This window comes from Lagenorhynchus albirostris, chromosome 4 (genome assembly GCF_949774975.1).
Source record: "Lagenorhynchus albirostris chromosome 4, mLagAlb1.1, whole genome shotgun sequence".
Taxonomy (NCBI): Eukaryota; Metazoa; Chordata; class Mammalia; order Artiodactyla; family Delphinidae; genus Lagenorhynchus; species Lagenorhynchus albirostris.
This window is the reverse complement of record NC_083098.1, coordinates 138,048,714-138,337,071: the sequence shown is the minus strand read 5'-3', so window position 1 is coordinate 138,337,071 and position 288,358 is coordinate 138,048,714. Positions and strand designations below refer to the sequence as shown.

At 35.0% G+C, this 288,358-nt stretch overlaps 1 protein-coding gene and 1 long non-coding RNA gene across 3 annotated transcripts; one reads left to right on the top strand and one right to left on the bottom strand.

Annotated features, from left to right (window-relative positions):
- Positions 1–8,623: 8,623 nt before the first annotated feature.
- PCDH10 (protocadherin 10) lies at positions 8,624–46,675 on the bottom strand. 2 transcript variants are annotated; one of them, XM_060147445.1, is made up of 5 exons: positions 44,060–46,675; positions 42,394–42,452; positions 41,729–41,835; positions 33,458–33,763; positions 8,624–9,185 (listed from the first exon to the last, which is right to left on the bottom strand). In XM_060147445.1, the coding sequence occupies exons 1-5, from the start codon at positions 46,673–46,675 to the stop codon at positions 9,166–9,168; spliced, it is 3,108 nt and encodes a 1,035-aa protein (XP_060003428.1). In that variant the 3' UTR covers positions 8,624–9,165. The 2 variants fall into 2 exon arrangements, with proteins under 2 accessions (XP_060003428.1, XP_060003427.1); XM_060147444.1 differs by lacking the exon at positions 8,624–9,185 and adding an exon at positions 27,848–27,888.
- Positions 46,676–47,651: 976 nt separating this feature from the next.
- LOC132519515 (uncharacterized) lies at positions 47,652–237,365 on the top strand. Its single transcript, XR_009540180.1, has 5 exons — positions 47,652–47,737; positions 48,956–49,052; positions 49,457–49,533; positions 154,976–155,053; positions 237,269–237,365. It is a non-coding gene; the product is annotated as an uncharacterized LOC132519515 (long non-coding RNA).
- The last annotated feature ends 50,993 nt before the right edge of the window (positions 237,366–288,358 follow it).

Genomic DNA, 288,358 nt, shown 5'->3' with positions numbered 1-288,358 from the left:
TAGTTTATGAATATGGGCCAAAAACATGAAAGTGTTATGACTTTTTCAAAAAGAGCTGCTAAAGGAAGATGCAAAAGGAAGATTAAAAAATAAGTATTATACACTTATTATGTCTTTTATTTATTTTTATTTACATGGCTTCCTCTTCATTATGTGTCATGTATGTGTCACGAAAAAGAGCCAGAGGGTTTGGTTTAATCTGTATCCTCTTTAAATTGGTCAAGCCCATTTTTGGCATATACAGTAGCCAAAGTTACACAAGAAAAAAAAAACTTTAAAAATATTTATAATTTACATACTATGTATTTTTAGAATGATTTCCAAATAAACATAATTAATGAAAAAATTAACTTAAGAAGTATAATTTAAATAGTAATAATAATCAATTATCACACAAAGAATAAAGTAGAATACAGTAGAGAGACTTTCATGTGACATAAGGATAAAAGTCTAGAATTCTCTGGGAATGTTAATACATAAGGCAGATCAGGTCCCATTTGGATAACAAGCTTAATAAAGCTTGAATGATAAGGAGAAGGTTAACAAGCTCTTCTACAAATAAGATTACCTTCTCCCCAAACCTTTTTTTTTTTCTTTTGTATTGTCTTGCTTAAAGGCAGCAAGATCCACTGAGGCAAAAAAAAAAATCTCATTGATAACTTCTCCCTCTCCCTCATCAGTCAGCTGACCATCTAATCCGAGAGGAAGTTCAATCCATCTATTATTTGACATGTCTCTCAATTCTGTCCTTCCCCCTCCATTTTTACTAGTCCAATCTGAAGTTAATTGTGCTCATTTGTTGTCTAGCTAGAGATTTACAACTTTCGGTCTGTCCTTATGAGTTATTTTACTAAATCTAAACTGGGTAATGCTTAGTAATTTGCAGCATTTATTTTTAGTCTTTCAATTGTTATATCTCATGTTGGAATAGACTCTTCTATTAAGAGTGTTAAAAGAAATGTTACATCTTAAACTAAAACTGTGTTAATATCTAAAATGCTAATATCTAAAGGCTAATATTTTAAAATGCCTACTATGTACACCTTGTTCACTCCACGTAACTGATTTGCAGTTGAAAACTTGCTTCCCACATCAGCAGCAATACCCTGAAATGATAATCACAGTGGTACGGCCTTGTCGTATAGATTTATGAAATGTTATGACAGTGTCACATGATTCCACATGATTTGCTAATGGTATCGCCAATTCTTCCCTTGTTCTGGTTCCTATAATTACAAGTACATTATCTTAGGATCATTGAGACATCTTTGAACTGAGTAATATTTGCAAACACTGGACACATGAATCCATACATCTTTGTCAAAGAAACAATGGAAACAAAGGAAGCATCTCTTCAGGCATCTCAATGAAAGAGTTTGGTATTACTATATTTTGAAATAAAATTTATGTATTTCTTCTCTTTTTTACTACTTCCTAGGGCATACTGCATCACTTTATTTCATTCTTTGTCATATTTTAACAAGAATTACTCAACAATCGTTTATTTTTATTACTTTTCTCCATGTTTTAACTTACATATGTATATGACTACACGGACTTCAGAAATCAAACCTGCTTCTCAGTCTCTTCAAACCACAGAATGAAGGAAGATGCTCATAGTCTCTTTCTTTCTCCCTCTCTCGTTTCTCACTTTCTCTCTCTAATTCATCCTTACTCAGTGTATTTTATTGTAACCACTGTGCTGTCTCTTTGTGGTCTATGTAGCCCAGTAATAAATAAGGATGGTTTTCACAAAATGTCAAAAAAAGTTGATCACTGATTGCCCATGTGTGGAAAAGCCCAAGCCAGCTTGTTGACAATCAAATATTATTACCTTTCAACCAGGCATTTTGATATTCTAAACATTAATTAATGGAAGGGCACAGAATTTGTTTACCTATAATACAATTCTTTCTCTTCGTGTATTCACCCATATGAGTTTCTTTTGTTGTTGGTTAATACCTACCCATCACACACATACACACACATGGATATCAATTTTGAGAGAAAGAATTGCCAGAAAACTTTGAAAGTTGCCACTCACTCCGTTGTTAATTAGGAAACACAACTGAGAATGACAGTCTCACACTTTTAGAATAAAATTCAGAATTTCAGTTTTATGCAATTCACCCTGTCAACAATCATATTCTTCCCACTGTCATGATTAAGAGAAGAGTCACTCACACTGATAAGGGAAGGGGAGGGAATGGGAGTTGTGCTCCAGACTAGGTGATGGCAATGTTAATTAAATGGTTCTTACTCCTAAGTGGATTCCTTTAGGTGTTGCCCAATGATTATCAACTGCTCTCAAAAGTACATAAGTTAAAAGGAAATAAGACAAAAAGTATCTTCATCTACACAATATTCTCAATAGAAATTTTCACGTGGATTAATAAATTTCCTTTAAAATATAAATGTTCCCTTAGAAACATTAACTTAGTCATAGTTGAATATGAACTGCCTTATTTTAACTGATAAATTTAAATCCCATTTTTATGACAAGGACATAAAACTTCCAACTGATTAAAGAGAAAAAAGAAAAATGTTTAAACTTTTTGCACAGCCAAAGCACAGCTCTGGAGAACAGAGTCTGCCAGGCTAAGAAAGGACAAATTCAAGAAGTCTACAATCAGAACCATTAAAAAAGAAATGCAATTTCCACTGAGCAGATAGTAAATACTGCCCAAATTCATTTTATAATATTTATAATGTCATATGCAAAAAATGTGATTCTGTCAGATATGCAGTTAATTCCAACCCACATTTATTTGCATGGAAATAGAATGATATTCAGAAAGCACATTGGGGTCAGGTCAAAAAATCAGGTAAATATGGCCTAGTGCAAACATACATATATATTTTTCTTTAGTAGGGATAGAGGGCAACTTGAGATTTGCAAAAAAGAGTTGAGGGAGATGACTAGAACTCAACAGCTGTGATTTTGACTTCCTGGACTCTGTACCACCAATAAATAGAGAGGCACACATGGGCTGAGCTGATGAGTGGATACCAAAATCAGGTCTCTTTTCATCTCGAGGTTTTGAAATTAGCACTGCTTAAATACAACTCTAAAGCAGTCTGGAATTTTGAGAAACGAATTATTTCCATTCTCAGACTGTATTCCATACTTTAGGTAACCAAGAATAAAGTAATGGAAAACAATATTAATAATAAAATATGCCACTTAATGGTGCGTTAACATTGTGCTACGCATTTCACATGCATCAATTCACATAATTCTCACAAAAATTCTACAACTAAGTGTACTTCTCCATATTTTGCAAAGGTAAAGATTAAGATTCAGATGCGAAGTGACTTTTCAAAAAGATCTTGCCTGTCTTTTCACAGCATTCAAAAAGTTTAAATTTGAAATAGAGATCATAAGGTGCAGTGCTTTTCTAACATTTAGGACAATGTTCACAGCAAGAAATACAGTTCACATGGTGACCTATTTCACACATGTATCTGAAAAATGTTTTACAAAGAATTATTGGCTTTTACTATGAGTAATGAGTTTTGATACTTTTCTATGCTATTTTTTCCTATTCCATTTACTTATTTTTGATTTAATGCTGTCGTCTTAAAATATTGAATTGCTCTCATGACCCACTGTTGGGTTTTGACCACAAATGTAATTACTTAATTATTTGCTTATTTTATTATTTACTATTCTCCTCTTATTTCTTTCATTCCCAAAGCAGACTAGAATTTTCTTGAAGGCAGATATTACCATGTTACATCCCCTCATTGGTGAAACTTAATTTATGTTTGTAATATAATAAATTTAATTTTAGCTCTGAAAATTCATAATCTGGGTTAAATAGAAGAGTCCATGATATGATTCCCAGAAAGTATAATAATAAGGGGTAGGAGATACAGGTCTATAGGGGAACCAAAGCAACTTGTGGTTATAGCTGTTAACATTTCATTGAGAACTATCATTCCTGTATATTTTATTCATTTCTTTCCCACCATAACGTTGGCATTATTAGTTGTTCAAATACCTAGTCTTCTCCTTCTTTGCTTCATAAAATGACCCTCTGTCCAGATATGTGTGGTTTGAACTCAAGAAAATAATTTATACAATCCACACGTGGGATTAAGAAGCATACATTTCTTCTATTACATTTTAGCTATTTCAGAATGTAAATTTCTATAAGATTCATTCAGATGTTTTCACATTACAGAAAAGTCTATTCCTTAATTCATATTTTTGTCTTGGGAAATGATACCCATATGATTTTTTTATGTTTCTATCAACTTTAAATATGAAATAGTTTGTTTCTAAATTTTAGATAAAGTGTTTTTTCTTTTATTGCTTGAAGGCACTCATATCCTATATAAAACCTTTGTATTAATCTTTTTGGACCTTTGTACTACTACCACTTAAAAAATTAAAAAGAAATATAACATCAGGTGGAAATATATATATATATATATAAAATATTCATTGTGGGTATCATGAGAATCATATGGAACTAAATGCCTACTTTCAAAGCTATAAATATAGTGAAATCCTTTAAACCTAGCATATGTTGCTTCAAATGAAACAGTTTTGAACAGATGTCCCCTTAGACCTGATATATTAAGACTAAAATTACTAAATCAGCATTAGTTGTTTTTAAACTTAGAGCCATATTTTGCCACTGATTTTTATCCAAAGCTCCCACAGGCGTAAGTGGAAGATCCATGCATGGAAAAATGGCATAATATGTATCCTAGTTTTATTTATTTCATATGTATACAGCAGTATAAAATAATATATTACATTTACACTCATTTTACTTAGGTATCATTATAGCATTCACAGTAACAAACACTATAGTTAAGATTTAAACTCATCTTTTGTTATAATACCCTGTTTTCACTCACAGATAACTGTCTCAAAAATGTGTTTAGAGCTGAAATTCCCTGCTTACTTTCAGCTCAAGGATGTATGGATGTATTGAAAGTCTGAGTTCTCTCATTCAGAAATTTTTGAGTCTCATGTGAAAATTCAATATTTTTGCATCATTAATGCATTATTTTCATGCAACTCAAAAACATCTGGAGTGTAAAACTTCAAACTGAGCATGTGACAAGTTTTCAAGAAATAAAAGCCATTTTTCTAATTTTACAAATACTTAAAAAATAGCAGTGGTTAGAAATACATGCATGCACACTAAAGGTATTAGAATTTTAGTCATATTATTGCCTGCAATACTCTGGCGGCACCCATCTACCAGCATTCTCAAAGAATGCTATAATCTAAAACCTATGCCAAGTTTTAGAAGAAAACAAAAATACTCTACCGAACAGTAGTTTCACAAATTACTGTCTAAGGATTTTTGTTTGACCTAGCAGAGGGATATTCCTTGAAATGCTAACAATATATAAAATAATTTTACTACTCCATGGCATAAAAAATATGGAATTTTGTCATTTTCTGTTTTTCCTTGTTAAAAAGGAACATAAAAAGGATGTTAAGTGCAAAGCCTTTACCACTACAAAATTAGAGTTGAAAAAGATAAATAACCCAAGAAATTGCAATATGAAAAATATAAGATTTTCAGAAAAATTATCAAGTATATCAATGTTTTCAGTATTTTTGAACTCCTTGGGTATTAAACACACACACAGAAATATAAAGGGGAGAAAAAAACCACATGCAATGACAAATAACAGTGCTATTATCAGTCAGTAACTTGAGTAATTTTCTTTATCCTACTTAACACTTGCAACATTCTGACTGAATAACTATATTAAAGATGAACTTTACGCCAGTAAATAACTTTTGGAAGGTAAAATGGTACAATTAATGCACAGTTATTAAAATTTATGTCAAAAATTGTGAGGATTTTCTTTCCACCTCTTACAGGAGATGCAGGAGGGTTTCTACATTACAAACGACCCAACAGCAAATTATAGCACTATTAAGAAATGAAACAGGAGAAAAAGTAATTAAAATCTTTAAATCTTCTACCGTAGCACTTAATTTGCAATGTTTGATAAAGGCATTGCATTTAATATCTTCATAAAATAAAATATGCATATTCCCTTAGTATTTACCAAGAAAGATGATACACTTATAATGATGCAGACATCATTATATCTGTAAAGTAATTCTGATGTGATATTTAAATATTTGATTTAAAATGATGTCACAAACTTATGTTCACAAGTTAAAAATTAGAATTTTACATACAGATGGAATATTTCTAAAAATTGTCATTTGACATACCTCTGAAACATCAAGACACTGTTTCCACAGAAAAATATTGACTTTTACTACTCTAAAACTAGCCATGTTAACAAGAAGTAAATGTCATGATTATTTTCTGAAATAATTCATTGATGAAATACTGTCTAATAATTTGGGTATTATTTTCCTTTGATATGTATACAATTATGGAAGATTGGATATTAGGATGACTAGATTAATTATAAAACTTATTCTAAAATTCCTTTTCATACAAATCTCATAAATGTTTGTTTGAAAAACTTCATTATTGATTGGTTGCATCCTTGCATCTCAAGGTTCCCCTCACTGGGAGAAAACATTTTGATAAATGTTTAATAAAATCATATCTTTACTCTGTTGTAACTTCTGACTTATTCTGGATGCAATAGATACATTAATAGCTAATCTTTTACTATTTTTTGTTTAAATAATTCTATTTATCCCACAGATTAGGTAAAAATTTTGTGTTTTTTTGTTTTTGTAGATTGATGATAAAATTTAAGAACTAAAATGCAAATTAGTATAACAGGTTACTATAATATATTAAAAAAAAATAGACAAATATATGGTATGAGAAGTTGGTTCAAGGGAAATTATACACAACGATATAAAGGATTAAATAATTAAATAAAATTTCTTTAAGTCAAATTAATTAATATAGCTGTTACATAGGAAGTGAGTATAACCTTATTTTCAGTGCGTTTAATAAGGCAGATGGATATGAGTTTCCCCCATAACTGTAAAATGGTGAGTGAAAAGTTTTAATTAAAGCAGAGTGATTCAACAAGAAAATAATTTTCTTGTTTAAAAAGCAGTTACAACCAACAGACTTTTTTCTAGTTAAATTATATAAAAATGTTTCCTTACTAAAATAGTCTATCATTCAAAATATTAATGTAGTAATGCCAAAATTTTAAGAAAAGTTTACTGCTGGATCTAGTGAGTGTGTGTGCTTTATGTGTCATATGTGACAAAGTAGCTTCATTTATTTTTAAAGGGTCCCCAAAAGGCTGGAACATCACACACATTACTTTGATATATAAATTGGGATTATGACATATTAATGTCTAATCTGATAAGAAAAATGAGTGATACCAAGATATCACTCAAATATACACATCAAGGACCTAGGAATATATGTATGCATTTTAATGTTAAATCTAGGAAAGTATTCCCATTTAGATGACATAAAATTAGGTGGAAAACATTTGTTACGTGCTAAGTTTAGTCTGTTCTTTAATAACATAGCATGATTCAAACTATCATCGAACATAAGATCTGTTAAAATTAAGGGAAATATTTCAAAATCAGTCTGCAATTTGGGTTTGGCAAACATTTAGACATAATATTGAGGGAGTTTTTAGAGGGGAACTGTGACAGATCTGGTTTTTGCTTAGAAGATTATCACATCCTCTGATTCTTCTCTTTCTTAATTGTACTTCAACAAGCAAGAAACAGTATAATAAAAGGAAAATATGTAAAAGAAAGGAAAATGCATCTTACTGAATTTAATAATTAACCTTGTTGACATAAACATAAAAAGCAAACTTCACTTTTCAAGGCCCACTCATGAAGAATTTTCTCATTAATAAAACACTGACTACATTTAAGCTATAAAATTTTCACATATAACACTAAAAGAGTAATGTACCATGTTTCTGTCTCCAAATTTATGTAATTTGTTTTAAATTTAGAGATCCTTTATATCTTATGGTTATTCTTTACCAGTTCAGATATTTATGTACCTCTATATATTCATATAGAGTTATAGATTTTATATGCATGTGTTATTAGAAGTCACGAAACTATGTAAAACTATGTAAAATAAAACTTTGTGTGAATTATATGATTGAAGAACTTCATTTAAAATAATAATTTTCAATTACATATTTTACACCACAGAATGTACAGACACACCCAGTGTTTTTTTTTTTTCCTAACAACAGATACAGGTGAATTTATAGATTCTTTATAAAATCTTTAAATGATTCTAAATTCAAAGCCATAGAAATAGAATCGAAATAATGTAGATTGTTAGATATTTTGATAGTACATGTTCAGTGCTCCTCTGATAACATCGACAGCTGTATCTTTGGCATTGAAAATCAGTACGAGTTCTTGACAAAATTTTGCAGCTTAGAGCTTCATTTTCTTTTAAACAAGGAAAAACAGGGTTGAATAAGATACAAAAACTGGAAGGAACGATTAATGATTATTTTTTTCTTAGTAAGTTTATCTTTGGGACCCTGAATTACCTTTTACTTTATTATATGATGTGGACTGTATGAATCCATTTAAAAACCAACTAAGTTGTACCACATTTTAGGAAAATTATATAATATAATATATATATTTTATATTTATTTAGAAGCTTTGAAATAGTACAGTAAACACTTTGCAACACGGTGTATAAACTACAGAATGTCTTTGATATTTTGTGGGTCTTCAGAATACAACATTTTTTATAACCCACAGGTGAAAAGAACATAATCACAATCTCTCTTGTAAAGTTGGAATAGTTTGGGGAACACTTGATCACACAAAAATAATATAAAACAGTCAAGTTTAAAACAGTGATATTGCATTTATAATGCACAAATTTCCTTTATCTTTATAACTGGCTTCTCGTGGTGAATATAAACATCTAAAGGGCTCAGTGACATTTGGAGAGAGAAAGATATATAGTGCTGTAAACAGGCACACACTGATCGGAGAGGCAAAATCAGTTGCCTAAAGTTTCTACAGTTCTGCACATTTCAACTCATTTCTCAGGCCTGCTGAGAGCAATTAGGTCCTATAATTGGCCGTAATGACTCCGCTGGCAATCTAATACTCAGTTACACACAACTAACTGGATGGCCAAGATAATGAAGTTGAAAAGTTGATGCTTTTGTTGGTCGACTTTGTGCAAATCATGCTGCTTCAGGTAAGTCCTGTAGAATTGACTAGCATATCCTTTTCCGTGCTGTGAAAAAGAAAAGAAAAATACTCTAAGAGAAACAGCCTGACTGTTGGTGTTTAGAATTGCACAGTATTGTAAAAGAAGCAAATACAGCTGGAAACAAGTTGTATCCCCCTACCAGACCCAGGTAGTGGCAAGATATTTCTGTGTCACCTTGGCTTCTAATAGCCACAGTCATTCTGTTGTTTGGGTTTCTGAAAATGACAATTTTGACATTTATACAAATCAGTTTTGCATGGGAAACGTGAGCTTTATATACCAACTCTCAATTATGCGATTAACTTTTTAAAGTTATCCACAAAACAATCCCTACTTCACTATTTATGCACAATCAGAATAGAGGAAAAAATTGTGGTCCTTACATTTCTAGAACAAGTCTTTAGAATATCTATGATAAGTGGTTATATATTTAATTTAAGAAGCTCTAAGTTACATGTATTAAATCTACATATAATAGGAGAAAACTGTACCAGGAAGTGTTCATGTAGTTAAAAATTAAAGGATGATTCACATTTTTGAGGTTTATTTTATCTAATTTTTTTAGAATTATATAAAAACCAAATCTTTTTATGGCCTATAATTTTGTAAGGTAAATTTATCCCCTGAAAGGAATCAGTTTTCTTCTAAGGTGGGAATAGGCGAAGGGGAGAAAATGATATTATTGAATGTGGTCCAGTCTTATAAAATGAATTATGAAGCAGGATGTCCAGATTCAATCATTCAGAATTTATGATCTTAAGTATTTAATTTATAATGATAAAGGACACTTCTTCCCACTTATTCACAATCTTTGTGATATTTGACCATGAGCACAATGAGAACAGAGACTGCATCTCCTAGATCAGTATCTGGGACATAAGAGATGTATAATAAAAATGAGCTAAAAATCAAGATGGTTCAATTGTGATTAAAAAACACATATATGTGTATCTCATTAAAAAATAAGTACAACATTAAGTAGCATAACTGAATTGTTTCAAACTGGTGAAAAGTTACTTTTTTTGTTGTTTTCTACGAATGTAAGAACATGCTGATGAGTTCACTTCCTCTCCTACGGTATTTCCACTCATTTCAAGTAGATTTTCTAGTTATATATTTTCTTAATTTATTTTCCCTGATTCTCTCATTTATTTTTCCTCACAAACTCAGTTTCTGACCAGACCATCAAGCATTTCTTCATTAGTTCACCTTTTAGCAAAAATACATCAATTAAAATTGTAAAAATTGGGTACCACCACTGACAGAAATCAAAGTGAAAATGGTAGCTATTATAACTTACCTGGTCATAATGCTACAAAGAGTATTCTATTATATAAGCAAATAGAAACTTCACTCTTTTAAAAGAATCGAATCTTATTTTCCTATGCCTTTGAATTCAAATTCTCTGCTTCGTGGTAAACTTGATAAATATGAATGATTTACATTTTGTTTATATCAATCAGGATTTAAAATTCTCAAGTAAATTAAAATATTTAGCCATCAAAGAAACTCGGGTTTATAAAATGAATTGGAACAAATAATTATAGTGATCAAATAACGTATTGTCTAAACTGCACAATTGTGTAGCTGAAAGGGAGCATTATTAATAACTACACAAGGTGTAATCTTGCACTTTTCTGGACAACCCAGAAAATATCATCATCTTACAAATAATATAATTTTTTTCAAAATAAGTTGGAGATATTACTTACAGTTTGAAGTTTTTCTTAAACAGTATAAATCAGAGACTACTGATTTTTAGGAAACATTCTACTAGTTCAAAATAAAAAAGAAACTCAGTAATGACCTATACTCAACCTATAAACTAACTCATTATGTGAAAAAAATGAATACACTGAAAAGCTACTTCTTAGTGTAAATGCAGAGATTAGTCAACCTAACACATGTTTAAATGAGTAAAATATTTCTAATTAGGTTAAAAGATTGCTTATAGGGGGCTTCCCTGGTGGCGCAGTGGTTGAGAGTCTGCCTGCTGATGCAGGCGACACGGGTTCGTGCCCTGGTCCGGGAAGATCCCACATGCCGCGGAGCGGCTGGGCCCGTGAGCCATGGCCGCTGAGCCTGCGCGTCCGGAGCCTGTGCTCCGCAACGGGAGAGGCCACAACAGTGAGAGGCCCGCGTACAACAACAACAACAAAAAAGATAAGTTATTAGCCTAGATATTATACGTTCATTTGATTTAATTAGGATACAGAAAGAAATCGTGTTATTAAAGTGGTTCACTGTTACAAGAACACAGATGTTTAGCATATAATATACTCAATATCTGAAATATAAACACAAGCTTAAAAGGTATATTTTATTACTGCTTAGGCTTACATGTGTGCTGCTTTTATTTAAATTGCACCTATTTCAGTAGTTCTCCGAATAATATAATCACCTTTCGTTACATTTGCCTCTTCCCATCTATCTGTTAATTCAGGAATGCAAATCTGAATAGGACAAGTGTAAGGGCTGAAGTTGAAGGTCAGAACATATTAGAATAGAGAGGGAAGATTTCCTTTATTTCAAAAGCTAATTTCCCGAATGTTAAGGATTGCTAGACAAACTAGAGAAAATAAAATATATTATTACTAAAGTTACAGTCATATACATTTTGTTTCAAGGCTTTTTTTTTTTTTTTTTTTTTTTTTTTTGTCCCACAGGCCTAGCCATTTCCGCGGCATGTGGGATCTTCCTGGACCGGGGCACGAACACGTGTCCCCTACATCGACAGGCAGACTCTCAACCACTGCACCACCAGGGAAGCCCCCTGTTTCAAGGCTTTTAAAAGGTGAGTCTGAATACTGAAAAATCATTGTTCTTTGGGGGATATATGGGTTAATGTTGGAAGTAGGACACGTATATAAGAGACAAATTGATGCTATTACATTTTAGAGTCCATACCAAGGACAATTATTCCACAGTATTAACGATTATGGTCATGCATTTGTTAAGCATTTCAGGCTAGAGAGTATGGGTCAAATACATTGAATCTTCATGCTTTCTGATGTATTCTGTATATGTTTTGGAATTATCAAAGCATAGTTGGAGAATTTCTGCTTTTTCTTTTCATTTCGCAGATGCATTTTTCCTTAGCTATTCATCAGCATGTATAGGGATTTGGTTACTTGATATGAATAAAATATTTTATTTTAATTCAAGTCAAAAGTAATAGAAAAAGGACTATTAGCATTCCTTTTTTTATAACTATGTCAATTCTTCCTTAATTATATGTTTTAAAAAAGCTGTACTTATAAGTATTTACAAAATATATATATTTTGTAGAATTACACATATTTACTTTAAAAATTCAAAAATAAAATAAAATTCATTAAAAATTTAAAATTCAAACAGCACAGAAAAAGCCAAATAAGAATAAAAGCACTCAAAAATACCCAAAAAATGATAACTGCTGCTAACAACTTTGTGACTATCTTTCCAGATACTGTGATTCCAGATTACTGGAATTTTAATTAATTAATTTATTTGTTTGTTTGTTTGTTTTTACCTCTATTTATTCATTCACTGCATTTATTCTTCAAAGTGAGTCATATAAATGCTACATTTAACACATTTATCTTACTGCCTGAACTACAGATGAAAAATTACTATTAATGGAGAAGAGATTCAAATATCTACCTTTTATAATTTAGCATATATATGTGTGTATATATTTAACATGTATATGTATGTATATTTTCAGCATGTACATACTATTTTAATGAAAGTTCCATGATGCATATTTTTCCATTTGTAAAATCTGATATTAAACTGTTGGACATTTAAAAATTCTGATGAATGACTTAAGAAGACTGCCTGTAAATATGTATGTTGCAAAATAAAATTGAAAAACATCACCAGCGATATTCTATTTCTTCAACATACTATAGTTTACTAAAAATCTGGTGAAAAATAATATTGTATAATATATTAAAATGACAATTTAATCATTTGAATATTCACATTCCTCTACTTGCGTAGCAGGAAGCATAATACTCTTTATACTTTATGACAGCGTAAATCACAGAAGCTAAAGTAATAAATAAAGCTTATGAAGCGATCTAATCTATTTCTGCCACTGAAAGAAAGAACAGCCTTCAAATATCCCAGATGATGGAGACTCCCCACTACAGTGAAAAACTTCTAGAAGCTGAGATCAGTAAGCTACTCGGGAAGTCATTCAAATGTTTCCTGAACCTCAGGGTCAGGACACTTCTTTACGTATAAAGTGAACCTACGGTACAAGAGTTTAAGCCCATTACCCCTTGTAGGAGTCAGAAACATCTACTCTCTGTTCCCTGTGTGAAAGCACATCATAAACTGAAAGATCATTTAAAAGTAAGCCCCATTAGAGATCTGTCCAGCGAATAATCAGTTCTTTTAACTTTCCTCTGTCTTATTCTTGAACCATTTTTGAAGATTCTCTTCAAAAATGTCTCTAAAGAGTTTTTTTTCTGTTTAACCCTAAAGTTCTGAGATGAGCATAGTTGTGTTAACTATTAAAATGGGTCGCTGCTTTGTCTTTGATCTTCCCACTGGAACGCCCTTATATTTGCTTTTATTTTTTTAATATAGTTGTATCTTGTTCATATTGTAAATGTTTTCCTCCTCTCAAAAAATTACAAAAATATTTGAAATTAAATATGTATATAATTTAAAAATTACATGCTATGGTTTATTATGAATTATAAAGACTGAAAGCCTTCTGTTAGTATAATATAGATTGTCTTTCTAATAATTGTAGCTCAGAGCAATATAAACTTGCATTCTTATATTTATTTCATAATGTTCACAGCATCCTCATGTTAAATTTCCTTTCATCAAACAATATGCCTTTTTATTCTAGTTTGACAGAGTTAAGAGATTATAGAATATATCTAGAAAGCAAGAGTTCATTTGGAGGAGGTGATTCCCATTTGTAAACTTGATTATTTTTTAGAAAGGAAACTTTTTGAAATAAATGACTCAAATAAGACTTCAGACCACTCACCTAAGAAATACATCGTAAAGCCAAGTGTTTATTTTTAGGTTAGTCTATATATGCACGCAACGCTTACAACATAATTTGCAATTATTAAATGCCTATTAAATTAAAAGATAAATCCATGGGTATTTTAAGGGATAAGAAATCGGTAAGTGTAGTTTTGTGCATTAGAAATGTACATCAATAAATGCATCCTTTCTAAGATAGGAGACAAACATATTGAGCATAATATTCTCTTTATAGACATTTTAGCTCTAGAAATTCTGGTACCCCTAAGTGCCAGAGCCTAGTTACCAAAACTGCTATTTTTTAGTTGCGATAGAGACTGTATATGAACTTGAGGTCACAAAATAGAAATGAATTGGACTTCATTTGCTTACTAAGAATGGTATGGGCAAAGACAGAATTAATTTCATAAGCTGCAAGTTACCCTTGAGATCAAGCAGTGTTCATGCACTGTGCACAGCCCTATATGTACCACCTGTGAAAATTACAGTATTTAGTATTACAAATGGAGCTTATTTTTAAACCGCATTTTGTTGTTAGTTAAAAGACTTCGTAGCCTTGAAAATAGGGGCTTCTATCTGTCTACAAGTAGAATCCAAAAGTATGGCAGAATACCATTACCTTCACATAGCTTTGTTTGAGCAAGTGGGTCTCCCAAAACATCATGAATTTCTTGTAGATAGAAAATCCATAGGCTTTTAGAAATTTCTATATACTTGTTTGTGTTTGTGTGTATGTGAATATGTGTGATTTAAAACTACCTTCTTATTAAGGCAATAGTGCATTCACCAAGAAATATCTACTCTATGGGTTACTGCAACCTTGTCAACTACCATTAATATATATATTTTTAACATTTTTATTGGAGTATAATTGCTTTACAGTGTTGTGTTAGTTTCTGCTGTATAATAAAGTGAATCAGCTATATGTGTACATATATCCCCATAACCCCTCCCTCTTGCATCTCCCTCCCACCCTCCCTATCCCACCCCTCTAAGTGGTCACAAAGCACTGAGCTGATCTCCCTGTGCTATGTATTAACAGGGTAGGTGTAATTACAGTAACTCAATTTTGTTTGGTTTAAAAATCTTTGTCTCTAATTAATTACTTTAATTAAGTGTGCTTTAAAATCTACAACAAAAACCAGTGATAGTATATTAACTCCTTTAATTAGACAATATACTTTGATTATTATCATTACCTGAATTGATTTAAGCAAGATATCAAAAACATATGGTAATCATCTAGACACAAAAATTGTCAATATTCTAAATATCTTTTTAAATGCTAAATAAACTTTTATATTAAAATATTTGTTTAAAAAAATTTAGCATGACAATGTACTTGCATTTTATAGATTGAATGGATGTATTTCAAACTTACCTAGAAATGTCAAAAATTATGCCTTGAAAGCTTAACAAATTTTTCCTGAGGGCGAAAAAAGTAATAGGACATGACCCTACCAAGAACACTTTGGTCACCATCCAGGCTCTCTTTGACAAACAAAACCCCCTTGCCTGAATGGTATCTTAAAATCAAGTCTGGAGACTGAATTCTTTTCAAATGCTCCGCCCCTACATTGGCATATATTTAGGAAATGGAACTCTCTAACACATATTGCTCTCCATGTTTATAATATCATTGAAAAAATTTCTGGAATTCTTTACCATAATGCACTAAAATGTGGAAACTTATTTTTTCCACAACTATTTGAAAATTGCATTCTTTACCTGGCAATAAAGAAATACCCTTGAAACTTCTTTTGAAGAAAATCCACTCAATTAACTCTTACTTTAATAATGACAAAAGATCTTTCATTTAACTTAGACAAATACCATGATTATGTGTCTCTACATTCTAACAAGACATCCATATGCCTCTTTAAAGAATAAATGGTTCCTTTTTTTTTCTTTGAGAATTATGGAGCTGATATTTACTGACATTTAGATACTTTTATTTCTAGTAGTTTCCTTCAAAACAATATTATAAGGAGATCAAATTAGTTACTTCCCTGTAAGGTTGAAATTAGCATTAATTTTCCAAGTAAAGGTTTGGAAAATTCCTGCAAAGCATTAGTTATTCCTCTAAGTATAGAGATGTTATACCTGTTTAGACTTATTTGCAACAAACAACATCACTGTATCACAATATTAAACCAACTAATAGTGACATGCACAACTTTGTCTTCTATATGAAAACCAAGCAGAGAAATTCCAGCAATGAAAGATAGGGAAAACTTAAGAATAAATACATAAGATCTTCATTTAAAAAATACATAGCCATGTATCTAATTTATTAACCACTAATAGCCTACTTAAATAGTGATAAGATTTCAAAATAATTCAACTAACACTTTAGATAACTAAGCCATGAAAATAAGTGGAAAATCTTCTGGGCTGGTAAATAAAATACTAATAGCACAATTTTTACAAGGTTATTTTCAAAAAAGAGACACAACACACATGACTTAGAAACGGTGTGTAGAACTATGGCTATTTATTTAATATACTTGATGATCTGACTTCCCCTAACATCATTCAGTTGCTTCTATGTCAAAGCAAATAGCAGATTAATAACAGGAACTGCAGGCTCAGAAGGGTTGAAATCTGACTCACTGAAAAGTGAAAGCTAACCACTGGTTTTCTGTATCTAGAAAAACATCCCCACACTAAACAGGTTAGGAACCCAAGACTACAGGTGCCAATAACTTCTTAAGCAGAGTTGCCAGATAAAATACAGGGTGTCCAGTTACAGTTGAATTTCAGATAAACAGTGAATAATTAGTTAGTATACATACCCCCCACGCAACATTTGGGTGTCATGTATTTTTATTTGTTAGATCTGCCAACCATATCCTCAAGATATCAGCTACATGATAGCACAGATGATACTAGTTACCACTGAGGAGAATGTTATGCTGTTTTTCCTAGAAAAATATTACACTATATTCTCTAATTAATTTGTAGAACTGTAGTTCATATAATATATTTTGTACATATTTCCATGTAAAATGATTTTAAAATTAAGATGTAAGAATTCAAAAGGAGATAAAATATAAAAAATCAGTTATCTATTATCATAGATGAACACAATCTTGTCATTTAAATTTTTTTGTATTATAATTAAATTTTAACCTTGATTTCAATTGAAGTATTTGTTTTTGTGAGGTAGATATAGCATATTTGATAAAATGTCCTTCTTTGCATAAGAACCATAATTTTTAATTATTTATTGTAAAATTTAAATCTAAATATACATTCTAATTTTAGTTCTATTCTAGAAACTCATTAAACTACCTCCCTCTTGGCCCTTCAATTTAATCTAGAATCAGATAATTAGAGATTTGAAAACCGATAAGCAGTGAATCAAACTCAGATTTAAAAACATCACAAAAATGCGAATTTGTTAAAATAAGATCACTACCATGCTTGTTAAACATTAAAAATCATTTTAGTTATGTTCTAATTAAATGACAAGAGTTAAATCCTTACACAGTTATATTACATTCCATAACTTTAAACTTTGTGTTTGATTAGGGTTTTTCCTAATTACTGCAAATATTTAATCACCTAATAAAGTCAATAAAAGTCATGTTATACATTTACTATTTATGAAAAGTATCACAATAAATCTAGGAAAAAGTTCAAGTTTTAAATAATTAACCTTTGTTAAGGCCAGTATTTGTTTAAATAATTAACCAGGTTAAATAGTATTGACAATGTATATTTATATATAACATATCTACATCATTATTAAATTATGACTAAAGTACAAATGTACCTACATGTCTCGTAATAAAATTCTCACAGAACAAAATAAAAATGTTGTATCCTTGTTTTAAAAAAAGTATCTGAGATACTCTTTAGTTGCCACAATGCCATAAAGAAAAATCTGAAAATAACTTGTGCAATACTGATGATAAACAAAAATACCAAAGGCTTAAAAACTGTTACATGAAAACCCCAGAAACCCAAAGGAAAGCCAGATAAATTACCTCTAGCCCTGGTTATCCCGTATTACAACAGTCTCCTGCTTATACTCATATCTACAGTGGATCCCACTTTATGTTCATGTATAAGATTACCTCATTTTTACTTAATGTTTATGTATATGTTTGCGAATTATATGCGACAGACAACTGAAAAGAAATAGACTGTGAAATTAGCAGTTGGTGATATTGAAATATGAGGATTAAGGAGTTATTAAAGAGAAAGCAATCGATCAGAAAAAAAATAAATAAATAAAAAATAAAAGAGCTAGTAGCAGTATATGTAAGGCCAGAATAAAAGAACATGAAAATCAAGGAAGGTTGAAAAATGATGAAATCCAGGAGAGTGTATGTTAGGAGTGGAAATGGTTAGGTTTTGGGGGGTTGTTTGTTTGTTTTGCCATTCAGAGATTACTATAATTATATTAATTTATGTAAATTGGGAAGATGCCTAAATAACTAAGGAGAAAAAGAAATGCACTCACTTCCTTGGTTGCAGGGTGGTTCATTTATTGATCAATTGATGTAGTCTAATATGGCTTTATGGGTATTTACTTTGCTCCAGACAAAGTTCTGGGATTTGAGACTGTAAAATGAATACACATGGATTCTTCTCTAAAAGATCTACCAGTCCAATAGGCTAACAATTGTTTTATAGGATAGTTTAACAATAGCAATTACATATAACATCTATAAGAAGTTACAAGAAGATTGTATATATCTCTTTGTCTGGGAAGGCTTCCCATTAAAGGTAAAAGGAGTTGAATCTTGATGGATGAGTAGATGGCCAAGCAGCGGGGGTGGGAGTGGTTTTTCCAATGAGAGAGCATTCCAGAGGGAGAATGGAATGACAAAGTGCAAGGGCCTGGGAAAAACAGTGTATCAAGAAGCCTACAATCACTGAATGGCATGAAACTAAAAAATGTAGGCAGGGTTTAAACAAAAAACTTTTAAAGCTAATAACAGCGTGAACGTTATTGCAGCCGAAACAGAAAGCCTCTCAAGATTTTTAAAGAGGAACATATTAAAGTCAAATGTCTATGAATATAAATAAATTCTCTAATTATTTGACAGTGGAAGCCAGACAGAGAAGTAGAGGGGTTTTCATTAATTTTTGTGAATTAGGAAGAAATGACTGGGTTCGGGGAGTGCAAAAAAGAAAGTACGCCTGTGTCTTCTCACGGAGCCCAGCCGAGGATCCAGGGTTTACACTTTACACATCTGGAAATAGTTTGCATTCCATCACCCTAAATCTTCCAAAAGTGACAAAGTGTTCTGCAGTCAAAATGACTGCCTGGATGTTTTGTGGTTGATAACTCAATTCTAAGATAATTGTGACAGAGAAAAAGCAGTGATATGAGCTGCTCAAGGAAGTGATTCTATCCCATTGTTTCAAGCCTCAGGTTCTGTCAGCAGCAATTAAAGCCAGGAACCCGTAGAAAAGATGGGACATTTTTTTCCACAGATTTTAACAAAGAAAAATAAGGCATATAATGATCACAAATATTAAATACACTGTATAAAATTTATATATGATTTATGTAAGATTTTTATATGAATCTTTTTTTTAAAATAAAATACTGCTTCAGGGTTTATTTTTTTCACAGAGAGACACTCACAAGTAAATCTCACCCTAGGAACATCTGGTCTGCAACTCACAGAAATGGTGAAGACACAGGGACAAATTTAATCATGGCATTTAAAATAACGTATTTAAAGTGATTAAATGTCACATACATTTGATCAAATCTTTCCTATCCAAAAATAACTCCCGTTGTATCTCGATCTACTAGTATTTTCAGTTATCATCTTCCCTAGTGTCTACTTTTCACTTCTAAAAATCTTAATTTAAAAAAGAAAGCATACTTGTTTTCTACACTGTCTCACAATTAATTGGGGATGCAATCTTCTCCCAGTCATGCAGTCTCAAGACCTGAGAACCATCCTTGATAACTACTTTCTTTGCCTTTTATTCTTACATTTATAATTCTAATACTATAATTTTTTTTCAGAATGTCTCTGATCCTTCCCCTATCATTCTCCGTCAGGCCTTTATTACCACAAAGATTGACAACGGCAGTAATGCTCTGCTAGTAAACCAAAAACAAAAATTAACCCCCATGTAACAAATCCTTACTGACTTTCTTCTAAATAGTCATAAAGATAAAAAGAAATAAGCACATATAATGCATGGAACTGGGCACTGGAACTTAGTCGTTAGGCCTCTTGTTTTCTAGGCAAAATCATGATACCTATGCAGAACTGATGGGAAGGTAGAAGACAGAAAACAGAGAATCATAAAATCAAGAGAATTACACCTGAGAGAGTTCAATGAATAAGGCATAAACAAAAAAGTACAGTTTGGGCAGTTTTTCAGGCGTTTCTCAAAAGGGCTTGTGACATCATTTGCTAGTTCTTTCTGACTGTGAAAGACAAAAGTACAAAAATATAAATATAAGGGTAACTGAAAGAGTTTATCAGATAATAGGGTTTTAGGGAAGAAAAAGGACACAGGAAAATCTTTGGGCTTTTGCGTGTAAAGACTGATTTATGGCAGACATAGATATCTTTGGTATATCTTATAGAAAAATCCAATTTTCCACACTAATAGACTCTTTACATTTACTTTTTGTGATACTTTTAGGGCATTTGTGTCTCTCACACAGGGATATCAGAACTCTTTGGAGTAACAATATCTTGCCTAAGGCCAGAATTTATCTAAAGGGTTAGTACAATTGTCAAAATGTAGATTAAGTCAAATTGGATATGGACATCTATTTGTATCACTTTTAAAAATTTTTGACCTGAAGAAATAGTCTTTATTTTTCTACAGTCATCAAATATAATATGCTGCTTTCTATATGAAATAAAAATCAGTTGTTTCAAAAAAGAGTATTCTTTATCAGTTTATTTTTACTGTTTATTGCTCATAATCAAATATCTCCACTCATTGGACAAGTAAAATAATGAGAATACGAAATGTTTAAAGTTATAATCATGCTTCATGACTAACATCTTATAAAACAAATAAAGCTTAGTCTTTACTGGGCATTATAACTTTGGTTCTCATCTATCCATTTCATTGGTTTCACAGATGAAAAAGAAAAATAGGGATACTGTACTTTTAAAGCATATGTATTATGTGAAAGGATATACACTGCAGATGTAAAATAGTGATATATCATGAAAAGAACATTTGGAGTCTGATTTTTCTCTGGGAGTAAAAGAAAGCATAATTAGTTCTATTTAAACCCAGAATTTAAATTTTCTCCATACTCAGGCTGATGTCATTGTTCCAATTTTAACTGAATATATGGTTGCCCTGAACACCTAATGAGTGCTTCCTTTGGGCCAAGCACTCACTGCTTTAAATATGTTAAATAATTTAATCTCCACAATGAGCTTTTGAGGATCTATGTCACAGATAAGGAAAATGAGTTACAGGAAGATTAAAGAAATTACAGAGGTCACACAGCTAGTAACTGGCTGGATCAGTATTTGAACCATGGCAGATTGGCAGATTGGCTCTATAACTGGAGCGCTTAACTACACATCACTTCTCTGATGTGAGGACCAGTATAGAGACCCACTCTTGTAATTCTGTAGCAGGCTATGTGTCCAAAGGAAGTACATGCATACTTTGAGAACAAAATCAGAAAATGATGTCTTGTGAAATTAAATGTTCCAAGCTATCGTAAAATCAAAATGAATAAAATTAGTGATGCTTAGGAAAACCTATCCTGAAAATAATGACTAGAGTCTTTTTTAAATATTTACTAAGGACACCACAATCCAAGTAGGTGAGCAGGTTGTACTCCACATACATCGTAAAGGAAGAGGAAAACTTTTCACTGGTATTGTATTATGTCCGAGGTTGGTTTCTTCATTTTTTTCAAAACCACTTCAAAGGAAGTTTGTATGAGGTATTATGAGGTATGGAGTGGAGAGATATCAATAATTGAAAATGCTTTTGCATGTTTCTAGCACGGCCCAGAGCAGATGACACTGAGATGACTTGATCCGAGTTGATTTGATCTGTGCAGGAGGTATAGTATCCTTATAGGATGAGGATGCCTGAGGCTTTGATCACTAGTAATGAAGTTGATCTGATGTCCTTCACACCTTCTCAACCAGAGTTCTCATAGTATTTCTATTTTTCCCCTGGATATCTCCAGGAGTATTTCAGTTGATTGTTATTACATCTGTATTTTAAATTAAGATATTGATCCTATTTTCACATCAGTCTGTGATAAGAATCATTTTCCTATATGGCTGGCCTTGAGAACATTTACATAATCTAGATCTACGGCAGACAAAACTGAAGGCCACCATGCCTACAATATAGTATGTCTTCAATAATAAGTTTTCTTGAATGTGGGTCACACTGTTTTTGTCAGTAGCTTGGGAAGGTCAGTTTAAAACAGCTGGTTAAAAACCTTTTTACAGTTTCAAACTACCATAGCACTACTTTACAATAAAGAATAGTGTTATAAACAATAGGACCTATTGATATCTACCCCTCAGAATTAGAAAGTAGTTGAAGTGTGAAAAACTTTAATAGATTTTTTAAAAGACATAGATTTAAAATGAATTTCAAAACAATATAATATACCCTTTGTAAGTTATGTTAAATGCTTTTATTTAAAGCAAAGGTAATATTCCCCCATATTGGATATTTTAGCACACCTTTTATAAGCATTAAGAAATCACAATTCCTACAAGGCAAGCAATTTAAGTTCTTAAGGATTATGTTTCTAGATTTCAAGATCAATTTTAAGTCTGAGAGACGAAAATAAAATTATTCAATGTCAAGTATTTGCCTAAAAACAATTCTAAAGTAAGCCTGCATTAAAAAAAAAAAAAACCTTTCCCAGTCACATTTCAATAGAGTCAATATTTTGTTGTTATAATTTGAGAAATAATTATCTTCCCACCATTTCATAATATAATTTAAAAATATAGATTTCTCAAATCCTTAGTTTTAATTCAACTTCAAAGGAGTTAAAATTCACTCCGGTTTATCAATAAAAGGCATTTCTACATTGTCTACTACCAAAAACCCCTTTGCCTATATAAAATTGAGTATATTTATATAATCATAAAATATTCTCAAACATTTCTAAAATTATTTACTATAATCTGAAATTCATAGAGCTTATTTCATGACCCTTAATTGATGAGAAGAACTATCACTTTGTAACACTGGTTGTATATTTATGAAATTGTAGTGTGTCATTTCATCTTCTCATGCCTATAAAATAGGCACTCAGTAGTAGCTACTACTGTTCTTAAATCAAGCATTAATGTTTATCTAACACCATTCCCCCATTTGACTATTTTCCCTTTCTTAAGTGCATGATTTATTCATGCCTCCACCCTTACCAAGCTAATGCTACATTTTAATTTACTGTCCAAAATATCAATCCAAGATATAATGATCATATATAGCCTATTTGCTATATCCTCCAAAATAATTAAGAAAGCATGTATCATCACTAGGTTTAAGCAAAGTAGGCCACTTGACCCTGAGTCACTAATGATAGCTGCTACATTTTTATTTGTAAGTCATTCCATAGTAACTGACACCAAGGATTTTCCTTAAAATTCAGCAGAGGATAATATGATACCAAAATGGAAAATTCTTATTATAAGAGAAATAAGCCAACTCAATAAAAAGAAGATTCAATATTTGATGAATATATTTAAAATATTTAAAATATCTTCATATAGATATTAAAATCTATAGTCATGTCTTTTATAAATTATTATATATACTATGAAGTCTTAAATCTTTAAGTTGTAATGCATACTTTTAATAGACATACTCTATGGTACTTATTGCATATATAAAATATACTAGACTTTTTCATACTCAGCTTTTGCACTATATATATTTTCCCAAATTTCCTTCTAAAACTAGGATTTTTAAATTTCTGTTCCTAGACATTTAATCATCCATTGCAATTCAGTGTGTGAGAGGGAAAAAAAGGATTTAGGAAGCCAAATGTTTCCTTCCCCAAATTCCAAAATATGAAAGATAAGAAGTCATCTGTGTAGAAACAGGAAGGAAAGGAAATATATAAAAATCCAAGCTTTCTCAATTGCCTTTCCTTTTCCCCTAGTAAAACTGAGCCCCATCCTTCACTCCTTTAAACCAGACCCAGTATTAGAAAAGCATTCTGTGGGAATAAATCACGGGGCTAGAAAGTGCTATTCCGCCAAATTACAGTTGGCGTATGCATACGTTTGTAGTTTGTAAAGCTTTCTAGGTAATGTGCTTCCATTTCTCTTAGGAGCAAATACCAATGTCAAGGTCAGAATATTTATCTGTGAAATATTTGTTTAAACACTTAACATTTGTTTGGTCACCTCTCCCCTTTTCTTCTTAATTCACAGTCCCTCAATCCTTTTGGAGTCTCTTCAGATAGGTTATTTTCCACAATGTTAATCTCTTTATTCAGAGTCTCCTTTAAGCACCATAGTCTCCAGTTTGCCACAATCCTCTAATCTAGGCTCAAAGAAATGCGAAATAGACGCATTTCAATTTTTCTACTCTTTTGTTATAATCTGGTATTCAAATCAACATATTTAAGTATTTGTTTCTGTAAAACACCACTAAGTTAATAGAAGATTATGTTTCAATCAAAGAGAAGATATAATGACAAGTATCAAGCATTTCTGAAATACTAGACATGATAAGAACTCCAAAGATAGTAACAGAAATCATATCCAAGGAGAAACATCCTAACTAAATTATCTTTTTAAGCTTACACACTGATATGTTTTAGCTATGATATTTGCTTTCCCTATATTATCAGAGAGACTAACCAGCTATTACATTTTAGTTAAACTCAAATATATTGCATTAGTTCATTTATTCAAACTATATAAACTTTAAAAACCAGAAAAATTAATCTTTGGTTAGAGCCCAGGACAGTGGTAACACTTTGGGTGGTAGTAACTGAAAGGGGACAGAATGGTGGACTTTTTGAGATACTAGTAATGTTTTGGCTACTGGACACAGTACCCAGTTAGTGTGGTCACTGATTACACAGGTGTGCTCCTTTTGTGAAAATTTCTTGAGTTATACGTTTGTGATTTTTGTACTTGTCTATATGCATACTGTACATCAATCAAAAGTTTTAAAATAAAAAATAAAAGTGCGTTGCTATCAACAAACCTTATTTTAATCATGAATCAAATTAATTGTAAATGTAAATAATAGTTATGAGAAAATTATGGAAATTTGAACAACAGCCAATCAACGATAGCAAGAAAATTTTTTTAGGAGGAATATTATTCCTGTGGTTATGTTCAACTTTATCTTTAATAAATATGCTGAAATATTAATGAATTAAACAGTAGGGTTTCTGGGTTTGCTTTAAAAATATGAAAGAAGAGGAAGTGTATTAGGTTTTGGATGAAACAAATTTGTCAAGAATTGATAATTGTTTAAGTGGAGAGTTTAGTAAACTATTCTCTTTTTTGAATAAGCTTGAAATTATCCATCATTTAAAAAATGTTTAAAAATATAACTTAGTAGAATGTATGTGCTGTACATAATATCATTCCCTATTACCATTGTTCTTACCAAAAAGATTGAGGTAATTCAAGAATCAATATATATTCACCAAAACAGCTCTAGATTTCATGACCTCCAATGTAATCATCTGATGAATAATTATATGGCAAGTAAACCTTAAAACCACACTACTAGTGACTAGCAAGGGGATTGGTTCTGGCATCAGATTTATTAATAGTGAAAGAAAAAGGTACAATTATTTTATACTAATTTTACAGGTCAGTTTCAAGGTTTTCTATATATTTTTTTAAGAATAAAATGATAGCAACTGTCAAACTATAATTTTAACTCTCCAATCTATGGACCTATTACTCCTACCACCATTTTGATTAAACCTACATGTGAAGTATTATATTTTAAACACACCATCAGGTGTACATCATCAAGACAACTTATTACATTTACTTTATCTACTGTTGCCATTTTTGACTCAGAACTTTTTACCAATATGTTGCCCTTTGAGACAAAGCCCGGTGATGTTTAGTTAGGTATGAGAGAAGCTTTCTGCCCTGGCTATTTCTTTATCCAGGGTGATTCAAAATTTAACCCAGGAAATATATGTTTGATATTGATTTTATTTATGTATTACTTCTCGGCTTAGGACTTTTTTATTTTTCCAAACACTTATTTTGACAAAAACATTTACAGATATGCTTTTTATGGAATAACGTAGTAATTATCCAATTTTCAGCTGAAACATAGTTATTGGCATAAATATGAACCTTGGAACACTTGATGACAAACTAATGTCAATTTTCCAGTTTGTGTAAAATATACAATTAAATATCCAACACAAGTAATATTAGAATCTTGTGTAGGATTCCAGCTAACACCAACATTAAAAGAGAAAAAAAAGCCCTACTGATTACAACATTTTTACAAGCAGTAAAAATAATGTCTTCCTCATAATACAGAGATCTATTTCCTCTACAGTGTCATGGTTAATTTTGTTATATTATGCAATATGAACTCATCCTCAAAAAGTACAACCAGGACCCCAAAAAATAAAGGAACAACCAAAATTGATTGTATCACTTATCTGTTTCTCAAAAAGCACCATATTATCATGTTAACAGCTTCCGATAATGAAATAGCCGTTAGTTAAATAAATTTACTCTTATGTTAAGCATAATCTCTGTCTGTTCTTTCTCTGGTAATTGATAGATATAATTAAAAATTAAACTAAATTAAAAACATAATGCTTCTCTATGGGTTGCAAATATGCACAACTCTATCCATACAACAGAATCATTAAAATAGAACACAGAAAATATATTTATAATCACTTGTTGAACTCAATGATTTAAAAACTCTTTGATAATTTAGACAACACTTAAGAGGACAGGTTATAAAAATTTTATTGAAATAAATTTCACATATAATCTTTTCAATCCCTACAGTTAAAAGAAATGTATCTCTAGGAAAAAGAATATGGTTAAGTGCCTAGACATAATTTATAAATATGTCATATACTATATCAATTAAAAAATCAGAAATAAAATCCTGATTTTTATCTGTAAATTTTCCAGCTTACAATTTGTTTTTATCCATGTCCTTTTGTATGTAATTATATTTTGGGGTTCAATCTTTCAAATCTTCTATACTGTCCCCACCTAAACTGATGTAGTTAATTAGAAATCACTAACACAGTAATTAGGGAGTCTTATTAGACCTAGATATAAAACTTCCAAGATTTTTATTATAATTTAGGAAACATTAAATGGACTCACATTATGCTGAGTTTAGTCCTGATTCAGTAGTATTATTTAATCTTGAACAATGAACCTTATAGTCCAAAACAGTTTCCAAGCTATATTGTCTAAATGATACTAATTCCTATTAAAAGGATTTCAGAAGACTCAGACTCACTCAAAAAAAGTCTGGCATGTTGAGTATTGAACAATGTTTAATAATATTTATAAGCAATTGAATTTGTATATTCCAGACTTATTTACAATATCTTTATAATTTGATGCATTTAAATTTTGACCCAAAATCTTCAGTATGATGAGGCAGGAAAAATTCCCAAGTAGATATTCCTTTTCACTGAATAATTCTATTTATATTTTAATTGATAATCTTCCTTTGTTAGGCTCACATGATGCACAAATGCTTATATGGATTTACTTCCAATGTACAAAAAAAGAAAGAGAATGAAAATGGTCTGTAATATAAAATGAGGTATATAAATATATTAACGTGCTAAATGTTGATTCAATAAATGCAAAGTGTGCACAAAATAAACTGCTTTATGTAGATGAAGAATCATTTACGAAGCAGTGTAAAACACTGAAAAAGATATAAATTACTTTAACCAATTGTCTTCTCTATATGACCTTAAATGTTTTATTTCACCATGTATCCATGAACTCAAAAATGTAATTAATAACATGTAAATAAATAACTCCTACCTGGGAACTAAATAAGAAATATAAGTGACCATAATGAAGAAAATGTATATATGTATATACATTAGCTTTATAAAAATGTGAAGGATGAGAGCTAAAGTATGAAAGCTTTATTAGTAAATAAAACATGTAAAAGATTGTTTTACAGACCTGGTAAGAAAGGGGGGCAATTAATATTCTAAGAGTGTTAAGAAATTAAAAAAAAATTTAATTCCCCCTTAGAATATGAGGTAAGACCCTTGAATAAATCAAAAGAAGTTTAAAATCTTAAAGTACTGAAAAACACCATCATATTTCACAAAACATCTTGGTTAGGTGTATTTCAATATTTTGAATGAGTTCAATATCTATCTTCCCTCATAAAACCTTGTAGGTACTATCTAGAGAGAAATACAACTAATTTAAAACATGTTTTTTTAATTGGAAGAAAAGAAGAGAGTTTGCCTAGAGATATCAAAAGCTGTGTGTAGATGTGTGTGTCAAGTAAAGTATGATGACAGTATTAAAGAAAGTTTGGGTGCTTTAAAAACACTCATTCGTCCATTAATTCATTTTCTATCACATAATTATTTTGCGTTTATAATATGCATGGCTGGGTAATGAGTCTAAATATGCCAAGGGAGTATTGGATATTAACTAGTTTCAATGCACCCAAAGGCACACATTTTAAATGATATGTGATAAGTCACAGAGAAGCACTGCTGTCTGAATAAGTAAAACACAAATTGCCTACAGAAATTGCCAGATGTATAGATGTAAAATGAACAGTTCTGTTTCATATCTGCACCTCAGAAAGATTTTTATAGCTTTCATTTAAATCCTATTAGTTGAGGCAGACCATTGCTCAACAACTAAAGGAGAAGAAACAAGATAGCCTTATGATCTCTCATTTATCTAGAGTATACAAAGGTTCCAGTCAGCTGCTGCACCATTTAACTGGAGTAATCCCATAAACTGTGAATAGATTACCATTTTTCAAAGAAGTGAAATATTGTAAAATTCAGTGAACATTTAATTCTAACAGTAGATATATGGAGAATATGAACTGGGATCAGGTTTTTTCTGATCCTGAGTTGTCATTTGTTTCTTGCTCACAGAGTTGATGTGAGTAAACTATTTTGATTACGAGAGATTAATTCATAATTACAGAATAAAAGAATTTAATGGAAAAATAGAAATACTGGTGTGATTCAAAAACCAGAGATTTGTCACAAAGAGATAAACTAAAAAAGTAAGAAAATTAGTTAGACTCACAAATCTAGAGGTATTCTTATAAAGACAAGTGAGAGAACAAAAATCTCAGAAATAGGATATTATTAAAAAAAAAAGTAGCACAACTTGGAGAAAAAGTGAACAGAAACAAACATATCTATTAAAAAGGAAAAATTACTGAAAAAGACGTCCATTCATTTAGTAACATATGGACCTAACAGACAAAAATGTCAAAAGGCCACCTATAAAAATACTTTCTGTGGAATTTAATATTTGATAAAGTGATGCTATGCTTATGACATTAGAGGAATATACGAATTCCAGAGAAAACACTACACAGGGGTACATAAGTATGAAGGTAATCTGTACCAGTAAGAAAAGTCATTTTATTTTGAATACTGTATATGCTCCTATATATATTTCATAATTCGTTTGACTTCAACAAATTATGAAAACTTAGAGGGCCGACTAAGATAATGAAGGAATTGGAAGACGTGTGACTCAACAAAACACACTCTACGACTTCAAAAAAGTAAAAACTTGAAGTGTTAGGTAGAAATAATATAGATGCCAAAAAGAATGTTCCTAAAATGAGGGTTACTGAAAAGAAGTCAAAGTGTCAGCAGCATTTTAAATGCAATGTTTCAAAGTTCTGACATCTTTTCTTACGTTATGATATGTATGAGTTGGGTTGAAATTTCAAAAGGGCTCAAAAGTAGGCAAAAACAAAGTTAGGTCAGGAGACAGCTGCTTTTTTGACACACCTGGACTAGTCTAAATGTTGTATGCTATGAAAGCAGAATCAATTGTAACACTTTTCAATAAATGGTTTCCTACAGTCCTATGATTGTAGAAAATTTCATGGATTTAGGATTTAAAAATCATGATGTCCATGTAGGTTTTTTTCACTTTATTCAATATAATTTATTATTGTATGACCTTTTAAACAAATGAAAGAAAGATTTCACACATACATTTTAGATGAAATTTCATTGGCCATCTATCTTATGATTGTTTTCAATTCTTAGGGAATGACTAAGTTTTTGACAAGAAATCAACAGGTTTCCAAATAACAAATCCTCATACCTTTAGTACTGTATTGTTTAGGCGGATTTAAACTGAAAGATATGCTTGTTTCCAGACAAAAAAAATCTGAAGAGATAATGTTCAAAATGTGAAACCAAAATCATAAGCAAGAATGATTACAAAAATAATATTAAACATGTTGTTTTAACTTTTGGGCTTTTCTAAATTATATTAATGCTATAACTTTTACCAGTTATATTCTTGAACTTGAATTATTTTTATGATCTTTATTTTTTCAGACTATCTAGATGTTTTATGTATAACTTACTGTGTCAGTTGAAAGACTCAGTAATTTTAAATAACATGTCAGTAATTTTAAAGAAATTCTTGAATCCTGTATGAAAAATATAACTAGTTTTAAACTCCAGAGAATATTTTTATTTCATTTTAATAAGTGTTGAAAACAATTATTGCTTTTTATTAAGACAAAGTATTTTCATATTTTTTATTACTTTAATAAAAATTAAAGCTAAGCTAAAATTTATTAACATTTTAAGATAAATCTAAATACTATATTTTGACTATATGACCATGTTTAAATTTATTTCCTCCATCTTTCAGTGTATCCCTTTGGTCCTTATCAGAGTATTAGCAATATACAACATTATGACAAAAATAAGAGGAGGCATGCTTGTACAGAGCTCATGACTAATGAGACAAGGTTTAAGAGATATGTTGAAAATTTCTCCTGATTAAAAAAATAAGTTCCATTTCATTAAATGCATTACATATAGTCTTCATGGATCTTTTCTTATACATTAAAAAAAGAAGAAATATAATTGTATATAGGTATTTTTTTAGAAACACAAAGTACATTGTTTTTAATGTGCATACATGCACTTTTGTGTAAAAGTTGTTTTCTTACAATTTTTAAGTTTAACTTTAGCAATCAGAGGTGTAGAAATGGAAAGTTCTTGGGTGTAGACAATGATCTCATTTGTATTATTAAGCGTATCACCATTTCCCTGTCATCATTTTATAAATGACAGTGGTAGCCTGATTAGGCTTTTTTTAGGGCTTTACAAAAATAACTAAATATACAGTTACTTTTCTTAACATCAAAATGTTCATTATGTTCATTAAAAAACAAAATGCATGTTTAGCAAAAGAAAAACTGCTTCCTCAATAATTATTTAAACATTCTGATTTTAAATAAAGGTAATTAGTGCTAATTTTTAGCTTCTTTAATTACATAAGGGACGTGCTTTTCAATTTAGAAGATGAGAATATTTCCATTCCTGATGATAAATGATACACGTATTAACAACTACCACCATGTGAATTTGGGGGGCAAAATTGTCAGGAATGGAGGGTTTTGGTTTAGCTTATACAGTTAGATTAACCATAAAATTGACTATGCCTATTAAATCAGAGCTAGGAAGTAATTTTAAAGATAACTGTGTGAGACTAAGATGACATTAAACACTAGAAGTTAAAAAAAAATTCAGACATGATTAAAGTTATATGAAGAACTGAGGAGAGTATAAATAAAAACAACAAAATGCTATTTTTCTGCTTCTTTTTCATCCCATCCACACTTTATCCCAAACCCTAAATTTTGAGCAGTATGAGCTGAGCTGGCTAAAACAGAAGACGGAAATTGTTATTCAAAATTAATTAATTATAATACACATCGGGAATAATATGCAAACAAATCTTAATTTTCTTGGTAAAATAATAGATGCATTCTTTGATTTCTAGCAGCACATATATCTGATAACACATTTTATAATCCCTGAAATCAGGGATCTAAATGAAATACTAGATTATTAAAAAGTAGAGAAATTTGCGTTAAAATATATGTAGCATTAATATTTTTATCAACAAAAATTGTTACCATGATTCTTAAAATTAAACAGAAAAACTAGTCAGTAGAGAAAAGATATTTGTAGATGTTCAAAATTTCAGTTCTGTAATGTAAGTGAAATTTCCTCAAGGTTGGTACTCACTAAGAGTTAGAGGTTGAACTGATTTTTCACTATATTTGATGTAGATTTACCAGTTAATATATGCTAACAGGAAATATTTGTATTTATTTAGAAATACAAATTTGAATTACTCTGAATCATATGCCCTTTGAATTTTTACCTTGAAATGATTGATAATGTACTTCTATAATGTATATTATTACTTTAAGTGAAACACTACTGAGAATATGTTGTGTAAAATTTGGAAAAGCTTGGGTTTTGATAATAAGTAAAACTTTAAATCCAGAAAGAATGAATAAAATTTTAAATCCAGAATTTAGTTTGAGGGGCAAAGACTGAATCAGAGTCCTTATTTATTAAAGTTTGATTTTTAGGCTACTTTAATAAATATATGCTAAAGAATCTCAAAGCATTGTTGTTTTTCAGAGTGGTTGTATAAAGTTATCCACTTCGAGACTATGGTCCCAATATCAAAAGAGCTGACTACAATTATCAATGTCTCAATGTTAGAAGAAGCTACTATTTTAGATAAATGAATAATATTGCTGTGTTGATATGCTTTCATCGTGTAGTTCCTCTGATTCGGATAAGCAACGTGTATCCATGCCAACATATTACTAAATCACGTAGAATGATCAAACTGATGGCTGCAATGATTTCTGAATTTAGCCTGTGTTTAATGTCATTGTGGGAAAAGGATGATTAAGTGATAATGCTGGTAAGCAATAAGAAAACGAGGTCTCTCAGTGACTTAACTGTGAAGAGATGTTTTTCCACCTTAAGCCCTTCAAAACACATGGAAATCAAGTCAGCAGGTGAGCAGTATTCAAAGGAAATAGGAAGATCATTTGAAAAATGTTTTTCAACAACATCAAAAATTATCCTTGATTGTAGCCAACCACCATGTCCTAACCCAGGAATTTGTCTTCTTGTTAAGTATATCCATTTTTCGATTGTAAAGTGCTGTCTGCATCCAAGAGTCACTTTTATCCTTGTTTCTGAAAACAACCTGAACTCTATTTTTACTAAGAAGAATGGCATGTTGAACTTTATTTCCTGAAAGGGAATACTTTGCTACAGCCTTTTACGGAATACTTACTCAAATATGGTGGTTTGTAAGGCGCTCGTGTATTAGACAGCAGTCCATCCAGCTCTTTCCTCTCCAGGGTGCTGTGAAGGGCCTTCTCTTTGCCGAAGGTGGAGAAGGACCTCTCCGCCCCAGGCTGGGCTTCTGGAGTTTCAAACACCTCAGTGTCTGGAACAGAGTCCATGCCAGGAACATGCAGATTGCTACGATAATCAGCAGCCTGGCGTCCATCAGAAGGGACAAATGAAGGCATCCAGCACCGATCTGAGTGGCCCAGGGCTTTACATTCCTCGGTGCAGTTGGAGAAGAGATCCATACCTGCGAGCAGAAAACACAGAAGCTATGGAGGGAGGCTTCACCAACATGACCAGCTACTTAGAAGTGAAAAGTTACAGGCAGCATAAAGAGCAATGGGTGAAGGTATCTTGACAATTTTTTCTTGTTTTAACCTGACAGGAGCCAAAAATCGCTTTACATTATTTTATAAAGGGTAAGACTCTTGGCAAAGAGGCCTCTGAGATAGATGTTTCTAAACTACTCAGGATATCGGGGCGGGGGGGGGGAAATGTTGGCTCTAAATTATTTAAATAACTAGAAAATAGTGAGAATGAATATTTAAAAAAATCTCTCGTGAAGTTCATAACAGAGAAAAAACCGAAGTGGAAAACCTTCGTTATCCATAATCTCTAATGATGTTAACTCATCTGATATTTTTTTTCTTAGAGACAAAAATGGAAGAAATATGGGAAGTACTAGTGATGACATTTAGATTATAAAATCTGGACATGAAATAAAAAGTGAAATTCAACAGAAACATGGCATACATACTGATACATCAGTAAATAACAAGAATAAAATAAGATTACATGAGCAGCCAAGAGCATGCTTTCTTAGGTTCCTAGAAAATGACTTCCTAAAAGTTATTTTTCAGTAACACTCTCGTAGTCCATATTACTACAAACCACTTATCATTTACCACCTTAGACAAGCCCAGAACAAATGACTGTAATTAGTGAAACCAAGGTAACAAGTGCGATGTGAGTCAGCTGCAGACGCTATTGACAAATACTTTATTACTTGTTCTATATTGGAAAACACTTGTCCTAGACAACACAGAGCTGTTTGCTTACTAATCCTAGATAGAATACCAAGATTTCAAACGACATCTTCAAATTTCATTGTCTCCCATAGATTGACAAGAATATTAAACACATTATTTATGACTCAAGAAATCTCACTCACTTTCTTAAGAAAACATAACAATTTGGGGGCACTATAGAATACCATTTGTTATTCATTTTGATAACTAGCAGTAGGTGAAAAAATAAGTACATAAACAAAATCACATTTTAACATGTTTCTAAACAGAGCAACGCATTTATTAAATATGTTTAAAAACAGGATCAATTTGAAATAACCAAAGTGTGATTAGTCCGTTCGTCAGAAACTCTCAAATGCATGAAATGCCTGGTGTGGAAAAACTAGGGATTATTTTTTTGACCAACAGAGTAATATTTATGTCATGAACACACTTGATTTTTTTCTTTAAATGTTATGAGTGATTTGAGCTCTTGAACAAGTTTTAGTTTGCAAATTCCTAACGGTATTCTACTAGTACTAATTTACTTTTTTGTGTATATATTTTAACATCTCTCTATATAATAAAAAGAAATCAATTTTTCACAATTATTAACCCTCCAGATTATCCTCAAGTATTTTGGAGTTAAGAACAGCTAATTACATGTATTATGTTTTAAGAAATAACACCAAGCTTCTTATCATATATTAATCTCACTTTATAATGACTTTTTTATTTTAAATTAAACTATGTATAATGCTAAGTCTGACTTCAAGTCTAACATTCCATTGATAATTGATGCATAAGCCTGGAAGTAAATTACTGATCAGTGAACTGTTGAGGAACGTAAACATGAGCTGAAGCCAAGATAAGGAATCAGACTAAGAACAGCATGTAAAACATGTCAATTTTTCTGTAGACACCAGGGAAGTTCAGTTATCCTATGCCTGTAAGGAGATAGGTATTTAAAAAAAAAAAGAGGAAGGGAAGGAGAATATCCCTGATGCACACTGACATACGAGCTAGGTAGAAGTTAGAGAACCAGAGACATCTCTTTTTGAGGCACTGTACTCTAAATGCTCCCTATTTATAGTGTGATAAGGAATAAAAGGCCTTTTTGATAGGTGGAACTACCATTAATAGTAAATTATGAGCAATTATATATTTTAAAAATAAATTCATGTCATTAAATTTGAAGTTGATGGAAAAAATTCAAATTTTAAGACAGAATTGTTTTATTGGATCCTGATAAAGATGGGTACTAATGTAAAATTTGATGTTAATACAGTTTTTCATCACATAACTGATCAAACCCTTTCAAATATTTCTCATGAGACCATTAACAATCTTTCACATCTGTTTGAGCACTGTACCCAAGTATTCTTATAATTTTGAAAATGATAATCACAGAGAAAAATTTTAATAATCTAGTCTCTCAACATTATCATTAAGATGTTTGCCTATGTTAGAGGGTACTTTTAGTAGAATTTGTTTTTATGGGTAGTTTATATTCAGTTGTGCCCATTTTCTTCTCTCGAAGTATATGTTTTTCTGCCTCTTTGACTTATTAGAGGCTAGTTAAAATTCCCTTAGATGATGAAGTAAAGTTCTCATGAATTGAGAACCTGTAAAACAAAACATATCATGTGCATAACAAGAAAAGTGAGGAATATGATAAAGTTTTCTGTTGGAAGAACACTGTTACTTGCCTGAAAGGGAAACACTTGTAAATAATGTTCTTAATAAATTTATGAGCTACTCCTTTTGAAGTGGGGTCCCCATAGTGATAACACAGCTTTATATAACTACAAGGAAAGGGAATATGGCACACATTCTGCCTGTAGATGTTTCACCAGTTTTACTGATAAAACAAGTACACTAATTTCTCATGAGGAAAATATCAGGCACAGAAACAATTTTTTAAAATCATATAAATAGTATATCAATCAATTTCAAATGAGTTTTAGAAACATTCAGTGAAAATGTTTTTTTTCATTTGTCTTAGATATATAGTTTGAGAACCAAATACATCTTGCCCATTTACTGGTCCTCACCTTAGGGAGCCATTGACTAAAATTATTTTTAAATTATTTTATCTTTTTTCATATATCACTAATCCCATTAAATAAATAAATAAATATATATATATATTTTTTGCGGTATGCGTGCCTCTCACTGTTGTGGCCTCTCCTGTTGCGGAGCACAGGCTCTGGACGCACAGGCTTAGCGGCCGTGGCTCACGGGCCCAGCCGCTCAGCGGCAGGTGGGATCCTCCTGGACCAGGGCACGAACCCATGTCCCCTGCATCGGCAGGCGGACTCTCAACCACTGTGCCACCAGGGAAGCCTAAATATATTATTTTAATGACCAGATAAGCAGAGGTATATTTAAGTTTTGTGGTGGTAAATGACTGCACAAAGGACAGGAATGTCAGTTATTTCAGTACATGGGACATTTAAAAATGCATACCTTTCACATTGCTTTCGGAATATTTTAACAGCTCAAACTGAAGTCCCAAGAGAAAATAAGTTTAACTTCTTTTTTTTTTTTCTTCTTGTTCAAATGCCCTTACTTTAGAACCTGTGGGATTTGTATAGCAGACAAATACAGGCCAAGCCTGAGTTTGAAGTTCTGGTAATTCCTAAGAAGCATTTCAACATACATATTTTATTTACAATTTCTTATCCTACTTATTTATTTTTTTCCACTTCTCAGAAATGTCTGTTCTGCAAGGCATGACAGCTGAAGTGATAGACTGCCTGTTATGCAAAGATATATTCAGACAAATTTTAAAATACATCTTTTTTAACTAGCAAGTAACTTGATCCCTTACAGTCAGAGGCAGTGATATTACCACTGAGAACAAACTGATTCCAAAAAGGTATCTGTATTCAATTTGTGCTGTTTTCTGATGAATGTAATACTATAAAATTACATGCTCATTTCTCTCTCACGTACCAAGCCTTCAGAAAGTATGTGGGGTTTTTTTCCAAAATATGATAAATAATTTAAAAAATCAACACTCAAGTTTTGGAGGAAATTTCAAGTCTTCCTTTAATTATTTAACACTGGAGAAATTACAGATATTAACTCTAACCGTAAAAATTGCTATAAGTTTTAGGAAAATTTGATTTGAGAGCAGAGATTTAACAACATAATTCACCCATGAAAAAAATCAGAACATGCACATCAAAATTTTCTCCTTACTTATCTTTCAAAATGTTTATATTTTTCTCTGTTTTCTCTTAACATTGGTCTTATATTTTTTCCAATTGTAAATGTCTCCTCATTATCAAGTTGTAGCTCACATTTTCACCAGAAACCTTAACAGAAAGTTTTTGCTTATTCAGGCAATGGTATGAATTCACTTTATTTATAAAGCCAGAAACTAACTGCCATTATCTAAATTCTTATTGGAGTCAGGAAAGGGGAATTTGTATTTTATGACAAAACAAGAATTCTCTTATTGACATTGTAGTAGTGCAGTGGCTTAATGCATTTCATGATATACTTTTATCTACTAGTATGAAAATACCAATAATACGAATCACTTAATTTTTTAAATTTATAGCCAAGTTTTGACCATGTGTCATGTATAAATCTCATGATAATTAGGTAAGAAATTGACACATTTAGAAGCTAAGTTCCCTTTATAGCTAAAAGAAAAATTTACAAGAAGGGAAATTTGAAAATTTTCAGGTAAATATAACAAGTAACATTAACTGAATCATCACTTACTAGCATTTTCTTCTTCAATACATATTTCAAGAAGGCACAATTATTAAAAATAAATTCATAATTAATCCTAGTATGTACATGGTAAGTATTTAATAAATGGAAAAAAATTTCTCACCATTAAATAGATTGCCTTAGATCTACCTCCAATAATATTAAAATGTTTAAGAATATACAACTAAAAATGTTGTATCAGTATTTAAATTAGACAAAAGTTCTATCTTTTAATCTAATGGTATTATAAAATTGAAAATATATTGGTTTTAAATTCATTTTATTGTTTTTTTTTTTTTTTTTTGCTATTTAAGCTGTGATTAATCAGTTTCTCCCCTTGTGATGGTTTATGTAAGCGTTTACCACATCTCCTTGGACTTCTGCCATATCTAACCAATACATCAATACTGCACTGAAAAAAACGGAAAGCACCTTGACAAGGCTATAGAAAGTAAGTGCCACAGAGCAGTGGTCAAGCCGAAGAATTTCACACATGGAGCCAGGTGCAGTGGAAAACTGAAAAAGCTTATGTGATTCTCTGTGCAGCTGCCTTCGTGTTTAAAGCCCTTCTATGAACAAGATTGGTGACTGCAAATGGCTTAGAAAGGAGAAAAGCAAGGGGGGGAGGGAGGAGAAAGAACAAAAAGGAAAACTATTCATAGAAGAATAAATAGAAGGAATATCCAAATAAATAAATACAAGCTAATGTTAACGTAGAAAAAGAAAGTGGGAATAAATAAAAACTTAGGAAGTTTAAACAGGTGAAGCACTAAGCTAAACAGTGTATATAATGTAATATGAAATGAGGTACAAACTAAAGAATTCAGAATCTATTTCTTTTCAGCGCTGTTTTTCCTTGATAGTCTAACTTTCCCCCTTTATAACCTAGCTCAGTGGTATCTGCTTATTAGCACAAAAGTTTTTCATATTCTAAACCTGGAAATGTATGTGCTATGAAGAATATTCTCTAAATATTGCAAAATTGGAAGACCATCAATACTTGGTTTTAGAAGGTAATAAAACAGATGTACTTATTTATCTGAAATAGGCTTAACTTTTTGGAAATACTCTAGCTACTTGGTGTAAAGTTTATAGTACACAACAAAGAATGGACAGGAAAAAGTCATTAACATCTTAATTCTCTGCATTTAGGGTTTTATACTTTACAAGGTAAACACTTCAAAATCATTTTTACAATAAAATTAGACATATTAAATCTGACTTAAATTCAGCACACGAAGGTATAATTACTTCTTAATACGAGTGTGTTATTACAATTTGAAAACAGCTATCATTGTGCCCAGTATGTGGTGGCAGCGCTATAACTGCTAATGAAGTAGATTGTTAATTCTGTAATACTTTTACATGTTTAAGAACTTAAAGATAGAAAAAAGAATTTGCCATTTTGATAAGAAAAACTGCCTGCTTTTAAATATGTTTTCCTTACACAATTTAGCATTTAAAATTTCCTTTTAATGTTTTGACATCTCAAATAATTTAAAAGAAACATTACCGAAATGGCAACATTGAGTGCCTGTGAAATGAAAGAGCTAGTGGGAAGGCGCACTGATAAGAATGTATTCCCATCCATGTTCCAAATTTAACACTTTTTGCAGATGTTTATTCATTTCTCTTTTTTCGGTTAAGTTATTATGGCTCATTATGTCTGAGGGGACTAAACTAATTGAAATGTTCATTGAGGTTGGAGTGCTACAGAAAAAAACCCAAAAAACTAAAAAAACAAAGTAGGGGGGAGTGGGAAAGGAATAAAGTGCACCCAAGGAACCATGCAGCAGTGGATACTCTTTTTTTTGTTTTTAATATTAAGCATTTTGTTTCCAAAGTTTTAAAAGGCAGACTATTAAATTAGAAACTCTGAAAAAGGAATAGGAATGAGCAATTCTAAACATATACCTTTTAAAAGATAACAATAAATCATATGTCATATATAGGCCAAAAATGAAAGGGACTTTGTACTCAAATATAAACTTCTGGCAAGATCTGGTTTGTTGTCAGGTTCCCAGACACTAAATAGATGCTCTGTTCACTTAGCGTGAAGGCCCGCAAGGGGCAGGGACCTCCGGGAATTCTTGGCAGTTCTCAAGTCTCATTAGGTCTGCATATTAATGACTTGCAGCAATATAAAGAGACCCTTGAGCAGTCTTTTTTTCCCCTCCTCCTGCCTGCGTTTCCCAAGGCTAAGGCAGCCTCAGACACGGCACACATAAGCCAAGTGAGAGGCTTGCAGCCACCACTGCTGCCAGGCGACCGTGGGGCTGATACTGCCCTTTGGCACACTGCATCAGCACCGTTCAGAGGCCCAGGGAGCGTGTTAAGGAATGGGTGCTCTCGAGGATCAATGGTACCTTGAAAATGAGAACCCTATCACCCTACACTTAATCACTAACCAAAATAAAGCTCAAAGCTCAAGTGAATGAAGTTGGACCTTGAGACAGTCCAGTGATGGGCGTCTTAGAAGTTATAAAAGTTAACTTGCCTTTGCCTTTCTTTATGTGTCAGATAAACACAAAACTCAACTGAAAAAGCAAAAGCAAAAAAAAAAAAATCAACAAGCACCCTTCATAGTTGAAATGCAAATTAAGTGGAAAGAAAACCCAAACCTTGTGAAATTGTTTTCATTATTTTAAGGTACATATTTTATTTCTTTTAAGTGTTTTCTTTAATTATTAGTAGTTAGAGTTATCAGGATCCTATAAAACTTAAAGGGTAAATTTATATAGAAAAAGTAAAGGAAGATAAAGTAAAACAAAGTAAAAAATACGTATCACATTGCAACCTCCATCAGTGAATACCATTAAGCCCGCATACAAATATACCTAGAGTTCAACTTTTGAACATGGATCCAATGAAAATATGAGGGAACCTAGGATGCTTCAGAAAATACACATTATCAAATGTTAACTAGTGTCCTGAAGCCTAAGAACCCGGGATTGGAAATCCTGCTTTCAACCTATTCATGATTTTAATCACCATTCCCTCTCTCATTCAATATTCGTTGACATGTAAAATGCATTGCTCTGGAAATGGAGAAATTTGGATTCTGGTCCCCAATCATCCACTCATCCTCTTGTGACCTTGTGCAGGTCAACCAATTTCATTCATCTTCAGTTACCTCATCCGTAAGCAAGTCTAATAATATCGTAATTGACTGAAGACTGAGGACTGGACCACGCGAGAAATCTCTGGCTTTTGTATGCAGTATAATTCCAGGAAAGAACATTACATAAAAAAGAAACGTTTCATAGTCTAACATATTCCACAATGAATTTCTAGCTTTCATTCTCTGAAGGAACAGTAAATATTACAATCCTCTTCGAGTATACAATTGTCGACATAGGATGGCACCATTCTTCTGTAGATTTACTAACACTAAAAATTACCTAGAACATCATCCTTTTAGGATTGATTTTTGAAAAACACTATAAAAGTCAGCATTGCCCTTTGATCACACTTACCAGCTGACTGGCCGCGGTTGGTGGCATCGTGATCACTATCTCCCTGTTCGCTGTCTCCATGGCCACTGTCCTTAGAGCTTACTATGTCGGCTTCCTGGAATGCAGAACTAGAAGTACAAAAATGTGAATATTAGAATAAAAAAGGTGAAGAAACACAGAAAACATTCTTCTGCCACCACATGGTCACTGATGGTGCTGCAGATGCCTAGAGCTCTCAGGTGGCTTTATTTCTGCTTAAAGCTAGTTTTCATAACCTTAAGCCTAACTCTCTAAAATTAAACATTAGCAGTTAGTTGGAGCTGTTAAGGCATGTAAAGTTTAGCCATTATTCTGTGATTGGAACTAAGCGTATGTTTATATCATTTTCATAGAAGATATATATATGTATATATCTGGAACAGCTAGGAAGATTATTAGAAGCAGTGTAGGAGTGTAAACTGACAAAATAGTCAAGTATACTTAGTGGTTATATGTAAATGAAACACACCAATATTTTTAAAGTTTATTGTCTAGGAAACCTAACGTAATCAGTATTTATGTCCTGCCCTAATTGGAAATACTTTATCATTTTCTATTTTGATATTGAATAATATACCTAATTCCTAATTAGTAGGTAGTAATTTGTCCATACACCAAGGTAGGAAAAAAAAAAAAGGAGTCCATACCTGTTAACTCGGCGAGGTCTGTCAACTAGATAGCTGAGCTCTGCTCGCTGGTGTTTAGTCTAGAAAAAAAATAAATAAATCAAGAGCATTTGAATGCTAAGGGTTTAACTAACAAGTCTGCTTTTGAAGTTAGGAACTAATTCTAGCTTAAGTAATTGTGTACATTTTTATGAATTTCTAAGCTGTCCTAAAACCTCAGACTAGTGATTGCTGGGTAAAGGAAGATATGCAGAGACACTTCAATCTAGATTTTCAGTAAAGGTTAAAAAAAAATGCAGAGATAAAAGGCCAATTTTAAGTGTGTGTGTGTGTGTGTGTGTGTGTGTGTGTGTTAAGGAGAGAATGCAAATGACCTCATAGCTGGGGCTCATAAACTATTGTCTCCAATAGGGTCAACCTAGTTATATATGCTGCAGTCTTTCTGTTTCAGTGGCCTAAAAACAGTGTTTAGGTGCATATACTGGTTGACACAAGAAAAACAGCACGCTCAATAAGAAAAAGTTTGGATATTTTATGGAATTATTTTGTTGTTTATTTTCAAAATGTGCTTAAGATACAAATGAGCTGTACAAATATTCATGAAAGTCAATGAATAATATCTAAGACTCAAAATAAATGAAATAACCTGCCAAGAAAGGAGATCATAATCCTCCCTTCCCTCCTGGCCCCAATTCTTTTTCCCCTCCAAACACCCCTTGCTTTCTCCTCCCCACCTCCAGCACCCACACGCCTTTTCCGGTCCAAACTTTCTTTTACAGAAATCAACTCCGTTCTCCCCCACTCCCTCCCTCCTTTCAACTTCGCTACTTCTCCATCTTATAAAAAGAAATCGGAATTGACAAGCCAAATTCTTGGATGAAGAAAGCCAACAGCAGTGAGTTATCCAAAACGGTGGCAAGAAGGTAATTATTAGCTAAAAGATATACTCAAGACAACAATTGTTTAAGCCTTCCGTTAGTTTACGCTTACAGGGGTTTGTGCCAAAGCAACTTCATTCAAATTCACACTGTGTGGGCGTTCGGCTTCAAGAGCGTCTGTAAATGCTGTCCAGAGCAGAACTGAAGGCTTTCTTTGCAACCCGAGTTCAAACGACAAGGATCTGATAACTCATTCACTAAAACATGCATTCAAGTTTAGACAACTGTGCAAAGTTAAACAATCTATAGCTTACTTTTACACGCGACTGAAAGCATCGATAAACAAAGCAAAACAATGAACTTTATTAACGCCTGGGACAAATGCAAAGAGAAAAAAAAAACACCTTTGCCAGCGCCAGAAGGTCCCTCCACCGCATTTCCCTCTCCCCACAGCGCACTTTCCCCTTTACCCCCAGATTTCTAAGAAGGGAAAAGACTGAGAGGGGGGTTGGGATTTTAAAGGAAAGATGCCAGAGGGAAGAGGGAAGGTCCAAGGTGGCAAAGCACCAAAGGAGGGGAATGAAAATAAACGTGAAGGGGTGGAGCGCAGAAAATTAGGGACAACACGAAGTTTAAGTTATACACGAAAGTGTGGGAGAGGTGACTCCCCATTCCTGCCTCCACAAAGATACAAGTGAGCTAATATCCTAAAAATAAATACACAGTGCACCAGAGATACAAGGGCCGGGCTAGAGGAGGCTTTCGGATGGAGGAGATGAGAGATGGTGGTCCTGGCGCTTCAGCCTTACCTCGTTGGACAAAATGCTTCCGTTGGAGATGATGTCGGGCTGCTGGTCTGTGTAGCCGGTGACGATGGCCCCGCAAGGGTTGTGCTCAGTGTCCGTACTCCGCGAAGGGCTGCAGGGTTTAAGGAACATCAGGTCGGTCTTGGCGGACTCGGGGGTCAGGCAGACCTGGTAGCAGTAATTCTGGTTGTGGTGATGGGAGCCAAAGCCCCCGGACTCCTCCACCGGCACTTGGGCCGGGTTACTGGGTACGTTGGAGCTTTGCACCAGCATGATGTCCGACTTGCTGAGTTTCTTCTTGCGCGCCCGGGCTTGGCGGCCGCAGCAGGTCGAGCCGCCACCGCTGCAGCAGCAGCAGCAGAGGCAGCAGTCGCTGGCCAGACACGTGTAGATGTTGAGCTTCTTCTCTTTTTGGCAACGCACGGCAAGCACGATCATGGCCAGCAGGAAGATGAAGGACACCGAGCCCAGCGCGATGATGAGGATGAGGGTGAGGTCCAGCGAGGTCTCCCCGCCGCCGGAGCGGCTGGGGCGCTGGTGCTCCCCTGACCCCCCGCCCCCGCCCCCGCCCCCGCCCTGGGGCTCGACAGCGCCATCCACCAGCTGCACCACCAGGGTGGCGGTGGAGGACAGGGGAGGTTGCCCGTGGTCGCGCACCTCGATCACCAGCTCGTAAGGCCGCTGGGGGTCGCGCTTGGCCGGCACCCGGCGCGCCGTGCGGAGCTCCCCGGTGCGCCAATCCATGCGGAAGAGGTTCATTTCGTTACCCCGCACAATGCTGTAGGTGAGCCGGGCGTTCTCGCCGTCGTCCGCGTCCACCGCGGCTACGCGGGTCAGCAGGTAACCGGGCTCCGCCGAGCGGGGCAGCACCTCGCGCGCCGGAGTCCCGTTGCGCCCCGGAAGGGGCGCCACTATGGCAGGGGCGTTGTCGTTCTGATCCACGATGAGGATGTTGACAGTGGCGTTGCCAGCCAGCGCCTGGGGGCTGCCGGCGTCCCGGGCTTCCACCTGGAAGCTGAAGTCCTTGAGCTGCTCGTGGTCGAAGGAGCGCAGGGCGTACAAGTAGCCGTTCTCGGAGTTGATGGATACGTAAGTGAAGACGCTCATGCCCTGGATCTGGCACTCGAGGATAGAGTAGGCTAGCTGGGCGTTGGCGCCCTCGTCACGGTCTGTGGCGCTCACCGCGTAGATGTAGGCGCCCGGCACATTGTTTTCGGTCACATACACGTCGTAGACCGGCTGGCTGAATCGCGGTGCGTTGTCGTTCACATCGGACACCTGCACCTGGATCGACTTGCTGGTGGAGAGCGCAGGCTCGCCCTGGTCCCGAGCCACCACGGTCAGGGTGTAGGAGTCCCCCGCCTCTCGGTCCAGAGGGGCCTCGGTCACGATGGTATAGTAGTTTTTGAAGGAAGACTTGAGGCGGAACGGCACATCCCCCAGCAGCTCGCACTGCACCTGTCCATTCTCCTCTGAGTCGCGGTCGGTCACGCTGAACAAGGCCACCACCGTGCCGGGCGCCGCGCCCTCGCTCACCGCCTCCTTCACGGTGCTGAAGCTGATCTCCGGCGCGTTGTCGTTAGCATCCAGCACTCTCACGATCACCTTGCAGTGCGCGGGCACGGCGTTGGGGCCCAGGTCCTTGGCTTGTACGTACACTTGGTACACCGGGCTCTCTTCGTAGTCCAGCTCGCCGCTCACCTCCAGTCGGCCAGTGCGAGGAGAGAGTCCGAAGAGCTCCCGCGCCCGGGGCGAAATGTGGCTGCTGAAGGAATACACGACCTCGCCATTCTGGCCCTCATCTGGGTCCGTGGCGTTAAGCTGGATCACGAGCGTGCCCGGCGGCGAGTTCTCTGGGAGGGACACAGTGTAGACGGGTTGGTCGAAGGCGGGCACATTGTCGTTGGAGTCCAGCACTCGGATAGTGAGTAGGGCCGTGCCGGTGCGCTGCTGTTGGGGGAGCAGGCCCCCTCCCGCTCCGCCTCCTCCGGCCCCTCCTCCCCCGTCCACCGCGGTCAGCACGTAGCGGTGCACCGCTTGCTGCTCTCGGTCCAGCGGCTTCTCCAGCACCAGCTCGGCGAATCGGTTGCCATCCCCCTGGGTCTGCACGTCCAGGGAGAAGTAGCTGTTGGGAGTGATCTCGTAGTCGCGCAAGGAATTGGTGCCCACGTCTGGGTCGAATGCGCTCTCCAAGGGGAAGCGGGTGCCCGGCGTGGCGCTCTCAGAGATCTCCACGGTCAGGTCCGGCTCCGGGAAGGAGGGGGGGTTGTCATTGATGTCCAACACCTCGATCTCCACCCGGAACAGCTCCAGGGGGTTTTCCAGGAAGACCTCCAGGTGCAGGACGCAGGAGGGGCTCTGCTTGCAGATTTGCTCGCGGTCAATCTTCTCGTTCACGTACAGCACCCCGGTCTCCAGGTTGAGGTCCAAGTAAGGGGTTCGAGAGTTGGGCGCCGTTTGAAACCCGCGAGCCGAAAGTTTTGTAATGTCCAAGCCCAGATCTTCAGCGATATTCCCCACGAAAGTGCCATGTTCCTGCTCCTCCTGGACCGTGTAGTGAAGCTGGGAAAAGACTCCTTCCACCATCCAGAGCAAGGCGAAGAATAATAGCACAATCATCTCCAAAGGGAAAGGAATCAGCTTCCCGCAGCCAGCCAGCCACCCAATCGCCTCCCCAGCCACCACGAAAAAAAAAAAAAATCTCAAATAAAAGTGCTCTCTGTGTGTGTGTGGGGTGGGGGGGGCTGTCTTGTGGCTTTCTGTCCTTAAAAATTTAATTCCTTTTGCCTCATTTTAGGGTTTCCCCCAGTTCAGCCTAATTTTTCAATCTTAGCGCAGGAAGGGTGACAGGCGTCCCCTTTCCTCATCTGTAATCTTCCTACTGACCAATTAATAAAATAATAACAATAGTCAGCGTCCTTTATTCCGACAGTCTTGGCGCAACGCGGTGCTGGCAAAGCCCAAGGAGGAAATTTTGATATTTCAAGACTGTCCTCGGTTTGTCTTCTTGCTGATGGGAGGAGAAGAATGAGGTGGAAGAGGAAGAGGAAGAGGAGATGCTGTTGGCACCGCTGAACATGCCTCTTAACGTCAACGGCTGGCAAATGCAGAAGAGCTTAAAAACGGCGAGAGAATTTTGTGCCGAAAAAGCATAGAACGGTTCTGCAGCATAAAACTTTCATTCTCTTCATTTCTCCGGATGGATGTGCTTCTTGGCATTTTTTCCTCTTTCGCTCTATTTGTAGTTTTTGGCTTTCATAGTCTTACTCTCTGTCCTCATCTCCACCGTCGTTTGCCTCTCTGGAAGTGTGAAGAGCAGTTTCTTTCTTGCTGTTTCCTTCCCAAGCCTCTTCTTCCCTCTAACCTATCTCTCTTCTTTCCAGTCCTTCCCTCCTCCTGCCTCAGCCCCAGAGCCTGCGATCTCGGCTGGCAGTTTCTGAGCTCCGAGCGCTCCGCTTCTCTGTTTTTGCGCAGCGCCCTCATTCTGCCAACCAATCACTGAGGAGCACCACCCACCGAGCCACCGCTAATTGGCCAACCTGACCGTCAAGCAGGCGCGTCACGCAAGCAACCGGGCCGGGCTGCCGGGGTGAGTGTGAGTGTGAGCGCGACCACAGCCCGGCAGGTCCCGAGGCGCTAGCTGGGACTCTGCCACGGAAAGTTCCCAGTCCCCGGCCGCAGGTAATGGCGAGGAAATAGAGAGGTTCCCCTGTTTGCATCCGCAAATGCGAAAACATAATAGCAGCAGCGGTATCCTCTCCCAGGAGCGGGGTTTCCAATGACGCTAGCATTCTTTTTCCTTTAAGGTATTTTCCTTGCTACCGTTCGTGGAAATAAGTCACCGAGAACAGGAAAAAGTTGCAGAGGGGCCACTAATTGGCAGGGGTTACCTAATTAAGGGACTCTGGTGGAGATTGGCAGGACTTTTAAAAAACAGATACGATAAGGACTGTGTTAAACTAAGTGTGAGGGTCTGACGGAGCCGTGTAGGAAGGGGTGAAGCTTAGGTGGGTCCTGAAAAGCCGCGGGATTCAAGCCCAGGGTTGAGGGCTGGCGGCTCCTATAGACGTGCGGCCGCGTTAGACTTACCTCTTCCCTTCCTAAACGTACATCCACAATATTCTTACCAAATAGATTAATGCGCTTGGGGACCCGGGTTGAGCTGTGAACCCTTCGGTCAGTGACTGAGGAGTTTCATCTGAGCTCCGCTTTGGAGCCCGCCCGCCTAACGCCGGCCTCGCGGGCCTCTGGCTTGTTCGCTGCAAGGCGCCGCGGATATCCCTGCGCGTCCCCCCGGCCAAGTGCGACGCCGCGGCGGCGCGCACAGGCTTTTTTCTGCTTATTCTGACAATTGGAGAGCTCCCCGCTCCGCCCTCTGCTAGACCGGAGCACCGATTCTTGCCCAGCTTGGGGCAAGACCGCTGGATGAGGGCAGCTGGGCGGCGGCGAACGCGGGCGCGGGCGGAGTAGGGGGTGGGTGCATGGGCTGGGTCGCTGCACACGCGGGGCCAGAGTGTGTGCCGCTGCGGCTATCTGCGAACGCGCTTGCACATTCACGGTGCTCGCATCCATCCTTCCTGGTCCAGCTCACAGCTCTGTGTAAGCCCCAACGGAGCACCCTCCACCCCTCCTCCCGGGTCGCGAAGGATGCGCTTGACGAGCTCCGAGGGCTCACTCCTGAGGCGCGTGGGCAAAGCGGCGCGTAAACGCACCCAGTTCCTGTGAAGTTGAAATAGAGCGCGAACTCTTCAATGCGAGAGTGGATTGAATGTTAATTCTCCAAGAAAAGATTAAAAAAAAAAAACCCAGAAAACATAATTGTGTGTTAATTAGTGGGCTGTAAGGGGTTGTTTATTCAAACGCAAGCCGCCCTTGTTCAGTTTCCTTCTTATGCCACAGGATGGGAAGGTCCCTTGGGGCTTCCTGGTAATGAATGACCTGAGAGCAACACCGCCACAACCTGCGGGAAAAGGAGAGTCGTTTCCCCGACCCCGAGGTACGTTGCCATTCCCTCCTGGCGGGGAATTAAGGAGGGCGAGTGGCCATGGGCGTGATTATAGACTGAGGCATGCCCCTGCGAGTGCGTGTCTGCTGCCCTAGCCCCCCGCCCCGCTTGGCTCTTTCATGGAAATGGGTCCTGCATTTGAGCGGTTAGAAGGAAAGGATGCCAGCAAAAATGGCTAATCCTTTTCCAGCTGCAGTAAATTGACGATTGGCCAAAGCCAAGCGAAAACCGCTGCAGTTGAAATGATTTTAACATCACGTCTGCGGCTGCGAATGGAGCGTCAGTTTATAAAAGGACCTGTGGATCAATGAAAAGGAGATTATAGTGTATCTGAATATTAATAACGGCATTGCATCTGTACTTTCTACCCCTCCCCCTCCCTGTTTTTTCTTTAGATCTGAAGGATTGAAATGACACGTTTTGAGGTCTTCAAGCTGACTCATCAGAATCCTGGAGCATTTTTTAAATGACGGTAATTTTCTAATATTTCATTTGTACATACGGAAACACTTGTGTGTGTGCCTGTGTGCGCGTGTGTTTGCGTGTGAGAGACATGCGGCTGAATGACAATGCAGATCCGGAAATTGTTTGCGGGAGACGGTTTGTGCTCTCAAGATGTAGATGAAGTTTGAGCCGACTTTGGACGTTCGCTGAGAGCCAGAGTGCTTCCCGAGGTGGAGATGAGAAGATGGCCAGATTTGCCTGTAAATAATCACTACATCCACTGTTAACGCTTGAGCTGCATTTTTTTTTTTTTCTTTTTGGTAGCCGTTGTGTTTGAAAGGGGAACTCTCGCCGCAAACGTGGGTTACAGGCGTCTCCTAGCGGCGAAAGCAACACAGGGCATGCCGGAGAATTTCGCTTTGGAGCTCTCATTCGACAGGGCTGGCCTGTTGGGGGCTCTTTAGGATTTCTTGGGTCGCAGAGGCCTGCATTCACGCCGGCGACGCCGGCCGGAGTCCTGTAGAGGTCTCGCCTCTGACTTCTAGTCTCCGAGGCGCCGTGGTATCGGCGGGGTGACGACGGAGTCTTCCGCCTGGGAGAGCAGACGCGAGCCTGGCCGTCCGCCTCCGTCTGGGTAGCTCCGGCCAAGGGCGATTGCAAGAGTATTTTGTCCCGGGACAAGATTCAAACGTTGGCATCAGCACCCTTACTGACTTACTTGCCTCCTTACTCTGGAACCTTAAACAGACCCCCCTTGCCCCGTCACCCATGAAACAAAACCACACTTTAAATCTGCCTTTTAAAAATGCTTTTGAAATGAAACCCGTGTACTTTTTTCCTTGCTGTGTCAATCCAGCAGATTCCCCCCCTCCTTCTTTTTCACTCGGCGGACCCCAGAATGTAGTGAGGCCGTGATTACATAGATAACAGCTTCGGCGGGGGGGTGGGGCGGGGGGGGTGGACGACCTCTTTGAAGTGCAGAATACAGTTCAATGCAGCGTCCTTCGACCCCCTCCCCCCCCCAATTATTGAAACCGGCCGGGAGAACCAATTCCTAATGTAACCCTCCCCCAAACCCCACGCCCCCTCCAGGAGCGCCAACCATCTGGGCCCAGACAAATCGTATCCTAAGGCAGATGGGGAAAGTAGCTATTATTATTTGGAGGGGGTTTATCAAAATCAATTTTCATAAAAAATCCTGGTAGGTGTGTGAGTGATTATGCACCCTCGTCTACTTCATTGTCCTCTAAGGGCAGCCGAATGGGGAGGGGGCGCTAAGGATCTCACCGTCGCGTTTTATGTACATAGTTACAAACTTCGAAAGCAGCTAACCGGGCTGCTTTCTTCCCTACCCTTTTCTGTAAAAGGCGGGAGGGAAACAAGTTTGTTAACCAGCGTTTGGATGAATGAGTGTTTGCAGTGATTTAATTTGACTTGAAAGCAATTTGTTTCTAAATCCTCTTATTATTGCAGTGTGCCCAGGGCTTTGAGAGAAAAAAAAATTTTTTTTAAGAAATGGAAGAAAAAGTATTTAAATTGTCAATAAGGAGTCTTTCAAATGCCAGGCCCCTTGCCAGGGTTGAGCTGAGTGGTTCCTGGCACTTGTCATTCCCAGCAAGCACAGTGCAGAGAGGAAATGAAAAGTACCTGGAGTGTATAGCATCTCGAATGGGTAACCATGAAATCAGTTTATTTGTAGTAATGTAACCTAACTTAAGAGGTGGGAAGGCAAGGCTTCAGAGCCAATGCCACACTGGTCATTCTTGTTCATCTACAGTAGAGTGAGTGTTGACTAGAGTTTCTGGAAAAGATTTATAGCATATACATGCTATTGTAAGCATTCAGGTAACTCTTTTGTTACTGTGTTCTAATCCTTTGGACCCAACAGAACAATCCAACCCAGTTTCGCGGGCTGAGAATACCAGCTCTTAAGTGTTACTTGATATTTGAAGTAGAACCGTTCTTCTCCATTTTGTTTAACCTTGTTAATATTGGTGTGGCTTCACATTTCAGTGTCTTTTCGGTTATCAGACAGGGCCAGCGTTTTGTTAAACTCTACAGTGAATTAAAAGCACTGATGAGCTGAAGCAGCCCTTTAATGCAAAATGACAAATTGCACTTAAGCAATACATGAACAAGAAAATGATTTATGGATTTTTACAGTGGTCTGAGCAAATGAAAGCAACATGAATTATACATCCTAAATGCTCACGATATCATTTTCTAATAATACTGTTTCAGTTCAGATGCTCTATACTCTTATCCTTTCTATAAGAGATATTGATCAGTAAGAAGTCCAGGAGTATTTTTAAATTAGACAACGGTGTTTGATACTGGTTCCAAATACATATATGTTTCCTGAGTGTGGGGTGGGTGATCAACATTGACACAGTAACATTCTTGTCGGCTCCCTCTCGTATTGTGTCTTTTAGTGACAAATAGGTAGTCCTTTGGAAACTTATGTTTTGTTCCACACCTTCTTTCAAAATGTAAATAAAGAGATCTGATACGGAATGACAATCTTTATTACATCATGACCTCTTTTTCTGAAAATCAAAATGCATTACCTCATCTTATCCTTTTCTTAAAAATTGCTTTGGATAGTGAAATATCTGATTTCTCCAAAATGTCTCTTATCCTTTTCATATTGGTTTATCCTGTCTTTTTTTTTAGAACATTGTTTAATTCCTTAGTGTGTTAAAGACACACCTGAGTGAGTAAAAATGTCACGTGCCTTAGTATTTTGGCATTAGTAGACAAAATAGATCTATGGCTGTCTTAAATTACAGAAAAATACTCAATCAGGTAAAATTTTGTGTGGTGCCTGTCTGAAAAAAATAATTAGTTACTTCTGTGTTATGATGAGTGACTGCTCCTAGCATTTTTATTTAATCATTTGTGGCTTATATAACTAAATATTTTAGAATTTTAAGTGAAGACATTGTCCTTACTGTATTACATACTCAACCAGAGGAAACTTCTAATTACCCAGAGGCCTCTAGAGTCACATTATTAGGCTTAATCTTAATGATCCAGGTTTATTAAAAAAAAAAAAAAAGAAAAAAATTGAATCCCAACCTCTGCTTTTGACAGTATTAATAATTACTCTTACTGAAGATTACTGAAATCAATGATGTGATTAGGATTGTAAAAAAGAACTACAAGACATCACATTTAAAAAGCCAGCTGCTTTGCTAACAGGGATGATGTATGGGTTTTACTGATGGGGCCCAGAGGTAGAAATGAAGCTTTAAACATTAAGGTCAATATAGAACAATTTCAAAAATTAATTGCAAGCCCTGATTAAGTTTATATGAGTAAGAGAAAAGATGTCTAGAAATCTCTCTTTTTTCTTCCCCAGAGTGTTTGCTTCTTATTTGACAGTGATACAGTCAACACAATACTAGTGTTTGTCTGGAAAGTATAAATTGTTTTCTTAAGGGGAAGCCCCTTGATTTTATGAATACAGAATGAGATTATTCAAATCGTGATTAGGGTTACAAGTTATAGCATTATTTTCTGAAGGGTTTGAAGAACGTTATTGGAGACAGGCACCATGGAAAGAATATGAAACGTAGAGTGAGAATTACATTAGTAATTAGAATTACAATAGCAAACAGAACAAATAGTAAAGCAGATACTTCAATTAAAAAAGGTATCTCTCTCAGTTTGGCTAGTTACTATAACTGTATAAGAAACTTGATTTCTGTGATGTCTTATTTAAGTAGACTTGCAATGCTATACTGTAAAATGCTTTATTTGATTGCAGTTTCTCGGGGTTTTTTAGGTGAAAGTGACGCCTGGTTTTTAAACAGCTAGTATATGCCAAGCATTCTTAGATAAGTTGTGGTATTTCCCCCCATGCCTACAGGTAATATCATCCCAACATTATAGGTAAGGATACTAGGATGTTCAGAATTTAAATATGTCACCAAATTAATACAAAATGCAGATCTGGGCCTTTTGATGCTCAGGTTGAGTCTCGTTTTACTACACTATGATGTTTTCCTAGTCTATCTGATTGAATTTACTTAGGAGGTAAAACAAAAAATGAATTAATTTAGAGATTAAAGATGGAGTTCAGGGCTTCCCTGGTGGCGCAGTGGTTGAGAGTCCGCCTGCTGATGCGGGGGACACGGGTTCGTGCCCCGGTCCGGGAAGATCCCACATGCCGCGGAGCGGCTAGGCCCGTGAGCCATGGCCGCTGAGCCTGCACGTCCGGAGCCTGTGCTCCGCAATGGGAGAGGCCAAGATGATTATGGAATCTTATCTACTTACTGTAAGTAAAATATGTATTATGGTTTTGGTAATAAGTACTGACAGAAGAGAAATATCATATTTCTTCTAGAAGTGTGCCCAATTATTCAGAATATGTGTAATATAGGCCCTGTAAGGTAGGTTCTATATCTGACTAATTTCTGAAGGCACCCAACTGTGACAGGTGATGATACATTAAATTATGAAGAATTAAAGCAAATTGGGCTCAAATCCCTGCTTCTCCAAATATTTGAACTTGGCCAAATTACTTAACTCCTTTGAAACACTGTCAAAGTGTGTTAAACACTCTAAACATCTGTTAGAATATGATGATATATTTACCTTGTTGAGTCATTGTGAGGCTTAAACTGAAATGATATATGTAAAATTCTCAGCCCATAGTAGACTTTCAATAAATATTAACTATTATCATAGCAAGATTTTTTTGAATGAGATAGTCCTTAACTAAGATATTTATTGAGAATAATTAGTATTGATTTTCCTGGTGGTTTTATTATCTTCATGAAACCCAAACTAAAGTATTTACTTTGAGGACAACTTTACATTGTCCTTATTTTGCAAGAGATTATAATTTTAAAGAGAATGCAAATAATAAATGAAGAAGACCAATCTAACTAAATTTTAATTAAGCATCAAAACATAAAAATCAATGGGCTTTTCTTCATAATCATGTTGCTTTAACACTTTTATTTTCTTCTAGGTAAGTTTAAATTTTCTGTAAGTTTTAATTTATATGATAAAACTTATGTATAGATTTATAAAATCATTTTGATATAAACATGGTGTTTCATTGTAAAATACCATTTTTTTATTTCTATCTTTATCATCATTTTAGGATTAAAGGACTCTTATTTGACATATTCATGATTTTTCCTCCAATTCCTTGACGTAGAGTCTTAATACCTACTACTGTCTTCATGCTGATGAGTACTAAAATTCTCAAAATTAAAAACGAATTGGTGAAAATCACTTAAAGTAGAATGAATTTATTAGAATGACCAGTTCTGAGCCTCAAGCCTCAAATGTATTTGACTTTCTCTTCAGCATTCTCCTCTTTGCTATATTTCTGTCTAGCATTGCCGTTATTAGTATTCTCCTTGGTAGCTTCTTATACTTTTAGAAACAAAAACATGCATTGGTGCCTGTGTGATAGGAGCACAGCTGTAGGGATACTGAAAGAATGGAAAACAAGGGAAATCATGGATATATTTCTCCAGAATTCATCCTCAATTTGATAAATAAAGAATATGCATAAAAATGTTTTAATAACTTCATTAAACAGCATGGAAAATACATTTAAACATATAATGACTATGAATGCTGAGTGCATGGGGAGTAAAGAAAAGACTAGAATAAAAACATTTAGTTAAGCAAAGATTTCCAGAAGAGGACAGTTTGTGTTAACGATTTTAAGGGCAATAGTACTACAGATTAGCAGAAAGAAATATCTGAAGCAGGTTAAAGGAACTGGCACAGTAAAGAAGTGAAAACAGTGATAGCAACAAGCTTTTCTATGGAGATCGTAAGAACAGCAAATTAAGCTTTTCAGTTGCAGGCCAATATCCTGACTTCAGACCTAGTTACTTGAATCTATGATGCCAGGCGGCTTCAATTTTGTTTCATTGGATTTACTGCTCCCCATTGTCACCCGCAAGAACTTGGTCAGATTTAAGGTCAGCAGAGATGGGTGAGATCCTCATTTAGCATTCACACCTGAGTAATACTTTTGGTATGGATTGGGCTAACGGCCAATGCTCATCCTTAGAATTATGATAAAACCTAATATCATTGCTTGTTCATTAGCATATATATTTGACAATCCTGGCTCTGCTTCTAATTTAATGGTGAAGTGATGATAACTGCTTTTCTCAAAATATTTTTAGAATCTTGTCTGATTAGACTACCTAACCAAGTATCTAATATAACAAGAACATATTTTCATTCTGCTGGGCAGAATAAGGGAGAGAAGTATTGCTTAAGCCCAAGGAACCTAACAAACATTCAGGTGAACAGTCACACTTTTGAAAAATTTGTTGGCTGCGTGATCAATGCTTAATAAAGACGTGCTGACTAAATGAATGAATGCTTGACTTTTTAACTTTCCACTATTATTCATCTTAAAAATATGTCTAAGATATTATACTCAATTCCAAAGGCTATACTTTTAATAATCTGTATTTTAGAAAGGTCTTTTAAGTTGGTTATTTCAAAGAAACCTTACTTAAAATGGAAAATCCACATTACAAGTGTGTTCAAAACACTTGATCTCTCACTTACAACTCATGAAATGCATTCCTTCTCTCGCTGAACTGCTACTATTCAAAAGTGATGTACCATATTATAATGTTCTTTGTTTTCTAGTTTTCACCTTATTTCATATATACTACGTTGACTGTATAACTATGACCAGAGTAAGTACAATGGCCAGTATTCTGAATTGTTTTATTCCTTTTATAAGGTCAGAATGACAAGCTAAGAAGGAGTCTTCTGCGATTAGAATGTTAGATGTTAAAAGTAAATATGGCTGATATGGGAGGGCATTTGCTGCCTTAGGTAGAATCAGGAGATATAATTTAGAAGTGTTTCAGGGTTAAGTTAAAAAGAAACGTTGACTGACTTGATATATTCAAAGCAATGTCCTGAATTTTCAGCCAGACTGGACACTTTATTTTTTTAAATTTATTTATTTATTTATTTATTTATTTATTTATTTATTTTTGGCTGTGTTAGGTCTTCGTTGCCGCGTGCGGGCTTTCTCTAGTTGTGGCGAGTGGAGGCTACTCTTAGTTGCGGTGCACGGGCTTCTCACTGTGGTGGCTTTTGTTACTTCAGAGCTCGGGCTCTAGGTGCATGGGCTTCAGTAGTTGTGGCATACAGGCTCAGTAGTTGTGGCTCACGGTCTCATAGAGCACAGGCTCAGTAGTTGTGGCGCACAGACTTAGTTGCTCCGCGGAATGTGGGATCTTCCAGGACCAGGGCTCGAACCCATGTCTCCTGCATTGGCAGGCGGATTCTCAACCACTGTGACACCAGGCAAAGCTGGGGACACCATCTTGCTTCCAGTTTCTCTGTTCTTCAGTTTTTCTGAAATGAAGGAATGTCAGTTCCAAAAAAGGACTGTTGATCACCATAGTATACATATATTTGTCTTTTCTTACACCCAGCTTCCTTTTTCATAACTAACAGAACTGTATTGTTTGTGGTTTAGATATTATGGAGTTTAGAAGTAATTCTGTAATTCGGCTAGTAATTATTTTATACATGCAGGATTAAGAGTAATCTGAGAGGTTTTTCACAGGCGAATAAAACGGGGATTAGTTGACCAGAATGAAAGGATTTAAGTATAAATATAAGGTACACACACAGGTTCACACACGTAAGAAAAAAAAGAGCACAGTAGTTAAAACCATGTTTTTCGTATAAGAAAATATATTAACATATCAGTGAAACAGGATAGATCAAAGTTGAAAGATACTATATGTTTGCTTGATTTACAGTGGAAAAGTTCCATGTCTGTTGTGAAAGGAAAGGTTAAAGTTTTTCATCTTATACAATATGCAAAAATGAACTCCAGATGGATTTGAGCATTAACTCAAAGTATAAAACCATGGCATAACTAGATCTGTAATAGTATTTGGCAGCCTAAATAAAGAGGTAAACTGAGGCAAGCTTGAATTACCAGGAATTGAGTTCATTTGGGAATAGCAAAGGATTACAATTGGCAAACACAAACCGCAGCAACCTACAGGGATGTCTGTTGAGGGTCTGAAGTGGGACGCATTTACGAGCAAGGAGCGCAAAGAGCTGGAGTCCAGCCAGAGTCCAAGCTGTAAATTCATTGGCTTGAGGATGGAGGGGGATTGATGGCGGCTGTTCATTGGCCAGGAGATGTTTCCATCTTATGCAAATCAGGCATTTATGGGAAATCAGTCTCTCAGTACTTATGTTCTATTTTCCTGAGGGCACGTTGGTGAGGCTATCCTTTTCATAACTTCCTTTTCCATTTAAGATACGTTCACATGTCGAATATTTACACCCATCCAGATAGGTTTCTTAAAAGAACTTAACGTTGTGTTGTTCAGGTCTACTCCAGAAAGCAGGAAAAAAAAAATCCCCTAACAAATATCTGAGGGACAGCAGAAATGCGAAGCTCGTCAAGTGGAGTGTACTCGGGACCTACTCCTGTAGGTAGCATCCGTCAACTGAAACTGCTGGTGGTGGCAACAGATGGAGAGTCTAGAAGGGGAAATGCAGGCTTGAAAGTTTTGGGCGTTTATGTTACTGCAAGGTGAGTCCCTTTTGACATTGGTGTGGGAAGAGGGGGAATTAGGATTGTTAGGTTTTTTGTATATTCTTCACTAGCAGGATAAAAAAATAATCCTAATTTTCGGTATTGAGGTTCTAGAAACTCTAGGAAGAAGCTTTTTTCAGTTGGTGAGTCCTTAAATAGTGAGACCTGTTTTTCAGATTCCAAGTGGAGAGTCCTTTTGGAATGCTGACATGTTTCTAACATACATAGATAGTTTTGACAATCTCTTCTGATTGGGAAAAAAAAAAACAACTAAGTTACTGGTTGTTTTATGGTTGTTTCTTACTGAAGTTCACATTAGGATTTTTCTAAAAGTTTTTTTGCTTCTAATTTATGTTTTAGTATATTGTTCCTTATTTGATCACTGTATTTCTTAAGATTGTGTTTATCTCAGAAAGGTAGAAAGTGAGTAGATATCAACCTAGAACGTGTGATTTATTTTTAAAATCTATTATTCGTTATCCTGATTCTTTTTTAAAAGCACATCTGAAATAAGCTCTGTTGAGATGAGAAAATTTATTTACAATTTTAAAATGAATGCCCCTTTAAAAAACATCATTTCCTTCTGCATGGGAACATGAGTTCTAATTCGTAGATCAGAGACTGTAACAAGAACTCCTCTATTTATTTCTGTGCTCTTAAATTTTGCCCACATATGAAGATGAGCTTTAGATGTAAAGGCAGAAATGTTATTGTTGTTAGAGTTTTATTTCAACTTTAATAATTATGAATAAAATGGATAAAGGAAAAAATAAAGGCTATGGCATTTAAGGACATCATTTTAATATGGTGCTGTTGTATTAAATTGCTGATGGTTACACAGTCCCTGTAGAATTTTTATTGTGTTCAGGAACATCTGTGCATTTCCTTCTATCTGAGAAGAATGTGTTATATTTCAGTGAATTATAGGTGGCAGTATACACAGCTAAATTCCATGTTTTATTGCAAGTGTATAGAAGATATTTCAATTGGTTAACAATTTTATATTTAAGCTTTTTGTCATTTTAGCCCCATTTTAAACTACTCCTTCCTTTTTGTTGTGAATATAAGAACATCAAATAAACTCCCTTAGGTAAGAGAGGGCTCTTGTGAAGTATTTTAAGTAACAGGTTTATTCTGAAACATTGTTAAAAGTTTGTTTCTTTTTAATGTTATTAAATAAAGATACATTAGAAAGAGTATTCACTGACCAGTTGATTTAATGTTAAAATCAGAATTTTAAAGCTGAAAGGATTTTTAGAATTATATCTCAAACCAAAGACAGAGAAATTTTTATTCTGTCTCTTTACATTTTCTGTTTTAAAAGTTACAGGCAAATATGATTTGACTGCTAAGTGGTAAAAATACAATACCTTCTTGATTTAATGTCCTGAGGTCTGATAGCTATCTCTGAGAATGTTAAGTACAAAATTGCTATTCTTTATGCCTGCTATCTACTCTAAATGCATTATATTCATGAGAACAATAATACAATTATGAATGAAGTAGCAAAACAATAAACGTTAAATTGATGATCGATAGCCATACTGTGGCATCTCGTGGAGAATAAGAAAGTTAGGCATCACAGCAGTACATTGAAACCATTCCTTCCAGAGACATTCACAAGGTGCATCCAGTGTTTCCTGACCGTTACCCACAGACAATTGGAAGTGAGAGCCCAAGAAGCAAGCAAGTTTTCCTGTTTTGTTTTACTTATTGAACTTTGTGAAATACCACACCCCTTTCCCTTTTAAACTAAAATCCTTTTATCTAATCCAGATTCTTCAGGTATAGAGGAGAAAATTGAGAGTTGAGTAGATTCAGACACTGACCCAGAGACAAGTCAGTAATCATCAGTGTAGGGCTGACATTACACGTTACTACCATGGATAAGTAAGCAGTCCTAACTTTCTATTTATGTTTCCTCCCGTATTTCTTTTCTTTTTTTTTTTTTTTTTTTGCGGTACGTGGGCCTCTCACTGTTGTGGCCTCTCCCGTTGCGGAGCACAGGCTCCGGACGCGCAGGCTCAGCGGCCATGGCTCACGGGCCTAGCTGCTCCGCGGCATGTGGGATCTTCCTGGACCGGGGCACGAACCCGCGTCCCCTGCATCGGCAGGCGGACTCTCAACCACTGCGCCACCAGGGAAGCCCCTCTCCCGTATTTCTTATTTGTTTGTTGCCTTTGTCCTCTTTGCCATCATAATTTGTTTATTCATCTTAATGCACTCAGTTACTTTGCAATTATTGGTCCATATGTAGCTTATCATTTTCAAATAGATGTGCTTGCTTGCAGATCCTCACATTACTGCTGGCCAGTTGTTTTAGGATCATTTGGTTCTCTCAAGCTGATATATAAGCATGATTAATTCTAATACGAAATAAGCAGAAAAAGAAATTCAGATAGAAACTATTTCTTCAGATTTTTTTTCCCTGCCTTTTCCTAGGTCAATAAGATAAATTCTCTAAGCTTGAATGTTTTTTAAAGTGCTTTCCAAGGAAATTTATTGTTTTTTGATGAGATATAAGTTCTCCAGCATTCGGAAGTCTGAACGCTGTTAGGCATTTGGACTTTAAAACAGGAATAAACCTTTAGGAACCCAAGGAGACTTTGGCTAAATGTATTGAGCTAAGTTCATCTTTAAAATAAAGTGAAGCCATGAAAATCTGCTAAAGTAGGAGACTAACCCAAGGTCTCCTATTTGGGTTGAACAAATGCAGTGGGCCCCAGGTTTTATCCTCTCTATTTTTGAATAATTTACTCTCCTGGATAGCTTCTGAGTGAAATAGCAAGTTAAGTATGATTATCCTTTAACCTGAAACAAATATGCTTAGAGCTAACCTAATCCCACTGGATATGTCTTCCTAAAATGTTTTTAAGACTATATTGGTTGAGATCTCAATCCTTCCCACTATTGATGCTTAGGTTTAATAAAAAATAAATATCTTCAAGATGTGGGTATTGCAATATAAGTACAGCTGACTTATTTTGCATATTTGGCTAGGGCCTAAGAGAAAAAAATGATCATTTCTTTAGGTTGTGCTTGCATAGACCTATATTATAATCTAGATTTTAGACGTTTTTACTTTTTTTTTTTTTTTTTTTTTGCGGTACGCGGGCCTCTCACTGTTGTGGCCTCTCCCGTTGCGGAGCACAGGCTCCGGATGCGCAGGCTCAGCGGCCATGGCTCACGGGCCCAGCCGCTCCGCGGCATGTGGGATCTTCCCAGACCGGGGCACGAACCCGTGTCCCCTGCATCGGCAGGTGGACTCTCAACTACTGCGCCACCAGGGAAGCCCTAGACCTTTTTACTTTTATGAACTCACATTTATTAACTGTAGGGCCCTCCAGAAGCTAATAATGTGTAATGCTCCATGTAACTTGAATCTGAAATGAAAAATGGCAAGAACTTTTGGTTGATTGATTAATTCATTTATTCATTCAAGAAATACATATGGAGCACCTACCCATGTACCTTAGTATTTAGTGCTTGGGTACATTATGAATAAAATAGATGTTCTCAACTTCGTGTGTGTATGTGTGTGTGTGTGTAATAAATAAATAAATAGTCTAGTATCTTAGAAGGTGAAAAGTTCCATGGAGAATAGGAAAAGTAGAACGGTTTAACAGGATCTCTTAATTTAAAATTAAGGACTTTTGTCCCCTCAAATCTGTGAGAGTAATAGAACTCCGACATGAAGTAGAGTGGGTTATTAGTAAGCACCCATGTTTGTTTCGCCATGAGAAGAGAAAACAAGCACAACTTTACATGTTCTTTTTTAAGGTTTCCTTCAGGAGTTACTTTAAAGTAGATTTCTCATTAGCTGCTAAACGGAATGTTTTCCCACTAGGCAATTTGCCCCTAACACTGAATTAGTGGGAGAACCATTAAAACAACTCTGTCATTTAATGACAAGAAGGTTTTTAAAGTAAAGGTATGTCTACATGGGATGTCGAGTTGGTTTCAGTTTTTTGATAGTTGCTTTATTTTTTTCCCCACCGGAAACATAAGGCAGTATTTAAGCAGATATGTTGGTGGAAGCAAAACTTGGATTTAGGATATTAAGTCCCCAGCAGGAGACTTTAGAAGAATTTCTTGGTTGCCTCAGTAAAACCCCTGTCTTCCATGGGGAATAGTTAAACAATTATAACAATAAAGAAATTAAAGCAAAGAAATATCTAGTGGCTGTTATTTGAGCAAGTACGTTTCACGGGGAAACCGATGATAAACAACTTTGTCAAATTTGACTACTCTAAGAGCCTACCTCCATTGACCTTTGCAAAAATAGGACTTGCCTTCAAGTTGTAATGAAAGTGCTTAAACATGCTAAATGTCAGTATGATGGACTCTTCTAGAATGTGCTGTCTGCTAATAGTATAGGTGTGCTGGCTGTACACACTTTATAGGGTTTCTCTCAATGCGTTGTTATATAGTTGGACGAAGAGTGGTCTTAGAACAAGTAATGTCCTCTGTCCTTGCAAAACCTGTAAGTGCAAAATGCTCACTCTTGTAGTGCTCTGGATGATTTTCTCCTGCTAAAATTTCGTTGTTTGATTTTTACCAGTATGCCTATCTATCTGCCAGGCTTATTTCTTTGCTTACTAACTTCACACATTTATTTACTCATTAAGAAAAGTATGAAATGAACTCCTTTATGTTTGGGGCATTGTGCTAAGTACTTATAGAGATCTGGATAAAAATGTTTTCACGTGAAAGGCGGGACTGCGGTATTGCTAGCCACAGTATGCAACTTGAGAACCACTAGTTCTTTCTAGGTTATAGCTGTATATAGATTAGGAACGGAGAGGTGGTTGATAGTGAAGACATAGTAGTGTCACTAAGTTTGGAAGCAGAGAGACAGAAACTGGATTAATTCAATTAGGTGCTACACATGTGACAGTCATAATGATGACAAAGAGAAAATGTTACATGCTGTTGCTTTTATTCCTCTTAATAGGGCAGAGGCATTTTAATACATTGCAGAATTATTTCAACACAGTGGTCCTTTATGTGAAGTTAAAAACAAATTACATTATTGATAATAATTGTTCACATTTATATATTCAAGTAGTTTGTAAAGTTTTTAAAGTTCTTTTATAAAGAAAATTACTTTGAATGGATGATTTTATTTTTAGACATGGATGGATAAATTATATCTTTACAGATTTTACTCAATCTATGTATTTAATTGTTCCATGTATATTTTATCTTACTGGCTTGCGGCAAACCTGTTTTCTTTCTGTAAACAATTTCTTATACTTTATAGAGTTGCAATGCAATTAATTATCTAATCCTTCTAAACATTCAAAGAATGATGTATAAATCATTCTTCCACCTGTATGCAATGAGTTCTACTTTTGTACAACATATAGAGAATTATTTTATACATACTTATCTGTGGATGTCTAATTTCTAACTAAATTTCATCCCATAGAGTTGGAATGTTTTAGTTTCTTCAGTTTTATATTGTGGATTCTATAGAATGATTGTGAAATTTCATATAATACCTTTCTGGGAGAAATTAAAGTAATTAAGAAGCACAAAGGTACCTATTTAATTAGCCTACTTGTATCCTCAGAGGAATCTTTAGTTGTGAAAAGTCTGAGGGAGCTTGCCCTTAGTTAATTGACTCAGAGCATTTTCCATTTTTTACATTTCTCCTCACTTATTTGGTTTAGTTCTGTTCTCCAAAATGACTCACTAAAAAATTCCAGACTATATATTTTCTCCTAAGTAATATTTTATTGAAGACTATAAATCTGTGGTCAAATCTAGGATCAATATCAATCCTGTTTTGTTACCAGCAAGGCATTGAATGTATTTTTATGATAAGAAGGTATTCAAATATGAAAATATATCTCGTTGATCTTTAAGAGTAAGGAATTTAATATGCTGACATCTATTGAATAGTTCAAATGCAGTTTGAGAGCTGCTTAATCTTCTTTTCGTGTGGATATTGCTAAACCACAGGTATGGAGAGCTTGGCTTACAAATAGATCCTTCCTGCCCTAGATGACTGTAGTATTTACTAAGATGAACTTTATCTGTTTCAGCTTAATATTTCTTTGAAAGGGCAGTCCTAATTTAAAAGCAAGTGAATAAAAGGCATCATGCTTTTAATTACTTTTAGAAAGGAACTTAATTCTTTCCCCTTTGAATACTCTAAATTAGATTAAACTTTTTGGGGAGAGACAAAGCAGAGGGGAGTTGCCGGTGGAGAAGTGTTTTGAAGCCAAAAGTAAGTTACCAATCCGTTTATGGAATAAAGGAAACTGAGAAAAACAACAGCTGCCATTTCAGCTCAATAACTCCTGTACCTCCTAGTGAAATAATTTTGAGACTGCTGAGTAGAAATAGTTTAAAGGTCTATTGTAAAAGAAACAAGAATTTTATTCATTAATTAGACTCGTCAGAGACTGCTTTGAGTTTTGCAGAAATGAATAACCTTTTATTCCCTGATTATAGTTAAATCCTTAAACTCATTTGATTTCCTGTGCCCCATTCCATTTCACTTTAAGGTTTCACCTTTACAAATGTATTATACTAGGCCAGTCCCGGAAAGGTTTTCATTTCCCTTTCACTTTCGTAAAAACCAGAGTAACTTTGTAAAATTAACACACAACTGGGGGTATATAAATTGCAGAATTGAAGTCTCTTGATAATGCATAAGTGATAGAGTGAGGGAACGTTTTGTTTATGTGTTTCCTACCTCAACCTCAGATAGATAGTGAAGACTTTTTTTTTGTCTTAATAGTGATTGTTTTATGTTGTAAAATATTGGACTTTTATGGAGATTATTTTCAGTTTTGCTACTTTACAGTTGTGATTGTTTCAAAGGCAGAATTTACAGCAGCATTTGGAATTTTGCTGTCTAGCATCTATCATAAATTAATTCACACTTGATTAATTTAGAATTTCTGAAAATGTGAGTCTAACATTGAACTTTTTTGACACAGTGGAAAAAGGCATGCCAAACAAATAAATAGCATAAAAAATGAGATAGGAAAAGTATACGCACTTAGAGATCAAGCAGTTTTCAAAGTTTTAAAAATAGTTGAAAATGTTCAAAGCATTATTTTTCAATCACTTTGAGATGACAGTTTCAGCTCACTTATTAATTATAGCATTTATCTTCCTAAGAAATAGTTGTCTGTTTTAGATAACATATTTCAAGTTACTACAGTTTCTTAAAAATAACGTTTTTTAATTTAATATTTTCAGTGTAATAAATTAGCATATATCTTAACCAAATAGAACAATGTGCAAAAAATTGAGCTCTTCTGCTCCGACTCTCCCTGCCCAAGATACCCAATCATCAGGGGCAAGTATCTGAACTTTGGAAGCTCTTTCTTTTGGTATTTGTACTTATATATCTAAATGGCTTATTGATATTTCTATTTCTTGATTTCTCGGTTTTACACTATATGTATCCATTAATGTCCCAGAGTAGAAGCTTTTTTAACAATCTGCTCATACCTATAAAAACACATATCCTCCACCTCCATTATTTCATTAGAGTTTTATCATAACTTTTGGTTAAAACATTATTCAGTTGTTACATTATTATGAGTAAGTAAGTTCGTTTCTATCTGAGCTAAATGCTGTATACTATGAATATAATTGCTTTCTTATGCAACTCTTTTTATCTGGAGTTAATCACTGGTTTTATTATGTGTTTAATTTGTACATCCCTATCACTCCAAATTCTCCAGAAGTGCTATAACATTCTCTTAGTACGAACACATTGAAATCTGGGTGTTTTTTTTTAAACTGTCAGCTTCTTATTCCATTCTGCAATGGCTGTCAATCGAGAACTTGCTTTCATCATCATCCATTGTCCCCAGATCCTCTTTGCTTTTCTCTTTGATTTCTGTTTATTGATTTTGTTTACTCTTTTTCTTTGAGAGGGATATTTTATCTGTGATGCTCATCCATTTAGTTTTTTTTTTTTTTAAGACTTTTATTTATTTATTTTTATTTTTGGCTGCGTCAGGTCTTTAGTTGTGGCACGTGGGCTCTTTGTTGCCGCATGGGCTTCTCGCTAGTTGTGGACTGCGGGTTTTCTCTTGTTGAGGTGCACAGGCTCCATAGTTGTGGCGTGCGGTCTTAGTTGCCCCGTGCCATGTGGGATCTTAATTCGCTAACCAGAGATGGAACCTGTGTTCCCTGCATTGTTAAGGCGGATTCTTTACCACTGGACCACCAGGGAAGTCTCCATCCATTCACTTTTAAATGCCAAACTAAAATGTTGATTTCATGCTCAGAATAAAAGGGTTGACTGGATGCTCAGTGTGCAAAGGTCAGCATGAGAATGGAGTACTTCCCTCACTTTAAGGAGAGTCATTTAATTGGGGATTCTTAAATATCAGTGTCTAGAGATCATCTATCCTGGGCTAATTTTCATAGAGAAGAGTCTTCTAATCTCTTGCAGACAAATGGGCTGGGGAATTCCCCTTTGACCATGCAGACTTTGAATTAGGCAGATCTTGGCATGGTTAATTGAGATATAAAATATAAGAAAGAAGTTTGGAGGAGACAAATGTTGAATTTGGTTTTGAATACATTAACCTTGAGACTCTTTTGAATTATTAAATAGTAACCTGTAATAAAGGACTGGAGCTCATCACAGAGGTTTGGTCTAAGTATATAGAATCAACTGGATTAGCCTATCTACACAGAACAGCAATACTCCCGTATTACAGGTGCTTAAATAAGAAATTTATTTCACTCATGTGGAAGAGCATGGTGGAAGGCACCTTAGGCTGAAATGAGCCCTAAAACGTCATTGAGATCTCCACTCTGCCATCCCAGGGTGTGGCATTCCTCCCACAGGATCCAAAATTTCTGATGTAGATGCTTCGTCACAGTGGTGTCTGTGGAGGAAGAGAGGAAGATCGCATAGCTCCTCCATTTGAAAGAGACTTAGTCAACCTCCAACCCATTCTGTCTACATCTCTTTCACCACAATTTAGTCGTATCTCATCAAGCTCGCAGGAAGCCCTGCAAATGTGGTCTTTTATTCTGTGTGGTTATGTGGCAGGCTAAAAATTGGCTTTCTATATTTAAATAAAAATAAGGGAATGGCGGCTGGAGTATGCATCTCAGAGTCCTAAATTAAGTCACTGGCATATAGATTGCATTTGGAAATATGGATATGTGTGAATCACAGCATGTATATTAAAAACCTATTTTTAATCAGATTTTTGTGGATTGAGCAATGAATGGTAGGTGAGGCGCTAAAGAGAAACAGAGACAAATCCTTCAAGAAGCTTGGATGAAAGGTGAGAGCGATAGGACAGTAGGCCCAAAGTTTAGGTTTTGTGGGATAGGACAGTAAAGTAAATTCAGAAAGAGATGAGTTGGGACTTCCCTGGTGGCACAGTGGTTAAGAATCCGCCTGCCAATGCAGGGGCCACGGGTTCCTGGTCCGGGAAGATCCCACATGCCGCGGAGCAGCTGGGCCCGTGAGCCATGGCCGCTGAGCCTGCGCGTCTGGAGCCTGTGCTCTGCAACAGGAGACGCCACAACAGTGAGAGGCCCGCGTAGCACAAAAAAAAAAAAAAAAAAGAGGTGAGTCAAAAATGAAGGACGTGATAAGACTGATGACCAATTAATATTTGTTAAGTGATGCTGTCGATGCTGAATTGAATTCTTTTCTATGCTCTAACCATTTGCTGTAGATATTATTACCATCTTCATTTTTTAGGTGAATAAACTTAGGCCAGAAATATTAAATAACTTAAATTGAGACACAGAGTTGCTAAATACCAGAGCGGAGATTAAAACCACCTGACAGTTTTAATCTTTAGAACCATGTTATTACACTAGAGGGTCAAATAAGTGTAAACTAGACTAGAGAAGCCCCTTTATTTCATGGAGTTAAGCCTCTGCTGGGACCAGTTGCTTGGTGTTCCTGAAATGAGTCTAAGGCAAGTTAACTGAATTTAATTTTATAGCATCACTACAATTATCTAATGTGTTCATCTCGTCATACGATGGTCTTACCTCAAGAACAGTCCATTATTTGTGGCTCATTGTGAGGAGAGGGTATAAATGTGGGTAATTATGTGGGCCCTGCATATATGACAGTATTGAGCTTTTTAAATTACTTTTATTTACCCTTTACTGTGACGTTTTCAAGTTGATAATAATATTCTTATTATACACATGAGAAAACTGAGTTTAAAAGGTACTATGAATTGTCCAAGGCTTGTAAATGGTTGAGTCAGAATTGGAACCAAGGCCAATTCCACAGCCCGAAATCTAAAGGACTCACGCTACAATGTTGTCTGCAGAGTGCATATATTTGTTTCCTAGGGCTGCTGTTAACAAATTACCACAGACTTGGAGGCTTAAAACAACAAAAATTTGTTCTCTCACAGTTGTGGAGGCCAGAAGTCCAAAATCAGGGTGTTGGTTCCTTCTAACGGCTTCTGGCCTTTTCCAGCTTCTGGTGGCTCACAGTTTTCCTTGACTTTTGCCAGCATAACTCGAGTTACCAACTACATCTTTGGATGGCCTTCTTCCCTGTGTTTCTCCTTTTTTTGTCTCTCTCTCTCTTTTTTTTTTTTTTGTGAAAATTTTTGGTCCCCAGCTTCATATTAATGTTTAGATTTAGAAACTTGGAGTTTGATCTTCTTTTTTTCTTTTTAGCATCTTTATTGGAGTATAATTGCTTTACAATGTTGTGTTAGTTTCTCCTTTATAGCAAAGTGAATCAGTTATACATATACATATATCCCCATATCTCCTCCCTCTTGCGTCTCCCTCCCACCCTCCCTATCCCACCCCTCTATGTGGTCACAAAGCACCGAGCTGATCTCCCTGTGCTATGTGGCTGCTTCCCACTAGCTATCTGTTTTACGTTTGGTAATGTATATATGTCCATGCCACTCTCTCACTTCGTCCCAGCTTACCCTTCCCCCTCCCCATGTCCTCAAGTCCATACTCTATGTCTGCATCTTTTTTTGTCTCTTATAAAGACTCTTCTCATTGGACTTAGGACCCTAATCCAGGATGATCTCATCTCAACATCCTTATCTTAATTATATTTACAAAACCCTTTATTCCAAATAAGATCACATTATGAGGTTCTGGGTGGACGTATCTTTTGGGGCACCACTATTTAACCAATTACAGTGGTCAAGGATGAATTTTTTAAGCCTTTTAAAATTATGAAGTATAAGAAAAGTACAGAGAAATACATAATATATAATGTAATTAGTAATTAGTAAGTGATCAGCTGAGTAGCCCCCACCTGCATGGAGACAAAGAACATTCCCAGCACTCTGAACATGCACTGTTTCCTTTAATGATCATTTCCTCATCCCTCTTCACTAGGATTATCTGGACTTTATGGGAATCACTTCCTCACTTTTCTTTAAAATTGTACTCATGTAGTAAAATAATACAGTTTTACATATTTTTGAGTTTTATATAAATGAAACAATTATATATCTTATGTTATGCTTCCTTTCATTAATATTATACTTATAAGAATCATATATATCACTGACGGTGGTTGTAGTTAGTTCATTTTCTTTACAAGTTGGTTATTCATTTTACTTTTGTTGCATATATGTGATATATATATATATTTTTTGGCTATCACAAATGCTGTTGTTATGAAATTTTTGTATATTCTAGTATAACTGCAGTTTTATGTGAGATATATGCTTATTAGATGATGACAGTTTTTCAAGGCAGTTGTAACAATATAGCTCTCATCAGCAGTTTGTGTGAGTTCCCATTGCTCTCAAATGTTTAAGAGCTCATGGTGTCAGCAGACATTTTAGTTATCTGATGATTTCATAGGTGTGCAGTCATATCCATGATAGTTTTCACTTAAGTATCCTTAATTACTCGTGATATTAAAAATACTTTCATAGTTTTATTGGATTTATATTTCTTTAAAAACAGTCTCAGATTCCAAACTTTTGTACTAGATCCAAACCAGTGAGGGGAGCTACATGTCTAAGGTTATGAGATAGGCAAAGGAAGTGTTGAAAAAAAGTGAGAATATAGATCTTTTGGCCAAAGATATATTTTCATCACAAAGAGATAAAAATACAGTAATGAGCTGATAAATTTTGAAGAAAATGCAATGTCTAAATGAATACATACCTTCAGATGACTTGTGAGATTTTCTAACTCCCATTTACCTTCTAGCTAAGGCTATGAACAATTTATTGTTTAATTCTTAGCAGTTAAAATATTATCCATAGAATACTGAATTTTCACGAAAATTTAATTATTCAAAATAAGATTGAATCTATCAGACTTGTATTAACCTACTAAGTGATAAGCTATCTTCTGCACATTCTCATACCTATGGTCATTTTTTAGTATTATTTCTCATTTTGAAGATTTTTAGTAGTTCCTAGATTTGCAATCCTAGTTTACATATACTTCTTTAAAATAATTTTTGTGCTTTATAATTATAATCACATCTCTTTCAGGAGAAGAAAAATAGAAAAGGTGGCCAGTATGTGTCAGTCTCTCAGATGAATTATATTCTGTCATGCTGCTCTTGTCCAAATATATGTCTTCCTAGGAGATATAGATTGAAATCTGAGTAAATCTGTATTATCATTCTACTGGGTGTTGGGGGGTTTCTCTTAAAATCATGCTTCTCAGTTTGCCTTGAGTCTCTTTGACTCCATCTCCTGCTGTTGTAATCATTAGAAGTCCATAGAGAGTGGAATTTCTCAAAATATAGACAGTTTTATTCAGAACATGAGCCCTGCAGGCATTTCTTTTCATTTTTACTTAGCTTGGGGTATACAGATACACCTTTGACTTTCATATGCTTGTTACAGAGCCTGAACACAATGTATGTTTCCTTCTGCTTTTGAGATACAGATGGCAAAAATCCTTAGTCTGAAACTTTATTTGCTTCTAAATTCTGACTGTCCCATTATATGACTTTGTTATATTACGATTTTAATGGAGCAGATAAGGGTCAAGTCTTCTTTGTTGTTGAAATATTAAATCACTCTTTGGCTTTCTTACATCTGACAGTTATTTTCTACTTCATCTTTAAAAGCGGAAGTTCATGAGCTCTTCATCCAGTGGAGTGGTTAGATTTTATTCATGCTTAGACTCATTGAAACCTGCCAACCATATAAAAACAGTTGCCAATATGGGAGAAGTCTTCCTTGTGTTGTGATAGAAAGGGTTTCAGTGTTGAGACATGACCCTAAAAAATGTATTCCTCCATTAAAAAAAAATGTCACTGCTTGTCCCAGGTGGCCTTTCTACAGGAAAGAGGAACAAAGTGGATTATTTGATAACATCTTGGATCTTAATTTATTTTTCAAACTATATATGTATGTGCTTACAAACATATATTTTGTATGTGTGTGTATATCTGTATGTATATGCACACACATACAAACACACATACATATATATCCAACGTTAGAAACAGTTTCAATTTAGTGCCAATATGAAACTGGATAGGAACTGTCTTTGGACTTGTTTTTTGACAAACAATAGGAAAGCAAGCAAATATTTTTCTTTTTTCTTTTTAAAATTGACATGTTTTTCAGGCCATAATTGAGTTGCAGGCATCTGGATTTAAAAAATATTCAAAATGAGCTGATTTTTTTCTTAGTGAACGTCTCTTAGCACAAGCATGGTTTTTCTCCACCACCTGGATTCTTTCGTTGGTGGGATTGTTATCCATCTAATCATCTATAACTACAAACATGGGGTCATAGTTAAAAACACTGAAGTCCTGTTGATTTTGCCTCTTTGATGTTTTCCAGTCATTTCTTCTCCTTCTGTTCAAACTGGTTTCCTCAGTTCCTAACATCCAGATTTTTCCAAGTTTCTATCTGGCCATTTTGCTTTCCAGTTTCTCTCTCCTCCAGTTCATTCTAAATGTTACTTTCAGTATCATTTTTCAAAAATATAGTTCTTATCCCATTATTTTTTCTGCTGGAAAACCTTCCATTGATTCCTGTTGTTTTTGAGTTAAGTTTCAAATTTCTTAGAAACTACACAGCTCCATACAATAGCCACTAGCCATATGTGGCTATTTACATTTAAGTGTAAAATTAATTAAATGCCACACGTTGATGGTGACTACTGAATTGGATGTCAGCAATCTAGAATATTTACATCATCACAGAAATTTCTATTAGACAACTGTCCCTTAGAATGTTATACTAACCCTTCCATAGCCATGCTCCAGCTTACTTTTCCAGTGTCATTTTGTTCTACACAGTGTCAACGCGCCTCTGTGATCCAGTCATGTCCAAGTACTCGCTGTTGAAAGTATCAATCATTCAATCACAGACTTTCATTGAGCACTTTTGGTATACTAGGCACTATTCTATTGGAAGCACTAACATGAATTAAAGTAAGACAAAACAAAACTGCTGTCATGGAGTTAATGTTGGTGGGGAGATTATAAACATGGAGAATATTAAAAATGTAAAATATTTGGTGTCCGGGGATGCTAGAAAGAAAAATGAAAAATGGTAATGTGAAGAGAACAGTAGGTGAGTGGTTACGTGGGGTGTTCAGAAAAGGCCTTTTTAATGAGGGGATATTTCAACAGAGCCCTGAATGAAGTGAGGAGATGAACCACGTAGCTCCCTGGAGAAGAATAAGCCTTTCATCCTACTGCCTTCAAGCTTTTGTCCCTCTTACATTTGTGGGAATATCATTTATAAAGGTCACAGTGTCATTAAGCAGTAGCCTCTTATCTTGCACTAAAGAGTTTTGGTCTCAAGCCAGAATGTAATCAGCATCGTAGACTGTTAGAGATTGAGGCAACCATAGAAATCATCTAATCTAGTTCCTAACTTTAAAAAGGAGGTAGCTGAGATTTAGACAGGTTAATTGATTTGTTTCAAGTGACAAAGTGAAATAATGGTAAAATGGCAGTTAGAACCTTGGTCTCCTGGTTCCTACAGGAGACCTGTAGGTCCTGTTTAGGACCGAGTTTCTGAGTAGTGAAATCTGAATAAGGAGGACCTCTGGAACGCTTTAAAAATTAAAAAAAAGTATACACACACACACACACACATACATATACATACACACACACACTTCACTCTGGTGTTCTTCAGAAGTGTGTTGATGTTTCAAGCGAACCCAACCATTTGTTTTTCTCTTCACACTGCAGTCTACCTGATCATTCAGAAATGTGTTTTGCAATGATTTCCACCTGTAAATACATTTTAAATTTTAGTTTCCCAATACTGTAAAATATTTTTTATCATTGTAAACATGATACACGTGTATATGTGAGTGTACAGAGTGGGTTATATATGTACATCTCTTTGTCATTAATTCCCTATGCTGCTTTTGTGTTCACACCGTGTATTCACAGAACCCCTACATTTCCTTGTGCATAGTCCTAAATAGCATAAAGTCATGGATTTTAACTGAACTATGGCTTTATTCTCCCAATGAAATCCTGAGGAATTGCTCTAAGAATTCACATAGAAGGTAGCCTAATAATACATTTTCTAGAACATCTTTAAGGGATTAGAAGTCTTAAACTCATCTTTGGTACGTAAGAGCTAAGACTTCACTCCTTTATGGAATGCAGGTACATGGCACATTCTTCAAGGTTAATAGCTTAGTAGTATAATTTTATTATACTTACTATATATTGTTAATGTATAGTAAATGCATAAGGTACATCTTTATTTAATAGTTTTGAAAACAGTGAATTTGAACACCAAAACTCCAGCTATTGTGAGTATAAAATTATATGATTTGCTCTATAATTTTTGGATAATAAATTATTTTCTTGTTATATCAATAAAGCTTTCTTTTACAGATATCCTTTCAATATACCAGATAATTATTTCTTTTTAGTATGGTCATAATTAATTATCTTAAATGAATATAATAATTCTTTAAAAAATATGCAAAGCAATCTGCCAAAGCCTTTAAAATGCATTCTGCGGTTCCAAATTCTGTTTGTTTCCCTTTTGGATGTGAATTGTGCCTGGCCTGATTAGTTTATCTTTATGCCTTAATTGTAATATGTCCTAAAGTAAATTGAATATTTATAGGCTATTTATTACAGCTGAAGATATAGCATAATAAATCACTCTTTCAATGTTTTTTTGGGGAAAATGTACACACATGAATGAATACATATTGTCAGTTTAAAACGGTCTTTCACTACAGACAGCGTGTGTCTATAAAGGAAAATATTCTGCAGCAGTTTGCCCACAGGTGAAATGTGTTTGGAGTGTCCTAAATTTTGTTTCATGAATCCTTTCTGCCATTCTCAGACTAATGACACTCTTCATGGCAGGCCTGAGTGCACTTTTAAACTCCAAAAGAAAAATGTGGCTAAATAGTGTATTGAAATACCTACAGTTGAACCAACAGGAAAATGCTCATTTTTCTAAGCATAGGATTACTAACAGAATGCCAAAATTAAAGGTCAGTTTTGGAATGAACTCTCACTTGGTGAAGTTTATAAACCAGCATATATTATATGAGGACAGAAAAATCAACTGTATATCAAAGTCATGCCTTTAAAGAAGTATGCTCTATTTTTTTTTTTTTAATTAAAAAAAATGAACGTTTTTGGGGCTTCCCTGGTGGCGCAGTGGTTGGGAGTCTGCCTGCTGATGCAGGGGACACGGGTTCGTGCCCCGGTCTGGGAGGATCCCACGTGCCGCGGAGCGGCTGAGCCCGTGAGCCATGGCCGCTAAGCCTGCACGTCCGGAGCCTGTGCTCCGCAACGGGAGAGGCCACAACAGTGAGAGGCCCGCGTAGCGCAAAAAAAAAAAAAAAGAACGTTTTTGAGCCCTAACCTATGGTTTTTCAGATTTTTTTCTAAATTCTCCCTATGTGAAATGAAGGAAAAATGAAACAAAAATGTTTTTGAAAGGAAACTAAAATGGAGAGATTATGTGAAAATATAGGAAAATGAAGGAGTCCAAATAGGCAATCTAAATATATTAAATAGAAGAGAAAATGGTACAAAATAACACTATGTTCTTTGGATCAAAGTCTTTATTCCTTGTGGTTGGTGGAATCCTTTTGGTTACTAAGTTCCCTCGAACAAATTCTAAAATCAAATTAAGTCAAAATATGTGCAATTATGAATCATCTCAGAGTACGTTTTCAGTGTACTTATTTTCCTTAAATGTCAAAGAAATTATACAAGCTAAGTAATTCTCAAAACACCACATAAAGTTTAGGTATTTCTTTTCTTACAGAATCTATGTTTTTCACTTTAGTGATATATTTTATTATAAAATTTGACAGAAGCAACCAAGGAGAGAGAAGAGAGAAACCCCCCGAGACTGCTGCTTTTCTTAGGCGACAAATAAAAAAGAAGCATCACTTTTAGTAATTTTCTTTCTTTGCTATATTTATTCTGTATATGATCTGGCTGAGACCAGACAAAGAATGAAAAACACACTTCATTTGTTTCAACTAAAAGAAAGATTTGAAATGTATTTACAGGTTATTTCCAGGATCATTTTCCTTTTATTTTTAAATAGTAAATTTTCTGCGATTCAAAATCAACATCCAATCCATATGTCATAAATATAACGTTCCGAATGGTGAAGGAGGCGCACTGTTGCCCTTGTAGACGGTGAGTGATGAATGTGAGGATAAGGAAAGGGAGGATTCATATGAAGATTCCAAAAGTAGGCTTGTGGGCCGTGGCTCTGGGCGATGCGAGTTAGAAGGAAAAGCCAGATGTTTTACTACAGTCATCATCGTGCACCTTGCCCTGCTCGCATGTCTACTGATATGCTTGTAGCCCCGAGATTTATGAAAAAAGGCAGGAGAAAGCAAGGCCTCTCCTGATACAATCCATTTCATTGCCATCAAAAAACAGGTGTTACCAAGTGGTAGTGACTTCATCAAGTTGCTGTCTTTTTTGTTTGTTTGTTTTTTGCAGTATGCGGGGCTCTCACTGTTGTGGCCTCTCCTGTTGTGGAGCACAGGCTCCGTACGTGTAGGCTCAGCGGCCATGGCTCACAGGCCCAGCCACTCCGCGGCATGTGGGATCTTCCCGGACCAGTGCACGAACCCGTGTCCCCTGCATCGGCAGGCGGACTCTCAACCACTGCGCCACAAGGGAAGCCCCAAGTTGCTGTCTTAACAGTGACAAACCACAGGTTTTATTTCTCCAAGGAGAAACTTGGGTAGTTAATATGATGCATATAGACATAAAAGATCATAATAATGGTATTAGTGTCCTAGTGAATACACAAGACGGTGCTTAAGTGATGCTCAAATTAAGATGTTTGATAAACAGAAGAAAGAATTCCAGGTAGCCTGACCTTTGCATATACTTTCAATGAAGGAAGTCGTTTAAGTATTTTAAATATGAGGTCATCTAGCACCTTGGGTCTCTTTGAGGTTACCAACAGACATGATTCTTTTGTTGTTGTTCTTTTCTGTTCAACCTATGTGACATTGCTATGAAAAGTCATAAAGAATCTTTTCCTTTCAGCTCTAGCAAAGCTGTCAAATCTGCATCATTGGTAGAAATCTTTAAAAGGTTTTGAGATGATAATAACTGTATCTTAAAGCATCTCGTCATTTAATTCATTTCAGATACCAGTTATCATTTTGATTTGCTTGAGAAAGATGAGTGTAGGAAGCTTTGTGGTAGTTTTTGTGTGAGGAGGAAAAAGATAGCATGCACCCATGCTATGTATGTATGTCTTGGTACTCGTTTCAGAAAATAACAATATTTTTTTGTTATAGCACATGGTAAAAATATGATAGAAACTATAAACAAATTAATTACAATAATTATTGCCCTCACAGATAGTCCTGGGTACATTATTAAGTAGCTGTGATCATTGAGGCAGTGACGCAAGGCATTGTTGTTGTTTTTTTTTTTTTCCCTTTTTTTTAGAGAGTTGTTTGCCTTTACTTGGTTTCTATTTCTTGAAATTCACCCATGAAATGGGAAGAATTTTCCTGCTTTCAGAATTTTGAAATCTATGTATGCAGCTCTAAACAATCTATATGGTTTGGTTTTGCCTATTTAGGAACTTTACATGGCAGAATTTTGCGGTATGAATTATTTTGTATGGTGTTACTCTCACTAAGTAACATGCTTATAAAATTTGTTCAGGTTGTTGCATGTAGATTTAGCTTTTACCTTTTATTACTGCATAATAATCCCACTATATGCATTATGTTACAGTGTATTAATCCACTTGACTTTGGGCCTTTGGGTTGTTTGTATGTTTACAGGCCATTTGGATATTTCTTGCCATGAAGTGTCTATGCAGGTGTTTTGCCCAGTTTTTTTTCTTCATTGTGTTGTCTGTGTTTTCTTATTGATATTTCAGAGTTTATTTTGTATTCTGAGTATAAATCCTTTGTCAGTTTCACATGTTGCAAACCCTTTTTCTATTCTGTGATGTTCATTTACTTTCTTCATGTTGTCTTTGATGACCATTTTCAAGTGCATGAGTTTTTTGTGATTTGTTGGTTTGTTGTGGTTTGTTTTGTTTTTGCTTTATGGTTAGTGCTTTTGTGTTTTATTTAAAAAATTTCCCAAGATTATAAAGAGGCTCTCCTAGGTTACTATGTTATCCTCTTAAGGCTTTGCAGGGTTTTTGTTGTTGTTTTGTTTTGTATTAACATGTAAGTCTATAATCAACCTGGTGTTATTTTTTTGCCTAGTGTGATGGGTATGGTCCAATTTTGTTTATTCCATGTAGATATCTAATTATCCCACTTCTTGAAAAGTCTGATATTTCCCTACAATATTTTCCCCACAAATCTACAATGCCTCTTTTTCATAAGTAAAATATCCATATCTGCATGGGTCTATTTTTGTTTCCTTGGTCCTTGTCTATCTCTTTACCAGAACCAAACTGTCTAATTATTGTGGCTTTATAATACATCTTAATATCTGGTAGAGAAACTACTCAGTATTATGATTATTTTAAAATATCTTGCCTCTTTGATTTTCACATAAATATTTTAATTATATGGGTCTACACACACATTACACACATGAAAAACTATTAACATTTCAATTTAGGACTGCATTAAATCAGTCTATACTTTTGGGAGAGAATTGACATTTCTACAATATTCTTTTTTCTAGTCCATGAAAATACTGTATATCTGGATTTATTTGCTTATTTCATGTGTCTTAATAAAAATTTTAAAATCTTGCACATGGTGTTTAGATTTATTACTAGGAATTTGACAATACCTTATTTTCTTTTAATATTAATGACATACAAAATTATTTTCTTACTCATTCACAATTCTAAAATCTTGCCAATTCACATAACTAAACTATAAATTATTGGGCATTTTCTTTAAATATAGTCATATCATCTTTCTTAAAATTTGTATACATTTTATTACTTCTTCTTACCTTACTACACTGATGGCAGATTCTAGTACAGTATTCATTAGAAGTTATATTGGGCATCGTTTTCTTATTTCCAGTATCAAAGGGAAAACTTTCAAAATTAAATATTGTATCTATGGAAAAGTGCTTTAGATATTCTTCTAGATTTAAGGAATTCCTTCTTAAAATTTTCTCACATTTTTATAATGAATTAATACTGAGCATTAACAAGTGATTTGCCTGTCTGTGTTGAGATGTTTATGTGATTTTTTTTTCTTCTTTAGTATCTTAAAATGGCAGAATACAAAGATGGATTTGCAACATTTCTTTCTTGGTATAAATACAAGCTAGTTAGGTATATTATCCTTTTTATATAATTCATCTGTTGATACCTTTACAAACTTGCTAAGTATTTTCTCATGTGTGTTCATAGGTGAAATGAGTCTATAAATTTTCTTTTTGATTTTGTCCTTGCCAGTTTTTTGTTTTTGTTTTTTTTTAAAAGAAGATGTTGGGGGTAGGAGTTTATTAATTAATTAATTTATTTTTACTGTGCTGCATCTTCGTTTCTGTGTGAAGGCTTTCTCTAGTTGTGGCAAGCAGGGTCCACTCTTCATCGAGGTGTGTGGGACCCTCACTATCACGGCCTCTCTTGTTGCAGAGCACAGGCTCTGGACACACAGGCTCAGTAGTTGTGGCTCACGGGCCCAGTTGCTCCGCGGCATGTGGGATCCTCCCAGACCAGGGCTCGAACCCGTGTCCCCTGCATTAGCAGGCAGATTCTCAACCACCGCACCACCAGGGAAGCCCATTTTGTCCTTGCCAGTTTTTGATACTAAAGGTGCGTATTCTCTTTTTTAATTCTTTAGATAAAATTATGTAAACTTGAATTGTATTTTACTTGAGATTTTAATACAAATCTCTAGTAAAGATATCCAAGCCTGAGGTTTTCTTTCTGGAAGATTTTTATTGTGATACCATTATTTGATTAATTGATTGCTTGAATCATAATATAAATGAATGTATTCATGGTCATAGGAAATTTAGGTATTATATTTTTGGAGTCAGTTTCATGTAGGACTTTTCTAAGAATTTGTCCATTTCTTTTAAAATTTCAAATAGATTTGAATTTCTTATTCATAGTAACTTATTTTTGATGCCTACAGTAAGTCATCTATCTCATTTTAAGAGAAAAATTCCTCAATAAATCTCACCACACCAGAAGACTCCTTCAATTTATGTGTCATTTGTTAGAATTTCTTCTTCCTAACCTCAAGCTGATCACTGTTTAAGATAATGAAATACTATGATTGGGTTGCACTGAGGGAGACTTTGTTCCTTTCCTATGACTTTGCCATGGAAATGTGAACACCTAAACAACTATGTCAGCAATAAAGAATGGAGGTTATGACTGGAGTTAACTAGCAACCAGCATTGTCTAATATAGAAAAACAGACAGAGACATATGGAGAGAGGAAAAAAGAAAACAAAACAACACAGAGAGAGAAGGAGTAGGAGTATTATTTTTTACTTAAACTGATTTGAGTTAGAATTCTGACTTGTGTAACTGGAGAATTTTCCATGTAACTCATGTAACTGAAGTAACTGCCGTGAAAAATGGTGGGTCTTTACTTCTTACTTTGGTTATAATTTATCTACATAATGTGGCTTGAGACCTGATGGATGATTTTCATTTTCAAGCCCATTTGGGACATTCTAGAATCAGAGGAAATGAGCATGTAATATTTTGAGGAAAGATGTCTTATCTTTATCTGAGCTGTTTTGAAAGTGCTGTGGTACTAGGATGAGACACTTGTTTCTTTATATTTAATGTTACATTCTAGGGAATGCTAGCGGCTGTAACAAGAGGCCAAACATTCAGCAGTTAAAATAACACAGTAATTTATGTGTCTAAGTTTGCAGTAGATACCTGGGTACTCGCCCAATTGTGCTGGAAGGTAAAAAAGACTGGTCTCAGGAGTCCAGATTGGAAGGAGCACTCCTCACTTTGGTTTGCATTCCATTGAAATAATTTAGCTATGTGGCTGTATCTTACTGCAAGGGAGGCTGGTGCATGCAGTGTAGTTGGACATACATGTGCATAGTACTTCTGTTATTGCAGGGAAGAGAATTTATTTTTGGTAAACAATGAAGTCTCTGCTACACTGTCAGTCATTGTTTAATGTCCATGTGTATTTCAGAGAAAAAAGAAGAAATGTAATAAATTCTTAGAACAAAATGTTATATATAACATTTATAAAAGTTTCTATGGCCCTAGAGGTTTATGAGAAGATATATTTAATAAGAAAGAGGGTATCACAATTAAAAAAAAAACAAAAAAAACCTCCCACCAGTTTCATGCCTTAGTAAAAATCATGTCATTTTGCATTGTGTAAAAGATTTTCTATTTCCAATTTGCTTTCAAATCTAGCGTGTACTCTTGGCTTTGGTGCCAGTAGCAGCCATTTCATCACTGAGTGGTCACTATTCATGTGGTGACTAATACTGAGGAAACTGTTATTCAAACAAAAAATCCTTCGCAAATGCTGAGTCAGTTAACTGAGAGGTTTTTTAGGTTGTTATTGTTTTTGTTTACTTTTTCTAGTACTGGTTTTCAAGGATGTATCAGTGTATTCTAATGTGGTGAGAATAATTTGGCAGAGTATAGATAAAATAGAAACCATTAAAAAGACATTAGGGAATTGAAGCTATCTTTTGAAGGAAACATTGATTATTGAATGTGTTCACTGTCTTTTGTGAATTACATCTAAAGAAAATACCCCCTAAAGTACTTTGTAGACTTTGTATCAAGGGAAAAATGCTCTGTCAAAATGACAAGAACAGTGGAGCCTCATGAAAATATTAAAAACAAACAAACAATGAGAAACTATGTCATGAAACTTTCTTTTCCTTGTTATGCACTGACTTTAATGTTTTCCTCTTTTGGATTATCCATCACCAAAGTAGGCTCAACTTTTGGGGAACATCAAAACGTGAGGGTTTCATTCTGTTGTATTCACTTAAAATAACCAAATATGATTCTTAGAAGTATTTGTTTTAACAAAATATTATAGGGTTATTATTATTATTTGCCTAAATTTGCCTTCTCTTTCTTGAAACTGATTGTGAGTAAAAATAGTTCATCTTTCTCTCTTAGTTTTCTTATAATTTCCTCATTAATCCAAGGATGGCATTATTTCTAAGAATACTGACTTTACTCTTTGTACTTACCAAGTTTTACAGCAAGATAACACAATTTCTAACATATCAGTAGTAAGTAAAAGTAGGCTAAATTCTTTAATTGCATTTACTTTTATATAAAATATTTCATAGAACAACTTAAGAGCATGTCTACAAAACAACAATAAAATTAACTGAGATTGTATATTTTCTCTCGTAGTTTTTGTTTGATCTTGGCAAGTTTTGTTTTTTATCATTGTGTTGTTAAATCCCCGTAGATAACCATATTTGTTCCACATCAACTCAATTTTCAGTTTGCGTCCTTAATATCTGGGTTGTATATGACTTATTAAAATAATCCTTGAGTTAGTAAGCCATATAACAGATGTGGTCAGTATTTAGGATAATGATTTTCGTATTTAGGATAAATATTGCTAAAATCATTATCCTAAAGGTTGGTCATATTTAGTAATAAATTATTTTTAAGACTTGACTAAACATCTATAGTAATGTTGCATTGGTATCAAATATTCAAACATTTGCTATGTCCTCACATGGAATTTCCTAACATAAACTTTTGGAAGAGTGTTTTTGACTTTAATTTATCCCAGAAAATATTCATTTTGGACACTAAAAACTGAATGTTCCATTTTTGCTATTGAGTCTTTATAAGACACTCAGCCTAAAATTTATGCATAAAGTACTAATTAATCTGCAAAAGTTTCGTTTTGTAAGTTTTTTTTTTCTTCCTATTAGCAAAACTCATGTTGGTGACGCTACTTTTAATAAAAGGCATATTTGCTTACCACCTGATTACTTTCCTTTTTAAAAAAAATCTATTTATACTACCCCTCAGTTGCATTTTAAACCTCCATACCCATCTTCACTGTTAATGCATTGGCATCCTTTACCCATACCAACTCTGCAGTTGTGGTTAATGACCATGTTGATTATTCATATTTCCCATTTTGTCATAATAGTTATTTTAGAAATATAAAGCCTGTAACTTAGCCCATATTAGGTTTCAAAATGGATCTTCACAGTTTTTAGTCTCAAACATTTTCATATGACTGAAAATTTTTGAGATGAACAACAAAAAGCTTTTGTTTGGGGGGGTCTTATCTAATAGTATTTACCGTGTTAGAAATTAAAACAAATATAGTCAAAACCTTTTAAAGTTTATTTGATTGTATGTTAACATATATAAGATGTTATTATGAAAAATAATTTTAAAACAAAAAAGTGAGGGGAGTGGCATTGCTTTACATTCTTTTTTTTTTTTTAAATGTTGGGGGTAGGAGTTTTTATTAATTAATTTTTGCTGTGTTGTGTCTTTCGTTTCTGTGCGAGGGTTTTCTCTAGTTGTGGCAAGCGGGGGCCACTCTTCATCGCGGTGCGCAGGCCTCTCACTATCGCGGCCTCTCTTGTTGCAGAGCACAGGCTCTGGACGCGCAGGCTCAGTAGTTGTGGCTCACGGGCCCAGTTGCTCCGCGGCATGTGGGATCCTCCCAGACCAGGGCTCGAACCCGTGTCCCCTGCATTGGCAGGCGGACTCTCAACCACTGCGCCACCAGGGAAGCCCCTACATTCTTGCAAACTTTAATGTCTGGATTAATAGAAGATCACTGGATTCTCATCTCTGTTTCTGCATTTAATCTGTTGTGTTCTCATCTGTCTTGTAGCCCCTGGAAACTTCCACTGAATTCCTGTGAGAGGAAAAGAGTGAAAAAGGCAAATAATGCCTTATTATTATTAGAAAAATACTTTAGACATTGTGGACCCCCTGAAAAATTATTGGAATCACTAGGAGTCCTTTAGCCATACTTGGAGAACCACTGTTATTGAAGAATATTACTCTGCACATTCAATGTGTTATCTCTCTACTCCACATCTCTTAAAATCAGTTGCTTATAAATTTTTATATTCCAGTACAAAGTATGCTATTAAAGCTATCTCTAACTTTGTATGTGTTATTCCCACTGCTAAGGAAGCTTTTGCTCATCTTTCAAGTTTCTCAAATGTCACCTTCTCTGTGACACATTAATCATGCCTTTTGTCTTTCTTGTTATGAACTTCACATATACTTTTATTATTTCACATATACTTTTATTATTTTACAACCAGGCCTGTAAGCCAAGATGTGTATGAAATATCACCTAATTTCCTTTAGAACTTATTTCACTATCATCCTTTAACTTTCTAACGTTGTAGGAAATCCTATCTTCTTTGTGGTAGGTTCTCCTTCCCAACCTCGTGTCCCTCCAGAGTCTGAGAGACCTGCTTGGTGCCCAGGGAATGCAAATGAATTTCTGGTTGCTGTGATGGTCCCTGCTGATATTCCCAGTGCCCACAGTTAACAGTGGTGGTCTACATCTTCGTCACTTTTTAGCTGCTCCCATATGCCATAGTTGGAGTCACAAAATATCTGCTGAAGCTGGTGCCCAGTGACACAGGTCACTTGTTCTTGCATCCCTCTTAGCCTTCTCTCTTGGAAGCCTTGGGTCACTGTCTCATCACTGTGTCCATAGTTCTGGGCCCCCACCAACCTGAGAAAAAACTGTAGTTTAAGGGGAACCCCAACTTGCCTCGTGCTTTTCTAAGACCCTTTTTGATTTACCATCAACACTATGATGCTCACTGGGTCTAGGATTTACAAAACAAAGGTTAAAGGGTGTAGTTTTGTCTTAAAGTAAAAATGCCTGGTTGTCAGACATTTATGAAAGATAGTAAAAGCTAAACTTGAGAGTGTGTAGTAAGTTGTAGAAGGCTTGGGGGAAGTGAACTGTATTTGCCTTGCTTTACAATACTTGCAAATAATGGGTTTGAAAAGAAAATGTGTTGAAAATTTGACCATATTAGATCAATTTTGGCAGATGTATTTATAAGAGGGAAAAGAGACTGGTGAATCTTTTACTATGAAACGTTTCTGTTCAAATTAGATCATAGTCTTTAAGGCGGGGGGACTAAAAGCTCTGTGTCATGGCCGATTTGTAATGGTGATCAGCTCAAGTAAATGTTGACTATTAGGTGAACTATATTTGGCCAGTGGAAATGAAAATTGAAAAAGACTGTGAATAGTAAAATCCAAATGATTTCTCTGTATAAATGAATTATACAATTTAAAAAATAGTCACACACATAATCACCCTTTAAAAAAAAGGAACACTGGCAGGCTCATTCCTTTCCTTCCTCTACATACATACTCTGAGTACGTGAAGCATGGACCTTTCTACTTTCTTGAAGGGGAGTCAGGAAAAAAAGGTGAAAATCTGGCATCGGGAAGAGACAATGCTGCTTAATCTACCAATAAAGTACCTAGCCATATATGTATGAAACATGCTTATTTTATTTATTAGGGTTTGTCTTTCCACCTCACTCCCCAACACACACACATATGCACACACAACTCATGATGTTGATGTGAACGCCTCTGTGAACACCTATGTCATAGCTTCTAGTGTCAAGCATAATGACCAGCATATAGTTGAATCTCTGTAAATGTTTAAGGCAATCTAAAAAATATAATTAAAGGAAATTGAAGATGATTCAAAGAAATGAGATACTATCCCATGCTCTTATATTGGAAGAATTAATACTGTTAAAATGGCCATACTACCCAGAGCAATGTACAGATTTAATGTGCTCCCTATCAAATTACCCATGACAGTTTTCACAGAACTAGATCAAATAATCCTAAAATTTATATGGAACCATAAAAGACACAGAATTGCCAAAGCAATCTTGAGGGAAAAAACCAAAGCTGGAGGCATAACTCTCCCAGGCTTCATACAATATTACAAAGCTATAGTAATTGAAACAGCATGGCATTGGCACAAAAACAGACATATGGATCAATGGAACAGAATAGAGAGCCCAGAAATAAACCCACAAACCTATGGTCAATTAATCTTTGACGAAGAAGGCATGAATATACAATGGAGAAAAGACAGTCTTTTCAGCAAGTGGTTTTGGGAAAGCTGGACAGCCTCATGTAAATCGATAAAGTTAGAACACACCGTCATGTCATACACAAAAATAAACTCAAAATGCCTTAAAGACTTAAATATAAGACATGACCCCATAAAACTCCGAGAAGAGAATATTAGCAAAACATTCTCAGACATAAATCATACCAATGTTTTCTTAGGTCAGTCTCCCAAGGCAATAGAAATAAAAGCAAAAATAAATAAATGGGACCTAATCAAACTTATACGCTTTTGCACAGCAAAGGAAACCATAAAATGAAAAGACAACCTATGGAATGGGAGAAAATACCATAAGACCCCTACATACAAACCATCAGGTTGTGAACTTTCAAAGATGTGAACGTGCATTCGTATGTCCAATCACATAAATTAATTCGTGTGTCTGGCATACATTGTCACCTGTATGCATCCTATTGTGCTACCAGTGCTACCATGTCATCTATGACGAGAAAAAAAGAGCTACTACCCAGACATCACTGGATCATTTTTCCAAGAGGGTAGATAGAATTGAATCCAGCAAGGGACCAGAACCTGTGCCATCAACGTCAGGTGTGAGTGAAATTGCAACTTGCCCTCCATCTCCTATTGCTGAAGATCCTTCAGTTCTACCTTCTTCCATCTCCTCTCCCTCCTCCAGTCAGTAACTCTTCTTGCCTGTTCACTCAATGCCAGCCCCTTTATGCCAGCTGTTGTACTGTACTACTGTACTTTTCAAGTACTGTACTGTGAGATTAAATATGTTTTCTTTATTTTTTGTGTTTGTTTTTTATGTATTATTTGTGTGAAAAGTATTATAAACCTATTACAGTACAGTACTATATAGCCGATTGTGTTAGTTGGGTACCTAGGCTAACTTTGTTGGGCTTACGAACATATTGGACTTAAAAACTCACTCTCAGAATGGAACTCATTCATATGTAGCGGACTTACTATATTTGCAGATGTTGCGACCGACTTACTGTATTTGCAAAAAGGCTTAATTTCCAAAATATACAAACAGCTCATACAACTCAATAACAAAAAGGCAAACAACCCAATCAAAAAATGGGCAGAAGACCTAAATAGACATTTCTCCAAAGAAGACATACAGATGGCCAATAGGCACATGAAAAGATGCTCAACATTGCTAATTATTAGAGAAATGCAAATGAAAACTACAATGAGGTATCACCTCACACTGGTCAGAAGGGCTATCATTAAAAAGTCTACAAATAACAAATGCTGGAGAGGGTGTGGAGAAAAGGGAACCAACCCTCCTACTCTGTTGGTGGGAATGTAAATTGTTACAACCACTATGGAGAACAGTATGGAGGTTCCTTAAAAAAACTAAAAATAGAGCTGCCATATGATACTGCAGTCCCACTCCTGGACATATATTTGGAGGAAACCATAATTCAAAAAGATACATGTGCCCCAATGTTCATTACAGCACTATTTACAACAACCAAGATGTGGAAGCAACGTAAATGCCCATCAACAGAGGAATGGATAAAAAAGATGTGGTACATATATACAATGGAATATTACTCAGCCATAAAAAAGAATAAAATAATGCCATTTGCAGCAACATGGATAGACCTAGTGATTATCATACTAAGTGAAGTGAGCCAGACAAAGACAAATATCATATGATATAACTTATATGTGGAATCTAAAATATGATACAAATGAATTTATTTACAAAACAGACTCGCAGACGTAGAAAACAAATTTATGGTTACCAAAGGGGGGAGGGGTGGGGGAGGGGTGGGGGAGGGGGAAATGAGGAGTTTGGGATTAGCAGACACAAACTACTATGTATAAAATAGATAAACAACAAGGTTCTAGTGTATAGCACAGGGAACTATATTCAATATTCTGTAATAAACCATAATGGAAAAGAATATGAAAAAGAATATAAATATATACATGCGTAACATCACTTTGCTGTACACCAGAAACTAACACAGCATTGTAAATCAACTATACTTTAGGAAAAAAAATTTTAAAATATATATATAATTAAGGTCTTTAATTACCAATATATTTTATCTTAATCCTCTTTGAAAATTAATCTATGCCTTCTTGTTCATCATTTGAATTGAAGAATTTAAGGCATAAGACCACAGATAAAATAACTGATAATGTTCTTCAAGGATTTCAATATAGTCAAAGTTCGTATTGTACTAAGAACATTTACTGAATATTAATGCCATGCAAAGCTCTATACTGAAGTAGTGAAAGGAGATATAAAATAAGTAGACAATATGACTTCTGACTCAGAATTGTTTATAAACTAAAATTTTCTTTCCAGTACTGGAAAATTATAGCCATCTAATGCACTGACATATGCAAACTATCCCTTTGTCTACAGGAATTTTTGTGAGCACTAAATGAAATGATGTTTTAAAGTAGCTAGTACAGGATGTCGTAGGTTTTAGGTGCTGCTCAGTAAATGGCATCTATTTACGTTGCTTTTTTATTTCTCTCTGACTATAGACCTTGTGGATCTGTAGCACAGCTATCATGCAGCTATGAGAATTACCACTTTGCTCTGCTGCCAATAAATTCTTTTTGCACCAAGAGGGAATCTAGAATTTTCTTGCTTAATTAATGTGCGTAATAAAATAACTATTATAGTAGCAGAAAATGGAGGCCCAAAATTATTCTCTGATGTCTTAGGAGTGTACTTCACAGGAGGCAATGGGGGAGAAATCTGAATATCCCAGTAGTTTTAAGATTTTTTTCTGACTTCTTTCTTTTTCTGTTTTATTACATGCTTATTGTCTGCTGTGTCCCCATAAACTCAAAGTATGTGTTGACACATCCTGCTCAGCTTCTTGAAGTATATTAATACGTACAACATAAGATCTCTTCCTGCATAAAAATTAGTCTTCATTATATAATGAAAGGAGAATTGCACTGAGGTTTTGATAAACATTTTAGAAAGGATGATTCAAAGCAAATTTACAATTTACTGTAAAACTTCTGTAGACACCTGATGGATTTGCAGACTGGTAATGTGTTTGGATAATTTTGTCAACACAAAAATCCAATAATGTAAAATCTTTAACGTAAAAGTCTTCCTTGTGTTGGCGCTTAAGAACGTGTCTAACATCTCTTTTTTAATTTTGGCTCTACACTTGTCAGTGTGAGCAGATTCTTATATTTTCTGATCCCCTGTTTTCACATCTGAAAAAAGTGGGTTAGAAATGGGAACTTATCATAGGTTGATTGTGATTAATAAGTGAATAATTCATGTAAGATGACAAAAGAGTGCCTAGCACATTGTGTTCATTAAGTATTAACCATAATAATAAATTAACATCTAACATCTATCCTCAGAATATACATTGCATGAAATATTATTCAAGTTTTAAGAACTTTCATCTTTCATCCAGAAATATGCTGAATGATTATAATCCATTTGGAGGATAGATTAGTTCATGGAAATATTTCTTACTTATTTTCTAGTCCTAGATTTCAGAAATTGAAGTTTGAATTTAGAAAAGAAGTTAATGTTCCTAATTATAAATACCATCTTTATCATTTGATTTTACCATACAGATTTACTTGACATCCTTGTTAACAATTCTTTTCATTTGACATTAAATCAGAACAAATCCCCATCACATTTGTTTGATGGTTACGTTAAATATGTGGTAAAAGTCTCCTTTCTCAGAATTTGGTGTAAATATGCTTTTCATTCTTAGATGGCTACAGGAAGTAGGTAAGCTTTTCCTTTATTTTCTCTACTCAGTTCCCAGATTTGTACAGTGATAAGTATCATTGAAATTTTGAGATGTATCTCACCTTTACACTCACTGTTAACTTGCCTAACTTAGTTCAGCTAAGCTTGTGTGCAGGTCAGCATTGACAAGTAATTTAGAAAGTTGTCATATTTGACAGGAAAGCTTCTGTGATCATGGATTTTCTACTCTATTAATATTGTCTACTGGACTGTTTCCTGACATTCTAAAATAAATGGGAGCTGTATATTTGATTATTCAAAAGACAATCACTGGACTACTCTGAATGAAAAATATTTCATTGGCTAGTAGAATTTTCAAGGTATAAATGTTATAGTCAGAAAATTTAGTGAGATAATCATTAAAAAATCTCATTATTTAATGGAATTGGAGCGGCCTTTGGATATACTTAAATTTAGCTGCTGTGTTACACTTTCTTCAGGTAAATGAAAACAGAAATAATATTTTTAAATTCTCAAGTCTAGAAGATAGCTGCCTTTGTGCTTCCATTTTAAATTAGCAAATATTTTCTCAAAAGGTTGTAATATAATGTGAAAGCACCATGGGTGAAAACCTCTCTCCCTCTCTCTTTCATGAAGAGGGGAATCTCTTGAGTGAATCTTTAAATTAAGCAAATATAAAGCAGAGCCTTCTTCTGAAATGAAAGATTCTATCAAAGTAGTTCCAGGAAGTTAAACCCGTTTGCAAGAAAATGGAAGCAGCTTTCTGTTAATTTACTCAGCATAGCCTAGTGGTTAAGAGCACGTTCCTTAGAGTTAGATGGCTAAGGTTTATAATCTTGTCTCTACCACCTGTGACCCTGATCAAGTTACTTTACTTCTGGGTGCCTCACTTTCCTCAACTGTAAAATGGGACTAAAAATGATACCACCTCTTCAGGTTGTTATGAGGGACAACTGAATGTGTTTTTATTTTTTATTTGTAAGATACTAGGAATTGTGCCTGGCAGGCACAGTAGACACTGTAAAAGAGGTAAATGTATTCATTGCTAAGATGGGCCAAGCACGGAGTTTAGAGAAACAAGAAAGATAGTCATGCTCCTGTTCTTCTGGAGATTCCAGCTTGCAGGTGGTAGGGAGTTGATATAACTGAATAGACTGGGAGCCAGAGGGAGTGGGAGTGGGGAAAGGGAGGGGAGCAGAGAGAGAGAAAGAGACAAAGACAGAGAGAAGAAGAATATAAATAATTATAAATTCTGCAAAGTTCTATGAAGAAAAACAAAACGGGGTGCTGAATTACAGACTAAGTAGGGTATATGTCAGCTATAGAAGAAGAGTTTCATTAGAAGACCCCAAAATAAAGACTCAAAAATGCACTCTTCTTACTGTATTATAGAAAAAAGATCATGGAGTGGCAAGAGTGAAAGCAGGAAGACAAGTCAAGGAGCTGGTCTGGTCAAGAGATGATCGGAACTTTCTTCTGTAAATTATGTTTGCTTAAGAGAAATGCTTATTTCCTAGTGACTGGCTGAGATCACAACATACCTGAATAAATCTGGTTTTCCTCTGGAGTATTCTGTGTTACAATTCAAGCAGTTTTTCATAGGAGTTATGATCCAAATATGGTTGAAGAGGTGCCTCCCTCTGTCTTCTTCTGGAGAAGAGTCTAAAAGATCAGAGCCAGAGCTGAGTCATTGATTTCACACGTATGTTAATATTTCATACAGAATGACAACCTTTGGGAATATATAGGTGATGAATTGCTGTGTTCTGATGGACTATCTTTTCGGAGAACCTATGACTAAAACATTCTCATGTGGATAGGAGGGGTGGTTCTCTTAAAAGGAAATAATATGTGCACAATCAATACTTTCTAAGAAAAAAAAAAAACACCACCAATCTTGAGACCAAAAATGAGAACGAGGAAGATAAATCTTAGATGAAGTACAGCGGCCACTTTGCATATGAGCCCAGTGAGGTAGTACTGAGGTGTTTGGGTAAGAAACTGATTAGCATTCATAGAACATGTTATTTTTTTCTCTTCTTCAGTGGGTCTTCTCCATTGGACTGTGCAGCAGAGGATTAGTCTTGCCCAAAGAGAGGTTTGGCCTTTGCTTTCTGATCCTGAGAGATAACCTCTAAGCCCTTGGGATGTCCTGTTTCATAAGGATATCTGTTCACCTTGGGGCCAAGCCAGATATGCTAACACTTTACTTGTAGTGGGGACCTTAGACCACACAGTTTGACCTCTGGAGTGGCAGGAGACTGTGGTCAGCCACGGGAGAAGTCAGCCATGTCTATGCAATTCAACCCCCAATAAAAATTCTGGACTTCCAGACTGGGGTGAGCTTCCCTGTTCGGAAGTACTCCATGGGTGTTGTCAGACACTGTTGTGAAATAAAGGCACTGTGTGAATGACTTCTCTGGGAGAGGACGACTGAAACTTGTGCTTGGTGACTCCTGGGCCCTGTTAATATCAATATGTATACTTTTGCTCTAATAAACTGTAACTGTGAGTATAATGCTATTTATGAGTTCTGTGAGTCCTTTTAGTAAATTATTAAGCCTAAGGGTGGTCTTGGGGACCCCGAAACATAAAGTTGGTGTGAGAAGTGAAGGTGATCTTGAGGACTTTGCGTGGCCATTCACAAATATCTTCATACTCTGTGTCATTCTAAAAGTTTCATGCATACCTCTCCTTCAGAACTCTTTGTTACCAATCTTCAGACCTTTCCTTTCCAATTGTATGGACAGCAGCTAACCTCAGCTCTTGCCTATGAGTGTGAATGTAAAAAAAGCAAAACCAAAAAACTTGTGAGCTTATTGTAAATGGATACAATACTATCCGCTTTTTAGTATGTCCCCTCAAGCCCAGCTTTTTCTGTATCTACACACACAGGACACTCCCATAAAAACTATAGGGATGAAGTGAAGTGATGGCTTCAGTAGCTATTTACTGGGTAACCCCACTCTGTGATACTGTCCTTTTCTCATGAAGTGGAAACAGACTTCTATACTCGAAACCATGAGATGTCGCATTTAGACTGCATCCTGATTAGCCAGAGCTCGTGGTCCAAAGCCTGTTCCTTGGTGTGTGTGTTGCCATTTAACCACAGAAGGCTGGAGAGCAGGAGTGCAAGATAGCCCTGGCCAAAATACATCCTGTGGACTGACTCCTTCACCTGCCATTTGTAAATAGTGTCCTCTCATGCCAACACAACTGCGATGGATTTTGAAAACTGTGATACCATGAAGTTTTTTTTTTTTTTAAGTGGTTTAGTAAAAAACTAGAATTTTTAAAGTACCTTTTAATTCACTGCTATCTATGAACTTTAACAAACAAACCAAACTTCTTTTCAAAGGTTCCTATCTTCTATGAAGGGTGGACAACCAGATATACTGCCTGAAGTTCTACCCTCTGAAGGATTTCCTTTACCACTAGTCCTCAGTAATGCAATAATCCTGTGGCTATCACCTTCCCACAATCATTTCACCTCCTACTAACTGGTCATAGGGAATTTCCCCCTGAGGCCATAGTTGTGGGTTTAGGAAGTGTTGGTGATCAGCATGAATAGCCATCATGAGATTCTGAGCTACCAGCTCATACAATTAATTGCCTGTTTTTGACGAACTTGGGCTCAGTTTCATACTTTCCATTTCCATTTAATGGTGGAGTAGATATACCCCAGTTCATGATGGGCAATTCATGCTGCATAGTTACTCGGTGTTCTTTAATTAGACATTCAGTCTTTACCAGAGCCCAGAAGACTACCAGGAGTTGCTTCTCAAGTATAGACAGAAGAGGACATAGCTTTACTCTAAAACTAACGCGTCTTCAATGTGATTCTCCTGTTGACACGTAACCAGATAGTCTACACACCTTCCTCATTTGTCATGTATGCGTCCGATATTATTGGACCTGTACAGCCTGATCACTTTTATGTAATAATCTCTAGTTATTTTCTAAGACCTATCAGGCTTTTCCATTTTCAAACAGATAAGGTAACGATGGATAAGATAGGAATCACCAGCCCTGCAATTTTCAGATCTTTAATAGTAGTAAAAAAAATCTTCACAGATCCCTTACAGATGTGGTGGTGTTTTTTATTTTTTTATTTGCATATATGGGGGAGTTCTAAGAGCTCCCTCTTAGCTTTCATTACCCTAATAGTGGGAAACATTATGAGGATTATAACTATGCATTCAGGAACTGAAAAAATAACTATAGGATGGTTTGTGGGCCCACAGGAGCCATTGAGAGACATAGGCCAAGACCTCCCACTTTGACAATTGGACCTCAGATGTATTTCATGTTCTGGACTTTAGTATTATTTCAGAGCCTATATTTAACAAGCCTTTGGAAATTTGGCTATTTCTCTTTCTCCCATTATAAGTCACCCAAATAAATGGCTATAAATTGTTACAGCCACTATGGAGAACAGTATGGAGGAAATGCATACATGTGTGCATTTTTATTGGGTATAAAACATACGTTTACTAAGTTACATGGATTGGTAAATGCTGCCAAACCATTTTTCAAAGTGGTTGTTACTAATTTATACTTTCCCCAGCTGTGATGAGAATTTTATTCACTCTGTATCTTTACCAGTATACTTGTTATTGTGTGGATTTTTTTTTAACGTTATTTTACCTTCAATCTTTCTGTGTCCTTAGTTTTACATAATGTCTCTTGAAAGTGGCAGATATATGGGATTTTTTCTTATTCCAGGTTGAAAATAATAATATTTAATTAGATATTTATTCCCTTTATATTAAATATAAAAAGTGATATAGTTAGGAATATATTTGTCATCTTACTCTATGTTTTTTATTTATTCTACTTATGTGTTCCTTTTCAATTTCTTTCTTGCTTTCTCTTGGATTAATTGCATTTTAAAATTATTTTGTTTTCCCTGTACTGCCTTTTCAGTGCTACATCCTTTTTTTAACACTAGTTTTGGAAAACTTTGGGCCATTATCCCTTCAAATTTGACTTCTGCCTCATTCTCTCTCTGCTTTCCCTATTATGATTTCATTAAAAATGATCCATGAAAAAAGTGGCTAGTTCAGCCTGCAACTGAAAAATCACATAACTGATTCTTTCTGAGTTAATGTATTTTAGAAGAGGCAGAATTGGTTTATGAATAGTTATATTACCATAAAGAAATGAATTTTAAGGTTCAAGAATTAATAAAGTTATTACCTTTTACTACTTCATCAAGTAAAAGTGACATTTAAAAAGTTGTGATTGCATTTTAATTGTAAGTGCTAGCTATGAAGAAAACAGTGATACAACATAATGAGTCCAGCTTGATGCCAATACCATAATTTGCTCTAAGGCACTGACACTTTTATCATTGCTTTGTGCCTTTGGTGCAAATGCCAACAAAATGAAAATGGTAAATAGCACCTTAGTATTATTATGAAAAGATTTTCCACCTTTGTAAACTACGCTTTAAGAAATATTGCCTTGGGCTTCCCTGGTGGTGCAGTGGTTAAGAATCCCCCTGCCAATGCAGGAGATATGGGTTCGAGCCCTGGTTTGGGAAGATCCCACATGCCATGGAGCAACTAAGCCCGTGCACCACAACTACTGAGCCAGTGTGCCACAACTACTGAAGCCTGTGCTCCTAGCACCCGTGCTCTGCAACAAGAGAAGCCACCACAATGAGAAGCCTGCGCATTGCAATAAAGAGTAGCCCCTGCTTGCTGCAACTAGAGAAAGCCCGCGCGCAGCAACGAAGACCCAACGCAACCAGAAATAAATAATTTTTTTAAAAAAAGAAATATTGCCTTGAACTAATCAGGGATTACTAACTTGGGACAAGGTTGGGTGAACTTAAAGATAAAGGAGCCGTTACAAAAACTCCATTCTCTTTGAATGTAGCTAGCCAGGTATTTCAATTAATCTGGAATATTCTTTGGGATTTCTTCCTTGGTGGGCAGTGAAGTTAAATCCTCAGTGCTATATAATCTGTAATTCGTTCTGGGTGATTGTATCACTGGAACTTCCAGGTCTCTAATTTTTCTTCCCAAAGTTAAATTTATTATTTTATTCTCTACTGAGTTTTATTTTCAATACAAAATTTATTTTTAGAAATTATGTTTGTTCTTTTAAAAGTGATTCTGTTTTTCAATGTGTCATTCTTTAAATAAGGTATCCATTTCTTACCCTCTAATCACTTAAATCATACTTATTGTAAAGTATCCATTTTAAAAATTATTTATAGTTATGGAATTTCTAAATAACCCAACAGCTCTGTTGAACGACACTCTCTTGTAGTGATTCATTTTCTTAAGTAAATATTGATGTTTTCTCTATGCTTTTCATTTGGGTGTTTTATATCTGGTGTTTTATATTTGGGTGTTTTATATCTGGTAGTCCTTTCGTCATTGGATGGTGAGAACTTTAGTAAAAAGTTATTTTTTGCCAGAGTGCTTGGTCTGTCACCTTTCCCAGACCCACCTTATATCACTTTCAAAGACTGATATTTCAGCTTCAAAAATGTATTTAAAATGAAGACTTTTTACTTGTATGCGGGTCAAGTCCATCACTTTCTCTCAGGTATGTTTTAAATACCTACTTGCCTAAGTAAAAGTCAAGAAAGGGCATTAAAGTATTCCCCACCTTTTTTTTTTTTTTTTTTTAATAAGGAGAACTTTACTTTTAGGCTTTGTGTAAATCTCTCAGATTCAGTTTGCAGTCTCATGCCTGTTCAGGTTAGAACCTCTCATCTTTATGAGCACTTAAAACACCATTCAGTATTTTCTAAGGCTTATAGGTGAGGTTACATGTGCTACCATGGAGTCAGGTCCTTCTCACTTAGAGGCTCTGAATTTCCTCCGTACTCCTGGCCCTTGTTAATTTCTTTTTTTTTTTCCTTTTTTTCTTTTTGTCCTTTCTTTTTTCTTCATATCTTTCCAAATTCAGCTATGTATTTTAACATTTTCATATCAAATTTTATTCAGAATATATATGTTTGCATCTGGATTGGGGAGAGACCTTTTCAAATTAGCTTAGTGTATGATGTTGATAAAAAGTCTTATTTACAGCTTAATTTCAGTATAAATTTGGCATGTATCATGTGGCTTTGCTGGCCTGAGGTAGGCTGCCTGTATCCCAACGTACTCTTTTTACAACACACTGTTGGCATATATGGAAAATACAATCTGCAGAAATAACTCCTCCTAGCATTTCAGTTTAAGTTCATTTCATAATTTTGTAATAGTTTCCAGAAAGCAATGTTATACTGATTGCTGTAGGCAGAATAATGCTTTGCCCCCAAAACATAGACATGTCCAAACCCCTGAATATGTTAGGTTACATAGCCAAGGGGAATTGATTGCAAAAGGAATTTGGTTGCTACTCAGTTGACCTTAAAATAAGATTATCCTGATTATAATGATGGGCCCTATGGGATCACAGGATTGTTTAAATGTGGAAGAAGGAGGCAGAAGAGTCAGAAAAGAGGATGTGGTGAAGAAAGTAAGGTTAGAGTGATGTGTGGCAGGTACTCAACCAGCCAATGCTGACTTCAAAGGTAGAATAAGGCCATAAGCCAAGGAATGTAGGCAACCTCTAGAAGCTGGAAAAGGCAACAAATGAATTCTCTCCCTAGAGCCTCCATAAAGGAACACAGTCCTGTCAACACACTGATTTCAGTCTAGTGAGACCCATATCAGACTTCTGACTCCAGAACTGTAAGATACTAAGCAATCTTGAGAACGAAAGAAGGAACTGGAGGAATCAGGCTCCCAGACTTCAGACTATACTACAAAGCTACAGTTATCAAGACGGTATGGTACTGGCACAAAAACAGAAAGATAGATCAATGGAACAGGATAGAAAGCCCAGAGATAAACCCACGCACATATGGTCACCTTATCTTTGACAAAGGAGGCAGAAATGTACAGTGGAGAAAGGACAGCCTATTCAATAAGTGGTGCTGGGAAAACTGGACAGCTACATGTAAAAGTATGAGATTAGATCACTCCCTAACACCATACACAAAAATAAGCTCAAAATGGATTAAAGACCTAAATGTAAGGCCAGAAACTATCAAACTCTTAGAGGAAAACATAGGCAGAACACTCTATGACATAAATCACAGCAAGGTCCTTTTTGACCCACCTCCTAGAGAAATGGAAATAAAAACAAAAGTAAACAAATGGGACCTAATGAAACTTAAAAGCTTTTGCACAGCAAAGGAAACCATAAAGAAGACCAAAAGACAACCCTCAGAATGGGAGAAAATATTTGCAAATGAAGCAACGGACAAAGGATTAATCTCCAAAATTTATAAGCAGCTCATGCAGCTTAATAACAAAAAAACAAACAACCCAATCCAAAAATGGGCAGAAGACCTAAATAGACATTTCTCCAAAGAAGATATACAGAGTGCCAACAAACACATGAAAGAATGCTCAACATCACTAATCATTAGAGAAATGCAAATCAAAACTACAATGAGATATCATCTCACACCAGTCAGAATGGCCATCATCAAAAAATCTAGAAACAATAAATGCTGGAGAGGGTGTGGAGAAAAGGGAACCCTCTTACACTGTTGGTGGGAATGTAAATTGATACAGCCACTGTGGAGAACAGTATGGAGGTTCCTTAAAAAGCTACAAATAGAACTACCATATGACCCAGCAATCCCACTACTGGGCATATACCCTGAGAAAACCATAATTCAAAAAGAGTCATGTACCAAAATGTTCATTGCAGCTCTATTTACAATAGCCCAGAGATGGAAACAACCTAAGTGTCCATCATCGGATGAATGGATAAAGAAGATGTGGCACATATATACAATGGAATATTACTCAGCCATAAAAAGAGACGAAATTGAGCTATTTGTAATGAGGTGGATAGACCTAGAGTCTGTCATACAGAGTGAAGTAAGTCAGAAAGAGAGAGACAAATACCGTATGCTAACACATATATATGGAATTAAAAAAAAAATGTCATGAAAAACCTAGGGGTGAAACAGGAATAAAGACAGACTTACTAGAGAATGGACTTGAGGCTATGGGGAGGGGGAAGGGTAAACGGTGACAAAGCGATAAAGAGGCATGGACATGTATACACTACCAAAAGTAAGGTAGTTAGCTAGTGGGAAGCAGCCGCATAGCACAGGGAGATCAGCTCGGTGCTTTGTGACCGCCTGGAGGGGTGGGATAGGGAGGGTGGGAAGGAGGGAGGCGCAAGCGGGAAGAGATATGGGAATATATGTATATACATAACTGATTCATTTTGTTGTGAAGCTGAAACTAACATACAATTGTAAAGCAATTATACTCCAATAAAGATGTTAAAAAAAAAAAGACATTATCATGGCAGTTTGTTATAGCAACAATAAGAAAATATTACACTGCCAACCCCCAAATACTGTTTTTACTTAAAATATTTTAAATTTCAGAGAAGTTGTATATCTTCATGACACAGAAGATTACAAGGTCATTCGTTAGGGATGGGCAGTATGTTCCTCAAAAACTGACCACCTACAGTAACGGAACGCTGCCGGCTTTTAGAGTATGGTTGCTACAGTTTAAGGGTTTGTGGTTGGTATGAAGACAAGATAGTGAGGGATGGATAAAGTGTCTTTCTATTGTGTTGAAGAAACTGATCCATTTTGGATGTGAAAGAGGGGTTGGATTTTTTTTCTTCTTAACGAAATTCTTAGACATTCTAATTAAGGGACACTGCTCGTATAGTGACAATAGTCTTGTTTTTCAAAAAAGTAAATCTTCATGTCTTTTCTTTCTTCTTTCATAGGTATTTTAGTGGGCATTTGGGAAAGACTGTTTCCTTATTGTAATTTTAATTGTGAATTGAATATTTCACTCATTGAAGGAGCATTTAGGTGACATCAGTATGTGCTTATGGATTGGTATAAACTGTCAAATGACTAAAGTAAAACAGTTTAGTCATCAGTTTGGTGTCTTTTATTCAAGGGAAAACAATCCATGGTTTGGGGCAGTACAGGGCCTCACAAGCAGTGGAACATTCTGCCAGAGGGATTTGGGACAAGAGAGAGTTTTATAGAGTGTTAGAAGCAGCAACAGGGAAACAGGGAAACAGGGCATGAGTGGCTAGGAGGGCAGGGATTTCCTTATAAGGCTGGTGGGTCCTATTTTCTTGGGTAAGGTAAGCTGGCCAAAGCTGAGTTGGAGAGTGATTGGTGTGCGTTAGGTTTCCTTACCAGTGTTTCCTGAGAGTGCAGGCTGACTTTGGTTTAGATTTGTGACCTGGGCTTGGCCACTGGGGTGGGCTCCACTTTGTGTATCCTGATATAGGAATTAACTTTATCAAAGCATATATTTTATCATAACCCTGGCAAACTAATTTGCATCAGTATATACTCAGAGTCAAGGCTTGTTTTAATTTAGATTCTGAATGAGATAAAATTCGTACATAAATTCTGACCTAAGAGTGTTTGCAAGTTGCATTATCTCTTTTGAGATACCAGGGCATTATTACATATTTATATATCAAACAGTTTAAAATAATTCTGACACTTTTATGTCCCTCTACCTGGAAACACCTATAGCTTCTCCTTCTGAAAATACTTGATTATTCTGTCTCTGTCTCTGTCTCGCTCTCATTTATTAAGTGACTTATGAACGACTTGGGCATGGTCCATCACCTCTACATATGTCTGTGGAGGACATCCATCAGTTACATTATTCCGATTAAATGTGTGCCTAGAGATTGGAAAAGAAGAACATTCGTTATTATTTCTAATGCTTTCCTTCCTCGTATTTAAGTACAGAGTGAGATTCAGACCATGGCTCTAGAGCATTTTTATTTTCTCTTTAAAAAAGATAGGAAAACAAACATTTTTTTGTAATATAAATGTTATATCTCTTTATATGTGGAACATGGTCTTTTAACTTGAATGTGTCCAAATGAATTTAAATGCTGGAATAGTCTAGTTTGTATTATTAATTGATTAGTAGCCCATTCAGCTATTACTTTGATTATATTAATGACTCATAAGCATTGCTCTTTCTGCATTCACTGGCAGCATAGCTGACTTTTAAAAGGCTATTTCTGGCTTCATTGACATTTGGAGTGACCACAATTCCTTTCAGTCACTTGCTCCCTTTGATGATTCTTTCTTTCTTGGTTCAACGAGGAACAATATTTTCAGGATTCATATTTGAGTATTACGAACACAGACATTGGAGCCATGGCCCACTTCACATGCTTAATTATAATCATTCATATAGTAAATGATGGCATTAAGTTTTTTTTTTTTTTGCGGTACGCGGGCCTCTCACTGTTGTGGCCTCTCCCATTGCAGAGCACAGGCTCCGGACGCGCAGGCTCAGCGGCCATGGCTCACGGGCCTAGCTTCCATGGCATGTGGGATCTTCCCAGACCGGGGCACAAACCCATGTCCCCTGCATCGGCAGGGGGACTCTCAACCACTGTGCCACCAGGGAAGCCCAATGACATTAAGTTTTAAATTGAGTTTTCTGTTTATGAGTTCAACAGGATCTTTTTCCATCTTAAGGCTAAATCCTGCCCTCTGCACATATTTTTTCAAAAAATAAAAGATCAAAAGAAGAAAACAGCAGCTTACTTGGCCTTAAGTTGATTTATGTTTTGAGCCAAACATGAATAAACAGAAGCAGTAATTATAGTTCATAGATTATTCAAAACAAAGTAAACATTATTTATTCTTACTTTCCAATTTTGCATTTTAAGATTTATATTATTACCTGCTGATTATTTCACAGTCCTACCACATTAGTATACTTATGTTAATTCTCATATTAAAACCAATTAATATGTATGGATAAAATTTTAATTTCTAGTTCAACTGAACTAGGCGTTCTGAAAAATCTTCATATTTCCTTTTAAAATAGAACATTAATCTCAGCTATGAAATATTAGTTTATAAAACTTCAGCAGTTTAGAAATTTTCTAATCACAAACCAAATTTTTTTCCACATATTATTAGGAAAATCATTCGAATAATATATTAGTGTGTTGCAATTTATAGAGATTTATTATTAATTATGGCTATCATATCTGTAAAACATAATCCCAGAATGTCAATCTTGCTTTGAAATACAAATCTCTATACATAACTGTTCACATATTGGAAGTGAAGGTATTTTTCTTTTTTAAATAGACCCAGCATTAAACTCATAAGGCATATCACTTAGTGATAGAACATTTTGAATTATCTTTATTTACAGAAGCAGAGGATGTATTTGTCAGGTTCTTGAGTTCAGAAAGCAACTCCGGTTACCTTGAATAAAATAGTAATTTTTAGAAAAGTGACTGCTAAATCATGGGATTTCAAGGAGTACTGTAGAACTAGGCTTGGACGAAGATCAACGTCAGCATGACAACTCAGAGAAATTGCTTGGTCAGAACCTCATATATATATATATATATATATATATATATATATATATATATATATATATATATTTTTTTTTTTTTTGGCGGTACGCGGACCACTCGCTGCTGCGGCTTCTCCCGTTGCGGAGCACAAGCTCTGGCCGCGCAGGTTCAGCAGACATGGCTCACAGGCTCAGCCGCTCCGCGGCATGTGGGATCTTTCCGGACAGGGCACGAACCCGTGTCCCCTGTATCGGCAGGTGGACTCTCAACCACTGCGTCACCAGGGAAGCCCAGAACCTCATATTTTTAATTGACTATTATTGTTGCTGCTGCTGCCCCTGCACACTTGACTCCACCAGTTGACAAAATCTCTAATTTGACACTCTATCTTTGTATAAATTTCTCAGACTTCAAATTTCAGAACTTGAGCCAGGAGAATCTGAGTGGTCAGTCATGGGCCAACGCCCCGTTCTCTACCCGCTGAGGACAGGGGAGAAAATATCTGGCCTCCTTAGATCTATAGTTCTGGCCATCTCTCCTTCAGGTGAAATGGCCAGCTACATGTACTGCTTGAATATCTGTCCACAGGGAGGATTTTCCTTCTCCACTTCTTTTAGAGCCACCTGAATGTGGTGGAACTTCTATGGCAGTTTTACATCTGGATTATACCAATACGTGGCACCATCTGTAAGCTGGGTTTGAATTTGGGGACTCACGGGACCATAGCTGCGATTCAAGGGCAAGAAGGCAATGCAGTAAGAACAGATGGAACTGAAACTGTGGGCCAGCTCATCGTGCAACTTAGCTGTGCCTGCAGAACCTGCTTGGGTTCTGTACTATACGTACTGTGTCACTTGGTGTTGAAGTATTGCTGGACATGCCTATCTGTATGGTAGGTGAATCTAACTGATGACGATAGCTTTGCTCACATAGCCCTTTGTCGCATCTCTATGGAACAAGGAACTCAAGAACTGATAATTAAATCAAAATTATTTGTCGTAGGGATGTGGCTTTGCTCTGACAGCTAAGTTGCATTTGTCATGATTCTTTCTTGCATGTCTGGTTTTGTATTTAGGTACAGATATCCACTGTGAAATTACAAATATGTAGCAAGGACTAAGTGTGAGTTCTGCTTCCATCACAGCCTGGATGACTGAAGAAGCTCCTCTTTCTTTAGGATCCTCCTAATACTTTCCAAATAATATAACCCATATTATGTCAATTAAGGTTTTTTAAAAGTAATATCATTAAAAGACCTAAACACAAGTTTAGTCAAAAAATCTAAAGCATGTTTTTTTAGTCATTATTTATTAATTTGCTAACTGACATTGGCCAATTAACTTGTCCCTATAGCTTTATCATTAAAGTGAGTTTTCTTATCATATTTCTGGCTCTATCAGGATTTTCTGTATTTTTTTTCTGTTTTTTTTTATACATTTATTTATTTATTTTTGGCTGCGTTGGGTCTTCGTTGCTGCGCGCAGGCTTTCTGTAGTTACAGCCAGTGGGGGCTACTCTTTGTTGTGGCGCACGGGCTTCTCACTGCGGTGGCTTCTCTTGTTGCGGAGCATGGGCTCTAGGAGCGCAGGCTTCAGTAGTTGTGGCACGCGGGCTCAGTAGTTGTGGCACACGGGCTTAGTTGCTCCGCAGCATGCTGGATCTTCCCGGACCAGGGCTCGAACCCATGTCCCCTGCATTGGCAGGAGGATTCTTAACCAATGTGCCAGCAGGGAAGTCCCAGAAATTCTGTTTAATCATTGAAAACTATTGTGCAGTTCTGTTCTTTTTTACTGTCATTTTTTCCCCCTGTTGACTCAGGTAATTAGAGAAAATAGTTATTTGAACACAGCTTTTATATTGATCAAGACATTTCTGAGAAAGACAGCTCTGAGTAAGAGCACAAAGCGAACAAACGAGGTTGACTTATCTTGAGGTGCTTCCTTAAATCTACAGTGAAGAAAATGGAGGCTTTAGGAACTGCTTGATGATTTTTAAATATGTATTCTCTTTAGTCAATTCTATAAGTACAATTTTATTTTCTTCAGAGATATAATTTTCCCTTAATTTATTTCCCTTTCACATTTCTTCTATGATTTGTTGGAACCACTCTAGATTTATGTTAATATCTTAAACGTACAGAAAGTTTTCAAGCATAAGAGAACTCCAATCTAAAGGGTAAATTTCAGGGATATGCCCATGGGATTTGGTAGACAGATTAGTAGGAAGCAGTAGCAGTTTTTCATAACTATGTATCAGAATGACTGCCTTTCTCTATAGGATAAATTAAGTCTATAGTGGAGCCTTGAGAAAAGAGACATGTCCTGCTGAGCTGAGATGGGTAAATGCAGAGGAAATTAAGAGTTTGACTCCTTGCAAGTGAAATTAGTGGTTTACAATGTGAAGTTGGTCAAACATAAAGATAAAAATACTTGCTGTTTGGGTAACACAAATAGATACTAGTTATTAGTATCAATCCAATGTTAATTTTCTCTTAAGGACAAAGAAAAGCCATTTTAAATGCGAAGTCAAAATTTAGAGCTAATTAGAGAATACCACTGGGAAATTAAAAAAATATAAATAAAGGGGAGAAGGATTTTCTGAATGCCCAGCATAAATGAGAGTTCTTGTCAGAAACTGAAATTTAATCAGATAAATAAAGAACAAATGGAGCATGTAATGAAATAATATTGAGACATATGTATGGCATATTGCTGGGATGAGATGATTTCAGTTTCATATTAAATAGCCAAATCAATTATTTTATTAGATAAGCAATGACATCAATTCTATCATCATACAAAACTATAGATAGTCAACTAAGTTTAGGTATTTAAGCTTCACAATAACATGTAATCAATGCACCAATTTGAATATGTCTTGAAAAAAAATGGCAAAGGGTAATGTACTTTGAAACAATTTAAGAAAAATAAATCATAGCTTTATTCACTCAATGTGAAAATTACCTTACTGTCCAACAATGCCGTTATTTTAAATAACAGCTTATTAAAATTATGTATCCTTTGAAATACGTATATTGAACATATGCTCTCTCTGATTTTATGCTTTCTTAATTTCTCCGTTCCTTCCTTAACACTACAAGCCCTCAATAGAGTGAAATCTCATGTGTAATATTTCATACAGACCAAGTTAACATCAACATCCGTAGCAACAACACAACAACAGGCAATATGTGTTGAACTTTTTACCAAGTTCCAGTCTCTGCGTAAGTGCTTTATAGGAACTCTTCTCTTCACTTCTCCCAACAATTCCACAAAGTAATTTCTGTTGCAACTGAAACTCAGAAATGGAATGAATTGTGAGTTGACCAAGGTCATACTACCGTAGGTCCAAGGAGTAAAAGCAGGAAGCCTGACTCCAGAGTCCTGTTCATTTTCAATCACAGTTGAACTTTTACCCTCTATTTCACTCTCGATATCTGCATAGCACACCATCCCTAAATTTAGTGGTTCTAAAAACAGTATGATTTATTATTTCTCTTAATTTTGTGGATTGACTGGTACTATAGGCTGAATATTCATGTTTTCCATAAATTTATATGTTGCAACCTAATCCCAATGTGATGGTATTAGGAAGTTGGGATTTAGGGAGGTGTTTAGGTCATGAGGATGGAGCCCTCATGAATGGAATTGGTGCCCTAGAGAGTTCCTTTTCCTCTTCCACCAAGTAAGGACACAAGAAGAAGATGGCCTTCTATGAACCAGGAAGCAGGCTTTCACCAGACCTTGAATTTGCCAGTGGCTTGATCTCAGACTTCCTAGTCTCCATAATTGTGAGAGAGAAATTCTGTTGTTTTTAAACCACCTAGTCTGTGGTATTTTGCTATAGTAGCCTGAGCATACTAAGACAGTGGACTAGTTAGGCAGATCTTCTGCTTCACACGGTGTCAGCTGAGACTCTAATCACCCAGAAGCTGAACTAGACTAGAACATCTAAGATGGCTCATTCACCATGGCTGGTAGTGGGTGCTGGCTGTTGTCTGGACACTTAGCTGAGGTTGTCAATGGGGGCACCTTAACTGTCCTCCACATTGCCTCCCTATCTGCTTTGGAGTTCTCTCTGTGTAGTGGGTGACTTCCAAGAGGAAACTTCCTAAACGTATGAAAGCAAGAACTATAGATCTCTTAAGGCCCGACCTCATAAGTTATATGGTTACTTCTGTTGTGTTCTAGTGGTCAAGGAAACTTGTGGGTCCAGACCAGAATCAAGCGGAAGAGAAATAGACTCCATCTCTTTTTGGGAGATGTGGCCAAAATATGTGGCCATCTTAATCTACCATGCTACTAATTTATTGTCCTGTAGGTCATGTTGATTTCACTAAAAATGAACTTAGTATTTATATTTCAATATAATTAATTTAAAATTCCCTTATAGGTATATTTTAAATCATTAACTTCTGTTTTTCTGTGTACTATTTGAATCACAAATTCTGAAGGTATATAACATTAGTGTATTAATTAAGCTTTCTATGACTGTGTATTTAATGGGATGCTTTGTTAGCCTATGGAATGAAACGTTTTTTTCTTTTCAGTGTGTGATATCTCTATTGATTATAAGATTTTGGGGGCTTACTTTTTTTTTAACATCTTTATTGGAGTATAATTGCTTTACAATGGTGTGTTAGTTTCTGTTTTATAACAAAGTGAACCAGCTATACGTATACATATATCCCAATATCCCCTCCTTCTTGCGTCTCCCTCCCACCCTCCCTACTCCACCCCTCTAGGTTGTCACAAGGCACCGAGCTGATCTCCCTGTGCTATGTGGCTGCTTCCCACTAGCTATCTATTTTGCATTTGGTAGTGTATGTCCATGCCACTCTTCCACTTCGTACCAGCTTACCCTTCCCCCTCCCTGTGTCCTCATGTCCATTCTCTGCGTCTTTATTCCTGTCCTGCCCCTAGGTTCTTCAGAACCATTTTGTTTTCTTTTTTTAGATTCCATATATATGTGTTAGCATGTGGTATTTGTTTTTCACTTTCTGACTTACTTCACTCTGTATGACAGACTCTAGGTCCATCCACCTCACCACAAATAACTCAATTTCGTTTCTTTTTATGGCTGAGTAATATTCCATTGTATATATGTGCCACATCTTCTTTATCCATTCATCTTCTGATGGACACTTAGGTTGCTTCCATGTCCTGGCTATTGTAAATAGAGCTGCAGTGAACATTGTGGTACATGACTCTTTTTGAATTATGGTTTTCTCAGGGTATATGCTCAGTAGTGGGATTGCTGGGTCATATGGAAGTTCTATTTTTAGTTTTTTAAGGAACCTCCTTACTGTTCTCCATAGTGGCTGTGTCAATTTTCATTCCCACCAACAGTGCAAGAGGGTTCCCTTTTCTCCACACCCTCTCTAGCATTTATTGTTTGTAGATTTTTTGATGATGGCCATTCTGACCGGTGTGAGGTGATATCTCATGGTAGTTTTGCTGTGCATTTCTCTAATGATTAGTGATGTTGAGCATGCTTTCATGTGTTTGTTTGCAATCTGTATATCTTCTTTGGAGAAATGTCTATTTAGGTCTTCTGCCTATTTTTGGATTGGGTTGTTTGTTTTTTTTATATTGAGCTGCATGAGCTGCTTGTATATTTTGGAGATTAATCCTCTGCCAGTTGCTTAGTTTGCAAATATTTTCTCCCATTCTGAGAGTTGTCTTTTCATCTTATTTATGGTTTCCTTTGATGTGCAAAAGCTTTTAAGTTTCATTAGGTCCTATTTGTTTATTTTTGTTTTTATTTCCATTAGTCTAGGAAGTGGGTCAAAAAAGATCTTGCTGTGATTTATGTCATAGAGTGTTCTGCCTATGTTTTCCTCTAAGAGTTTTATAGTGTCTGGCCTTACATTTAGGTCTTTAATCCATTTTGAGTTTATTTTTGTGTATGGTGTTAGGGAGTGTTCTAATTTCATTCTTTTACATGTACCTGTCCAGTTTTCCCAGCACCACTTATTGAACAGGCTGTCTTTTCTCCATTGTATATTCTTGCCTACTTTATCAAAGATTAGGTGACCATATGTGCGTGGGTTTATCTCTGGGCTTTCTATCCTGTTCCATTGATCTCTATTTCTGTTTTTGTGCCAGTACCATACTGTCTTGATTACTGTAGCTTTTTCGTATAGTCTGAAGTCATGGAGCCTGACTTGTCCAGCTCCGTTTTTCTTTCTCAAGATTGCTTTGGCTATTGGGGATTGTTTTGTGTTTCCTTACAAATTGTGAAATTTTTTATTCTAGTTCTGTGGAAAATGCCATTGGTAGTTTGATAGGGATTCCATTGAATCTATAGATTGCTTTGGGTAGTATCGTCACTTTCACAATGTTGATTCGTCCAATCCAAGAACATGGTATATATCTCCATCTGTTTGTATGATCTTTAATTTCTTTCGTCAGTGTCTTATAGTTTTCTGCATACAGGTCTTTTGTCTCCTTAGGTAGGTTTATTCCTAGGTATTTTATTCTTTTTGTTGCAGTGATAAATGGGAGTGTTTCCTTAATTTCTCTTTCAGATTTTTCATCATTAGTGTATAGTAATGCAAGAGATTTCTGTGCATTAATTTTGTATACTGCTACTTTACCAAATTCATTGATTAGCACTAGTAGTTTTCTGGTATCATCTTTAGGATTCTCTATGTATAGTATCATGTCATCTGCAAACAGTGACAGTTTTACCTATTCTTTTCTAATTTGGATTCCTTTTATTTCTTTTTCTTCTCTGATTACTGTGGCTAAAACTTCCAAAACTATGTTGAATAATATTGGTGAGAGTGGGTCACCTTGTCTTGTTCCTGATCTTAGTGGAAATGGTTTCAGTTTTTCACCGTTGAGAACGAAGTTGGCTGTGGGGATGAAACATTTTTGTTTCTGGGAAATAGAGATATTAAAAACCATTTTTTTTGGCATCATGTTCTTTACTTTTAGAATTTTTTTTCTAATATAATATATTATTTATATTAAACCACTACTTTATAGTTTTTTTCTTTACTAATGATTTTCATGTTATATTTTGGAGTCCTTTGGCAATTGAAGTTTCACACAGCTTCCATTCCTAGGGCTAAGGAAATATAGTCGTATTACTTTTCCATGAAAAAGAAAAAAATTGACTACATTTTTGTTTCACACATTTGTCTGATTGTATCCATCAAAACAATGGCTGAAAATACGCATGAATAGTTATTTAGTAGTTGTGAAATTAATGATAGGACTTTAATCTGCAATTTCATTATGACATTAAATTTTATTTAATTATTGTATATTATTATTTATGACTTTATTATTTCATGATAGTGCTCTTAAATCATTGAAGGCATTCCAGTAAATTTGGGAGCTAATGAAATTATTCGTTGGTAATTAGTATGATAAAAAGTGTAAATATATAGTTATATAAAACTGTAATCAGTATCAAAAAATCACGCCCTTGATCTAAGTATTATTGAAAACATATCTGGAGAATTAAAATACTTGTAATTAGAGCTTAAAATAATCAAATTGATGTTAGGCAAGCATGCTGTCATAACATGGACTGGTAATTTTCTAAACTGGGCTTAGTGCATTCAAATTCTTAAGCAAAATATTATCTTTGAAAGTCTATCATATTGAGGCATAACCAATTTTTGTTTATTTAATTCTTCCCAGAAATTTATGCAAGAAATGACTGTCTGCAACTTCCACTTAAAATGTGTTAAAGCATATAATAATATTTAAAATGTACTGGGCATGCAGTTTTACTGGCTGTCTGTTGGGAGTTTTGTATTGATCATTTAATATACACAAAAACCTCAAGGGACAGCTGTTATTAATTATACCCATTATAGAGATTAGGAAACTTAGGCCTAGAGAGTTGAATAAATTACCTAAAGTCACACAAATAAGAAGTGATGGAGGCTAAATTTGATCCTCTAACTTCCTGTCTCTAAGCCTGTCCTTTTTAGACTATAATATGGTGTCCTATATATGTAATTAAAAGAGTTAACTATGATAATTCTTTCTACAGCACACACAATATTAATTTTATTCACTTATCTTCTATGTGTCAGGCATTGTTCATGGCAATGAGGAAACTGTAAAGAGCAAAATAGATATGATAACAGGAAATCGAAAGTCTTTCCATATGAAAGTTCATTTGAGTAGAGATCTGAGGAAGAGAGTTTAAAAAGATGAAAAGCAGGGATGGTTTGGGATGAGTGCCAACCAGTGAGAAAAGCATATTAAACCCTTACTTGACAGAAAGCAATGTTCAAGTAATTTAAAAATGGTCAGTATATCTGGAATTCAAAGAAGCAGGGTCTATAAATGGTCCACAAGTAAGGAAGTGTAAGATGATGTTTTAAATCCTGCTAAAATTTAAATTTTAACCTAAGATCATTGAGAAGCCATTGATGTGTTTTCAGGAATGAGTTGGCAAATGAGACTGGCATGTTTAAAACATCACACTGGCTCCATTGTATAGAACAAAAGAAGTAAAAACAGATGATTAAAAAGTTTGAGGTATTTTTATATATTCAAGTAGACATATGGATGTACAGGACTAGAATTCAGAGGAGAGCTCTAGGCTATGAAAAAGTATTATATTTTGAAATAATTTGGAGTGTAGAGATGCTGACTAATATAAAGAGGGTTGAAGATTAAAAGCAGAAAAAAGTTGGAGGGCTTTGTCTAATTCATAGGAACACGGACATTTAATGAATGGGTTAAGAAGACTGAGTCAATTTTGGAGAATGAGAATGGCCACAGTGTAGATGAATCCCCTGGTGAAATTTTTGTTTAGTAGCGAAGCAGAAAGAGTGTTTGAAGAAACAAAGAAGGTTAAGAATGTTGAATGCTGTTGAGGAGTTCAGTGAGACAGGAAATGAAAAAGTAATTTGGATTGAATAATAGAGAGGCCATTGGTTACTTTGGTAGGCACAATTTTGACAGAAGCTTGGGGTGGAAGCCAGATTGGCATGGACTGAGAAGTGAACACAAGGTGAGGAAAGAAATACAGGAAGAAAAGACCAACTCTTCCAAGATACAAATCTTAAGAGGAAAGGGAAAGTAGACTTGTAGGTAAAAGAACATGCCCTGGCAAAGATTTTTTTAAAGATCTATAGAGATATAATTGACTCACATTAAACTGTTCATATTTAAAGTGTATTTTTTTAATTTTCATTTTATATTGGAGCATAATTGATTAACAATGTTGTGTTAGTTTCAGGTGTACAACAAAGTGATTCAGTTGTACATATACCTGTATCTATTCTTTTTCAAATTCTTTTCCCATTTAGGTTATTACAGAATATTGAGCAGTGTTCCCTGTGCTATACAGTAGGACCTTGTTGGTTATCTGTTTTAAATATAGCAGTGTGTACATGTCAGTCCCAAACTCCCAATCTATCTCTCCCCTCCACCCTTCCCCACTAGTAACAATAAGTTCGTTCTCTAAGTCTGTGTTTCTGTTTTGTAAATAAGTTCATTTGTGTCATTTTTTTTTAGATTCCACATATAAGTGATATCATATGATATTTGTTTTCTCTTTCTGACTTACTTTACTTAGTATGATAATCTCCAGGTCCGTCCATGTTGCTGCAAATGGCATTATTTCATTCTTTTTAATGGCTCAGTAATATTCCATTGTATATATACCAGATCTTCTTTATCCATTCATCTGTTGATGGACATTTAGGTTGCTTCCGTGTTTTGGCTATTGTAAACAGCGCTGCAGTTTTGAACATTGGGATGTATGTATCCCCCCAGAAATACAGTGTATTATTTGATAAGTTTTAAAATACGTATATCTTGTGAAATTATCACAAGATGATAAATACAGCCATCAGTCCTCAAATTTCCTGATGCCACTTTTTAGTACGTTCCTCGTGCCCTTCCCAACCCTTTGCTACACCTCAAGGCAGGTGCTTACCTGCTTTCAGCCATCGATAATTCCTTTTCATATTCTAAAATTTTATATAAATGAAAACATAGAGTATGTTTATATTGTTTGTCCTCTTGTTTATCTGGTCTGTTTCATTTCACATAGTTATTTTGAAAGTTCTGGTTTTGTGCATATCATGAGTTCATTGCATTTATTCCTGGGTAGTATTCCATTACATGGATATACCACAATTCATTTTTTCACTCACCTATTGATGTGCATTTGAACCATTTCCTTTTGGTCATGTCACATACATTCTATGAATATGCATGTACAAATCTTTGTATAGACACATGCTTTCTTTGTCTTGGAGAAACTGCCAAACTTTCCAAACTTGTGGTACCATTTTCCATTTCCACTACCAGTGTATGAGGGTTCTAGCTGCTCCACATCTTTACCAATACTTGGAATGGATAGCCTTTCTAATAGATGTGTAGTGATATTTCATTGTGGTTTGAATCTTCATTTTTCTAATTATGTTGAACATCTTTTTATGAGCTTATTTTTTATTTTTTTTGCGGTACGTGGGCCTCTCACCACTGCAGCCTCTCCCGTTGCGGAGCACAGGCTCTGGACACACAGGCCCAGCGGCCATGGCTCATGGGCCCAGCTGTTTCGCGGCATGTGGGACCCTCCCGGACCAGGGCACGAACCCGCGTCCCCTGCATCGGCAGGCGGACTCTCAACCACTGCGCCACCAGGGAAGCCCCTATGAGCTTATTTTTCATTCCTATATCTTCTTTGGTAAAGTGTCCATTCAAATATTTTGCCCATTTATTTCTAGAATTGTTTGCTTTCTTATTAATTAGTGTGAGTTCTTTATATATCTTGGACACAAGTTTTTTATTAGATATATAGTTGCAAATAGTTTTTTCCATACTGTACCTTGTCTTTTCATTCTCTTATCAGTGTTGTATGAAGAGCAGAAGTTTTTAATTTTCATAAAGAACAAATTATGATATTTTTGATGGCATATTAAGGAAATCTTGGCCTAACTCAAATTCACAAATATTTTCTCCAGTGTTTTTTCTAGAAATTTGAGTTTGGGGTTTTATATTTACGTATAAGATTCATTTTAATTTAACTTTGTGTATGATGTGAGGTATGAATTTAAGCTTTTCCAGTAACATGTGGTGAAAAGATTAACCTCTTTCCTTTGAGATGTCTTTGTAACTTTTTCAAAAATCAGTTGACCTTATATGTGGGTCTGTTTATGGTCTCTCTATTCTATTCCATTGATCTATTTTTATAACTGAGTGAGAGTACCACACTGTGTTGGTGTTATTTCTTCTTAAATTTTTGGTAAAATTTTCCAGTAAAGCCACCTGGTCCTGGGATTTTCTCTGTGGGAAGATTTTTAACTACAGATTCAATTTGTTTAATAAATACAGATGTATTCATCTTATTTATTTCTTATTGACTGAGCTTTGGTATTATATACCTTTCAAGGAATTTTTCCACTTAATCTAAGTTGTTGAATTAAATGGCACAAGATTGTTGACAATATTTTCTTATCTTTTAATCTGTGTAGAATCTAAAGTGATGTTACCTCTCTCAGTTCTGATATTAGTAACTGGTGTCTTCTCTCATTTTTCCTGATACATTTGAAATTAATTGATTTTATTCATCTTCTCAAAGAACCAAATTTGGGTTACATTGACTTCTTCTAGTGTGTTTTTTTTTTCCTTTCCATTCATTTCTTATTTTTGTTTGAATGTTCACTTTTATTTATGTACTAGTTTAAAAAAAAGACATAATTTAGGAATACTCTGGGGCCCATCTTGTATCATAGGGATTTTTCTTTTAAATCTTTAGGAATTAAACCAGTTTGGGTAGGGTTCTATTTTTTTACAGTTATAAATAATAACTGTAGATATAATTGAAACATAACATTGTATTAGTTTAAGGTATACAACATAATGATTTGATACATGTATACTTTGCAGAATAATTACTGTAATAAATTTAGTTATCCATCACCTCACATAGTTACAATTTTTTTCTTGCAATGAGAACTTTTAAGATTCACTCTCAGCAACTTTCAAATATACAACACTGTATTGTTAATCATTTCTTGATCTTTATTATTTCTCCTGCTTACTATGGGCTTATTTTCCTCTTATATTTGTAGATTCTTAAGGGAGAAGCTGAGGCTTTTTATTTGAAACCTCTCTTCTTTTCTGACAGGCATTTAAATTAAAAATTTCCCCTGAGTACTTCTTTAGTGGCATTCTACACATTCTGATATGCTATATTTTTATTTCCATTCAGTTAAAAAATAATTCCTAATTTCCTTGTTTGTTTTGTTTTTTAGATTCCATGTATAAGTGAAGTCATAACGAGAGATTTTTATCTTGAATGGGTATTAGATTTTGTTAAATACTTTTTCTGTATTGATTAATATGTTTATATAATTTTTTCCCTTGGCTTGTAGATGTGAGAGTTTATACTGCTTTACTTTTGAATGTTGAAACAGCCTTGTTTGGCAGAAATAATTCCTACTTCTTAGTGGTATGTAATTCTTTTTGCACATTGTTGGATGATATCTTAATATTTCATTATATGTATATTATACCTATGTTCATGAGAGAGATTGTTCTGTAGGTTTTCTTTCATGTAATATATTTAACTGATTTTGGTAGTAGGGTAATGCTGTTCTCATAAAAAGAGTTACGGAGTTTTCTCTCCCCTGTTTTCTGGAAGAGATTTTATAGAATTGGCAATATTCATCTTTAAGTTTTTGGTGGCATTCATTGTCAGAAATATCTGGGCATGGTGAGAATTTATGTTAATCTGGCTAGAAGTTGGAGAAGTTGGGCGATTTTTAACTTTTTCTGTAGCTGTAGATTCAGGGCCTTCAGATTCCTCTACTGTCCTTGTTTTTGTTTCCCTGTTGTCCTTGGGCTTTCTTAATAACACCTCCTTCCATAGAGTTTGTGTCATGCACCTCTTTGAGCTCTAATCCCACTGTTATTACACGGAAGCCCTGTTGGTGTGGTAGTAAAAGGCGAGGGAGGGGAATGTTCTCTAATCTAGTGTTGATGTAGTTTTCTTTCCCTTCACCCCATTTAGGTGAGGTAGGAAGCAAAGAGGATTCTGGAATTGGGGAAATAATTTTCCCCTATTTAGGATAAAACTCTAGTAAAGTCTTTTCCTCTGGAGTATAGATCTTGGTTATGGAGAACACACTTGGATTATTCCAAAATATTTACATTTCTCCTGCCCTTGCCAGAGCCATGGGAGCACATTTCTTGGCTCTCCACCGTGAGAACTTGGGGGGGAGGGTTCCTGGAGGGGAAACCCACAAAAATATGTGGGCTTCTCTAAGACTTTGTCCCCCAGGATTTTCTCGTTGTCATGCTATCAATAGTCAGCTTCCAGCATGCTATTAAAATTGTCATTAGATACTGTATCAATTTATGTCCAGGAGAGCAGATCTTAGCTGTGACTCTCTGGATCTGTCTCTCTCTCCAGATTTCTCAGTGCTTCTTGCCCTGCTACTTCAGTTCTCTGTGGTGTCCTAGAAAAGTCATTGTTTTTCAGTTTCTCCATCATTGTTGTTGCGGGGGCAGGAGTGACAACTTCCAAGCTGTCACTCCTGCCTTCACACGCTTTCCTGCCTTCCTGCTTTACATGTCACCACTGAAGCCAGAAGTCCTGTGGCGTGATTATTTCAATCTTTAACTTACTTTAACATATTTCAATATAGAAGTATATTTCAATCTACAAGTATGTTCTTCCCTATATTATAGAGACCTTCATAGTTGAAGAAAAAGCTAAAGTTAAGAGATCATTGTAAATTTAAATATTTTGAGCCTATATAATATATTCTAAGTGTAAGAAACTTAGTACTGGATTAATACTGCATTTTATATTGAAAACGTTGGAGTGAAGTCTGTTTCTATCCTTTCAAGATGCGTTGCTATTAGCAGAAAGTAATAAATGTTCTTTGAATATTGTCATGCATGGTAAATTCACCATTTTGATATTTTCAGTTTCAAAGTGGTTGGCAAAGTACATATCAGATAAAGATCCCATCAGAATGAATGAACACTGACTAAAACGGTGCACTCCATTTAAGCATCTTGCCAAGGGACTTCGATTCAGTTATAAACACTTCTTGTATGAATTTTTTTAAGCAGATTTATGCACTAAATGGAAACCTGGATTTGATTCTCTCAGAGTGCTCTGTCAAATCTAAGAGAAGATATGTTGCTCTTGGTTAATTTCAGCCTGAAATTCTGTAATAATTATTTCTGGCATTTTGGATGGGCTGAAACCTCCAACTTTCGAGCTGATAGCATGAAACCCCTTTCTGTCCCCAAAAGCTGTATGACACATAATTATTTTAAGTGTTTAAAATTCAAAGTACAGTTATTTTAGAATTCTGTGAAACTCCTTGTGATAATTAGAGATCTGTGTGAAGCAAAGTGACTACATATCTAACGATCAGGTATGGGAGCTGGTAGAGGCAAGCAAGCTAGGAAAATGACAGTACCTTCTTCCTCTGCCTTCCCAAATACCCGCAATATATCCTCTGAATATAGAGCTGGGCTTTAACAATGTCAAAAAGAATTTGTCTTTACTGGATTTGATTTTTCCAACCACAACAAAACAGAAAAGGGATTTTAAGGTCCAAACTATTTGCACACTTGCTCTGCAGTATTCATGATTTGAGATGTCTGAGTTTGAATCCCGACTATTACTTAGCTTTGAGACTTTGGGCAAGTTACTCAATCGTTCTGTGTCATTTTAAAGTTAAAAAAATATTACTTTTTGACTTTTGTAAGGGTTGGATTCATATATAAAGTGATTTGAACACTGTGAACATTGTCCATACATAAGTGTTTACTAGTATTGTTAAGGTTTTGCTGTAATAATTCACAAAACATACTATCAAATTTACATCATAGGGCTTCCCTGGTGGCGCAGTGGTTGAGAGTCCACCTGCCGATGCAGGGGACACGGGTTCGTGCCCCGGTCCGGGAGGATCCCACATGCCGCGGAGCGGCTGGGCCCGTGAGCCATGGCCGCTGAGCCTGCGCATCCGGAGTCTGTGCTCTGCAACGGGAGAGGCCACAGCAGTGAGAGGCCTGCGTACCGCAAAAAAAAAAAAAAAAAATTACATCATAGTTTATTTACAAAGATTTCCAGAGAACTGGTTTGGATCGTTAAAAATAAATGGTTGTAATACAGCAATCTTCTTTTAGGACATGTCAAAACCAGTATTGGAAGTCACTGCATGAACAAGAAAATTAATCAGTTTTCCAATTCAGCCCTTTCTTTTATCCACATCTTATTTTTAGAAATATGACAAAATCTTGATATTTTCTACTTGAAGTAGAAATTAAAATATTCATCAATCAAAATATGAACCATATTCCCCCTGATATTTTTGCTTACTAGAGAGACTCAAATTACAAAATGGTTCATTTTTAACTCTTACTAGGATAGATTCAGAATACATAGTAGGAAAGGCAAAACATATCAGGTGATAATTAGATATGTTTCATGTCATTACAGCCTAGACTGGAAATGGCTTTTTGATTAATTTCTGTGTTATTTTATCAGAAGTCTTATTCTTAGCAGTGTTTTATATGCCATTTGGATTTAAGTTATTATTTTCTCATTGTTGGGTTTATAAGTTCCTACTTTCCATATCTTTCTTCTCTGTAATTAGATATCTCTTACTGACTCTTTTTTCTTTTCAGATGTCATGTTTGTTTCTTATTGGTTTTGCAAAGTCTGCTCAGCAGGCAACTCCCTAAAATGAAAGAAACTGCAGAAGTTGGGGATAGTGATTCAGACTTTTGTAGGTGGGCTTTTCTCTACTGTCAATACTTATTGACAACCAACACACGGGTTAGGAGATGAACTCTTATTTTTTTAATCATTGCTCGTTGATAAAGAAAAAAAGAAGTTTCAGTGTTTTTGTATCAAGGATACTTTTGTGATCACTCATGTAATAAAATAATTAGGATTTCCTCAATACTGCTGCGAATATGGGAAGACAGCACATCATTATCTTTTTATTCTTCGAAAGATGAGCCTTCGGGATTCATGGTAACTTGAAATAATAAACTTTTGCCTTTTGGCAGCTCTTACCTGTCATAGGATTCTTGGTTACGCCATGCAGTCGGTATGCACCTCCAGCGGACTGTTGGCACTTTTTTTTTTTTTTTTTTTTGCGGTACGCGGGCCTCTCACTGCTGTGGCCTGTCCCGTTGCGGAGCACATGCTCCAGACGCGCAGGCCCAGAAGCCATGGCCCACAGGCCCAGCCGCTCCACGGCACGCGGGATCTTCCTGGACCGGGGCACGAACCCGTGTACCCTGCATCGGCAGGCTGACTCTCAACCACTGCACCACCAGGGAAGCCCTGTTGGCACTTTTGATTTAGAATAGATCTAGCCGAGTGCTTTATAATAAAGAATACATTGATAATGTTTTAATGTCCACACAGCCTCAAGGATCTCTATTAGACTGTTTTAAGAAAGAAGAGAGTATTATAGACCATTGGTTGTCCACCTGGATACACATAAGAATTGTCTGGGGCTATTTAGGGTTTTTTTTAATTTATTATTTTTTATTTCTTATTTTTTGATATATATATGCATATATATAGCAGCTTTATTCTGATGTAATTTACATACCATAAAATTCACCCACTTTAGTGTACAACTCAATGAATTTTAGAATATATATGTGTTTTAAAATTTAGAATATATTTAGAATATAAATTTAGAATATGTGTTTTAAAATTTAGAATATATATGTGTTTTAAAATTTAGAATATATATGTGTTTTAAAATTTTAAAATATATATTTTAGAATATATATTTTACACCCTTTGGAGTAGCATGCTTAGTTTTGTCAAACAACAGTAATGATGGAAAATATTGAAATTGCTTATTAATGTAATATCATTGCTGAACTTATTTTTTTCTTCTAGATGAGCACAACTGAGTGTTTGAAACAGAAAAAGGCCTACAATTAACTCTATTATTTACAGTCACTGTGATTTGACAGCAGAGTCTAACACTTGCTGGGTCAAATGGTGTCTGAAGAAGTATTTGTCATTTATTTTTTCTGCTTGATCTCTTTGTGTTGAACAAATGGACAATGACTGATGAGTCATGTTACTATGCATTCCATGTAGCTGATCCTTTTGATAAAGTTGTAAAATACTTTTCTCAATTTTAGAGCTTTAGAAATGAAAACTCAAAAGATTTTTCTCTGAACATTAATGTTAACATCAGTGTTAAACCGGAAGCTGTTAAAGCAGTTAACATACTCATCTATAAACCTGAAATTATGCTATTTAAAGAATAGTATGCCGTTCACTTCAATTACTTTCTAATTTAAGCTTAATTCCCAGAGTTGTATGTGTTAGTCAAGTATATATACCAGGGAATCTTCAATTCTCTGATAGTAATGATGCAAATCAATTGTGAGGTGTCTGATTGCTTGAGTCTTTACTTTAAGATGAGTTGACGCCATTTATACATATGAGTCAGTTATATACTCTTCTATCTATATTTTAAGCAGGTATGAGAAGTAAGCCTACTTCCAATGTATACTTTTAAATTAAAGTATTATGTAATTTAATTGTGTTATCCATAGGGTGGTTATGTAATTTATAAGCAAGCTTATTTTGTAATGTTCTAAAAACCCAAATTTAAACCAGAATAATCAACATCTTCTTCCAATAATTTCACTGTATAACCACATAATTTTGTTTGGAGAAGACATTAAAACTAGTTTTGAGATCCTCAAAGAGCATGTAACTCTTTTTTTTTTTATCCTGTAACCTAAAACCCAGAATATGCTTTGCATACAGACATCATCAAAATTTTTAATTTCGGTAGATCAGATATGATCAGATCAGCTTTCTACGTTATGGTAAATGAAGTGGTAGTTATGGAGGACTTCTCCGAGCTGTGCCATATCAGTCATAATATTTTTCAGTTCCTTTGGAAATGTTATACAAGATAATTCACTCTCATCCTCTGTCTTTTGCTAATGTTAAAAACAAAATACTAAAAAGCCTAAAGATATGCAAACTTGATCAGTGCCTAGAGCTACTTAATGTCAGAGGTAGGAATAGGGGCCATGTATTTAGATTTAAGTTCAAGACTTTTTCACCTTGACAACTACCTCTTTCTCAAATGACTTCTTAACTTGAACTATGCATTTAGTCCAATATTTTGTAATGCCAGACCCATTTATTATTTAATGTATTATAATAGATATGCCCCTTATATTCTGATCTAGATTTTAAGTTACTTCTACTACAAGATCTTGTCCCAGAATCGTTCTATGCTCTGCAGGGCTTAATTGTATAAAAACAATCTTAATAACATCTTTTGGATTCTTAAACTTAGCATTCCCCATTGACCTTACCTTCTTACTTATAACATCTATAGTTAACTCCAGTCAAGCCTCTTCCTGTTTCATGCCAATAAGGACTTTACTGGATCACACCTTGCTACAGTCTTTGAGTGGTTGTTACTGAAAAAATGTTGAGTGGGTAAGATACATATTTTTCTTTTTCCGCTTTACCTATAATTCACAGCAGGGGTCTTATTTTCTTTAGATTTAACTATAAAAGATAGAGCCATGGAGAATTAGACAACTGAATTTGGCATTCCTCTAAGTACAGTGAATTAAATCTTTTTCTACATTGCCTTTTGCTTAAGGGAGAGTGGAGAAAGTAGTATTATTTCTGAATTTCTGTATTGGATATTTTCCATAAGATTACTAAACATCATTCTTCATCTGATACACAGTCAGATGAAGTACTATTTTTCAGATGATTTCTACTTCACATATACCATTTTTAAAAGATATATTTAGGGAAAAACATTCTAGTAGTCCCAGTTCTTATATTGGGATTTAATAAACATAAAATCACCTCAGAGTGACTACATAAGAATAAGGTAAGTACTTTGACTAAGTCAACAAAGCTAATAAATGACGGACAGGGATGTCTGAACTCTCACAATGCCCTCCTCCCCCATCATTTGCTCCCCAAATACAGGGAGCTGAGCTTTTTAGAAGAAAAGATAATTTAAAACAAAACAAAACAAGCCATGTTCTCATCATATGGGGCTTCTCCTTCCTTAGAAATGGCAAATCAGGAGCACATTTATTTATATATTTAATTAAGTTAAATACTCTTGAATAGTTAAGGTAACTTCTTTTCCTGTGATCTCTGCCCTTGAAGAATCTAGTTTCGAGTAGTTCCTTGCATCTTTAACGTATAATTTTAGTAAAACTGTCCAGAAGGTAAAATTGACAAATTAATTCTCCTTATTTTAGATATGGTGGTAAATCTGAGGTTAAAATTTTGATATTATATGGGGATTACTTTTATTGTTGTTGAAATTATATATAAACATTATTATATGATGAGCAACAGTGTTTTCCAGAATGGTGTCATCCATACAGTAGCCACTTGAGCATTTGAACTGTGGCGTATCTGATTTGAGATATGCTTTATGTGTAAAGTGTACAGTGAATTTTGAAGACTTAGTTTGAAAAAAGAATGTAAAATATTTCTTATTTTTTATTTTGATTTCATGTTGAAATTGTAATATGTGTCATATATTAAACATTAATATTAAATTTTAAGTATTTTTCACTTTTTAAATGTGGCTGATAGAGAATATAAAATTGTTTTTTGCTCACATTATGTTCTATTGGACAGCAGTGTTCTAGAGTGATAATCAAAGTACCTTATAAGCATAAATAACATTAATACATATCTTATAATAAATAGATATATAAATGAGACATTGCATGTGATATTTTTATGGAATTTTATACAATTGTGTTCAGTTTTTTGGCTCAATAGTAGTTATATTAATCCAAGTATCTGCCTGGGTTTTAGATTTTAGTTGTAGCAATAGCTCCTATTTAACTTAGAATGGGCATAAAATTGATTAGGCTGTCAGGAGGTTCTGTACAATTCAGTAATAATACAGAATTGTTATTTTTAAAAATCCTATAGGATATAATTAGTAGATAATATATATATATATATATTTTTTTTTTTTTTGCGGTACGTGGGCCTCTCACTGTTGTGGCCTCTCCCGTTGCGGAGCACAGGTTCCGGATGCGCAGGCCCAGCAGCCATGGCTCACGGGCCCAACTGCTCCGCAGCATGTGGGATCTTCCCGGACCGGGGCACGAACCCGTGTCCCCTGCATCGGCAGGTGGACTCTCAACAACTGCGCCACCAGGGAGGCCCAGTAGATGATATTTTAAGACCTCACTTTTTTAAAAAATTTAATGTTATTTCTATAAGTACACAGGCCTTAGGATTTAGTTTGTTTTTTGTTTGTGTATTTGGTTTTTTCTATTAATTCAACTAAAGATGAGGGAAGATCCAGTTATTGAGATTCTTTTCTGTTTCAGGCATTGCATACTAGACACTTCAGAAATGTTATCTCATTTATTCTTTGAGATATATCCTGTGATATGATCCATCATAAGATGAGTCTCCTTTGACAAATGGTTTTTACTGTTAATTCATCTGGGAAGTCCACTGGTGAGCAGCTGAGAACCTATGAGGGCCACATAGTGGAGATCCTAAGAGCCTAGCCTCTATCTAAAATGTGACCCAGTCTCCTACCAAAATTACTTAAACAATAGACACAAAGCGGGACTTCCCTGGTGGTGCAGTGGTTAAGAATCTGCCTGCCAACGCAGTGAACCTGGGTTTGATCCCTGGACCGGGGAGATCCCACATGCTGTGGAACAACTAAGCCTGTGCACCGCAACTACTGAGCCTGAGCTCTAGAGCCCACAAGCCACAGCTACTGAGCCCGTGTGCCACAACTACTGAAGCCCATGCACTCTAGGGCCTGCGTGCCGCAACTACTGAGCCTGCGTGCTGCAACTACTGAAGCCCATGTGCCTAGAGCCCATGCTCCACAACAAGAGAAGCCACTGCAATGAGAACCCGTGCACCACAACGAAGAGTAGACCCTGTTCGCCACAACTAGAGAAAGCCCGTGCATAGCAACTAAGACCCAACACAGCCAAAAATTAAAAAAAAAAAAAATAGGCACAAAACAAATAGCATACAACAATAAGGAAAATTAAATTTAAAAATATCATTTATATAAATTGGATTAAATCAGTAAAGTTATCACCTTCTCCCCATTGGTCTTAGTTAGTGGTACAGTATTGTTTGTATTATATAAGTTAGAGATCATAGTGCTGTCTTTGAATCATTCATCTTTCTTAGTCTCACATTAAATTATATCCAAGTTCCATTTTTCTTGAATTTTGTTCCTCTTTTCAGTTTTAGGCTTATACCTCTCCCAGCCCCAAAGTCCAGGCATCCATGATTCCTCACATACTATTACACTAGCCTCTAAACTCCAATATCTCCCCAAATAACTGGGGCCCTTATTTCTACCAGTTGTAACTTTTTAAAATAAAACATAGATCTGATTATTAACTCCTCCTTAATAGGCAAACATTTGTAACTGTCTCCAAATAAAATACAAATTCCATCCATTTCAGATATATCATTCTTTCAATTCCCAGCTCCTCTTCTGTCATGTGCCATACGTGGATCCAATTTCATAGGGCTATTTGGGAGGCAAAATAACGTAGTGATTAAAATGTGGACTTTTAAATTAATTTTGGTGGTTGAGGGCTGACTTCGTAACTCTACTTTCTCTGTGACTTTGGTAAAATTACATCTATAGAATCAAAATTATACTATTAACTATAAGCATAGTGATTGCTATTGTGAGAGTAAAATGTTTAATGTATAAAGCATGCTTTATAATGTGTTAGCTTTTAAATTTTGGGTTGCATTGTGTCTCTCCAAAAAGATGTATTGAAGTCCTCACCCTCAGCACTTCAGAGTATGAGTTTATTTGGAAATAGACTTGTTGCAGATGTAATTATTTAAGATGAGGCCACATTGGAGTAGGGTGCATTTCTAATCCAATATGACTGGTGTCCTTATAAGAGGATCACGTGGAGATGCAGAGATACATGGGTAACACCATATGAAGACAGAGAATGGAGTGCTGGTCTACAACCCATGGAATGCCAAAGATGGCTGGCTGTCACCAGGAGCTTGGAGAGGGGTACGGAAGGTTCTCTCTCAGAGTTGTCAGAAAGATACAGCAGTACCAGAACATTGGCATTAGACTTCTAGACTCCAGAACGGAGAGAATAAATTTCTGTTGTTTTAAGCCACCCAGTTCGTGGTACTTTGTTATGGCGGCCACAGGAAACTGATACATTTTATTATTTCATTTTAATTACTTATATCCTCTTATCTTTATTCCTTTGCTCGCACTTTACTAGTTGGACTTTTCAATGGTTAATCCCTGTTTATCACTTCAGTTCTTTAATTTATGTCTGTATCTCTACCATCCACTCCTTACTCTTAGCTATTAATTCATGTGTATATACCTTTACTATCGTCCTTATCAGAATATTATTTTATTGTTTATGTAGATCTCCTTTGCTTGAGTATAAACTCCCAGGATTCAGAAACTACAATTTATCTGCTTTCAATTCTTTGTTTACCCAGTACCTTTCACAGTGCCTTGCACATAGAAGAATCTCATGAAAGGTTTTTGAATTTAGGATTGCTTTTTGTTTTTTTGTTTTCAGTAACTGTGACCATGACTGAGTATTGTTCCTAGAACTTCTTTTTAATGCTATTTCTAAAATGCATAGAAATATTAAAAACTTATGAGAAAATATATTAAATATATTAGACAAATATGCTAAGTGAATTTATATCTCTATAATGATCTTCAATTTATAAGACTAGAAGCTAGGTACATTGCACATTAAACGTTTAACATTATTTTCTTCTATCAGGATATTTTGTTTGCAAATTAGAGAAATGCCAAACTCCTAAAGATTTCTTTGTTAAAGGAATACATATATTTAAAAGTTAGATTTTATCAAGTTCAACATGTATATATCAAATTTTAGAAACTTAACCTATTAGTAGAAAGTTGAACTATTTAAAATTAGAATGTCACAATCATAATTTACCTTTGAATCTTACTTTCACACTCAACTCTAAAGTCAAAGTTCTAACATTGGGCTTCCCTGGTGGCGCAGTGGTTGAGAGTCCACCTGCTGATGCAGGGGATATGGGTTCGCTCCCCAGTCTAGGAAGATCCCACATGCCGCGGAGCGGCTAGGCCCGTGAACCATGGCCGCTGAGCCTGCGTGTCCGGAGCCTGTGCTCCGCAACGGGAGAGGCTACAACAGTGAGAGGCCCCCGTACCGCAAAAAAAAAAAAAAAAAAAAAAAAAAGCTGTAACATTTCTTGTTGTTTAACTAAAAGCAAGGTATATCACATTTCATATCTATCACTTATTTTACTATAGCATGTTAGATATGTTTATAATGATAAATAATATATTTTTAGTTTCAGCAATAAGATACCTCAGGCAGGCCTGAATCCTGGGTGGCAAGGAAAAACTTGAGCTTTGATGCACTCTACCTTACAGTAAACACCCAGAAATGTGCTGAGGTAACACATACATACACCAGGAGAGTCAGAATTATTTTCAACAGTTGACAGAATTTGTGAAGATATGAATTTCAAGGAAGTGTGTACCTCTGGCTAGAAGGCTGCTTTGTTTGTGGTTTACAGAGCTAAGTTTTATGTTTTACCTGTGTCTCTTAGCATCGTTCTGTCAATTATATCACCATCAGACTTGTGACAAGCATACATGTTATAAGTTGTGGTACTTGGCCATAAAACTAGCTTTCTCATACATTACCTAATATAGTGGTTGACATGGAGTTTGATTTTAATTTTTAAAAACAAAGAAATACAGGGTTCATTTTCATTAAAAAATGTTCACACCCTGAGCATAGATTATATTATATGCGTCTAATTTCATGGTTTATACAGCACCTACAGATAATTCTATACACTTGGTCCAAGTTTTCACTGGGGTAAGCACTAAGAAAAACAAACAAACTAAAAATGAGGTCTGGAGGGTTATATTCTTCCTGATAAAGTTTAGTGTCCATCTGTAATTGTGGTAAAAATGTTTAGGAAAATTCATCATCTGCTTACAAAGTTGGATAGCATTTTTATTTGCCTCTAGAACTCACTTTTCAAGGTTAATGAAGGCTCTTACCTCTTCAACTAACCTTCTTCACATTTCTGATATTAACAAAAACCTAACACTCTGCTGAGGACACTACTTCTCCACGTCTCTTCCTGGTGGTTTGTGCTTTCTGCCACACTCTGGGTACATCACTGTCCAGACGTCTGGAAAATGCTTTTTTCAGTTCCTCAGCAGCTTCCCTGCTACTATTCCTTGATCTAATTTTTGCCCATTTAAGACCCACATTATTAGAATAAAATGCCTTTTACCCCTATGCACCAATGGTACCTACCATTTTATTAGAAATTTTGCCCTGTGGGTTACAGTATTAATACTGTTCTTGTAAACCGATCCATCAATCTGATTCCTCAGTTCCTTGTCTTTCTTGCCTCTAACAACGTATCTTCCATAACTGCTTCTAGTTACCTGTACCCTAGAATTTAGCCCCTGCGACTGCTGGACTAGTGAACTAATACATTGGTACATCCCTCTTCAAACAGAACTTCTTTTCCTAACAACTGATTTACTCCCCTAATTTTTTTCCCTCCACCATGTTGGGTGTTCAAGTCTGTCTTATTCCTCTAATTTCATCTAGCTTTCTATACTCTTTTTTGATAGATCTTTCTAACACTGAGGGTGACCAGCTGTCATAGTCTACTCTGGACTGAGGGGTTTCTGTGGTTTCAGTACTTGCAGTGCTAAAACCAGGACAGTCCCAGCAGGATCAGGGCAATTGGTCATTTTACTTCAATTACTGTAGCCCCTATATTAACTATCCTAGCTCTAGTTCTACCAGGCTGGTAAAACCATAACCTAATCCACTAGAGAAAACCTCTCAGCTGGTTAGATCAGCTCTACCATAAAAGCATAGTTTGTCCCTTAACACTAGCTGAGAATCCAATATTATTTATGTCAACAACACTTTTCTTGGCTTGTTGTAGTAAATAGTTAACTTTCATCAGTGTCCTATACTTTATGCCTCTTAACTGCCATACTGCCCTCCCTCTACTTCCCTGAAAAATAGAAACTATCTAACAAACTCATTACACTTTTTGCCAACAGGACTGAATTTCCACCTCTCCCATCTCTATCAGCTTTTACTAAGAATGGAAGAGGAATCACTTCTTATCCAAAGCTAATCCCTTCACTTACAGTCTGGGTTGGCTTCTCATGCCCCTCTCAACCATACCTCCAACTGGCCATCAAATCTGATTTATTCTTGCTTCACAATAGTCCTGAAACCGTTCCAGTTTTATCTACCTCCAATGTCAAGACCCATATCTCAACTTGACTATTATGATAGCTTCAAAGCTAGTCCATCAGTCTCCAATATATCTCCTTTCCAATTAATTTGTGACATTAAACTCCAGTGATCTTTGAAAAATGCAAACTGATCATATCCTTGAATCAAAATGATTCAAAGAGTTTTCATTATGCTAACATAAAACTTCAGAGCATTAACATAGCCTGCAGAGGCCAAGATTCCCTGTCCAGTTTGATTTCTGCCTCCTTTATTCTGTGCTGCACAGATACCTAACTTTTCTTGTATTTCCTTGAACAGACCTGCTGATATTTCATTTTGAGATTTTCCATAAGTTGTTTCCATTTCTCTCCAGTCCCTCTTCTTTAGCACTTAACTGTTACTCATTCTTCAAATTGTATCTTATATATTACCTTTTAGGAATCATTTCGTGGAGTCTTAGACTGGTGAAGAACCCCTACTATTTACTGTCATAGCACCCTGCACTTCCTCATCAGAGTATCTGTTACAGGCTTAATATCTGTGTTCTTTACTTGACTATGAATTGCACAAGAAATCTTGTCTTTCCTTTCTGCAGTTTTATCCAAGGCAGCTAGCTCAGTACTTGGGACATAGTGAATGAACAGTATACATTTATGAATAAGGTAAATAAATAATTGAATTTAATTTAAAAAATTCTCTTGATATCTAGTTGTATTTATTACTAGAAATATATTATCAGGTAGTCTGTGAACATTGAAAGTGGCTTGCAGCCGCACAAAAAGATAAATCAAGTACATGCATTTTTCTTAATAGACAAACTCAAGACAAAGAAATATACATGGTCCTATGAGAAAATGTTTATACATATGAGAAGTTAAAGAGAGAGTGGTTTTCATTGGATTGCTGCCACATGGTTGTTTCAAGGAGAAGTCAGAGTAAAGGGAAGATAATTACCACATAGAGAGAGGTCATTGTATGACAGATAGTCAACAATCCATTTGATGTATCTCAGATGTTATAGTTATACTACCCTGCTCTTAAATGTCTGTTGTAGAAGAAGTAAGGTATTTCAGAATATGAGACATTTCCTTAATTTTTGATTAATTTACAAATGGACAAAAGACTGCTGACAGGTCAAATAAACCACATGTTGAGGGGGAGAGGTTGATTTAGGTTTTGCAAACAGATAGGTTACAATCCAGAGGAGTTAGGGATTTTCTCTCTTCTATTACTCCTGTGTTTTACTTCCTATTGGATCTAGGCTAATTCATAATTTTAGACCAGGATGATTTAAATTTATCAACAGCAAGCATTTTGACTAAACTCTCTTAACTGGTTTTATCTCTCACTGTTAATTCCATTATACTCAAACTCTCCTAACTTGATTTCCATTTTGGACATACCTTTTCGTTAGTAGGGGTGATATCATTGTTTAGTCTCTGCATCTAAGAGAATATCTTTTTGTTTCCCTCTTTTAGGAACGTGTCCTTATTGGAATGTTTCCATGATATTATAGATTCTTTTCAAACAGATTTAGGATTTAAAAAAAGCATGGAAAACAAGAAAAGGAATGAAATCCTTAAAGTATTATAAAGAAACTTAGCAAATCTTCTCATATATACATATATGTACACATCTGTTTCATCTGTTATTATGTACCATCTATATCTACCTATAATGGAAAATATATAAACTCTATTTTTAACCTTTTTTTATTCAGTTATCTTAATTAAAATATTTTATGAATATAAAAATGTATAAAATGTATAAATATGTATATTTAGCAGCAGAAAATCACCATAGAAATCTGAAAGAAACTCAATACTCACATACACCCTTGCCTTGACATTTTAATTCCATAAAATCTGTAGTGTAGGAATACAACCTTTTGAGTATGACTTTGGCAATCAGAATTTTCAAGTGATATTTGTGGCAGCCACATGAAACAGGGAGGCAGTTTGATAGTTCCGAAAGATTGCTGCCTTGGATGGTTTCACCTCTACCATTTGCTAGCTTTGTGACATTGTGCTATGAACTTCATCCTCTCTTGCTCTAAATTTCCTATTTGTAAAATGAGCAATAACTACAATTGCTCAATGAACCTTAGTTACTAGTTTATTACAAATGTCAAATTAATATGCTAAAATAATGAATCATAAGCAGTTTAGGTCTGTTGGTTACAACTTCTGTGGAGCTTCTTCCTCCTACAGATTTGCTGAAGGTAATGCAATTCCTGCCAGGCTTCTGGCAATGAGTGGTGGAGCTGATTAATTTGGTTTATCGCTAACATTAAAGGGTGCTTTCAGGATCCTGCATTTATGGTGGGATCTCCCTTCCACAGCCCATGTGGAACATATCCGGCATTTGGTTTCGTGCTGCCATAAGAGAAAAACCTGGAGTTCAAGTTCCCAGGGTTAGGAAATGCTGTCATGGCAAATGCAACTTCAGGAATAATCAATTCTTTGGGTTTTGCTTTCACTTGGATTTGAGCCAAATAATTCTATTTTATCATCTCTTAAATTCATTTTTTAGTGATTTTCAATGAAAGAGGGAGTCCTAATACCTAACCAGCCATATTCCATTGACCATAAAGCAAGCTACCTCTCAGCCATATTCCTGGAAATGGAAGTTTCTGTGTATGTTTTAACTTTTATCTTATATTCCAAAAATAACAAAAGTGCCTTGAGAATTCTGCATGAGCTCATATTTTATAGTATAGAATATGTATATCAGATTAGGTTAAGCCAGATAATACTCCATACATTAAGTAATGTGTGAACTCTGTATGGAATGAAAACCATGCATTGAATAGGTGAAGAAGTAGGAAATGCCAGAGGGAATAGTAACTTTGAAGTCAAAGGTATATTTCAATAAAATGTTTTGGGGAATTAGAAACAATTAGTACCTTAAATGATCTAATCATAAATCGGCCTACTTTTTAAAATTAAGAACTGGAATGACACTAAAGTATTTTCATATGTTCAATAAATGTTTGTATTGCTTCACATAATGCTTTAGGAATTCAGAATAGGTGGTGAATAAGATACCTGATCTCCTAAACATTACATTGTATTTTGAGGAGATTATAAACAAGTAAACAAATATGTTATTTAATATGTTCATTATTTTTAGGTACAGTAGTCTCTCCATATTCCAAGACCCCCAGTGGATGCCTGAAACCCAAGGGTAGTACCAAACCCTATATGTACGATATGTTTTTCTTATACATACATACATATGATGAAGTTTTATTTATAAATCAGGCACAGTAAGAGATGAGCAATAATAACTATAATAAAGTAGAACACTTACAGCAATATACTGTAATAAAAGTTATGTGAATGTGGTCCTCCTCTCTCTCAAAATGTCTTGGACAAATTTAATGCCTTTTCCATGTTAACTAAGTACATATCATTCACTGTGGCCCTAACATTTCAAGTTTGAGCTGGGACACCAAAACTAGCATGGATTGCTTTTTCCTCCTTCACAATTTTAAGGATAGAAGATTCATTCTTACCATAGATTTCAGCATCCTTAGCTTTTTTATAGTTTAGGGTTTTTTTAAAATAGTTTTTTATAGGTTTGTCCCTTTCCTTATTAAGTCAAGGACTTTCATCTTTTCACTTAAAGGAAGCACTTTACAGCTTCTCTTGGCATATCCAAATTGCCAGCATCACCACTCTTGTGCTCTGGGGCCATTATTAAGTAAAATAAAGGGTTTCTAGAACACAAGCCCTGCGATACAGGGACAGTGCATTTGATAACCGAGTTGGGTACTAAGTGACTAAAGGGTGGGACACACTGGCCAAAGAGATGATTCAAGACCTGGGTCGATGGAGCAGGATGGAGTGAGATTTCAACCTGCTACTCAGACAATGCTCAGTTTAGAAATTATGAATTATCTATTCCTAGAATTTTTCACGTAATAGTTTCAGACCACAGTTAACCATGGGAAAGTGAAACTGAGGGTAGGGGAGGATTACTGTAGTAAAAAAATGCTTTGTAGAAAAGTAATCAGGGCATTTTAATAGAAAATGACTAGAGGAAAAGTCTAGATTATAATGGGTGAATTATGCAATTTGTGAGCTGAACGGCAAAGAAGAGCTAAAGAAGTGAATATCTTAAAGGAAGTAGAAAGCCCGAAGCTGACTGTTCTAGAGGATTAGATAGAGAACCAGAGTGCTGGCTTGTGGGGAGCTGGGGGAGAGAGTACAGGTTGAGAGGTGTTCTAGGACCACTTCCTGTAGTCCTCTGTAGACTGTCTTAAGAAATTTAGTGTTCATTCCAATTACAGTGGATTGTTTCAAGCAGACAAGTATCCAGATTTAATTTGTGATGGAAAAAAAAATCACTCACTCTTAGGTGGAAAATGAATTGTAGGGAAGAAAGTTTGGAAGCAGAGAGACTAGTGTTTAGTCTGCTTCTGACTAGAAATGATAAGAGCTTAAAATGAAGCAGTATCAATGATTTTCTTCACAGTAGAAGAAAGACGGTTTGAAAAAATACTGAATAGAATCCATAGGAATTGTGTACAGATTATATATGGAAGAGTCCATATGATTCTCCGATTTTTGGCTTGAATGATTGGGTGAAATGCAACACCCTTCCCTGTGATAGAGAAAACATGAGGAGGAAGTTTACACTTATTTGGGAAGGAGAGTAATAGAGATGATAGAATTACTTTTGGAATTGGGCGGTTTAATTGGACATCTAAGACATCCCTTGGTCATTTGGATATAAAGAAGTGACCTGCCTTGATAGAAAAACATGTATTTGTAATCAGACTAAGATTTCAATCATGGCTTTGTAGTTTACAAGCTGTGAAAACTTAAGCAACTCAAATTATCTGATCCTCAACATTTTTTCCCATTAGAGCAAATTATTAATACCAAAATATTGAGTTGATTTGGATTATACAGTGCTTTACCCTTAGTTGGCATTTGGAAGTTGTTTTATCATGATCATTATCATATGTGGTCTGGACAGTGGGAGAAAAGTTATGTCATTTGGGGAGATATTGGCATATAGTTTTCTTTTTTAAAAAAATCTATGGATTTGAATGAGATATAATATAAAAACTAAGGGGGAAATCGTATGATGGAAGGAAAGACACATATCCAAAAGGGCAACTAAATGATGTTGGTAAAGTTGCTGCTGAATAGGAAAGGAATCTTGTGAAGGAGAAGCTGGGAAAGAAACCAGAAAGAAGGGGAAATGAGAGAGGGGCATTTGAGAAGGAAACTGCAGTCAGTTGTTGCAGAGAAGGTAAGAAAGGAGTAGAAAAGTATCAGTGGGATATAATAATAATGGTGGTCAGTATAGATCTTGTCAAGAGTTGTTTCACTGGGTACAGAAACCTTGGAGGAGGGGGGACATTTTTCCATTCAGAGAGGTGTAAAAATATAATAGTACGAGCATATTTAGTTTAGCTTGTTATTTGTAGAGACAAAGTTGAAATAAATATTTCCTTAGGTAGGACACAAAATCGTGTACTTGCAATGGGGGTGAAAGGATTAGGGTAGGGTACGTGATAAAAGAGATGATAGTTGGAATGACTTCTGAGTGTAACAACTTCTCCAAAATCACATGCTAACAAGAGCAGTAGAAATCCTAAAGGACTATTGGAAAATGTTTGTTTACATTAAAAAATATATATATCTGGCACTATATTCTTAAGTCATTAACAGTAAGAATATGACATTAAGGTACATTAAAATTAAATGTAATTCAGTATCTGCTGTATACAATACATTGTGGTTCACACATTTTTCCCCAAAATGATCTACCCCAAAAGAAAGACTATTTTTATACATTTCTGATCCAGAAGACTTGCTGTTTTATTAATTAGTGTACAAGTAATTGTTAGGTTAGATGATTATGTTCAATTAAGTATAATGAATATAATTAATGCGGTTGATGTTTTAGGTTCTTGAGTTAATAGTGCCATTAAATGCTGCTGTTTCTGTTGTGGTACTAATTATTATTATAATAAAACAGCAAACTTTGAAATCATAGGGAAGCTAATTTTGACTACTCTTTTATAGGAAGTTTATATAGACATTTTTATATATATACATGGGCGTTATTTAAATAACAGATCATAACTTAAATATACAATGATTATTTAAGTCAATTCATTAACACTTTAAGATACTTAGTTTTATCTATTTAAAAAAGTAGTTTTCAAATTGAAATATGAGTATCAAATTATAATTGGAAGATGAGTATACATGCCTTTTAATTATCTGAAATAAGAAAATATGCATCTAGTTCCTATACAAATTTGTTAAGCATCTTCAACATGCCAAATATTTTAAGTAAGGTTATTTTTCCTTATTAAATGCTTTAATATTTTACTTTTATATAAAAATAATTTCCATAATATTAGCCATCAATAACAATGCACAATAAAATTTTAATAATAAATGTAATTTGTTTTCGCATCTACTTGTTCTATAGGTGATGTTAATGAATATTTAAATACTGATAAATGAAAATCCTTCTTATAGCTTGAAGCAGTGCTGTAAAAAGCACATGATCTATATTTATTGGATTATTTATAGTATAAAGAGCATAATTAAATAAAATGTTTTTAACGTAAGTTAGAAATCTGTCATTGATTCTAAGCTATAGTTGTATTATATCACATTGGAAAAATGTGAAGGAATTCTTATAAAATTATTTTTTATGTATGTTCTCATTTTGGATATGAACATGCATAATTCCATGTGCTTTATTTTCTGTCATTTTAGTCACATAAGTCTTGCCACGTAGCTTCTGTTATTTGTGTTAGCTGAAAGTTCCTACTTATAAATGTTTTGAAAGAATAAGACACCCCATTAATACTTATTTACTTAACTTTAAAAAGCATTTTACACCATTTTTCTAGTAGTAAACATTTGTAACTTTCTTTTTTCTTTAATAATGCATTTTTCTTGTTGTTTGAAGTTTTAAGTGGTATTTTAGCATCCGATTTCACAATTTATTTTCTGTAAAATGGAGATGACCCTCCTCTGTGTTGGGTGTTGAGAGAGATGTGGAGTTCCTTTATCAACAAATAAACCTTTCTCTGTTGGGGAAAAGGTGCTGTTTCTTTTATTTATTTATTTATTTTCTCAGCAAAAATAGATGAAGACTAAATATGGGTGAGATAAACTTAATCGGCAAGACTTTTGGCGCAATATTTTGAAAAGGCACTTTGGAATGTGTTTGGAATCATTTAACCTCATTGATATTTATGACCCAGTTCTGTCTGAATTCTTTACCCACAAAGCACTTCTCAATATCCTTTCACATAAAACAAAAGGGTTAGACCAAATTTGTATTTTCAGACTATGCTCTTTCAATTCAGGGCCACTGCACATTGTTGTGTTCTGTGTAAATGCAGATGGGTGCCACTGGCAACTGAATCTGCTCACAGGACCTGGGTTCTGAGTGTAACTCAGAGGGGAGCAGGTAATAGGCCCAAGTAGTTAAGTTTCAGAACCCCAAGCTTCAGATTCAATCAGAAAAGATATAAATGTTATACTTGGTAGAAATGACCAATTGCTTGAATTTACTCACTTGTAAAAACCCATCTAGGCTTTTTTCTATGTGTGAGTGTAAAAATAATTAAAATTATTGATAATTTTTTTGTTTGTTTAATACTATTCAGGTTTTTATTTTTTCTTAAATCACTTTTGGCAAGTTATTTTAACATTTTAAAATTCTATTTAAATTTCAACAAAGATTTATGCAGTTTTTTCTATTTAATATCTGCAGTATCTGTAGCTATATCTGTATTTTAATTTATGATATGTATGTTCATATGTATGATAAAGATATGTTCTCTTTATGTTCTTCATTGATATTGTCAGAGACTTGTCAAATTTATTTGGTTTTAAATATGATTCAATTTTTTCCTGCTGAATATCTTTACTGTATATTATCTTATTTTAAAATATTATTTATATTTTAGTCTTTATTTTTATCTCATTAAGTAGTATTCTTATATTTGTTCTATTCTTCTTTGTGCTTCATTTGTATTTCCTCTGATTTGTTTTCTAACTTTCTAACTTTAATTTTATGTATTTAATATAAGAAGATTATATAAATTTCCTTCTATGTCTAAATTTATGTGCATTCTCCAAGTTTTCATAAATATTATTGACACTTTTGATTTCTTCTTTGGCCAGTAGATGGGAATTTTTTAAAGTTTACATCATTATTTTTCAACATAATTACATAGTTGCACAGTGCTCAGAAAATGTGTTTGATGCAGCATTTTTGAAATTTATGACACAACACGTCATTGATTTTCTCAACTGTCTTATATACTGTAGCACTGGTATGTTTTCTATTTAGATGCATGAAAAAAATACACAAACAGATTGAATAAAGTATGCTAATTGTTTTCTTAAAATCTCCCACATACTACAATATTGATAATCTACAAATAATATATCTTCTTGATATACTTAATATTTATAAATGGATGATTTTAACATAAATGTATACTTTGTGGAATTGTCTATTTTTATTACAATATATTTTAATTTTAAATTTTCTTATTTTTGTTTGAATTGATTATTAATAGATTCTATGTTATTAGATTACAAATACAGAAGTTTTATATCCTCTCGTGGAATTGAGCCTTCTATCACTATGTAACAAAACTCTTCTATTTTTGACTATTTTTGACAAATATATACCAGCTTTAATTTGATTCACATTGTCCTTCTTTTTTTTTGTCCCTCCCCACATCTCTGTTTCTAGACATGTATGTATATACATGTATCTACATATTTATATTATATTTATATAGAAAAAGAGGTACATACATATACTCACAGAGACACACACACATATATATGCATATGTGTACATACATATACATATGGGTATTTTATTGAGGTATAATTTTATACAATGAAATAAATACCTCTTTAAGGGTATGGCTTAAATACATGTAAATTTTTACGTATGTATCGTATGTAACAACCAACCAAATAAAGACAGAATGTCTCTTTTATTGCAGAATGTTATTACATGTATCAGTAAGTTGGTCTTTTTTTTATTATTATTACTGCTTGGTATTCCTTTGTAGGAATATAACCCAATAGGTTTCTTTCTCCATTTTCCATGTTGTGGACATTTGTGTTGCTCCTAGACTTTGGCTACAATGAATAATGGGGCTGTAAACCTTGTTGTACAAGCATTTTTCTGGTCATCATTCTTCCTTTCTATAGAAGTAGAATTGCTGGATCATGGTATATATGTATATTTAACTTTAGTAGCAACTTCCAAAAAGTTTCAAATGTGTACATGTCTGTTTAACAACTTTAAGATATATTTTATATACAATATTCATTATTATTGTGTATAATTTAATGATTTGAAATATGAAACTATAACCACAATCAAGAGAATAGACATATCTATCTCACTTTCTTCCCCTCAAAAATGTTTTCTTGACTGTTTTGCAATCTCATTTCCACAACCTTGCCCCACCCAATCACACTCTATTATACAAAAGTTTGTTTTATTTTTAATTTTACATAGAGTAATACAATATGTATTTTTTAAAAAATCTTGTTTCTTTCACCAGCATAATTGTTTTGAGATACATCCACATCATTGTGTTTGTCCGTGGTTCACTCCTTTGTATTCCTGAGTAAAGTTTCATTACAGGGAAACACAATTTGTTTATCCATTTAACCGTAGACGAGCATTTGGGTTGTTTCCAGTTTTGGGCTATAGCAAATAAGGCTGTTATGTATATTCGTGTGAAAGTATTTGTGCAGACTTATGCTTTCATTTCCCTTGGGTAAATAGATAATAGTGGAATGTCTGTGTTATATGGTAGGTGTATGTTTAACTTTTTAAGAAACAATAGAATTGTTTTCCAAGGTGAGTGTACTATTTTAAATTCTTAACAGAAGTATTTGAGAGTTACAGTTGCTCCACATTTTTGATAATACTGGTATGATCAAACTTCTAAATTTTAGACATGCTAATAGTTTTACAGTAGTGTCTTGTGATTTTAATTTGTTTCCCTAATGAATAATTCCAGTATGGTTTTAGTATTTCGGTATTTTATGGTTTTAATATTTATTTTAGTATTTTATACCAGTAATGTGTAAGAATTTTATTTGGGATTGTAAATAGGTTTTTTTTTTATTTGTGTTTTTGCGATACGTGGACCTCTCACTGTTGCGGCCTCTCCCATTGCGGAGCACAGGCTCCGGACGCGCAGGCTCAGCGGCCCTGGCTCACGGGCCCAGCCACTCCGCGGCATGTGGGATCTCCCGCGGCATGTGGGATCTTCCCTGACCGGGGTACGAACCCGTGTCCCTTGCATTGACAAGCGGACTCTCAACCACTGTGCCACCAGGGAAGCCCCTGTAAATAGTTTTGATTATCCTATTTGGATGAGTGTGTAGTTGTTTTTGACTGGTTTAATTTGCATTTTTTCTGAGGAGTAATGATGTTTAACTACTCTTCATAGGCTTAAAACCTATTTGAATATTCTACTTTAGGAAATAATTTAAATCTTTTACTTATGTTTGTTTTTTCTTATTAATACAATTATATATTTTTAATATGAAATCCTGGGCAGATATTTCAATTGCAGATATTTTCTTTCATTGTTTGGCTTACTATTTTACTGTCTTAGTAGTGTCTTTAATAAGTAGATTTTTAATAATTTTGGAAAAGTCAAATTTGTCATTTTTTCCTAGTTACCTTTTCGTGTTCTATTTAGGACATCTTTGCCTAACACAATATCGTGAATATATTCTCAAATATTTCCTCCTGGAATCTTTATAGTTTAACTTCATATTTAGGTTTATGATTCATCTTGAATTAATCTTAGAATGTTAGGAGTTAAGGGTCAGGTAAATGTGTTTCATTCTGGATTTCCGGTTGCTGCAGCACCATTTGTTGAGAGTATGTTCTTTCCCCCATTAAATCGTTTGGATGCCTTTATCCAGTGGCTGTAGTGGTGAGGGTCTACTTCTGTGCTCTCTGTTTACTCATGTGAATACCACACAGTCTTAATTAATGTAACTATATAGTAATTTTTCAAGTGACATAGTGTCCATGTTCATATAGATCTAAATGTATACTGAATTATTCAAATCATCTTTTTTTTCTTTTTGCGAGTTTCATTAATTTGCCTTTTTCCAGACATGGTTATTTTATTTAAATTGTCAAATACATTGGTATAGTGATACTTATAATATCATTTTAATCTTTTTAGAATTTGTAATGATGTTTGCCTTTTTTTTACTAATTCATAAATTTTTTTATCCTATTTTATTTTCCTGATCAGTCTTGCCAGGGAGTTACACTTTCATTACTTTTTCAAAAAAAATGAACTTTTGATTTACTGATTTCATCTATTTTAAATGCTTTCTATTCTATTGAATTCTTCCCTTGTATTTATAATTTTGTTCCTTCTAATATTTGTGAGATGAATTTGCTCTTTTTGGTCTGGTTTTCTGAGATAGTTCTTATCATTGATTTTAACCTGACTTCTTTTGTAATACGTAATTTAAAGTGGCAGATCACTAAGAGCAGTGCTTTAGATGCTTACCACAAACTCAACTGGTTGTATCATTCAGTGATTATCATTCCGGCCAAAGGTTTTGGATTTTATTGAGAATTGCTTAATGAGTCAGTATACTGTCTACATTGGTGACTGTTTCACATATACTTGAGCACAGTATGTTTTCTGAAGTTGTTGGAAATGGTGTTCTATATATACAAATTAACTCAAGTTTATTCAAATTTGTTCAAATCTTCTATAACCTCAAGTCTTGTTAAATCTTCCATAACTTCACTAATTTTTTCCCTTTACTTGGATCTATCAGTTATTGAATGAGGACTGTTATCATCTTCAAATATGATTGTGAATTTGACTTCTCCATTTAGTCTTATTTCTTCACATATACCGATGCTATATTATTAGATACATTCATATTTAAGGTTGTTGAGTTGGCTCTTTTATTATTATAAAATGTCTTTATTCATCTCTGGTAATGTTCTTTGTATTATGGCTTACTTTGATATTAATACATCGATAACAGCCTTATTATCCTTAGTGTATGCCCAAACTCGTGTGTCACCCATGTGGTTGCAGTAGCACCCCTCTCTCAGTTGGCTCCAATGGCCATATTGGGGGATACTATGTTGAGGGGAAGTGTCACAGAGAAGGAAAAGGAAAATAACTGAGCTTCCTATTTGAATGGGTTGGCTCAGTATTTTGCTACAAGCCAAAAAATTGACAGCAGCTGCTTTCCAGCCATTTAGGGGTGGCCTTGAAAGACAGTAGCAAGACAAAATCTTTTAAATGGACCAAACAGTGAGGGATGCACCTGGTCTTCCACTTACAATGGAATACTTACTGATCAAGGTAAGGATGTTTGTGGACTTATGGACAGTGGCAGATGGCCTGGCTGGCTATTTAAGTACATGAAAGGAAAAACCTGGAAAAGAGAAGACAGTGGGGCCTGAGGTAGATATGTAAATGGATATATCAGAAGTGGCATGAGTGTGAAGATCTTTGTATCTCATTTTAATGACCACCAGGAAGTATCCATTGTGAAAAACTATTGAATGACCAAGTAGACTCAATTTGTTGCATTACCAGACACATGGTGGCACATTGGCTACATTGGGAACCTTCTATCCTGGAAGGGCAAGTGATTTATTCTTATAGGAATAGATACCTACTCCAGTTATGAGTCTGCCTTTCCTGCACATAAAGCCTCAGTCAGCATCATTATCTGGAGTTTACAGCATGCTAAATCCATAGGTATGAGATCCCACATAGTATATAATCTGACAGAAGGTCCCAATTCACAGCAAAGAAGATACAAAAGTGGGCCAATGACCATGGAAGCCACTAATTACATTTCTTTTTGTATCATACAGAAGCTGATGGCCTGAGAAAATAGATGGCCAGCTAAAGCACAGCTGTTGTATCATCTCAGAAGCTGTATGCCATCCAGGATGGTAGTATTTATACTGACTTAGACACCCCCATTTGATGCTGTGTCTGCAATAAAAACCAGGGAACCAGGAAGTAGAAGCAAGCGTGATAGTGAATTTTATATGTCAACTTGACTGAGCCAGGGTGTCCAGATATTTGATTAAACATTATTCTAGGTGTTTCTGTGAGTGTATTTTTGGGTGAGATTTACATTTAAATCAGTGGACCTTGAGTAAAGCAAATTGCTCTGCAGAATGTAGCTGGGCCTTATTCAATCAGTTGAAGGTCTGAATAGAACAAAAGGCTGACCTCCCTGGAGTAAGAGGAAATTTTGCCGAAAGACTGCCTTTGGTCTTTATCTGCAACATCAGCTCTTCCTGGTTCACCAGCAGACTGCCTTTGAACTCAAACTGCAAGTCCTTCCTCACTCTTTGGGCTGCCAGCTTCCCCCATCAGATTTTGGACTTGTCAAGCCTCCACAATTGAGTCAACTCTTTAAAATAAATCTCTTCCTCTACATACACACATCCTATTGGTTTTGTTTCTCTGGAGAATTCTGCCTAATATAGTAAGCATAGGCCTAATTACCATCACCCAAATGATCCACTGGAAGAATCTGAGTTCTTATCACCTTAACTTTGACTCTAAGTATTTAGAGGTCTTTGTCCCAAAGAGGGTGAACTCTTGCCAGGAGACACAGCCATGGGCCAATTAATCTTCAAGCTAAAGTTGACACCAAGGTACATTTGAAGCCATGTGTCCAGGTACCAGAAGGAAAGAAGAATCATCATCTTGACAATAGTACTTCACTCCAATCAGAAGAAGGAGGTAGAACTACTCTTACACAATGGCAGAGAGAGGAGTACGTGCGGAACTCAAGTGATCTACGTGAGCCTCCTGGTAGTTTTGTTCCCAGTTGTGGCTGTGAATGGGCAAGTGTAGCAACCGTATCTTGAGGATAGTATGACTACTGTAGGCTCAGAATCACCACAAATGAGGAATTAAACCAAGCACCAGATAAACCACAAAAATTAGCATGGAGAGGCTGTGAATTCCAGTTGCAGCCCTAGACCAATTGCATAGTGGACTGTAGTTAATTTCACTAACATTTATCTACTGAGTTTTCCCTGAATAGGAGGATCCCTGGTACATTGGAGAACCCAGTCCCTGAACATGTATGGACAAATGGATCTGAGTAGTACAAGGCGTGGGCAGTGGCAAATGTGGAAGGCATCAAAAGATACCAGTTCTATGAGATCAGTGCCACTTATGACCTCATTCAACCTTGATTACTTCGTTAGAGTTCACCATCTCCAAATACAGCCACGATGAGGTTTGGGGATTCAACATTGAATTTGTGGGGCAAGGCACAAACATTCAGTCCATACCACTTACATGTTTAACTCAGTTTAATGTTGCTCCTGAAAGGCCCAAGTCTTGGAAAGTCTTGAAGCCTGATCTGATCCCCATGCACAGAATAAAAAAGTACCCACCTCTTTGAGGAAAGAAGCACTGATACCTGCAAACTGAGGTATGCTCTTCTTTCTATGAATTTGGTTTGTTTAGACATCTTTGCATTCACAGTTCTCAAGTTCACACTGATATTTTCATTCATATATAGGAACCGATATTTAAAAATCATATAAATATTAATATATAATATGTTAAGTATACATTATATAATAAAGAATTAAATCATTTATAAAGTAAAAATCATAAATACAAATTTATAATGTACTAATTATGTGTTATAACATATATAAATGGTTTTTTAAATTTACCAGCTCCTTTTTTCTTAGTTATTATTGCAGTCCTTTATATACTGTTTATGTGGCTCTGTTTTTGGAGGTATTGTTTTAAACTGCATGCATTCGACTCAGACTCATCTAGTCCATTTCCATTCCCATGTATTGCAGCTACTAATATATTTAGATTACTTTTTAACTTTTTTTTGTTTGTTTTCTTCATCCCATTTTATTTTATTTTGCTTTATTTTACTCTTTTCTAGCTTTCTTTAGATCTGATTAAAGCTCTTCTCTTCATTAAATTTTTCTCCTCCTGGTTTAAAATGTATATTTTCTGCATCTCTTCTAGGTTAAAAGTTAGTCATTAATACTTTAATCATGTATACTTGAGTTAAAATCTATAGTCAGAGTAAGTCAGAAAGAAAAAGACAAATACCGTATGCTAACACATATATATGGAATTTAAGAAAAAAAATGTCATGAAGAACTTAGGGGTAAAGCAGGAATAAAGACGCAGACCTCCTAGAGAACGGACTTGAGGTTATGGGGAGGGGGAAGGGTGAGCTGTGACAGGGCGAGAGAGAGTCATGGGCATATACACACTAACGTAGTAAGGTAGATAGCTAGTGGGAAGCAGCCGCATGGCACAGGGATATTGGCTCGGTGCTTTGTGACAGCCTGGAGGGGTGGGATAGGGAGGGTGGGAGGGAGGGAGACGCAAGAGGGAAGACATATGGGAACATATGTTTACGTATGACTGATTCACTTTGTTATAAAGCAGAAACTAACACACCACTGTAAAGCAATTATACCCCAATAAAGATGTTAAAAAAAAAATCTATAGTCAGTTAATTTTTTCACATGCCATGCAAAAAACAAAAAAAAAAATCAAGAAATTATAATTACTGCCTCCCCAATTTACATTTTACTATGTCTAGTAATTTAGCTCTAGTGTCTCTAATAAACTGTGTTTAGGCATGCTCTATGTTTGTTTATATAAAAAATCCTTAATTGCCCTCATTTTGAAAAATAGCTCAGTGCAGTTACATTTCTATGGTTTAAAGTAGTTTCCTCTCAACATTTTTATTCCATTTTCTTTTGACTTCCATTGTTGTTCTGGAGAAATCAGTTATCATTTAATTCTTCTTCCAATTGTAGAAAACGTTTTTTCTCTATGGCTGCTTTGTGACTTTCTCTTTACCTTCACTGTTTAACTGTGGTTTAACATTTAAGTGACTAGGAATGGATTTATTTTTTTTATTCTGCTTCAGGTTCTTTAGACTTTCTGAATTTGAAGAATGGTGACCTTCATTAATTGACTCTGCTAATTTTTTTTTTTATCTATTCCTATAAACTCTATGACAAAGACCTTGGATATTCTTTTTCAATTTATCTCACTCTGTATTATGTGTTTTTCATATAGTGGTTTCTCTGTGCTCCATTCTGTATACTTTCTTTGTTTCTAGTTTCAGTTTTATTAATTCCTATTTTAGCTCTTGTCTAATCTGAAGTTTAACATCACCATTACATAGAATTTGTGTGTTTATATGTGTTTGTTCATTGTCTCTAAAATTTCCGTTTTACTAAATGTCAAGGTGCCTAACCATTCATGATAGTTTAGGGTTGTCAATTTATACTTTGCTTTCCTTACTTTACTTCTTTAAACATAGAAATATAATAGTTTTGCATTTTTAGAAAAACATATTTAAGTTTGGGAGTACCTGTGGAGTTGGTTCTGTTGTTAGTTATTACAGATGACTCTTACTAATGGAAGCTTTTTCCTTATTTATTTTGTAATTTTGGATTGTGAGTTCATCACTGTTGTCATTCTGTCTGTGGTAATTCTTGAGAATGAATTGCATGGCTGTTCTTACAGAAGAAATTGTGTTTGATCTTATCAGGTTTCTGGGAGCACTGCAAGCCCAGTTCCTCTTAAATTTTAAAACCTTGAGTTAGCACTGTACATTCGGACTGAAACCTGTTACTAAAGCATTGTTAAAGTGCCAATTATATCTCAGAAAGGATTTATTTATTTATTTAACATCTCCAAATACCAAAGCAGGTTTAGAATTTTCTTTATGGTCTGCTTTTCTTTGGTGCAGTTTTATTTCTTTCTTACCTTTTTTCAGGCATTTATTTCATCCTAAGATTAGCTTTGTGTGTGGTATTCTCCAGTCCATATCCCTACCTTTCATAAGCTCCTGATCTTTATGTGGAAAAGAGCTAATACCTGGGTTTTTTCTATTCTGTGATGGCATCTGGCAACTTCATTGCTTACAACGTTTCTAGAACCACATTCCATTATCTTCCCTGGCCTCTGTTAATTTTCTTCAGACCTGTATATATCTGAAAGCATATTAAATTATTTTACCTAGCATTTTATATTTGCCATGATTAGGTTTTCACATCAGACCTCATCTGAATAGTGTTGATGCTATAACATTTTTAATAACACTGGAATATATAATTTTAATGTCCATTCTAATCCCCTGCAATTTATGATGCTTTCACTTTTTGCAACCAGTCATTAATATATAATTAATTGTTTATGGTATAAAATAAATACTTTAAGAATCCAAGTATACATAAATAGAAAAACAAATACCAAGTCCATTCAAGGCAGCCTAAATTATTAATATGTGGATTCATTCACTATAAATATTTGTTTCCCTCATCTTTACCCACCTTAACCCTAAAAACAATTACGGGTTTTTCTTATTCTGGAAGAATGCCTTATACTTTTGGCTCTATGATACAAAATAATTCTCAAATAGTGCAATAATTCCTTAACTTGATGTCTGAACTATAAACATGAAAATCGTTATAATTGATAATAATATTCAATTTTTACTTTGTTAATGTGCAAATTTAACTACTTTCTGAGGAAATTAAAACATAGTATATGGAAAATACATAGTATATGGAAAATTTTAAGGCATTATGTGAACTTTAATAAAAAGGCTACCAAATAGTCAATGTATTAATTTAGGTGATCTTAACTATTGATCCTTATATTAAACTCAATTGAATTGTATACAGTATTAATGATATTTGTGATGGCTTTATACTATTACATTTTTATATATTGTCCAAAGAATATCAGTATTCATAGTTGAAGAAATTGCCTGTACAGCAAGTCAGAATAGTGTATATGATACTAAGATCTCCACCAGTTGTTTTTTTTTAATATCTTATTTTCTCTTCTTTCTATTTGTCCCTACTCTTCCTTCTTCCATCTCTCTGTCATTTTTTTTCTCTTTCTCTGTTGCTTTATCTTAGTATCATCACTTGTTACCTAATGCCCTGCCCACTTCAAATTCTTTTTTCTGAACTGCCAATATTTATTTTCCACCTTTACAAATCATTGCAAAAAAGGGGCCAGCAACACTTCAAGGTAACATTAAACTTTTCATAATTTAATGTTACAAGCCTACTCGTATCCCCATGAAAATTACATACTTCTAACCCTAACTTTGAAAACTCATCTGTCTTGAATTCAAAAAGTATATTCCGAACAATGTTTTTCTTTGTTTCCTCTATCCAAGCCCTATTTCCATAGAGGTGCTTTATATTATTATTGGCACTATTGTCTGAATGTTTGTGTCCTCCTCAGATGCATATGTTGAAAAAACCCATTGCCCAAAGTGATGATATTAGGAGGTGGGGCCTTTGGAAAGTGACTGGGTCAAGAGGGTGGGGTCTCCATGATTGGGGTTAGTGCCCTTACAAAAGAGACCTCACAGAGATTTTCTTGTTCACTCCATCATGTGAGGGCACAGCAAAAAAGTGCCAACTGTGAACCTGAAAGCAATCTCTCACCAGATACTGAATCTGCAGCATTTTGATCTTGGACCTCCTATCTTCAAGAACTGTGAGCATTCAGTTTTTCTTGTTTATAAGCCACCCAGTCTATGGTATTTTGCTAAGGCAGCCTGAATGGACACAAACAATCAGATACAATTGTTTAATGCTTTCCCTAAGTTCTATTCTTTATCTTAGCCATTGTGGGTACAAATATTTGCCTATGCTAATACAAAAACATGAAACCAATTATTTACTTAAAACTAATATTTGAATAGCACCTTAAAACTTATAAAACAATTTCATGTATATTATTTTAACTTTGTATGGCAGATAGAATTATCTGCATTTTATGGATGGAGAAACTGACAATGAAAAGTTTAGATGATTTACCTAAGAAAATAAAACAGGAAATTTCAAAGTTTATTGGAGCTGTATTTACCTAGAACAGTTCCTGGTCTACTTCAGATTATTAATAAATGCTTGCTGCATGAATAAAATAATAAGGCAGGAGTAGGTTTATATTAAACTCTTGCTAGCTATGTGATTTTGCACAATTTCCTTGAGTATTCTGAACCTCAAATGTCTGAAAATTGAAAATAATAGTTTCTTTTTAAAAGAATTACTGTGATCATGAAATAGAATAGCATATATGACATAATTAACAGTATGTCAGTTAATTTAGCTTTCTTCCTGTTTAATCTAGAGTCATAGTTTTTAGCATTCCAGGACATGGAAAATCCGTGGAATTCTGGAGTCTATCCTTTACCTAAACCAGGCATTTTTCTTCTCTACTACATTCTTTTTTTTTTTTTTTTTTTTTTTTTTTTTGCTGTACGCGGGCCTCTCACTGTTGTGGCCTCTCCCGTTGCGGAGCACAGGCTCTGGACGCGCAGGCTCAGTGGCCATGGCTCATGGGCCCAGGCGCTCCGCGGCATGTGGGATCTTCCCGGACCAGGGCACGAACCCGTGTCCCCTGCATCGGCAGGTGGACTCTCAACCACTGCGCCACCAGGGAAGCCCTCTTTTTTTTTTAATCTCTGCAAATTGTGTTACTTATCACCTTCAAAGTGAAGACAAAATATGGAACATTTGGTAGTAAAATGTGTCTACATTTACATTTATGCAGATTGTACATATTTATTTGTTTTAATATCCATTTCCATGAAATGGCTATGACAAATTAAGTCTAAAGCTTAGTGTCTTAATTAAATTTAAAATCCATTTAAAAAATTGACCTATTTAGCAACCACATAAAACTTCATATTCCACGCAATAGTCATATTCTTAAAATGGAATTGGAGACAATCACAAGAGAAAATAAACTGCAGAGGTATTTCCCCCCTAAGATCCAACTGGAGGACTATTGAAACCTCTCCAGAAAATGTGTTCCTCTTCCATCATCACTAGCATTTACTGAAACATATCTTATTCTGGGAGGCAGACATATTTGATAGTTTATATAGAAAGACCACTGCTACATTTCAAGAATCCTATTCCCTTGCTTGAGCCTTCTTATCCAATTATTTTTTACCTGTATACTTAAACACAGATTGAATATCAGACTCAGACACCTGCTGAACAGTTGAAATCTTTTCCTGGTGATTTACTTTCTGGTTCAGATTTCTGAAAGCTAACCTCCAGCTTGTGTTGTGTAAGAAGTATCTTGCCTCACCTCTTGAGGGTGACTTGGTTTTCTGCACAGCATTGTTTAGCTTGTACAGATTGAACATACCCTTGCAAAAATCCCTGGTTGGGTACCTAGTGCCAGACTCAAAAATTGTCTACCTCTCAAATATGTCTCCATCTCAAACTTAATTTTATTAATCAACTTGTTAATAGTACTGACTAGATCTAATCTTTGCCATGTATCTTCAAGCACTTCTTATATGCTATATATACATCCTTGCATACATTATTGAACTGCCTTGGCTGAGAAAGTCATTCTTCAGTCTCTTCTTTAATACTTATAATTATGTGGCATGTACTGGCTAGACATTGGAGATACACAAATAAAGACATTGTTCTTTCCTGAATGTGCTAATGAATAACAAACTCTTAAAGACTTTTTATCTTCATTTTTTGATTCCTTAAGTGTTTGGGTATAAAAACCATATGTTCAGACATACTTATGACTTTTATAAAAAAGACAGGCCATGTATCCTCTAGAAATTGCCTATTAACTTGGATATTTACAATAGAAGAAAATGATTTGCATAAATAACCCAGGAACCGAGATAAGCTATACTTTTTGCACAGTTCTCATTCCATAAATGGTTCATTCTTGTACAGCTGAATTAATTCTAGAAGGTCAGAGGGTTGGTAAAAGATAAAATTAATCCACATTACTGATAAAATAAGAGCTTAACTTGCTTAATCATAAGACACTGGAACACTTTCATGTTGTGAACTCACACAGAAAAGTTTGAGAGCTGCTATCGTCCATCTCATGCTTAAGACTGCAGTAGATTGAAGTCAAATGAAAGAATGTCTTAGAACCAAGCATCTTAACACTTTATGTCATTAATAAAATTGAGTCAACTACTTTTCTGATGGCACTCTTAGATTACTCTTCAAAGGGAAAAGAAAATTCCCAAGATGCCTATATTTCTAGGGAAATTGTAGGTTTAATGATGTAAAGTGGGATTTCCAAAACATCATTATTGTACAGTGCTCATGCCATGAGCACAGGTCTACTCATCATCTCAATTACATACATTTTTGCTCTTGCTTTTCTTGGAACCAAAAAAGTGTTTTACTTTGAGAGCTGAAATTTAGGCCTGTCCTCTGACACCCTCTTCTTTAGAGAGAGGTCTTGCAGATGCCTTCTTATCTTCTTATTGCCAAGGAAAAGGCAATTATTTAATAATTCTCCTTACCATTGACAATATATTTTGAGAGATACATTTTTCTTTTTGTAATCTTCATCCTTTGCCTCTTAATATTTCTGTACTTTTCGTACCCAAATGACTTTATATTAGATATTTTCTTTAGATTTCTCAGTAAGTAATTCAAACCTGACATGTTAAACTGAACCAAACACATTTGTTTATTAGTTACATTTTGTGATAACAAACTACCCCATTTCCACATTGGATTATAAAAACTAATATTTCGTGTTTATGTTACATAAAGGGCATACATCAATTGTGTCTCTGCTAAGCTTGACTGGAGTCTGCATGTCTTCTAACTCTGAGACCACTATCTGGGTGTTGTAATTGCAGATGGTAGGAATGCAAGACCTCAAACCATATTTCACAGTAACATTTAAAACTTGCTTGGATGAGATCATGGTAAAATCATGTCCACTCACATTTCCTTGACCAAAACTTGTCATTTGGCTAAGCTCAAAGTCAATAAAATTGGTCTTATATTTCTACCCCTGGGCAAATGATAAAACAGTGAGTGGAAATGCATGACCCTACTACAGAGAGAAAGAGTGAGCAGCTAGGAGCATTAATTCAATCTACCATAATGTCTCCAACCTGATCCTTTCCCTAAATGCCCACCTTGTTGATCATGCTTGTTTTTTTTCTTTTTTTCTTTTTTTTTTTGAGGTTCGCGGGCCTCTTTCTGTTGTGGCCTCTCCCGTTGTGGAGCACAGGCTCCGGACACGCAGGCTCAGTGGCTATGGCTCACGGGCCCAGCTGCACCGCAGCATGTGGGATCTTCCCGGACCAGGGCACAAACCCACGTCCCTTGAATCGGCAGGCGGACTCTCAACCACTGCGCCACCAGGGAAGCCCTGGTCTACACTCTTTAAGACAGCCTTGTGAACCTCTCTGACATACTAAAGCTGAGGTTTTTGGGTTTTTTTTTTAACATCTTTATTGGAGTATAATTGCTTTACAATGGTGTGTTAGTTTCTGCTGTATAACAAAGTGAATCAGCTATATGTATACATATATCCCCATATCCCCTCCCTCTTGAACCTCCCTCCCACCCTCCCTATCCCACCCCTCTAGATGATCACAGAGCACTGAGCTGATCTCCCTGTGCTATGCGGCTGCTTCCCACTAGCTGTCTACCTTACGTTTGGTAGTGTATATATGTCCATGCCACTCTCTCATTTTGTCCCAGCTTACCCTTCCCCCTCTCCATATCCTCAAGTCCATGCTCTAGTAGGTCTGTGTCTTTATTCCCGTCTTACCCCTAGGTTCTTCATGACATTTTTTTTTCTTAGATTCCATATATATGTGTTAGCATACAGTATTTGTTTTTCTCTTTCTGACTTCCTTCACTCTGTATGACAGACTCTAGGTCCATCCACCTCACTACAAATAACGCAACTTCATTTCTTTTTATGACTGAGTAATATTCCATTGTATATGTGTGCCACATCTTCTTTATCCATTCATCTGTTGATGGACATTTAGGTTGCTTCCATGTCCTGGCTATTGTAAATAGTGATGCAACGAACATTGTGGTACATGACTCTTTTTGAATTATGGTTTTCTCAGGGTATATGCCCAGTACTGGGATTGCTGGGTCGTATGGTAGTTCTATTTTTAGTTTTTAAGGAACCTCCCTACTGTTCTCCATAGTGGCTGTATCAATTTTCATTCCCACCAACAGTGCAAGAGGGACAACACAATTTTTTAAATGACATTTTCAATTATAACTTTCCTAAATGATCAAATGAAAGATTGATGAAATACTTTGTAGACCTCAGCACTGATTTTCTTTATCAGTTCCCAAACAGGTCTTTTCATTAAATAAGCATAACTATTATTATTGTTGTTATTAATTTAATACATTTATTACTAATATAAAATATACAGTATATTGAATAAATGTTCAATTAAAGGAAGTATACAAATGTTCAATTAAAGGAAGTATACAGATGCTCAGTTAAAGGTGTTATCTATATCTGTAGGTGAGTAACAGATTCAGAGGATTTAGCAGTTGAGCAAAGTAACTAAGAAAACCCTAGATTCAAGCTGGGTCTCTCTGATGAGAAAATTGAAATTATAAACAAACACACACTGTACCACCTTTAAGAAAAATAAGGTACGTGTTTGGATTAACTACAGATAATTGTGGTATTAGAAAATGAATAATATTGGCAAGAATTGTAGAACTAATAAAATTCTCACATAAACTTTTAGTTTTGAACTTCTCTTACCATTATAACAATAAGCAAATAATAGGGTAGATGAAATCCAGCTGTAGCCAGGATTCTAAAAAGTGCGTGTCCATACATATTATTCCTTTGAGTTTTATTCAGTTATTGCCTGGATGCTTTTCTGCATTTTAATTTCTATTTTAGTGTCTATATAAGCCAATATAATAAGAAACCATTCTGGAGAGTTAAATTTGAGTAATTAAGCAATTCAGCAGATCTGGAGCCCCAAATAAATAGTTTTTAAACATGTCTCATTATGATCTATAGACATTTCTTGTTGTTTACATTGTAAATGGCCTTAGGCATATAGATGGCATCTTGGGTATGTGAAGGAATTTGTGCTTCCAAGAGCAGACCAAGCAGCCCTCTCTGTCTTGCAGCCATTGTTTCTTATTTTTATCCTAATCATACCATTTGTGATCTTTAGAGTCTGCAGGGAAAGGTGTTCCTGAGGGCACTTGGGCTTGGCAAATTAAATGAGCATTTTAAAGTGAGCAATATTTAAAATATTTTAAATGAACATATTTAAAAATGAGCAATACTGGTTTTGGGAACATAAAATTAAAACCCAGTTTAAAGACCAGCTTGTTCCTTAGGGTGAAACTGTATATAATTATATGCTTTGAGGGATTTGATTTATCCTTCTGTAAACCTGTATCAGTGTAGAAAGTGACTTGCTCTGATTTTCCTATAAAGAGAAAGTATTATAAACATATTAATTTTAAATTAAGCCAGATAACAAGATCTACTTCTGAAAAGTGGGATTCCCAGTTTCGGGGAAAAATTACAAAGAAGGTTTCAATGAGAAAATATTACTTATCTTAAACAGAACATGTTAGTAAAATGCTTAAACCATGTAATTTGTAACACTTTGATCATATTAAAATGTGGTGAATGAGCGAAACTTTATAATCTTTGGGATATTTAGAGGTTTTCTAATTAGATAAAACAAGCAATTAAGTTCACCTATAAGGGCATCCTAGGAAGGATAGATAAATTATTTTATTTTTTGTAGTTTTCACTGCACCATCTAAATTTGATTTTGCCCATTTTACTTTCCAATTAAGTTCAGAAATGGCAAGAATGCGTTGTTGCTTATAAATGTAATTTCTTCATTTTTTAAAGTTAGCAATGAATTATTAAGCATCTACTATTTCTGCTATCCTATGTTCAAAGCATTGAGTGCATAAAAGGAAATAAAACATAGCCCATTCTCTCAAGTATTTCAAGTAAGAAAAAATTCAGTTAGCTTCTCTGTTAATTGCATACTTTCTTTGCTGGAAAACTTGTTTTGTGCCTCTAGTCATTATTTGTCTATGTTAAAGGTAGGACTTTAGAGTCTTCATATATTTTTGTCATTGTTGTGATTGTGTATGGAGGAGTATTTTATGTATTGTTAGATAAAGGAAATGCGTAAACATAGATTCTGTCACGCCTAAAGCAGGACTAAATCATTGTAATTTAGTGGAACAGTTTATTCCCCGTGATGAAGTGGACATTCACACTTCCGGTCACGAAAGTTAGTTCACGTGTCTGGCGTACATAGTCACGTGCGTGCATCCTCTACAAGTAGTTGTATTTTGTGTGCTTTACTGTACAGTACTTTATAGAGTACAGTAGTGCAGTATCTTTATTTCAAGCCCAGGATGTCCAGAAGCAAGTGTAAGAGCAGCAGTGATGTAGCTGGTACTGCTAAGAAGCGCCAGGAATTGGAGGCCCAGAGAAAGGATGAAAAGAGACAAGAAGAATAAGAAGTAACTGAAGAACTGAAGAGATTCACAACACAGGAAAAGGCAAGGGGATTTTCTTTATTTGAGGCGGCACTGTGAGTTTTTGAGGCACAGGACCTGAACGTAGAACAGTACTCGAAGGTTGCAGCAGCTGTTCAGAATGCAATCCAGTGCTACCGTGTCATCTATGGTGAGAAAAAAAGAGCTACTACCCAGATATCACTGGATCATTTTTTCAAGAGGGTAGATAGAATTGAATCCAGCAAGGAACCAGAACCTGTGCCATCCACGTCAGGCATGAGTGAAATTACAGCTTGCCCTCCTCTCCTATTGCTGTCGATCCTTCAGCTCTGCCATCTCCCACCTCCTCTCCTTCCTCCAATCAGTAACTCTTCTTGCCTGTTCACTTGATGCCAGCCCCCGTATGCCAGCTGTTGTACTGTACCACTGTACTTTTCAAGGTCCTGTACTGTAAGATTAAAAATGTTGTCCTCATTTTTTGTGTTTGTTTTTTTATGTATTATGTATTATTTGTGTGAAAAGTATTATAAACCTATTACAGTACAGTACTACATAGCCGATTGTGTTAGCTGGGTACCTAGGCTAACTTTGTTGGACTTACGAACGCGCTCTTGGAAAGGAACTCGTTCCTATGTAGGGGACTTACTGTATATTGAAAGTGATGAACTTCTATTATTTACTTAAGCCATCTAAACTAGAGCATCACCAACAGCTTCAGATAATTTGGGGCAAAGTTTGACAGTATATGTTACTTTAAAAAAGTGGCACTTTGTGGGTTACCTAACGGTATGTTTCATTTGGTCTACATTTTCTGACAGCAGATATTCTTTTCCCTACTCTTCCCTACAAACAATTTAAAGTTGAGCTCCTGCCTGTATTTTACTGTTGGAAGCCCAGCACACTAAGTATTGGATTGTTCACCTGTGGTCTTCTTTTTATGATATCTAATCTTGAGCTATTCTAAGATTTCCGCTTACTGTGCGTAGAAGGGCAAGTGGGGTTAAGCAAAGGAAAAGAAAAGTTAGCAAAATGAGAAAAAATGTTTCTGGATGACACTATAGCACTGAAGGGTCAGTTCTATTTACAAAAGGGGTTTAGTATTAGCTCACTGAACATTTACAATTCAGATGACAAGAAGATACTTTTAAGAGCTGATTTACTATTCTCAGGCCAGTGTTCATGCCAAGTGAGCTAAAGTAACTTCACCAGCTGAGCTAGTAAAAGGACTTAATATACTCATCTAAGATCCCCACAAGAGTGGCTTTTTGGCTGCAGCAACAGGGCCTGCAGCTGTCAGCTTTCTCCACTGTCACCAGTAGATATCACTGCAGTCAGTTAGAATGACTACAGAGGATTTCAGACAGACACATGCATTTTTTCATTCTTGCATAGGCAGTTGCCCAAAGGTTACTAATCCATGACTGGAGAGAGGAAGTCTTGGCAGTGATCGACTCTTGCATTGACTGAACAGCCATAATCATCTGTCCAAATGTCTTAGTGAGATCAGAGATCAGACTGATCTCTCAACACAGTGAATTGAGTTTCCTTTTAAAACCCATATGGTATAGCTTAGTATATTTAAACAGGTTAACCCTAGTCCAATGGCAACTTTCCTGTAAGTTGAAAATGATCATTAGGAAAAGGGAGAATGGAAATGAATATGTTAAATGTTTACACTGTAACTATTTCCTAAAATAATAACAGTAAACTTGGTGGTGAGTTTCTTCTTTTCAGTGTTCTTCAGTAGTGAAGAACATTTGGAAATAACTGTTTAATATAAGTAATTGTATAATCACAATTTTGCAATTTAAAGATTTTGGCAGGTATACAGTCTATTCATTTTGGTTAATTGTTTAATTTAAATTATATCTTAAAATGTTTCAATTTTTTTTAGATTTGTTTTAGATTCTGAGCTTTTAGAAGGCATGGGTAGCAGTAGCAGAGAATAAGTTTTGTATACCTGAAGTTATCTAATTATTAGAATATAGTCAGAAATACATAGAAAGCAAGGGAATATTTCAGAAAGTGATATGAAATTAATATTGTGATATAAAATTAATGAAATTCATGTCACACTTGTAGCCAACCCTTAATTCATTTCTTATCATAAGATGCTGTATAGTTACTGTCAAAGTAGTTAATTCTAGCACAATCTTTTTGAGAAAACGTTTTATTCTGGGTATATAGATATGTTTATAACTACAGCACAGAAAGAAAACCACATCCAAAAACTTTATAAAGTAAGTAAAGTATTACTTAGGTTGTGGAAAACATGATTTTACATTTATATCTGTATAATACAAAAGGAAATGGAGTCTTAGCACTAATTTTATAATTTGGTTCAAACAATTCTCTTACCTGGATCTGTGGAAATAATAATTTATGCAGAGTTCACACGTAACTAATTCTAGGGGAAAAAAAGACAAATTTATCATTTGCCTTAATTATCCTCATATTTTATTTGAAAACTCATTAGCTTATGAACATGTATTTTAGGGTGTGTTTTGTATATGCTTTATATGTATATTTCAAATTTTAGCTGTCTTCACATCCCAAGTGGTCACAAGATGGTGCAGCAACTCCAACCATCAAGTTACACTTCACCTAATGAACATTCAAAACAAACAGTGAGGAAGGTCTTCTCACACCTCTCTCTCTCTTTTTTTTTTATCAGGAAGAAAGTCATTCCTCTTCCTGTTTCATGTCTCTGTACAAAACTCCAGCTGGAAAAGTGCTGAGGAGTAATATCCTGGTAAGGAAGAAAGAGGAGAAACAAATTTTGCTGGTTGAAGATAAGCAATGTCTGTCACACTCACTATACTTACCACAAGAAAGGACATTTTAAAATCCTTATATATAGAGAGGAGGAGTGAGAGAGCCACCCTATTTGACTTACATGTGGGCTGGTAATCCTGGAAACTAGAAATGCAGGAATGTCAGCTTTCAAATTTTGTAGTCAGTGAATAACTGGAAAATCACAAATATAAGAAAATAGTCTCCTTGATGTAGAAGATAATTGCATTTGAATACCCTTGGTGACAAACTATATCAGTTTGACACCTGTCTAGAAAATTTGTGTCATAATTTTGAATAACTGATATTTGTAGAGTAAATTTTTATCAGTAATAAACAGAATTGATAGGGCTTGTTTTTCTATTGTATAATCTCTAGTTTTGTGCAGTTCTCAGGAAAAAATAATGAAGCTACAAAATATGAGTAGAATGGAACCTGGGTAAGAAAATTTTTTAAAAGTCTAAGTCTGGGACTGATTTATGGCTGACTAGACAAAATGATTATACTAGAGGACAGGGAAAAAATACTGTCCACCCAGACACTTGTTTTCCACTTAAGATTAGGGAAAATAGAATTGGGACTGGTATTTAGTGTCATGAAAAATCCATGCTATTTCCTTTCTATTTTGAGAGTTGCTATTTGACATACTGAAATAGAAAACTGAGAGAGCAAAGGACGGGACTTGTTTGAGGAAAAATTAGAAGTAAATCCTAGAGCTCTACAAAAGGACATGCTAGTTGAAAGATTTGTATTGAACTCTTGCCAAATTCAAAGCTCTGTATAAATAAAAGTTCAGTGAATGGAATATTTTTAAAAAAACGGTTACCCTTCTGCTCTAATTTGTTTCTAGTAAATGCAAAAGCATTTTAGGAGAGTAAGATAAATATCACTCTCAAAAAGTAGGGCATGCTTTTATATGGAACTTAATCTTGAATATCGACATTGACTTCCCATAGTGTCCTGAATTTTTAAGGCAAGCATTTTTTCTCGCATAACTGTATATTTCAATATTAAGTTTGATTGTTTGGGGGAAGACTGCTGTCATCTAGCTGCTGATTTATTCACTGAATACGGTATTTGAAGAAGCACCTGGCAAAGCATCATGTGTAAATAGGCCCATAGCATATGCATTTGTGAGTGATGGAGATGATGAAGGCAGATTATAACCAATCCATTCTATTGTCCTTTTTTCCTTGGAAAATACTGTCTATACTAAATCACTGAAAAAGTCTTATTCATTATTATAAGTAAGATAATAATACATAATTCACAAATGTTAAGGTGGTCTATTTAGATAGCATAGAATTTTAAGTTTATAAATAAAATCAGGTAATACATCTCACTAACTAATGAAGAATTTTAAAAGCACTTGATTATCTCAATAGAGTGTGGATATATACTGATTAATCTATGAAGATAGAAAGAAACAAAAATAAACAAAATGTTTCAGGAAGTGGTTCCTATAAATCTTATATGGGAACAAGGAATCTATTGAGATGAATTTTACTACTTTTTATTCTCCATTTCAATTAAAAATCTTTTTCCAACACAATTTTTTTAACCAGGCTATTCTTTTTTTTTAACATTTTTATTGGAGTATAATTGCTTTACAATGGTGTGTTAGTTGCTGCTGTATAACAAGGTGAATCAGCTATACATATACCTATATCCCCATATCTCCTCCCTCTTGCGTCTCCCTCCCACCCTCCCTATCCCACCCCTCTAGGTGGTCACAAAGCACCGAGCTGATCTCCCTGTGCTATGTGGCTGCTTACTACTAGTTATCTGTTTTACTTTTGGTAGTGTATACCTGGCTATTCTTAAAAGCTTTGTCCTTTCGTTGTTTAAAATATATATTTATTGAGTACCGACTGTACGCTAGAATTTTTTTTAAGTACTGGAGATGCCCAGTTCATGCTTGTCTCTCCTGATGTCTCATCCAAAGAAACTGTATCCTTTTAGTGTCCTGACTTAGTCATTTCCTGTAGTTCTCAATACACTATCTCGCCGTAGTATGTGTTTCTTGTATATTCTCTGATACAGAAACTGGACTTGGGGCCCAAAGCAAGTATAGTTTCTAGAGAAGACCTTTACCAAAACAGCAGTTCAACAGCTTTTTATTCAAACTATGTAGAATTTGCAAATTGTCTTCTCTTTTTATGAAACACCATCAAATATCTGCTCTTTCTATGCAAAATGCTTGTATTTGACTGCACATGAAACGTGTACACACACAGAATCAGATTTTCAGGAAAGTGCTTCCACTCTTCAATTTTCTCCTTACCATTAGAATAGGATTAAACAGTCTTTGGGCTTTGAAGAACCTGGTGTAGTAGATGAAGCCTTAGGTGGACGGTAAGATCATTGGTTCTAGGCAATGCACTGCCTCTTATTATGACCTTAGAACATTACTTAATCTTTTTATGCCTCGATTTCCCTTTGGATGTCTTAGAGCTTACCTTGCTACCTCACTAGAGAAAACTATATATATATATATATATATATATATTTGTGTGTGTGTGTGTGTATACATATATATGTATATATATGACAGTCTTTTGTAAAATAAAATCTAAAAACCAGTACAATTTGTTTCTCTAAATTTCTCTATTATAGATACAAAATCCAGTTAGATATTTTTTATTCTTTAAGAAGGTATTTTATTGCTTTAAAGTTGATCACTATAATTAATAAACTATACCATGAACATTTAATCTAAGCTAATATTTTAACTTAGTATTAGGATATCATCTCATAGAGCATAAAATACGAAGAGCCATTTCACACAAGTTTTTGCTCTACATATTAGGCTTTAAACTTTTAATTTAATCATTCAGATCAACTAGTAGAATATTGACCATTTTTACCCTCAACCCCATTACCCTTTTTGATCTCCCAGTTATTTTAAAAAATTATAATGAAGTATTGCTAACAACAGCGGCTATTTTGTTGAAGTTTGACAGGAAGAAATATAATTTACTCCATAAATCAAAGACATTTTGATTACTAGTAAGACCAAAGCAAACTTCTTTCCTTGAATTAAATATTCTTCTTTCAGAGTTAAAGATCATAAATTTGGAGCCTCATATGTGTTATGCACTTAGTAATAACAGAAATACAAATTTATGTGTCAATATCATGAATCATTACAAAATATGTTTAACACATGTGCAGTTGAATTCATTCACAGTTCTACAAGAAAAGTGTTCTCAGAGATCACTTGCTAACACTTTAAATAGTTTTGGTATAATACAAAGTGTGACATACAGCATGAAATAAGTGTTCAGCACTTAGTAATTGTTTTACGAAGCTTCTTTTTGTTTTTGCTTTTTGTTTTGTTTTGTTTTCTTTTTAAGGGCATGAGAAAGTACAAAAACTTCACAACAGATTAGGTTCTTTGAGCTCAGTCTTTTTTGTTCCAGTCAAGATTCTTTTGGTTACAAAGACTGGAGACTCACTGAGCTCCTCCAAGAGGGGCAGAGTATTAACAATGTCAGTGCTTCAGCGTTCAGAGGTCCTCCAGTCTTGGAAGACAGGAAATGAAGAACCAGCATGTGAGCTGTAGATCTGGGAGCATGTAATCAGGGGAGGCTGCTTTTTCCATCCCTCTCTCTTCCAGTTCTTCCTGCTTCTTCCTGTATATTTTCTGCTGTAATGAGGGAGTGGAAGGGACAGTCTTCTTTCTCCATGGAAATAGATTTCTCAGGTTACTGCACTTTCTACACATAACCTGAGTTTATATGATATTTCCATTTCAGTACCAATACCTAACTGGTTAAGACTTTTAGCTCCTGTAGCACGACTATAATTATTCTAGCCTGGATTAGCTCCCTAAATGTGACTTGTTTGTCTGGATTTTTTTTTAATGCTTAAGGAAATTATACTTTTATTTCCTTTACTTTTCAGCATCACCTACTAACAGGTATGTTTCATGGAATTAATGTTTATAATACCCATTTATTTGAATAAAATATTTTAACCATTTTTTAAATTGAAGTATAGTTAATTTACAATGTTGTGTTAGTTTCAGGTGTACATATATATATTTTTTAGATTCTTTTCCATTATAGGTTATTATAAGATATTTAATATAGTTCCCTGTGCTATACAATAGGTCCTTGTTGGTTATCTATTTTATATATGGTAGTTAATCCCAAACTCCTAATTTATCTCTTCCTGCTGTCCCCTTTGGTAACCATAAGTTTGTTCTCTACATCTGTGAGTCTGTTTCTGTTTTGTAAATAAATTCATTTGTGTCATATTTTAGATTCCACGTATAAGTGATATCATATGGTATTTGCCTTTCTCTTTCTGACTTACTTCACTTAGTATGATAATCTCTAGGTCCGTCCATGTTGCTGTAAATGGCATTATTTCATTCTTTTTTATGGCTGAGTAATATTCCATTGTGTATATATACCACATCTTTATCCATTCATCTGTCTATGGACACTTAGGTTGCTTCCATGTCTTGGTTATTGTAAATAGTGCTGCTATGAACATTGGGTTGCATGTATCTTTTCAAATTAGAGTTTTCTCCACATTATGCCCAGGATTAGGATTGCTGGATCATACAGTTATTTTATTTTAATTTTTTGGAGGAACTTCCATACTGTTTTCCTTGGTTGCTGCTCAATTCACATTCCCACCAACAGTGCACAATGGTCCCTTATTCTCTATATCCTTGCCAACATGTGTTATTTCTAATCTTTTTGATATTAGCCATTGTAGCAGGGATGAGGTAATATCTCATTGTGGTTTTGATTTATATTTCCCTAATGATTAATAATGTAGAGCATCTTTTTCTGTTCTTTGGGAAAATGTCTATTCAGGTCTTCTGCCCATTTTTAAATTGGATTTTTTATTTTTTGCTATTGAGTTTTATGAGTTTTCTTAATATACTTTGAATATTAGTTTCTTATTAGATATAAGTTTTGAAAATATTTTCTCCCATTCAGTAAGTTGCCTTTTTATTTTGTTGATGGATTCCTTTGTTGTGCAGAAGCTTTTTTGTTTGACATAGTTCCATTTGTTTATTTTTTCTTTTGTTGCTTTTGTTTTTGGTGTCAGATTTAAAAAGTTATCACCAAGACCTATGTCAAGGAGCCTACTGCCTATATTTTCTTCTAGGAGTTTTATGGTTTCAGGTCTTATGTTCAAGTCTTTAATACATTTTGAGTTAATTTTTGTCTATGGTATAAGGTACTGGTACAATTTTATTCTTTTGCCTGTGGCTGTCCAGTTTTCCCAACACCATTTATTGCAGAGGCTGTCTTTCCCAATTGTAGATTTTTGGCTTCTTTGTTGTAGCATACAATATTAATTACTTTAGCTTTGTAATATAGCTTGAAATCAAGGAACATGAAGCTACCAGCTTTGTTATTTCTAAAGATTACTTGGCTATTTGGGGTCTTTTGTGATTCCATACAAATTTTAAGATTGTTTGTTCTATTTCTGTGAAAAATGCTTTTGGGATTTTGATTGGGGCTGTACTGATTCTGTAGATTGTTTTGGGTAGTATAGACTTGTAACAATATTAATTCTTCCAACCATAAGCATGAAATATCTTTACATTTATTTGTATCTTTAATTTTTTCATTAATGTCTTGTAGTTGTCAATAGGTCTTTCACCTCTGTGGTTAAATTTATTCCTAAATTTTTTTTGATGCAAATGTAAATGAGATTGTTTTCTTAATTTCTCTTTCTGATAGTTCATTATTAGTGAAGAAATGCAACAGATTTTTGTTGCATTCCACCTTGCTGAATTCATTTATTAGTTCTAACAGTTTTTTGATGGAGTCTTTAGGGTTTTTTATATATGATATCATGATATCATGTTATCTCTAAATAGTGACAGTTTTTCTTCTTCCTTTCTATTATGGATGCCTTTTATTTCATTTTCTTGCATAATTGTTCTGGCTAGTACTTCCAATACTATGTTGCATAACAGTGGCAGTAAGTGGACATCCTTTGTCTTATTCCTGATCTTAGAGGAAAAGCTTTCAGCTTTTCATTGTTGAGTGTTACGTTAGCTGTGGGCTTGTCATAAATGGCCTTTAGTATGTTGAGGTACGTTCCCTCTATACCTACTTTATTGAGCATTTTTATCATAAATGGAGGTTGAATTTTGTCAAATGCTTTTTTCTACATCTATTGAGATGATCATAGTATTTTTATCCTTCATTTTGTTAATGTGGTGTATCACATTGACTGATTTTCAGATGTTGAACCATCCTTGTGTCCCTGGAATAAATCCCAATAGATCATAGTATATGATCTTTTCAGTGTATTATTGAATCTGACTTGCTAATATTTTGTTGAGGTTATTCGTATCTATGTTCAATATGAATATCAGACTGTAATTTTCTTTTATTGTGGCATCCTCATTTCGTTTTGGTATCAGGTTAATGCTGGTCTCTTTAAATGTGTTTGGAAAAGTTCCTCCCTCTACTTTTTTTTTTTTGGAAGAGTTTGAGAAGAATTGGTATTAATTCTTTTTCAAATGTTTGGTAAAATTCACCAGTGAAGATATCTGGTCCTGGACTTTTGTTTGTTGAGAGGTTTTGGATTACTGATTCAATCTCCTTCTTAGTAATCTATCTGTTCAGATTTTCTACTTAGTCATGATTCAGTCTTCGTAGGTTCGTAGGTTGTATGTTTCTAGGAATTTATCCATTTCTTCCAGATCATGCAATTTGTTGGTGTATAATTGCACCAATGGTCCTTTGTATTTCTGTGGTATCAGTTGTAATATCTTTTCTTTCATTTGATTTCATTTATTTAAGTCCTGTTTCTTTTTTTCTTGGTTAGTCTAGCTAAAGGTTAGTGAATTTTATCTTCTCCAAGAACTAGCTCTTAGTTTCATTAATCTTCTCTATTGTCTTTTCAGTTTCCATTTCATTTATTTCTGCTCTAATCTTTGTTATTTCCTTTCTTCCAATAACTTTGGGCTTTGTTTATTCTTCTTTTTCGCTCTTTGAGGTGTAAAGTTAAGTTGTTTGAGACTTTTCTGGTTTCTTGAGGTGTAGGTACCTATTGCTAACAGTTCCCCTCTTAGAACTACTTTTGTTGCATTCTATAAATTCTGGTGTGTTACATTTTCATTTATCTCTAGGTATTTTTTTAACTTCTTTTTTGATCCATTAGTTGTTCAGTTGCATGTTGTTTAATTAGCATATATTTTTGAATTTTCTGAAATTTCTTCATGTAATTAGTTTCAGTCACCTAGAAAGGAATTCATACCCCTGTATGGTCCCTGATTTTTGTGACTGCTGCTGGGGACACTTCTACATCACCTGGCTCTGGTGGAAAGTGGGGCTTATGCTTGTGGGTCCCACAGGACTATTATTAATGGAGAAAGAGCTCTTAAACAGCTCCCACCCTTAGCGCACAGAAGGATGAAACAGACATAGGAGCTTGGCCTTTCTGTGAAGGAGACCTGTGAGCTAATCATCATGACTGTGACCTGAGGGGCAGATTGCTAATTAAGCATGCATCTAAGGGCTGACTTCCCAGACACCTTGGAGGGCAGGTGTTATTCTCCCACTCATATCTGCCACACTCCAGAGAGCCAGTGTCTCCTGGAGGAGAGATTTAAATGGTCTGGTGCCTGTTTTGGAGGGTTGACACCCAAAAGACACCCCTTTGTTACCTGGCTCTGGTGGCCAGGAGGCCTTGCATTCCTGGGTACCATGGGACTATGCCAATTGGAGAGACAGTTCCTGGCAGGCTACCCCCTTTAGGGCACTGCACAGGCAGCAGACTGAGGCACAGCCCCAGTCTTTCTGTGAAGGAGGCCTCTTTGCTTGTCCTGGAGTGTCAGCCTGAGGGGCAGGCTTCAGGTTTGGCACACATTTGGTGGCCTATGGAGTTCCTCTTAAGGATCGTATGTCATGGACACCATCTTGGTGCTTCCCTTCTGCCTTGCTTGGCTCACTGGTATCTCTCAGAAAGGAGCTTATGCACTTGCCTGGAGCCCTGATTTTTGTGATTGCCATTCAGGGAACACCTCATGATCACCTGGCTCTGGTGGCCAGTAGGGCTTACTCTTGCAGCCCCTCAGGACTACATACTTCCTGAGGTCTGGCTTCCAGTCATCCTGAATCTGGGTGCTGAGATTCTCCCCTTTGGTACAGTAGCAGGTCTTGGCACATCCTCAGCTACTGGGAGATAAAAATATAATCTGCTTGGATAGGTTTGCGAGCTGACCAAGAGCTGAGGCAAGGCTGAAGGAAAAGGTTCATCTGCTACCTGAGGCCATTCCTTTAAGACTGAGAGAGGTGGTTCTTCCATCTACTATATAGAAACCAACACAGAAAGTCAAGCAAAATCAAAAACAGAGAAATATGTTCCAAATGAAAGAACAAGATAAAGCCTCAGGAAAAAAAACCTTAATGAAATGGAGATAAGTAATTTACCTGATGAAGAGTTCAAAGTAATGATCAGAAAATGCTTACTGAACTGGGGAGAAGAATGAGTGAACACTGTGAATTTTTTAATTGCAGCTGACATTACTGAAACTCAAAAAATAACAGAAAGTTATCACAATAATGGCTATTGCATTTTGAGCACTAATTATGTGCCAGACATTGTTCTAAATACCTTGTACGTAATTCACTTAATCCTCACAATAACCATATAACATAGGTGTTATAATTATTTCCATTTTTACAAGTGAAGACCCTAAAGCACTAAGTTGAGCATTATACTAGAATTAATGAGTTTAAAAGCATTTGAACTCAATTTTGAATGTAGCTATTCTGATTCTAAAGATCTGCTTTGAACTGCAAAGAACTACATCATAACAAGTGGCTTGAGCCCCATAATAAGTTTTTGGTAAGTATTATTGTTATCTCCATATCTCCATTTCCAAGTGAAGAGTGACTATTCAGATGAGGAAACTGAGGCTCTAAGAGTTTCAGGGGCTTCCCTAAATCCACACAGCCAGTTGTTTCAAATAACGAATGTGAATTCAAACAGAGTTTGGCTCTGTATCATGGACTTTAAAAATAGCACCTTTAGTTATTATGCAAAATAAAAAAGCAATCAATTCTGAAGCATTTGTTTACAGAGACTTAGCTATAGATGGAACTGTCTTTTGTCGCCCAGATCTTTAACAGAAAAATTTGATAAAAATATCAGGTATTTATAGTCAGAGCAAACTAGGTCAAACTTTCATTTTATTCATTGTATGACTACAGCCAAATTACTTAACCATTCTGATCCAAGTACTGATTCATAGATTATTATTACCTGAACAGATTCCAGGCACAGTGCCAGGCATGTTGCATTTCATTGTCTTGGTAGATTGTGTTTTGTCTGTAACACCCAAGGACCACCCTTTACCTATTTTGTAATTTTGCTTAGGTTTTGTTCAGTTATATTTTCAGAGTGTGTTGATGATTCATTACTAATGTATTATTTAAATGTAAATTAAGCACAACAATGTGAATATACTTAACATTACTGAACCGTATATTTAAAAGTGGCTAAGATGGTAAATTCTGCTATATATATGTAACATAATTAAAAATAGAAAAAGAAAATGTGTAAATTAAAATTTATTATATGTCTAAATAACTATCCTGGGAAAACCTGAACCTAGAGTCACCCTCTGTGTGCAAATAATGAAATAGAAGTCCACATTGTTTAAGTGCTAGGTCAAAGGAAGTAAAAAATGAATAAAATTAGCACTTATTTTCTTCAAATTTATAACTAATTAAATTTTATTACATCTGTTCTCTTCCAAAGCAATCATTCTTGATATGAAACTTGTAAATTGTGAATTAGTTTCCATATTAAAACTTTGCCATTTAGACATACAGGTAAATAAGTTAAAAATATTAATAACTATAACATGGAAATTATAAAAGTACTTTGTACATCTATTGTGTTATCAGAAGTATTACAAGCTACATTTTTTCAAAGAACTAAAAATCATGATGAAAATAATCTTTTACTTGTAATTAGAAATTATACAACAGACTTCTTTGCTCTGTTGGATTTGCCTTTTACAACTATAACATGTTATACAATTAAGAATTATTAAAAAGTATATCAAATGAAACTCTTAAATATTTTTCAGCCAAACCAAAATTCATTTTGCATTATAAGATTTAATGGTTGTATAAATTTGTTACAAACAATTGATATAGCAGAGCAGTGTAGTGATTTTTCGGTAGGCTGTATATAATTTACTTTTAGTCGAAATACCAGGACATTCTAATGAAGTTTTTAATTTAAAAATGATATAACATAATATATCTAAAGAAATGTCTCATCAGAATTAGTAAAGGATTATTGAGGCACATAATTCTGAAGAGAAATAGCTAATATTTGACTGTCACTTAGTCATTGCTATAAAGACTGTATAGCTCAAAGTCCGTCAAGTAATTAATATAGACAAAATTAATAACATACTAGATTTACGCTAATGTTTTATATTAGTATAACAATTTAACTTTTCAAGATTGACATATTGACATTCCAACACATTTTAAAAATTACATACATAGGGTATTTTAGGAAATACAAATTTTAACAGATGTTAAACTATTTAATAGTAAAAAGTAAAAATAAGTACTATTTATTTTTTGGTTTAAAAAACAGTATTAAATGTACTTACATTTCTTAATGATGGTAACAGCCAGTATTTTACCATCACACTGATATCATTAATCAATTAGTGTATGAGCCACTAGTTTATTTTAATATATAATCACAAAGTCTTGATATGGATAATTGAAAGGTACCATAATAACATTCAGGGCATTTTAAAATTGTTCCTTTGATTTAAACTATACCTACATGTAATAGTCCATAAATCAGAAGAAAAATCATTTAGTTACTATAATTACCAATTTTTCATAAACAGATAAATTTTCATAGGTATGGTTTTAGGATCTAGGCTTCAGTGATATTCTGAATTATAATCTATAGACAAAAACTTCTATGAAGAAAACATTTATAAATAGTAAGATTTTAGGGGGTGAAAAAATATGAGTAAATATTTTGGAAGGGGAGTCATGAAGACCTGATTACAATGAAGAAAGAAAGTGTGCCATTAAAATATATGGAATAAAAGAATTTCTTGTAGCGGGAAATGTAAGTGTAAATGAGGTGAGAATAAACACTGTTTTCTAAAGAAACAGGAAGGCCAGACAGAGGATATTCACTGTCCAAGAGTCAGAAGGAATGGGTTGTCTTGTGACCTTGACTAATCATTTCAAGTCACTGAGCTTCTGTTTCCTTAACTGCACAATAGAGACATAAATCTGCCTTAACTACTTCAGGGTTGTGAGGTGGTAATATTTGTCAAAGCATATTGGAAATTGTAAAGGGCTACAAAAATGTAAGTTATTGTTTTAGAACTATTTTATTATATGAGATAACTCAAATAGTTTGGACTCCTGTGCCTAGTAGATGTTGCGCTAACTGGAAATGCTTACTTGATGAGGTGGGTAGGAGTTAAAATGACTTAATTTATCACATAGTTTAAAAGACATTTTTACCATGTAATCATTTCTACTCCTCTTGAATTTCTTTTCTGACTCTCAGCTTATCAATAAAAGGGAGTAATAAAACCTAATAAGTTTTTGGTAAAAATTAGTTGTGATAATACATACAAAGTACTCAGCAGAGTGCCTAAGATATGTTCATTACCAAATGATAAATTTAATAGCTATAACTGTCCATTTATGATAATTATGATCATGAGATGTACCAAAATATAATATCTAATCTCATATAAATTCATATGTAAAGTTCTTAATCACTGATGGAGAACATATAATTATACAATAAAGCAGTCATAGGTAACAAAATAAACACTCAAACTATATTTGGAAGTCAGTAATTTTATTAAATAATGAAAGTTTTGGAATAGTAGAGGCACTGAACTCATAACACTCACATTTTTAAGAACGTTTTAAGAACGTTTTGATTAACCAAAATAATTAAATGCACACACCATTGGCTTTTAATTAAAAATGACAGTCATGTTATTTCATAGACCTCTTGAATCGTAACAAGCATGGTGGTTTTATTCATCCAATAATATTTTCTGAAATAAAATATTTTAACAGAAGCATAGTATGTGTTTCTGCAAAGTGTACAAAAATGAGGGATAATGTAATTTGACGAATGTCTATCTAGCAGCTTGTCTGTGGATATAGTGGTGAAACAAAATTTCTTCCACCATCAATATCACCTTCTACTCTGGGGAGAATTGCCACAGACACGAAGTTCTGATTTCATGTAGTAAGTTGAGTGAACGTGGGGTTTGCATAAATCAGGTTGTGGTGTGAGACTAATTAAGGATGGCATTTTGAATGAGGGAACTATAAGCTAAGGCCTCCAGGTCTAGGATCCAGCCAGTCAAAATGAGGATTTGAATGTTATAGGCAGAGGGGAGAGTATGAGCAAAAACAGTACCAAGAGATATGAAGAAATGTTTGGAGATGATGCATGTGTTTATTTTCTTGATTATGATGGTGATTCCATATGTTTATACATGTATCAAATCTTACCAAGCAGTGCATTTTAATTATGTGCGGTTTATTATATATCAATTATATCGCAATAAAGCTGTAAAAACATTTAAAGAGGTCTAAACATGAATGGGAAGTGAGAATGTAGGTTAATAGTGGGGTGTCAATCTTTCATATCCATTTTTTATTCTATAAAAAGTTGAATTTTTAATTAAAATGTTATTTCTAACATATGTGTCATCTGCAGCTTACCTCGCAAGATAACTCACAAAATTTTTTGAAGAACAGATAATCCCCATAGTCTTTTCACATTTTAGAAACATATACAAAGGCTCAAAAATTTTAATTCTTTTAAATTATAATTTTGAAATAATTTTAGATTCACAAAAGAGTACCAAAGATAGTGTAGAGAAGTTCTGTATACTTTTTATTCAGTTTCTCCTAATAATGACATTTTGTATAACCAGGGCACATTTGTCAAAACTAAGATTAGCATTGGTATATTATTAACTAAACTATAGACTTTATCTGGATTTTACCAGTTTTTCCACTAATATATATTTTTTCTTGTTGCATGATTCAGTCAGAGCCTACATTATGTTCAGTTTTCTTGGCTCAGACACTTCCAATCTGTGATGGTTTCTCAGTCTTTTCTTGTCCTTCATGACTTGGAAATTGAAGATTGCTATTAAGGAATTTTGTAGAATGTCCTGCAACTTTGGTTATTTTAAAATTTTCTCATTCAACTGAGGTTGTGAATTTTAGGGAAGAATATCGCAGAGGTGAATTGTCTTTTACATTGCATTATATCGAGGGGAACAGGATATTATTGTAGCTTTCTACCCATTATGTTAAGCTTGATCACGTGAATGAGGAGGTATCTGCCAGGTTTCTACACTGGGAATCCCTTCCTCATTTGTAATTCACAAATAAATATCGTGAGGAGCTACATTGAAACCATGCAAATATTCTGCTTTGCCTGAAACTTTTAGTCACTAATTTTAACATTCCTCAGTGGATCTGACTGTGGTGTTCTAATAATGATTTTCTATCTCCTCATTCATTCCACATTTCTAAATTGAATAAATGTATTTATTTATTCAATTAATTATTTATATCAGTATGGACTCATGGATATTTATTTTATCCTTTAGCTCAAAACCATTTCTATCTTTATATTTTTCTTCAAATTGTTTAAGCTTCACACCTGGGAGTGCTTTCTGACTGTCTTGTGTGCTCCTTTTGATTACCTCTATCTTTTTGTGATTGTTGTTCTTTCACATCTCCCACAAGTTGTTCCAGACTCATCTTGTAGTTTACCTTCCCCAGCCTTGGAAGAAATGTCAACTGTTTTCCCAAGGATCCTTTGTTCTTGCTATTGGAGAATGGTACTTAGAAACTATGATCTTGGTGCTAGGTATACTCATTATTATTGGGGTGTCATCACTTCTGGGCCTACTGAGTAGATAGAGCTAGGAAATGTATGTATGTGTACTAATCCATGTGTACATAGATTTCCACATTTATTTATGCACCAGTCTTTGTGTATGTGTGTGTGTTTATATATATATATATATATATATATGTATCTATATATATAAAATATATATAAAATATGTATCACATGCATATGAATAATATGTAATACACACAAATGCATATACACACCAAAACAAAATATGAGTTCATCCTGCTATCTCACTACAGTACAGCACCACAAGTTTCTTTCTTCACTCCTTTCCTTCTTTGAAAATTCTTTCTCCAACAGTAAGAAAATTTGCTCTTATTATCTATAATGAACTTATTTATGCAACCCTAATATACATGTAGTTTCAGAATTGCTAATCCAAATCCCTACCTGGAAGAAATTTACTAACTAGTGTACAGTGTTTTGGTACAGTTCTCTTTGTCTTTCTCTTTGCACTATCCAGTCAAAACACTCTTTTCCAAAGTACGTACATCAGCTCCTTTACTCACTCTCTTCAATATGGTTATATCATTTATTTGTATTATAATTAAATTCATTCCTATATAGCTTGCATTCCATTCTGGGACCCCCTGACATCATGTTGTTGTTGTTGTTATTATTTTTAAATGTGCAAGTAGGAAAGTTCACTCTGGGGGTACAGATGGGTTTTGATAAGTACATAGTCATGGATCCACCACACAGTACTATACAAAACAATTCTATCATCTCCGGATCCTTCTACCTGCTGCCACTTTGTAGATAACCTCTCTCTCTACCTCCTCACCTGAACAACCATAGATCTATTTTCTATCCCTATTGTTTTGCTTATTCCAGAATGTCATATAAATGAAATCATACAATATGTAGCCTTTGGGAGCTGGCTTCTTTCACTTAAAAAAATACATTTAAGATTTATTCATATTGTTGCATGAATCAATAGCTTAGTTTTCTTTTATTGCTGAGTAGCATTCACTTATATGAAAGTTTGTTTATCCATTCATCTGTTGAAAGATATTTAGTCTCCTGGCTTTAGTGATTATAAATAAAGCTGACATAAACTTTTGTATAGACTTTGTGTCAACATAAGTTTCCAATTCACATGGGAAACTCCTAAAAATGAGATTTCTAAGTCAATATGGTAAGTATTCATTTTTTGCCAGTTCCTTTTTTCTTCTTCAAACTCTTTTTGATTGAAATAAAATTTAAATAGAATAATGTGAATTGTATGAGGTTCAGTAAGTTTTGAAAATTCAATTTTTCATGCAACTAATACCCAAATCAAGATTTTGAATATTTCGATCACCCAAGAAAGTTCATGCACGTTCTCCAGTCAAAGGACCCTTGCCAAACAAAGGCAACCACTTTTCAGATTTTTATCTCTGTAGGTTAGTTTAACTGATCTATGATATCATCAAACAAATGAAAATACAAAATATGTATTGTTTGGCTTCTTTTATTCAACATCATGTTTTGATGTTGATTCATTTGTTTTATGAATTAATAAGTTATTTCTTTTTATTGATTATTTTTTGATAAAATAAATTTATCATAATCTGTTTAGTCATTCAATTATTAATGGAAATTTTGTTTTATTCCCCCAGTTTTTTTGTTAGATGAATAAAGATAAAAGGAACAGTAATTGTATACATATTTTCACTTCTTTTGGGTAGCTGGAATTGCTGGGTCATAGGTAGGTGTATTTTTACTTTGTAACTGATAAACAATATTTTAAAGGACTTGAATCATTTTACATACCCACTAGTAGTATATTGGAGTTGCAATTGCTACACATCCTAACGTTGTCTTTTTATTTCAGCTATCCTAGTGAGTGTGACATAGTGTCTCATTATGGTTTTAGTTTGCATTTTCCTGATAAGTAGATGCCTTAAATACCTTTTTATTTCTTTATGGAATGATGACACATCTTTTGTGGAGTGTCTGCTCAAGTGTTTACTCATTTTACAACTACAGAATTTACCCTTTAATACTGATTATTTATTTATTTTTATGTATTTTAATATTAGTAGTTGACTTTGTTTTTTTTAAGATTTATTTATTATTTATTTATTTATTTTTGGCTGCATCAGGTCTTAGTTGCAGCACACAGGATCTTTGTTGAGGCATGAGGGATCTTTCTTGTTGCGGTGTGCGGGCTTCTCTCTAGTTGTGGCGTGTGGGTTTTCTCTTCTCTAGTTATGTTGCCCAGGCTCCAGGGCACGTGGGCTGCATAGTTTGTGTCACACAGGCTCTCTAGTTGAGGTGCACGAGTTCAGTAGTTGTGGCACATGGGCTTAGTTGCCCCGCGGTATTTGGGTTCTTAGTTCCCTGACCTTGGATCGAACTTGCATCCCCTGCATTGTAAGGCAGTTTCCTTACCACTGGACCACCAGGGAAGTCCCCCCTTGAATATTTATTAATAAGAGTTCTTTATATGTTTCCTATAAAACAGCGGTCCCCAAGCTTTTTGGCACCAGGGACCGGTTTCGTGGAAGACAGTTTTTCCACAGACTGAGGTGGTGGGGGGGGAATGGTTTCAATATGATTCATGTGCATTACAATTATTGTGCACTTTATTTCTATTATTACATTGTAATATATAATGAAATAATTATACAACTCACCATAATGCAGAATCAGTGGGAGCCCTGAGCTTCTTTTCCTGCAACTAGATGGTCTCATCTTGGAGGGATGGGAGACAGTGTCACCGATGTGTGTTGCTTATGTCCAGTCTACTCTGTGATCTCGTTTTGGTCGCTATCACTGCAGAAAACCCTGCTTCACAGAGATAGGATGTTGGAAATGGAAGCAGGCTTTTCAGGCTTTTGTGGCAACATCAGGATATTCCACCATGACTTTAATCCAGAACATACGGATATTTGAAGTTGTCTCAAACATACTTTTAAGGCCACCATCATTTGTGATCTCAAGCAGTTAATCCTGTTCTAGCACGGACAAAGTCGATTCACCTGGCTTATTCATAAATGGGTCATGGATCCATTGCATCCCAGTTCTGGGGACTTTTGTGGTTGGGAAGTAATGCTCAAAGTCTTTGGAAAACTGAGATAGGTGATCATGCACCAGCTGGGAGAAAGAAGGCCCTGGCTCAGTCTCTTTCAAAATCTCTGCTAAGGTTTGAAACATGTCAAAAATCCCAATGTTCACTCGTTGCCCCCATAATTCCAGTTTGGCTTTGAATGCAGCCACTTTATCAGCCGACTTGAGCACAGTTGTCATTCTCCCCTGAAGTGACAGATTGAGCAGGTTGAATATGTCACACAAGTAAGCAAGTTTTGCGACCCATTCTGTATCACTGAAATGTTCTGCCAGTGGTGACTGTTTTTCTAAAAGAAATCTCCGGAGCAGCTCTCATAACTCAAAAACTCTGGCCGGTGATTTACCTTTAGAAAGCCATCTCACTTCTGTGTATAAGAGAAGACGTGTGTGCTCTGCACCCATCTCCTCACAGAGCTGTGCAAACAGACGTGAGTTAAGGGCATGTACTTTAATGTGGTTGATAAGTTTAATCACATCCTGCAAAACGTTGTTGAGTTCACGTGACATTTTCTGGCTAGTCAACATTCCTCTATGGATGACACAGTGCGAAGACCCACATTCAAAAGCGACCTCTTTGACCTGAGTAGTGAAACCAGAAAGCCATCCAGTCATGGCAGCCGCTCTGTCCATGCATATACCGACACAAAATGACCAATTCAGTTTTCCTGATATGTAATCATTCGAAGACTTGAATAGTTCTGCAGCTGTGGTGTTGGTTGGCAGCAAAAGTGCACATAATATGTCCTCGTGCACATCCTTCTGAAAAATATATCACACAAAATCAAGCATTGTTGCCTTGTTGTCAACATCAGCAGACTCATCAACCTGGATTGTGTAACCACGGTGACTCATTAATCCTCTCGAACAGTTGTGTCTCAATATCCTCTGCTGTTTCATCAGTTCATCTAGTTATGGTGCTAGCTGAAAGAGGAACAAGTGCCACCTTTTGAACAGCAGCCTCTCCTTAAAGTTCACGACAGATATCCTTAGCAGCAGGCAGGATCAACTCTTCACCAACAGTAAAGGGTTTCTTAGCTTTAGCAATGTGGTTAGCCACTAAGAATGATACTCTCAATGCAGACACATTTGATGAAGTAGTGGCCTTCAATAATTGCTTCTATTCTTCATGTTAACATTTTTTTCTTTTGAAAAACTCCAAAGTGTTGTCTTTTAATTCAGCGTGCTTCATCTCCATGTGGTGAAGCAGTTTTGAAGGTTTCATGGCTTCGCTGGATGGCTGGACGCCATATGTTATAAAAAGTGGGCTTGGAGAATGTGAATCACATGTTGCAGTGAACCCGTAATTTAAGTAGGACTCTTGGTATTTTCTTTTAAATGCAGCTTTCTTTTGTTGGCAGTCTTAGAGTCTTCTGCTGTCTCATCATTGGGTCTTTCCCTCTTTTCAAAGAAGCTCTCCAGCGATGTTTGTTTTTTACTCATTTTGGCTAGGGTTAGCTTGTGGGCTTACCGAAACGGTGACTGATGGCTAATTAATTTTTCCCTTGTAGATAAGTTCAATTTGTGTCATATCTAAGAAACTTTTACTGTCCCAGGCTTATGAACGTATTCTACTAGCTTTTATTCTAGGAGATTTTTAGTTTTCACTTTTAAATTGATGATCCATCTTATTGACCTTACATTCTGTTACCAGCTATATCCACTTACTATTAGTTTTTTCATTATTGTTAATGTTCATTCCATACAATGTGAACTATCCTGTCATTTGCAAATAAACATACTTTTAAAATCTTTATATACCCTCTGTCTTTTTTGTGATTTTACACAAGCAAGATCCTCAAGGAACATGCTGAAGTGACAGTTGTACCCTTTTTAGGGTAAAAATATTCAATATTTCACCATTAATGATTTGAAAGTCCTCTTCTATTTCTGATTTGTTGAGAGGTTTTATTCAGAATACATATTTAATTTTGGCAAGTGGAAAATGCCTCTTCATTTATGTAGATGATGCATTTTTTTCCTTTAGTTTTGTAATATGGTGATTTCTATCAGTTGATCTTCAAATGTTAAACCAACATTTCATTCCTAGGTATAATACCTGTAGTCATTTTGTATTAATTTTTTTATGTATCATTAGATTCAATTTGCTAATATTTCTTGAGAAGTTTTGCATCTAAATCCCTAGAGGATATTGATGTAAAATTTTCTTTCTTAGTAATGTCTTTGTAAGGTTTTGACAACCAGATGAAATTAGTTAAATAGTATTCTCTTTAGTTAATCAATGAGTTTGTTTAAATAGTTGAAGGGTTTTATTAATAAAAGTATTTGATCATTCTTGTGGGAAGATTTCTAATTATAAGTTCATATTAAAAGATTTAGGCATATTCAGTGTTTCTATTTCTTCTTCTGTTAGTTTTTACAAGTTGTGCTTTTCAAGTAATTGTGCCTTTCTTCTAATTTCCCAAGTATTGTCGTGAGTTTATTCATAATATTTGTTATTACACATTTAATATTTATGGAATATGTAGTGATGGTTCCTCTTTTATTTCTGATGTTGAATTTTTTGTTGTTGTTCAGTCTTGCTACATGTGTATCGAATCCATTAATCATTTTAAAGAACTAACTTCTGTCATTGATTTTTGTTATTTTTTCTTTTTTCTAAATAATTTAAATTTATTTTGTACCTACATTTTCCTTAATATAGTCTTCTAGCTTCTTTAATTTGCTCTTATAATTTCTTAAGTTGAAAACTTAGCTCATAGATTTTAAACCTTCCTTCCTTTATAACGTAAGTATTTAAAACTATACATTTCCCTCTGCATTGTATTCAGTTTCATCCCCTAATATTTTTGATGTATTTTACTTTAACTCTCATTTGGTTGGAAATACTTTCTATTTTCTTTTGTTATTTATTATTTAATTAATAGGCTATTTAGGAGTAGATTATTTAATTCCCAAATATGTGGGTAAATAGGTATCTTTTTGATTTCTAACTTAATTTTGCTGGGATCATAGATATTCTGTAGGATTTTAAGACTTTGAGACTTATTCAGTTTGTTTTATGGCCTGGCATTTCTGATAGCTGTGTAGTCTTCTATAAATATTAATTAATTTAGTAAATTTTGTTCAGATTTTCTACATCATATTTTTTCCTCTTGCCTTATAAATTACTGAGAAATGGAGGTTAAATGCTCCACTATGATTGTAGATTTATCCTTATTTTAACTTTAGTGCTGTTAATTTTACTTTCATGAATTTTGAAGCTCTCTTATTTTGTATGTATTTAGGAATATTCAACTGACTATTGTGTCTTTTTTGAAGTGACCCTCTTTAGCTTGGGTAATACTTCTTGTCCTGAAGTCTAGTTTGTCTGATGCTAATGAAGCTACATCAACTTGTTGTTTAGATTTTCCATGCTATATCTTTTCCATCATTTTGTTTAACCTTTCCATGCCTTTATATTTAAAATACATCACTTGGAAGCATGTAGTTGTGTATTACTTTTTGTTTTTTCATTTTGACAGCTTCTTTCTTTTTAACTGGAGTGTATAGTTTATTTACATATAATTTTTGTGTTTAAAATACATCTTTTTTTCTACATATTTTCTAATCATTTCCTCTGTTCTGCATTCCTTTTTCCTTCCTTTCTGCCATTGCTTGTGTTAATTGAACACGTTTATTTCCAACTTTGTTGTTTTATCTAGTTTGACTTTTTGTTTGTTTGTTATACTTTCATTTATTTTTGCTCTAGGAAGAATGGGGAGTTTAGCTTTAGGAACAGAAGTACTAAGCAGTATGGCATTATAAGTGTAAAATTAATGTATTGTAATGAACAGTGGCCCCCAAAGATATCGAGGTCCAAATCATTAGAATCTATGAGTGTTACCTTATATGGCAAAATTGATTTTGTATTTTTTGGGGGGGAGGGGGAAATGAACAGCCTTTATTGATGTTCTAACTTCTTATCTGAAAAAAACTGATTTTGTAGATGTAACTTAAAGATCTTGTGATGGGGAGGTTTTCCTGGGATTATACTAGTGGGTCCTAAATGTAATCACAAGAGAAGTTATTGGAGGGAGGCAGAGGGAGATTTGACAACAGAGACAGAACAGAAAGGACAGTGGACCCCTGAAGTAGGATTCTACCCTGCCAGCTCTAGAAGCTAGAAAAGGTGAGACAACAGGTTCTCCCTTAGAACTTCCAGAGTGAGTGCAGACCTGCTGACACATTGATTTCGGCCCAGTGAAACCTATTTCAGACTTCTGACATGTAGAAGTTTAAGAGAATAAATATGTATTGTTTAAAGCCCCCAAATTTGTGGTAATTTTTCAAAGCTGACATAAGAGACAATTGGATAGGACCTTATATTTTGAATATAACCAAAGATATTAGAGCGTTAAGCTTTCTAGTGTTTAGCAGCATCAGAGTACAAGATTAAAATAGAATTTTGATTAACATGTCTTATCTTGAAAGGTCGTCTTAGATATTTGCTACCAATGTAAAGGTGTGAAATCATCAGAATTCATCATATACATGAGAAATACAAAGATTTGTTATAGGAAGAATATGTCCATTATATTTTATAATTATATTTTACTACAAAAAAAGTTAACTTCAGAAGGCAAAGGTGATTTATTATGTCGAAACAAATTATCCATTCTGTTAAACTCACTGCACCAACAATACTTACAATGTGGATATTAGTCTTTGTCATCTCTCTAACCAAATTAATCTTAATACTGTGGACTTGGAGAGTGACAGAACTAGAAAGGTTTTTGGCCAGTGCCCTCATTTGAGAGAGGAAATGCGGGCCTAGAGATATTAAATTAATTACTCTGATTCTAAGGTAAGAAGAGCCACAAATCAGTTAGCATAATTTTCTCTCATATCCCAGAAGAATTATTTTAAAACTTTACACCATTTGAATATGTATATTGATATTGTTCATTTAGTTGAAAAGTCCTATTTCAGTCAGGAAAACAATAGCCACTCTAGGATTTTAGAGAAGAAAGGACTTAATACTGGCCATTTTAGGCTTGCTTTAATCATTGTTGGAAGGGTAAGGTGAAGATGGTCAAAGAAGACATTCCTAAAAGCGGTTGATTCACAGGACTCACATGGAAGCCACAGTGTTTCATCAATTTCATCAGGATATTGTCAGCTGTTAAAGCAGGGTAGTGTCCTGACCTGTCTCTGAAATGATGGTGGCCCTCAGCATTCTTGGTGAGACCTGTACTTCCATTCTCAGCTGCTGACTGCACCAGAGCATATGAATCTCAAGGCTCACCTTTGTGCAAGATCTGCTTCAAGATCCCAGAGATGATTTCTCCTTCCACTTTCTAAATCTGGCCCAGGTGTCTCACATTGGCTGACCCTTCTCCCTGCAATGCATAGGGTACCCTAAAGAGGACAGCAACAATACTAAGTTGAACACAGATTTTTTTTCTTTGAATTCTTTAAAGTTTTTGAAATTTTATTTGTGTTAATTGATGTAGCTTTTTAATAAAACATGGGGGATTGGCCTTTGCAATATTGACTGTGCTGTTGGTTTTGTTGTAGTGTATTTTGCCTATGACATTAATCTTGTGGTACAATCTGAATTTCTTCAGGCCCCATCAGCCAGAGATATCTTAGTGTCATGATAGCAGTAACAGTAAAGTAAATATAAGTTAACTTCCAAAGAAGCCATATTGGATTTGTAATATGTGCTTAAGTCTGTCAGGAACCACACTCTTTCTCAACATGTTAGCATCTATTATTTCATCTTTGATTGCTGGTGACTTATCAAACATCCTTAGTACTCTTCCTCAAACAGAGCCTGTGTCTTGTAGCTTTTTCAGCTGTAATCCAGTTTTTCTATTTGAGTCCTGTTGGCGTGGTGTTAGGTGTTAAGGAGGCTTCTATAGCTTTCTGGTTTATCTCGGTCTTTCAGTGGACCTGTGTCTCTGGCCTCTGACCTTTATAATATTTTCTTCTTGTACAGTTTTCTTCTCTCCTTATGTGAGACAGGAAGTCTGGAAGGGGCTAAAGTGGGAGGAATGACCTTCTCTCAAGACTCTGGGACAAGACTGTGGTAGAGTCTTCCCCAGGATTGCAGGCCTTTGTTAGAGGGAATGCTTATGGGGTACTGGTATAATTAGCAAGGATTACGTCTTGCATCTTCACCAATGAGAACCTGATGGGGTTCTTGAACATAAATCCCATGAAGGTATGGGGATCCACCACAACTACTGAACCTGTGCTCTACAGCCCGTGAGCCACAACTACTGAGCCTGAGTGACACAACTACTGGAGTCCGCGCCTGGAGCCCTTGCTCCACAAAAGAGAAGCCACTGCAATGAGAAGCCCACACACTGCAATGAACAGTAGCCCCCACTCGCTGCAAGTAGAGAAAGCCTGCACACAGCAACAAAGACCCAACGCAGCCAAAAAAAAAAAAAGTAGGGACTTTCTGGTGGTCCAGTGGTAAAGAATCCACTTTACAAGGCAGGAGACATGGGTTCGATCCCTGGTCAGGGAACTATGATCCCACATGCCATGGGACAAGTAAGCCCGCATGCCACAACTACTGAGCTCTTGCGTCTTGTCTAGAGCCCGTGTGCCACAAACTACAGAGCCCACGTGCCGTGGAGACTGTGCATCACAACTAGAGAAGAGAAAAAAACTGCACGCCACAACTAGAGAGAAGCCTGGGAGCCGCAATGAAGACACCACATGCCACAGCGGAAGATCCTGCATGCCTCAGTGAAGATCCCAAGTGCCGCACCTAAGACCCCACGCAGCCTAAAATAAATAATAAATCTTAAAATAAATAAAATTAAAAAAAAAAAAAGACTGCAGCCCTGAAAAGTACCTCACTTTCATCTAAGGCCACACTCAGTTTCCAACAATTCATCAAAACTACCTTTCAATTGTTCCTCTCAGTTTATGGCTCCAGTGGCTTCTTCTCCAGGTAAGGAGATCTAGACTATGACTCCAGGTTCACTTGTTTCTCCAGGTCTCAGGGTGATACTTATCCTGGGACTTCAATTCTCTGATGAGTCCCAGAAAGGTACTGATTTTTTTTTTTTTTGGTACTGATTTTTAGTTTGTTCAGTTTTTGTTGTTTTCTTTGGAGGGAATGGAATGAAGACTTCAAAGCTCTTTGCATTGGAGCTGAAACTAGAAGTCTTATTACCATTGTTTTTTTGGAGCCACATGAGAACATTTCAAGTGTATCTTAAGGGCGAATTTCTTTCCTACCTGGTATCCTGTGAAGAGGTTTTGAGGAGCAAGTTATGGATAGATTCTTTTTCCAAGGTGGCTTAGAAAGTCTTAATCCTGGAAAGCAACTTTTAATCTCAACCTCCCAGTTATTCAGTAGTTTACGGGTCTTCCTGGTCTTACCACAGTGAAGCATCCCTATGCTCACAGGCTTGGAATTCTCTGTGTGGTTCTCCCTACAGCACACTACTCTCAAAAACAAAAAAAAAAGAAAGAAAAGAAAAGTTCTAAGTAAGAATTTTTATTTATGGTTACAACTTGAAATTGCTTTGAAAATGAAAGCCAGTATTCAGTAAGATGATATTTTGAGAGATAGAGCCATCCTGTTGAAGTACAACTGAAATATTTTATGGAGAATACTTCATTTTTGCAGTGTGGATGGAGTAATATAAAGTCATATCCCATCTAAGAGTTTAGGAAGAGATTTTCTGCAAAATCATGTGCCAAAAACATGCACTTGTAAGATAATTAAGATCGTGTCTCACTTGACAGTCTTACATCAGATATCATTGTTGTGTGTGCTTGTAGTGGGGCCCACGCAGAAACAAAGACAGTACTGTCATGTTTATTGTTTTTAATCAAAAATACATTTTAAGTTATTACTGTTTCCTTCACTCAATTGTCTGATGTGTGCAGAAAATTTTAAATGTAACATTTCATCTCTTGTTTACTTTAGCACATTTACTTTGCCTTTTTCTTAGAATGATTATTTAGAGTCAGTATAGTGTTCTATTTATTGATGGTATTTGTAGCTTTATATATTCCCTCTGAAAGCTCTACCTGTGGGACACAGAAAGACTGGAATTGCCATTAGGTCATCTACCACCTGTAAAATGATTTTTATTCTCCATTGCATGTATTTCATATTAGGAGTAGAAGACATTTTTTGCCTGAAACAGATACAAAAACAAACCTTCTTCCTCAAAAGTGTTCATTTTTCACAGAATCACTAGGTTGCCCACTGCCTACAGAGTGATATTCTGGGAATCCTTTTTTTTTAATCCTTAAATATTCCATTACAAATTTTGCTACAATACACAGCTTTTTTTTCCACACCCACACATCCACTAACATTAGTTTTCTGAAGTGCGAAACAGGACTTCCCGGTGGCGTCTTCACGTTCTACGTAGCTATTGATGAAGCCACTTCTGACACTGGGTATGTCACTGTAAAATCCTGACACTTTTTGGAGGAAAGAAAAGTGTTATCCAATTATTTTCTCAAAATACAGCGCCGGCAAGTAACTGAGAAGGTAGTATCCACCTAGTATCAGCTTTTCAAATATCCATGGCCTATCAGTTTGAGGCAATTTCCTTGTTAAAAGCTTTATTAAGCAAGTTAAAAACTATGAATTATAGAGTTTTGCTCATTTAGGAGACGAGAAGGAGCTATCCACTCAGCAAAAAAAAAAAAAAAAAAAATGAGATATGATTTAAATTGGTTGGCTTCACAGTTGGAATTCAGTAGACGGTTGCAGAGCTCAGTGTGTGTGGGGTAGTTCTCAAATTATTATGCTCTGAAAGAATTATTTTGCAAGCATATCTGTAACAGCTTTAGAGTGCTGCACTTCTCTGGATAATTCAGGACAAAAAAATTGCTGTAAGTTGGATTTCTCTCATCATTGAGGGGAGCTGATATTTCTTTGTTATTCTCCATTTCTATCCCTACAGTCAATTGTAAACCCTCTATTTCTATTTACAGTTCTAGACAGTTAATTTTAAATCCTTTATTTTGCCAGTTAAAATGGTTGATGTCAGATCTTGATTAGAAAAGCATAATTTTCCTCTAAATTAACCAAACAGGGAGGGAGAAGAAATCCTTTATGTGAAATTATAATTTTGAACAGAGACAAAATTGAAATTATTTCAGTTTATAAAAAAAAATAAATGATTGTGCTGAAATGCAGGTTGTTCATGGGTTATTGTTATATTTCTTTTCCCTGTCAGTGTGGAGAAATATAAACTACATAAACGATGTGGAATTGTGGTATTCTTAATAGAAAGATATATATATATTTTTGGTTTGTTTTAGCCTGGGTTTCCACATGCAGACTAAAGTGAAATATTTTGGTACATTTTCCAGCTCTGTTGCTGTGAATTACACATTTAAGATAAAAATCTTTTTTAGTCTATCGTTATAGGGGTAGTTGATTAACGCCTTATATATTGTTAGTACAGACTAAGACATATTTTAAGACAGTGAGTAAAAAAGGTCAGTTTCTGGCTGGAAGGTGGTTCTATTTTTCACAAGCATTTTGAATAAATATGTTAATATTTTGAGTAGCAATGATTCTAAAGCCACAGGAAGGCATTTTTGTGTACTGTGATATATAGAGATTACTACTCTTAAATTGTTTTTTTACCTGATAATATTATGGTTTTAGGATAATTTGGATATCTTCCTCCAAGTATTTTGTGTATCTTGACATTTATTAAAGAGAAGGTGAGTATAAGATTATAGATTCAGATGTAACCTGAGAATAATGGAAAGTTGATTTGCTCTGTTTTGGGGAAAGTTCAGATCATCTTTTTCTTGAGAAATTTGTGTTGTTGTTACTAAATAAGCATCTACTCAATAAATATCTAATTTCTTCAAAAAAAACCTTTTAAATATTCAATACACAAACTTAAATCAAGTTATATATGACATGACAGGTAGAGCCACGTCTAGTGAAAGCACTCTCTTCAGTTAGCCATTTCCTATTAACAAATGCCACTTGAGTACCTGTCAGTCATCCTTGGGTTGAGTCCTCCCTTAACCATGTGGTAGGTGTGTGACCTTGGGCAAGTTCCACAGATTCCACATCTATAGAATGAAGATAACAATAATAGATACTACATAATTTCTGAGAGATTAATGACTTAATGCATGAAAAGTATTCAGATTCTTTCCTGGTATCTAGTAAGTAAGTGCTCAATAGGGGTTAGCTATTATTTTATTTATTTATTATTATTAGCTATTAGTTATCTTTTTTTTCCAATAGGAAAGAATGTTTCACTATACTCATTTTTTTCTCAGAGATGGCGCTGTTAGTAGACGGGGTGTTTCCGGTAGAAACACTGTTCCAGTCATTTTACCCACTTCTAATAACACTTTTGTAAGACTGAAGGCCTGCTTAAACTGATGGTAATGATGATGATCATGATGATTATCCAGAATAAGAATTTACGTACATAAAAGAGGAAAATTATGTCATTTTGATGTGCTACTATAATTGCATGTAAGTATTCTGCATACATCTGTGGAATTTTCATTGCAGATATATTGGACTTTATCAAAGTTAAGAACTTCTGCTCTGTTAAAGACACTGTTAAAGAGAATCAAAAGACAGGCCTCAAACTTGCAGAAAATAGTTGCAAACTACACATGTAACAAAGGACTAGAATCTAGCCTATAGAAAGAACTCAACAATTAGAAAATAAGCAATAGAATTTTTAAAAAGCAGACAAAATTTTAAACAGACACTTTAGCAAAGAGTTACAAATGAAAATATATTTTTAGTCATTAGAGTAAAGAAAATTAAATCCACAATGAACTATCACAGCATACTTATTAGAATGTCTAAAACTGAAACATCTAATCATATCAAGTGTTGGTGAAGATTTGGAGCAATTACAACTCTCACACACAGCTACTGAGAATGAAAATGGGACAACCACTTTGGAAAACAATGTGGCAGTTTCTTAAGATGTTAATTATACACCTGTTATATGACTCAGTCATTCCTCTCCCAAGAGATATAAAAATAAACTTCCATGCAAACACTTACACCTGAATGTTCACAGCCATTTTATGTGTAGTAGCCAAAAACTGGAAGCAATCTGTTTATAAGTAAATTGATAAACAAGTTGCATGTATATACAATGGAATACTACTCAGCAATAAAAATGAATTAACTTTTGATGAGGGTAACAATATGGATGAATTGCAAAATAATTATTCTGAGTGAAAGATGCTAGACCAAAAAAGGTACATACTGTATGATTATATGTATAAAATTTTAGAAAATGTAAATTAATATGTAGTGACAGAAAGTAGATCAGAAGTTGCCAGGGATTAGAAGAGGGCTGGGAAATACAGAAGGAAGACATTATCAAGGATCGTAAGGCAACTTTTGGTTGGGTTTTATGTGTTCATTATGATTTTGTTGGTAGTTTCACAAGTATATGCATATGTCAAAGCATATCAAATTATAGATTTAAATTTAGATATTATTTAAGTATCTATAGATTATATGCTGTATGCCAATTTTGCCTCAATAAGGCTGTTAAATTTTTTAAATAAAATCAAAGGGCATGATTCGTGCTAATTTTAATCATATTGGTTTCAAAACTCATTCAGTGATATTACAGTACAAATACCGTTTAACAGATAATAAGTTTTATTTTTTTTGGTCTATACTTGTCTAATGAGAGTGAATTGTGGGATTCTCTTCCTTTCTTCAAACATAGTAATGATTTTCAAGATACTTTTTTTACTTAAGTCAGAGGGCAAATGACTTTTTGTTTGTTAAAATACCACCTTTTCTTTCTACCTATACCAATTGATCCTGTGGTTAATATAATAGATTTTGATCGGTCCAATAAGGAAAGGGTTATTTTTTTTCCCTAAACATACAAATTTATAATACATTTTCCTATCGCAGTCATAATATTTTAAGAATTCTTAAAACTCTCTGAACTAGTCAGTAGTTAGTGATAATCAATAGAAAACAGAAAGAATGGCACGCTCTCATTAATCAACTTACTATAAAAATAGTTTTCATAGCACACATATGAAACTCTTGCTTGTTCAGTTCCATTACATTCTACAAGATTACTAACAGATAATTAAATTCAAAGGAGAAATAAAGTTATAATCCTGAGAGCATATAGATGTAGAAAAAATAATAATTGTATTTGAAAATGTATCTTGCTGAGGCAGCTCTCTATCATTATATTAAGACATGGTAGAGTATGCATCCATTAATCCAGAAAACCAACAACTAAAAATATAGAATTATTATTTTACCCCATAACATTCTGTAGCTAGTTTAATTTTACCTCAGAAATGTACTTATATAATCAAACTCCAAGCTGTGTCCACGAGTCAATAACAATTCAGTTTTTTTTTAACAATTCAGTTTTATTAGCTTCACCTTCTACTCCTAAATGTTATACAATCACAATTATTTGTTGATTAATTTAGATCAGTGACATACTTTAGGTAATGAATGTATGAACATGTGTGTATTCTGAAGAGTCAGAATTATATAGCAAAGAAGAGCCTTAGGGTTATAATTCTGATGTCAAGTGCATGTTATTTTATTCTAGTTCTTTGAACACTGTTAATCCATGTATGATATATTTGACAAATGTCAATTAACAGGAATGTTCAATTAACCAAAAGACCCAATTTTCTGATTATTTTTGGATAAATGGGTGCTTACTAAAATTTCTAAAATAATTTCTATAATAGTTGCCATAAATATAACTTTTATTATTTATATACCCATGCCTAATGAAAATTAAAGATCTCTGACCTGGAATTCTCTCTGTCTCTTGATAAAGTTTCCTCTGATGATGTGTGTCTTGAGAGTCAAAATACAGACTTCTGGCAAACACAGGATTTACAATAGAGATTTTTATAACATTTTATTCATTAATTAGTAATGCTTTATGATTTTAAATATTTTTTAAGCTTCATAGTTGCATATTGTTTATATTATTAAGCTATTGTCTTTCAGGAGGGTTACACTGCCTCTCCTTTGAACAGAAGCCACTAGTTGCAGCCTCTAGCTTCTTGTCTCATCAGAGCCAGCCTAATCATGCTAGTGTTTCAGGGCCAGCTTGCTGAAGCCCCAACCCAGTGTTCTGAACAGCCACTCTATAAAATCTCTTCTAGGGTCTGATAATCCCAGCATATTCCCTTTGTTCTTCTAGTTCTTCAGGCAGTTGTTGTTCTCTCCAGTTATTATCTCTGTGATAATCTCATTTGTATTTTTGTGCTTTAAGCTTTCCAACACTTCTGTAACTAACTCCCTCTATAAGTTTCTCTCTGTTGAAATACCTTATATGATTCCCTTTATCCTGACTAGACACACTGTGTAGATGAATACGCTTCCATATGACTTTAAAAAATCATTTTCAATAATCAATTCGCTCTATATTCTATATTAGAATTATCATTAACATTATTTTATGATGCATGAAACTCTAGAAAAAAATCTATTGTAGAGATTCAAATGAGTTTAATTATGAATATTATTTATAAAGAAGTCAATGTCAGTTTAATTAATGCTCATCCCAGTGAAGCCTTGCCATTACTGCCATGCTCTCCTATGAATCTTCAGTCATTTTAAGAAGTTCAGGATTTTCAGGCCACCAGTTTTCCCTTTTCAGACTTCATCTTCCACCCCATTTTTGAATTGTCAGCTGGAATTGCCATATTTGATAATTCCTTTTCCTTGTTATCCTTTCTTCAGTTAGCTTCTAAGACAGTACACATGTAGCTTTACTCTTACCTTGCTGGCTGCCTCTTCCTATCTGCTCTTTTTTTGGTTTCTCCTAGTCTACCTAATTTATAGGATTCTCTCTCTCTCTCATTAAAATTTACACTCACTCACTCCTTTGGAAAATTCATCTAATCTCAAATAAACCATACACCGATCATTTGCTCTTGTTACTTGGTGTTTGTTTGTTTAGTGACTTTCCTGGACTAATTGTCTAATGTGTACTCCCCTCTAGGTATGATCATTCAATCACTACTCAGCCCTGAATCAATAGTCTCCCATTTTGTCCTTACTGCTGGGCTCTGTGTAGGTGTTGGCTCTTGCTTGCCAGCCTCTAGCAGTTTGTAACTCTCTCTTAGCTTTTAGTTCTTGCATGATCTCAGCATCAGCCAGAATGGAGAGATTCCAGTCTCCTCCAGTCTTTTCTGGACATGCTCACAGCCCTGCATACACAGGTGGCCTCCTAGGATCTCCAGGAATATGTTGGAGCTTTTGCAACTCCTTAAGGACACCTGATTCATGAGTTCCTCATTTATGGTTTTTGCCAACCTTTTTTTTTTTTTTACTATTTTTGCCACCTTGGGTAGATGTGATTTGAACAATCACAACTCATTATTTTTGACAAATGCCCTGGGGTTAAAGCTTTTCCAACTGAAGGAGATAAAGGCAGGTCAAATAATGACAGGTCTGGCAACTGGGGTGTTTCCATGGAGCTAACACATACATTGAATAGTGAAAACTCACTGAAAGTGGGGCTTTTTGGAGAGACTTAAGTCCATTTTGCCCACTTCATTGGTTGCTCCACTGTTGTTTTTAACAGTTACTGTGGTTGCAAGGCAGCTGATTTTTGACGATAACATAGAACTGAGAAGATGGACATGGTATTAGAGCAAATTAAACTGCACAGAGTCCACTGTTCTTATAAAGATTCAAACATTAGAAAAAAGCTCATGGGGGAGACCTTCAAGATGGCAGAGGAGTAAGACGTGGAGATCACATTCCTCCCCACAAATACAACAAAAATACATCTACATGTGGAACAACTCCTACAGAACACCTACTGAATGCTGGCAGAAGACCTCAGACTTCCCAAAAGGCAAGAAACTCACCATGTACCTGGGTAGGGCAAAAGAAAAAAGAAAAAACAGAGACAAAAGAATAGGGATAGGACCTGCACCTCTGGGAGGGAGCTGTAAAGGAGGAAAAGTTTCCACACACTAGGAAGCCTCTTCACTGGCGGAGAAGGCGGGGGGCGGGGGAGCTTCGGGGCCATGGAGGAGAGTGCAGCCGCAGGGGTGCAGAGGGCAAAGTGGAGAGATTCCTGCACAGAGAATCGGTGCTGACCAGCACTCACCAGCCTGAGATGCTTGTCTGCTCACCTGCCAGGACGGGCAGGGGCTGGTAGCTGAGGCTCGGGCTTCAGAGGTCAGATCCCAGGGAAAGGACTGGGGTTGGCTGCGTGAACACAGCCTGAAGGGGGCTAGTGCGCCACAGCTAGGCAGGAGGGAGACTGGGAAAAAGTCTGGAATTGCCTAAGAGGCAAGAGACCCTTGTTTCGGGGTGCGCAAGGAGAAGGGATTCAGAGCACCGCCTAAATGAGCTCAAGAGATGGGCGCAAGCCGTGGCTATCAGCGTGGACCCCAGAGAGGGACATGAGATGCCAAGGCTGCTACTGCAGCCACCAAGAAACCTGTGTACCAGCACAGGTCACTATCCACACCTCCCCTCCCAGGAACCTGTGCAGCCCGCCACTGCCAGGGTCCTGTGATGCAGGGACAACTTCCCCAGGAGAACACATGGCACGACTCAGGCTGTTTCAACTTCATGCTGGTCTCTGTAGCCGCAGGCTCGCCCCGCATCCGTACCCCTCCCTCCCCTCAGCCTGAGTGAGCCAGAGCCCCCTAATCAGCAGCTAGTTTAACCCTGTCCTGTCTGAGTGAAGAACAGATGCCCTCAGGTGACCTACACGCAGAGGCAGAGCCAAATCCAAAAGTGAACCCCAGGAGCTGTGTGAACAAAGAAGAGAAAGGGAAATTTTGCTGGGCAGCCTCAGGAGCAGCGGATTAAATCTCTGTAATCAACTTGATGTACCCTGCATCTGTGGACTGCCTGAATAGACAATGAATCATCCCAAAATTGAGGAGGTGGACTTTGGGAGCAACTGCAGACTTGGGTTTGCTGTATCCAACTGACTAGTTTCTGATTTTTATGTTTACCTTACTATAGTTTTTAGTGCTTGTTATCATTGGTGGATTTGTTTATTGGTTTGGTTGCTCTCTTCTCTTTTTTCTATTTTTAAATTTTTTTTTATTTTAATACTTTTTTATTTTAATAACTTTATTTTATTTTCTTTTTTTTCTTTCTTTTTTTTTTCTCCCTTTTCTTCTGAGCATGTGGCTGACAGGGTCTTGGTGCTCCGGTGGGGTGTCAGGCATGAGCCTGTGAGGTGGGAAAGCCGAGTTCAGGACATTGGAGCACCAGAAACCTCCCAGCCCTATGTAATATTAATCAACAAGAGCTCTCCCAGAGATCTCCGTCTCAATGCTAAGACCCAGGTCCACTCAACGACCAGCAAGCTCTAATACTGGACACCCCATGCCAAACAACTAGCAGCATGGAAACACAAGTTCACACATTAGGAGACAGGCTGCCTAAAATCATACTAAGTTCACAGACACCCCAAAACGTACCACCAGACACACTCTTGCCCACTAGAAAGACAAGATCCAACCTCATCCACCAGAACACAGGCACCAGACCCCTCCACCAGGAAGCCTACACAACTCACTGAACCAACCTTACCCACTGGGGGCAGACACCAAAAACAACAGGAACTATGAACATGCAGCCTTCTCAAAGGAGATCCCAAACACAATAAGTTAAGCAAAATGAGAAGAGAGAGAAATACACAGCAGATGAAGGAGCAAGGCAAAAACCCAACAGACCAAACAAATGAAGAGGAAATAGACAGTCTACCTGAAAAAGAATTCAGAGTTATGATAGTAAAGTTGATCCAAAATCTTGGAAATAGAATGGAGAAAATATAAGAAACATTTAACAAGGACCTAGAAGAACTAAAGAGCAAACAAACAATGATGAACAACACAATAAATGAAATTAAAAATGCTCTAGAAGGAATCAATAGCAGAATAACTGAGGCAGAAGAACGGATAAGTGACCTGGAAGATAAAATAGTGGAAATAACTACTGCAGAGAAGAATAGAGAAAAAAGAATGAAAAGAATTGACGACAGTCTCAGACACATCTGAGACAATATTAAATGCACCAACATTTGAATTATAGGGGTCCCAGAGAAGAAGAGAAAAAGAAACGGACTGAGAAAACACTTGAAGAGATTATAGTTGAAAACGTCTCTAATATGGGAAAGGAAATAGTCAATCAAGTCCAGGAAGTGCAGGGAGTCCCATACAGGATAAATCCAAGGAGAAAGATGCCAGGACACATATTCGTCAAACTATCAAAAATTAAATACAAAGAAAAGACATTAAAAGCAGCAAGGGAAAAACAACAAATAATATACAAAGGAATCCCCATAAGGTTAACAGCTGATCTTTCAGCAGAAAGTCTGCAAGCCAGAAGAGAGTGGCAGGAAATATTTAAAGTGATGAAAGGGAAAAACCTACAACCAAGATTACTCTACCCAGCAAGTATCTCATTGAGATTCACCGGAGAAATTAAAACCTTTACAGATAAGCAAAAGCTAAGAGAATTCAGCACCACCAAACCAGCTTTACAACAAATGCTAAAGGAAATTCTCTAGGCAGGAAACACAAGAGAAGGAAAAGACCTACAAAAATAAACCCAAAACAGTTAAGAAAATGATAATGGGAGCACACACATCAATAACTACCTTAAATGTAAATGGATTAAATGCTCCCACCAAAAGATGTAGATTGGCTGAATGGATACAAAAACAAGACCCGTATATATGCTGTCTACAAGAGACCCACTTCAGACCTAGGGCCACATACAGACTGAAAGTGAGGGATGGAAAAATATATTCCATGCAAATGGAAATCAAAAGAAAGCTGGAGTAGGAATTCTCATATCAGACAAAATGACTTTAAAATAAAGACTATTACAAGAGACAAAGAAGGACACTATATCAATCCAAGAAGAAGATAACAATTGTAAATATTTATACACCCAACATAGGAGTACCTCAATACATAAGGCAAATGTTAGCAGCCATAAAAGGGGAAATCAACAGTAACACAGTAATAGTAGCAGACTTTAAAACCCCACTTTCACCAATGGACAGATCATCCTAAATGAAAATAAATAAGGAAACACATGCTTTAAATTACACAGTAAAGAAGATGGACTTAATTGATATTTATAGGACGTTCCATCCAAAACCAACAGAATACACTTTTTTCTCAAGTGCTCGTGGAACATTCTCCAGGATAGATCATATCTTGGGTCACAGATCAAGGCTTGGTAAATTTAAGAAAATTGAAATCATATCAAGTATCTTTTCCAACCACAACATTATGAGACGATATCAATTATAGGAAAAAACTGTGAAAAATACAAACACATGGAGGCTAAACAATACACCACTAAATAATCAAGAGAAGAAATCAAAGAGGAAATTAAAAAATACCTAGAAACAAATGACTGAAAACACAACACCCCAAAACCTGTGGGATGCAGCAAAAGCAATTCTAAGAGCAAAGTTTCTAGCAATACAATCCTACCTCAAAAAACAAGAAAAATCTCAAACAAACAACCTAACCTTACAACTAAATTAATTAGAGGAAGAAGAACAAAAAAACCCCAAAGTTAGCAGAAGGAAAGAAATCATAAAGATCAGATCAAAAATAAATGAAAAAGAAATGAAGGAAACAATTGCAAAGATCAGTAAAACTAAAAGTTGGTTCTTTGAGAAGATAAACAAAATTGATAAACCATTAGCCAGACTCATCAAGAAAAAAGGGAGGATACTCAAATCAACAGAATTAGAAATGAAAAAGGAGAAGTAACAACTGACACTGCAGAAATATTATAGATCATGAGAGATTACTACAAGCAACTATATGCCAATAAAATGGACAACCTGGAAGAAATGGACAAATTCTTAGAAAAGCACAACCTTACGCAACTGAACCAGGAAGAAATAGAAAATATAAACAGACCAGTCATAAGCACTGAAATTGAAATTGTGATTAAAAATTTTCCAACAAACAATAGCCCACGATCAGATGGCTTCACAGGCAAATTCTATCAAACATTTAGAGAAGAGCTAACACCTATCCTTCTCAAACGCTTCCAAAATATAGCAGAGGGAGGAAAACTCCCAAACTCATTCTATGAGGCCACCATCACCCTGATACCAAAAGCAGACAAAGATATCACAAAAAAAGAATACTACAGGCCAGTATTACTGATGAACATAGATGCAAAAATCCTCAACTAAATATTAGCAAACAGAGTCCAACAACACATTAAAAGGATCCTACACCATGATCAAGTGGGGTTTATCAGAGGAATGCAAGGATTCTTCAATATATGCAAATAAATCAATGTGATACACCATATTAACAAATTGAAGGGTAAAAAGCATATGATCATCTCAATAGATGCAGAAAATCTTTCAACAGAATTCAACACCCATTTATGATAAAAACCTTCTAGAAAGTAGGCATAGAAGGAACTTACCTCAACATAATAAAGGCCATATATAATAAACCCACAGCCAACATTGCTCTCAATGGTGAAAAACTAAAACCATTTCCACTAAGATCAGGAATAAGACAAGGTGGCCCACTCTCACCAATATTATTCAACATAGTTTTGGAAGTTTTAGCCACAGCAATTAGAGAAGAAAAAGAAATAAAAGGAATCCAAATCAGAAAAGAAGAAGTAAAACTGTCACTGTTTGTAGATGACTTGATACTATACATAAAGAACCCTAAAGGTACTATCAGAAAACTACTAGAGCTAATCAATGAATTTGATAAAGTAGCAGGATACAAAATTAATGCACAGATATCTCTTGCATTCCTATACACTAATGATGAAAAATCTGAAAGAGAGATTAAGGAAACACTCCCATTTACCATTGCAACAAAAAGAATAAAATACCCAGGAATTTTAGGTAGGAATTGTCTCCTACCTAAGGAGACAAAAGAACTGTATGCAGAAAACTATAAGACACTGATGAAAGAAATTAAAGATGGTACAAACAGATCGAGAGATATACCTTGTTCTTGGATTGGAAGAATCAACATTGGGAAAATGACTCTACTACCCAAAGCAATCTACAGATTCAATGCAATCCCTATAAAACTACCAATGGCATTTTTCACAGAATTAGAACAAAAAATTTCACAATTTGTATGGAAACACAAAAGCCCCGAATAGCCAAAGCAATCTTGAGAAAGAAAATTGGAGCTGGAAGAATCAGGCTCCCCAACTTCAGACTATACTACAAAGCTACAGTAATCAAGACAGTATGGTACTGGAACAAAAACAGAAATATAGATCAATGGAACAGGATAGAAAGCCGAGAGATAAACCCACACACATATGGTCACCTTATCTTTGATAAAGGAGGCAGGAATGTACAATGGAGAAAAGAGAGCCTCTTCAATAAATGGTGCTGGGAATACTGGACAGCTACATGTAAAAGAATGAAATTAGAACACTCCCTGACACCATACAGAAAAATAAACACAAAATGGATTGAAGACCTAAATGTAAGGCCAGAAACTATCAAACTCTTAGAGGAAAACATAGGCAGAAGACTATATGACATAAATCACAGCAAGATCCTTTTTGTCCCACCTCCTAGAGAAATGGAAAGGAAAACAATAATAAACAAATGAGAACTAATGAAACTTAAAAGCCTTTGCACAGCAAAGGCAACCATAAACAAGACAAAAACACAACCCTCAGAATGGGAGAAAATATTTTCAAACAAAGAAACTGACAAAGGATTAATCTCCAAAATATACAAACAGCTCATGTAGCTCAATACCAAAAAAAAAAAACCAACTCAATCCAAAAATGGGCAGAAGAATTAAATAGACATTTCTCCAAAGAAGATATACAGATTGCCAACAAGCATATGAAAGGATGCTCAACATCACTAATAATTAGAGAAATGCGCAGCAAAACTACCATGAGATATCACCGCACACCAGTCAGAATGGCCATCATCAAAAAATCTACAAACAATAAATGCTGGAGAGGGTGTGGAGAAAAGGGAACCCTCTTCCATTGTTTGTGGGAATGTAAATTGATACAGCCACTATGGAGATTAATATGAAGGTTCCATAAAAAACTAAAAATAGAACTACCATAAAAAAGAAAAACGAAAAATAGAACTACCATACAACCCAGCAATGTCATTACTGGGCATATACCCTGAGAAAACCATAATTCAAAAAGAGTCATGTACCACAATGTTCACTGCAGCTCTATTTACAATAGCCAGGACATGGAAGCAACCTAAGTGTCCATCAACAGATGAATGGATAAAAAAGGTGTGACGCATATATACAATGGAATATTACTCAGCCATTAAAAGAAATGAAATTGAGTGATTTGTAGTGTAGTGGACCTAGAGCCTGTCATACAGAGTGAAGTAAGTCAGAAAGAGGAAAACAAATACCGTATGCTAACACATATATATGGAATCTAAAAAAACAAAACAAAACAAAAAAAAACTGTTCTGAAGAATCTAGGGGCAGGACAGGAATAAAGACACAGACGTAGAGAATGGACTTCAGGAACTGGGGAGGGGAAGGGTAAGTTGAGATGAAGTGACAGAGTGGCATTGACATATATACACTACAAAATGTAAAATAGATAGCTAGTGGGAAGCAGCCGTATAGCACAGTGAGATCAGCTCGTGCTTTGTGTCCACCTGGAGGGGTGGGATGGTGTGTGGGAGGGAGGTACAAGACAGAGGGTAATGGGGATATATGTATACGTATAGCTGATTCACTTTGTTATACAGCAGAAAAGCAGAAAGTAACACACCATTGTAAAGCAATTATTCTCCAATAAAGATGTTAAAAGAAAAAAAGCTCATTACAGTAGACGGTTGAAAATCTTTGGTTAATTTTGAGAGGTCTTAAAAACTTTAAATTTGACCTTTATATTGGCAGAAAACCACAGAAATTATTTCTCTCACAGTTCTGAAGATGTCAGTTCCAAAATCAAGTTGTCAGCAGGACCATGCTCCCTTGATGGCTCCACAGGAGAACTCTTCTTTGCCTCTTCTTACCTTCTAGTAGTTGCTAGAAATCCTTGGAATTTATTGGCTTATAGCTGCATCACTCCAATCTGTCCCCATTGTCACATGGTCTTCCTCTTTGTTTCTCATCGTGTCTTCCAGTCTCCTCCTTATAAGACCACCAGTCATATTGCATTAGGGCTCACCATAATCCGCTATGACCTCTTCTTAACTTGATTGCATCTGCAAAGACACTATTTCGAAATAAGGTCACATTCACAGTTACTAGGATACCCAGTAATTTTGAAGGGGACCCATAAGATCTACTACCTTCTTTTTAATTTTTGCAGGATTTGCATTTGTGACTTGTTTTCTCCCTAAGCACTGTTTTAGCTGTGTCTTAATAAGTTTTGTTATTTTGTATTTCCATAATCCAAATCTCCTGATTCCAATTGTGGTTTCTTCTTTAGCTCATTGGTTTCTTAGAATATATTGCTTAATTTGTAAACACTTTGGGATTTTCTGATGATCTTTCTGTGATTGACTTTGTTTCATTCTTCTGTGATCACAGATCATACTATTATTTCATCCTTTGAAATTGGTTGAGAACTGCTTTATGGTCCAGCATACTGTCAACTTGCTAAGTATTTTATGTGCACTTGGAAAAAATATGAGTTCTGTAGTTTGGGAGTATATATTCTACATATGTTTTAATTAAGTCAATCTTGTTATATATGTAGTTCAAATCTTTGATATCTCTGCTTGAATTTCATGTTTCCTTGGTCTATCAGTTACTAAGAGAAGCGTCTTAAAACCTTTTACTATTTTTATGAAATTTATTTCTTCTCCCAAACCTTATTTTGATTTCTTAAAATAATGACATGATTGAAGTTTCAAGATACCAAGAGACTTTAGATACCGTGTTTCTGTGGAAGAAACTGTGGGCTCCTGATTACATCCAGTTATATCTTTCTTACATTTATTGGGACTCCAATGACAGGTTTCTCAGTATTCTCCTATGGTAACATAGGAAGTAAGCCAAACAAATTTATAAACATATAGAATTATTTAATAATAAAATGGAAAAATTACATCTTATATCCTGGTGTTGTATCTAGTCTCATTTCTGGGAAGGCTACAAAGGTATTGGTATGATTTTCTAGGAATAACACACATTCATCACGATCTACTAATTACAGTTGCTTCTAATGAAAATCAAGCAGTATTGTCAATATATTGTATTTGTGAGTGTGAAGGCACCTTTTGGTCTAATATAGGGATTTTTCTGATGATCTGTCATTGGCCTAATAAGGTGGAAATTCCCATAAATATCTAAAGTGGAACCAGGTACATACTCAGTAATAGATAAACGATGATGCAGGCAACTATCACTTTGTTTAGATCTCGTTTACTCTAAAGTAATATAACTCTCAAGTTTCACCCAATCCATATCACCAAGTTTAAGAGATTAGGGCTTTAGGACTAAAAATACCAGTGATAGTATGATATATTCATTCCCCTGGAAAGGCTTCTCATATCTTTCTTAGGGCCACTAAGAGTTTCTTCACTCACTGAGCTGACAAGACCAAGATTTCATGACATCTCACCTAGATTACTATGATAGTCTACTCATTGGTCACCCTGTTTCCTGCTGCATCCAAGATATCAGTCTGTTAGACGGATGAACAAGAACGACTAGAACATTTGTGGGAATAAATTTACCAAGACTCTCTTTATTGTTACCCAGAGTTTGTGACTGTATACTAGATGTTGTTCTTCTTTTGTATGCTGAGCTGGACTCTGTTGCCAACCTTAGAGACCTTTTTCTCCAAATCAGATTTTTTTAAATGTACATGAAGTTTGTTTTTCTTTTTACTAAAACCCCCTCAATGGCTTTTCATCATATTCAGACTATAATCAAAATTACTTTTCATGCTTTATAAAACCCTTCATTATCCAACTCTGACCCCATGTCCTAGCTCTTTCTACCTCATTCACTCTGCCACATGAGCCAGGTTGGCTTCCTTATGGCTCATGAGCAAACCAAGCTAATATGTGTTTTGCCTTCTCTGCTTCCTCTGATGGATCATTCCTCTCCAGTAGCCTTATGTGGCTTATCAACTCACCTCATTTTGGTCCCTGCTTAAATGTCACTTTTTCTAGAGGTATTTCCCAGCCATCTTATCTAAAATCAGTAGTGGTCTATGTAAGAAGAAAATGAGTAACAGTGGGTGCTGAGATAAAGATTTTCTCAGTCTGTGAGGAGATACTGTCTGGTTGGGATGTAAGGTAATATTTAAGCTGAGAATTGACTGACAAGGAGGAGTTAGCTTTGTGAAGATATTTTACAAATACTGTTCGAAGAGAGGATAGACTGCAAAATAGACCACTGCCTTAGACTTTGACACCATATTTCTCTCCATATTAATTCTATCTAAAATGTTCCTCTTTCAGGCTTGCCCATGTATTACCCAACTTTCAAAATCCAACTTAAATGTCACCTCTTATCTGAAGGATTTCATAGCCCTTTTTCTTAAAGGTCTATTCTTTCCTGTGCTCCCAGTGCTTCCACATCTAATATTTTGTTGGGTGTACAGTGTTTAAATGGGGTATATGTCTTACAGAGTTATGTGGAAACTAGCATGGCTCTCATTTTTATTGATCAAAGGTGGATTTATTTTCAGGTTCAAACTGAAACAATGATTTTCTTACACTGAAGTATTATGCAACATCTTCATGTATAATTCAAAATAAAGTAAGTTATTAAATAAATCTAGGAAGGTTCAAGAGTGTTCTGACTTATCCCAAGACAACAACATCTATGCTTGTGTGTGTGTGTGAATGTCTGTGTGCATGTGTGTGGATAGAGAGATTTCATAAAGTCTGAAAATATAGACTACTGTACACAATATCATTGGAAATTATAGTATAAACTATAAAAATTTAAATATTATCTGTATTTCCTTATTATGTGGCACTTGATATATAATTTACTTTGAAAAAATGCATATATATATATGAGTGTGTGTGTGTGTGTGTGTGTGTGTGAGAGAGAGAGAGAGAGAGAGAGAGAGAGAGAGAGAGTGTGTGTGTGTGTGTGTGTGTGTGTGTGTGTGCCAGCATACTCTGGCTTTGCTAGTATCCTGAACTTAGTTTGACTGTTGGGGAATCTAACATGACAGATGTTGATAGATATACAAAGAAAACAAAGATGAAGGGCAAAGCAATCAGAAGGAGATTACTGTGGGATAATAAGTAAAACAGTCAAACAGTATTTTTAGTGTTTGATGATAGCAACCTTCCAGATGAAGAATGATTAAGATTGAAATTTCAGCATTTCATATACTTGCAAAGACTAAAAAGCCTATTGCAAAGAAATGAAAGGAACATGAGCAGAGGATGTAGTCAAATTCAGTTCATATATTGTGAACGAAGAGCAGCACAAAATACAAAATTTGTACAGCACTTGAAATGTAAGATTATAGGAAAATTCAGAGCAGACCAGTATAGAGACATTTTCACTTAGAATACTGATTTTCAGACTCTTACCAGTTTCTTAAAGATGAAGAACTTGAATTCTATGTCAAAAAATTCCTGCATATACCATTTTATATCATTATATATGTTCATTCTTAAATTTGCATACTGTAGTGTTAAAGTCTTATCTAGTGTTTAGGTTAAAACATTTTAAAAAAATATGTAGTGGAGAGAAAGATGATTCTTATTATTGATAAAAAATCATTCCTTTTACTATCCACAGACTTTCTAATAACTGTAACTCCAGGTCAGGACTTATATAGAAATATTGTTTATTCATATGGGCTTGCTTTTTATGTGAAAAATCTTATTTTCTTTGTCTCTTAATTGGGAATGCCTAGATTCCAATTCACTTTCTAGCTATGTGACAGTATACAAATAATTTGTTTCCTAATTTTTACTTTCCTAAAAATTAAAGGATGAGTATCCAAAGTAGCTAAAGCCTTATGGTGTATTTGTGAGGATCAAAGATGATAAATGATATAAAGTGTTTGCCCCAGTGCCTGGCACATAGAAAATTTTCAAAAGTATCATTATCTTTATGCTATTATCATATGTTCTCATGCTACTTATTCATATGTAAAATGAGTTTGTATTTTTAGTCTAAGAGAATATAAATGAATGTGTTAATGAAACTATTAAGTACCAACCTAAGATAATTCCTGAAGGAAATCTTTCTGAGCTTTATTTATGATTATAGGCACAGTGCTTCACACAATGTCTTATACTAAAATGTTTGCTCAATTGGATATAACTGAACAAAGCTGCAGTTCTATTGATTCTTAAAACTATTGTATATCTAAATATTTGGGTTTTTCCTCAGAAAACCATATTTTGCTTTACAAAAAGTACTATTTATATACCTGTTCAGATTTTTGCTTGCTTTGAATCTAAATTCAATTGATCCTTATAGCAACTTACAAATTCCATAAATTATAGTTTTATATTTAATGCACATACTGTTCAATTTTATGCAAGGAAGAGTTTTCTTCTATATTTTCAATGATGTACAGCTGTTTTTCATGTTTATGTGGAGAATGTAAAAGAAGAATCTTGTGCTAATAGTCAGTGGTCAGTAGATTGTAGAGATTGTGTGTCAGCATTTCTCAAGGCTTGTAATTACTTTAAATATAATTCCAGCTTTCCTATGCTTTTATAATATCGATATTAAAAACTAAAATTAAGCATTTATACACTTAGTTTTGAAATAAAAGTAAAAATTTATTTGTAAAAAAAATTCGTCATTTAAATTTATCAGTGAAATATTCCAGGTGAAACCATACATTATGCATTAATCGTGAACCATAAATAGATATATAGATAGATAAATAGATAATCAATATCTAACTCCACAGAATGCAATAAAGAATATCCAAAAGTATTAAGACAAATGATTAATATTCTGTACATGCAATCCCTTCTAAGAAGGAATGACTGATAATTTAAAAATGTGCTTTTAAGGAAGGTTTCACAGAGGAGGCTGATTTGCACTGGACACACGCGATAAGAGTGGCTGCGGTGGGGAGGGAGAGACATCTGTGCTAGGAGGGTCACTTAAATGAGGCATTGAAGTGGGAAAACAGGAGTTGTATTCAGATGACAATGGCAATGAATATAGTGATTTAGCCTGTATAAAGGATTGGTTTGTGAAACGATGAGAAGGAAGGACAATTTAGTACCAATTAATGGAGGGCTTGGATTCCAGAATAAGCAATGTTTATGTTGTTCTGAAGGAAAATAAGAGCTTTTGCACTTCTTTGTTTCGGTGTTTGTTTTCAGCTGGTCTTACTGTACTCCCTTCTGCCTTAAAGGAAGAGCTACCTGTTCTCCTTTCTAAGGCAAGTCCCTACACCTACACATTGTCCATTGCATCACTGCCTGTCATCTGTGAAACAGTCTGACATTAGTTACATCTTCCATCTCTGTATTCTTCAATTTATTTCTTGTTATTACTTCTTTTCCTTCTTCCTAAAATGTATTACTCAATTTCTTCAGGATAAAATAATTTCCTTTGTCTTGGCCTCAATTTCTACAATTTTCCTTGCTGTGAGTTTTCTCATGAATAAACCAAGCATCTACTTTCTACGTTCTCACCTTTCTTTTCCTCTTCCTCCCTCTGTACCTGACTTCCTCTCCTACCACTGTATGAGTATCAGCCTCACCAAGGCATCCAAACGTCAAATTTGATGACGTCTTTTCAGACATCGTATAGCTCAACCTACCTCCATCACTCAGCACTGTTGATGAGTATAAACAAAGATGTGGATTTTCAAAACACACATACCTAAGTGATCTTGATCAAATTTGTAAGCTCTAACATCCTGAAGATGGTAGTGGTATGAATCTAAATAAAGCTATTGTGAGAATACGATTAGAGTATGTACAGGCTTTATCACAGTGTGTGACGCAGAATACACACTACATAAGCAGTAGCTAATATTATCTTAAAAGAATTGTCTCTCCTCACTGTCCCTGATTTGGGCCTTTTAATATGCTTTAATTTAGCCTCAAATTCCAGATACAAGAGTTTCTCCTTACCTTATGTTAATGATTATGAGTAACTTGGGTATAGAGGGGAAGGTTTCCTCATAATGTCATTAAGTGGCAAGGAATGCTCGGACGTGAAATCCCACCTTGTTAATCATATCCAAAATTAAATGGAAATTTGGTTGCAATGTACTGAGGCAAAGTTGTATTGTTATTATTATTAATTCTTATTATAATTTTTTTTGATCCCACAGATAAACTGCCATAATAAATTGTGTGAGGACTTCTATGCTGGGTTCTGTGGGTGAGTTGCAGGCCAGTCACTTGAAATGGTGGTCCTCAAGGAGTCTTTCTTCCAGGCCACTAGATCTGGCACTCTATAGGCAAGAACTGCTAAATATGGGCCCCAGCAGCCATACCTCAGTTATAAGGCCCTTCCCATCTACCCCTTCTTCTTCTTCCCTATTACAATCCCCTACCGATACCCTCACTCAAGAGTTTTTCATTTAATTGTGTTCATTCATACATTGAAGCCTGATTACTCATTTGAAAGAGATGATAAGAAAGACTTAGCTACCATAGGGTTTATATGAAATTACTTTTTCTCCCTACCCTCTTCTTAGCCTAATATCATTTGACACTCAGTTTAAATCTTTCAGTCCAGGAACACTAGTCCATGTGGTCACAATCCTTTCTCCTCCTCAAGGGCATTTGTATATACTGTGACTTAGATTTGAATCATCTGATCTTTCTTACTTTTCATAGCTCAATCTATACCTTCTTATCAATACTTTAACTTTCTCATAAAAGAAAATTTTCTCATTTTATCTGTCATAACTTCTTTTTATGGAACTTACCACAGTAGCAATCTTATACCTGCTTCTGCAATTAGTATTCTCTAAGTTTCATAAAAACAGGGACTTTGTCCATTTTTAGCTCATTTTAGATCCAAAATCTAAGATGTAGCCTGCCGCAAGATAGTGGTTCTAAATGAAAGAATGAGCACCAGTCCCTAAGAACACAGGAACTCTTTATCCTACTGAAAAAAAAAAAGTTTTTGTCTATTGAAATACAATGGATGGTCTGCCCTCCCAGAGAGCTGTTGAAATGATTTCATTCCCTCCTTGCGTTATCTGGAAGGACCAAAGGCCCACTCTTATGGATGGATCAAATGTCTATTTTCTAAAACAGAAACATTAAATAAAATTGCATTCTCTCTCTCCCTTTCTCTCTCTCTCTATCTCTCTCTCTCTCTCTCCCCTTCCTCTCTCACTCTTTCTACTCTCCATGACTTAGTATACAATTACATAAAATAATCTCTTTCCATGAAAATGTATTTCTTTGTGTTCTTTGACAATGACTCCTAGTCTTTTTCCTACCTCATTAACTGCTCTATACCAATTTTTTTTTACTGACCTTTTATCAAAGTTATTCAGATTGCTCTTTTAAATGTTAATATAACCATATTAAAAAAATCAATTTATTTAAGCTAAAAACACAACCAAAAGCAGTTACCCATTTCTCCCACCCTCCACCCCTCACCTCTGGCAACCACCAATGATCTCTTCTCTGTATCTGTGAGCTTAGTTTTATTTATTTATTCATTCATTCATTCATTCATTTATAGATTCCACATGAAGGAAAAATTATATGGTATTTGTCTTTCTCTGCCTGACTTATTTCACTTTTAATAATGCTCTTGAGGTCCATCCATTGCTGTTACAGATGGCAAGATTGCATTCTTTTTTTATGGCTGAATAATATTCCATTATATGGAGATAGATATATATATAGATTGATATCTATCTATCTATATTGCAATATATCCACTCATCCACTGATGGACATTTAGGTTGTTTCCATATCTTGGCTATTGTAAATAATGCTGCCATGAACATGAGAATGCATATATCTTTTTGCGTTAGTGTTTTTGTTTTCTGTAGGTAAATACCCAGAAGTGGAATTGCTGGATCATATGATAGTTCTAGTTTTAATTTTTTGAGGAACCACCATACTGTTTTCCATAGTGGCTGTATCAATTTACACTCCCTCCAACAATGCATGAAGGTTTCCTTTTCTCCACATCTTTCCAACACTTGTTATTTCTTGTGTTTTTGAGAATAGCCATTCTAACAGGGATGAGGTGATATCTCACTGTGGTTTCTATTTGCATTTTCCTGATGACTAATGGTGTAGAGCATCTTGTCATGTACCTGCTGACCATTTTTATGTCTTCTTTGAAAAATATCTATTCAGATCTTCTGCCCATTTTTCAATCAGATTGTTTGGGTTTTTTGCTATTGAGTTGTATGAGTTCCTTATATTTTGGATATTAGCTCATTATCAGACATATGATTTGCAAATATTTTCTCCTATTTAATAGGTTGCCTTTTCATTTTGTTGATGGTTTCTTTTGCTGAGCAGAAGCTTTTTAGTTTGAGATAGTCCCACTTGTTTATTTTTGCTCTTGTTACTTTTGCTTTTGGTGTCAGATTCAAAAAATTATTGTCAGGAGCTTATTGCCTATGTTTTCTTCTAGGAGTTTTATGATTTCAGGTCTTACGCTCAAGTCTCTTATCTTTTTGAGTTAATATTGTGTATGGTGTAAGGCAGTGGTCCAGTTTCAATCTTTTCTTTGCCTATCCAGTTTTCTCAAAATAATTTATTGAAGAGACTGAAGAGATTTATTGAGATTTTTCTCCTCAATCTTCTTATGGTTTCAGTTATATGTAATAATTACTTCTATTCCTATTTACATTAATGAATATTAACTTTCAAACAAAATAAATATATGGTTAGAGAAAACACACATACATGCACACACATATGATTCAGTTATCAAATAGAATATACTGACAAAATTTTATTTTTTAGAGGAAATGAAGGAGTATTTATTTGTCTTGATGACATTTAAGAAGCTAAAGTTAATTTTCCAGTGTGATATATCATCTCCTTAGTAGTTTTGATCTTTCTGGTATCATTAGAAGAATGTAAAATGGGCAAAGTCTGGCTTGACAGAATGAAAGTTCCAGTACTTGGGGAGAGGGTCAGGCAGTGTGGTGACACAAGCCCAGTTATATGAATATATTATGAGAAATATTTGAAAAAGTTTAGCGCTTGTGATTTTTCAACACAATAATACATCTCTCATGACAACCCATACTGTAATTAGGTGAGTATGTTGGACAAGAAAACCTGCCAATAATGACCTTCACTCTCAACTCTGAAGTAATTGCACACTTAGGCATCTGGTAACCACCTACAGTTTCTATAGACTTTGGCAACTTGGGATCAATATCATCAACCTACGAACTCCGGAAAATGTACCCAGATCTATCTCTCCTCCCCTTATATACTGGCAGTAAGATAACAGATTCATATGTACTCTCCCCATGTCTAGAATCACTAGATTATACAAAGATAAATATTACATCAGTGCTATATTTCATTTCTAGAACATTAAGAAGAAAGAGTTCTAGGAAAACAGGCATACAGATGATAAGTAGATAAATCCATGAAAGACAGGAAAATGATGGATCTCCTCTTACATTCGTTTCCAGTACTTCTCTGTGTTTCAGCCAAAATGATGTTTTCAAAATTCAAATTGACCATGTCAAATCCCCACTATTTAAATTTTAAAAAAAACAGGCAAAACTTTCAATAGCTTCGCCTTTCTCTTTGGATACAATGTGCAGTCTTTAACGTGGTATATTCACTATTGCATGTTCTAATTTCTGCCTTTTTCTCCAGCTGTATCTCCCACTGCTATCCACTTTGTAAATGGTATGCCATCCCAACTGGTCTCTCCAAATACAGGTGCTTTTCACGTGCTGTCCTTGTGTTTGTTTTGTTCCTTACCCTGCTCACCTAGTTAGCACACATACATTTTATATTTCAGTGTAGGAGTGATTTCTCAGGGCAAGCTTAGGTCATACTTCTCTGTTTTATACTTTTATAGCACCATAATTTATATCCTAGTATAATTCTATTTGTGAACATATTATTACTTGACTGATTATTTATTTGATACAAGTTTTTGGCATTGGAAGTAATCATTACTGGGAAAAAAAAAGAGTCTGTGTTTGCTTGCTGTTGTATCCCCAGCATCAAGCACTTTTGATTGGTCGAAAAATATTTGCTCAATGAGTAAATGGGCTTTAACTGTGTTTAATTTGAAAACACCGAAGAAAGAAATATTGGCCCAAGAAAGTTTGATTTAAAGGCCTTCATGTTTCAGGCTAGAAGATATTAGATCGATGTTTGTTTATTAATTAACCCAAATAATCTTTGTACATTTCTTTGACTGCAAATATAATTCTGAATCTTATGGTGTTACTCCTGTTTTTTTAGTGTGCAATAGAGTCATATTAAGAAAAATAGTATCAATGTGAGTCCTTAAAATATTCCTCAAAAACTGAGTTTTTATACATATAGTTATTATATTTCTGCAATTTCAAGGTCAACTCTATAAGTTAACTATATGACAAAATGCTAAAAGCAATCGACTTTGGTTTTATAGGTAATGGATAAAATTGAAGTGACTATTTCAAGAAATGCAATTATCTTATGTCAAACATGTTCAGAAGTCCATGAACATAATGGAATTTCTTTTCATCTCTCATCCTACTACAGAATATCCCTCAACTAAATGAACTCAGGCTCTTGTTTTTCATGAGTCCCAGTAGTACTGTCATAAAAGGGGCTGCTTTCAGTCAAAATGTCAATACCTGGCAACTGCATATGGTTAATTTGATGATACTACTTCCCAGCAATGTCAAGTCATAGGGACTAGTTTTTGAAATGACATTAAAATCAATGAATTTTATAAAATTTAATAAGAATTAGAGATATAAAATGATAATATTGAAATATAAATAACATCTATAATGAATGGATGCTTTGAAATAATTTACTCCTTAACATCAGGCATAATTTATCATTAAATTACAAATGTGTTCCCTATTTTTAAAATTAAACATGTTTAACCTCTTCTCATGTATCATTTTGTATAATGAAAATAAGAGGTATAATTTATCCTCTTTTGAAGCCATGTGTTTCAAAATATCTTTAAGGAAATCAAATGTGGGATCAAATTTAAACTTCTGAGTACTTCCTATATCAGATGTCATGGAGAATCCAAGATAATGTATAATAACAATTCAGAGTGATCTTAGTACTAAATTTGTTAACCAGAAGAATTATTGCAGATTCGTTCATGTTTGAATAATAGACAACATATACTCAAAATGGCTGAAATCTTAATGAATTAAGAGACGTCAGTCAGGACAATAGCTCTTTGCCCCACCAGAGAAATATCTTATTAGAATATTAAACAGCACCTTTTTCTTTGTTTGTATTCTTTAAGGACATTAAAAATTTAGAGAAATTTATTAAAGATGTTTGGAAATTATGAAAGGAAATAAGTGATTAGGCTCTCCTGCTCATCACAAATTGGCATCTAAATGAATATATATCACATATATATATATATATATCATATATATCCACACAAAATTTTAAAAATTTTTAAAATTTTAAAAATTCATCTAAATCCAGGAGATATAGTGTGATTCTCATTGTTCTAGAAAATATCATTAAGACCAAAGGTCCTGTAATGATTGGTTTTTATTCCTTTATTCAAATAGGTGCTTCTGGAGATGCACTCCTAACACTTACTCATTTGAGTAAACAAAAGGTAGCAGCACTGAATACTGAGATAGGAATGTGGGTTCCTTTACATTAGACAAAGAAACATACATATATATGTATATCTATCGATATATATATATATATATATACACCAAGATATGTATGTATACATATACATATGTGTGTGTGTGTGTGTGTGTGTGTATATATATATATATATATATATATATATAAAGAAAAATTTTCAACAAGAATATCAGATGCCCAAGTGGAAAGAATTATCAAAAAGACCTAAATAGCAAATTTGTTACAACTGAGTAAATTGAGCCTTATTATTTCCAGTCAAAGATAATACAAAGGAAATACAAATTTAGTGAATGGTTCCCTGTTTCACAAAACTTATGATGCTGAAGCAAGAGGTCATTGGTTTTAGAATTCATATTTATATAACTTCATTAACTTTGGGAAATAAAAACAGTTTTGCTCTCCATCTCTACACACACATACACACACACACACACACACACACACACACACACACCACATTCACACATAAATGCATTATCAGTAAGGGATAGCTAACCTCTTGTGATTTAAAAATTTTTTCTAACTGGGTTAGAATTTGTAGAAAAGGGATAACAATATTGCTTTGTACTTAGTAGGCTTAATAAGATTTATCGAGCAATCAAAATATTAAATTTTTTCAACAAATATTATAATAAATAATGAGTGAAATTGAATGAGTGCTTACTAAAAGTTGGGTGCTACATTGAGCAGTTTGTATATTTATTTTGTTATACCTCCTTTAATCTATACAGTGTCTATAATAGGTATTATTAGCTCCATTATAGAGGTGAAAGGATTCAGCCTCTGATAGGTCATGGAAATTCCCTGAAGTCTCAGGACTCCTAAGTGGTAGAACAATTATTCAGATTCAGGTCCAATTCAAAGTGCAAATGTTTTTTCTCCAACAAATACCACAGAGTAGAGCAATTATGTTAACAATTACAATTAAGTTTAAAACACATATATACATCTTTATTAGACCCATTTTCTTGCTTACATTTTCTTGCTTATTTATCTTTCAATTTATCTAATAACTATTTATTGAGCATTCTCCAGAAATTTTAGAGTATACAGGGGGAAGACATAAAAATGAGCAAAGAATTGTAATACAATAAAATGAATACTATAATGCTACAGTCAAATATGGTAGAAGTTTGTAAACAGTGTTTAACTCAGTGGTAACAGTGGGAAGCATGTGTCTTGTTCTGTGACAAAAATGTGTCACAAAAGATCATATGACTCATTTTTGAGACAATGGTCATCTAGAAATGGTTCTGTATATAAAGGTCAGAGGTCCAATATTGATACCCCTTAAAAGTCAATCTAAGGAATTTGGATATTATCCTATTGTATAGGGGCCAGGAGGATATTGGATTTGAAGTATTGTAGACAAGGTATATCAGAATCACCTTTTTACTTTTCAGATAAATACCCAATATCACGTAAAGAATGTGTTGGAAAAGGGAAATTAAGTGTGCTTTTTTTGCCATCATGCACATGAAAGTTAAGTTGAAGTAAGTATAAAAGAGAGAAGACACTGGAAAGGAGCAATACTTATGTGGTAGTATCAAAAGAAATCTGCTTAGGAGGGAAATGAAGAGTAAGGTTAAAAATAGAGCCTTAACATTCCATTTCAGCTCAATCCATATATTATACGTGTGCCATTATATCTAGTTAATTAGGCTGTTAATTTGATAAGCATGGCTGATTCCAGTTTATTTATAACAAACTAATAATGGTTTTGCTTATTAAGGATGGTTTAAATGTACGTAGAGAAAAAGGAGCCCTTGAAAGAGATAGGAGTTCATATCAATCAGGGTTCCTGGTGGCAAAACACCTGTAAATAAAACAAAACAGAAAAACCTTTAAGTTAAAAAATAATTTGTCGGATAGGTAGCAGTTAGTTCATAGAATTTATAGTTGTACTGGACAACTGGATTCAGAAAATGGGCGGAGCCAAGTGTAGGTGTTCTCCAGACATCCTTTGGCTCAGTACTGCCAGCTCTGCCCTTCTCTCATCTGTGCCCTGCAGTAATTCAAGCATAAAGTAAACCGGAGTTTGAAGACTTCAGGTAGAAAAAGCAATGTCAGTTATCATATAGTATTGGTACATTGATTACATGCTGAAATGATAATATTTTGGATCTACTGGTTTAAAATAATATGCCTTTTAAAATTAACCTTTCCTGTTTATTTTTATTGTTTCTAATGTGACTAGTAGAAATTTTGAAATTAGGTATGCAACTTGCATTTGTGTCTTGTGTTATATTTTTATTGGATAGCACCATTGTAGAAGGCAAGCTGGGGTCTTGCATGTGTGCGTGCACGTGTGTGTGTGTGTGTGTGTGTGTCTTTGTGTCTGTAGGACAAAAACGACAGAAATCGGGGGAAAACTGACAGTAACAATGGGCTATAGCATTGGATTGCTGTCTTCTCTTTCCCCAAACCAACATCAGTTTTACCATGATCCAAAACCCTGATTCCACCCTGGGAAAATGAGAAGAGGTTAAGATAGTATAGTATAAAATAGTATCGTATTTTTCCTGGAGATAAGCCCAGGAAAGTTACAGGAAAGAAGAGATGAGGGGAGTGAAATTCTGTTTGGCAGTATTAAGATGGAACACTAACCAATATTCAGCTTAGGAAAATTTTAATGTTTTCTGTGTCGATGAAAAAATTAATCAGTCAATCTAAGAAAGAAATGGAAAATTTTATTTGAGCCAAATTGAGGATTATAACCTGGGAACAGCCTCTCAGAAAGCTATGAAAACTGTTCTGCCCATTAGAGGTCAAGGCACAGTTATATACATTTTTGAGACAGAGAGCTGTACATTAAATCAGGGGTCCCCAACACCCGGGCGGTGGACTGGTACCGGTCAGCGGCCTGTTAGGGACCGGACCACACAGCAGACGGTAAGCAGCGGGCGAGCGAGCAAAATTTCATCTGTCGTTCACCATCGCTCCCCATCGCTCGCAGTACCTCCTTAACCACTACCCCGTCCCGTCCGTGGAAAAATTGTCTTCCACGAAACCGGTTCCTAGTGCCAGAAAGGTTGGGGACCGCTGCATTAAATGATGTAGACAGTTTGCACAATCCAGATCTCTAAGTACAAAGTGGTGGGTCATGTGACCCCTTACAAGATCAAGAAGGAACGTTATCTCTTGAGTTGTCTTGTTGGTGCTAGGAGAAGGTTGCTCTTTATGGTGGAGCGGGTATTTCCGCCAATGAGGGAGGTTTGGTTGATGCATAATACAGATACACGATGCACAGTGCAGGGAGAGAGGTGGCCAAAGGGCAGAGAAAATTTTTATAGTTAAATTTTTCTTGTCTTGCCATAAAATATGAATTTTATTTCACAGATATCTAATTTCTGTACTTTCCTGACATATTTCTTTATCAAATTAGACCTAAAAACCAAAGAAATTGCCTATAAAACAATGCTAATAATATGAGAAAAAGATAAAGCTGGGAGGGTTTTAAGTTCACGCAGTTTAGTAAAAAGAACATGGACTTCTTTTTACTGTCACACTGCACTCACATGGATGTGTGAAAAGAAATTGAAGGCAGTGCATGTGAAAAAGAGAAAATCCTAATCTTGTCACTTCTCATCAGCCTTGTAAAACACTAACTAATACACTTAGTAAAAGAAAGTGTTTTAACTGTTGCGTGCAAGAAAATCTAATTTTTTCTTTCAAGAACAGTCAGTACATGAGTAAATGCTGACCTGCTGTTTTACACAATAGAATCCAGTTCTTCTGTTATGCCCATTAAACTAAGAATTGCTGAAGAAAGCAAACTTCTTACAAGGGACAGAGCCTATTTGAGCTTATAGTTTTGCCTTAGGCCAAAAAGGGAAGGAAAACCCTTTCTAAACTTTCTAACCATATGTGGTAGTCATCTTGCTAAAAGGGAAAATCTTCTCAAGCAATTCCCTATAAAGAAATGTCATTATCTCCAGTAGCTCTTTTGATTATTCTGCATACGAATCTATCAGCCAATTTTCTAGGTGCAGTTTCGGAGATGACTGTAAATGCTAGTAGCAATTATAAAGGAAATTGATCCTGTAAAAGCAACAGTTTGGTATTCATTCCAAATGGCCACTTCAACAAATAATACCAGAAGCTTTCCACACGGAAAAACTACAACAGACATAAAGCAAAATGATTGCCTTGACCAGGTGATTGAACCCTCATAGGCATAAAATACAGGACTGATATTTTAAAGAAGTATAATGAAAATCATTTAATAGACATAGATACTGCTCAGTTTTGAAAGATTAATAAGAAAAGAAAGCTCTGTGCTCTCCAAAATATTTTCACTGTAAATTTCAAAGAGGATGAATACTAGATTTAATTTTTGCTTTTAGGGTCATGGCTGCCTGGTTTATATTTGTAATCACACATAAATGAAGGAAAAGCTAACTTTAGGTTTCTAAGTAGCAAGGCTGTAGATAATACACAAAAGTGTAATTCCCTATGGTGTAAGTATTTGAATAAAATTATCATCAGAGACAGCCGGCTGAATTATGGAGCAAGCTTTATTATTCCCCTTGACATCTGGCTTTACAAGAGTCCTTTTTTCTTCTTTTACTTTTTTCATTTTTACTTCTTAATATTTTCTAGTTTTATTGAGATATAACTGACATATAACACTGTATTATCTTACGATGTTACTCTGAGGCAGTGAATGTGATAGATGCGAATGCCCAGCGTCTCCAAACATCAAACTTATAAATCCCAACAGTTACTTCAATAGACTGAGACAAGTTGCCCTCGAATATCTAAGGATTTTAACAGATTCAATGGCAAACATATGTTTGTCTGAATTTCATAGTAGCTTTTTTTAAAATTTGTGTTCATATGACTAGTTCAACCAAGCCCAATGCCTATGAGTTTAATTAAATTCCCATTGGAATCTGGGCTACCAATATTAAGCCATTTTCTACAGAAAGTACACTTGTAAAAGCAAGCCCACTAGGCCAGAGAAAATAGTGGGACTTTGCAGAGACAAATAATAATGATTAATAAATACTAAATTCCTGCAGATGCCTACCACATGTTTTGTATTCTGCTAAATCCTTTGATATAACTTATCTCATCTTTAGAGGAAAGAGTGAGCTCTCACATTTCACATGTTTACAGATGATCAAACTGAAGTTCAAATTGAAAGCATCTATCTGGCTTTGTAGAGATGCTCTTTTCATTTCATAAGTACACATTTCATTATGGGCACTCAATACAAAATTGATGAGAGGGAAATAAATAAATATGTGAAGGAATGGGTGTAGAAATTTACTAGGGTATAACTTATTCAATTTTTACATGTTTCTGGAAGTTTAAAAACTACATGTTAAGACTGCTGTTGAAATAATTTGTATCAAATAATATATACTATCAATTTTATATTTTATATAACATTCATTTCAGTAGTTTTAACTAAACCAACTATAATAACATTTTTAGAAAATGTTTATTCCAATGTTTTAAGAAAAAAATATTAACCTCAAATAAATTAAATATAGTGGCTTAAACATTCCCTGTGTATGCCAAGAAATAACAGAATGTAAATAGAAAAATAAAAGTTTTTTTCCTAAATTCATGCCTTAACTTATCATGAATCATGGTAAACACTTTTTTTTTTTAACATTACAAGGTTCTTTTCTAACAGAAATAGAAACCATTATGAACATAGCCCCAAATATTTCAGGTTCCATTCAAATTTTACTAATTATCTATTATGTATGAGTTTTAAAGTATATTTTATTGGAAATAGTTGCATTTAAAGTTATAGTTACAGCAACAAAGTTAAAGTATGTAAGATACATACTTATGGACACGTGTATAGATACTCTGGTATAAGTCAGAAAATACCACTCTTTTTTGAATATACTCTAAAATCTTCACTTATATTTGAGGATAAATCTAATGTGTTAGATTTTACATTACAATAAATATAATTTATTGTAATGGATTTTTTTAATCCTTCTTATAAATTTTGTCAATTTTAATCATGAGCTAACCTTCTAATATTGAAGTTGGTTTGAATACTGATTTTTAATTACTTATGAAGAAAAAAACACTTGAAAATTGAAATAGACTATACATAACTGTGATCTGTGGAATGGGAATTATAAATTGATATAATCCTATTATATCATCTTAAATGTTACTTCAGTCATTTGGGTTTGAGAATATAATTTCACTGTGGTATGTCCAAATTTATGCAACATGAGCTATCTTTTTACTAACAAAATGCCCAATGCTCTTCAGGACAATTAGTACAAAATTTAGTGACTAAATTAATAAATGTTATAATCTAATATTATGGGCTATAAGTTTTCTTATTTCAAAGAGTCTTAACAAACTGCTGATCTTTATTGTGTGGTTAAGTTTTATGAGCACTTCCTGGCGCAGTTATATGTATGACTCAGGATATCAGTAGACATATTCGGAGGAGTTTAATAATTTACATTAATAAATTTATCAATTAAAGTATTATGTATGCTAATATTGTCACTTTTTGTTAAAGGAAGTTTCATCATCTTTATTAATAAACAAATTATAATACATTTCAAGTATTGACAGACATTTGAATTAATAATTTAAAAAATTAATTGTTATAATTTACGGTCTTAAGGTTAATATAAAACAGTATCCAAAAGAATAAACAGAATTTGTTTTTCCCTCACTTCAGTGTTTACCACTATTTGGCTTTATGCTACAATGTTTATATACCTAAGATGTCTAACTTTTATAAATCCCCTAATCAGCTCATTGTTGAGGAAAAATTTTTAAATTTTTTCTGATTTTCTTCATATACCCCAAATATCAGTTTTAATCACTGAAGAAGGAGATTTGTTGCAATGGGTTGAACCATTGTTTGGATCAGGTTTTAGAACCCTATATCTTCATCATGAGTAGAGATTTTCCTCACTTACTGAAACACATCAATAGCGTATTTAAAACATAAATCTGCCTCTTTATTCATCTGCCCACATTTGAGCTCTACACTGTAAATGATAAAAAAAAATAAAAAATAAGTAATATAGAGACAATTATTGGTAATTTTGTTATAAAGATTTGCCTTCAAAAACAATGTGAAATAATAGAGGAAAAAATATAAGATTAAAAAAACAAGACACAGATTTCCTAAAGACCTGAGAGAACAGATGTACAATCAGCATCACTCTGTGAGTATCAATACTCAAGAGGTATAGGCAGTAGGTTTTTCCACCCCCTGTTGCTCTTGTGAGAACCAGTCTCTAAATAAATTCTACAGAGATTTGTCAAGTTAGTAACCCGTGCAGAGCGCTTTTGGGGAAAATAGGAGAGCTGATAATAGTGGAGGAAGTAATAATACCTAGGTAGCAACTATGATCTCTGCTTAAAAGAATAAATGCATTCAATTAATGAATTGTGCCTATTTGACCTGTGACCTCTTTATGAGTACATACGGATGGGCATAATACTGTTTTAGAGACCTATTGCCAAAATAATGCATAATATTTAGTAGACAATTTGTGTTGCTCGTCATTCAGTGGGTAGGTCATGGCTCTGTTGGGCTCAGTTTAGAGATTAGCTTATTTGTTCATTTGACTGAGGCTTCTCATTTGATTCCTGTCTGCTTCATCTGCTCATTCTCTTGGAGCAGTGGCTATCTGGAGCATACTGTTCTCAGAGTGAAGGGTGAAAAGGCGAGAGTGAAAGCCAAACTGTATGACCCCACTTAACATCTCTGTGCTGGTCATGTCTGATAATATCCCATTGGCTAAAACAAGTCACGGGGCCACATCCAAACTCAGTGGAACAGCTGGGTTACTCCTCCTGTAGAGAGGCAGCCACAGCAAAGGTGAGGAACAAATGGTGGATTGTAAGCAAGCAACACAACTCTGCCCTCTTGGTCACAATTATTGATTTCCCTTCTATTTAAAAAAATATATTTACTTCTCCATATTAACAGAAAACCTTATCCTGTTATGGCAATGCTCACTTATGGAACTGTTGTAAGGATGAGTAAGAAAAAAATATAAAGCAACTAATACACATCTTCAAACATAGAAGTTGCATTCATAGTTATTAGTATTAGTCATAATAATGATAGACATAATATTTAATTTAATTTTAATGTTAATACAATTAAATACCTTCCTATGTTTTTATCTGAAACATTATCACCATGCTCTATATTAGAGAATATTTTAAATATTTCAGTATTCCAGTAATAAGCTTATTTGTTAATTACAAGGATGGTAACTCCTAAATGAGGGAAAAAAGAGATTGAATCAAATGAGTTAGACAGATGCCTTAAGACTTAACTTGCAAATGGAATTGATTCCCAAGGAATGCAAAATCCCTGCAAACACAGTAAGTGAAATTTTACAGTAAAATGAATTTTACCCATGTAATATACTCCAAGGAGATAAGACACACACAAAAATATTTCTAGCAAATAAAGATTTACATGTATGAAAGCTCAAAGGTAATCTACTTTGGAAATTAACAAGCAGGCTAGAACTACTGAGAATGAATAAGGAATACATGAAACACAATTAACAACAAACAAACAAAAAATATTACCATATTGCCCGATTTAAACAGTGATGTAATGTTCACATCGTATGCAATAATTGAAAATGCTGTTTGATCCTTCGGTTGTGCCATAACCAGCTAACTTCCAAGTGATGAAAATTGTTTCTGTTTTTCCCCTTTTGCTTTGCTTTTCTACTTTCCAGCTGCCAGATGGATGTGTGCATCGGCCTCCACCACATCATCAACATCTCTGCTTAAATTCTAGTGAGCTGTGAGTGTTCCATTACCCATTGCATTCTGCCCCATTTGATCCAGGCACATTTGCCACTTTGATGCCTTCACAGTACAAACAAGGTGCACTAATCCAAGCTTCCCTCTTCTATCCTGTGAGAACCTCTCATCATTGCCGAGGTTTCAAATCTGGTGCATGACATTACCACTTCATTTTGTTTGCTTTGATCAGATCAGTCTGACACTTTGATCCATGCATTGCACTAACTGGACTCATCAAAGCGTTCGCACTTTTGTTTTTGACAGGCAGTGACAAAGATTCCAGCAAGATTAGGGATTTTTCCTTTTCCTGTTTCTGTTGAATTTTCAATATTAATTATTTGTTATTTAATTCTAGTTCTAGAATATGTTAATTGGTTTTATTGGTGTTGTATTTTCTTAAATGTATGTTTATTTTTAAGTAAGGGCTTGCCAACAGCAATTAAATATATCTGGATCAGAGTTGTATATCTCATAATTGTTTAACACACCATGGGTGTTTAATCAATGATTTTAAAATGCCAGTAGCTTAACCGAAACAATCAGTGGTGTGTAAAGCAACTGTACTGATGAACTAGAATATTTTTAGAGCTCCATCTTAGGAAAATATGCTTCATCTAATGACCTTTATCAGAAAATACTTTTTGTCTACTGGATAGAATTAAAAAGACTGACACATGTTTTAAATATACTGCCTGTCCAAGTTAGAATGGTAAACCTCCTTATGATTAGATTAGAAGTTTGGCTTGCTCCGGTTTTCTTCTTTACACTTATTTCTTTCAGACCTGGAAATCTTGATGTATATATTTTCCTGCATAGCTTTTTCATGAGCTGTATCAAATTATATTCATTCAGTGATCTATTCAACTTGTAAAACTATGGAAATATAAGCCCTAGGAGACATGTGAGATCACCAGAGATTCTATTTTTCTTAAATTGCCTAATCCCTAAATACTAGTAACACATATTCCCCAATTCTGAAGGAATTATGAAGGGAAATTTCTATTCTAATGGATGTGTTTTTAGGACTTCAAGATGAACAGTAAATGATAAAAGTTGGTCCCTTGAAGGAGAGCTATATTGAGCTGTCCTTCAGAGAAAGAGGATATCATCAGTGAATCTGCCACTGATAAGATTATTATTTTCTGTATGTGTTAAAAATGAACGGTTATGTTACTGTTTTTACTGTCCCAGACTCTGAGGATGTGATAAACGAAATGATTAGAAACTAAAGTATTACCAAGAAGCATCACTGTGTATACACTGATGATCTCTTGGGCTTTTTGGACACTGAACAGTAGTCACTAAACTAGTAAGAACTTAGGTTAAGTTTCCATTATAATTCACTAAGTGAAGTATACAGAGCAAAATATACTAACTTAGTTATAGCTCTGTGCCTCTTGGTGGTTAGGCGTGGGATCTCACGGGTGGGAGCTACTAACTGACCTTGTGGGAACTTCATGCTTCGTGATAGACAACAGACAAGGTCTACTAGTGATAAACCATCCATAGTTTACCAATAAGATCTCTTCTCACCAAACCAAAATATATCAGAGAAGATACTATTTGTCCCTGTCTTTAGTAACTCATGTCCTTAGATGAGGAACAGGGAGAAGTACATGTGTTAATGAGGTAGAGAACATCTGGAATATCCAGGATAATCATGAAGTAGTGACTTCAGCAAAATCGACAAGTGTGCCTCGGACATGTTGCCACACTTATCCAATAGGAAGGGGAAGATGAGCTAGGAGAAAAGTGTCGACTGATCTCCTCTCCCTGTCCGAGAGGCAAAGTCTAAGTTTCTTGACAAAGGCAGTCTTAAAAATGAAGTCACATGCATGTTTTGACCTTTTAGCAGCAGTCCCCAACCTTTTTGGCACCAGGGACTGGTTTCGTGGAAGACAGTTTTTCCACGAACGGAGAGTGTGGGCGAGGAGGACGGTTCAGGCGGTACTGCAAGCAATGGGGAGTGGCAGGTGTAGCTTTGCTCACTCGCCGCTCACCTCCTGCTGTGCGGCCAGGTTCCTAACAGGGCACAGACGATACCAGTCTGCGGCCTGGAGGTTGGGGACCCCTGTTTTATTGTATTGTGTTGTATTGTATTATTTCTTTATTTTTAATTTATTTTTTAACCTCACACCAGTCAGAATGGCCATCATCAAAAAATCTACAAACAATAAATGCTGGAGAGGGTGTGGAGAAAAGGGAAGCCTCCTACACTGTTGGTGGGAATGTAAATTGGTACAGCCATTATGGAGAACAGTATGGAGGTTCCTTAAAAAACTAAAAATAGAACTACCATAGGACCCAGCAATCCCACTACTGGGCATATAGCCTGAGAAAACCATAATTCAAAAAGAGTCATGTACCACAATATTCGTTGCATCTCTATTTACAATAGCCGGGACCCCTGTTTTAGAGTATTGGCCACTAAGAATAAGTAAAAGACTAAATTTCTCAGGGATGATATTTCTCCCTACCATAATCGTATTTTGGCATTTCTTCCTTCCTATAACTCTGGTAGGACTGGTAGTTAAGTGGTTACAACTTTATACAGAGTCACTTGACCCAAGTCAGCCCTTGGGTACAGTGATTGGTTTGTTGGGCACATTCCCAGGCAGGCTCAGATTTCCATTTGGGAGAATGAAATGAATGGCAAGAGGGCCTCTACTTTTCTTTGATTAGGGGATATAAAAACTGTGCAACCCCTGTGTGTGTGTGTGTGTGTGTGTGTGTGTGTGTGTGTGTGTTGGGCGGGGGCATCTACAGGGAACCTGCTGGAGAATCAAACTTACATGTTACAAAACAGAGCTAAAAGATGGCAGAATGTGAGAGCAATAGGTGGATAATGGGTGACATCAACTAAGCTGGACCATGCTGTATCTCAAACCAGCCTAAACCCATATGTTTTGATTATATAAGCCCATTCTCTTACTGTTTGCCTTTAAGATCATTTGTTTTGAGTTTGGTTCACCTGCAACTGAAAACTTTCGTTTAGTAAGCTCTAAATTTAGTGGGATCTTTGTTTGAGCTCATTTGCAATATTTTAGTTTTGTGCAATACTTTCAACATGATATAATATTCTTAAGAGAAAAAGAGATTGTCAGGTTGTTTTTCAAAGTGGTAGGACAAACAGGGGACATATAACAAACATGCAAAGTAGAAGTGTTAGAATTGGAGCTACAGTAAAATTGAATTAATATACTGTTTAATAATGTCCTTAAAAGTAAAGGTCATTTTTTCTTCCGTATATCTAGAGAATCAAAGATTAAAAATAAAATTCACTTCTGTATAATAGACTGAAAGTTGCTAGTTATGAAGTTCTAAAGATAAATTACTATTAGCCTTGCCATCTGCTTCTTAGAAAACTATACTTTAATCATCTCAAGGTGTTATTTTCTTATTTTTTATAACAATTAATATAAGCTACTTTGATTCAAAAGAAACATTTATTTTTAAAATCTGGAAATTATCAAAAGGATGCAAGTAAGATAATGAAAAGCATACAAATGCCACCACCTAGAAACTGTGTGATTTAAATGGCTTAAGTTTTCATTCTTTGAACACATGAATACAATTCTGCTCTTTGTACAGATTACAGTTATTTTCTGTAGAGAAAATGTTACCTGTCTGTAATAGGTAATAATGTAATATATAGAAAACATCACATCAAATAATTAGATAGTATTTAAACATACAGTCTTTCAACTAGACAATCGAAAATAGTGTTTCCTTGCTATTGTAATTTGCATTTCTTTTTTTTTTTTTTTTTTTTTTGCGGTACGCGGGCCTCTCACAGTTGTGGCCTCTTCCGCTGCGGAGCACAGGCTCCGGACACGCAGGCCCAGCGGCCATGGCTCATGGGCCCAGCTGCTCCACGGCATGTGGGACCCTCCCAGACCGGGGCACGAACCCGCGTCCCCTCCATCGGCAGGCGGACTCTCAACCACTGCACCACCAGGGAAGCCCTGCATTTCTTTAATTAGTAGGGAATTTAACAATTCCTCATATGTTGCTGGTCTTTTCTGGTTATTTTTAACAGTTTATTTTTTTCAATTGTTCTGTCAGTGGTTTTCTTAATTTCCTAAGTGAATATTTTAAATGGGAGATATTAAACTATCTATACTCATTGATATAACTCATATATGAGTCTTTTTTTTAACATCTTTACTGGAGTATAATTGCTTTAAAATGGTGTGTTAGTTTCTGCTTCATGTATGAGTCTTGTGAAACATATTTAAAATTTTATTTTTACGCATTTTCTCGTTTTACTCCTTTGGTGTAAGGATCATAATATGCTTTGCTCTTTTCTTTTCCAGTGTTTTGAAAATTATTTAACCTATTTAAAATTTTATCAGTGATTAAAAATTTGAAAAATTTCCTTTAACTGTGCTTTGTAATTTTTAAATTAAGATAAAATATGTATCATTTAATTGGTGCCAATATTACATGAATATGTTAGTAATACTTTATCATTGGTGATATCATTTTCTGCTCCTGTTTAGTATGTCTCTATCATTATTACTATAATGTGGATTTTTCATTCACATTAATTCAGTCAGTGGTATTTATTGACATTTACATTCAGATTTCTAACCAGATGAAAAATATTTTTCTAGATTTAGTTTTCTTTTTAATTGCTTTTATACGGTGATTTCTTTTGCATTCTTAAGGTACTAATTTTGATTTTTCCCTCAAGTAGATTGAAAAATATTCAGTTAACAAAAGTTTTTAGAAGTCACTTGAATTGTGTTTTCTTGAAATCTTGAATATCTAAGACTACTTTATTTTAAATGACAAGTGTTTGTGAATGACAACTTGACAAGTCAGAGTATTCTTAAGTCACAAAATTTTCCCCAAACATACTTTGTAGATATTGCTTCACATTTCTCATTTATTTGTGAAGACACTTGTGAGGCCATTTTGATATTTATTCTTATTAAAATGTGGTTTGTTTCTCCCCTTATTTTTATTTCTTATAAATGAAAATATTTGATGGGATATGTCTGAGTTTCATTATATTTCTCAGTTTTCCTTCCCTTAGATTATTCTGAATTTTTCCATTTGCATCCAGAATCTCCTTTTCAATTCAGATATACTGTTTTCCATCAATATCCAATGCCAGAACATAGTCTAACACATAGCAGGGAAAATAACACAACGTTCCTGGCTTTTGGTAAGTGCTCAATATATATGCATCAAATAAGTTAAAAAAAAAAGTGAGGGATATTTACAAGTAAAGAACTGGAAATGAGGGAATGAAAAAAGATAAGATCATATTTGCAGTGAATCTTTAAATCAAATTGGTCACGATTCCATTAACTTAAGAATCATTGAAAAAGACAGTTTAGAAAAGAAAAATTCACCATCTATTAATTACAAAATGGCTGTTAGAAATTACTAGTAAAAGTGGAGTCATGAACATAAACCTGCTCTCAGGATTCAGATAGGAAAAGTGGTGTCGGCTGTCATAGAGGACAAGAATTGTCAATCTGTACTCTGCCAATTTGAAAACAAAAGTAAACTAACAAATAACAACAACAAAGTCTGGATCAGATTTGCTTTCTTTAGAGACACGGGATTTATACAAATTATAATAGCTAACGTTTACTGGCATACTGTCTTTGTGCTAGGTGTTTTACTAAATGTTTTCCATATATTAACTCATGTTATATTGCATCTTTATCATCATAAACTTTTCCTATATGATCTATTTACAATATTGTCTCATTCTTTCATCCTTTCTCACTCTATTTCCTTTTCCTTTGTTTTACTGTTTGATAAACACTCTGTCTTCTTACCTTTTGAAGCTTCTAGTTTTCTGAAGATTTTATGGCTGATATAGTGGATACATTTCAAAGTTACATTCTTCCTTCTTCTACTGAAACATGAAAATGAGGTTTCCCTACTCTTCAAATTATTTCAAAAGACTTATTTGAGGACTTTAGAATAGTGTGAGTTCTGGAGGCTGACTTGCAGGCTTAGAATCTTGTCTCTTATTTTGTACCCGTGTGGCCTTTGACAATTTACGGACTTCTCTGTGCTTTAACTTTTTCATTTATCAATCAGTACCTTCTTCATGATATCATAAAGAAGAATACAGTAGAGATACACTATGACAATTCTACTCCCCATTACTTCCATACCAATTATTCTGAACCGTCTTTTCTCTGAATGCATGTTGAAAACCAATAGATTGGTGACAGGAACAAGTAAATGCTGTTTCCTCAACACTGATCCTTATGAGGTGTTCAGAAAAATGCCCAGTCCAGAGCCAAGTTGTTATTTTATAAAGTTAGATTTGACAATTTTACCTGGTGAAGCATTTAAAATTTTTCTTGATTCTGATACATTTGCCTCATTGTTATAGACATTTCCTATCAAACTATAGTATTAGATTATCCCTGTAACATTGGGCTCATGGTAATAAGTATGTCTGCCATTTCCTCATATTTTTATGTAAATAAATAGCTAAGAATTTGGGATAGACTCAGTATTAAACACCAGACATCAACCTTACATTTTTTTCATATATTTGAGGAAAACATTATAGACTTCTTTAGCAGTTTGTCAATAAAATAAGTTATTCCTATTATGTACATTTCATTTTCTGATCTTTTAGCAAAGACCTGCCAATCTCATCCCCACAATGGTTTGGTGCATTTTCAGGTACCATTTATAATTCGTACCTTTTTGTAATTGTTTTGAGGAACACAGAAACATTAGAACTTGTTTGCACTCGTGATTACATATATATATATATAAACACACACACACACACACACACACACACATATATCAATTGGCTGCTTTGTTGTTGTTTTCACCATGTGAATGAAGAATAGTAAGAAAAAGAGGACACATTTATGGAGTTAAAATCATGAATCTTTTTTAACACGATGCTCCAACCAATTGAACACAGTCAGATCGAAACATTTGGAATTAGCCATAGTGTGTAAAGATTTGGATAAGGCACTTAAAAATAATAAATGGTTTGTTAGGTTCTCAGAAGAGACGCAGCCACTTCTCATCTTAATCTTGACGTGGATGTACATTTGTCTTATTTTTGTTTGTTTGTTTTTATTTTAAAACCTGTAAAAGCATTATAATGTAATTAAATACCTCAAATAATTTGAGAAAACAATAAGCGATTACCTATTACTCTACTATGTATCACTCAGAAGCATATTTGCATAACCACTTTTCTTAATTTACCTATGATCTTGCATTGAACTTAGAAACGTGAATAAATGCCACCCACATGAAGAACTATTTTAAAGAAAATGGTTGATGTATATATTTGAAAGTCTGTCTAAATGTTTATAACGAACTTCAAAATACTGTTTTTCAGCTGAAAAGTGAGAGAAATAATTGTAGACATTGCTATGAATGAATTGACATGGAGTAAACTGATTTAAATGAATTCATTTAAAATTCCTTGTGTGTTTGTTTTTACACAGACTCTTTTACTAATAATTTGGGCAAAAACATTTTAGACAAATCAGTTGGCTTTTAAATGTTACTAAATAATTACAATTATTGCTTCCATAATTCCTGAGTTAGCATTCTGATTACACTAGAGCAGTTTCTAGATCTCAACTTTATGCACACACACAGAGTTTAGTTGGTAGCAGAACATTTTGGCATGGCTTTCAGAGGGGTAAGTTGAAAACCCAAAGAAACTGCATTTTTCTTCTCTTTCTGATTCTGTATTTCTTGCATTTGTGATATTAACATGATGTGAATACCTGTATTTTCCTTTTTAACAAAGAATAAATCTAGATCCCTCTGGATCCTGTAAAGAATAGAGAATAATCTTCTTTGAAGTAATGAGTTCACAAAAAAACTTCAAAAATAGTTTAAAAGATACTATGTGACATATCTCATAAGGTGAAGAATGCCTTCAATAAAATCTCAGTTTGGCATTTCTGTTTCATCAGAGATGGTGAAGATGTTACTCATTTCAAAAGCAATGATTTGAAAGTAGATGTTTTTGCTAGAAAATACTTTTTTGGAGCCTGACAACAGATGATTTTGAATAAAAATGAGGTAAATACTTTCAAAACTTCATAAAGTTAAAAACTCACTTAAAAGTTTGTAAAAGTTCTTATTGTGAAATGTATATACTAAAATATATGCATATAGTTTAAAGAATAATAATAACATATATATCCTTCTATACATTATTAGACTAAGAGACAAAATATTAGTATTTTAAGAGCTTCAAGTGTGCCCCTCAATGCAGACCTTTTTCTTAACCCCTGAAATTTGTGTTCTCTTGTTTTTACTAATAAGTCTTAACTATTTGTGTCCACAGGTATACATTACTTAGTTTTTCCTGTTTTTGGACTTTACTGGAGGAATTCATCTGTGATTCAATTACATGATTAAGATATTCATCCAAGTGGATGTATCTCACTGAATTCCTTTTGATTAGAGTGGAATATTCCATTGTGTACATATAATGATTTTAGCCACACTAGTGTTAGGAATCATATAGGCTGATTCCTATACTTTGGTATGAAGAAGAATGCTCTGAGGAATATTCTACTGTTTGTTTCCTAGTGCTATGGAATGCAATTGCTGTCTTGATTTGTCAACTTTAGTAGTAATGTAATTTATTTTCGAAGTTAGTTTTGCTAGTTTATACTATCACAGTTTGGCATTCGTATTACTTCATGTCATCTACAACCCAAAATATTGTCTGACTTTTAATTTTTGTAAATCTGGTTGGTGTGAAATGACATACTATTGTGAGTTTAATTTACATTTTCCTGGAAAACAGTGAGGTAAGTGGTATTGCACATTATGTGCCATTTGTATGTCTTCCTTTACAAAGTGCCTATTTGTATATTTTTGCCAATTTTCCTCCTGATTTTCCTTTTTATTATTGAATTGAATCTGTGTATGATCCATACATACTTTTAACTAATTATGTGTTTGGCATATTTCTCTAGTCTGTGACTTCAAGCATTTCACTCACTTTTTGGTAATTTTTATAAACGAATATTTTTAAATTCAATGTAGTTGAATAAGCCGATCTTTTGCAGTTAGAAAATAATCACACCTTTATTTCTTCTTTCCAATCATCTACTAATTTTATTACTTTTAATTTCTTTTACTTTGCTGGCTAAATCCTCAAGTAAAATGTTGACTAGCTAATTGACATATATGTTTTGTTTCTGATCTTAAATACTTTAACATTCTTAAAATAAATACTTTTACCATTCAATATAATGCTTGCTGTAAGATTTTTGTAAATTCCTCTGTTAATTTAATAATGTTTATTAGCAGTTTATCATGTTATCTACAGCAGCTGTTGAATTTTATTAGATACTTCTATGTCATAGTGATCATTTTTTTCATTTTGAATTGGTTTTTTTTATGGTAAATCATGTTGTTCAGTTCTCTAATGTAAAACACATTACTGTGATTATGCTGCAGTATTTTTCTGCACAATTTCTCTTATTCACTATTATATTTAGCACTGTTGCATCTATGTGCTGTTATATTTAGCACATTTGAGATGTCCTGCAATTTTCTTTCTTGTACTTTTATGGTTTTTTTAAAATAAGTTTATTTATTTATTTTTGGCTGCATTGGGTCTTCGTTGCTGTGTGTGGGCTTTCTCTAGTTGCGGCAAGCAGGGGCTACTCTTCGTTGCGGTGCGTGGGCTTCTCATTGCGGTGGCTTCTCTTTTTGCAGAGCATGGGCTCTGGGTGCGCGGGCTTCAGTAGTTGTGGCTTGCGGGCTCTAGAGCGCAGGCTCAGTAGTTGTGGTGCATGGGCTTAGTTGCTCCGCGGCATGTGGGATCTTCCTGGACCAGGGATCAAACCCGTGTCCCCTGCACTGGCAGGCGGATTCTTAACCACTGTGCCACCAGGGAAGTCCTGTGTTTGTATTTTTTTACCTGTTGCTGTGTAATGAATTACCACCAAATTTAGTTACCTAAAACAAACAGTATTATGTTACAGTTTCTGAGACTTAGAAAACTGGGTGCAGTTTAGTTGGGTAACTCTTGCACAAGGTTTTATCTGAGGCTTGATGGGGGGGATAATCCTCTAACCTCATTCATGTGGGTTTGGCAAGATTCAATTTCTCAGTGTCTTTTGGACTGAGGTCCTCAGTCTTTCATTGACTGTTGATTAACTCCTCCAATTCCTTGCCAATGTAGCCTTTCTGTATAGCATATCTCAAAACATGTCAGCTGGCTTTCCCACAGAGCCAGCAAACAAGAGAGCAAGAGAGGGAGAGCAGACGGAAACTTTTGTATAACCTGATCTCAGAAACGAGCTCTCCCATCGGCACTAAACTCTGTCCTTTAATTGTCCATTAAAGCATGTCCTTTAATCACCGTAGCTTGGGGGTGATGTGGATCATGGAAAGTCTGTGGTACGTCCAATGACTGAACCCATTGATCTGTAGCTTGGGCTGCAAATCTGGGCCTGCTTTTGGATGCAGTATACATAGGAAACCCCAACAGGAAACAAATGAAGTCTTGTAGGGCTTGGACAATGTGGCCATTTGGTCCTCAACTGCACTCAGGACCAAGTGAAGCCTTTTGGATGGGGCAGGAGGCTCAATGTGATCTACCTGCCAAGAATATCCTGGTGCATGGTCTCGTGGCATCTACCCCTGGGCAGTGTATTTAGCCTGGCCGGGGTCTGGCAGCCAGGATAGCTACTCCATGCTGTTTCTGAGGACAGTGGCAGTCCACGTGTGCAAGCCCAGTCTAAGATGCTATCTGAATTTCCATGGGCTGTCTTCTCATGAATCCGTCTGTTCGCATATCTGTTCCGGGGTGGAGAACAACACTTCAGTCCCTGCATTTATTTGGCGAGCGTGATCTGCTCACTGCTTATGTTTTTCCTTGTCAGCTTGGGGGCCTCTCTGGTGAGCATTTGTATGGGCAACAAAAACCTTACAAGGAGCCGAACTGATTTTTACTCAAATACCTCATCTCCACGGGGCCGGGGGTGGGGGTGGGGGGCTTCTTTTATATGTCAGTCGGATGCTTGCCAGTGACTCCAGTAAAATGCAGCCTATGGACTCTAGTCAGTGAGTCAGGTAGGTTCGCAGTCTTCCACACGCCCCTTTATAATGGTTCTAACTGTAGCGCTTACGTTAGGGCTGGGACAAAGAGCTAGCAGGAGTGTACATAGACAGTACGTCCATACCAATAATATATTTAGATATAGGGACCTTGACAATTATTTGTAGCATCCAGAAGAGCCCACCCATAGTCAGTCTTGGTAAGGTCCCAGTGGTGGTGGCCTCAGACCCAGAGACCATTATCTGTTTTTCCCTCATTTTGGTGCCAGGGAAAGCAGTCACCTGTGGCCTGGTATCTAAGAGGCCCAAGAAGTGCAATTTTCTTTTCATTCCTTTTCCATTTTTAAGGTCATCTGACAGGATTTGGCTACAACTTTTTTGGGGCAGGAGAGTGGAAGGGAGAGTGAAGTAGAACAGCCCTGTTGGGTGCACGGCTGTTTCTTAGCTGGGACTCCCATTGAACAGTGTAGGGCAGGCTGGTTAGAGCAGAGACAGGCTTCCAGAGAGATCTAACTAAAGCTCTAAGGTCTCTTCAGGATGCTAAGCAAAGTAAACCAAAAGGCTGTATACGCTCTTTTTTTGTTTTTCTCCTGATGTTTCAACATCTTGCTAAACTGCAAGGTATTTATCAGCTTGAGCGACAGCTACTGCTTAGAGTTGCTCAGCTTGTAAGAGCCCCTCTGACTGTCTCTGACCACATTGGTGGAGGGGTCTAAGCAGTGGTTAGGAAACTGCTTCACTTGTTTTTGCTGAACCCCTATGTGGGATCTCTAATTAGACCTAACTGGACAAGCTCAGCTGGAGAGTCAGGGGCTAATGAGAAAGACCAGTGGTCCCCCTCAGAACTGAAAAGCTTATAAAAACAATCCTCTAGCATCCTCCAAGAATGCCCCCATGGCTTCTGCTAGCAATCCCCAAGACCCATTGGTATGGCTGGTGGAGTGTCCCATAGTCTCTGCTAGCACTTCCCAAGGCCTCTTCATTAAGTGCCCCCTGGAACCCTCAGATTCTTGCAGATGATTTGCTAGCACCCTTCTAGCATGCTCCATGGACTCCGCTAACAACTCCCAAAGGTGATATCCCAAAGGAATAGTCAGGCTTTAGCTCTTTCCAAATGGCATTGTGTTTAATCAGCTTCCCTGCTCACAGCACCAATTTGTCAGAAACCCAGCTGAGTTGGAGAGAGTGTGCTGAGCTGCCAGATGTTGGAGCAGTCAATTAAATCAATGGCAAAAATGGAAGAAAGAGGAGACTTCTGTTAAGTAGCTTGAAAGTTACCACTTCAACCTAAGGACAAGTAAAGATCTTAACAAACTGAAAAAGCAACAACTCTTAGCTACATAGGAGAAATGAGGTCACAGGCAAACAGTTACTCACAAAATTAGAGACATCAACAGGAGAGTACAGAGAATCACAATTTACCTGAGCAGAAATCCAAGAACTAAAACCTCTGAGGGAACCAATAACAAAGTAAGAATACCTGAACTGTAATTGATGAATTTCTGGAGGCTTAATGCGAACCAGCTCGAGAATGAAAAATTTCAGGAGAGCCGAGTCTTAGTGGATCCCCACACCTTTCTTTGTGACTTTGACATTCAGTAGCCCTACTATGGGCTTCTCACTATGAAAACTGAAGAAAAGTCCCCTCCTGATTCCAGCAGGAGACAGGGAAAAGCAGCCATTTTGAAATAACAACATTCTGTTCGTAACAAGTTCTGCCCTCCAAAATCTGTGTTACCAGAACTCACTGACCTTGGGGAAGGGAAATACCCAACTGCAGCCCCATCTAGACTTTCATCTAAAAGGAGGAAAATATCTAAGTTCAGCCACGTTAGCCATCCTCCCCACCTAGGGAGGAGGGGGAGATAAAACAGAAAAGCATGTGTGAAATTCACAGTCCAGAGGCACAGGCTCACAAAAAGACTGAGACCTAATTCAGGGCTATGGAATGCCCCCCTTCCCACTACATCTTAACACCATATTACAAAAGGCCTATTCAGAATAGTTCTTGTAGGTCACATTCAACTATCAATTAAAAAGTTACAAGACATAGTACAAAGCAAAAAAGTATGAAGACATAGAGCAAGGAGGAGAGCCAGACTCAGCTAGGGCAGGAATTTTGACACTATCGGACCAGGAATTTAAAATGTTCATTAAGTCAGAATTAAAAAGCAAGCTATGATTCATGTGCTACGGACTCTAATGGGTAAATGAGACATTGTGCAAGAACGAATGGACAAGAGAAATAAGAAATTCTTCCAAAAATCACACAAGAAGAAATATATAATGTGAATAGGCCTATATCTGTTTAAAAACTTGAATTAATAACATTGCAAAACAGAAAGTCCCAAACCTAAGAGGGTTCAGCGGTAAAATCTACCAAGCAGAGGAAATGCCCCATATTTCATTGCATTGCTCTAACACCAAAACAAAATAAAGGCATTAAAAGAAAAGAAAACTATAGTCCAGTCTCTTTCACAAATATAGATGCAGAATTCCTCAACAGAGTATTAGCTAATAGAACTAAACAAAGTTTAAGAAGAATTATACATCACGACCAAAGGAGATTTATCCCAGGTATGCGAGGCTGGTTTAGCATTCAAAAATCAACTAATGTGGACTTCCCTGGTGGCTCAGTGGTTAAGAATCCACCTGCCAGTGCAGGGGACACGGGTTCAATCCCTGATCCAGGAAGATCCCACATGCCCATGGAGGCTTAGTGGAGCAATTAATCCTGTGTGCCACAACTACTGAAGCCCATGCACCGCAACTACTGAAGCCCATGTGCTCTAGGGCCCAGGTACTGCAACTACTGAGCCCACATGCTGCAACTACTGAAGCCCGTGCGTCTAGAGCCCATGCTCCGCAACAAAAGAAGCCACCGCCGCAAGAAGCCTGTGCACCTCAACGAAGAGTAGCCCCTGCTCGCCACAACTAGAGGAAAGCCCACGCACAGCAGCAAAGACCCAACGCATACAAAACAAAACAAAACAAAACAACTAATGTCATCCATCAAATCAGAAAGCTAACAAAGAAAATCACATGATCCTATCAATAGATGCAGCAAAACATTTGACAAAATCCAGCACCCACTCATGGCAAAAACTCTCAATAACTAGGAATAGAGAGAAACTTCCTGTACTTGATAAATAATATGTACAGAAACCCTACAGCTAACAGCATACTTACCACTGAGAAATTTGAATCTATCCTGTAAGTTCAGGAACAAGGCAAGGATGTTGCCTCTCAACACTGCTTTTCAGCATTGTACTGGAAGTCCTAGATAACCTACTAACAAAAGAAAAGGAGGTAGAAAGTATAGAAATCGAGTGCTATAAAACTAGACTATGGCCATCAGAAAATTTCAAAACAGGGTTAAAATCCAAAGTCAGAGAAGATATAGGTCACAAATATAATCAACAAAGTAATAGTTAACCAAAGAATATGTATAAGGAAAAAAAATAGGAAACCCAGTGAAAAAAATAGGCAGAACATTTGAATAAGTATTTTGCAATCCAAATGGAAAATAAATATATGAAGTGATGATTGACTTTACTGATAACAAGTGGAGAGGAAATTTAAAACTCAGTTAGGACCATCACACAACAAAACAGGCAAAAAATGTAAAAAACAAAACAAAACAAAAAGCCCTCTACAAAATGTTGGTGAAGTTAAGGGGCAATGATAACTTTCATACTCTAGTGGGAGTTGTGTAAATTGGTAGGATCACATTGGAAAGATTTTGGCATTGTTTATGTAAGTTAAAAATGCAGAAACATTTAACCAGCCATTCTACACCTAGGTACATAAGCTAGAGAAAATTTTACATGTACGACCTCCAGAAGATGTGTATATGAATACACACATGAAGATGTGTGTATGAATATATGTATGAACTATCATACAACAATCCATAAGAATGAACCAAAGCTACACACACACAAAGAATTGATGAATCTCACAACAGACATAATTTTGAGAAAAACAAAAAGCAAGTCATAAAAGATCAGAAACAACCTAAACTATATCATTTAGGGTTGCATATATAAGTATTAGTACTTTTTTTTTTTTTAATGCCAACATAGTAGATTGCCTTTAACAGGGGAGAGAAAGAGATTTGATTTATATAGGTGGGGAATTTAGGGAGTTTCAAATGTGAATTTGATGCTCTATGTTTTGCTTTGTGGACATGTGTGTTTTATGTATTCTACTATATGTATATAAAAAGACATCCTTCCATGTTTTCTCATTTCCTACTCTATAGGATAAGGCATACATCCCTGAAATTGTCAGATGAGACCCTTCAAAATCTGACCTTAGGTTACCTTTCAAATCTCATTTCTTAGCTTCTTTATCTCTACACTCCTGTGGAGCTAAGTTATGTACTACTCCACTACTCTACTCTACTGTACTACTACACTACTCTACTCACTGTTAACACATTACGTAATCCCATAACTTTCCCACTTCTGTGGCTTTGATTTTGATGTTTATTCTGACTACCATTCCTCTCTTTAGTTTTTTATTAAATGAACCCAATCTTCATGGTAAAAATCAAATATATACTTTGTTGTTTTTTTTTCATTTCTTCTGAAAGTATAAATCAAAATTAATTTTTCTTTTCTCTCTGTTTCCATGGTATTTTATACATTGTTCTGTGATAGTATTTACTGCACTATATTTAATTATCTGTTTATATGTGTATATTCAAGGACAAGACATTATTGAAATTGTATTCGTATTGCAGTGTTGTTTGTTGCTGGAACTGAATCATACTGAAGTCTAGTATTCCCTTTTAGATCGATCGACCTTGGAATTGTTACCTTCCTGTTGAAATATAAGCATTTGTGTGTCCTGATACAAATTTGAAAGCTCACTGATAGTATCTGAGTTGTAGCTTCTATTGTGTGTGGTCGCTGGCAGGTGTTTCTGTGTTTTTGTGTGTAGTGTGTGGGCTTAAATGCAGTAAGTTTGTCTGTGTGTGTGTGTTTTGCTGTGTATGTTCTTTTTGTTTTGTTTTGTTTTTGTTTTTTTTTTGGTTTTGGTTTTGGTTTTGGTTTTTGCGGTACGCGGGCCTCTCACTGTTGTGGCCTCTCCCGTTGCGGAGCGCAGGCTCCGTACGCTCAGGCTCAGCAGCCATGGCTCACGGGCCCAGCCGCTCCGCGGCATGTGGGAACTTCCGGGACTGGGGCACGAACCCGTGTCCCCTGCATCGGGTGTGGACTCTCAACCACTGCGCCACCAGGGAAGCCTTGTATGTTCTTTTGAGTGTGGCGAGTGAAAAGAAACTGTAGATAAACTTCCATTTCCTCAAGGTAGAACTTTAATAAACCTAGCCTATGTTTTGAATCAATCTTTTGGTTTTGCTGCTCATTGTAATCATTGTAAATTTTTTGTTGTACATAATGTTGACACTGGGGATTACATTTTCTTTTTTCCACCTTTGAGAAGAGGAATTAAAAGAAAAATGAGGACTTTAATAACATTTTATTCCTTATTATGTTAATGGAACTAAAAACTTGTGGCTAGCCCTGTGAAAATTTTACTTGTCTAAGATTATGTGAGAAATACGTAAAAAAATAAATTATTGAAAGTAAAATAGGTGCTATTTTGTATTAATTATTGTATCTCTCCTAGCAGAGGAAATTATCACATTCAGGACAAATAATGTATAATAACAAAATTCCTATTAATTGACTATATTTTTCCATTTAATCATCACATAGATATTTGCATCTATATCACTTTAAATCTGAATATTTAAGAAAGTATTTGTTGAAATATTTTGTACTTTTCCCTAGAGGGGAAAGCCAAATGTATTTTTTACAATTACATTGGTCTTCCTCTAGTTTTAACTTTCTGTTCCATATCGATATACAAAATCAACATTGCTATGAGTTTATAAACTCATACAATTGTGGGAGACTAAGTAAAATTTTACATCAAGTTGCGCGATATTATTATTTTTGTCTTATATTTCCTAGGGTAACTGTGGTAACCATACGTGTTTTCCACCATTGATCAAGAAACAAATCCCATCCTCCCCAATCTGCTGAAACAGATTTTTCTGTAGAAAGGATTTCCAGATCTGAATTGCACTGTTCAAACCATTGTCAGTGTTCAACTAATAGCTAGTTCCATTTCTGGGGCTACATTTAAGTATTCATTCTTGATTCAAGTTGTCTTGTTCCAAACAGAAGAAGTGAATTTTTAGATGTCCTAGCTAATTTTCAAGTCAAACTATCATAGTCTACCGCCCAATTCTTCCAGAATTGACCTTTCAGTCCTTAGTACCTTCATTCTGAATATAACTTAGCAACTATAAAACTTGTTTGCTATTGTTCCTTCATATGTCCTTCATACTCAAGGTGACTATGAGTTCCCTTGAAATAAGTGACCACGTCTTATTTCTGCAATATTTATCTTGCTATCTGTGAAAAGTGTTCAATTAAAAATAAATTAATGCATGAATTAATATTATGATAAAATAAGATGATTATAACCAGAAATATCAATGAGAGCTGAAGACCGAGACTCTTTTTTTTAGGACTCTGTCAACTCACTTTATCAATAATATGTTCATCTGTATCTAACGTTTCACAACGACTATAGCAATAAGCAGGTCGTAAATACTGTTGAAAAGAGGACATGGTTTAATTTTAATTAGGAAAAGTCAAATAGGTTATCTGAACAATCACCTAACATAAAATAAACTTCTCTGAATTATGTATGGCAAATATATTCTTTGTATTATAACTCCTCTGTAACATACTCATTAGTGGATAAAACTTTTGTTCTCTTATTTTTATTTCATATAGTTAATAATCATAAAATATTATAAATAGCCCCCTTTTTGCCATGTTCTGAAGTTGAAATTTTAGCAGCAAATGGAAAATGAATTTTTACGTAGATTTCTGAAGCTTTATTTGCTGAATAATACTTGTATTAGTTAACAGGAGCAGCCATAACAAAATGGCACAGACTGTGTGACTTACAGGACAGAAATTTATTTTCCCACAGCTCTGAAGAATAGAAGTCCAGGATTAAGGTGTTTTCATGTTTGTTTTCCTCTGAGGCCTCTGTCCTTGGCTTAGAGGTGGCCACCATCTTACTGTGTCCTCACATGTTCTCTTCTCTCTGTGTGCTACATCCCAGGTGGCCCTCTGTATGGCCAGATTGGATTAAGTCCCACCCTAAAGGCTTCATTTTCACTTTATTAATTCTTTAAGGCCTTATCTCTAAATATAGTCACATTCTAAGGCATTGGGGTAAGGGTTTCAATATATGAGTAAAGGGGAATGGAGTTCAGAATTCAGTCCATAACAGTGCTTAAATATGTAAATATTAAAAATTGAGGAAAATAGGTATAGTTACCTCTAAATTAGATTTTGATGCAAGATTCTAAATGTAAATATTCTCTTAAAATTATTCTAAAATTTATTTTGGCCCTAAATATATATGCAAATAAAAATGTTTATGAATTTACAAATGATTATTTATAAATTGAATGTTACCTTAAAATACAAAATTAAAAATCTACATTTATTGTTAATTCTTTATCACCTTTTTCCAGTAATTAACAAGGCAGAGAAAAGAAGAAGATTAATTGTTGTACAGCATCTTTTATGTCTGCTTTTAAAGTGTAAGTCCTATTTTAAAGTATCTTTAAAAAAATACATCATATTGAAAATGGTGTATTTCTAATATTACCAAAATAATTTCTACTGTCTCTTTAAGATACATGAAATAGAAAAAAAAAAAACCAAACAACTTCTTTCAATAATAGAGATTACATCTGGCAGTAAATTTATTGCTAAAATTTAGAAGAAATTTTGACTAATTTCAGCTATACAGGTTAGATTTGAATATACAGTTTATGGATGCCAGAAAATGACAAGAAAATACAGTCTTAAAGTTAATAGAAATTGTACCCCTGCTTCTTGATTCAAAAACTCCTCTCTCTCTCTTTCTCTCTCTCTCCTCTTCTGCATATAGTAAGAGATAAGCTCCTAGTATCAGCAGTTCTCACTCTGGGGTTAGAAAGTGTGGTGCTGGACTACCAGAATCTCTAAGGGAGAAAGGGAAAATGTAGTGTCAAAATTTATTCAATATTAGAATAGAATTCTAAATAATACAAATTTCAGAAAGTATCAGTGGACAAAATCTTTGTGATAGATAGGAATATGCAAAAGGTACGCTTTTCACTGGCAAATAAATAAATTTTAAAAAGTTAACTTATGAAATGTTGCCCTAATTCTGTAGTCGAAGATTATTCGGCACTCATCTCACACCGCTTCACAAACTTCACTCACTGATTTTACTGTAGCTTGATCCTCCAACTCCTTTCCTATCATGGTTCTTGTTTTTGAACCTACACTTGTCTCACATTTAAAGCAAAGTTCCACTTAGCCTTTTTTCCTTTTTCCTTTATTTATCATAACAAAACTCCTCTATGTCTTCTATTCTTAAATTCTTTATCATATCCAGACCCCATCCTTCCTATATAGAGCCTTAGTTGCCATTCTAGAACTAAAAGCGAAATTAAAAAATAAAGAAAAAATATTTTTTCTCAAGAATCCTTTTGGATGTGAAAACAAACTGTTTAACATAGGAAGGCAGAATATGGCAAAATCACCAATTTTAATGCTGTGACTTTCAGTGCAGGGGAGAGTGACATTATAAAAGTTTCTGCCTCTTATGAAATTGTGTCAGAAACATTTTAGACTCATGATATTGTATTTTCCTATGTGTGTAAAAAGGATTTTTACAATAATGGACGTTATAGCTTGATACAGCATGATGTTGAGAATAATTCTCACCAGAAACCATATGGGCAATAAGTGACATTACATTGTTGAATTTACCACAGTCCAATCCTGGTCTTCAATTTTGTCTGTATTGCAGTAATAAAATGTACAAATAAAAGTCATAAAGAGACCAAAGTAAGTAAATTAGACAACTTATTTTTTTCTATAACTATGATTTTTTTAATATATACTATGTCATGCATTGCTGCTAGTTGCATACCAGTGGTACAGCTATTATACACATATATAAAACTAAAGTAAAATGAGTTATTACTACATTTGGGACAAGCTGGTAAAATGTAGGTAGCTGTGGGCAGGACCAAGAGAAATTAAGTTACGTGAATTGATTTGCAAATATTTGTACACAATTTTATTGTCCTCACATTAAACAAGAGGTTTGGTTCATTCATCTGTCACTTCAGCTACCACAAGAAGGTTCTTCTCATGGCACAGCAATGCCGAGAAAGGGTGTGTAGAAACACGCAAAGATCCCTAAATCTTTGTCTTGACACTGGCACATTGTCACTTCCACTCACGTACCATTGGCTTGGCCAAAAGAAGTCATCTGGCTACACCTGATACCCAGGAGGTGAGAGCGCATACCCTGGCTCCACTGAGCATGTATAATACTATGGCGAGGAAGAAATAAGGACTTGTTTACAAGAAACCAATCCACCACAGAGATTGTACGCTCCCGCTGCTTCCTTCCTCTTGCCTCCTTCTACCCACTTCTTGCTGATGAGGCAGTAGAGGGTAAGCTGCTTACCTTGTTTTGTGCAGCAGGGAATGGCAGGACTTCAGCATCCAATGCATCAAACTCCTAGGAGTGCTTCTCTTTTATCCAAAGCAAGGTGCAGGTATATTGCTATCAAATTGAAAGAAATATTAAATAGTGAAAGCCACCCATGGGCAGGACATAAAAAAGTACATGTATAAATTGAATTATGCTCACTAATACAACACTTTTTTGTCACTAACAACATTTCATGAAAAAGAATTTTAAGTAATATTTTAATTAGATGGTTTCATTCATCCGTCAAAAATATTTAAGTTTTAGAATAGGTACTTGAGTTATAATGGTTAAAAAATCTAATTGATCTTTGCTTTTATTGGGAACTATAAAGAATATTTGAGGGCTTCCCTGGTGGTGCAGTGGTTGAGAGTCCACCTGCCGATGCAGGGGACACGGGTTCGTGCCCTGGTCCGGGAGGATCCCACGTGCAGTGGAGCGGCTAGGCCCGTGGGCCATGGCCGCTGGGCCTTAGCGTCCAGAGCCTGTGCTCCGCAATGGGAGAGGCCACAACAGTGAGAGGCCCGCATAACGCAAAAAACCAAAACAAAACAAGAATATTTGAATAGCAGCAAAAAGGTCACTAGAAGGAATTTTTGGAATTTAGGTAAAAGATGATGTGGTTGTGTAGGATTGCAGGTAATAAAGATGACAGGTTTTATTACAGGCAATAAAACGCAGACATGTTAGAGGTGTGGAATGAATAAAACGTGTGTATATGATTTGAAGAATAGATTTCTAGGATGATTGCCAGTTTTTTTTTCTTGAGCACATGAGGATACAGGTGTACAATTTAAAGATACGTGTATTAATAGGGGAGGAAAAATTTTGATGGAGAAAGGTAAACTTTTATTTCTGAAGATGTGTAGTTAAAGATGGTTGTGAGAAATCTCAGTATCGATGCAAAGTAATTAGATCTTGAATCTGCGATTTTGGACTTCAGAAAAGAATTGGGAGGCATATATATAATGAAGTGAGTTATCAGCATAATGAGGACATTTACATTTAGTGGGATAAAATCAATTTGAAGAAGAATGCAGAGTGGGAGATTAGGTAAGAGTATTGAAATTAGCCTTGTTCCACAGGTATTTACATGTCCGTATTACAAAGACGGTATAAAAAGGTGACAGACAAAGAACAGACAAACAGGTAAATGGCTACTATCATGAAGCGAAGAAAGGATACATTTCAAGGATTAAGAAAAATGTCACCTTTATGTGATGCTGTTGGAATGATTAAGTAAACTGAGGACTAAGTTTGCTTGAATGGATTTAGCATGAAAAAATTTAGCAAGAACAGTATTGGTGAAGGGATAGGAGTTGATCCTGACATTTTTGCTTTGCAGTCAACCTGAGAAGTTCGAAGTACTAAGGCATTATATATTCATTCATTCATTCATTCACTCATTCCAGTAAACTTTTAAATTGATTAATATGGAAAGTCATTCCTGGAAAATATGCCCTGATAAGAGAGGAGGAGATGTAGATTGTACTTTTATTTTCTCAGCATGAAAGCCCTTGATATAAATAAAAGCTTCATTGATCAGATATAACATTACAACATTAAATGTCAGTTTCACTAAAAAAAATGCTTTTGGACAACCAGAATGAAATGAAATAAAATCGCCTTCTCCAGACATGCAGAGCTCTAGAGTAATACATTAACCTCAATCTGGTATCCCATATATCATGATTCAAACATATCCATAATATTATTTCTGGGTTTAAAGTGTTATTGGGTGACAGAAGAGCAAAGAAAAATCTATTTAAATCTGGGAATCTATAAAATTGTACTGCTGGGCTTCCCTGGTGGTGCAGTGGTTGAGAGTCCGCCTGCCGATGCAGGGGACACGGGTTCGTGCCCCGGTGCCGGAAGATCTCACATGCCGCGGAGCGGCTGGGCCCGTGAGCCATGGCCGCTGAGCCTGCGCGTCCGGAGCCTGTGCTCCTCAACGGGAGAGGCCACAACAGTGAGAGGCCTGTGTACCGAAAAAAAAAAAAAAATTGTACTGCTGAAATAAGTTTCTTTTCAAATCTAATTGTCAATTTTCTTTCTTTCAGAATAAAGTAATAGGGATATTGATCAGGAGTCCCCAGTGTATTACCCTCCTTCTTTTTCCTGAAGATCAAAGAACCAAAGCTGCTGCTCAAATAAAACAAGTAAGTCCTTTAAAACAAAACCCAGTCAAACCCAGCCAGCCATCTACAAATGTGCATTTTATAGCAGTCTTTGAGGAAAGAAAATTACATTATTTAAGTTTACTGAGAACATTTACCTGAGGTGTCCCCTATAGGATTCTTCTTCTCCCTTTTCCCCCCTAGAATGGTACTATCATGGGTACTAATTTCTATGAACTTAGCTCAGAGGCTGAATGAGGACTAAAATGTTTGAGTTCACAAGTATGCATGTAAATTTGGTGTGATCTCATAACCAATATCCAACAACACATACATTCTACTAACAAGCAGAAGGATAGGTTTTGATCAATAATATGAATAATTCAGTCTTACAATTCATAATCACATTATTTTTGGCTTAATATAAAGTTTGCTTTATCAGCTCAATAATCCTTTTGGCTGGATCAATATGGCTTTGTTTATGTATTTGCAGAGTCATGTATATTTTCTATCAATTTATTTATGTAAAAGCAGCATACAAAGTAAATAATTCAAACTGTACAGGAAGGTATAAAATGAAAAATAGAAGTCGTCTCAACACAAAGGCCTTCTCCAAAAATGTACTACTATTTTCTAGTTATCATAAGTACATTCTTTTTAACAATTGAAAAATAATCTATTGTTTTGGGATACCATACTTTATTTAACTACTCCCTCAGTGATGTTCTTTGAATTGTTTTCCATGTTTTACTATCACAAATAATATTGTGATAATAATACTAAAGATCATTTTCATAGAGCTTAATGTAATTTATAGATACACTTAATGTAGTGTATAGGTACACTTTTGAAAGTGTATCTATATAGGAAATAGTAGTGAATTTGCTTGAGTAAAACCTGTGTGTACGTCTTTGTGTTTGTCTGTGTGTGCTTTTAATTTTAATACAAGTAAATTATTCTCTAGAATAGTGCTTTCCAAAAGAGCACTCTGTGTTGATGAAAATGTTCTATGAATCTGTGTTGTCTGGTAAGATAAACTCTACCCACATGTGGCTTGAAATATGGCTAGTAATGACTGAGGAACTGATTTTTAATTTTTATTTAATTTTAATTAATTTTTAATGGTCACTTTTGTCTAATGGCTGTCAAATTCGTGAGCATAGCTCTAAAAAGTTGAAGAGGAGATCATACTTTAGCCTACGAATTTGCAAATGCTAAGCGTTATCAAATGTTTTAACCTTTGCCCTTATTATGAAGAAAAATATTTTCCCTTTGTTATTTGGTTTGCTTTACTTTAGTGATCTTGGAGGATGAGGCTAATAACATGGACTCTGTGCATATTTTTATTTCTTTTATGTGATGAGCTGTCCATATACTTTGGCTATTTATCCTTTTTTATTATTAATTTGTAAGATTTTCCCATTTTAATTAATTAGCTTTCTGTGATCTACTTGAAAAGTATCTTAAACTAAGTTTATCATTTTCCCACTTTTATAATAATTTTTGTTAAACAGAAATTTAAAATTTTATTTATGGAGAAAATTGAATAATCTTTTATTTCTGGCTTTTTTTTTTTTTTTTGCGGTACACGGGCCTCTCACTGTTGTGGCCTCTCCCGTTGCGGAGCACAGGCTCCGGACGCGAAGGCCCAGCGGCCATGGCTCACGGGCCCAGCCGCTCTGCGGCATGTGGGATCTTCCCGCACCGGGGCACGAACCCATGTCCCCTGCATCAGCAGGCAGACTCTCAACCATTGCGCCACCAGGGAAGCCCTATTTCTGGCTTTTGAAGTTTATGTCCTCTTTTGAAAGAAAAAAGGTTTCCATCACTGAGATTATGAATGAGTTCAGACTTATGTTCCCAATAATTTTATAGTTTTATTTTTGCATTCAAAGTTGAGCCGACAATAATTTATTTTTCTGTAAAGTTTGTTTTTGGCATCCAACACCTATAAAAAATACCACTAACAAGTTTTTCTGCCAGTAATTTGAAATACCATTTGTTATATGTTAAATTCACATGCATTGTAGTCTAGTTTTAATACTTGTAAAAAAAATTCAACTTATCCATTTGTTTTCCTCTTACCCTCCAAAACCTTAACTTCTTTTTGCAAAATCTGGTAGTTCTAATAATCCCATTCTAAAAGTTATGAATAAAATCATTTTATGTTTACTGTGCTGACACCAATTCTCTGACACCAACTACCCCAGCGTTAGTGCAGACCCCACAAAGGCCTTCACAAGAATGCCCCCATTTCAGATGCCAGCTGCTAATTTTGGGTTTCCTCAAGCCTCTGACCTTCTGCCTGACCATTTACAAATTGAGGGCTTCCAATACTCTCTTCACATTCACCAGAATGACTCACAGAACTCACTGAAAATGCTATCTTCATGATTGTAGTTTTATTATGAAGGATGCAACTCAGGAACAGCCAGACAGAAGAGGTGCATAGAGCAAGGTCTGGGGAGGTTCTGGACATGGAGCTTCCGTACCTTCTGCCATGGAGTCAGGACATATCACCTTCACAGCATATAAGTGGCACCAACCAGGAAACTCCACAGAGTGCTGGTGTCCATAGTTTATATTGGGATCTCATTACATAGGCAAGATTTATTTATTCAATGGCCAAGTGATTGAACTCAATCATCAGACATCCTCCCCTCCCCAGATATTGGATGGGCCCAGAGTTCCAACCTTCTAATTATATAGTTGGTCTTTGTGGTGACCACTCCCATACTAAAGCTATCATGAGTCACTTCATTATCATAAAGGAGACACACCTATCACTCAGGAAATTCCAAGGGAATTCCGAGGCATGAGCCAGAAACAGAGAACAAAGACCAGATAGAACTTTAAATTTAAGGTTTATATATATATATATATATATATATATATATACACCTTACATATAATACACATATATTTGATGTACTATATGTATATAATTACATATTAAAAAATAAATTTAGTAAGTAATAACATGCAGAAATAAACATATTCTCTTACTATTTTAAAGAGTTTGTTAGATTTTTATTTTTGGTTTTGGAAGTACACATAAAATTATTTTGCTTCCTTTGCTCAGTGGTTTACCTCATTTTGGTTTCTTATCTAATTACAGCCCCTGATCTATTCCCCACCTGCATAGTTTTGCCTTTTTCAGCAAGTTATGTGTATGGAATTATACAATAGTTTTGTCTTTTGCAACTAACTTATCAAAATGCATTTGGCATTCAGTCAAGGTTTTTATATGTCTCAATGATTTGTTCCTTTTTTTTTTTCTGAGTAATATTTCATTGTACAGATACAACACCAAATTTTTATCCATTCCCTAACTGAAGAACATTTGGTTTATTTCCAGTTCTGGTGATTATGTACAACATTACTATAAAGAATCATGTACAGGTATTTTGTGTGAACATTCTTTTATTTATCTTGGCTAAACACCTAGGAGTGGGATTACTGGGCCATATGATGAATTAGTTTTTTATTGCTGCTACAACAAATTATTATATATTTAGTAAAACAGCAAAAAATTATTATTTTACATTTCTGGAGGTCAGAGGTCCAAAATAAGGTTCACTGCGCTAAAATCAGGATGTCAGGGCTTCCCTGGTGGTGCAGTGGTTGAGAGTCCGCCTGCCGATGCAGGGGACACGGGTTCGTGCCCCGGTCCAGGAAGATCCCACATGCCACAGAGCGGCTGGGCCCGTGAGCCATGGCCGCTGAGCCTGTGCTTCCGGAGCCTGTGCTCCGCAACGGGAGAGGCCACAACAGTGAGAGGCCCGCGTACCGCAAAAAAAAATAAAATAAAAATAAAAGATGTCAACAGGGCTGCATTCTTTCTGGGGTTGCTAGTGGAAAATTCTCTTTTTTGCTGTCTGCATTCCTTATCCTATCGGTCACTTTCTCATTCTTCAAAACCAACACTGTAGCATCTTCAAATTTTTCTCTTACCCTGACCTACTCTTCTGCCTCTGTCTCCCACTTTATAGGACTTTTGGGATTATATTGGGTCACCATATAATCCAGAATAATCTTACTTTAAGGTCAACTGATAAGCAAACAATTGCATCTACCACCTTAATTCCTCCTTTCTGTGTAACATATTGACAGGTTCCAGGGCTTAGGGAATAGGCATTTTTGGGACGGGTAGGGGTGGTGAGGGAGGTGTCATTATTCTGCTAATCACATATAAGTCTATATTTAACTTTATAAGAAACAAACTTTTCTCAAGGGCTGTACCATTCTATACTCCGACAAGCAATGTGTAGGGCTTCCGGTTGCTCTGCATCTGGTACGACAGATTTCTCAGTTTCTCTTCCAAAATCAGCGTTTTTCCACTTTTTTCACTGCACCTCAGATTGAGTCTTCCACACACACTTTATTTCAACTGGTTGTATTCCGTTTTCTTCCTGTAGCTGCAATGGCTTATCATGAATTCCCTCTGAGAAATGATGTCTATCTTTTTCTTCGAATACATTAAGACTTTCATTACCTAGAGGAGGTGTGGAGTGAACATTTTCATGTCTTTGTTGCAGTGAATTTTGTGGAACTCTACCCAGTCCTTTGCTGCAGGGACCCAATTTTAGGGCTTTTACCATTGCGTTTGCTTCTTCCTTCAGGTTTTACTGTCACTGTGTTTTTTGGAGTGAAGAAAAGTATTTGAATTAGTCCTTCAATCTCTGTTTTATTGAAAAATTCGAAGAGCACAAAAATAATCTATTCCTTTATGTTTTGAAAGAATTCCAGTCCTTAGCCTGTTTGGGCCTATATACTGAAGAACCATAGAGTGGTTGGCTTATAAAAAACAAATTTATTTCTCACAATTCTGGGAGCTACGAGTAACTAGGAGGCTAGGAATTCTAAGATCAAGTCCCTGGTTAGGACCTGTTTCCTGTTTCACAGAGAGCCAACTTCTCCCTGTGTCCTAAAACAGTGGACAGAGCAAGGTTGTGGGATCTCTTTTTTTTTTTTTAACGCCTTTATTGGAGTAAAATTGCTTTACAGTGGGGGGTTATTTTCTGCCTTATAACAAAGTGAATCAGCTGTACATATACATATATCCCCATATCTCCTCCCTCTTGCATCTCACTCCCACCCTCCCTATCCCACCCATCTAGGTGGTCACAAAGCACTGAGCTGATCTCCCTGTGCTACGCAGCTGCTTCCCACTAACTATCTATTTTATATTTGGTAGTATATGTAAGTCCATACCACTCTCTCAATTCGTCCCAGCTTACCCTTCCCCACTCCGTGTCCTCAAGTCCATTCTCTATGACTGTGTCTTTATTCCTTTCCTGCCCCTAGGTACTTCATAACCAATTTTTTTTTCCAGATTCCATATATATGTGTTAGCAAACGGTATTTTTTTTTCTCTTTCTGACTTACTTCACTCTGTATGACAGACTCTAGGTCCATCCACCTCACTACAAATAACTCAATTTTGTTTCTTTTTATGGCTGAGTAATACTCCATTGTATATATGTGCCACATCTTCTTTATCCATTCATCTGTTGATGGACACTTAGGTTGCTTCCATGTCCTGGCTATTGTAAATAGAGCTGCAGTGAACATTGTGGTACATGACTCTTTTTGAATTATGGTTTTCTCAGGGTATATGCCCAGTAGTGGGATTGCTGGGTCATATAGTAGTTCTATTTTTAGTTTTTTAAGAAACTCCATACTGATCTCCATAGTGGCTGTATCAGTTTACATTCCCACCAACAGTGCAAGAGGGTTACCTTTTCTCCACACCCTCTCCAGCATTTATTGTTTGTAGATTTTTTGATGATGGCTATGCTGACTGGTATGAGGTGATACCTCATTGTAGCTTTGATTTGCATTTCTCTAATGATTAGTGATGTTGAGCATTCTTTTGTGTGCTTTTTGTGCAATCTGTATATCTTCTTTGGAGAAATGTCGATTTAGATCTTCTGCCCATTTTTGGATTGGGTTGTTTGTTTTTTTGATATTAAGCTGCATGAGCTGCTTGTAAATTTTGGAGATTTACCCCTTGTCATTTGCTTCATTTGCAAATATTTGCTCCCATTCTGAGGGTTGTCTTTTCATCTTGTTTATGTTTTCCTTTGCTGTGCAAAAGCTGTTAAGTTTCATTAGGTCCCATTTGTTTATTTTTGTTTTTATTTCCATTTCTCTAGGAGGTGGGTCAAAAAGGATCTTGCTGTGATCAATGTCTTAGCGTGTTCTGCCTGTGTTTTCCTCTAAGAGTTTTATAGTGTCTGGCCTTACATTTAGGTCTTTAATCCATTTTGAGTTTATTTTTGGGTATAGTGTTAGGTAGTGTTCTAATTTCATTCTTTTACATGTAGCTGTCCAGTTGTCCCAGCACCACTTATTGAAGAGGCTGTCTTTTCTCCATTGTATATTCTTGCCTCCTTTATCAAAGATAAGTTGACCATATGTGCGTGGGTTAATCTCTGGGCTTTCTATCCTGTTGCATTGATATATATTTCTGTTTTTGTGCCGGACCCATACTGTCTTGATTACTGTAGCTTTGTAGTATAGTCTGAAGTCATGGAGCCTGATCCCTCCAGCTCTGTTTTTCTTTCTCAAGCTTGCTTTGGCTGTTTGGGGTCTTTTGTGTTTCCATACAAATTGTGAAATAGTTTGTTCTAGTTCTGTGAAAAATTGCATTGGTAGTTTGATAGGGATGGGATTGAATCTGTTGATTGCTTCGGGTAGTATAGTCATTTTCACAATGTTGATTCCTCCAATCCAAGAACATGGTATATCTCTCCAGCTGTTTGTATCATGTTTAATTTCTTTCATTTATGTCTTATAGTTTTCTGCATACAGGTCTTTTGTCTCCTTAGGTAGGTTGATACCTGGGTATCTTATTCTTTTTGTTACAATGGTAAATGGGAGTGTTTCCTTAATTTCTCTTTCAGATTTTTCATCATTAGTGTACAGGAATGCAAGAGATTTCTGTGCATTAATTTTGTATCCTGCTACTTAACCAAATTCATTGATTAGCTCTAGTAGTTTTCTGGTTGTGTCTTTAGGATTCTCTATGTATAGTATCATGTCATTTGCAAACAGTGACAACTTTACTTCTTCTTTTCCCATTTGGATTCCTTTTATTTCTTTTTCTCCTCTGATTGCTGTGGCTAAAACTTCCAAAACTATGTTGAATAATAGTGGTGAGAGTGGGCAACCTTGTGTTCCTGATCTTAGTGGAAATGCTTTCAGTTTTTCACCATTGAGAATGATGTTGGCTGTGAGTTTGTCACATACGGACTTTATCATGTTGAGGTAAGTTCCCTCTATGCCTACTTTCTGGAGGTTTTTTATCATAAATGGGTGAGAATTTTGTCAAAAGCTTTTTCTGCATCTATTGAGATGATCATATGGTTTTTAACCTTCAATTTGTTAATATGATGTATCATGTTGATTGATTTGCATATATTGAAGAATCCTTGCATTCCTGGGATAAACCCTACTTCATCATGGTGTATGATCCTTTTAATGTGTTGCTGGATTCTGTTTGCTAATATTTTCTTGAGGATTTTTGCATCTATATTCATCAGTGATATTGGCCTGTAGTTTTCTTTCTTTGTGACATCTATGTCTGTTTTGGTATCAGGGTGATGGTGGCCTCGTAGTATGCATTTGGGAGTGTTCCTCCCTCTGTTATATTTTGGAAGAGTCTGAGAAGGATAGGTGTTAGCTGTTCTTTAAATGTTTGATAGAATTTGCCTGTGAAGCCATCTTGTCCTGGGCTTTTGCTTGTTGTAAGATTTTTAATCACAGTTTCAATTTCAGTGCTTGTGATTGGTTTGTTTATATTTTCTATTTCTTCCTTGTTCAGTCTCAGAAGGTTGTGCTTTTCTAAGAATTTGTCCATCTCTTCCAGGTTGTCCATTTTACTGGCATATAGTTGCTTGTAGTAATCTCTCATGATCCTTTGTATTTCTGCAGTGTCAGTTGTTACTTCACCTTTTTAATTTCTAATTCTACTGATTTGAGTCTTCACCCTTTTTTTTCTTGATGAGTCTGGCTAATGGTTTATCAATTTTGTTTATCTTCTCAAAGAACCAGCTTTTAGTTTTACTGATCTTTGCAATTGTTTCCTTCATTTCTTTTTCATTTATTTCTGATTTGATCTTTATGATTTCTTTCCATCTGCTAACTTTGGGTTTTTTTGGTCTTCTTTCTCTAATTGATTTAGGTGTAAGGTTAGGTTGTTTATTTGAGATGTTTCTTGTTTCTTAAGATAAGATTGTATTGCTATAAACTTCCCTCTTACCACTGCTTTTGCTGCATCCCGTAGATTTTGGGCCATCATGTTTTCACTGTCATTTGTTTCTAGGTATTTTTTTTTTCTCCTTTGATTTCTTCAGTGATCTCTTGGTTATTAAGTAGTGTATTGTTTAGCCTCCATGTGTTTGTATTTTTTACAGAATTTTTTCCTGTAATTGATATCTAGTCTCATAGTGTTGTTGTCGGAAAAGATATGTGATACAATTTCAATTTTCCCATATTTACCAAGGCTTGATTTGTGACCCAATATATGATCTATCCTGGAGAATGTTCCATGAGCACTTGACAAGAAGCTGTATTCTGTTGTTTTCAGATGGAATGTCCTATAAATATCAATTAAGTCCATCTTGTTTACTGTGTGATTTAAAGCGTGCGTTTCCTTATTTATTTTCATTTTGGATCATCTGTCCATTGGTGAAAGTGGGGTGTTAAAGTTCCCTACTATGATTGTGTTACTGTCAATTTCCCCTTTTATGGCTGTTAGCGTTTGCCTTATGTATTGAGGTACTCCTAGGTTGGGTGTATAAATATTTACAATTGTTATGTCTTCTTCTTGGTTTGATCCCTTGATCATTATGTAGTGTCCTTCTTTGTCTCTTTTAATAGTCTTTGTTTTAAAGTCTATTTTGTCTGATATGAGAATTCCTACTCCAGCTTTCGTTTGATTTTCATTTGCATGGAATATCTTTTTCCATTCCCTCACTTTCAGTCTGTATGTGTCCCTAGTTCTGAAGTGGGTCTCTTGTAGACAGCATATATACGGGTCTACTTTTTGTATCCATTCATCCAGTCTATGTCTTTTGGTGGGAGCATTTTATCCATTTACATTTAAGGTAATTATTCATATGTATGTTCCTATTACCATTTTCTTAATTGTTTTGAGTCTGTTACTGTAGGTCTTTTCCTTCCTGCCTAGAGAAGTTCCTTTAGCATTTGTTGTAAAGTTGATTGGGTAATGCTTTATTCTCTTAGCTTTTGCTTATCTGTAAAGGTTTTACTTTCTCCATCGAATCTGAATGAGATCGTTGCTGGGTAGAGTAATCTTGGTTGTAGGTTTTTCCCTTTCATCACTTAAAATATGTCCTGCCACAACCTTCTGGCTTGCAGACTTTCTGTTGAAAGATTAGCTGTTAACCTTATGGGGATTCCCTTGTATGTTATATTGTTTTTCCCTTGCTGCTTTTAATATTTTTTCTTTGTATTTAATTTTTGATAGTATGAGTAATATGTCTCTTGGCATGTTTCTCCTTGGAATCATCCTGTATGGGACTCTGCACTTCCTGGAGTTGACTGACTCTTTGCTTTCCTATAGTAGGGAAGTTTTCAACTATAATCTCTTCAAATATTTTCTCAGTCCCTTTCTTTTTCTCTTCTTCTTATGGGACCCTTATAATTCAAATGTTGGTGCATTTAATGATGTCCCAGATGTCTCTAAGACTGTCCTCAATTCTTTTCATTCTTTTTTCTTTATTCTGCTCTGCAGTCATTATTTCCACTATTTTATCTTCCAGGTCACTTATCTGTTCTTCTGCCTCAGTTATTTTGCTATTGATTCCTTCCAGAGAATTTTTAATTTCATTTATTGTGTTGTTCATCATTGTTTGTTTGCTCTTTAGTTCTTCTAGGTCCTTGTTAAACATTTCTTTTATTTTCTCCATTCTATTTCCTGGATTTTGGATCATCTTTACTATCATTATTCTGAATTCTTTTTCAGGTAGACTGCCTATTTTCTCTTCATTTGTTTGGTCTGGTGGGTTTTTACCTTGCTCCTTTATCTGCTGTGTGTTTCTCTGTCTTCTCATTTTGCTTAACTTACTGTGTTTCGTGTCCTCTTTTCCCAGGTTACAGGTTTGTAGTTTCCGTTGTTATTGGTGTCTGCCCCCAGTTGGTAAGTTTGGTTCAGTGGGTTGTGTAGGCTTCCTGGTGGAGGAGACTAGTGTCTGTGTTCTGGTGGATGAGGCTGGGTCTTGTCTTTCTGGTGGGCAGGTCCACATCTGGTGGTGTGTTTTGGGGTGTCTGTGGCCTTATTATAATTTTAGGCAACCTCTCTGTTAATGGGTAGGGTTGTGCTCCTGTCTTGCTAGTTGTTTGGCATAGGGTGTCCAGCACTGTAGCTTGCTGGTCCTTGAGTTCAGCTGCTTCTTAGCGTTGAGATGGAGATCTCTGGGAGAGCTTTCACCATTTGACATTATGTGGAGCTGGGAGGTCCCTGGTGGAGGAATGTTCTGAACTTGGTTCTCCCACCTCAGAGGCACAGGTGTGACACCTCGTCAGAGCCCCAGGACCCTGTCAGCCATACAGCTGAGAAGAAAAGGGAGAAAAGAAGATGGAAAGAAAAAAATAAATAAAGTTATTAAAATAAAAAATAATTATTAAAAATTTTAAAAATTAAAAAGTAATAAAAAAAGAAAATAAAGAAAGAACGAAAGCAGAGAGCAACCAAACCAAAAAACAAATCCACCAATGATAACAAGCACTAAAAAGTATACAAAACAACAAAAACAAAAAATGGACAGACAGAACCCTAGGACAAATGGTAAAAGCAAAACTATACAGACAAAATCACACAAAGAAGCATACACATACACACTACAAAAAGAGAAATAGGAAAAATATATATATATCGTTCTCCCAAAGTCCATCACCTCAATTTTGGGATGATTCGTTGTCTATTCAGGTATTCCACAGGTGCAGGGTACATCAAGCTGATTGTGGAAATTTAATCTGCTGCTTCTGTGGCTGCTGGGAGAGATTTCCCTTTCTCTTCTTTGTTTGCACAGCTCCTGGGGTTCAGCTTTGGATTTGGCCCAGCCTCTGTGTGTAGGTTTCCTGAGGGTGTCTGTTCTTCGCTCAGACAGGACGGGATTGAAGTAGCAGCTGATTAGGGGGCTCTGGCTCACTCAGGCCGGAGGGGAGGGAGGGGCACAGAATGTGGGGCAAGCCAGCAGCGGCAGAGGCCAGCATGATGTTGCATGCTGAGGTGTGCCATATCTTCTCCCGGGGAAGTTGTCCCTGGATCACGGGACCCTGGCAATGGTGGACTGCACAGGCTCCCAGGAGGGGAGGTGTGGAGAGTGACCTGTGCTTGCACACAGGCTTCTTGGCGGCTGTAGCAGCAGCCTTAGCGTCTCATGCCCATCTCTGGTGTCCGCGCTGATAGCTCTGGCTCACGCCCGTCTCTGGAGCTCGTGTAGGCAGTGCTCTGAATCCCCTCTCCGCGCGCACCCTTGAAACAATGGTATCTTGCCTCTTAGGCAGGTACAGACTTTTTCTCGGCCTCCCTCCCAGCTAGCCGTGGCGCACTAACCCCCTGCAGGCTGTGTTCACACAGCCAACCCCAGTCCTCTCCCTGGGATCTGACCTCCAAAGCCTGAGCCTCAGCTCCCAGCCCCCACTCGCCCCAGCATGTGAGCAGACAAGCCTCTCTGGCTGGTGAGTGCTGGTTGGCACTGATCCTCTGTGCAGGAATCTCTCCGCTTTGCCCTTTACACCCCTGTTGCTGCGCTCCCCTCCATGGCTCCGAAGCTTCCCCGCCGCCACCCCCAGTCTCCACCAGTGAAGGGGCTTCCTAATGTGTGGAAACTTTTCCTTCTTCACAGCTCCCTCCCAGTGGTGCAGGTCATGTCCCTATTTTTTTGCCTCTGTTTTTCTTTTTTCTTTTGCCCTACCCAGGTACGTGGGGAGTTTCTTGCCTTTTGGGAAGTCTGAGGTCTTCTGCCAGCGTTCAGTAGGTGTTCTGTAGGAGGTGTTCCACATGTAGTTTTATTTCTGATGTATCTGTGGGGAGGAATGTGATCTCCACATCTTACTCTTCAGCCATCTTGAAGGTGTTCCTGGGTGGGTTCTCTTTTACAAGGGCACTAATTCCATTCCCGAGTGCTCTGCTTTCATGACCTAATCACCTCTCATAGGCACCACCTCCAAATACCATCACCTTGGGAGTTCGATTTTAACATATAAATTTTGGGAGTTGGGACACATAAATTCAGTTTATAGTAATTCCCTTGTGAAAGTTCTTTGAAATATTCTTTTAGTTGAAGGTATTAGGTCACTGCAATCTTTTTAATTGCTTTCCCTCTCACTTTAGAATACCTGTCTATTTGAGTTTTGGGGGAATTTTTTGTTGTTGTTGTTTCTCCCCACCACTCTGCACATGGGGGAATCTTAGTTCTGTGACCAGGGATCAAACCAAGGCCCTTGGCAGTGAGAGTGCAGAGTCCTAACCTCTGGATCACCAGAGAATTCCCTATTTGAGGTAGTTTTTAAAAATCCAAAGTGTCCTAGAAAATATTTTCTTTTGTCCAGGTTTTCAAAAATAGTTGCATAGATTTTAGGTATGTACCCATTTGCAATTTTCCTATTTTTCTTTTATCATCTTCTGGTGACTTCTTCCCACTTTATGATTTTAAATGTTTGTATGTTTCTAGTTTTATATTCATTTTATTTTTTTCTTCCTTTCTTAAGTACATTTTATGTGTAATGATTTCTTTACATTATATTTACTTGATATTAAATTACCTTCGTAACTTGCTTTGTAAATTTTAGACAGTATTTACTTTTTGAGGCAAGAATAAAGAAATAATTATACTTTTTCTGATTTCTCTAATTTTATTAATAGTTTTAATGCTTTAGTTCAAGAGATTTATCTTTGTCACACATTTTTCATCATTTTATGAAATGTCAAAATGTTTTCCGCCTAACATGGCAAAATAGATAAAAAAAGAATATTAGTGGATGTACAAGAGTTGTGTTTTGGAAGTTTTGTTCTTAGTTGTCTTATTTTAACTTCTTGCTGATTAGAAGATATTATTTATAGAACAGATGCTTTTAAAACTTGTATCAAGGTCATTTTAAATTTTATTAGATGCTTTGCCTAATTAACTTTAAAATACTCTTTGAGGATGAAACATATTACAGGTTTAAAAGCATAGTTCATTTATATAGGTTTTATCCCAGTTGCCTTACTTATTTCCCTTGGATATTAAATACACCTACATTATTTATAGTAATTCTATTTCCACTATACAGATGAGAAAATTGATGCTCAGATATTAAAAAACAGGAAATAGATTCAAGTTGATGTGCTTAAACTGTAGTGTCATTGTCCCACATAATCTGATTAAAACCTAAGTTTCATGCCTCAGATATGTCTGTGGTTGAACATGTTATGACTTTTCAGTGAAGGTGCTCTATTTTTTTAAATATTCAACCTTAAATTTTGCTTCCACTAATGAGGACTCATTTGTAAACTCTTTTTTTCTTTTTCTCTTATTTCTTCTGTAATGAGGCTATATATAAAATGATAATGATATGAAATGAAAAATGAAATGAAAAATGATAATTACCTATAGCTATGATATCTGTAAATGTTGTATTTTGATATACATGTATATTATTATTACTATCTGTATCCAAACTTTATAGTGTCTATGAAAAAGTAAATAATGTATAATGATGAAATTACTGATTAATGAGGAAAACAATAAGCACTCTTAAATTGTTTACCAAAGAGTTTAAGTTGAGCCTTTGTAGTAAGTACATATTTGTTGGCATAAAATACCGTGCAAATAAATTCTTTAAAATCTGTATAGTAAAGGAGGATATCATGAAGATCTATTTAAAATGGCATTCTTTGAATTCCAGCTTATGTTAAAAATTCCAGTTTTATGTAAGAGTAACATCTTGTAATTTAAACTATCTTTTCTGAGTACATCAGCAGAAGTAGAGTTCATTAAGTTGATATAGATCTTTTCCTAACCTTAACCAGACTTGAAAGTACAAGTTTAGCAGAGTATTTATATGGTAAGCATACTGAAACTGCTTACTTAATGTAAAGTGCAACTTGTGCTATCTCTTTCAAATTATGTATTTGGGGCTCTACTTTTTTGGAGAAGAAACCTGATAACTCAATCTGGTCTCTAACAATTTCAGCAGACCCTTAACTTTATACACATTACAGATAAATAGCCTGGGTTTTGATTTTATAGCCTTGTGGTGGTAAAGGCCAGATTTGTATGTTATGACAACAATAGCGAGGAAAAGATGAAGAAGAAGAGTTAATACAAAAAAGAATAAGAGTGACAATCTCATTTTAATATAGGCAGATATTAATTTTTGTTATTAAAAACTTGAGGTAATATAATAGTTTTATTTGTGGAACCAAAAAATACTATAATTACTTTATTACTTTATTAAAAATGGAAATGTGATTTTTCAAACCCTTGACCAAATTTATTTGTTTGTCTTTTCTAAATGTATAGTTTAAAACTATTTTATTTATTTATTTTACTTTAATCATCTATTCAGTAACTTCAACTTGTTCTCTTGTCTCTCAAATGAATAAAGTAAAAAAACAAAACAAATTCTCTACAGTCTTGTCCCATTCTACCTGTAAACTCTCTCATCATCTCTTATTTGTCCTTAACACCAATTTTCATTTAATAGGCATATTACTTAGCTCAAAGCTGAGTGACAAATTTGGAATCATTCTCAGCATCGATCCTTGAATTGCCCTGCCCCTTTGCTTAAAATTCCTTTGTCCTTATTTATGTTTATTCTAAGATCATGAATCTTGCAAGACTCTTTTGCATAAACAACCTGACCAGTATATATTGCAATATGGTGGTTCTCTCCTCTGAAACTTTACAATGCTCTGTCTGTACTGCACTATTGCTTTGATTTATTGGTAACATGTTATACTGGTAACATGCCATATTGTTGGATTTTTGATTCATGATGGTAACTCTTTATTTTCTGTCTGTTCTCATTCATCAAATATGGATTTTTACTATTCATATTATCATGATTCATAATAATGCTTTGTAGAAAAATGTGACAATTCTCTTTATTCAGTGAGTAAACTAAGTCTTCCAGGCTTTAACTTGCCCAAAGTCACTCACACAAAATGAGAAGATCTAGGATTTTTTACATAAATCTTGTCTAAAGATTAGTCCATGCTTGTAATCACTGTTTTGGTTGGCATGAGATTTCAAGTCCTTGGCAAAGTTGAAACAATGGAAAGGCTGTATGCAACCAAAATGTGTGAATCAGTTTGCAAGTTTAGATTATCTGAGGTCCACATAGGTCTTTAGAAAGTCTCTCCTTCACCCCATTCTAGAGCCTCTGTTCTAAGGTGAAATTTCCAACAGTTGATTTTTCTTTAAGTTTCCTTCCTATTTCTGTCAAACCACATCCAGTTAATATATTTAACTGCTATTTTAATACTAAAAGTTTTTCCATCATATATGATTCATATATGATTCTAGCTCTAAGTGTGGAGTGACTTCAGTGAAATACTCCTCTCTACAGATGATGGCAGTTGAATTCCATAGTTGAAAGTACCTGGAGCATGAAAATAATTTTTTCCTCTTTTTGTTTTGTTATTCACAACAAGCAGTAAAATAATGAGTTCTGAGAAGGTAATATATGTGTGTGTTTGTGTTTTAATTTTTATTCCACTGGGTAGATCTAATCAAAGCTTGGCTTTCCTAATGGACTGAACAACTTTTACATTTCTCTTTATTTTTTAGTAATATAAAAGATAGATTAGGTAATTTTGGAAATGAAATCGAAAGCAGGATTTATATGCCCTTAAAAGCTTATTTTCTACTGGGGAAAACAGGCAAACTATCTATTAATTCCAGTGATTAATTACCTTCGGAAATGCCAGGTTGCATTGGGGTAACTTAACCTTAGGAAGTACAGGGGGCTCTTAATTGATTTAGGGAAGAATAGTGACAAGGAAGCTTTCTCTGTTAATGTAACATAAAAACTAAAGTCTGAAAGAATTATAGGACTGAACCAAGAAAAGACATGAAGTGCTTTCCAGAGTGTGGATAAATACACACACACACACACACATCCCGTGAGATACAGCATAAGCCTTACAGCTTTTCAGAGGCAGTTCCAGGATGGTTTTGAAGCCTGATTGTTTTATGAAATAGTGTAGAAATATGCAAGCTGCTGGCAGGCTCTAAGCATCCTCTTAACTTGTGCTGTGCGCTCTGCAGTTTCAATGGAGGATGAATAGCCATAAGATAAAGCAATGGGCCCTTTAATCAAGGACTTCTGGAAGAAGTAGCAGAAAGAAAGATGAAAGCCCAAATCGCAGTAATAGTTACTCTCTTCCCATCAACTCCCGAACTTATATATAAAAGCATAAGCTAAGGCCTAAGCTGTTGGCCAAATGCCGGGTAGTCATTAATAACGAAAAGAGCTGACTTTCATTAGAGATTAAAAGGTAAGCTTACAAAGAAACAAAATAAGTTATCTGAAAAGCAAAATCACCGTGCAAAAAAGGCAAAATATTAAAGAATCCACAAATGAGAGAGAAATAAAACTCAGAGTTTTGAGGAAAATACAAGACTGCATGGTAAATATCTCCAAAAAGATTAGGAAGAATATTAAACACTAAAGAGTAGAAGCTCTTAGCAATATTGAAAATGAGAATCAAATTATCATTTTTTAATCTTTTTTATTGAAGTGTACTTGATGTATATTATATAAATTACAGGTATACAGTATAGTGATTCAAAATTTTTAAAGATTGTACTCCATACTTATTATAAACACTGTTTTCCCCATCTTGTACAATATATAATTGTAGCTTATTTTATACATAATAGTGTGTACCTCTTAATCCCCTACACCTAATTGCCCCTCTACCTTCCCTCTCCCCACTGGTAAACACTAGTTTGTTCTCTGTGTCTGTGAATCTGCTTCTTTTTTGTTTTATTCACTAGTTTGTTATATTTTTTTAGATTCCACATATAAGTGATACCATATGATATTTGTCTTTCTCTGTCTTTCACTTAGTATGATAATCTCTAGGTCCATCCATGTTGTGGCAAATGGCAAAATTTCATTCTTTATGGCTGAGTAGTATTCTACTGTATATATATATATATATATATATATATATATATATATATATATATATATACCACATCTTTTTTATCCATTCATCTGTTCATGGACACTTAGGTAGCTTCCATACCTTGGCAATTGTAAATAATGCTGCTATGAACAATGGGGCACATATATCTTTTTGAATTAGTGTTTTTCGCTTCTATCAGGTATATACCTAGGAGTGGAATTGCTAGGCCATATGGTAGTTCCATTTTTAGTTTTTTGAGAAACCTCCATACTGTTTTCCCTAGTGGATGCACCAATTTACCTTCCCACCAACAGTGTACAACAGTTTCCTCTTCTCAACATTCTTGCCAACATTTGTTTTTTGTGTTTTTTTTGATGATAGCCATTCCAACAGGTGTGAGGTGATATCTCATTGTGGTTTTGATTTGCATTTCCTTGATGATTAGCAATATTGAGCATCTTTTCAAACAGCTTCTGACCACTGCATGTCCTCTTTGGAAAAATATCTATTCAGTTCTTCTGCCCATTTTCTAATTAGGTTGTTTGTTTTTTTGATGTTGAGTTGTATGAGCTGTTTCTATATTTGGATATTAACCCCTTATCAGTCATATCATTTGCAAATATTTTCTACCATTTAGTAGGTTGTCTTTTGGGTTTGTCAATAGTTTCCTTTGCTGTGCAAAAGCTTTTAAGTTTAATTAGGTCCCATTTGTTTATTTTGGGTTTTATTTCCTTTGTTTTAGGAGATGGATCCAAAACATATTGCTGCAATTTATGTCAGAGTGCTTTGCCTGTGTTTTTGTTTACTGGTTAGTTTTATGGTATGCAGTCTTACATTTAGGTCCTTAATCCATTTGGTCGGTTTTCTTTGTATAGTAAATGTTCTAATTTCATCTTTTTACATGCAGTTGTCTGGTTTTTCCAACACCACTCACTGAAGAGACTGTTTTTTCCCCATTGTATATTCTTGCCTCCTTTGTCATAGATTAATTGACCATAAGTGCATGGGTTTATTTCTGTGCTCTGTATTCTGCTCCATTGATCTATGTGTCTGTTTTTATGCCAGTACCATACTGTTTGAAATACTGAAGCTTTGTAGTATGGTCTCAAGTCATGGAGTGTGATTCCTCTAGCTCTGTTCTTCTTTCTCGAGATTGTTTTAACTATTCAGGGTCTTTTGTGTTTCCATACAAATTTAAAAATTATTTGTTCTAGTTCTGTGAAAACTGCCATTGGTATTTTGATAGGGATTGCATTGAATCTGTAGAACTTTATTAGAAATTACTAGTTTTGTAAAGTAGCTTTAACATTTTCAATTCTCACAGCAGCTTCTGCACGTTGCTTATCTGTTTTCCAATACATTTTTTCCTTTATTAGTAAACTTTATTTTTTAGAGCAAGTTTAGGTTCACAGCAAAGTTAAGAGGAAGGTACAGAGTTTCCATATACCCCATGTCCCCAAATACCCACAATCTCCCCCACTATCAACAGTCCACACCAGGGTGGTACATTTGATATAAGCAATATACCTACATTGACATCATTATCATCCAAAGTCCATAGTTTACATTAAGATTCATTCTTGGTGTTTTGTACATTCTATGAGTTGTGATGACTTATGGCAGATATATAATGACACTCACCATTCTACTATCATTCAGAGTAGTTTCAATATCCTAAAAAAAACCTCTGTGCTCTGCCTATTCATCCTTCTCTCCTCTCAGACCCTGGGAACCATTAATTTTACTTCTCCATAATTTTGCCCTTTCCAGAATGTCATTTGCTTGGAATAATATAATACATAGCTTTTTATACTGGCTTCTTTCACCTAAGAATATGCATTTAAGTCTCTTCCATGTCTTTTCATGGCTTGATAGCTCATTCCTTTTAGTGCCAAATAATCATCCATTGTCTGGATGCACCACAGTTTATTTATAAATTCACCAACTGAAGGACATTCTTGGTTTTTTGCAAGTTTTGGCAGTTATGAGTAAAGCTGCTATACATACTTGTGTGCAGGTTTTCTTGTGAATATAAGTTTTCACCTCCTTGGGCAATTCCTGGATCATATGGTGAATATGTGTGGTTTTATAAGAAACTGCCAAACTGTCTTCCAAAGTAGCTGTATCATTTTGCATCCCATCAGCAATGAATAAGAGTTTCTGTTGCTCCATATCTTTGTCAGCATTTGATGTTGTCAATGTTCTGGGTTTTGGCCATTCTAATAGTATAGTGGTGTCTCACTGTTTTTTTTAAATTTTGTATTTCCCTGATGACTTATGATGTGGAGCATCTTTTCATATGTTTATTTACCATCTGTATATCATTGTTGGTGAGGTTTCTGTTGAGGTTTCTGACCCATTTTTAATTGAGTTGTTCATTTTCTTATTGTTGAATTTCAAGAATATTTTTGTATATATTGGATGACAGCCCTTTATCAGTTATGTCTTTTGCAGATATTTTTTGTCTTTTTATTTTCTTGACATTTTTTTTCACAGAGCAGAGGTATTTAATTTTAATGAGTCAAGCTTATCAATTCCTTCTATTATGGATCATGTCTTTGGTGTTGTATCTAAAAATCATCACCATACCCAAGGTCATCTAGACTTTTTCCTGTTATCTTCTAAGAGCTTTATAGATTTGTGTTTTACATTTAGTTTTGTGATTTAATTTTCATAAAGAATGTAATGTCAGTGTCTAGAATCATTTTTTTGCATGTTAATATCCAGTTATTCCAGCACCATTTGTTGAAAGACTATTTTTGCTCCATTGTATTATTTCTGCCATTTTGTCAAAGAACAGATGACTATGTTTATGTGGGTCTAATACCGGGTTCTCTAATCTATTTCATTGTTCTGTTTGTCTGTTCATTCACCAATACCACATTATCTTGATTAACGCTACTTTATAGTAAGTCTCGAAGTTGGGTAGTATCTGTCTTCTGACATTATTCTTCTCCTTCAGTTATGAGTTGGTTATTTTGTGTCTTTTGCCTCCAATATAAACTTTAGAATCAGTTTGTTAATATCCATTATGCAACTTGCTGTGATTTAGTTCTTCTTTGATATCTCTCATCAGAATTTGGTAGTTTGCCTCATGTAGACCTTGTACATTCTTTGTTAGATTTATACCTAAGTATTTCATATTTGGTGTGCTGATATGAATGGTATTGTGTTTTAATATCAAATTCCATTTAGTCATTACTGGTATATAGGAAAGCATTTGACTTTTGTATGTTAACCTTGTATTCTGTAACCTTATATATAATTATTTATTAATTCCAGGAGTTTTTTTGGTTCTTTTAAATTTTCTATATAGACAATCATGTCGTCTGTGAACAAAGAGAGTTTTATTTCTTCCTTCTCAATCTGTATACTTTTAATTTCCTTTTCTTACCTGACCGCATTAGTTAACACTTTCAATATGATGTTGAATAGCAGTGTAAGAGGTAACATGTTTTCCTTATTCCTGATCTTAGTAGGAAAGCTTCAATTTCCTCACCATTAAGTCTGATATTAGTTGTAGAATTTTTTGTAAATGTCCTTTATCAAGGTGAGGAATTTGCTGTCTATCCCTGGTTTGCTGAGAATTTTGATCATGAATTGGTGTTGGATTTTGCAAATTCTTTTTCTGTATCATATCTATTGATATGATCATGTCATTTTTCTTTTTTAACCTCTTGATGTGATGGGCTCTATTAATTGATTTCTGAATGCTTAACCAGCCTTGCATAGCTGGGATAAATCTCACTTGTTCATGATGTATAATTCTTTTTATATATTGTTGGATTCTATTAGCTAAATTTTGTTTAGGATTTTTGTGGTATGTTCATAAATGATATTGGACTGTAGTTTTCTTCTTTTTGGTAATGTCTTCATCTGTTTTTGATATTAGGATAATTCTGGCCTTATAGTATGAGTTAGAAAATATTTCCTTTGAAAAAGATTGTAGATAATTAGTAATTTTTTTCTTAAATGTTTGGTAGAATTCACCAGTGAATCCATCTGGACTGAGTATTTTTTGATTTGTTTTGATTCTGTTTCTTTAATAGATATAAGACTATTCAGATTACCTATTTCTTCTTGTTTGAATTTTGGCAGATTGGTCTTTCAAGGAATTAGTCCAGTTCATCTAGGTTATCAAATTTGTGGGCATAGTGTTTTCCTTCATGTTTCTTTATTATCCTTTAAATGTTTTTAATATCTGTAATTATGTCTCCTCTTTCATTCCTGATATTGGTTATTTGGGTCTTCTGTCTTTTTCTCTTGGTCAGCTTGGATAGAGTCTTGTTGATTTTATTGATAATTTCAAGGAGCCAGCTTTTGATTTTTTTGATTTTCTTTTTTTTTCCTGTTCTCCACTTTATTGACTTATATAACTTATTTTTTTTTCTTCTTCTGTTTATGTGAACTTAATCCAATCTACTTTTGCTGGTCTGGAAATTTAGATGACTGATTTTAGATTTTTTTTTTCTTTTCTAATGTATGAATTCAATGCTATTAATTTCACTCTAAGCAATGCTTTCAATGTATACCACAGATTTTGATAAGTTGTCTATTTATTTTAATTTAGTTCAAAATATTTTTAAATTTCTGTTTATAATATTTTGTTGTTGTAGGCAGTCATAATGTGCCACATTAAAAATAAACAGTGGTAAATAGGCTTTCAATAATATGGTGGTAAGTTGTGTGCAGAAAGAAAAGTGCTTTCTATAGTTCTGTCATTATCTTTGGTGAGTCTGTGCCCCTGCACTGTGAACTTCATCAGTGCTCCCCCCAACCCCAACGAGACACTGATGGCTAGAGGGTGCTGGAGTTGGAGAATTCCCTTCTTTCAGGTAGGTTAGGCTCTGTTAAAACCCCATAGGTTATTCTGCCAAAATAGTTTTTCCTGAGGCCCTGCCTTTTTAAGCACAGAATGCTCTGGCATATTTCAGATTGTTTCCTTTTCCTTCCACCTGCTGGAAGCATAAGGGGATTTTTCTCCAGTATTCATTGTGAGAACCTGGAAGGTAAAACTCACAAAAGTGTGGGAGCTTATTGATGACTGTTACCCCTTGGAGCTTTTAACTCTCAGAGTTGTTCATACCAAGCCTCTGACAATTTGTCAATTACAGTTCAGGTTTTCCTACAACTGAACTGGCTCCTGTGGAGGACTGGCTCCTGTGGAGGATTTTGTTCTTGGGTTTCTGTTCTGGAAGTTAAAACATTGCTGGAGCTAGAAAGTGGACGAACACGAAAGCGAAAAACTCTTGCTATGACAAAATGAATGAGTTCTGGAAGCTCTTTCCCCTCATCCTGCCCTTAACAATAGTTCTATCCACATTTCCATACACAGAGTTGTGGCGCAGCTGTAGTGCAGACATCAATCTGTGTGTTCATATATGCCTCGAATTCCAGTGGACATATGTCAAGCTCTCCTAAGTGCTTCCTTACCATGTTCTGTTCTTTTTCCCAAGAGCAGTGAGTTCCAAATCTGATATATTCTACTACTTCAAATAAATGTTCGTGCTAGTATAAGAAAAGGCTTGACTGCAACATTTGTACTTTAGCTGAAATGGTGAGTCAATAGGAAAAATAATTTAACATCCTGTGTCATACACAGAAACTATATGAATGTCTATTACAGGCTTAACTGAGCCTCTGTCACCTTCATGGGCTAGGCTGGTGATTTAAGTTCATAGAATCATAGAGTGTCATATGCTTGAAAGTAGAAAGTTGAAATGTACTTAACAAGGAGTCTTTTAGCCAGTGAGTGAAGATACTCAATGACAGCAAACACTGTACTCTGTACTCTTAGACACCACTAACATTAAAGTGATATTGGAAAGCTAATAAACATATACTATGCATATTCAACATCTCAAATATATGAACATTGCACATTGATTCATCTAGGATGAATGTGGAATACAATGTTGTGCCTTATGGAATGAAAATGACCTAAAATACCAAGTACAGTTTGTGAGGTCTTGTTTTAAATAATAGAATGAAGTAATATCATGCTTAACATATGAATCATATTAAATGTTGTTTGAGGGTGATCTTGAAATTACTTTAGATCTTGAAATGTAACCACTTGAACATTATATCCATCTGGTTTTTGTTATTCAGTAATGGTTTCGGTAACACCAAAACTTTCTGTTTGATCATTTTAGTTGTTTGTTTTCACAGGATAAAGGGAAATTGAATATAGTAGACTATCCATTGCTGATTTTTGTAAACTGTCTTATTAGTTTAGGGTATGATTTCAACCTGCCACCCTCAAAAAATAATGATGTCATTCATTCTCAAATATTATCTATTCATCATTGGGCTGTTGGTAAATCTTATTAGAAGAGAGTGACAATTTTCACACTAAGAAGTAACTTTTATCTAAAATCCACCTTGCATTTAGTCTATTCTTTAACAAAACTGGAGCACGCTAGGGAATCTTAAAGGATTTTGGCAAAACTCTGGAAATAAGCTATATCCAACGGGGTGTAATTTCCCTTACAATCAATACTAGAACTGATGGTAAAATAAAAATTCTCGAGTTACATTACTCTTGCCATTTGTTTTGATGAAGTCCAACAAATTTTTGTCCCAATACTAGTTTATTTGGCCAGGTGAGCTCAAAAATTAGGAGAATTCTACTCTTAATTTTGTACATTCATTTGGCAGTCTATGAAATAATTCCACAAAGGCAAGTATTATTTCAGATGATATAAATATAATCGCCTCTGATATGTCTTGTTGAGTTTGATAACAGTTTGTCTACAAGTGACTAAACTAACTGTGTAAGGGTGTTAAATTTGAGATAATTCAGTTATAAAACCTAGAATAGCATTTCCTCGTCTGCTTTCTAATATATTTTTAGCTGGCTGATCTGTGAGTCGTGAAAACGTTACCCATATGTCTAGATTGATATGTCAAATAATTTGAATAGCTACAATTTTAAATAAAACATAAGAGCAACAATCAGGATTCACATTTAAAATTTTGTTTTCATTAAGGCCTTGTTTTGTCTATTACAGAAGCAAGAGAAAAACAGAAGCAGAGCATAAGGTAAGTACATTGATTTCATTCAATTTCTATGTCCATTTGGATTTCTAGCTATGCTGTTTGAGAACATCATACAATTATATAATCTCTGCATCTCACTTTTCTGTCTTCTTTAAAGGAAGTTTTATCATTCATGAATCCCAGTGTACTGTACCTTCTTCTTAAGCTTGCAAGGAGATTAAATGTATTAGTGCATATAAAGTGCTTCACACAATGCCTGGCTAGGTTACTTACTTTTATGTTTGTTAAGAAGTTTTTCAAAACAGGAATATTTCTAAATAGTTATTGTTACTCTTTCTGATATATTTGCTAACTGAATGAATCACATTTGGAAAGACTTATCCAGGGTTTATTGGATTATAAGTGAAAATATTTTATGGCCAACTACTAGCACAATCCTTTCTTAGAGTCTATTAAATTTATATTATGTGTGCATTAAATTGAACCAAATTTGATCATTTGTCTTACTTACTCTGTGTGATACCAAGATGTCTGCCACATCCCTTTCAGAAGGCACTTACTCTAAATTATAGGGTTAAGTATTATGGTTTCTTTACAATTCTTTACTCTGGAGGGTGTAAGGTGCTTTTTTTCCGGTTATTTTGTGGCTGTGTTGTGAGCTGCTGTTTGCAACAGTACTACTCACCATCTTCTCTGTTGTCGGGGAGCATATAGGAAAGAAGTATGACCCAGCCTGAACAAATGTACAGCTTATCTTTTTCCCATAAGATGTGTGCCTGTGTACATTTGTAGGGGGAGAAGATATCTTAAAAGTTGCTCACTTAACCCAAAATTGCAAATGAAAACATGTTATAAGGATATTTTGTCAAGGTTCCTAACATCCTCTCCCTTGTTTTAGGATTCAGACATCTCCATTCTTCAATCCTCTACCATTCTTTCATGAGAACTGCCTACAAACCCATAAGGAATTGAATTAATTTCTGGGTCCATCTCTCTTCCCTACATGTTTCCCCGTGATTCCAACCCTATTCAGCTTGGGCTGTAACCAAGGGTTACCTTCTGAAAGTCAGCGATGCCTATTGATTAACTTCCCATTACACAGAACATCCTGCTGTTAGATATCTATGGAAACAAGTGTGGGCAAATTCTATCTGTTAAATTTCCTTTGTTCAATGTGAAGTGCCTCCTCACCCCACCCCTAACCTCCACGTGTAAAAGCAGCGTATCTTTAACTCTTGAGGTTTTCCTAATGAGCCATGCAAATCATCGAAGAAGATACGGTAAATGAATGGCATAGTGGCAAGGCAACAGAAAAGCATAAATCATATTGAGAGAAAGTGTTTCTTTTTTAAGTTGAAGTACAGTTGATTTACAATGTTTCAGGTGTACAACAAAGTGATTCAGTTATACACACACACACATTCTTTTTCAGATTCTGTTCCATTATAGGTTACTACAAGATACTGAATATACTTCCCTGTGCTATACAGTAGGTCCTTGTTGATTATCTGTGTTATATATAGTGGTGTGTATCTTTTAATCCCAAATTCCCTATTAATCCCCCACCCCCAGACTTTCCCCTTTGGTACCCATAAGTTTGTTCTCTATGTCTGTGAGTCTATTTCTGATTTGTAAATAAGTTCATTTGTATCATATTTTAGATTCCATGTATAAGTGATATCATATGATTTCTCAAACATTATCTATTCATTCTGTCTTTCTGTCTTTCACGTAGTATGATAATCTCTAGGTCCATCCATATTGCTGCAAATGGCATTATTTAATTCTTTTTATGGCTAAGTAATATTCCATTGTATATATCTACCACATCTTCTTTATTCACTCATCTGTCAATGGATTTTAGGTTGCTTCCATGTCTTGGCTATTGTAAATAATGCTTCTGTGAACACTGGGATGCATGTATCTTTTCAAATTAGTTTTCATCTTTTCCGAATAAAGAGAACATTTTTCTTTAATTAGAGAATCTCTAATATAACACATGGAGAGGTGTTTCCTTTCATTTTCTTCGTTCTTTATCTTGGAACTTATTGGAATAAATGAAGTAACTACTTTATTCTTCCACAGATGTTACCTTTTTTAACCTCTGGGAATCAATGATTTTAGATACTAGATAGACTCTGATCTCTCTCTGAGTGTGTAAATAACTATTTCCCATTTTATTTTAAAAAGAATTTGATAATTGTTTCTGAAACACACACAAAGAAAATACATCTGATTACTAACTGTATACTGTGTTCAAAATATGTACTACTGAATAGACAGGAGAAATTGAAAATAACAACCACAACAACAGAATACATAAAAGATATAGATGAGTCTCCTGGTCATTAAAACAGTCCTTCAATATCAATATCTTTTAAAATACATATCATCCATCAGGAACACCTCTTTCCTCTTATCATTTTTGAGACTTTCCTTCGCAAAAGGATAGATAGATAGATCGATAGATAGGCAGACAGTTAGATACAGATATACTGTTTAAAACTTTATAATCTTGAAAATTTGGCTTGATTATCTGTATTATTTATGAAGAAACTGATTATTGAAAGTTTATCTAATTTCTCCAGATTTATACAGTTGGTACATGGTAGACAAAGAACCAAGGTTTGTTTCGTTTTGTTTTGTTTTTTTGCGGTACGCGGGCCTCTCACTGCTGTGGCCTCTCCCGTTGCGGAGCACAGGCTCCAGACGTGCAGGCTCAGCGGCCATAGCTCACGGGCCCAGCTGCTCCGCGGCATGTGGGATCTTCCCGGACCGGGGCACGAACCCGTGTCCCCTGCATCGGCAGGCGGACTCTCAACCACTGCGCCACCAGGGAAGCCTAGAACCAAGGTTTTGAAGCCAGATGTGTTTGACTTCAAAGCCTAAAGAATTATATTATTGTGATAAAATATTTTACAGATGCCATTTCTTTTATTTCACTCAACACTCTCAAAGTTTGGTTTAACAAGCTTGTTCAAGGAATAGGGAGGCAAAAGTGGCTTGTGAACCCAGTTTTCTCCAATTCCATACTCATGGATGTCAACTACTCTCTTCATCTTTTCTCATCTTTATTTAAAACTCATCTTTTAATACCATCTTGAGATAAATATAATTTTCAGTCATTATTATTTAGAAAAGAACAAAGTAGCATATACTATATGCATATTTGAGTAAGTGAACTGAGAAGAGATAGCCTAGAGGAAGACCACTATTAACAAATTTACACTTTAGCCAAATCATCTTAAGAACATACGGTTAAAATCTCTATTTCTGGTCAACAGACAAATAGGAGTTGAGTACAAGCTATTTTATACTATTATCTGGAAATATTTTTCAAGCCTTCATTATGACACTCTGATCATCATTAGGTATAAAGAAAGACAAGAGCAAACATGAGAATTCCCTTTCCAATAATCAGTGAGAAACCCTCCTCATATTCTTGTTCAGAGCAGATGAGTGTCTGTCAATACTGGACCCAGATTAAATAGATTTTGTCTTGTTGGTCTGCATAATAGAGGCTTACTTATGTTTTTAGGGTATTTGAATAAATTGTCAGTATTTTAAAATCAGTTGATAACATAAAGATGCAAACTTACATTTTTCAAAAATTAGAATATCTGGCAATATCAAGTTCATATGGCATGAAATGAACACTTCAGATATGTCAGATTTGAATGAATCACCATATAAATCACCAGCCAAAGTGATACAATTTGGGGAATGAAAGGTCTCCCATTAAATTGCATGCCTCATGATCAGGTAGAAGCCAAAATTGTCTCAGAGAAATGGTAGATATATGATTACTCTAGTCATTAGTCTTGTAATCAGCAAAGTCCCTAATACTCCCTATTGACTCTTAGATCCTAAAACCAACTGTCAATAGTTATTGCACTATTATATTGTTAAGAGAAAAAGAAAACATTTCCCATCACTATGTTTCTAAGAAATTAAAGAAACAAAACATATATTAAGAGAATCTTTTGTTTTAATACGCTACATTATATTTACCAAAAAATACTAATCTGCCTTAATCTCAAAATTACTTCACATAATAATATTCCTTTTATGGTATTTTGAAAATTATTATGGATTCCAGTTTTATTAGTATTATTTTATGATATTATAATTACCTAAGAAATGTAAGAATCTAAAAACTTGCTATTTGTTCATTAAAAAAGTGTTTAATAGAATTCTTCAAAAAAAATTGTGAAAAGGAAATTTGTGAGTTTTCTAAAGTCTAAATCATTAAAATATTTTTGATGATAATCTAAAAAGTATTGTGGATAATACTTTTTCATTCAAGAACACCAAGGTACTACTACTATGATTACTATTAATACAGCTAGCCTATAGGAACCATATATTAAAGTAGGAGCTTGAAGATACTAATTCCATATCTTTAAAAAAGATTAGGATTTTTCACTAGAATTTAGTACATATATAGGTTTTTTTTTCCTTCAAAAATATTTAGACTCTTTTTGAAGAATAAAGTAAACAGGATTCAGGAAGAAATATTTCAGAGCATATTACCAGTGAACAAATTTATAAAGAGAAATTCTTAGAGTCAGTACTCTAGTTGAGATAGGCTTGTATCATTTTTTATTTTTCTGTCAACACTGAAGTCTTGCATGATAAATTCAGTATTGTAAATTCCCTTTTTCTTTGAATGGACTTGAATGATTCTCAGTCAAGCACACAGACTTAGGAGTACAGCAGCAGCTTTCTAAATATTCAAAAGTAAATAGAGAGGATAACTGGAAAACAGAATTTCACAGGTAGCAGTTTTAATTCACTAAACTGGCTGTCTGTTTTGGATATCAAGAATGGAAAGGCTTATTCCTAGCGCATTGTAAAGATGTAAGAGTGAAGTGAAACTTAACATAGCTCACCTGAAAATACACAATGTATTATATGAAAAAATATAAAATATATTTATATATTTTACACTGAGTTTTAAATGCCATATATATATATATATATATATATATGAGACTGTGTCTACATGTATATGTGTCTGTGTATAATAGTTATATGTGGATATATTTGTTTGTGTATAGTTGGACAGGTTAGATATGCTAGGTCCCCAATATGTGCAGAGAATCATACTAACTTGTAGAGAAAATAAAAGAGAAAACCCTACAGAGATGATTTGGCCCCAAACTGTAAATCCTGGGTGGACCTAGATAGAGTCTGTCATACAGAGTGAAGCAAGTCAGAAAGAGAAAAACAAATACCGTATGCTAACACGTATATATGGAATCTTAAAAAAAAAAAAAGGGTTCTGAAGAACCTAGGGGCAGGACAGGAATAAAGACGCAGACATAGAGAATGGACTTGATGACATGGGGAGTGGGGAATGCTAACACGTATATATGGAATGCTAACACGTATATATGGAATCTTAAAAAAAAAAAAAGGGTTCTGAAGAACCTAGGGGCAGGACAGGAATAAAGACGCAGACATAGAGAATGGACTTGATGACATGGGGAGTGGGGAAGGGTAAGCTGGGACGAAGTGAGAGAGTGGCATTGACATATATACACTACCAAATGTAAAATAGATAGCTAGTGGGAAGCAGCCGCATAGCACAGGGAGATCAGCTCAGTGCTTTGTGACCACCTAGATGTGTGGGACAGGGAGGGTGGGAGGGAGACGCAAGAGGGAGGAGATATGGGGATATATGTATATGTATAGCTGATTCACTTTGTTATAAAGCAGATACTAACACACCATTGCAAAGCAATTATACTCCAATAAAGATGTTAAAAAAAACAAACTGTAAATCCTAACGAAGAACTCAGAGTCATGTCTTTACTGACATGAAAGATGAAGGCCTAAAAAAAACTTTCAAAAATAATATGAAAAACCTGACATTTAATATACTCTCTTTCTAACTATATTCTACACTTAAATTTAAACTTTAAAAATCTCATTACCTAAATGTTGTACTTGCACTCTATTTAAATATAGTTTTGAATTATTGAATTTTTAAAGTATAAGTCATTGGAATATGTTTTTATACTGTTGTATATAGAAATACAATAATATAAATGAAGCAAAGCATGTTCTAGTGTATTATCCCATTTTTCTTTCTCCTACACACATACCTTGGATTCCATTCTTGGGATAGGAGGACATTTAATATCTAGCTAAGTTTACAATATTGCAGACTGCTTTAAATATATTAGGACTAGAGAGTTACAGAGCTGACCTTGCCTTATCTTTCTTTGCAGGCTTTGAAAATAAGTGTGGGGGTTTCTGTTCTGTGAACTAAAATTTAATAACATGTTTGTAGAAGGTGAAGTTTCCAGGCTAAGAACATTTCTCCTTGAGAAAGTTCAGAGCCTATATTTCCTAATAGTAACTTACTGACTAATTTATAAAGACTTTTTAGTCTCTTTAGGCAGAATAATGGCTTATTTGTGAATTGAATTGGATACTAAAAAGATGAGGCATTTCATGTAGAAACCTCAATTTACCAATATTTTTGCCTCCATTTTAAAAGTTATTTAATGATTAAAATAACTTTTTGTAGTAAAAGGAATATATCTAACATAGCTTTTTTAATATGCTATATTTTATAAAATGACCATAATATTTGATTCACTAAATAGTATGATTCAAAAGAAAATTAAATTCATCAATGTCACTAACTTTATTGATTACTTATTTGTATACAATAAATTATTAACTAGATAAAGTATTAAAATATTTGATTTTGTATATGTACTTACCACCCTTAAAATATTTGGTGTTCTAAGTTATTACTTTTTAAAATTAAGATGCATCTAATACATAGAGGAGTGTGTTTAATAGTACAGATTCTAAGTTTTAATCTACTATCTATTCTTTAAATTGGAAAAATGAGCTGAATCTCAGTTTTAAGATAGTGCAAATTTGTACAAAAACATTCTAATTGTTCCAATTCAATTCCAACATGAACAATAAAATACATCTTCCTTTTATTTTAGGTATTTAATTTCTTATACTTAAGATTTTGCTTTATATTCTGTTGATGTCCTCAGAAATAAATACATGTCAAACATATCAAACACTGGGGAAAAAAATCTGTTTGTTATTTTAAGTCATAATTATTCACCAAAGGAATATCATAAAAATGCACTGAAATATTCGTGACTTTATTACCTTTTTAACCTATATTTATTTCTTAGTAGCATATACTAACGCAAGAGTAATATATTTTCTTTTAATATGATTTCCCATACGAAGAATATAATCTACCATATTAGACAGAAGAACATATTTTAACACAAACAGTGCTTGGGTTTTGCTCAAATAGAGGTTCCATTAAAAAGTAAAAGGCATCTTACTTCTGGATATAATCAAAACTGAAAAAAGCAACTAAAGACTAGTAGATTAATCTATTTCAGGGAACTAATTATTTTCCCCAAATTTCTCTGATTCCTTAAGCAAACAAGTTGATGTAGTATATTAGTTGAAGCTGATGTTTTTTATTGGTAGGATAAAAAAAGAACACACCGCATAGAACAGAAAATCTACCTCTGCAATCATTGCTGTGTTACATAATGTAGATATATTACTCCAGTCCATTATTCTGATTTAATTTAGGTAGATATAATTTATATAGATTTTAAAGCTGATTCTTTAAGAAGCATAGCGACACTGAAGTTCTTTTGCTAAGGGAAACATTGGCTCACCCATTACACGAAGCCGTTTTTACTATGTATCATTGCAAAAATATTAAATTCTAATCCCTTTTGTTTTATAGTTATTTATATTTTAACTCCAGAAGCATCACCTATTTCTCAAAGCATTTGTAATGTTTATTTATATGAATGTTGTCTGCAGTTACGAACTGTTTTAAAGTAGTAAATGCCCCATCTGTTCTAAAATAAAAATATATCATATTAGCTCTTCTAACCAGTTTTGTTTGCTCAAAATGTTGCTGTCTTTAAATATCATTATTTTTATTTGTTTTGAGAACATTAGACAAATTAACGTTACTATCAAAGTGAATTTTGCATATTTATCACCCTTGCAGATTTATAAGCGAAATTGCTATGTCATCTGTGTTCATAATTGTTTAAGATCTGCAATAATAGAAAATTGAACGAGGTTACAGAGACATCATTCAGACTATAAATTCTTAATTTAGTACCCTAGGAGATTCAATTGTTTTGCCTTTATTACTCGTTTGCTCCAGTCTCCCACATTGTAGAACTAAAAATGAAGTGGTTTAAAAGCTTATTTTCTCACAAATATTGCCCTCTTGTTTCTAGGCAATATTTTATACTGAGCTCTAACTAATGCTTTATATATATTTCACAAATACATAGTAAAAGAGATGGTTTAAAAGCTTCCAGCTGCTTAAGATTAGATGGGGATGAAAATAGGTGATGATGTAAAGCAATAAAGATGAGATCACTGAATAATATCAAATTATCTGTTTCAAGATGTATATGATTTATAATTTCTTACAATTCTATAAGCTTCAACAGAGACTACAATGGAATAAGGGGAGGTCTGTACGGAAGCAATAGAGGTTTGCAGCTTAACATAGACAAGTGTTTCCAAAGATGTTTCAATGCACAGAGAAACATATTTTAGCAAATATTTCAAAATATATGGTTCTGTTAAGTAAAACTCTTTCCGTGCTCCTGCCTACAACCCGTACTTAAAAGAGCTTTGTGAGCATGGATGTTCTGAATTTTATTAAATGAAAAGTTGGTCAAATGAGAGCTATGAATATGTCCTTTTCAGTTTAGTAGCCCACCTTTTCAGTGAAGATGATGCAGTTTTCTTGTTGTATTTGAATAAATACATGATATTTATTGGAGGTTTTCTAAAAAGGACTTGAGAAAACCAGTCAGAAATGGTCAGCAATTAGGTAAACAACAAATTCTCCAGAAAGAAACTATTTAAACAAAATTAACTTTACCTATTGGTTTATTAAATCATCACACAAAATCTGGATATATTTTCACCTTTCATGTTCCAACTAGTTGGGCTTATAATATAGATTGTGTGACATAATTAATACTCACTTGGAGACCCACTGGGGATACTTAAAGTAATCATTACTATCCAGAGTAGTTCTATCCAATAAAACTCTCTGAAGTAATGGAGAAGAGATATTTATTTATAAACAGGAAATGGTAATTTAATTGGGGAAGCAACTAAATAAAAAGCCACTCTAGCATTTTGATTTTACAATATAATATTCTAATCACAAAAAGTACATTGTCTTGTCACAATTCTTAAAGACTAGCAACGTTGTTCAGGCAGTGTGCTGTATCTCATGTTTGATTTTTGTTTTCAATTATGATTTATTTTTGAGATTTCCTGCCTAACTTACAAGGGAGTTAAAATGTTAGAAGTAAGAGATCATTCCTGCTGGTTTGCTTGCTGGAAAGTAATTGTCTTCCTTTTCAATCCAGTGCTTTGTAAATCGGCTGTCACTATTGCTTGTGTATGAGCTGAGCTATTGGTAGACTCTAATCGGATGGCTGTGATTTTCCTCGTGTCTGGCCGGCATCTCCTCATATGTAACAGTGACTTCCACCAAGTCCTGGAGAGACTCTGTTTCTAACCCTTCCTGCCTTGAAGGAGCTAAAAAAATCTTAAGGGATATTTGCTCTAAACAGTAGTTCTTTTTTTTTTTTAAAGAAAACATTTTTAATCTTACAGTACAGTATACCTTGAAAAGTACAGTTATACCAGCTACATCACTGCTGCTTTTATGCTTGCCTCCAGACATCCTGGGCTTGAGATAAATATACTGTACTCTATACAATATAAACAGTAGTTCTTGAACTTGACTGCATAGTGGAATCTTCTGCAGAGCTCTTGAAAGGTATGAATGCCAGGGCCCCATCTTCAGAGATTCTGATTTAATTGGTATGGGGAGCGGCTTGTTCACTTATTTTATTAAAGATCACCTGGTGATTCTATGGTTAAAAATTCACTGCTCTAGTGTCTTCCTACCTCCCAAACCTCCCTCCCCACCCCCCATCAATTACTACCACTTCTTCTGTTCTTATGAGATGCAAGGTTGTTTAGTAGTAGATCTCAGGCGTTTTCAGGAACCCAGTGAGAAAATCAGCTAGCACTGCTGTCAGACACCCTGTTTAGGTATAATAAACATTAATGGCAACTACTTGCAACTTCTTTAGCAGAGTGTTTTAAAGGATGATGTCAAGACCACCAGAGGAGTAAAACAAGAAATAAAAGTTCAAGCAAAGAGAATTGGGAAGGGACTCAGCAGATTTTAGAGGAAGAGGAAACTTTAGTAAAATAAGTATGTAATGGAAGGACAAAAGGGCCTTGGGGTTATCATTGCTCCAGGGAAAAGAAGCATGAAAGGCTTTGTGTTTCCATGTGACAAGTCATAAAAAGAGCATGTGGGCTACGGAACGAAATCCACACTCTCTATATGGTTTTCTCTATGTGCATATATAAAAGTGAAAATGACATAATAAACAGATGAATGATATTTAAGTCATATAGATACATACAGGATTAGTTTTTACAGGTGTAAAGAGAATCTAAAATTTTGGCCTGGGATGCATAAATTTTGGAGTTGGGGCTGGATATTTTAAGCATCAGCCTTGTTTATTTGTTTATCTATTTTTAGCATCAGTCATGTTTAATTCCATTTTATAGATGAAGAAACTGAGGCAAGGGAAAGTTACATGGCTTGCTCAATTTTCCAGTACAATAACGTAGTGTCATCTGGCAAAGGCTGTAGAAAAATCACTAAATTTCTGCACTTTGATTTTATAATCTGTAAAATAATTATGTTGAGACAGGTGGACTCTGGGATATATTCCAATTCCAAAAAGGCCTATAACTTCTTAAGAGTTTAATTCTCTTACAAGAAATTAAAAGTCACCCTCTTGGTATTCTATCTAAAACAAAATCAGAGTATTCTTCTTTATGGTTTGGAGCATTTGCCTATTTGCAGTTTTCAAAGAAGTCTTTCTTTGCCCATTATTGCTTAAAGACTATCAGAGCTGGTTTGGAGGGAACCACCAATGGTTCCTGTTACTCCCTCAGACCTATATAGATTTAAAAAAAATTTTTATTGGAGTGTAGTTGCTTTACAGTGTTGTGTTAGTTTCTACTGTACAGCAAAGAGGATCAGCTCTATGTATCCATATATCCCCTATTTTTTGGATTTCCTTCCCATTAACTCACCACAGAGCATTGAGTAGAGTTCCCTATGCTATATACAGTAGGTTCTCATTAGTTGTCTACTTTATACGTAGTATCAATAGTGTATACAGGGCTTCCCTGGTGGCACAGTGGTTGAGAGTCCGCCTGCCGATGCAGAGGACACGGTTTCGTGCCCCGGTCTGGGAAGATCCCACACACTGCGGAGCGGCTGGGCCCATGATCCATGGCCGCTGAGCCTGCGCGTCCGGAGCCTGTGCTCCGCAACAGGAGAGGCCACAACAGTGAGAGGCCCGCGTACCACAAAAAAAAAAATACTGTATACATGTCAATCCCAATTCATCCCACCACCACCCTTCCCCCTTGGTATCCATACGTTTTTTCTCTATGTCTTTGTCTCTATTTCTGCTTTGTAAATAAGATCATCTATACAATTTTTTTCAGATTCCACATATATGCGTTAATATACAATATATTTTTCTCTCTCTCTGACTTACTTCACTCTGTATGACAGTTTCTAGGTCCATCCATATCTCTACAAATGATCCAATTTCATTCTTTTTTATGGCTGACTAATATTCCACTGTATTCATGTACCACATCTTATCATTCCTCTGTTGATGGACATTTAGGTTGCTTCCATATCCTGGCTATTGTAAGTAGTGCTGCAATGAACATTGGGTGCTTGTGTCTTTTTGAATTATGGTTTTCTCAGGGTATATGCCCAGTAGTGGGATTGCTGGGTCATAGGGTAGTCCTATTTTTAGTTTTTTAAGGAACCTCCATATTCTTCTCCATAGTGGTTGTATCAATTTACATTCCCACCAATAGTGCAAGAGAGTTCCCTTTTCTCCACACCCTCTCCAGCATTTATTGTTTGTAGATTTTGTGGTGATGGCCATTCTGACCTGTGTGAGGTGATATCTCATTGTAGTTTTGGTTTGCATTTCTCTAAGAGTTAGTGATGTTGAGCATTTTTTCCATGTGTTTGTTGGCCATCTGTATATCTTCTTTGGAGAAATGTCTATTTAGGTCTTTCCTTCAGGGCAGCATGATTTCTTGACCTGGGATATGCTCTGTATATTTTCTTTTGTTCTTTCCATTTTGAAGATAACAATTCTTCTTAAAGAATATAGATAGAACAAAAGACCATTTGTGTACTTATCCAGCTACTTTCCCTACTTCTAAAATGACACCAGTTTTTATAAATAACAGACATATCTATTCCCTTTTCATCTTGTGTCAAAAAGAGTTTTGCAGCATTTTTTTAAGCATTATTTACCGTGTTATCTGACATTATTTCTATAGGTCTGCATTAAACTTTTATATTTTAATGGTACAAACCTTTTTCCATTTTTTAGGCATTTAAAAAAAAATTTGAGCTAAATAGCTTTCAAATATTATTACACAAAAGAGAAGGGGCTTTGATTTTCTTAGAGGTAGTGCTAAAAGCTGATAAAAATGTATGTTTTGACTTTTTTGATATTTGGAAATAATGTTTCACACATTTCCCATTGCTATCTGTCAGACATGCCATTAATACTATTTGTATGCCTGCTTTCTTGTAAAGTCCTTAGAAACTTTTTGCACTCATTAAGTCCTAAAATCCCAAAGACCAAAGTAGATGGGATGTATTGTTCTCACCTTATAATCAGACAAATTGAGACATAGAAAAATAAATCATCTTTATAACCCCATAGCTTTTGGGGTTATCTCAACATTTTCAGAACAAGGAAAAAACTATTAGTAATGACTTCTAAATGTATTAAATTGAGGATATGTACCCTATCGTGTTGCTCTATGAAACTTATTGTTTGAACTCAAGTATAATGTGAAAGAAGAAGGGAAAATAAAAACAAACAAAGAGACCTTGAGAACCAAGGTTAACTTGGTCATTTCCTTGATGTTTTGTAATGTGAACTATAGACTCTAAGAGGGATATTAAGTTTTCTGCCCTTTAAAAGTCATTTACAATGTTAATACCATGATTTTTTGCTTTATAATTTCCAAAATAAGACTTTCTGTAACTATTTTTTTTAACAACTAAAGGTCCTACAAAGGCCTTTTGAAAGACTATATGTAATATACAGTTCCACACTTCCTTTCTAAGTTCTATGATACATTTGGAAAATGTTAATAAATCTAATAATGGATGGTTTATTTAAAAGAAAAACATGAAAATACAGTAAGTGCTTATAAGCCTCATTTATATAAGATTATCTAATAAATTAACTCACATGAATTTTCATCTCCTTTTATCTCGTTTGTATGAGTTACTAAATATCCCCAAATATGCAAATATCCCATCACTTCACAGAAAAACCTGTTGCATTTAATTACATCAGTTATAATGCTTTTCAAGTGCTTGCATGTTTGTGGGATGATTTATATTTACATGCATTTTCTCCTTTTCTGGATACAGTAACAGGAAAGTGTATACATGGATCTATTTACATAATGTTCATAACCAGGCAAAGTATTCTTCTGGTAAAAGTCAGAAGAGCAATTGATAGCATTTGGGGCAAACATATCTGGGAGATGAAGAAAAGGGGACTTCTGCAATTCTACTAATTTTCTATTTGTAATCTGGGCGTGTCTTACATTTTGTGAAATTCATTTATCTGTGCACTTACGATTTATGAATATTCTATATGTATTTATCTCTTACTTAAAACTTTATTTTAGTAAGGGCTAAAGATATTAGTTGTAGTTGAGGAGGAGAAAGTTAAACCCTTAATGAGGAAGAAGATCAGGGAGGATTACCTAAAGATACAGTTAATAGAACAACAAGAATTTAAAATGGGGATGACTCCAGTATACATGTTTTCCACTCTTCAGTAGCAGCAATAGATAATTCTGCCACTAAAGACAAGTCTAACAAACTCAGTAATGCATCTCTTCTGACCTCAAAGTCTTCAAGTCATAGTCGAAAGAGCCAAGCATATATATGTATGATCTACAATGGTTCAACTTAAGATTTTTTTGACTTTATGCTGGTGTGAAAGCAGTAGGCATTCAGTAGAAACTGTACTTCAGATTTTGAATTTTGATCCTTTGGGGACTACTGATTTGCATAAGATGCTCTCTCATGATGTTGGGCACTGGCAACAAGCTGAAACTCCCAGTTAACCAAAGATCATGAGAGTAAAACACCAATACACTTACAACCATTCTGTACCCATACAACCATTCTGTTTTCACTTTCAGTACAGTATTCAATAAATTACGTGTGATATTCAGCACAGTATTATAAAATAGGCTTTGTGTTAGATGATGTTTCCCTAGCTGTAGGCTAATATAAGTGTTCTGAGCACGTTTAAGACAGGTTAGGCGTATTACATGTATTTTTGACTTATGATATTTTCAACTTACAATTAGTTTATCAGGACATAACCGCATAATAAGTCCTGGAAGATTCATATAAGAGTGTGGTCTATATTTAAGTATCACACAAGTGACCACTACAACCAAAGACTGCTTTAAACTCGGTTTATTATTGAAACAACAAACAAGAAAGGCAAAGAATAAATAAGATGAAAAGTAATAATGAGTCTGCAGGATCTTAATAGAGTACTGACTCCTCATGGAATTGCACTCAAAATTAATTGATCTTAACAGGCACTTCAGCGTGAAGAACCCCAACATGCCAGCTCACGGTATTTTTATTCTTTAGGCTGGAGACTACGTACTACATGGATATTCTTATCATGTCAATTACCTAGTTCAAATGTCTTCCTTACAGATACCGTGGGGCTACGGAAAGCTGACCACAGTCTACTGGCTGGTTCTCAACCCCCTACCTAAACTTCTGGTGCCACTTCAGTGTCCTGAGACATGGGACAGCTAAATCTTCTAACTCACCAGAGTAAAACGCAGATAACTTTCTTGACCTAGACAATTACATGTTTATGTTTATCTTAGACCACGAAAGTCCAAGTCAGTTGCCGCCCAAGAGTTTTAATTTTATTTATTTATTTATTTATTTATGGCTGTGTTGGGTCTTCGTTTCTGTGCGAGGGCTTTCTCTAGTTGCGGCAAGTGGGGGGTCACTCTTCATCGCGGTGCGCGGGCCTCTCACTATCGCGTCCTCTCTTGCGGAGCACAGGCTCCAGACGCGCAGGCTCAGTAATTGTGGCTCACGGACCCAGTTGCTCCGCGGCATGTGGGATCTTCCCGGACCGGGGCACGAACCCGTGTCTCCTGCATTGGCAGACAGATTCTCAACCACTGCGCCACCAGGGAAGCCCCCCAAGAATTTTAGAAGCTGACAGAAGATGCTCCTCTGCCCACATCAAAGGGCTTTACGGAAGTCCCTGTTCAAGTCAGTTTTTGCGTCAATCACTTCCAGGAGTTGTTAGTGGTCTTGAGAGAAATGATAATATGAAGATCAAGGAAAATATCTAATCTGATGGGGCAGGAGCTAAAGGTTGGAAAATAATGAGGATAAAAGTTGCTGAGAAAATATTTTCTTAGGAGAAACTGCAATTTGGGGACTCAAAATGGCTGAATTTGAGATGAATGTTTTAATTATACGGACTCTTGATTTCTGATCTGTCATTTGGAGGTGAAAGCAGAGAGAGGAGTATAGTTTACATCAAAGGGTTTCTCTACTAAATTAATCTTTCTCATTATTGTTTCCCAATATGTTTGTGAATGTACAAAATCTACAGTAATATCTCATAATGTGTGGGCTCCACTAGTAAGGAAAACTTACGTTAAATTATATCAGTGTTATCAGATGCTTAACATAGTAACTCAACTTTGGTGGCACATGCTATTGTAATAAAAGCAATGCTCCTACCACATTAAGCAACTTGTAACAAATAAATGCACTTGGAATTAGTTGTGTTATATACATAATGTATTATTACAACGAAAAAAAAGTGGCAATATTATATTAATTGAAATACAAGTTGTCCTTGACAAGTTCACAATTATTTTTGTCTTCACAGTTGAAGTACCAAACTAACATTTTAAAAATACTGATATTTATTTTTTAAGTATTCTATTTAACAGTATACAATTTCTATATTTGCTATCATGAGTCAATTTGATTTAAAAAATATTTGTGCATTTAAAGGATTACTTGGTAAATCAACCTAAGTTTTCTACAATGCTATTACACTTTTTAATTTTTTTTTTTGGTTAATGAGTTTTCTAAATTGTGTTATATCTTGTTAAAATCAGGTCTGAGAAATACTTTATCAAACTATTTAATAAATGAAGCTTCAAAAACTTCAGCTTGTCAAATTGATGTTATTTAAAATAAAGCTTGTAAATCAAAGGACAATAACATTTATCCCAACAAAAGCAAGGTAGGAAGTAAAGTTTAGTTTACTCAGTTTAGTAACTGAGTAATTAAATCAGAGAAGAGCTTGTATGTGGATTAAATTTTGAAATTCTAGAATTGTGATTTGGAATACCTCAAATTGAGTTAGAAATTTTTGGATTTGATTCTTATTTAAATGGGATATTCTTACTTTTTTTCTGAAATAAAATGAAAATGGGAAAGCCTATAATTGTATAGAATCTCAGTTTGGGGAAGCACTCAAAATAACACAAAAAAGAAACAGACTATTTAGTGCGTTTTGTCTTGTATTTGTAGAAGTAGTGAGAATGGAAACCAAAATTACTTATAAAAATATTCAGGCTTACATATTTGTATATTTTAATAGGGGAAAAAATAGAATTGGGAATATCCAATTAAACAGAATTGCAGCTGAGCTCACCAGTACCCTCAGCATCTGTAGAGCCAGTATTTCTCATTTTAAAATTTTATGTATATGGAGAATTGTCAAGTAAAGAGATAAAAAAAATCTAAGTGTCTTAACTATAAAATATATAGGAAAAATTCTGCTAATTTTATAAAAATAGGTCAATTTTATAAAAAAGCATTTTGCAGAAAAATATCAATGATAGTGATAAATATTAGAGGCAGATATGAGTAAAAAAACTGAAATTTGTGGATTGACCATACATCCTTATTGTCCAAGACAGTGCTGTAGTAAAGAGCATTTGTTGGTATAATCATTAATATCCTGTTGCACTGTCAAAATCATCCCTAATTGGATGATAAATTATATTTTCACCATAAACATATGTAATGTATATCATGAATAACTATTCTGCAGATCTTATTTTTAATCCTTAATAAGAATACTCTTATTTTTTAAATTACCTTTAACTGCGTCTGGCTGCAGCTTTTTAAATTGTTTTAAAAAGAATGTAAGTTTAACAAATTAGACATTTGTGGCTCCTTTCAATCACAGAACTGTGGAGTTTAGGCAATGAATTATACGGCCCCACCTTCTGTCTGATAAGCATCAAAGTAAATAGTTTACTCATGACTGAAGCATAAACATAAACATACAAAACACTAGTACTTAGAGACATACTGACTAGAAAAATTGTATAAGCCAAATGTTCCTGCTTTCTGTATCAATTTTAGGAAGAATGTTATTCCATGATATTAAGTACTACATAACCACAATTAGATTTTAGCCTTAAAATCCTATCATGTGTCCTTGTAAACTTTACAAATCTTTAATGGATTAAGTTTTGAAATTCACAATAATTTAACTTGTAGGATATGTCAGCTATGAAGTGTAAAAAGGCACTTAGCATTAACATAAATGAAACAAAGTTGCTGGAAAAAACTCAGACCCTATTGTTTGTATCAGATTTGTGTGTTTGTGATGTTTATGTATGTTAATGTTTATAAGTATTAATGAAGTAGTTCTATTAAGATATCACACACTTTTCCATAGTTATTAATTGAATCATGGTTTCTCATACTGTGTCTCAAGGAATCTTGTGCTGTTTTTAGCTGGACTAAATACAGAAGAACTACTTCTATAGATATTTAAAATTCATGGTAATTTGAAAAGATTCTTCAATTTGACTTTAAAATTAGTGAATGTGTCTTGATAGATACCTAGTACACTCAGCAGCTGACAAGTACAAAACAGGATCCATTTATTCTTTCAATGGTCTCTCAAAGTAATACTGTCATTCAGAAGTCTAATTTTTATGTTATTACGCATGCATATACATGCTTTCTCACACACCTTCTTTTAACACAAACTTCCAAGATTATATTTTACTCATTATCAAAAAGAAAACTACTACATTAATGGAAGTTGATAAAAAGTTTCTTAATGTTTTAGTCATATTTTTATAGTCTAGAAGATGAAGAGTTAATTGTTTGTCCTTTTTAAATATAATCAGATAATTTTATAAAGGGCACATTTTCATTTTGGTACTTATGGATAAGTTATTTTAAAGAGAAGAGATTATTTAGAGCAATAACTCAATAGTGCATTTAAAATTTTGTAAGACATAGTGATGTCCTTGAAATATAAAGCAGAAAGAAAGATGAGGAGGGCAGGTGGGGGACATTCAGCCCAAACTAACATGACAAATCAAGGCTTTGTAAAAAAATAAAATGAATTGCTGCCTGTAGATATGCCAGCAGTAAATGTGGTGTAGACACACAACAAATGTTTCAAAAGTAAATTAGCCCTCAGTGTGTAATGCAAAAATAAATACTCATAAAAATATTCCTTAGTTGACATATAGACACTTAAAATAATATGCAAACTTACTATGAAATGACTTCTCCAGCAGGTATGTAGTAGTTGCTCATGGAAAGTATCTGGGAATACTTCAGAAATCACAAATTATTTTGGGCAAATGAAAATGTTGCTACATTTTGAATTTTAGTGCATAAACTGGGATGTGGGAACAAAAACATATTGTATTTGTTTTGAATTAAATTTAATACTAAGGCCCTCTCAAATAGGCTGAGGGAATATTTAACTTTAATAAATATTCACTGTTTTCCACCCATTTGGTTACTATCAAAATGACTGTGCTCAAAGTTGACCTGGGTCATTGAAGTTCAGGTTCTGACCCTTTTGTGAAAACAAAAAAAACCTTTTGGATTCGCTTAGAGATGTTGTGCCAGTTACATATTTGTGAAAGAAAAAGAAAGAGAAAGGGAGGGAGGGAGGAAGGAAGGGAGGGAGGGAGGAAGGGAGGGAGGGAGGGAGGGAGGGAGGGAGGGAGGAAGGAAGGAAGGAAGGAAGGAAGGAAGGAAGGAAGGAAGGAAGGAAGGAAGGAAGGAAGGAAGAATAAGGATGTATTCCAGGGCTTCCCTGGTGGCGCAGTGGTTGAGAGTCCGCCTGCCGATGCAGGGGACATGGTTTCGTGCCCCGATCCGGGAAGATCCCACATGCCGCGGAGCGACTGGGCCCATGAGCCATGGCCGCTGAGCCTGCGCGTCCGGAGCCTGTGCTCTGCAACGGGAGAGGCCACAACAGTGAGAGCTCCGCGTACCGCAAAAAAACAAACAAAAAACATTTACAATATACTCAAAATATATTCTTCAGAATTTGCTAGTGCAGGGCACAAGTTCTATAACAAGATTGTTTCAGGCCAGTTAACTAACTATGCTTCATTTGTTTGTGAAATTAGAATAATATCAATGAGAGTTGCTATGTGAATTACTACTGTAACTGAGTTAGAACTACTGTAATGAAGAACTACTGTAAAAAGCGTTAGAGTATTTTATACATTTAGTGGTCCATTCAAGGCCATATCCCAGTGATTAGCTTCAAAGCTGTGAACCTGACTTTTTCCCAAGCACTTATCAGTTCTTTGATTTAATCTGATCCCTTCTTTATTAGCCAAATCCCTAAATTGTAACCTCGCTTGATACCACGTTTCAGTGCATATTTAAGCCTAACTTATACCACTTAATTACCCTTCTCCTTATATATCTAAAGATTTCCAGTTTCTGTACTCATTCTATTACCAGGTAACTTTATCTAGTTGTTATAAATTTTAAACCTATTATTCTCTTGTGTCATTTTTCATGTCAAAATAAATTTCATATTCTGCATTTAAAAAATCATTTTTTAAGGACTTTATTAGGGAATTCTAATTTAAGAGATACTTAAGGAAATCTGAGGTAAACAGTACAGGAATTTATTAGAAGTGTTTGCATAAACTTCTAGACTTCCAGCTTCTGCTCAGGATGTAGTGAGCTGAAAAGGGTTTCAATCCCAAACTGAAACAAATAAACCGGTAACAAAAAATCTAGCCAAACAAAAATGGTACATGTTCTTTTGAACTAGAAGATGTACATGTTCTTTTTACAACCATACATGTTCTTTTGTTGTAATCACAGGCTAACTAACTGATCCATAAAACAAGGAGAGTCAGGGAGACAGAAGCACTGGCTCAACTGAGCTACTAGTAAGAATTAAATTACAAACACTAGATTCAAATTTATATATTTCTTTCTCAGAGCAGTTAAGTTTAGCAATCTTAAAACTACTTTACATGTGTGAAATTAATTAAAGAGGTTTTTATACTGAGGTGCCTCTAATGTCATGGGGCCCTATGTAAGCAAACCAAAATCTAAACCTGTAAATTCCTCAAGGTTACTTAATCAAAACCAAAGGACAACCCTCTCTACTTGGAGTTAATGTAAACAGCTTTATGTTTATAACTACATTAATTATGTACACATTGAATTTAATTTACCGTACTTATAATTATATTTAGAATTGCTTCTTTTTTTATTAGTTTTCACAGCTGTAATTCTAAAACAGTACATGATATTCCATAAACTGGTGTATCATGTTTTATTTATACCATGGGTAAAAATTTAATCTGATATCCAATTTTGTTATTTCAGATACTATATTTTTCAATAGATTCTTTTATTCACCTTTTAAATTATTTCCTCCACCTGGCTTTTACGAGTGGAATCACTCAATTGGAGGACTATTGCTTTGTTTTACTTTGTTCATATTATCATTCTGTTTTCCATTTTTGTATGAATTAAATTCACTATTTATTTATTCATGCTATATGCTATAATAATGTAAGGAAAAAATAAATTGAAAGTAATATTTAAATTTTGATAAAACATTTCAGATTTATGTTATAATGTTAAGAATAGAAAATCTTTTTTATCCTCAGGTAATTACATTAAAAAGTGAATTTATTTGATGTCTGTGTATATAGATACAGATTAGAAATGCTTATGGGTAAGACATGTCTTTTTCATATTTTTATATTGTGTCTATATGTTGGAAGCTTACAAACTTTGTTTTTCCTCTGGAAGATTAACTGACTTGAAGCATTATGTGTCGTTTTTCCCCCATGTAATGAGAAGTATAGTAGATACTTAAACTTGTCAGTCTCCCCTCATCTTAACCATCTGTATTAAAAATATCTATATTCATTTTTATTAAAGCAAATTCTATCAGTTGAGATAACAGTGAACGTCTGTCTACTCTAGTTAGGAACAATAGACTAGGTGAAGGTATACTCTGTTACTATCAGTCTCCCTTAATTCTATCTGCAGAGGCACCAGTGAGTTGACAACAAAACTTTAACATTATTTGAATCAAATTTCTGTCTTCTGAATTATTTTCACTCTCCCAGTTGAGCTTCAGTTGTATGATAAATAGAATGGTTTGAGTACTAGATTTATGCCAAGACTTTTGACATTCATTAGACTCTTTTTTTTTCAGAAACAAACTTAGAGTGTCCTTTAATAACTCCATTAAACTTTTTAGCAATATAACATAACAGCAAGGAACTATCTGGGAAGTGAGTCTTGGTAAACACAGACCTTAATTAACAAAACTAGAATTTAATATTCTTAAAGCATGTTTGATATGTATTCCTGGCAGCTAGCAGAATGCAGCCTAGTGTCTGATCCAAAATGGTTTTAAAATAAAAGCCATTTATTTTAAGAAGGATAAATACAACTGCTGTTTTTAACCTGTTGGGAAGTCATGACAGTCATCAAACATTCTCATATTGATTTTTTGTTTGAAGAGTTTCTTTTTTTTTTTAATAAATTGATTGATTGATTTTTGGCTGCGTTGGGTCTTCGTTGCTGCACACAGGCTTTCTCTAGTTGTGGAGAGCGAGGGCCTGCTCTTGGTTGCGGCGCGCGGGCTTCTCATTGTGGTGGCTTCTCTTGATACGGAGCACGGGCTCTAGGCGCACAGGCTTCAGTAGTTGTGGCACACAGGCTTACTTGCTCCGCAGCATGTGGGATCTTCCTGGATCAGTGATCGAACCCATGTCCCCTGCTAGAAGCTAGTCTAATTAAGCCACAAAAGAATTCAGAATACACATTCTATTTAGAGTTAAGGTTGTTAAATCCCTTCTTACCCTACATAAAAGGAGAGAAAACAGGGATTCAGAGACTTATGTTCAGTTTCTGAGAATCTGACTCTTCAGACTATGTAATAAAGTGGAAATAATGTGCTCAAAACAGTCAAGTTATGAACATAAAGATAATGATATGACAGTGTTAATATAATTTGCGTCTCCTCCAGCAGTGCTCTTGATTTATGATTCTTTGTAAAGTCATCAACAGTTATGGTGAACTGGAAAATGCATTATTGTTTTTACATGTACAAAGTAAAAATGGGACCTAGAATAAACGTCTTTAAAAAAAGTCTTGATTGTAAAAATAAATTATAGTAAAACCACACTCTTTATAGTGTGGAATTTTTCCTACTCTTATATTTTTGTTTACTGTGAAGGATTTATTGATGTTCCATTTGAGATTATAACTTACAGTGATGAAGCAGTCTTAGGAAGGAAAACAATTTATAAGTTCAACCAAAGGGGGTCTGGGGCTTTGTTCAATTTCTGTTACTCTAATTAGATAATGAGCTTCATTTTGATTGTGAGAAGCTTTCCTTATAAGTGCAGTGTTTGGAGAAATCAAAGGCTAAATTCTCCCATTATATACTCATCTGTAACTATTGCTAATTACAATGGAAGTTTCCACATAAATAGCTTGAAGTAGAATGTAGATCTAGTAAATAAGATCTGGGACAATTCAGTAAATGTTATGCTTTTTTCTAACTCATTAATTTGGTAATTAATTTATCTAACAATATTTTGTTACAAAATGTGTGTTTACTAAATGTCAATTGATTATTACAAAATAGGGGTAGCCTTACATCTTTGTTCTTGAATCATTGTCAGATATTTAGAAATACAGTTGACCCTTGAACAACATGATCCTTGAACTGCACAGGTCCACTTATACTGAGAATTTTTCAATAGTAAATTCTACCATACTGCACAGTCCAGTCGTGATTGGTTGAATCCGTGGATGTGGAACCGTGAATACAGAGGGACAACTGTAAGGTTATACTTAGATTTTTGACTGCTCCAGGGTCAGCGGCCCTAACCCCTGCATTGTTCAGGGGTCAACTGTAATATCTTTACCCGAAGTGAATGAAAGAGTGAAAAAGACTATGTTAAATGTATTTAATGGTTTCAAAATTGTGGTAAAAAGTCTTTCTTGTGATATTCTCACTAAAAGCAATTTCACACTCATTGGGTCTGATTCAGGATATGACAAGTATCTTTCTGTATAAAGCATTTAGCTGTATAAGGGATTAAAATTAATTACTTCAGAGCCTTGGGTCACGTCGTTGACCTAAATGATACTTAGAGATTGACTAGGATTTGTTGTGAACTATAACTAAGTGTATAAAATCAGAGAACTGTTGTTGCATTTTGCTTCTGTCATATGTGCAATTATCATTTTTCTCTATAGAGTAATCTTTTAATTGGAACTGTGGCATGTATCATCCTTTGATCATTCCATTCTCCATATTTTTCAAGCTGCTAGTTTTACTTGAGGTAAATTGAGGAGTATAGGACCAAAAGATGAAGAAAAAAAGAACCATATGTGGGGATCAGCATAGATACTTGTATTTGACACCATAATTTGGAAAGTTCTAATCAATTATCATTTATTAGTATGCTTTTGTTAAGAAAAATAAAATAATGGTGTTGTTATTATTATTTTGCTTTACAAATAGAACTATTAAGATACAGATACTTTAATTCTGTACCTAATATGGGAATTAGTTCCTCTCTCAGACTATATTTTAAGACAAATTTTCTTTATAACTGTTGAAATTAAAATAATTATATATGTTTTCACACTTTCAAGATTTCATAGACATTTGAAAATTATTCAAATTGACATTTTGAAACTTTTACTTTTTATTATGAAATATCATGCACAATGACAAATGTACATAGAGCATATATGTATAGCTAAACAAATACTTATACAGTGAGCATCCATGTAACCATTTTCCTGGAAAATAAATAGAATTTTGGTAGCAAACAGATGTTCCCACAATCCTATTCTAAGCGTGGTTACCTTTGTCCTGACTCTCAAGATAACTATTTCACTGTACTGCTTAGTTTTTTACCTTATACACAAATCTATAAAGTTTAATTTTGCTATTTAGAAAAATACAAACAGAGGTAAGATTGAATGTATATATATGTCTTTTGCTTACATAGCTCAGCATTATATTTTAGAAATTCATGTTGTTGCAGAAAAGAATGTAGCTGTAGCTTGTTTATTTTATTCTAATACAATTGTCAGTGCTTTACTATACAGCTCTGTATTTATTATACTGTTCATATTCTACTGTTTTCCAGTTCTTGGATAGTACCAATACTGCTACTATAAAAATTCTTATATGTGTACATTGTATACATCTGTGCATACTTCTCAGGAAAAAATACATACAGAGAGAGATTCTGGTATGTAGAGCATTTGATAAACTGAGATACAGCACTTCTGTATGCCTGTGACACACATGCTTGACCAAACTCTAAAAATGAAGAAATATCAGACGAACACAAATTAAGGTGCAATCTACAACATAACCAGCCCATAGTCTACAAAAAGATAAATATTGTGTAAAACAAGGGCTGAAGAACTGCTCTAGATTAATTGGGACCAAAAATAAAAATGCTCAATTTTTTTTAGCTCCAAATAACATTATTAGGACAATTGATGAAATCCTGGTTACATAAAAAAATTTCCTCACCCACCTTTGTGAAAGAAAAACATACTGAAATGCTTAGTGGTAAGGAACTTCCATGCCTATAACTTAGTTTAAAATTGTTTGGGGGAATAAAAGGAGAGATAGAAGGATAAATCAAATATGATCATATGTTATCCTGTGAGGAATATGGATGAAGGATATATGGGAATTATTTGTTCAGATCTTGTCCAACTGCCAGAAAATAATGTCACATCGAGATATGAAAATTAGAAAAGTGTGCAGAACAAAAGATAAAATAAACATGTGGTAAATATATGTGGTTATTAACTATAAAATTTGTAACATAAAAATCAAGAATAATTTAAAAGGTGAAAAGTGAGAATGGTATATGTAGAGGTAACGTGTTCTAAGGTTCTGGCGTTAGTAGGAAAATGTGAAAGTGATCACTGTATTAAACTCTTAAGGATGCCTATTTTGAAATATAGTGTAAATTTGATTCTAAGCATGCCTTTGTTGGCATCTTACAGATTTTGATATGTTTTCAAATTTTCTGTGATCTTAAGGCTTGTCTTTACAAGCATAATATTGCTGGATTTTTCTCATTTTTTTTTCCATTTGATGGCTCTAGTTTTTATATAGAGTATCAGACTCATTGACGTTTAATGTAATTAAAATACATTTGACTTAATACCTGTCATCTCTCTCTTTATTCAACCTTTTAATATTCCCTTATCCTCTATTTCCTTTTTTTGAATAGTTACATTTTATTCCATCCTTTTGTCAAATAGTCACTCTATCCACACTTAAGAAAAGTAAGTTCTTGGAAAACTACTAAAGAAGATATATCATTACTTTGCTAAAGAACACTGTATATAAATCCTAGTGCTTAAGACAAGTAGATTAGGTAAAAGACATTCATATTCAAAAGTAATAAACAAAATTGTCATTATTTTCATAAAATATGATTTTGTATGGAAAATATGCAAATATAAAGAACAACAATTAATACGTGGATTTAACAAGGTTGCTGATACAAGATTAATATAGAAATATTAATTGTATTTCTCTCTATATAACAACAAATTGAAAAGTTTAAAAATACAGTTTACATTAATACTAAGATATATCAAATATCTATGAATATATCTAATAAGAGCTCTGCCAAATTTCTGTTCAATAACAAAAAAAATTGTTCTTGAGATAATTTATAGAAGATTCAAATAAATGGAGGAATATAACATGTCCATATATTGGAAGACTTGATATTTGTAAAAAATGTTCACTCTCCTCAAGTTATTTCTAGATTCATTGCAAACCCAGTTGAATAACAAAGACTTTTTTTTTTTTTTTTTGCGGTATGTGGGCCTCTCACTGTTGTGGCCTCTCCCGTTGTGGAGCACAGGCTCTGGACGTGCAGGCTCAGCGGCCATGGCTCACGGGCCCAGCCGTTCCGCAGCATGTGGGATCTTCCAGGACCGGGGCGCGAACCCGTGTCCCCTGCATCGGCAGGCAGACTCTCAACCACTGCGCCACCAGGGAAGCCCCCAGAAAGACTTTTTAATGTGAAAATTGACAAGCTGATTCTAAAATTTCATGGAAATGAAATGGGCCAAGAATCAGTAAGGGAATCGAAGTGAAAGAGTAACGTTGCAGGTCATACACTGCCAGATAAACCAATAACTCTTATAACGCTACGGTAATTAAGATAATGTAGTAGCAGCTCAAGGAAAGAGAAGTAGGTCAACAGAGCACAATGGAGAATCCAGAAGGAGCTGCAATCAAATGCAGTCATCTGATATATGTCAAGGTTGACCATGATGTGCAGCAGAGAAATAAAAGTCTATTTAATAAATG

Bases quoted from the DNA above. Each gene is read 5' to 3' on its own strand.
- PCDH10 (XM_060147444.1), bottom strand. From the start codon at position 46,675: ATGATTGTGCTATTATTCTTCGCCTTGCTCTGGATGGTGGAAGGAGTC. The intron at 42,453-44,059 runs GTAAGGCTGAAG...TTTTTTTTCTAG, and splicing joins GAAGCATTTTGTCCAACGAG to ACTAAACACCAGCGAGCAGA. The intron at 27,889-33,457 runs GTAAGTATTCCG...TTTATATTACAG, and splicing joins TTACAAACCACCATATTTGA to ACCATTTTCATTCTCTTTCT.